Genomic DNA, 262,573 nt, shown 5'->3' on the forward strand with positions numbered 1-262,573 from the left:
AACAAATGTTTACGTAGGTGGTTAAATGCCACAGTGATAAATACCTTAGAATAAAGTCCTTGACCTCCACACTCCGTCCCACTTGGCTTGGAACAGCATCCTCTGCTCTGGGAGGCAGTGGGAAAGAAGATCTCTTTGACACTCACCACCTTCCTTCCCTGGAAGCCCTTCATTTCAATACGAAAGACCCTCACTCATTCTGCAGCAGGAGCAAGGGCCAAATGGCCTGTCCCGTCCAGCAGTCCAGCACTGTATTCAGAGCTGACCAAGATCTGTCCCACCGGGGCCATGCTAGTGGGGCCTGGCTATATCCTGCCTCCCTGCAAGCTGTTGCCCCGGCTCCTGGCAGCTTGCGGCCTGAGGTGCTGGACACTCTGGTAATGGGGCTCGCAAGCACAGAAAGTAGACCCTTAAAGCCCAAAAGGATGCACAGCCCCAATGCCTGCTGTTGGGTCAATGAAGGGTCAGGGACAGCGACTCCTGCAAACAGAGACCATGCTTCTTAAAATTTTTATCTCCCTGAAGGGCCCACTTAGACTTTATTGTTGATGGCAGCTCTTTGCACAAGCTGTTCTCTCCCTCTGGACTACCCTACCTCCGAGGACTTCAGGACGAAGATCCAGCCTTGTTCCCATGATGAAGCCTCTCTTTACCATCTGGGCAGACACAGACACCTCCTCTTCTATGGACAGGAAAGCGGGGACCCATCCAGGCTTTACCGAGTGTCAGTTAGGTGTCGATGACTCTGTGTGATTCTTCATGTACCTTCTACCTATTTCATACACAGAACCATCGGCAAGGTGGAGTTTGCTGGCCCCATTTTACAGATTGGAAAGCTGAGGGTCAAAGACACAAGTTGCTTGGTCAAAGATATACCTACTGAATGGTGGAGCCAGGATTGGTCAAAAATCGTAGATACACAGTGTTGACACAGCTCTTTCTCCGTATTTCTAATTGGGCGCTAATTGTGTGGTTTAGTGAGGGTCTCGGGGCAAAGATACTCTTCTGAGGTTGCTGCCAAAGGGGAAGAGGAGAAGTAGACAATTGAGCAGATCTTGGCGGAACATTCATTCCTTCTTCCACAGCCCATGGACAAGAACATGATCACAGAGCCAAGTCTAATCACAATGGAGGTTGGAAAACAGAGTCTTATCATATACCCAAGAACTGGGACTTGGTGAGCACAAAGCATTTTTCGTCCATCTAACCTCCATTAATAAAACAGCCTCCAGAAGCCTGGTGAGGAGAGGTAGCGGTGCCTCGGTGAGCCTGAGGCTCCCATCAGCTCTCCTCCATCTTGTCAGCCCTGTGGAGTCTCTCAGGAACCCGTGCTGTGGCCAGGCTGACCTCAGAGGCTGCTGTTCTCCCTCTGTCTTCATCCAAAAGTCCATCCTAAAGGTGGGCCAAGCTACTTCCTTTTTCACTTTGCCAGAGCTGAGGTTGAATGTCTTATTATATTAGATTTTACCAAAGATCAGCGAATAATATGTGAGGAACAGACAGAGTAAGCTATAGTTGCTAATTTGCTTATTATTTTAGGATTTTTTAAAAAAGATTTTATTCATTTATTTGAGAGAGAGAGCCTGCATGATCAGGGATCAGGGGGCAGGGGGTGAGGGAGAGGCAGACTTCCCACTGAGCAGGGATCTGGACCTAGGACTCGATCCCAGGACCCCGGGATCATAACCTGAGCCAAAGGTAGATGCTTAACCAACTGAACCACCCAGGCGCCCGCACTAGTTTGCTTATCTTTTTTAATAGAGTCTATACATCCTCAGCTTGAATCTTCCATAAGACCTCCTACCTGCCACATTCCTGTCCTTTAGCCCAGCTGAGAGACCCAAGACCCCGACTACACAGGAATGCCCACACATGTGTCTTAAGCCCACAAAGCATAGGCATGATGTTTACAAGGGAGCAGTTAGAGAAGGGGATATACCCCTGGGTGAAGGAAAGAAGCTGTGCCTCCCTTACTCCTTGCAAGGAAAGTGGTTCTAACTCTTCTCCTTAAAGACCTTTCAGACACATAGGAAATCAGCTCCCCAAATCAGGATTCACAAGTCACATGCCAGTTGGCCTGAAGATTTCCTGGGGAGACCTACCTATCCTCTGTCCTAGTACTCTGAGCCCCCAAGCACTGCAGTCATATAGTATTTCTGTACCTTCAATTCTAGACCCAAGAAAACAAGATCCAAAGACAGAGAGAGAGAGAGATCCCTGCTTGAACTTCCCATCTGAGGACCCACTTTTCTGAATGATGAGACGTGGAAGTGGTTGATCTTGGGGATGATCCCATACCTCCAGGCAAGCCCCGTCTCCTTCCTACAGGGGAGTGGCCTTCCTTCAATCTCAACACGATAAGCACGTCAGAAAACATCTTAATAATTCATCTGAGTGACACATACATAATGTAATGGCTTTAGTGGAAAAGCCGGTTCCCTTATGAGAAACCCTTGCTACAACCCCAGCTCCAGACACAGGACCTGGCACAGAGTAGGAACTCAGATCCTTGGTTCAAAGGCTGTTAAAAGGAAAGCAGCTTGCCTTGGTCATGTTTGCTTAGCATCCTTTAAGAGAGCTCTTACTAAATCACAATACTCGATTAATACGATTCCTTAGACAAGCACAGAATTGAGATGGGAGCTTCCTTCAAGGTGATAGAAGAACCAGCTGGACTATAGTTTTCATAAGCTGGTAAAAAGGAAAGAGACCCTTTCTTGAGCTCACATACCTCCCGAGATAATTTTAGGCATTTTATCCTTAAATAATTCGCCTTCCAGTAGCTGTATGCCTGGCAGTAATCATTCCTTGTCTCTGTGCTGTTTTTCCGCCCCTTCCTCACCTTCCTATCCGCTCTGTCCTGTGTGAGGCGATCCCTTTCACTTTCAACAGTCCTACTGTACTTGACCTTGGGTTTCCCACTCCCTCAAGTCCTTCTGGGGGCAGCACGGAGTGGAGGAAGGAGCAGTAGATGAGGGCAGGGCAGGTCGGAGCCGAGAATCAGACCCGTGCTCTTCATGGCCAGGGCGTCTGCCTTGGCCGTCCGCCTTGACCGTCCTGAGCTCCCTCGTCTCCAGTCATCAGGTAGGGCGACATCGGTGATCTCACCCCGCGGGCATGAGGAGTACAGGAAAATACGTGCAGACCAGGTACCTGGTCACACGACAGACTCTCCATAAATTTAAGTTCCTCTCCTCCTTCCTTCCCCTTTTGAAAAGAGTCAGGAGATAAATTGTACATAGATAGATTACATGTTACACTGGAAATGCTCAGAACTGATCAAGGTAACCAATACTAATTTTAATATTGATAATAGGTTACTTCGGCAGCGCTGCCCTAATTCTGACCATCAATCTACGTGCTCCAGCTCTGCCATCACAATAGCACGTAGTGGTCGCAGTTTACCCTAGAAAGAGCTGAGGGCCCCTAATTTCCCATTTCCAGATATCTTTTTTTTTTTTAAGATTTTATTTATTTATTTGACCGATCACAAGCAGGCAGAGAGGCAGGCAGAGAGAGGAAGGGAAGCAGGCTCCCCGCTGAGCAGAGAGCCCAATGCGGGGCTCGATCCCAGGACTCTGGGATCATGACCTGAGCCGAAGGCAGCGGCTTAACCCACTAAGCCACTCGGGCGCCCCCAGGTATCTTTTAAATCCTCCTTTTCTACATCAGAGTATTCTGCTACAAACCATTACTTGTGGTGCAAAGTGTAGGCACTGTTTTTGCCAAGAAATGAGTGACACACGTGAATGGAAATACTGCAAAGCCACAAGCAGTACCTGAAACTCAATGTAAGGTTGGGAAGCATCAAGAATGTGCTGGAAACACAGATTTCTGTGGCTCAGCGGACTAAGCAAGCGGACCTCACTGGAGAGGATGGCACACCATCGCCATTCCCAGAAGCACACTGAAACCAGGCCCTTGAAAGACAGAAATGCCTAGAAGTGTCTGCTGAGTTTCAGCCCAAGGATCTGCTAAGCTTTCTGCCGACTTCTTTCAAACTTGAGTTTGGGGGAAACGGCTGGAAGAAACCTTCAGGCTTCTAGATTTGTGTGTTTATTATTCTGTATTTCTCAAACATGTAAATGGGGTGGGGATGGGCTCCGGAGTCAGACCGCCTGGGCTGGAATGTTTGTCCTTACGCTTGCTCTCTGCATTTCCCAAAATCGGTGATGAACTCTGATGCGCCTCTGTTGAGTCAGCTGGACAAGGGGTGTCATGAGGACAGCGCGAGGAGGCCGGGGCACGGTCCTCGGGGCCGTAGACAAGTCAGTCGGCTATTTCCTGTCCATGATGAAGTGGGGGGCACGGGGAGAGTCCTCCTGGTCTGAAGCCAGAGGCAGGCCACCAAAGCCCCTTGTGTCTATAGTAGGATCTTTCTCTTCTTTATTCAATTTAATTCTTTTTTCCTATGGTATAATGAGATCTGTCTAAACTTAGACCGAACCCCTGATTTCACAGCCAGAGCCCCCCACCACGTCTGTACCTTGTAACTGCCTTTCCTGCCCCCATCCTCCCACGACATGTGTATGAGCTCCTGCATCGAGCTGGAGGCAAGGACTTGCTACCAAGGGGTGGGGACCATGAGCAGAATGGGATCCTTAGAGGGCAATAAAACAAAGCGACATCTGTACCCTCATGCATAGCATGTGCATGGGGACAGTGACACAGCCACCATGAACTGAGGACAGAGGGAGGGGAATGGGCATTGTTGGTGCCTATTTCATGCTCAGCGTGGTAGAGATACTCACATGGCCCATGAATCCTTGGGCCAACACTGCCAACCCTCTTACCTGGTTTTGCAGATAAGGAATGTACATCATCTCAGAGATGGCTTTTAACATCCCCAAGGCCAACAGTGAGGGGGAAACAGAGTCTAGCACGTAGAGGATCATGAAGTACTAACAGGAGATCCTATGAGGTTCCATGAGTCATGGTTCTTAGGCCTGCTTGTAAAACTCTCCAAACAACTACCAATATCTGGCGTCTCCTACATCCTACCCCCTACCATTGGAGCTTGTCCTGAACCAAACCCAAATGGCACAGAGCTCATGGTCCCTCCAGGTGCAAGGAGGTGAGAACCCTCCCAACCCACTCTCCACCCCCACCCCATCCTCCCCTTCAACCTCCACTTTTGTAGGCCTGTCTGAAGCCATCGGGGGAGCCCCTGAGTAGAAGCAAAGGGAATCTGACAGCCCCCATGGCCAGCTGCTGTGGGGAGGAGGTGCCTCATTCTCTGGAGAGCTTCCACCATCATTGATAGCCGTTGCAGGACCTCCTTGCCTTGAACTGCAGTGAGAAGGGCGTGAGAGGCAGAGCTAGAGTCTTCGGCCTGTGCTGCGTGGAGCTCTAGGGCCTCCGATCTGATTGTGAGGAGAGCAGCAGCGAGGATCAAAGAGAGTCACGAAGTCAATACAGTGAGGTGTGCTGACCGCTGACGTCTTCAACCGAGTGTCACATCATGGCTCAGAAAAGAATGGAAAGGAGCAGCGCGATCACGCCCATAGTAAGAGTGATTCTCGTTTTGAGAAACTTGTATTTTACAGATTTTAGGATCTGGGTATGCATGTGTCTGTGCATCCGGTCATGATGCAGAAAATTTCTCTTCTTGCAAGTCACTAATTATTAAAACAAACCTGCAAAGCTTACTTAAAATCCATATTCCCAGGTCCTGGAATAGAACTGATTCTTATCTGCCCTGGGAGCTTGGAACCTGTGTTTTTCCTAGATCCCCAGGTCCCGGTGGTGATCAGCCAGCTAGCTATGAGAAATACCTGTGAGAAGTCATGGGTCCACAGATGGGCTTTCCTCACCTGCCTTCTACCTTCTCTTCCCAGACAGCTTCCCACTCGAGCTGAGCCCTAACAAGGTGGGAGAAGTCACAGAGACCTGGCCTGGAGCAGCTCAGGCTGGTGCCCTGCTGGCTTCCAATCCCAGGACAGCCCTGAGCTCTTAAGAACTGGGAAATGAGGCTTGGGTTTCCAGCACCAACTGTCCAAAACACAAAAGCAAAAAAACCAAAACAAAAAAACCCTTCCCCGACAACCTGCACCAGAAAAACAAAACTACTTTACAGTCAGCCAGACCTAGGTTCAGGCCCTGATTCTGGGGACCATAGGCAGGTTATAGGATTTCTATGAGCCCCAGTGTCCTCACCATTTAAACGGGAATAATAGCTTCTCCCAAGTATGTGGCAGGATTTAATATAAGAACATGTCCACAGGCTTAGATAGGGTCAGCCCCCAGACAGGTGCTGTGTTATAGCAGCTCCCTTTCTGGCCCCCACTGTACTGTACAGAGCTTAGGGACGCTCTGTCCCCTGTGGGAGCCTTGGGTGAAGTTAAGTAGCCATCTGAGGGGCGGGGCGGGGCCAAGGCTGTTATTCACGGAGATTACATTGTCCAGCCTGAGCATTTTGTTCTAACAGGAGTCCTGCCACCCGCTTCTTCAGCAGCTCCCCCGTGCCTCAGGCACAAAGTAAACTCCTCCGGAGAGTGACTGTTGGACCAGCCTGGGGTAGAGCCGCTTGCTGCAAAGGGCGGGTTTGGTGGGTCCTAGGTGAGAGAGGACCCCTTCCCTGCTGCAGCTGTCCGGCAAAGTTTGGCAGATGGAGTGTGGACGGTGCCCAGCCAGTGCTGGGAAAGCTCCAGTCCCCGGAGAGGGAGGAGCCGCTCCCCAGGTGGGGCAGGTGGGGCACCTGAGCTCAGGTGTGTCCCGGGCTCTGGGAGGTGATTGCTCCCTGGCTAGTGCCAACAAACCAAAGCGGACTCTTGGCCCCAGGATACAGCTCTGGGAAACTGCTTTTGTCTCACAGACTCTGCCTCGGAGGAAGGCCATGGAAGGGGTAAGGCGGGTCAGTTCCATCTCCGCTTTCTCTGTGTCCTTTCTAGAGCCTGCCCACGGCTGTGGGAAAGGGCTGCCTCTGCCTCCTGCAGAGGAGCAAACACATGTGCTGCTTGTGCAGTGCAAGGCGGTTCGCCCTGGCCTTGTTCCAGGGTGAGGGGACTTGGCGGGGAGGAGCGTGAACGGTGTGCCCCTGCCACCTCCGGGGGTGAGGGAGCTAGGGCCTCTGGGGAGTGGTGGCATGAGGGGTCCTAACTCTCACTGCCCTTCCCCCACTGGGTTTCAAACCTATCCCCCCAGCCTGGGGCTATGTGCCTGTTGGATTTTCTCTGTTTGTTTGCCCTTGTGGGCCCTGCTGGTCCCCCTGGTGATCAGCGGGTTTCCTGGTCAGAGGGCCGGGCTGCCCGGTGCTCTTTGGTGGCTGTGGCTTTACCGCGAGCTCTGTTCCTCATTAGCTGTGTGGTCTGGGGCAAGCGAGTTCCTCCTCCTGCGTCCCCTGCGTTCCTCACTCATAAAATAGGATGACTATTAGAGTAACTAGTGGGTGAGATTATTGGAAGTGCTTGTAAAATTAGAGATGACCGTGGGCTGGTGCCCAGCGCCAAGCCAGGTGGACCCGCGTTCCTGCACGGCGGTGCGCTGTTGGCGTGGTTGCAGAATTCCTCAGCGGAATGCCCTCCTCTCTTTCCTTCTCCAAGTCTCCACTCCCCTCTTTTCCCTTCTTCAAAGTCCATTTCTTTCCAAGGTGGGGGGCAGGGAAGTGTTTTTTCATATGTTCTTTATTAGACATTTGGAGTCAAGTCATTTTCTCCCATGAATCATCTGGCTTCCCTCCCCGAGGTTTGGTTTGAAGTTGGGGGGGGGGGGGACACATCTCCTCTGTCAGCCATCAAGAAACAGCTCCCTTTTTCCTGTCCGGGGCAGGAGGCCCGTCTCTCTGGCTGATCAGTCCAATCAGCTGAGTTTGGAGAAGAGGGAGCAAGGGCACGCTGGTATTCCATCTCCCTTCTGAATTCTCTCTCCCCCTAACCTGTGGCTCAGCAACGGCTGAGAAACTCCTCCTTGATGTGGAAATGTCAGGCTGAATGGAGTTAGTGTGGTCGTAAGAAAGAGAAAGTGACATATTTTGCCCTCTCTGATCTACTGAGGTGTGCACTGGCATCCGTTGGAGTCTATCTACATATTAGCACAGTGAGATCAATACCATTGGCCCCATTTTGGTGGTGGTTGCTGTTTGGTTTTTGCCAGGAGAGGAAACTGATGGTCAGAATGTCACTTACCCCGCATCCTACAGCGGGTTGGTAGCAGTGCTGGAACAGGAGGGGGGCTGGTCAGTAACAAATATGGAGTGCCAGCTGTAAGCCAGGGATCGCAGGCCAGGATTCCAACAGGCCAGCCAGTGAAATGTTAGGCAATTGAGAAAAAAAAAGTACAAAAGGGCATGTTAGCTAATGTTATGATGCAACTTTTTCTGCTCACGCAAAGGAAAAAAATATCAGAGCAATATGGGTCATTTCTCATCTTGGAGGATTTTGTTTTGTTTTTAAGAAGTTGACAAAATATTCATCAGTGCCACCTGTGTGTACCGAGCCCCTGCGCTGTCAGGGCTTGATTCAGGTGTTGGCGGATGAAGCCGTGAGCCAACCAAAAATGCTGCCTTTATAAAACCTATTCTAGCAGAGGAAACTACAACAAATATATATATTTATTTTTAAAATGATACACATATATATTAAATATATATTTAAATATACATAAATATGTTATATATAACACATATATAGCATACATTATGTAATATATAATATACATTATACAACACACATACATAAAATATATATTATGCACATATAATAGGTGAAATGGCAGTGATTACAATGTAGAAATGGAAAGCAGGGAAGGGTTTAAGGATGTTGAGAGAGCAGGCAAGTCTATTTTATTTGTTTAAAGATTTATTTGTTTTAGAGAGAGCGTGTACACGAGTAGGGGGAGGGGGAGAGGGAGAGAGAATCTCCAGCAGAACCCCCAACCCCCAACTGAGTACAGATCCCAATAGGGGGATCCTGAAATCATGACCTGAGGTGAAATCAAGAGTCAGATGCTTAACCAACTAAGCCCCCCAGGTTCTCCCAGGGTAAGGCAATTCATTATAAATGGGATCGTTTTGAGAAAGGCATCCACAGGTGACCTTTGAGCAGAACCTGAAGGTAGTAAGGGAGTTGGCCATGCGGGTGTCTTAGGGGAAAACATTCCACAGAGAGAGAACAGTAAATGCAAAGGCCCTGAGGCAGAAGCTTGTCAGTGTGTTCAGGGGTAGCAAAATGTCCTGAATGGCTGGCCTGGAGGAAGCAGAGAGTGGTCAGATCATGCAGGGCCCTGGCACTTCTGCCTTTCCTCTGGGAGCGGGAGCTCTGTCTGAATGTTGTGAGTGCTGTAATGGAATGGTTCAGCTTGGACTTTAAAAGGATCACCTGGTTGTTGTTTTGAAAATAGATGAGAGGGAGAACAAGAGCAGACTCTGGCTGACCTGTGAGGAGGTGATAGCCCTCCTCCAAGCAAGAGGGCGTGGTGATGCAAGCCAGGGTTTTCGCAGTAAAGGTGACCAGAAATGCTCATGTCGGGGGTACAGCACCAAAGTAGGGTCAGAAGAATTTACTGATGGAGTGGATAAAAAAATGTGGGGGGTGGGCGGGGAAAGAGGACTCGTCCATGACTCCAAGATGCAAAGCCTGAGCCCCTGGAAGAATCTGAGTGAGATGACTTAGGATGGAACCTGTTTGCAAGATGTCCAAGAGTTCGTTTTACTTTTCCACGAAATTGTGGGATATGGAGAAATGACTGTTGCTTTGGGCCGCTCAGTTTGGGAGTGGTTTCTTCTGCGTCAATAGATATCTGAACGATGAGATATCCTTCGCTGTTTTTAGTCCTAAAAAAAGTATCCTTCTCCCCCATAGGTAGAAGGCTCGAGAGAATTCTGTAAGAATGTGCTTTATTATACAGTTTAGGCATCCAGACAGAAAGGTTGAGGAGTCTTCTCCAGAGCTGTCATGAAAGGATGCCTCGGTGATCTCCCCCAGCCACAGAGATTCGTACTTATGCACGGGGTCTTGGCAAGAGAAACGCTTGCACAGCATTTTTTGTTTTTGTTTTTAAAATATTTTACTTATTTATTTGACAGACAGAGATCACAAGTAGGCAGAGAAGCAGGCAGAGAGAGAGGAGGAAGCAGGCTCCCGGTGGAACAGAGAGCCCGATGCGGGGCTCGATCCCAAGATCCTGAGATCATGACCTGAGCCAAAGGCAGAGGCTTTAACCCACTGAGCCACCCAGACACACCTACGACAGCATTTTGAACTGGGAATGCTTTTCAGTCAGGATGCTTACCAAATGGCACTTGAGTCTTGATGATTGAGCCTTGAAGTTGTAGTTGAAAGACCTGTATTGATGTTTACCTCTGCCTCTTACTAATCAAGTGATTTCAAGCAAGCCCTTGAATAATAAAAGGTAGGATCTGGGAGATTTCTCAAAGCCCAAGCAGACTAACAACTCCCATTTCAGAGATGGGGAAGCTTGGGGCCCACGGGGAAACGTGGCCACACCCGTGGTGACCGCTTCCTCACTGTGCCACACATACAGTGCATGCTCCGTGACTGTTCTCCTTGGTTTTGAGGCGTCAGTCACCGCAGCCATCTAGTCACTCCAGTCTTGCAAGAGAGAATGTCAAGAAAACAGACAATTTGGGTACTAAATGAAAAGCAGAGTGATGAAGGTATCTAAGTTTTGACAGGAAGCACTCAAAATGGATGCCTAACCCAAAGTGGGGTTCATCCCAGGCTCATTAGAAAAATTGGTGAGAGACAGAGGGAGGAGAGATGGGGAGGAGGAGGGAAGGGGAGATGAGAGGGTGGGTAGATGGGGAGAGGGAGGGTGACAGAGACAGGGAGACACAAAGACAGGGAGAGACAGAGACAAAGAGAACAGAGCCAGAGCCAAATTCCCAGAGGGCCAGATAGTCAAAGACTGAATAGCATATTCTCTCTGTCCTCTAAGCCTAGAGCGCCCGGAAGGGACTTCACCTCCAGGATGGGAAGAGTGAACTAAATGTCACCCTTGACGTTTCCTTGCCCTCTGACATTCTGGCACCACGGGGCTTTTTCAGAGTCAAGGGTGGCTTATTTTTCACAGAGCTGAGTCTAGAACCCAGTTCTGAATGCCTGTAGAACTCCTTCGCAAGCCCTCAAGTGCAACTTCAGCGGGGTTTTATTTTGTTTTTTTGTTTTTAGTTTTTTTCCTGGATCATCTGATTTTTAATGAGTAAGTCACAAGACAGGGTATGTGTTAAGAGAAAAAAAGAAAAAAGAAAAGTGGCCCAGCCCATGGAGAGGGATAGTACTGGAAAGGGCTGTCTCCTATTAAGAGCTTGTTCTGGGGAGAGCAGTGTGCACTGGGGATTAAGATCAGATTGCCAGGGTGAGGTTTCTTGTGAGTTCCAGAAGAATCTCTGCAAAGGGGAATAGGGAAGCTCACTCCGCCATTCACTGTTCTGAAAGACTGGCCCCATCACTCCTGTCTATGCACTCCATCCTCCTGCCCCTCCCCCGGCCCCTTGTGCCCCAGTCTGGCATCTCCCCATGTACACATTTCTTTCCAGAATGCTGATTTCTACTCTAAGACTCTACACAGCTAACACCTCCCTGAGAAACCTGCCCCAGCCCCTTGGTCACAGATGGTCTCTCCTCACCTTGCAAGAGCTCAGCCCTTGAAGCAGACCCCATCCAGGTCTGGACTAGGAGCTCCCAGAGAGCAGGGATAGGTTTTGCTCGCAGAGGCAGCAAGGCACGGACCTCGAGCAGCCTGACTGGTCTCCGTTTCTGGCTCTGCCATTTACTAGCTGTTTGGCCTCAAGCAAGTTACTGAATTGCTCTGTGGCCCCATTACCTCACTTGTAAAGGGACATAATGGTATTGACTTCTTAGCTGTCAACTGGGTTTAAATAAGTTAATACATATCAAGAGCTTGAACAGCTCCCAAAGGCAGGTAATTCTACACACTAAAATAATAGTTATCGTCATAATGAACTGCTATGTCTTGAATTGGGCCCCATCCTCCAAAATCCATACCTCGAAGTCCTAACCCTTAGTATTTCAGAAGTGAGCTTATTTGGAGATTGGGTCTTTACGGAGGTAAGTGAAATTGAGGTTATTAGGGCAGGCCTCCTCCAATATGGCTGCTGTCCTTATGAATAGGAAGAGTATGGACATAGAGAAAGACCCAAAGGGAAGTCAGGGAGGAATCCATACAAGCCATGGAGAGAGGCCTGGCAGGCCTTCTCTCGAAGCCCTCAGAAGGAACCAATCCTGCCCACAGCAGGGTCTGGGCCTTCTTCTAGTCTCCAAAACTGTGAGGCAGTCAATTTCTGTCTCTCCAGCCGCGTAGTCTGGTGCACCTTGTTAGGGCAGACCCACCACACTCCTACATGGAGCTTCTCAGCTAATTAACTAAGAGGTAATGAGGATACTCTGTAGCCTCCCCTTACCAATCTGGGAGGTGTTTTGTACCATGTTGTTATTTTGACTGCTCTGAAAACAGCAGCTGTGCTTAGCTCTGCGGAGAAGAAATCTGAGAAGTATTTATTACCACTCGGCATGGGAAATGGATGGACAGGCTCCGGGGACCATGGTCACGATTCCTCCCTGATCACTGACTCGTGGATTGGGTTTTTCTCGTCTGTAAAAATCTCAAGTGGCAGACTCTGGGGATGGTTTTTAAAGATTAACCCTAACCTTCTCTGAGGAAGTACCAAATACAAAAAAGTTACAAATACTGTGCTTCAGAAACAATAAGCAATTTTGGGATCCTAATACTGGAAAAACTCAGTTTTACTTATTGCTCTTCCCTATTTCTATGAATACTACTGTTTCCATCTCCACTTCATAACTGAGACAGAATCAGGAATTGAACTCCTACTTGACCCCAGAGACCCAAATGTTTACCTAGTATTGGTGAAGGACCCACCTACATGCATTATTTCATTTAAACCTCACAGGACACATGAGCTAGAGATGATCCTCATTTTAGAGGAAGAAACAAGTTCTTTAGGGTTGCATCATCATTATTAATGGTAGCAGCTGACCCTGATTGCTTCTGTATGTTAGGCATAATTCTAAGGGCTTTATATGTATTAACTCACAGCAGTACTAGAGTAAGCGCTGCTGTTGGAGGGTGTGTAATTTGCTGAAGGACACACAGCCAGTCGGTGACGACCCTGGGATTCCAGACCAGAGCTGGACGTTTCAAGGACGCTTTCTGCAAGGGTTCCTCTTTCCCCAGAACCTCCCGGATATTGGTATCATGCTGCCGAAAGTACAGAGCTAGCTAAAAACGGAGAGGCACCTAAGGCACCAAAGCTATTAAACCCAAGAACGCAATTTGCCTCTGAGTGTCCGCTTGGGAGGATAAAACAACCCACAGGTAGAATGACCTAGTCAAACCGTTCTTGCTGTCCCTCAAGACTCTTTTTCAGAAAAAGCGCCCTCCCTTCATGCCGTGAATTCACAATAAAAACCTATGAGAGCTCTCCCAGCAGAAAATCAGAGCCTGGCATCACCCTTCACATGAAAGGTCACTTGAAGTCTCGCTATAGCTGTTGGGCACCTTCCCAGTCAACACTGTAAGCTACCAACAGGTGAAGCTACCATCAGGGACTATAAACCTCCCATAGCTTTACTGTTGCTGTGGAAGTACTTACCTGACTTGTAGCTTCACAAGACTGATGTGGAAAAACATATTCAAATTCTAGACTCCCTGTTGGGAACGTTTGCCATAAAACTCTGTGTTCTGCCCCAACCCAGGAAGGCAGTATGGGCCGGGGTGGGGGGCGCTGTGAAGAATCCCACGTCTTGCCCTTCCATACCCCCAGCACTGGGTGAGAGAGGGTCCTATCCTTGCAGGGGAAACTGTGTAGTACAGGTGAGGTCATGGACAGGGCTTCCACAATTTCAAGTTTAGGCTCCACGTCTTGGGATACGAACCATCAGATCAGATTTCCTGTGTGAAACGTTAGATTGCCAATACATGGGTGTATCTTATTAAGATCATTCAAAGGTTTACAGGAAAGGCCTTTATCTCATTCAGTTCTCCCACCAGACAGGTCGGAAAAGTCCTGTTTCAGGAACCAGTCTTGGCAGCTTGTCCCTGTGACTTGGGGCAAGTCTCCAGAATCTTCATCTGTAAGACGATGGGTTGAATCAGAGGGTCATCAAGCACCGCTCTGAGCACTGACGTTAAAAGATTTTATACCTGCTGTCACGGGAGATGTGTGGCTCATGCGGAGGTCAAGAAGATGAGTGATGCTTGTTCTATTTGCTGGTAAACCCAAGGTTTTACTCCAGGTAGAATTTGAGACAACTTTTGGCTTAATTGTCTCCATGTTTGTTTATGCTTCTCTGGCTAGTGAGTTCAAAATGGAGTCTGATGGTCTTGAGTGTCTAAGAGCCTCAAGTCAAGCATTTGGTTCAAATTCTAATTCCATGACTTTCAAGCCATGTGGTGAGTCACGAATGGAGAGCCCTGAGTAAGCATAAGGAAGCAGAACGCCCTCCAGCTCCCATTAGGCTGTTAAAGTGTGTGTGTGTGTGTACACGAATGTGTGTGTGCAACCTTTAGGTTAAATCACGGAGATTAGGTGTTGCTAGGTTACAACAAAACCAAACCTAACCTAACCACTATATGCTGCAAAGTTTTGTTTACAGAGCAAGTATGTTAGTTTCCTATTGCTCCTGTGAAAAATGACCACAAAGTCATTTGTAAGTAGCTTAAAGCACCACAAATTCATTCTCTTACAGTTTGGGAGGTTAGGAGTCTCCGGAAGGTCCGTAGCGCTGGGCTCTTGGGGGCTGTTGGGAGGAATCGTTTTCCTTGACTTTTTCAGTTCAGAAGTCACTCACATTCATGGGTCTGTGACCCCTTCCCTAGCAGCAGAGCACCGTCACTTCTCTCTGACTTCTGCTTCCATCCTTATATCTTCTAAGACTCTGATCTGCACCCCCCCCCTTATAATTACATTGTCCCCACTAGGTGCTCCAGGAGAGTCTCCCCATGTTGAGAGCTTTAATGCTATCACATTTTCAGATCTCCTTTACCATATAAGGTAATCTACCCCGAGTTCTGGGGATTAGGGCAAGGACATCTTTGGCAGAAGGCATTATTTAGCCTACCACATTTGTAGACTCTCATGACCATCATTCACCCCAAAGCTATCTTATTTTTCAGAGAGTGTGCCACATTTGTTTAAAAAAAAAAAAGAAAGAAAGGTATGTAAATAGCTAATTTCTCCCATTCCAGATCATAAATTCCATAGGAAGAGACCATGCTTATTAGTCACTGTTCTCTCTGGTGATGTCTTGAATTGTTAACAACAATGATGACAATGGATACCACTGTAGGGGCTAGGCCCTGTGCTTAGCTCTTCCTATGAATAATATAATTTAATCTGCACAGGGGTGCCTGGGTGGCTTAGTGGGTTAAGCATCTGACTTTGGCTCAGGCCATGATCTTGGGGTCCTGGGATCAAGCCCCATATTGGGCTCCCTGCTCAGTGGGGAGTCTGCTTCTCCCTCAGCCTCTATGCTCTCTCCCTCTCTCTCAAATATATAAATCTTTTAAAAAAAAATTTAGTCTGCACAGGGGTCTGGCAAGGAGATGGAACATTACTGTTCCTGTTTTCAGGTGGAGAAATTAAGCCTATATAGGTTTAAGGCCACACAAATATGAAGTGATCAGTCCGGTGGGCTCTCTGACCCCAGAGAGCTTTCATTTAACAGGCAACGCACTTGAGGCCTAGGAAGTAAAACATGATTTAGCCCTCCCTCAGATGGCTGAGTTTAAAAGGAAAGATGTACAAAAATAATATGGTGTGATAACTTTAATGTAATATGTGGACAGTAATGTCCGTATGTTCAAGTAACCGGCAGAGCTGAGAGGAAGAATGTTATTAGAATGTTTTCACTCAGCTTGGGTGAGTCAGAGAAGACTTTCACAAGGGAGATCATTTTCTCTCCCAGTTTTAAAAGATGAAAAGTGGGGCTCTGGGTGATTCAGCCATTAAGTGTCTGCCTTCAGCTCAGGTTATGATCCCAGGATCCTGGAATCGAGCCCCGCATTGGGCTCCTTACTCTGTGGGAAGCCTGCTTCTCCCCCTCCCCCTCTCCCTGCTTGTGTTCCCTCTCTTGCTGCATCTCTGTCTGTCAAATAAATAAATAAAATCTTGAAAAAAATAATAAAAGATGAAAAGTGTTCACCAAGCAATAGACAATGGGGAGGGCAAGGCATCCCAGGCATAGAGAATAGTACATGGGAAGAAACCTAAGGGGGGAGACAGCAGGGCATGTGTGGGGCCACAGGGACGGGGCAGAAGAGAGACGTGGAGGGTCCCGTGCCTCTGCTGAGGACTGCATGCTCCACACAGTGCTGGACAGGTACAGGGGTACAGAGTGGCTGGCAGGAAAGATATACTTGGGGCCAACTTCACTAAGCCCTTCTCTTCTTCATGTGGCTCATGAGCCTGTGGGTATGTGGTTAGAGAATTGCTTAATTCCAAAGTTTGAGATAATTTCACAGAATCGTTATAATGAGCCCTGCTTTAAACCACTCCCCTCCCTCTCCCTTCCCCCCACCAAATCCCGGCTCCGGTGAGATTTACTCATCCATTCATTAATTATGTATCGTTTGAGTACTCTCCATGTGGTAGGTGCTGTGTGAGACACTGCAATCCAAACTCCTTCTCTTTGGTAAACCAGTTCTAAGGGTTAACCAAGCTTCCCATCTGGAAAATTCTTGTGCTGTCCGGCATTTATACATATTTAAGATAATGTCTTCAATCTGTGTTGGATTCTGTTTTTGTTTTTGTTTTTCTTGTGTTTTTTCTTTTTCTGATCAAAGTTTTGTCATATTTGATATCTGTGAGAACCTTGTGAGACAGGACAAATACAATTATTTATATTTGAAATGTTACCGAAAAAAGAATTGGATTTTATATCTTCAGTTCATCAACAAAGATTTTCACTAATGTTCTCAGGTCATGATAAGTTCTGCAAGAAATAATTTCTGTACAGTTGTATAAGATTGAGGTTAATGAATTTCACATATGCATGTTTGTGTAAAATTGCTGTTTCCTCTGACAGGTCACAAGCTAAACTCAGCGATTTCTAATCCTTACCACAAGTTTTCAAAACCAGACGGTATCCCATTCTATAAATGAGCAAATTGAGGCTCTGAGAAGCTGGATGGGCTCTCCAAGATCACAGAGTGACATAGCAGATATTCAGATCCTGAGTTGATTCCAGTATTATTTCTATTTTCATTTTAGCCTCAGTAAGCCAAAGGCTTATACACTCTTCTTGAGGACCCAAGGTTACACATCTTACAAATAAGAAAGCTAGAGTACCTCTTCATTTTTCTTTCTTCTCTCAAAGCTAAGTAATCGCCCATGTTTTTTTTTTTTATTCTTTTTGCCAGCATCCTAATGTTAAAGCCTTATTATTTCTTCTTGTCACTTCACACATAGAAACCTCATTTAATGTTCCATGAAGCCTTGCAGTCTCATCAGCAGAGCCTGACTCAGTCTGCCCTTCAAGTATTTTGGCTGTTTGCAGCAAGCTAGTAACGAGCTAAGTAACAAAGTCTGAACTGACACCCATAAGATCAATTCAAAACCATATACATCTCGTTGCCTTTGTCTTTTTTTTTTCCTTGCTGGGGTCCCCTTTGGTATTTTCCAGATTTAGCTGACAATAAGCTAAGACAATAAGCTAAGCCTCCAGGAGTGAGTGCAAAATTGGGTGCATGAGTTAAAGGACAGCAGAACTAAATGCATAAAAGGGTGGACCCTGTGTTGCTGTCCATTGTTTTGAACTAGTATTGTTGACTTTGCTGAGTACAAGGTGGGAAAATGGGGTGGGTAATAAGGGAGAGAGGGCAATTTCATAGGATCATTTCACAAAATGAGTAGGACCAAGCAGTAGATTGGAATGTAAGCTCCAAGAAGGTGTATAGATACTGTGTGTCAGAAGAAGAGGAAGGCCAAAATGGAAGTATCTCTATTATTGGAAACCAAAATGGCCACCTCTCAGAACAGATACAATCTGTTCTGTATACAAAAGATTGTATCTGTTCTTTCCCATCTGAACCCACCAGACCAATTAATTCTGTGCATATTTCCTAAGTGTGTCCCCCTGTCACAGATAAGCATTTCATCATTGTCAGAATCACCATGATAATCAGGATCATCATCTTTATCCTTGTCCCTCTCCTCCTTTTTCTCCTCCTCCTTTGTCTCCTTATCCATATCCCAATGGTCCTCATCAAAATGCCATTACTGTAGGCCTCCTTCGTGCCAGGCACCCGGCCGGCACTGATGTCATGGCAGTCCTAGGATGTGAAGAATTGTGTGCCCATTTTATTCATCAGGAAATAGTGGACAGTGAACTGAAATAGTTTTGTGAAGGAGACAGAGCCCGAATTCATAGAGCTAGGATTCCGATCTAAGACTTTTCAACCCCGGAACTGAAGTTCTTAATCCCATTGCCACACTTGAAGTAGCTCTTAGTCTAGGGAGGAAGGGAAATTATAAAATACAGGAGAAATGCAGGGCATCTTGGAGCACAGGGGAATCACCACCTCTTCTGCATATCTGATGGATGGTTTCCTCAAGGAGTTGCAACTGAGCCCAGTCAAGCAAGACAAACATTTTTCATACAATGAAAAGGGAGATGAGCACTCAAGACAGTGGGTGAAATGTGTGCAAAGGCACGGAGGCATACAGTCCTCCAACAAATACTTCCTGTTTCCTCTGCTCCAGGCACCATGTTAGGAAACCCGAGGATGAGCAGAAGACAGAAGAGTGCATCCAGTGTGGGACATGAGCTAGGGGGGATGAAATGGAAGCTTCAAGAGCCAGTGGACAGTATCTAGAAGAATGATGGGAGGAAAAACAGCTATTAATAATGTTTCTGTATGATGTTTTACGATGCACCTTCACTTGCCTAGATCGTGACCTATTACATAGTAGGCACTCAATTAGTTACTGAATGAATTAATCTCTGTTGACCTTTAAAACAACAGATTTGCTTATAATTCCTTGAGGACGGAGAATACTCACTCATCCCATCACCACTTGAATCTACAGTGGGACTCCTGAGTCCCACAACTCCAGGGGAAGCAGGTCACATGGCCGTCCATGTGACCACAGTGTGACTAGTGTCCCTTCGTACAGCATGGGGGAGCAGAGTCAGATCTGGTTTAGGAGATTAACATTTGTGGACTGAATAAGCCACTGAATGAAGACGGCAGGAAGGATGTGAAACAGAGATCGCTGTTAGCAGTTAACTCTGCTGTGAATCAGTATTTTTTCCCCGCTGGGTAGAGAAGAGACCCACAGCGCCTGCCTCAACACCCCAGGTAGTGAGGGCAGGAGCCAAAGGGGACCCGGGGCTTTCCTGGTCAGTGCTTTTCTACCACAGCACAAAGTTCCTCTGGGACTTCCATCAGTTCATGATTCCCTCCAAGAGACTGAGGGGGCTGCTTTCCTGGGAAACAGCTGGACTGCAGAGGGTGGTCTTGGCCCCACACAGCTGGCAGCCTCCCAAGACTATGGTGACAGCAACGGTGATCTGGTTCCAGACGCTCAGAGACAGCATGGGACTGACTGGTGCTGTAAAGCTCTCTCGCAAGTGGCTCTGGCTTCTCTCGTTCTTTGAGTAAAGAAGATTCTGAAGTTTAGTGAGTGGATTAGCCTAATACTTATTCAGAAAGCACAAAGACTTTTGAGCCTCAATTTTGGCTGAATAAATTTTGTCATAAAGATAAAAAGGTCTTGCCTCCCAAACGCTCTTCGGCTACATTTTTTTGACTGCTGGCAGGCAACAATTGAGGCTGTGTTGGTGTATTCGTAGGAGCTAGGGGAGTGAGGTCAGAAGGTCTAGTTGGCCAGCTAATAAGCTCCCTAGCTGTAAGCAAGCAACTGGGCCCCCCAGCTTTAATGTCTTCGTCTGTGAAAGGAAGCCACTCACTTCTCCATTGCCTGTGGAAAAAGAGTAGACAAAATGGTACATGAAAAAGGACTAACCCAATGTGGTAATTAATACAGAGCTTCAATTTTGGAATCAGACCTCATTTTAAAGTCCAAATTTACCTATAGTAATGACGCAACTTCAACTAGAAACAATAACAACAATAATAATGAGAGTCATGGTAGTTAGCTAGCATTTGTAGAAAATATACTATGTACCAAGCACTGTGCTAAATAAAGCTTAACATGGTTTGCCCAAATACACAGGCAACAGTAGTATAAATGCTGTTACTGTTGCCATGTTATTGACAAGAGCTGAGGTAAGGCAAGTATGGCTTAGTCTCCTGGTTAAACGTGAGAAGGCCGGGATCTGAACACTGACTCTGAAGTCTACAGCATGGTTTATTAAGCTCTAAGCTAAACTTCTTGCTCTCCAGGCCTCCGTTTTCTTACCTATAAAATGGGGCTAGTAACACCTGCCTGGCCAGGCTGTTAGGACAATCTGAGCTTCTGTCCGAAAAGCACAGATTACAGCAGTACAAGCTCAGTGAATGGGGTGGTGAGTGTGGTAGGGGGAAGCTGATGATCTGTAACAATGAAGACAAGGGTCCCCCACATCTCAGAGATGACGTCCATTACTGGTATTGGACAAGGAAGGTGCTGAACAGACAAGAGACCAGACAGAAGCTGCTTTCTCTTATTTGAAAAACAAAAATGAGGGCCATCTGGGGGGCTCAGTCATTTAAGCATCCAGTTCTTGATCTCAGCTTAGGTCTTGACCCCAGGCTCCTGAGTCCAAGCCCTGCACTGGGCTCCAGGCTGGATGTGGAACCTACGTAAAAGAAAGAAAAACATCTAACACCTGTAAAACTGTCCCACTTGCCTTTAGGATGGTGTCTTTGAATTCTTTGATTGTTGCTTCATGCAACAATCAAACAAACAAATGATTGTTGCTTCATGGGACTTCAACATGAAAAACAAACCTAAGAAATTAAAATGGCCCTACTGGCTAAGGGGTTTCCATCATAAGCTGGAGGGGGGTGAAGGCAGTAAAGTAGCTCAACAAAGTTCTCCAGCCCTTCACTTTCCAGCTTTCAGTAAATTGCACTTTAAAAAAAACTGTCATGAACCCGGAGGACACCGAGTGGCCATTCTGTCTGGAGCCCGAGAGGGAAGTCCCTTCAAAGGACACTCTGTATTCAACTTATTCCAACTTGCTGGCAGCAGGTGTCGAGGGAAGCCTCCTGGTTCTTGCCCCAAGTGATAGTGCCACACGAGCAGAAGGGAACGTGATGGGAGGCCAGTCACGGGGTAGCTCGAAGACGGGCCCATGTGCAGAGATCATCCATTCTGACCTGAGGACCTGATCCTCTATCTGCTAACCAGTCCAACAGGAGCCCTTTTGCTGGGAGCAGTGTTTTGAACTTAGCATCTGAGAATGTATAACCCAGCTTTCCTCGGAGACCCTTACCCCCACCACCATAAAATGCCATTGGTCAGCAACATTTTCAAATCTTAAAGAAATATGGAACCCACTGTGGTTTTTTTTTTGTTTTTGAGATATTGAGGATTTTCTAAATACCCCCTTCCCTTTTGTTTCCACTGTGCTTGAGGGTTTGGTGTCTTGATTGAGGGAATTTGGAAGATGCAGAATACCGATTCCTAATTTATCCTCTCCCTCTACATTCTGTGACAGTGTTTTGAACCAGAAAATGTGAATGTGTGTTGAAAAGTCTTTTTATTTATTTATTTATTTATTTATTTGACAGAGAGAGGTCACAAGTAGGCAGAGAGGCAGGCAGAGAGGGAGAAGGAAGCAGGCTTCCCACCGAGCAGAGAGCCCGATGCGGGGCTTGATCCTAGGACCCTGAGATCATGACCTGAGCTGAAGACAGAGGCTCAACCCTCTGAGCCACCCAGGTGCCCCAAAAGGTCTTTTTTTAATGGCTTGCAGGGCCTTTCAGGTGGAGCCCAATTCTCTCCCTCCCCATGTCACCGTCTAGCCACAGGCCCACTCGGGAAGGCCATACTTGCCACCCTTTCTCACAAATTTTCTCACAAATGTCTCCTATCTGTCGTGCACCCCGACCTGTTTTCCACATCTGGCTTTCTCCGGGAAGGTCTCGGTGCCCCCCAAGCCCAGTTCGGTTTCCCCCACTGCCTGCACCCAGTGCTGTCCCATCACAGCCGTTATTGTGTTTCCCTGTCTGGACTGTGGACCCCATCATGGCAAGGCCTATACATCTCACTCATTTACATGACCCATGGTAGGCACAGCACATGATTGCTGGATCCATTTGGGAGTGAGTGAATGAAGATTTGTTCCTGGAGAAGAGGCGTACCATAGCAGAGTTCATTTTAATGTCCCTGACCCCTGTCCTCGGTGCCACTCGAAGCCGCTTGGGCGTCATATTATCCACCTGGATGAGGCCACGGGGAATCCTTTCTGCGGCTTCTCTTTAAACCTAAAGTTACTCCAAAGAAAGAGGTTTATTCCAAACAACAACGACAATAAAAAAAATAACAAAACAGAACCACCCAGGCCTTGGGCATCAGGGCTGAATTCTCTAACATTAGCTCAGACACTCATTAGCCATACACAATGTTGATGCAAAAGGAGCCAACCTTTTTACAAATTTTAAAGCAAAAGGAACAAAGGTGTATTTGAGCCCAAGTTAGGATAGCCTAGGATACTCAATCTTCACAAAGAAGAAGCTCCAAGGAAGGAACATTTGGTGCAAGGTTATTGATGTGTCTTGTTTTTGTTTGTTTTTACATGAAGAGTTACAAATCATCCTGACCAAAGATATTCCAGAAAGTTACAGACTTGATGCTTTCAGCATGTGCAAGGCTATATGACTTTAATCTTCTGGGAATCAGGGAGCTTTTCTCTTTATGTTTGGAATGTTTCTTTTTGGTTATTTTTTTAACGAAGCAGATGTACAATGTGAGTCAGGGCAGAAATAGAACCCATGCTTTGAGGTTTGGCAGAATCATTTTAACCTTGGTAAATATTCGAATATTTTCAAGTAGATGCCCCATCTTCCCCAACAGTCTGTGAACTCTTTGAAGGCAGGTAGAAGAACACACTTATCTTTGCAGAGCTCACAGGCCCCAGAATGAACATTTACTCTTAGTAAGTACTCAGTAAATATTTGCCAAACTAACACTGGGCGAGGCCCATAAACAAGAAAAGTTGAAAATATCCTTTCCTTTATCAGACCTAAGCAAACTGGATCTTGGGTTTTGTCCTGCTCTGCGGTGGCGCAGTTCCAAAGCCCATGGTAAGGACGGGCAGTAACCGAGATGGAGTCTGCAAATTGTTGTGCATGGGGCTTAGAAAGATGCTAAAATAATAAGATGTAGCACACTCTGGGTTCAGTGCACTTTTCATATTCTTTTATCAAGCACGTCTTCTAATTAATCCACCATTCCCTCTGCCCATAAATGCATCCAGTGCTTTCTCATCAATTCAGTTCAATTAAAAAATATTGTCCTCTATATGCCACAGACCTAGGTGTAGTGACAGAAATGTGAGTGGGAAAGAATGCAGTCTGGTCCACACCCCGGGGATAGCCATATAAGTGGGGTTCGGGGAAGGCAGACCATGGATGATTAAATGAAGAGCTCTATAGAGAAGGGAGCAGGTATTGTTAGCCCAGCCTAAGCATTGGAAAAAGCTCTGGGGTGGGGGGCGGTTGATAGCTCAGCTGAATCTCTGAAGATGAATAAGTTTAGCAAGGCAACTAGGCATGGAAAAGGCATTTCAGATAGAGGGAACAGCAGGAGCAAATGCACGGAGGCCAGTCCAGTTTTACTGAAGGGGTGAGCTACAGGTAGGAAGTGGTGGGACCTGAAGCTGGAGATGGAGGCAGGAAAAGATCAAGGGGCCTTATGTGTATGGCAACAGACTAATGTGCCATCAAGATGATGGGGGCCCATCGAAAGGTTCTAACAGAGGAGGATGAGCTCCAGCCAGCATTTTAGATACATCCTTGGCATAGATTTCATCTGTAGGTTTCTCCAGATAGCCCTTTGTTTGTTTGTTTGTTTTCATTGTTGTTGTTTGTTTGTTTTTCTTTTTCTAAATTTAATTTTGTTTTTTCAGTGTTCCAAGACACATTGTTTATGCACCACACCCAGTGCTCCATGCAATAGTGCCCTCCTTAATACCCACCACCAGTCTCACCCATCCCCCACCCCCACCCCTCCAAAACCTTTGAAAGAACATTCTCTCTAGGTCATTACTCCCAGAAATCCATTCATTTGTTTTATTCAGTGTTAGTTTGGCAAATATTTACTGAGTACTTACTAAGAGTAAATGTTCATTCTGGGGCCTGTGAGCTCTGCAAAGATAAGTGTGTTCTTCTAGCTGCCTTCAAAGAGTTCACAGACTGTTGGGGAAGATGGGGCATCTACTTGAGTAATTGCAGTGGGACCTGGGAAGTGGTGAGAGGCATGAGGCTATTAAGAGATACGCTGTTGAGGTGCTGTAAGACATGTTTCCCAATCGATTCCTTGGACCAGGTGCTCAGCTGACCATACAGTAGGTCCTCCAGGTGATTCATGAAATAGGGACTCCCCGGAGATTCTCCTTCAAGGGGGCAGGTTCATAAATCCACAGGACATTCCAAGGCACAGCCAGACCTAAGAATATTACCAAATGAGGTCTGAGAAGGGTGACATTTTAGGCTACAGCAGAGACTAGCCAGGGAAGAAGTATTGAGGCCCAGGGATTCATTGGGTGGAACCAGCGATCTTCTAGAGACGGGGTACCAGAAGAGGCAAGTGGGTGAAAGACAGGATGGTGATCCAGGAGTTGGGTCCTTGAATTTGATGTGCTGGAGATGGTCCACTTATCGGTAATGACAAAGACTAAGATGGATGCATGTTGAATGGCGGCTGAGATGGGGAGAGACAAGATCATTAGGAATGAAGCCATCCAGTTGGGAAGGTTATCTAAATGGATTCTAAATCTGCCTACTGTTCTGGGAGTGGTACTAGATGGAAAGGAGTGTAATGGGCACTAAAAACTTCAGTAAATGAAGGATAGTGGCCAGGAATATTAAAGACCTCTTCAACAGGGAGAAGTGGGTTGGTGGGTATACCATTAGTAGGAGTTGGTGTCTGTGAAGAGGAAATGATGCAGAAGCCACAGCGAGGAGCTAAGAGAACACTTCACCACCCCTCCCAGCCAACACCCTGGCTCAGGGATAGAGGAGTGTAGAAGACAAAAGCCATGCTTGGGAGAGCATCAGGGGAAGCTGGGTCTTGAGGGGAGGTGTGAGTTTGAGTTAGAGCAAAGAGGTGGAGAACATTAGCAATTTTGCTAACCACTGACTGAGTTCCAGACAGCTACATGGAAGTGTTGGGAGGTGAGGGAAGGGTGAGAAATGGGCTTCACTGGGGGCATTAAAGAGGCCTGTGGGAGATGGGGCCCTTTGTTAATGGACTAACTTGGCTTTCTGGTGATGACCAGGGTAACAGAGATGGGAGGCATGGTGGCTGTTGCTTTAGGGAAGCAGGAGTCCTTGGTTCACCAGTGCCCACTAGTAAGAAGTGAGGGCTTCAGGCAGCTCTAACAGTGATGCAGGGGGTGTTGTGGGGAGGGGGGCTTGGTGGTTTCATTAGGACCACGCAGGACACAGGGGGCTGCTCGGAAAGCCAGCAGTGGGCATCATCACAGTTGGACAAGGAGGGATTTTACAGGTAGCCCGGGGAGCTCTGGCTCTTTCCTTCCTGACATGCAGGGTGGAGGTCACCACTAGAGGAGAAGCAGGCTTACCAAGAACACCTGTTGGGGGCCAGACGCTCATGAGGCTTTGAGAGGCCTGAGAACTGAAACCTGACAGTCCCAGGTGGTGGGCATCACTAGTCCCATTTTACAGATGCGGAGAGATTCAGTAGTTTGCTTGAAGTCACACATCTGGCAGAGCTGGGACTCCTGCCCATATGTAAACTGAAGGATGAAAAGTACTAACTTGGCCTGATAGGAAATGGGGTGCGAAATAACTGATTCTTACACCTTTACGATGGAAGCTTTTAACGTTTCTGTCCTGAGTTTGTTCAGAGGGCGAGTGGGAGATTCAGACAGTCCTTCTCTGCTCTCTTGTTCCTACCCCTTCCTTGGGGGCTTTGGAATTAATCACTGGTACCAGGAACATAGGCCGTTTTGCCATCATTATAGCTCTTGTAGTGGTGAAGGTTGGATCGAAGCTCTTTTATTCATGAAGGATGACTCAGATGCTATTCTTAATCGACTTTTCTTTCTTTCCATCTTAGGAAAGGTTTGACAGCTATTACTGCCTCTTTTTCTGCGCTCCTAATTTCTTAGCTTCTGCTGCCTTTCTCTGGGCTTTGGATTTTGAGTCTGCATTTTTCCTTAAGGCTCTTTCATTTGCTTATCAGAAGAATGTGCAGTGTATGGTAAACTCTGGCCATTGAGGCTGCCATTGTCCCTCCCTCCCGGGAGGCAATCTTCAGCCATTTGCAGACATTCAGAAATGAGTCACTTTTTTTTTCTTAAAATCAAGAAAAATGCATCAAAACAGTGTCTTCTCTCTTTGGAACTTACTTTGTGTATATTTTATGATGGAGACTGCCAAGACAGGAAACTCCAGGGAGCGTGTAGCAGCTTTCTGTACTCTTTTCGAACCCTGGAGTCAGAACGTGGGATTCTCATTTGCAGATCTATTTTGAAAGGGTGTAGCACGGAACTGTATTTTGTTGCCTGGTTCTACATCTTCATATCACCTTTAAATTATGTTACGTCAGAACTACCTTGAAAATGCAAGACACACAGTCACGATGTCCTAGAACGTTAAGAAATTTTTAAGATCCCATTAAAGCCATGCATCATTAGATCCAATGTTTTGCTCATCTCTGTATAAATAACAAAATGTCTTGAGAGAGTCAATCACTTTTTGGATTTGCTTATTTATTTATTTATTATGGAAAGAGTGTTTTAAAGGCAAATGCAGATTGGTTCCTAGAATTATTATTTGTTTGTTAAGAAATATGATAGAGGTACATTTGTTATATCATTTCTAACGTAAGTGTGACATAGGCAAAGTTGATTATGAAATGTCTCTGAGATAACAGAAGAATTGTAAATTAGAGGTTAATTCATAAATAAGGCATATTAGCAGAAGAGGGAAGAACAGTTCTACAGCCAAACAGACTCGGATTCAGATTCCTAACTTCTAAGTCTGTAAACTAGGGAAAGTTTCTCAATTTCTGTGTATCTATCTGCCCATCTGTGAAATGGGGCAATAGCAATAGCTCTGTAGGGTTATTGTAGAGATTATACAGAAGAGTCGTTTAATAAGGATGATAGGGATAGGAGAAAAAGTGTAGTTATCAATTCTCTGAAACTGGCAAAGTAGAAAAAGACTTCCCAGGAAGCTAATAGTACAGTATGTATATTCTTTTGATCAAATATTAGTTTGTTTCTAAAAAAAAAAAAATTAGCAAAAAAATTTCTAAAGACAACAACAAATTCTTGGCTTTAAGGAGTCCAGAATAGAGCATGGTTGTGGACCCAGATTGTGTGAGTTTGAATCCCAGCTTTGACCATTCCGGACTGTGAACTTGGACAGGTTTTGTGGGCTTTCAGTGCCTCAATATTCTGGTCTGTATCTTAGGAAAACATTGGGCTAGACATAAGGCTTAAATGAGTTAAGTGCTTAGAATAGAGCCTGGCACATGGTAACGTCATATTAAGTGTGTGTGTGTGTGTGTGTGTACTAGACATAAATGCCTACTTTTGTTATAGTTTCTTAGATTTGTTTAAAATAAATATTGAATGAGAGACATGTGTCTGAAGGAGTCTTGTCCCCTAGTTGGGCTAAATATATTCATGTAAATATAATAATACTGCATTTAAAGAACCGACATTCAGGCTTGTAACTGTCTCACACTAGCCTCCTGATGTGTCTAAAATAGCATTATCTTTGTACTCTTGGCTGGTTGCTACCTCCTTGGTCAATTTCCATATCAAAGAGATAAACCCTTTGTGTTTAGAGGACACCCCTATCTTTTATCTCCGTTGTTCCCACAACATCTCTGAGATTGTTTTGGCCTTTGCCTCCCTGATGAGGTATTTATTTGAAGTGCTCCCAGTCTAGATCTCAAGTGCCCGTGCTGTCTTCAGGGCTATTTTCAGGGTCATCTTCTGACATTACAGCAACTGGAGAATTTGTTTCTGTGAGCCTTCTAAGCTGCCCTTAGCTAAAAAAAACACACACAAACAAAACAAAACAAAACAAAAAAATTCTGTGTAGTTACAGCTCATGAATTACATAAACCTGCTAATTTTTTAAGTGTTCATTCACCAATTAATTCACCAAACATTTTGTGAGGCCCAGCGCTAGTAATGGGGGTACGAAGATAAATAAGGCACTGTCCCCATACTGAAGGATTGTCTGTCAAGGATTCATTCTTTCACCAAATTTTTACTGAGCACCTACTATGGGCCAAATATGCTTCCAGGCCCTAGTGCTAAGGCACTGAACAGTCCTGACAAGGCTCCTGTCCTCTGGGAGCTTACAACCTGTGGAGGGAGATGAGCTGTAGGTCGGGGCCTGATAGGTGCTATGAGGAAAAACCAGAATGTATTGTTCAGTGTTTTTTGTTGGAGACAGCCAAATCTGGTGTTGCCAGTTTGAGCAGAAAGGGGTTTATGATAGGTTATTTTAGGAATTTCCAGAGGGGCTGGGGAGGAGCTCATATGCTGTGGGTAAGGGAGAAGTCTCGCGTCTTTGTGGGATTATTCCAGTAGGAACACATTTGGGCTGCTGCCCTCTGCCCAACACAGGAGCCTCTCTAGCTGCTTTCCCGAGATCTGCTCTCCTGTGAGCCACAATCCCCTCTACCGCTCACCCCCCACTCCTCCCTGGATGCCTCTGCTTGGCAGAGTTCTAGCCAAAAGAGCTCCTGGGAAGTGTAGTTCTTAGCATTCCAGGATCTGGCTTAGAGGAAGATTCACTAGAAAGAAAAATTAATTAAAACATTCCATTGACCCCGAATCCCATTCTAATTATTCCCTCTCTTTCTTTGGTCATGCCAGCTTCCTAAAAGCAAAAAAGTCAGTCATTTATTTTCCCCTCCCCTCCCATCACTTCTGGGGGCTCCCTGCACTTTGGCTGCTGCAGTGACATTCTTTGGTGATGTCCCTGTAATGGTTTCCATCTTGACCAAGTCCGCCAGACATCTTTCCATCTTTATATTCCTTTTTTTTTTTTTTAAGATTTTATTTATTTGACAGAGAGAGTCAGAGAGCACAAGCAGGGCGAACAGTAGGGAGAGAGAGGGAGAAGTGGACTCCCTGTCCAGCTGGGAGCCTGATGTGGGGCTCGATCCCAGGACCCTGGGATCAGGACCTGAGCCAAAGGCAGACGCCTAACCATCTGAGCCACCCAGGCGCCCCTCCATCTTTATCTTCTTAGAACCTCTCTGCTATACCACTGCTGGGCACTCATTTCTCATTAATACTGTCCACCCCATCTCTTATTCTCTTGATTAACTCCGACCTCTTTGTGTCTGCTCAGACTTTTTTCTTGCCCTCTGCTATTGTCCCTTGGCTCTGATGCCAGGACCGATTCTCCTAAGTGATCCCATCTAGCCCTGTGGTCTCGACAACCACCTAGAATAGCGAGAGTTAAAATTTAGTGGGCACCTATTATTGCCTTCTGATTGCTTTATGTGTACTTAATAACTGAATCCTAACAGTTGTATTCATTGCCAGCATTGTTCTGCTGTACCAAGTGACCACAAATTGAGTAGTTTAAAACAGAACAAGGTTATCATCCTACAGTTGCAGAAGCCAGATGTCTAAAATCAAGACATTGACAGGACAGCATTCCTTCTGGGGGCTCTAGGGAAGAATCTGTTTCCTTGCCTTTTCCAGCTCCTGGAGGTTACCTGCATTATGGCTTCTGGACCCTTCCTCCATCTTCCAAAGCAGCACACAGCATGTTCAACCCCCATTCCCTCATCTCTGTTTCACTGACCCACCTCCTTCTCTCTTGCATCCCACTTATAAGGACCCTTCTGATTATATTGGGCCGACCCAGGTCGTCCAGGATCATCTCCCCATCTGAAGATTCTTCGCTTAATTATGCCCACAGAGTCCCTTCTGGCTTACAAGGTGACATTAACAGATTTCAGGGATTAGGATGTGGCCTTCTTTAAGGGGCCATCATTCTACCTACCACAACAACCCTATGAGGTAGGGTATAATTACTATCCCAGAGAAGGCAACAAATGCAGAGATGTTAGGTCACTTGCTCAGTGTCCTAAAGACAATTAACGGCAGGATTGGAATTTACACTTAGGCAGCTGGACTCCAGGGTTCATATTTTTAAGCTTCGTGCTCACCAAGAAATGAATAACTACCAATTTAAATTTCTAACCCCCCAAAGATTCCATACATAACTAACTATCTGTTAGATGGCTTCCCTAAGAAGGTAAACCACATCCAGAACTGGGCTGATCATCTTTCCCCAGTACTTTTATCTTCTTTCTGTCCTTAGGCTTAGTTTCAGGTACCAACATCCATCTTCTCTCCCAATTTAGAAACCCGGGGATCATCCTGGAGTCCTCCCTCCCCTCTCTGGGTCTGGCTCATACCACCCCCTGCACATTTCTCTTCTCCATTCCTGCCAACACTGCCCAAGTCCCATCTTTCATCATTTGTACTTGGCCCTTCGAGTTGTCTCCTAATGTGTTCCTGGTCTCTAAAATGCATGAAGTGTAAGCCAAAGTCTGCCCTAGCCCTGTGTCAAACTCATCAGTAGCTCTGCATCACCTCTGACGATTAAGCTCAATTACTTTATGAAGACTTGCCCTTGACTTTCTTCTCCAGCCTTCCACTCCAAACACTGGGGCTTCAGCAACATGGGCTTGCTTATTCTGGTCTACACCATGCTGCTTCAAACTGCCTCATCTGTTTCGGCTCTTCTTGATGTTGGGGTCACCTTTCCTGCCACCTTCACTTGCCTGCCTCTTACAGCTGAGTCATCCTTAGGGAACCTTCTTTGCACCCCCACTGGCATCATAACCCGTTCTCCATGTTCTCACAGATGTCACACTGTGTGTCTGATAACTGCCTCTCCTATAGGAAAGTGATCAGGTTGTGTCTTCTCCTTCGTTCCACTAGCTCTGGAAGTTCAGGAACACCTAATCGTGGTAGCCCTCATACCTACACATAGCGGGAAACCAATGAACACTTTGAGGTGACGTGAGTTAAACTGTGAATAAGCAGGAAAGTGCTAATTCCAGAATTTGGGAGAGAGATGGGCTTTCCAGGCAGAAGAAATAGTACACTCAAAAGCCCAGGCATGAAAAAGCAGAATGGGTGGGAGAACATGGCTAATTCAATGAGGTCAGAAGGAAGAAAGCATGTTGGGGAAGGACCAGCTATCATGGCCAAAATGAACAGAGTTGGGATTTGGAAGGGCATTATGTGTAAGCAAAATAGTTTATTGATGTGAAAGCTTTGGGGAAGCCACACTGAAGAACTTCGAACAAGGGACATACCTGATCAGACGTATGTTTTTTTATCCACTTTGCTAATAGCTGGGGAAGTGGTGGATTGGAGGGACGCAGAGTAGAAGCAGACAGACAACGAGGAGACCATGGGTCATTGCAATGCATGAGGAGGACTCAGAGGCAGGGACCATGGCATGAAGAGGAGACAGGCTAGTGGGCTCCTTAAGAGCTGACATCTGTGGGGCACCTGAATGGTTCATTTGGCTAAATGACCTTACCATCATTATATTCCTTTCAATCATCCTTACATTCCCTTAAAAATATTAACTGCTGACCACATCACACCTTTGTGATGGCTGCTGTAAAAATACTATGTTATGAGAAGGTAGAGCAGTTGGAATACTATGTACTATGTCGGAATACATAGGAATACCATGTAGGAGTAATGTGAGATGGTACAGCTGTTATGGGAAACAGTATGGTGGTTGCTCAAAAAAAATGAACATGGAATTACCATATGACTCAGTAATTCTACTTCTGGGCAAACACCCAAAAGCATTGGAAGCAGGGTTTCAAAGAAAGATTTGCATATCCATCTTCATAAGAGTGTTATTTAAAGTACCTAAAAGGTGGAAGCAAGACAAGCCTCCACCAACAGATGAATGAATAAGCAAATTGTGGTAGATTAGATAGATAGATCTAATAGAAATATAGGTAAATATATACAAATACTATTATTCAGCCTTAAAAAGGAGAAAATTTTGCCACATGCTACAACATGAATGAAACTTGAGGACAGTATCCTATGAAAAATAAGCCAGACACATAAAGATAATTATTGTATGATTCCATTTATATGAGGTACTTGGAGTAGTCAGAATCATAGAGGCAGAGGGGTACCTGGGTGGCTCAGTTGTTAAGCCACTACCTTCAGTTCAGGTCATGATCCCAGGGTCCTGGGATTGAGCCCCACATCGGGCTCCCTACTCAGTGGGAGTCTGCTTCTCCCTCTCCCACTCCCTCTGCTTGTATTCCCTTTCTTGCTGTCTCTCTCTCTCTCTCTGTCAAATAAATAAATAGAATCTTTAAAAAAAACATAGAGACAGAAAGTAGAACAGTGGTTGCTGGCGGTAGATGGTAGGAAGAGTGGAGAATTATTGTGTAATGGCTGTCGAGGTTTTTTTTTTTGCAAGACAAAATGTTTTCTGGATATTTGCAACAATGTGAGTGCCCTTAACACCACTGAATTGTATGCATAAAATGGTCAAGATGGTGAATTTTAGATTATGTGCAACTTAACCACAGTTTTAAAAGTATGGACACTGAGGTATGCATAGCTCTTTCCTTGATCCTTATAATAACCTTGAATGGTTAGAATGGTCCCATTTTATAGTGAGGAAAACAAGGCTCAGGGAAGTAAAGTGAATTGCCCAAGGCACATAACTAGAAAATGGGGAAACAGAGCCTCATGCTTGGATCTCCTGCTTCCGTGCCCAATGCTGGCTTCCCTCACATCAGGGGAGAGAAAGGATAGTTGAATTAATTTGACCTCTGGTTGAAATACATGCAAGAAATCAAGACTTAGCTATTCATGGAGGGAAAAATACTAGAATGCATGTGTGTGTATGTGTGTGTGTGTGTGTGTGTGTGTGTGTGTGTGTGTGTGTGTGTTGGAGGGAGGGAGGGCAGGCAGGCGGACTGGGAGAGAGAGCATATAAGACAGCTCCCAGACACCTGCCTCATGCTTCTTCAATTTCCCTCCCTCCCTGGATCTTCAGAAGGCAGGTGTGAGTCAACTGTAAACACGGTGAGAAAAGGTCACCCGGCATTCCCTCAGATGACAAAATGAGAAGTGACTGGTGTGGATTGTCTGTCTACATGAAACTCAGCCCTGTAAGATGACCAGGAGAAGACATGGCTCTTCAAAATGGCTCCATTAGCTGTCCTCTCACACCCTACCTCCACCCCTGCCTAGCTCCTGGGGAGACGAAAGATGACAAAATGTGCTAACAAAACTAAATCAGACCTAGTAAGAGAAAAGGGGAGCAGCAGGAGCAGCTCTGAGCAGGAGTCAGGCACAATCCTACTTGCCCAGACCACCAACTCCCTGTGTAAGTCCGAGCACATCCTTCCTCAGCCCCAAGGGTTGGGCTGCTATTCCTACCACCATTTTCCATTACTGAATTCATACTAAATTTTGAAGGTAGAGCACACTCTCCCAAGGGGAGTCAAAAATACAAAAAAGGATCAGCTGGCCTTTTCAAAATAGCTCTAGTTCATCATGGGCTTACTGGCATTGTGATGGACACTTTACGTATATTAGCCCTAACTTTTTATCATGAGACTATACTGAGAGGTATTATCATATTTCCCAGAGTATTTGCCTAGAGGATAAAGAACAGAGTCGGTATTTGTCTAGTTCCAAAGTTAAATTCAACAGCCAAGTTATATAGAGCTATGGAAGCATGAGGAGACAGGGAAAAAGTTAGCTCTACCTATCAACCCCTGGGAAAATCTGCATGGAGAAAGGTGGGCACCAAAGTTGCAAGAAACCAAACAACAAGGAGACAGAGGGTGCATTTTGTGAAGTAAGAACACTTAAGCAAAGTCAGGTTGGTGGAGAATACAGATTCCTAGAAAATGGTAAATAATCCTGTTTGGTTTAAGAGTAGTTGTGTTGGGCTGTGGTTGGAGACCAGAACTCCACAAGATGATGAAGAACTTTGAATGCTGTACTAAGAGGGTTAGAACTTACTTTTTTTAAAGATACTAATACATTTATTTTTTTAATTTTGTTGTTATGTTACAACAAAATTAAAAAAATAAATGTATTAGTGTATTATTGTATATTATTGTAATATATATATGTGTATAGTGTAATATTGTATAGTAATGTATGTTAGTCACCATACAATACATCATTCGTTTTTGATGTAGTGTTCTGTGATTCATTGTTTGCATATAACACCCAGTGCTCCATGCAATCCGTGCCCTCCTTAATGCCCATCACTGGGCTTACCCATCCCCCACCCCCCCTTCCCTCTAAGACCCTCAGTGTGTTTTTCAGAGTCCACAGTCTCTCATGGTTTGTCTCTCCCTCTGATTTCCCTCACTTCACTTTTCCTTTCCTTCTCCTAATGTCCTCCATGCTCTTCCTTGTGTAGAGCTTACTTGTGTAGGCAACAAGTCACCACCAAAAATTTTATCACGGGATTTATCTGCAATGATCAATATTTATAAGTATATAAGTATTTTTTATAAGTATTTGTTACATGTTGTGAAGAAGTTAAACATATCAGAAGTGTTTATTTTTGTTGTATCTTACATAGGCCATTGCATCACCAGCCGACAGCACCTACCGGGTGAGGGATGGATGGTGTTGTACCCGCGTTGAGAACCCCTTACATGCACAGTGACGTCAGCTAACCACACCGGTTTTTTCCTAGAATAATGAGACATTTTTTTTTGTTTGTTTGTTTTCTCTGATGCTTTAGGAAGGGTTAAGAAACTTCAAGGAACTTCGAGCCAAATTTCAAAAGTTTGACATGCCATTGCCTCCAGGACCTATTAAATTCTCAGCAGGTGTTTCTCAAAAGGGTAACATTGGAAACACACAGTCAACAAGAATTTTGGCCAATGGGAAATCCCTCTCATCCAACCACAGTTTGCTCCCACTATGTTCTAGTGCTGAATCCCAGCTTCTTAAAGACCAGGAAACGAAGCTGGCCCAGAGAAGTGAGATTCAGAAATGTTCGAATTCCCCAGGACCTCTGGAAATGTCCTCTGGTCCTGCAGTAAATTCCCAGAAAAGTTCTCCACTGTTAGACAGGAACCCGTCAAATGCTGAGATAACCAACAAGAGGAGAGTCACAGTGAATGAAAGCTTCAAAGATAAGCTCTGGAACTGGGAGAAGTTTTCATCTCAGAAAAGTGAGTCGTCTTCAGCCTCTCTCCTTGCCAGGTGTGCTTGCAGGATCTGCCACGCGGAGGAGCAGAAAAGCAGAGGGCTTCTTCCAAAGGAGCCCAGGATAATGCTGGAAATAAAAGGAACACAGACCTTGCCTTCCCAGAGGCATTTAGTGGCTCAAAGAGAATCACTTACCTTTCCTGAAGATCCCACTTTTCTACTTTTTCAACATGGCAAGAAGAGCCTAGAAAACCCTCTTCCTGAGAAGAGCCCAGTGAGGGGCTCCTGCCAGCTTGTCTATGAGAGTGAACTTTCCAGTCAAGCCCCAGGTGAGATGTACTCCCTGTGGTCCCATGGGAGGGGCCACTACATTCTTCTAATTTAGACCCTGCTAATGGTCATGTATGATCTGGGTGAATTTTGCTCCAAATGCCAGGGCAGGTTTGGGTAAAGTGCTTACTCTCCTGGAATTCTATTGAAAGGCAATTTGGGCAAGCTTGGGTTTGAATCCTAGCTCCAATTCTCACAACATGAATGAACTTGGGCAGTCTATTTCGTACAGCCTGTTCTGCTGTCCTATAAATCAGATGTATCACCAATCTGCCCCAGCTTGGTAAACAGCACAGCCATCCTCCTAGTTGCTCAGGCCAAACACCTAGGAGCCATGCTCTATTCCTCTCTCCCCCTCACTTTTTGCATCCACTCCATCAGCAAGCTCCTGGTTCTACCACCAAAATATGTTCTGTATCCCTCCGCTTTGGTCCATTTCTGCCCTCTGTCCTATCTATACCGCTGTCATCTCTTACCTGGACCACAGTGGTGCAGCTGGTTTCTTTGCTTCCAGCCTCTTGCCCCTTCCTACCTTATTCTCCTCCTGGCAGTCACAGTGATCCTCTAAAGCACAAATTAGATCACACCACCCGCCCTGCTCAAATTCAACCCAAGCTATCTTACACCAGCTGATGCCATTTGGCCCTTCCTACCTCTCTTACCCTCTCTATCACATTGGCCTTCTTGCTTTTCCTTAGATAAACCAAGCTAGTTCCACCCCAGGACCTTTGTACTTGCTGATCACTCTGCCTGGCACATGTTTTCCCCAGGTCTTTGATATCTCTCTCCCTCACTTCATCGTGGCCTCTGCTGAGGGTCACCTGTCATGAGTGGAATTTGTAAGTCGCCAGCTAAAATAACCACCCCACCCCCCTGAGTCTCTGTCTCTTTATGTTGCTTTAGTTTTTTTCTTTATAGCCCATCCTTGGGCGCCTGGGTGGCTCAGTGGGTTAAGCCGCTGCCTTCGGCTCGGGTCATGATCTCGGAGTCCTGGGATCGAGTCCCGCATCGGGCTCTCTGCTCAGCAGGGAGCCTGCTTCCCTCTCTCTCTCTCTGCCTGCCTCTCCATCTACTTGTGATTTCTCTCTGTCAAATAAATAAATAAAAATCTTAAAAATAAATAAATAAATAAATAAATAAATATAGCCCATCCTTACCCAGTATATTGTTACATATCTGTTTGTTTACCTCAGTAAAATGTAAGTTACATAAGGATAAAAACTGCCTTCTTTATCACCATAAAAGCACCTAAAAGACCAAAGCCAGGTTCAATAGGTCCTCAAAAACTATTTATTAAAAATACCTGATTGAATGGTTGGACAGATGGGTGGGAGGAGGGATCTCCTGCTTACAACCATGTATGGTTTCTCTCTGTATTTGGAACAGAATCTAAACCACTGACTACTGATTTCACGGCTCTGCACATTCTGGGCCCTGCTTAGGCATCTTACTTACTGCTTCCTGTCTCCTTCCTGCTCCCGAGTGGACACACTTGGTTTCTTGATATTCCATGAAGAGACCTTGTTACACTCAGAACATTTCCATTTGCTCTTCCTCTTCCTAGAAACTTCTTCTCTGAGCTTTCTGTAGCCATGTTTAGGTCTAAGTTCACATGACTTTCTCAGATAATCCTTCCCTAACCTCTTTATCTAAACCCACTGCTTCACCATCTGCAGGTGACAGTGTTTCCTATCAGCCTGTTTTCTTTCTTTCATGGAACTGACAGGTCTCTGTAATTACCTGGTTTGTGTGTGTGTTTCTCATCAGTCGCCTGCTATTAGCATGAACATTCCTGAGGGCAGGGCTCTATCTGTTCTTTTGTTTGTTGGTTCTTGTTCTTAACTCTATACCCAGCTTCTAGAACAACGCCTGGACTTGAGTAGATACATTGTTACTGAGGAAGGGATAGGAGAGAAGGATGAATGGGAGGAAGGAAAGAAGGCTGGATTGCCTGCCTGACAGAGCTGTTGAGTGGATTAAATGAGATGACCCATGTCCATCTCTTGGCACAGCACCTGGTAAAAAAAATTAGGAACCAAATTAGTAAGGGACCATTCATTTTCACTATATTTTCTCCTTAATTTGACAAAGACTGGAATTTCTGACATCAGGACTTCTAATTAAAGCCTAAGAAGAGAGGAGCTTAGTCCTGACTACTGTAACCCCTGCTGGAGGGGCAAGAAGGAAGCTTCCCTCCCTGCCTCTCTCCCCCATTCTGGCTCCCACAGGGCAGCAGGGCTCTGAGGAATTTGAACTGAGGAACTTGTAAAACACTGGCCAGTATCTTTATTTTTGATCTGGATGGTCCATGCAGTATTACATGAACCCCAAATCAAGGCGTTTGGATCATATAAGGTTTTGTGCTATTTTCTGTGTAAGAGGCAGATATGATTTTCATATATAATATTGGAATTTCTGTTGGAGTTTAGCTTCTGAGTACAGAAGGACGAAATGTATGAAACTGAGACTGTCCTGGAAAATTCCAGGACACAAAACCGCAAAACCCACATGTGCCATGTACCTCAAAGTTAGCCTTGAAGCTTGTCCCAGGCTATGAGTCCTGGAAACCAGAGATCAACTCATCCTCCTCTTCAGATCCCCCATGTAATTTGTATGTTCTCAGTGCTTAAAGCATCCTTTCGGGGGATAGTCACCATCCCTTTCCTCGGAAGTAGGCACTGTGCTTGATGCTGGCAGCCATCACTCAATGGGAAGATGGATTCACCCCTCCAATATGCCACAACCCTGATAGAGAGGTGTTCATGATACATCGTCATGGGGGTACCAAACAGAGAGTGATTTCTTGAGTTTGAGAATGAAAGCTTCCCAGAGGAGGTGTCTTTGGAGCAGGGCCTTAAAGAATGAGTCTAAGACAGAAGTGAGGGGACATTCCAGAACCAAGAAGGGCATGAACAAAGTCTTAGATATACGATGGCTTTTTAAATCCAGTTTGGAGAACTGAGAAGCCATTGGTGTGAGTGAAAGATATTTGGGCTTAAGGTTGGGAAAGTAGGATGGTAAAGTGTGGTAAGAGAAGGATCTGGAAATGTGGATTGGGGTCACATAATATTTACATGCCAGAGGCTGGAGTACATACATGGATGTCATGCCAAGGAAGCCAGGCTTCAGCCTCTGGGCAGCAGACTGGTGACATGATCAGCTTTGTGTTTTGATCAGGGCACTTTGGCCAGTAGGAGGAGAATAGATTAGAGGGGAGAGAGATTGAGGCAGGCACTGGTCAGTTTCATCTGAGAAATCACGAAATGGAAATAGTAATAACATGTTTTTGTTTTTGGTTTTGTTTTTTTCTTATCCAGACTCAGAGAAACAGTCTGTTGATAAGCATCAACAACTTCTCAAAACGAAACCACTGCCTTCCATCGAGTCCCTGGGGCCTCCTCCCCCAAAGCCTCCGAAACCCCCAGTTGTGAATCTCCAGGCCTTCCAGAAGCAGGCAGCTACAATTTCTAAGACCCACACAGAAGGTAAGGAAATGCACCAGCCAGCCAGCGTGAGTCACAGCCCCAGTGCCCATGTCCCCACTATTACCTTCCTCTCCGTGTCAACTCCCAGGTGATAATGCCCAACTGCTTTTCCACAGGACCGGACATCCATCACTGGTTATTTCACATAGAGGCTGTGGCAGCTTGCCCGTGAAATGACAAATCTGCGGGAATTGGCCCCTTATCGCTCCCGGGCCAGCCTGCTTCCCCTGAGAGCATTGCATTTGATCACTGGGAATCTGTCCAAGAGGAAGAAAAAGAAAAGTAGTCGAGCAGGGAGCAGGCAGCTTTTGTGTTTCCTACAAAGCCTGTGTTGTCAACACAATTGGTGCAGTAGAAGAGGGGAGGGAGTGGAAAGGGAGCAAAGGCAGTGTGAACTTGACCTGTGATCTTAATGCAGGTCCCTCAGGTCTCTGTGACTGGCCTTTAGTAATTAGTTGAAGGGCCCCCACCCCCACCCCCACTGGTCCTTTCCAGAAACTAAAGCTTCCTTGCGAGCTTCCTTTTTCTGTGTTCTTTTTGTGTCTTCCTCTGCAACTAACTTCCTTTCCAGAAACTAAAGCTTCCTTGCAAGTCCTTTTTCTGGGTTCTTTTTGTGATTTCCTCTGCAACACCTTCTCATTCCCTTTCCACCCGCACTGTGGACACTTCAGATGCCTTTGCTTATGTTTGCTCTAATGAGACATGAGGGGAGCACACACTTTGGGGTCCTATGTAAGTGCTAACATTGATCTTACTGGGGCCACGAGTGCCAGCAGATGGTATGCTCAGAGAGCTAAGGCCATCTTGCATTGTTCTTTTTTTTTTTTTTTTTTTAAGATTTTATTTATTTATTTTACAGACAGAGATCACAAGTAGGCAGAGAGGCAGGCAGAGAGGGGAGGGGAAGCAGGCTCCCCACTGATCAGAAAGCCTGATGTGGGGCTCAATCCCAGGACCCTGAGATCATGACCTGAGTCCAAGGCATAGGCTTAACCCACTGAGCCACCCAGGCGCCCCTGCATTGTTCCTTTGACCACTTCGAACAACCTCATGGTTGTTACATTTCTTGAACTCACTTGGTGGTTCTCACACTTCAGCCTGCACCAGAAGCACCTAGAGGACTTGTCAAAACACAGATCCCAGGACCCCATTCCCAGAGTTTCTGATTTATTTGGTCTGGACTGGCTGCGTAAGAATTTGCCTTTTTAACAATTTCCCCAGGGGGATGCTGATGCTCTCTGGTCCAGGGTCCACACTTGAAGAACCACTGCTGCAGAACATCTAAAGTCTTATCCTAAAAGAAATTCTATATAACGAAATAGAGTTCTGGCTGCCACCTTGTGTCCCCTTGTGCATGCACCTAATCTCAGTTGGTTTGACCAAGACCCCTGAGTGCCAACTCTAGGCCCATTTCCACTCCACCAAGATAAGAGAAACTATCATGAACCAGGAGAAACTCACCAGACTGCAAACCCAGGTGCGCATTGGTAGAAAAGGAACAGCTGGCTGGAAGAAGATGGCTCATAGAATGGTTACAGCAGATGATAAAACCTTAGTTCTCTCTTTCATTTAAAGATTTTACTTATAAATTTGTGAGAGAGAGAGAGAGCATGAGAGAGCATGAGTGGGGCGGGGCAGGGGCAGAAGGAGAAGCAGACTCCCCACTGGACAGGGAGTCTGATGAGAGACTCAATCCCAGGACCCTGGAATCATGATCTGAGCTGAAGGCAGATGCTTAACAGACTGAGCCACCCAGGGACCCAAACCTTAGTTCTCCTTATGGAAGTTAGGGGTAAACAATATCTCTGGTATTGAAGAAGTGAATAAGTTCACAAACCAGGGAACCATGATCCTTTCCCACAACCCGAAAGTCTAGGCATCGGGGGCAGCGAACGCTTTCACCATCACAGGCCATGCTGAGAGGAAGCAGCTGACAGGAATGCTACCAGTGTCTTAAACCAGCTTAGTGCAGGAGTCCGACTAGTCAGAGAAGACCGGCTGAAGCTCTGGCCACACAATGCATGGATGGGACCACACCACTTGCTACCAGAGAGGAAGAGGGGGATAAGGAGGAAGAGGAAGAAGTTCCAGATCTTGTGGAGAATTTTGACAAAGCTTCCAAGAGTAAAGCAAACAGAATTAAGTCAATTTCTGAAGAAGATGAAACTTGAAGAGGTGACTAGAGCTGCTGTTTTATATGATGACTGCTTTTTAAAATTTTGTTCATGGATCTGGTGGACTCTAGAGCTCTCGTATTTTTAAGCTCACCCCCTTGGACACAGCAGCACTTTCCAGTTTTTGCTTAGACACTATTCATTCTTTGCAGCTCATTAAACTGAAGAAGCCTGGGAAGTTTGAAACAAGGTTCATGAAGTTCTTTACCTGGTTTTAAAAAAAAGAAGAAGAGAAGAAAAAGAAAAGAAAATGAAAGAGCTCTCTTATAAGTATACTTGAATAATAGTTTGGACACCTCCCTAATGGAGAAGACTAAGTATGATTTTTATAAACATTAAATAATTCAGACCTTAAGCCCTCTTTCTGAAAGCGAAGAAGATTGTCAGAGAACATAGAACAAAGCACCAAGTCTTCTGTCATAAAATGGCCTTTGTAAATCCCAGCCCCCCCCCCCCAACTAGCGATTTAAGTTTGCACATGTTACTTACTGAGCCTCATTGTCCTTATCTGTAAAACGGGGGTGAGAGTAACACTCCTCTCTCAGGATTTTTGTGAGGATAAGTGAGATGAGTCACGGAAAGGGTTTAAACAGTGCTGGGCACACCAAGGAAGCGCTCAGTAAATGCACGGTTATCAGTTATCATTATGGAAAGCATGTGTTGAGCAGCTATGCTCTCCTTGCCCTGGACCCTATGATAGACACAAGAGTTAAAGAGAGAACCCCCACACCAGTTCTGGTGCTCCAGAAGGTCAAAGTCTAATCCGAAAGCTCAAGATCGTCTTCATAAAGAAGCACCATATGGTGTGGGTGAGCGCTGCACTTCGGGAAGGATGGAGGGTCCCCTAGGTGCCAGGGTGGGCGGCACCAGTGAGTTACCACTCCTCATTTTGTCTCTGGGGTCTGGGCATTGCACAAACAAAGGCTGCTTTCATCAGGCTGCCACCTACACCCTTTTTCACTCTACCTTTTGCTCTTGCAGCAGCTGTGGAAGAGGGCTGCCTGCCTCCAGAGAGGTGAGTACCTGTTTATTTGTCGTGGGGGAGCACAGCGCGTAGAGCATTGACAGGCTGCTTAGCCAGCCTGAGAGCAGGCAAAAAGCCCAAGCCAGGTGTCTGGGTATCTCAGAAGGCTTGCGGGAAGAACAGATTTATAAGCAACAAACTGCAACTTTTGTTTTAGAGGCGAGATTAAATAAACTCCATTTAACTGCTATGCTGACATTAAGTTGCAAAGATGGTCCTCTGAGGTACTTTTATTTATTATACAGCTGGGTTTGGTAAATTGAAACATCAGCTTCCATAGTAATAAATGGAATTAGAGGCTACAGAATGCCGTGGGCAGCTGGTGTGACATTAGAACTTGATAATGGGACAAAGGACCTTCTGTTTTTGCTGTACTTGTTCTGAGAATTTTGCCATGGAACCATCAGTCCGTTAATTCACTCAACCAAATACTATCTCTTGAGCCCTTTGATGTGTCATGCATTGAACTGGCTACTTTTACACATTTTCTTACTTCCTTTCCTCAAGGCTGGAAAGTTGCTGCTGCTGTCCTTATTTTGTAACTACAGACGGGCTCAGAAAGTCTGGCCACTTGCAGAACCATGATTCCAACCCAAGTATCCCTAAACTATTTTTTTCTTTTGACTATAAGGGGAACATAAGATTGTGTAAGTTTGAGGTATACAAGGTGTTAGTTTGTTGCATTTACAAATCACAGTATGATTACTACAGTAGTGCTGGCTAACCCCTTCCTTGATCACCTCACATAATTCTCATTTCTTTTTTTGTGTTGAGAACAGTTAAGATCTAATCTCTTAGTAAACTTAAAATTTATAATACATTATATTTTTTTACCATAATCACTCTTTGTACATTGGATTTCCAGAACTTACTTATCTACTACTACTTAAATAATATCTTTCCAGTTCACCCACCCCTCAGCCCCTGGTAACTATGATTTACTCTGTTTTTATAAGGTTTGTTTTTTTAGATTTTGTGTATAAATGATACCATACAGTAATTGTTTTTCTCTGTCTGACTTACCTCACTTAGCGTAATGCCCCCATCCATGTTGTCACAGATGGCAGGATTTTCTTCTTTCTTGTGGCTAAATAACTTTCTATTGTATATATACTTCACATCTTCTTTATTCATTCATCTGTTGATGGGTGCTTAAGTTGTTTCCATATCTTGACTCTTGTGAATAATGCTGCCATATTAACATGAGTGTAGTGGTCTCTCTTTGAGATGCTGATTTCATTTTCTTCAGATACATACCCAGGAGTGCTGGGTCATGTGACAGTTCAATTCTTAATGGAACCTCTCTACTCTTTTCTGTAATGACTGTACTAACAGGAATGACCAAACTGTTTTGATTGTATCATGTCCCTTCCCTCAGAAAGATATTCCTCTTCTCAAGAAGGTCAGCCTTCAAAGAAGTAAGCATAAAAACAAATAATCCTATTATTTACTAAATTTTTATAATAGTAGAGTGTGTTTAGTTTTCTAATAGAGGAAAGTGTAAGATTTAGAGGTTGTACAAATAGGGGAGTGATTGCCTGTCCTTGGACAGGCCAGTGAAGTGTTGATAGAAAATGTATCTGTTATCTTTTGCTACAATCATACCACATAATAAGCAACAAAATATCAATAGCACACAGCAGGAGTGTGGGGTCTGCTGGGCTGAGCTCTGCTGGTATTGCTAGAATGTTGCAGACTACCCAGGCAGCTTTGCTGATATGGACTTGGGTTTCTGATGTGTAGGAAGATCAGCCTGTAACCAGCTGATCTAGGGTTGCCTTGGCTGGCACAAGGGGGGCAATATGACTTAGCAGCAGCTGTCTCACCCTCCAGCAAGTTACCTGAGGAACGATCTTCAGCCACAACTGCAAAGCAAGACAATCCCCATTGCACAAACACTTTTTCAACTCTGCCATGTCATATTTGTTAACATCCTATTGGTTAAAGCAAGTCACATGGCCCAGCTTTGGAATGGGAGGATGCCAAACTTTACCTATAGGGAGGCAGGGATCCAGGCAGGAAACATTTGCAGGGAGTACCAAGGATAGACACGGGCTGGGTGACATAGGGAGGGGCGCTGTAGGCAGAGGTGCCTACATAAGGAGGTGTAAGGAAGCAGGTCCCAACAGGGAAAATCAGAAATAGCTAAGTAGACTTGGTGTGGAAAGGGTGGTATGAATGGAGATAAAAGCTATCACGGAGGAAGACAGGAACCAAATCTTGGAGGTTCTTGTCTACCAAGGACTAGATACGATAATCTTGTTCCCCAAGGGACTGACCGTGTGGTGTTGGGCATGGTTCATGTGTCCCAGGATCTCCTAGTTCAGTCACCCATTCAGAAGAATAAAATGACAACACAGCGTGGGTCACTGAAGCCACATGCTATGTGCATTTATGTGAAAGAGAAAATTTAGACAGCTAAGACAATGATTTGCACTGTTCACTTAATGAGCATGGGCCCCCCAGGGCGACAGTTTCAGTAGACACTATAATTCCGCTGTACTCTGAGCCAGTCTCGGTTCCGTCAGGACACACATTCTGTGAGCCTCTCAGCATGACTACTTGTGTGCTGTGATTGTAGTGTATGACTAGATGGGTCTTCTTCCTACCTTCTTCCTACCTTCTTCTTCCTAAGCTGACTTCTTCTCTGGCCCTTTACTCAAAAACAGCCGTCTGTCTCCACATGGAGGACAAAATTGCTTGACAGGCAAGTATTGGGAAACAGTGACAAGTCTCCAGTGTGACAGCTTCTTCCTAAGGGTTGTGGAAGGGCGGTTGGAATATTGTGTCATTTCACACTGGCTCTAGAACCTAATCCTCATTGGAAATGAGGTTCGTTGTACCTCAGATTTGATATGGACCGTAGTGTTGTCAGAGTACAAAGCAAAACAGACCAAGGGGGACCCGGGATACTTAGGGGTGGCTTCATGGAGGATGAAAGATCTTCAGATGTCTTCTGTGTGATGTGTCTGAATTAGTAGTTTTACTTACTCCCTTTTGTGAGACTATACGGTAGGTGAGGGCAGGACATGGTTCCTGGAAAGAACCATATTCCTGACTTATCATTGGTTAATGGATGATGGATGGACCAATGGATGTTCAGCACAGAGACAGACCATGACCGAAAGCAAGGTGGTAGTAAGAAAGTGGAGGACAAACAGACACAAAGTATTCTGATGTGGAAGAATAAGAGAGAAGGTTGGATCCTAATGTTAATTAGGTGCCATGCTGGGTAGTTAGGACCATGAGCTCGCATGAGGTAGTTTAAACGAGTAAATGCCATGATGCTGAGCAGCCTTAGAAACAACTTCCATGGAAACCAGTGCTTGTTTGGAAAGAACATCTCCTGTGTTCATGGTATTAATCTTCAGTACAGATACCAGATTAGAAACAGAATACATCAGGTCTGGAGGGGGACCTGGCAATTATTAACAAGTCTGGGGTTTTTTCATCTGAGCCCTACCACTTCACACCTATGTAACCTTGGGCAAATGCCTTAACCACTGCAAACCTTAGTTTCTACTTACATAAAATGGGAGGCTGATAGGACCTAACTCATACAGTCGTGGTGATGTTAAATGCAACAGTGATTGTAAAGGGTCGAGTGCACAACTGAGCATCTGCAAAGTGTTCCGTAAAGCTTGCTTAGCTTCCTATAACCCCTCTAAAGGCAGGGATCCATGATCAGAACCTTAATCTCTTCTAAAATCCTTGAAGAAGGAGCTCATTCCCTGAACAATAAGAGATACGAGGTTGGATCCTAAAGTTAATTAGGTACCATGCTGAGGAGTTGGGCCTATAGCTTATAATGTTGAGTTAGCTTAAACAAGTAATGTATTTGTCCTGTTGGGGCAGATTTTATTCATTCAACATTTTTTTTAATTTAAATTCAATTAGCCAACACACAGTATATCATTAGTTTCAGAGGCAGTGTTCAACAATTCATCAGATATGCATTCAACGTGTATTTACTGACAGTGTACTATATGTCAAGGCCTCTTATGTACACTGAGAATATAGCAGGGCACACATGCACACTTATGGGCACACATGCATTTGTTTTATCTATTCAAATGTCCCAATTGAACTGGGACCAAAAACTGGCATCCTTACCCCAGACTTCCAGCCATCTGTCCAAGATCTGCTCATTGGTTGAGTAGACAGGGTCTTTACCCTTCCTTACCTGGCGGCTCTTAAAACATCTAGGGACTGCATTGTGTTAAATAAAACTGTCATCATTTTCAACCACTATTCCCCAAATATGTTATATGTTTTTGCCATATTTTTATGGATATATGTTTTTAATCATCTTGTCAGAAATTCAGTGCATTTACAGTAGCCACTTTCACCTTTGAACCTCTTCACATCCTCTATTAAATATGAGAAGCAGCATTGTGTCCTGCAACCAGTACAGGTCTGGAGTCAGACTCCCATAGAGCCAGACCCCTCCTCTATGCCTATGACCACTCAGAGCATTGATATACACATCTGTGAAGTGGACACAATAGTACTTCCTTGATTGTCATGAAGACGAAATGAGATAAATTGCATAAAGCATGTAGTATACAGAAGATGCTCGGTGAGTCTTGGTGTCCTCAACCCTTGACCTCTCCATCCCTTGTTATCTCTGGAATAAATATCTTGTTAGTTCCCAACAGTGCAATGACTCTTTGAAGATTCTTCTTTGTCATCACTCTTTCATGCAAACCACGCTGGCTGGCATCCCTCTTGAATAAGCAGCCCCTACTTGTGTGAGCAAAGCAGGTTAGTCCCAGGGCAGCAATTAGTGCTGGGTCTCTGTCAGTACTTAGCAGAGTCGGCTAATATTTTATTCATTAGCTATAAATATGGCTTTTCTCCCATTAAGCAATGTCAGAGGCTAGTCCTGACTCAGGAAATCTCTGACTCAGACACTAAGGAGGGAAGAACCTTATTTCAGAAGAGAAGACTCCTACGGATTCTCAGACAAGGATCCTTGGGTGGGTTCCAGGAGTCCACCATTTTCTCTTCTGAACTTTTTAATTTTGGGTCTCATCTTAATGACAGTCTTTAAAAGATAATATAAGTTTATTTTGAGTCTTTCAGATGATCTCACTCAACCCAATATTTTGGGACACGCTTTTGTATTTGTGTTTTGATATTTCTACCCCCTGCAGAAGGAAAAACACAGATGCCTCCCCGGGCTGGGTGGATTTTGTGACTCTGTGTAGAGCCCATATTAGACAACGGGAAGGAGAGATCCTATGGAAATGGGAAGAAATGCCTTACCTAAGGCATTCAATTAAAATATTGATAATAGGGGTGACTGGGTGACTCAGTGGGTTAAAGCCTCTGCCTTCAGCCCAGGTCATGATCCCAGAGTCCTGGGATCGAGCCCCACATTGGGCTCTCTTCTCAGCAGGGAGCCTGCTTTTCCCCTCTCTCTCTGCCTGCCTCTCTGCCTACTTGTGATCTCTAACAAATAAATTTTTTAAAAATCTAAAAAATATATTGATAATAGCAGAACAACAATACTGTGGTAAAACAAAATGCATCTCTTATCTTCACTTGAATAGTGGTAAGTGCTATAAAGAGAGTGTTTTAAAGAGCCTTCAGAGAGTAACTGGGGATGGGGAGTGGCAGAAAGGAAGTGTCAGATGATCAGGCCTGAGGTCATGACTTGTGATTTGAGACCTGCATGATGAGGCCTCAGTCATGAAAGGTCTAAGAGATGGACATTCCAGAAGAGGGACCAGCTGGAGCAGCGTCTCAGGGGAGAACAGTATTGGCACACTGAGGTAACTAGAAAGGAGGGGGGACAATAACTAAGCACAGTGCACTGACGGAATGGGATTGTACTGAGAGCTGTGGAATCTGAAGGCTGCTCTCTAGATATGTTGGGAAACCCCAGGAGTTTTAAACCAGGGAGTGACCTGAGATGACATTTATTTTGTAAAGATCACTTTGGAGGCTGCATAAAAAAAATTAGTGTGGAAACAGGTAGAGACAGCTTTAGGAGCCACTGCAACAACACAACAGTAACAATAAATACAGTGATCTGCACTCGTATTGATGGTGTTCTAAGCACTTTAAATATAGGGCTCCATTTATGGCAATCCTAAGAGATAGAGGGTATTGTAATTTTATAGATGAGGAAACTGAGTCACAAAAAGGTTTAATCTCTTGATATGGACAAGGTGGTAGAAATAGAGGGGGTTTTCTTGTTGTTGTTTAGAAAAAGAAGGGACTCAGGTTGTATTTTGGAGGACGTGCAGTGATTGTGGGGTCAGCTGTGGAGAATGAGACAGGTGGGCAAGAGAGGACTATAACACCCTTTCCGGGTGCTTTGCTGTTTCCATCATTGTAGGCTTCCGCACGTGTGGAATGTTTGATACATGGTCAGTGCTCAGTATAAGACTGAAGCTCCCCGAAAACTATTTGGGATTGTTTTTTACTTAAAATAAGCATGTCTTACATGTGCATGTAGGACCAGAAGCTCTTAGGACTAGTTTTTAATTTATTTGGACAAACAGCATTCTTTCATAAATGGCTGCATTTCAGGTAGTCAAGACTGGTATAGACCAGCTCTGATTGACCAACAGCAAAACAGGTTCCTCATGATGGTATCTGGGAGGTGAAGGTGGGCCATCACATCCCAGTGTGCTAAACTTAATCACTACGGGGCAAGAAGGAAGACTGGGGATTTTTTTAAGCATGTGCCTTATGAAGGTTTAGACTCAGAATATTCAGGTGGCTTCAGTTCAAGCCACTTCAGTAAATTCTTATTACCCCTTTTGAATTGGCTTCCAGAAACACAACAAGGCTACTGTTTGGCCTGTCTTTCCAAGGGCATTGGCGGCTAGAATGGTACATTTATTTGGGGGGGTTTCTTTCATATTTTTAAGGATTCTTCCTTCAAAAAGTTACCTTCCTTTAAAAAGTTCCCCTAAGTTTCTGTGTGTTGAACACTTACCATTGACAAAGGCTTGTTCCCTATACTTAATGTCCCTCTCTCATTTTCCAACTCCCAACCACAACCACTCCATGAAGTTGGTGGCTAGTGGATGCTCTGACCACAGAGTCAGGTTAAGGAACCCAACCTGATGCCTCTGGGCCATCACCCTTGTAGAGTCTGACCTGGTCAGTGTGGCTCTAGAGCTTCCCTTCTCACCCCCCATTGCACACTGCCTTCCTGAGGATTCATGTTGGGGCTTCGCTTACAACAAAGGCGGCCAGGGTTTACCAGACTCCTGGTCTGCTCTGCAAGTTGAGCCGAGACATTCTCCAGGCAGGTATTCTTGAATACCTCTCCTGCCTTGGGATTTCCTTTTCTGTCTGCAGAGAGATCTGGTTGAGGGAGCCTGGCCAGGTTGGAGCTAAAGCATCGAAGCATTTGGAGCCAATTCTCAGCTTTTCTCTTTCGTTGCATTCACATGACAAGCTGGAAAGACTCATGAGTTAGGAAGAAACCAGGCAGTAATGTTGCAGACTTGGAGCCCCTTTTGGTACATAGGTTTGTTCAGAAAGGTTGACTGGAAACTAATCTTTGACTATGGGCACCGGCTAGGCATTGCTTGGCACTTTCCATCTGTTAGACTCATTTTAGTCCCATGATCATCTTTGGAAGGCAAAATTAATATTCCCATTTTGTAGAGGAAAAAGCAAGGGCGCAGAGACTTTTCATGACTTGCCTTAAAGTATACGATAGTACAGAGCTAATCGAGGATGTGAACTCAGGACTGAATGTTTGTAAGAATTTTCAACTGCACCGTCCTATCTCAGAATTTTCTCAACATGAGCGATTTGGGGAGGTTATCTGTTAGATTTTAAATTCCATGATTGTCTGTCTCTCTCACCTTTCTCAGTTACCAGAAAGTAGATGTGCAAATAGTAATTATTTAATGACGAAGTAAGTAAGGGACCAATGGAGTGACAGATTGAGGGAGAAGGATAGACAAATAAAATGATACCACCTTCCATGAACTTTTATATAAATAAAGCATTTCTAGGCTCTGTCATCTGTATATGTTGCATTGCCCTACCTGTCCAGTATCATGTCCTTCTAATATGAAACAAAGGCAAATAATCAGGACAATCTGAGCTCTTCATTTGCCCTTGTGTGTCATGGAAGGGCTCTTGCCTTGTAAAGATGTGGACTCCCGTGAGAGCTTCTCTGTCCTCTGTTCCTCCTCAGTCTGGCATTCAACTCCGAGTGAGCCTGCCACGAAGCTCATCCTTATTATTCTAGCCGTCCCGGAAGGCACTCCCCTCTCGTGCTCCATTCTGTAGTTATTTACTCAAACTAATCATTGAGCACTTCGCCTCCATTTTACATTCAGAACTAACATTCAGGAACCCCAAACTCCTTACCAGGGCCAAGAGGGCCCTACAGGTTCTGGCTACTCTGTGCTCTCTCCCCGGTTCACTGCCTTCAGCCCCCTGGCTGGTCTTTTGGCCTCTCCTCAAACACAGCAAGCACGTTCCTACCAAGCACACATGTTGGCTGCTTCCTGGGAAGGAAGGAGAGTCATCTCCTCCCAGACCTTTAGCTGATGGTTCCTCCTCATCGTGCAGGATTCGTTCAGTCCGTGAGCTAGTCAGTGAACATTTATTGAGCGCAGCTACGTGCCAGACGTGTTTCTAGATGCTGATAAAGCAACAGAAAGCGAAGTCTCTGCCCTCGTGAATATACCTTTTAGTTGAGAAGAAGGACAAAGAAGCAAATAATGATAAAATGCAAGGCAATGGTAAATGCTTACATATCTACTTCCTCAACCACACCCATGTCTCCTGTCCCAAGGCACCATCTGTTCCATGCAGAGGCCTGCTTAGCTCTTCTGTTAGTACTTACTAATGCTTCGAGTAATAATTATTCTGGCTTCTTTTCTTGGTTATTCTACACCATGAGAGTCTTGAGTTCAAGGACCTTGTCTATTATTTGCTTTTATATAATGGCACAGTACTTGGCACTGAGGAGCAGCTCAGTGAAAATGTTCATGATGTGATATCATCTGTCTGTGTAGGAGTTTTTAGTGTCAGCGTGAGTGTCAGAGGGGGTTCTAGACAACTGGGAGCCTATAGCGTGCCAGGCATTGTATTTGTCACCAGGGGCCCAGCATTGAATGATCTATAAGATTGCAAAGCAAAAGAAAAAAAATTAGGGGCACCTGGGTGACTCAGTCGGTTAAGTGGCTGCCTTCAACCAAGGTCATGATCCCGGGGTCCTGGGATCAAGCCCTGCATTGGGTTCCTTGCTCAGCAGGAGCCTGCTTCTCCCTCTCCCTCTGCCTGCCATTCCCCCTGCTTGTTCTCTCTCTCTCAGATAAATAACATCCTTTTAAAAAAGAAAATTAAAGTAATAAAAAGATTTAAAGATGGGGACAACTACTAAGTATAATATAAAGCAAAAGGTTATATAGTTACAGATGGTAGGGAAGAGGGCTATTTGGAAAAGGAAGTAGAAGGACTTTCTTGAAGGCAACCTATAAGGGGAGACCTCATGGTTGAAAAAGAGCTTAGCATACAGAGTCATTCCAGGTGGCAGGAAGAGCCTTTGCAAAGTCCTCGAGGTAGGAGAGAGTGTGGCATCCTTGCAAGACAGATGGGAGGCCAGTGTGGTCAGAGTGTCATAGGGGAGGAGAATGGTTGGACAGGATTTTGGAGAAGTTGCTTGAAGTAAGATAATGAAGGGGAGACTCTTGATGGTTTTGCTGCTGTTTTTCATTAAGAGTCATAGGAAGGGCGTGCCTGGGTGGCTCAGTCAGTTAAGCATCCAACTCTTGATCTTAGCTCAGATCTTGATCTCAGGGTCATGAGATGGAGTCCTGTGCTGGGCTCCATGCTGGGCATGAAGCCTGCTTTAAAAAAAAAAAAAAAAGAATCCTAGGAAGCCTCAAAAGACTTAAGCAACATTGTGACAAGGTTCAGATCCTCTTTTTAAAAGATCATGCTGACCACTTTGTAGAGATGTAGACAATAGATTATAGAAGGAACAAAGAGAATGACACTTACTTTGTATTTTAAAGAAGAAGTCAAAGTTGGTGATGAGGCCATTGGTGGTAAGGATCTGACAAGCAGAAGAGTCACATATATGGAAACTAAGGGTCAGGAGGCACTCTGGTGTGTTCAGGAACCATCACCTGACATGTTTAGAACGGATGGTGGCAGGGTGAGTGTGAGGCAGTGCAGCATGGAATAGTTCATTAAATGTGGGCTGAATTAGATGGCACTTTGTGTACCTAACTGTGTATGATTATGTACAATCGTTTTTGTTACTTCCCAGCTTCTCGGGTGCCTCCACCCCAACCTTCCTGTCTAAATTAGAAATCCTTTGAAAGCAGGGAGAGGATCTGCCACCTCTTACCAGCTGCATAACTGAAGTTTGCTTAAATGGAATGCTTTTGCAACCATTGAGAATCAGAAGATCCAGGGAGTATGTTGTAAAGGGTTAAGAACAGAGACTTTGGATCAGATGACCTCAGATTCCTATTTTGAGCTCTGCACACAAGCTGTGTGATCTTAGGAAAGTAATTTAATATCTCTGAGCCTCCCATTTCCTCACATGGGGGATGGTGCCATCAATAAATCCTACCTCCTAGGATTGCTGTGAGGGTTGTGATAAATATCTTTAACTCCACAGCATGCCCGGCAGTGTTGTCAACACTTGATAAATGGCCACTCTTCGTTGTTTGTTGGAAGGAGTGGGGTTTGTTTGTAACAAGGTCTAGTGCACAGAAGGACTGGAGTCTGCAGACAGGGCTCCGACTTGAAGTCTGCTGCTAGCTCCGAAGATGACCTGCTCTCCCTCTCGGTGAAACAGGTGGGGTTGGATATTGTGGCCACCTCAAAGAGACACCCTGAAATTTGACATGCTGATATGTTACAAACTGACCTTACTACTGAAAATGAGGGCTTAAGGTTATTTTTTTTCAGGCTACAGAAGTGGCCAGTATTTAAGACTCTGCTTTAGCGGTGGCATTACAGAAGTCAGAGTGCTTTAAGAAAGTCATGCATGCCTAAGGGGCTCCTGGATGGCTCAGCTGGTTGGGCGGCAAACTCTTGATTCAGCTCAGGGTCATGAGATCGAGCCCGGCACTGGGCTCTATGTTCAGCAGGGAGGCAGCTTCAGGATTCTCTCTCTCTTCCTCTCCATCTGCCCCTCCCCTGCTCATGCGTGCTCACTCATTCTCTCAAATAAATTAAAAAAAAAAAAAACGGAAAGAAATAACATTTAATTTGCACGCCTTGTGGCCAGTCAGGTTAACACGTAGAATTATCACAGGCATCATAGTTTTGTGACCCTTTATAGGAAGAATGAGGTTCTATATTCATAGATTAAAAACAAGTACCTAGTCTCTAGAGTGATGTTGGGGGCATTGAATTTGTTGTTTGTTGCAGCTGTTGTTGAAACCAAAGGAGAATTAGGAAGGTCATCATTAGTAAGGTTGAGCTTACACACACACACGCATGTGCATATATATGTAACTCTACAGACACACATATGTATATATTGATGTTTAAACCACATGTATCAGGGTGCCTGGGTGGCTCAGTGGGTTAAGCCTCTGTCTTGGGCTCAGGTCACGATCCCAGAGTCCTGGGATCAAGCCCTACATTGGGCTCTCTGCTCAGTGTGGAGCCTGCTTCCCCCTCTCTCTGCCTGCGTCTCTGCCTACTTGTGTTCTCTCTCTCTGTTGAATAAATAAATAAATCTTAAAAAAAACAAAACAACAACACACGCATCATATACAGAGCTATGTATGCACAAACGTGCTTGTGTGTGTTCTGTTGAAATGGAGGAAGTGGTGGAGGTAGGGACAGTTGAGCACCAGTGGTAGGAGTGTGGAGTAGTAGAGTAGTAGAAGAGGAAACGTAGAGGACAGGGTTTCAGCAGCTTGTGAAAGAAGAGTGTCCTTAAAAATGTATCGTGTATTTTTGTGAACCTGGTAGAAACACATTCCGAGATCCGTTGTAGCATCTAGTCCTAGTCTTTTTTAAAAAGTCTCATCCGCAGTCACTTAACTCAAGAGGAGGAGTTCTTAAGGTGAAGCCCTGTGGGCAGAGTAGTCTTACCAAAAGTTATTTATTGGAGATGGAACTTGCCCAGTTTGGGATGTTGAAATAATTGACAAATCAGATGGTCTTCTACTTCCCTGTCACCAGGCACCAGCGGAATGTCACATAGAGCCACGCCTGGCTAAGCTACTCCTGTTCTTATCTGCAAAATGGATAGCCCACTGAAAGGAGAAGTGAAAGAAGCTGGGCTTTCTACTTTGCTTTACCTCCCTAATAAAATAAATACAAAAGTGCACCTAACAGGCTTTGCTGTTCAAGTCTCAGTTTTTCCACCTAATAGAAGCTCTTCTTTAGATTTTCCAGAGCCTTCTTGGTCTAGAAATTTTCATCTTACCCTCTTGTCCTGTGGCCACAGGAGAAGATGAGACAGAATATGTCTCAATGAGATTGTTGTCAGGCATTGACCACATGTTAATGGAGTTATTCCTACACTAAACCACAGTGAGCCAATGAAGAAATTAAGGTTCTGGGATCTTAAATGACTGCCTGAGACCCACACAGCCAGTAAGAGAGGATGTGACGAGTCTAAGTACGGCCCCTAACACATGGCAAACCTTCCACAATTGTAGCTAATAGCGTAGTGGATCCTTTCACCATTCCACTGAGTGATCAGATGTTGGAATGAGCTGTGTGAGCAGCTTCTCGAGAGCTTACGGCCTCATGGAGTTTGACTAGATTATTTTCCAAAAGAAGGCTGTGGTCTAGGGGTTGACATGGCAAGTGGAAACAACTATCAGAGGAGGTCACAGCCCATGATTTAACCAGAGACCCCCACTGTTCAAAAATTGATTTTGAAAATAGGATTCCAAGAATAATTCAAACATAATTGGAAAATTTCTTTTGTAAATCATCTGTGACACTAAGTCCGCATTTACAGAGCTACTGGTTCTTCTCGAACATACATAACATTGAAGATATCATTAAGAGACAATGTAATACTTAAGTTATTAGAGGTTTTCTATGAGAAAGTCAGAAAAGAGAGAAAGTTGATGCTCTATTATATATATAATAAATATAATAAAAATATATATAATAAATATAATAAAAAGAACTTTCAAAAAAACTTTTTCAGTTTGGTATAATTGACATGTAATGTTACATCATTTTCAGGTATGCAGCATAATGATTATTTGTATATATATTATAAAATGGTCATAATAAGTATTAACATCTGTTACTGTACAGTTACAATTTTCTTCTTGTGATGAGATCTTCTAAGCTCTACTATCTTAGCAACTTTCAGAGATGTAATATAGTATTAACTGTAATCAATATGGTGTACATTATGTCCCTATGATTTTATTTATAACTGGAAGTATGTACTTTTGGCCATCACCCTTCACCCATTTCTCCAAACTCCACCCCACACCTTTGTCAACCATCATTCTGTTGTTCTCCATATCTATGAGTTGGGAACTTGCTTTCTTTTCTTTTTTTTTAGATGACACATATAAATGAGATCAGATGGTGTTCGCCTTTCTATATCTGCTTGTTTCACCTAGCATAATGCTCTTAAGGTCCATCTGTGTTGTTACAAATGGCAAGGTTTCTTTTTTTATGGCTGAATGGGTGTGTATGTTTGTATTCCTTGTATATATGTACCACATTTTCTTAACCATCTATCAGGACATTCAGGTTGCTTCTCTATCTTTGCCATTGTAAATAATGGTACAATGAGCATGAGGGTGCTCGTATATCTTCTTGAGTTAATGCTTTCTGGTCCTTCAGATAAGAACTCAGAAGTGGGGACACCTGGGTGGCTCAGTGGGTTAAGCCTCTGCCTTCAGCTCAGGTCATGATCTCTGGGTCCTGGGATTGAGCCCCACATCAGGCTCTCTGCTCAGCGGAGAGCCTGTTTCCTCCTCTCCCTCTCTGCCTGCCTCTCTGCCTACTTGTGATCTCTGTCTGTCAAATAAATAAATAAAATCTTAAAAAAAAAAAAAGAACTCAGAAGTGAAATTGCTGGATCATATGGTTGTTCTATTTTTAATTTATCGTGAAACCTCCATTTTGTTTTCTGTAACAACTACATCAATTTACATTCTCATGTAACAGCTCTCAAGTGTTCCCTTTTCTCCACATTACATTAACATTTTTTAGTTTTTGTCTTTTGGTAGTAGTTATTCTAACTTATATGAGGTGATATATCTTTGTGGTTTTGATTTGCATTTCCCTGATTAGTGATGTTAAGCATCTTTTAAAGTACCTATTGGCCATCTCTATATCTTCTCTGGGAAAAAAGTCTATTCAGATAGTATGCCCATTTCTTAATTGGATGGTTTAGCGGTTTTAGTTACTGAGTTGTAGAAGTTCTTTATATATTTTGGATCATGACCTCTTATCACAGATCTGATTTGTAAATATTCTCTCCCATTAGTAGGTTGCTTTTTTTATTTTGTTGATGGTTTTCTTCACTGTGCAAGATTTATCTTTTCAGAGAATCAGATCTTACATTTGTTGGTTTCTTCTGTTGTCTTTTCATTTCATTTATTTCTTCTTTGATCTTTGTAATTTCCTTCCTTCTACTGACTTTGAGCTTTATTTGTTCTTTTTTTTCTAGTGCCTTGAGGGTTAGTGTTGGGTTGTTCATCTGAGATTTTTCTTGTTTCTTGAGGTAGGCATTTATCTCTATGAACTTTCCTCTTAAAACTGCTTTTGCTGCATCCCATAAGTTTAAGTATGTTGTAGTTCCATTCTCATGTCCCTCAAGGTATTTTTTGATTTCTCTTTTCATCTGAGACAAGTAACATGTTGTTTAATCTCTATAAAAATATATTCATGAGTTTTCTGGTTTTCTTTTTGCAATTTCTGCTTTTATACCATCATAGTCCAAAAAGATCCTTGATATGATTTCAATATTCTTTAATTTGTTAAGACTTGTTTTGTGGCTTAACATGTGATCTATCCTGGAGACTGTTCTATTCACAATTGAGAAAAATGTATATTCTTCTGCTTTGGAGTGGAATGTTCTTATATATCAGTTAAGTCCATCTGGTCTAATGTGTCATTTAAGGCCAATGTTTCCTTATTGATTTTCTCTTTGAATGATCTATCCATTGGTGGAATTGGGTTATCAAATTCCCTTACTAGTATTATATCACTGTCTGTTTCTTCCTGTAGGTCTGTTAATGTATGCTATCTATATTAAGGTGCTCCTGTGTTGGGTGCATAAATATTTACAAATGTTGTTATCTTCTTATTAGATTGGCCCCTTTATCATTATGTAATGCTTTGTCTCTTATTACAGTCTTTGTTTTAAAGTCTGTTTTTTCTAATGTAAGTATAGCTACCCCAACTTTCTTTTGGTTTTCATTTGCATGGAATATCTTTTTCCAACACTTCACTTTCAGTCTGTGTGTCCTTAAATCAGAAGATTAGTCTCTTGTAGGTAGCATATAGGTGGGTCTTCTTTTCTCATTCATTCAGCCACTCTTTGTCTTTTGATTAGAGAATTTCACTCATTTACATTTAAATAATTATTGATAAGTTTTTCTTGCCATTTTGTTAATTGTTTTTTCAGTGTTCTATAGTTCTATAGTTTCCCTTTTTCCTTTACTCCCCTTCTTTCTCTTTCCTTTTGTAGTTTGATGACTTTCTTTAGAGGTATGTTTAGATTTCCTCTTTTTTTTTTTTTTTGTATATACAATAGGTTTTTGCTTTGTAGTTACCATAAGGCTTACATATAGCAATTTAGATTTATAAATTGTTTTAGATTGTTTTTAACATTTCATGTTGGCTTTATATGATTAATCCACTACCTTATTATATATTTATCTTTACCATATAGTTACCTTTACCTATACTTTTATATATTTTCTTGTTACTAATTAGTGCCCTTCCTTTTCACATGAAGAAGTTCCTTTAACATTTTTGGTAAAGTTGGTTAGGTGGTGATGAACTCTTTTACCTTTTGCTGGTTTGGAAAATTCTATCTCCCCTTCAGTTCTTAACATTAACTTTGCCAGGTGGAATATTCTTGGTTGAAGTTTTTTTCTTCTAGCACTTTGAATAAATCATGCCATTCTGTTCTGGCCTACAAAGTTTCTACTGAAGAAATCTCATAGTTTTATGTGTGTTTCCTTGTATGTAACAAATTGTTTTTTTCTTCCTGTTTGCAGCATTCTCTTTTTCCTTAATTTTCAATATATTAATTATAATGTGTCTTTGTGTGAGTCTCCTTGAGCTTATTTCATTTGGAATTCTCTAGTCTTCCTAGGGGTGTGTGTATGTGTGTGTGTGTGTGTGTGTGTGTGTGTGTGTGTGTGTATGTGTTCTCCAGGTTAGAGAATTTCTCAGTAATTATTTCTTTCTGACCCTTTCTCTCTTTTCTCCTGGGAACCCTATAATGTGAACATTAGTCAGCTTGATGTTGTCCTATTAGTCCTTTAAGCTTTCTTCACTTTTTTTCATTCTTTTTATTTTTTACTTCTCTGAGTGAGCGAGTTCTAGTGTCTTGTTTTTGAGGTCACCGATCCTTTGTCTTGTTTCATCTGCTCTGCTCTTGAACCACTTTTCAGCTCAGTTATTGTGTTCTTCAACTTTGTGACTTCCATTGGTACTATTTATATTTTCTCCTTGTTGGAGTTCTTCCTGAGTTCATCCATTCTTCTCCTAAGTTCAGTAAACATCTTTATGACCATTACTTTGAACTTTTTATTAGTTAGATTGTTTATCTCTATTCCATGAAGGTTTTTTCCCATGGTTTTATCTTATGAGGTTGTTTTGGTTTTTTTGTTTTTTGTTGTTGTTTTTTTAGAACATATTCCTCTGTTCCTTCATTTTGCTTGACTCTCTGTTTTGGTTTCTGTATAGTAGATGAAACAGCCACCTCAACCGGTCTTGAAGGAGTGGCCTTGTGTAGGAAATAAACCTTATCATTCATGGCCCTAGCTCTTGGTATTCTCAAACTTTTCTGATCATCCAAGCAGCCTATTATATGTTTATATTTTTAATAGCTCCCAGTAGTGAGGCTATGCCAAGAACTGTCAGTGTCCCAAAGGAGAGAGCCTCAGTTAGCACCCAGATTTAGGCTGATTAGGAGCCAGACCCTCTGGCAGAAGTTTTCAGAGTATGCAAATATCTGCAGTCTTGTGTGACTACATACATAATGCCCCACTGGCTACCAGAGCTGGGAAATCTGGATGTGTTCCCTGGGTGACAGTCAGAACAGTCTGGGCTCCAGATGAGTGTATAAGCTCCTTTCTGGAAAACGCATGTGAGTAGTAGCAAGGCAGAGGGAGAGTACAAAGATGGTGGCCACTGACCTATGTTTCCTGAGAGCCCTTCAATAGGCCTCTAGATATATGGCACACCTGAGGACTGTCCTTCAGGGTGAAACTCCAGGATAAGCAAATGGGCCTCTTTTAGAGAATGACTGAGGTTGTGTTTCAGTCTGATGTTTATATAATACTCTAGGGGTGATAGCCTGCCAAGAACTGTCTCTCCAATTGTTCAGTTCTGTGGGACACAGGTACTAAGCCCCTCTGGCTGCCTGAATCAGGTGATCAAGGAGCATTTTCTGGATAGCATCCACAAAAACCATGGCACTAGACTAAAAACCAGGGCATCAGGTATGTGTAATAGCTCCCCTCTGAGAGATACTTACATGCCTGGAGCACAGCAGAGCAAGACAAAGAAGATAGTACCCACCCTCCAAGGTTTTTGGAAGGGATCACAGTCACCCATTAGATGTATGTCAAAACATTTTTTTTTAATATTATAATTTCTGTCTTCCAATATAATAATATTACTAGCACACTTTATTGGAATGCTTGTGTGCAGAGAGCAAATATTTCATTCAATATCCACATTACACTTTAAATTAGATTTTATTATTACTGTTTTATAGAGTAGGAAACTGAGATTAAGGTATTTATTCAGTACTTTATAATTAGAAAGTAGAAGAGCTAAGATTCAAGTTTATATCTGTCTGACCCCAAGTTCCAAGTTTGTCTATAATCCTGTGCTGTCTCCCAATAATGTCTATAGTGCTGGAGACAGACTATAGACAGAAATTTTAATAAATGTGGAAACAAAAAATTGACAGAAAGATTTATTTAAATCACAGTTATTTCTTCTCTACAATCCAAGTTCTTTATATTGACCCAGGCTGTATTAAATCACGGCAGATTTCAGGTCTGGTTTTAATGGACCAGGAAAAGGATAAAAGATATTCTCAAGTATAAAAAAGGAGGTTTAAATACATCCACAATATCTTTTTTCATTTTTAACATTAATCCTGAGACTACCCCTCTGTAAAGACAATTGATTTGAAAGATGCTTTCTTTTATATTCAGTTGAAATTCTTTTTGATCATCTAAAGTCAGATACTTATTCATTTCTGACAAAAGTAGTCCAAGAAATTGATTAGACATATTCTTTCAATTTTTCCACAAATTGTTTCTTATTAATAAAGTTAATTTACCATAGACCTGATGAGATTGTTAGGTCATTGGAGCATGAGATACATGGCATAGTCTATAATTTAAGAAAGTTTCTCTCGATTACTTTATGATAGGGGAGGGAAACAAAATAGAGGAGAAATTACTGATGCATTAGAGTTCATAATTTTTCCTTTTCAGCAAAATGAACTATTCATACATCTTTAGAGAATATGATTTAAAAAAAAATCTGAAAATACCCAAGCTGGTCAAATGAGGGAAAACAATTGGATAGAATGTGGTTGTAATAATAAATGGGGAAGGGGGGGACAAGAAAATAGAGAACTCCAGCATCTTCATTATCTGTAACTGCAAGTAGACAAATATACCAATAAATGGATAAAATCAGGAAGAATACCAAAATACTAAGACCTCACTTGTGTTAAGGTAGGAAGATCACAGGTGATTCTTTTCTTTTCTCTCCTATGCGCCACATTTAGTGAAATAGTGATTTTCCATTTGCTACAAATACAAATGAAGTCCCCTTCATTTCACTCCCTAAATTCATTCTCCTCCTTCCCAGCAGCAAATTGTAATATGGATATAAGAATGTGTCCATTTAGTGTATGTCTTATACTTTAACTACAAATTCATATTTGTTAATAATACATTCTTTAATAAATGGCATCTTATTAACCTATTATATGATTTTTCCCAGAACTGTGTTTTCATATTCTATCTGCATTGATGCATGAGTCTAGTTTATTCAGTATAATTGCATATTGTAGACATTCCATCATATGAACATAATACATTTCATGGGCTCCTTTACCAAGGGACATTCCAGTTGTTTTGAATGGTCACCCTTTCAAATGATGCTATAATAATCATCTCATATATGTGTAACCAGGTTTCTCTAGGTTATTTTCTTAGAAATAACTCCTAAACAATAGTAAACAACTTCAGTTTTACTCTATATTGAAAAACTATATTCCAAAATGGTCATGCCAGTTTATGTTCTCCAGCTAGTGTGAAGTTCCAGTTTCTCAGGTTCTTGCCAAATGAGATATTATTTTCAAACTTTGGGATTCTTAAATTGGTGGGTGTGAACTAATTCTCATTGTCTTCATTCCACTTCCCTGCTCTACATGGTTGTGAATTTATTTTTAATTTTTTTGGTGTGAATTTATTTTTATGAGCTATTCAAAATTTCTCTCCTGTGGTATCTGTAATATCCATTTGTCCAATTTTCTATGAGTTTCTTTTTTTTCCTATAGCAGAAGTTTCGAGTGGAGCTGAGATATTAACTCTTTGTTAGAGATATTAACTCTTTGTTAGAGTTCACAATTAAGATATTTGTTGGAGATTAATCTAGTTAAGAAAGTTTGTGTGGAATTTTTTTGTATTTATTAAAATAATCTGGTTTTCTCTTATTGCTTCAGTGTAAGTAGTTGCAATGGTAGATTTTCTCATGCCATCATTGATATCTTGGAATAAATTTTAGTTTTTCTTGGGTTAATTTTATTACTGATTACCTTTTTTTTTTTTTTTTTTTTTTTTTTTTTAGCATTTAGTGGGTTTGGGCTAAATGATTTAAGTGATTTGGGCTATATTTTTTTTCTTTTTGGTCTTGTTGTAATTTTCATATCAAAATCATACTGCCCTCTTAAAATAGTAGGGTAGCTTTTCTCTTTTTCTGTTCTCTGAAACTACTTATTCAAACCTGCCCATTAAACTATTTGGTGGAGGAGAAAGAGAGGGATAGATTGAGTGTGAAGGTAAGTGGGAGGGAGAGGAGATGTATATACTACTGATTCAGGCTCATTAATGTTTTATTGGCCTATCAGCCTTTGTATGTAGTTCTTTAATTGCTAGGGTAATTTTATATTTATAAGTTTGCCAGTTTTATATGAACATAACACATTTCATGTATTCCTTTACTGAGGGACATTCCAAATTTTCAAATTTATTAGCAGAAAGCTCATCGTAACATTTTCTTAGGTTTTTCTGAAAATGTAAATCTATGTCCAGTTTTGTTGTCTTCCTTATCTATATTTGTGTGCATGTGTATATATGCACACATGTGTGTACCTCCTCTCATTTTCTTGATCAGTCATGCTGAAATATGGTCTAATATTAATAAACTGACCTAAGATTTCTTTTGTTTAGTATTTTGTTTGCATCTCTTTTTCCATTCATTTATAAAGGAGCTTTGGTTTGCTTGGTGCTTTTTGGCAGCATGAGCTAGATTTTAACAACATGCAGATACTATTTTATTAAAGTAATCCATCTAAATTTATTGTGATTCTTGATCTATTTGAATTTTTATCATACTTTATGTTTTAAATATATTATAAATTTTTTTACATGTATGTTTTTTCCTTTTCTGCCTTCTTTAAGTTTTCTCAGTCCATAGTTTTCTTCTACCAGCTGAGAAGTTAAACACTCTATTTTTATTCTTTTTAGTGGTTACAGTTAAATTTTGACATCCAATTAACTACGTCTAATGTTAGTCAAAATCTTTCTCTTGCTCTTAAATGATACAAAGCTGTGAGAATAACAGTTACAGCCCTCTCCCACTATCTTTCATATTATTATTTAATATTTTAAATTCTATCTTATTTTTAAACTTCTACAAGTTAGTCATTTTTACAGTTGATATGTACTTATATTTACCAAGAGCTTTATTAATTTATTTGATCACCATTTCTTTTTTTAATTAAAATATCATGAATACACAATGTCTTATTAGTTTCAGGTACACAATATACTGATTCAACAATTCTATGTTATTCACTCACCATACTGTTATTACAATATTATTAACTATATTTCCTGTGCTGTACTTTTCATCTCCATGACCTATTTATTTATAACGGGAAGTTTGTACCTCTTAATCCCTTTCACCTGTTTTACCCATTTTCCTGCCAACCATCCCTCTGGTAACCACCAGTTCTCTGTATTTATGAGTCCATTTCCTCTTTGCTTGTACATTTGTTTGTTTTTTAGATGCCACACTTAAGTGAAATCATATGGTATTTGTCTTTGTCTTTGACTTATTTCATTTAGCATTATACCCTCTGGGTCCATCCATGTTGCCACAAATGGCAAGATTGCATTCCCTTTTTATAGGTAAGTAATGTTCCATTGTGTATGTACACCACTTGTTCTTTATCCATTCATCTACTGATCCACTTGAGCTGCTTTCATGACTCGGTTATTTTAAATAATACTGCAATAAACATAAGGGTGTGTATACCTTTTCAAATTAGTGTTTTCATTTTCCTTGAGTAAATACCTAGTGGCGGAATTACTGGATTGTCTGGGAATTCTATTTTTAATTTTTTTAAGGAACTCCATACCTTTTTCCACATTGATCATACCAATTTACATTTCTACCAACAGTACATGAGGTTTCCTTTTTCTCTACATCCTTGCAAGCACTTGTTATTTCTTGATTTTTTGGTTCTAGCCATTCTGACAGGTGTAAAGTAATATATTATCATGGTTTTAATTTGCATTTCCCTGATGATGAGTGATGTGGAACATCTTTTCATATGTCTGTTGACCATCTGTATGTCTTCTCTGAAAAAATGTCTATCCAGGTCCTTGGCCTATTTTTTTTTTTAAACTTTATTTATTTGTTTGAGAGAGAGAGAGTACAAATGAGAGAGCAGAAGCAGGGGGACCAGCAGCAGGACTCTATCCCAGGACCCTGGGATCATGACCTATTCTAAGGAGAAGTGATTAACCAACTGAGCCACCCAGGCACCGCTCTCTGCCCAATTTTAAATTGGATTATTTTTTCAGTGTTGATGTGTATAAGCTTTTTATATATTTTGGATATTAACCCTTATCAGATGTGTCATTTGCAAATATCTTCTCTCAGCCTTTTTTTAAAAATTTATTTATTTTCAGCATAGCAGTATCATTATTTTTTCACCACACCCAGTGCTCCATGCAATCCATGCCCTCCATAATACCCACCACCTGGTACCCTGACCTCCCCCCCGCCACTTCAAACCCCTCAGATTATTTTTCAGAGTCCATAGTCTCTCGTGATTCACCTCCCCTTCCAATTTACGCCAACCCCCTTCTCTCTAACTCCCCATGTCCTCCATGCTTTTTGTTATGCTCCACAAATAAGTGAAACCATATGATAATTGACTCTCTCTGCTTGACTTATTTCACTCAGCATAATCTCTTCCAGTCCCGTCCATGTTGCTACAAAAGTTGGATATTCGTCCTTTCTGATGGAGGCATAATACTCCATAGTATATATGGACCACATCTTCCTTATCCATTCATCCGTTGAAGGGCATCTTGGTTCTTTCCACAGTTTGGCGACTGTGGCCATTGCTGCTATAAACATTGGGGTACAGATGGCCCTTCTTTTCACTACATCTGTATCTTTGGGGTAAATACCCAGGAGTGCAATGGCAGGGTCATAGGGAAGTTCTATTTTTTTTTTTAATTTATTTATTTGACAGACATAGATCAGAGCGCGAGAAGGAAGCAGGCTCCCTGCTGAGCACAGAGCCTGATGCGGGACTCGATCCCAGGACCCTGGGATCATGACCCGAGCCGAAGGCAGAGGCTTAACCCACTGAGCCACCCAGGCGCCCCGGGAAGTTCTATTTTTAATTTCTTGAGAAATCTCCATACTGTTCTCCAAAGAGGCTGCACCAACTTGCATTCCCACCAACAGTGGAAGAGGGTTCCCCTTTCTCCACATTCTCTCCAACACATGTTGTTTGCTGTCTTGCTAATTTTGGCCATTCTAACTGGTGTAAGGTGATATCTCAATGTAGTTTTAATTTGAATCTCCCTGATGGCTAGTGATGATGAACATTTTTTCATGTGTCTGATAGCCATTTGTATGTCTTTATGGGAGAAGTGTCTGTCCATATCTTCTGCCCATTTTTTGATATGATTGTCTTTTTTGCGTGTGTTGAGTTTGAGGAGTTCATTATAGATCCTGGATATCAACCTTTTGTCTGTACTGTCATTTACAAATATCTTCTCCCATTCCGTGGGTTGCCTCTTTGTTTTCTTGACTGTTTCCTTTGCTGTGCAGAAACTTTTGATTTTGATGAAGTCCCAAAAGTTCATCTTCGCCTTTGTTTCCTTTGCCTTTGGAGACATATCTTGAAAGAAGTTGCTGTGGCTGATATCGAAGAGATTACTGCCTATGTTCTCCTCTAGGATTCTGATGGATTCCTGTCTCACATTGAGGTCTTTTATCCATTTTGAGTTTATCTTTGTGTATGGTGTAAGAGAATGGTCAAGTTTCATTCTTCTACATATAGCTGCCCAGTTTTCCCAGCACCATTTATTGAAGAGACTGTCTTTTTTCCACTGTATATTTTTTCCTGTTTTGTCGAAGATTATTTGACCATAGAGTTGAGGGTCCATATCTGGGCTCTCTACTCTGTTCCACTGGTCTATGTGTCTGTTTTTATGCCAGTACCAAGCTGTCTTGGTGATCACAGCTTTGTAGTAAAGCTTGGAAGACCATTCCATGCTCTTGGATCGGAAGAATAAACATTGTTAAAATGTCTATACTGCCTAGAGCAATCTATACTTTTAATGCTATTCCGATCAAAATTCCACCGGTATTCTTCAAAGAGCTGGAGCAAATAATCCTAAAATTTGTATGGAATCAGAAGAGACCCCGAATCGCTAAGGAAATGTTGAAAAACAAAAATAAAACTTGGGGCATCACGTTACCTGATTTCTCTCAGCCTTTTTGTTTTGTTGATGGTTTCCTTTGTTGTGCAAAAGCATTTTATTTTGATGCAGCAACATAGTTTACTTTTGCTTTTCTCTTACCTGAGGAGACCTATCCATAAATATATCACTAAGGCCAATATCAAAGGGATACTGTCCGTGTTTTCTTCTAGGAGTTTTATGGTTTCGGGTCTCACATTTAGGTCTTTAATCCATTTGAGTTTATTTTTGTGTATGTTGTGAGCAAGTTGTCCAGTTTCAGTCTTTTGTATGCAGCTGTCCAGTTTTCCCAGCACCATTTGTTAAATAGATTATCTTTTCCCCATTGTATATTCTTGCCTCCTTTATCCTAGATTAACTGACTATGTAAGCATTGGTTTATTTCTGGCCTTTCTATCTTGTTCTCTTGATCTAGGTGTCTAATTTTGTGCCAGCACCACATTTTCTTGATTATTACAGCTTTATTGTATATCTTGAAATTGGGGATTGTGATACCTTTAGCTTTATTCTTGTTAAGATTGCTTTGGCTATTTGAGGTCTGTTATGATTCCATATAAATTTTATCATTTACATATTTTACGTGCTATAAATATTTTACCTGCATTATATTAATTTATAAACAATTATCCTAATTCTATGAAAAACACTATTGGTCTTTTGATAGAGATTGCATTGAATCTAGATTGCTTTGCATAGTATGAACATTTTAATAATATAAATTCTGCCAACCTATGAGCATAGTATATCTTTCCATTTGTCTCATCTTCTATCTTTTTCATCAGTGTTTTATAGTTTTCAGGTACAGGTCTTCATCTCCTTGGTTGAATTTATTCCTAGGCTTATTCTTTTTGGTACAATTGTAAATGGAATTATTGATTTCTCTTTCTGCTATGTCATTATTAGTGTCTAGAAATGCAAAAGATATCTGTATACTCATTTTGTATCCTGCAACTTCACTGACCCATTTATCAGTTTGAATAGTTTTTTGGTGGAGTTTTCTGGGTTTTCTATATATAGTATCATATCCTCTGCAAATAATTACAGTTTTAGTCTTTTGTTACCAATTTAGATTGCCTTTTATTTCTTTTTCTTACCTGATTGCTATGATTAGGATTTCCAGTATTGTGTTGAATAAACGTAGTTAAAGAAGACATCTTTGTCTTCTTCCTGATCTTAGAGGAAAAGTTTCAGTTTTTCACTTTTGAAAATACTGTTAGCTGTTTTTCATATGTGGCCTTTATATGTTCGGGTCTGTTAACCCGAGATTTTTTTTGTCGTAAATAGATGTATGGGGTTTTTTTTCTTATTTTTGGGATGTATTTTGTCAAATGCCCTTTTATTTTGCTTCTGTTGAAATGATCATAAGGTTTTTATCCTTTCTCTTATTAAGGTGATGTATCATACTGATTGATTTCCAAATATTGAACCACACTTGCATCCTGGAATAAATCCTACTTGATCTTGATTTTTTTTTAAAGTGTATTGTTGAATTTGGTTTGTAAGTATTTTGTTGAGTATTTTTGGCATATCAGAAATATGGGCCTATAGTTTTCTTTTTTTGTAGTGTCTTTGTTTGGTTTTGGTATCAGAGTCATGCTGACTTCATAGAATGAAATTGGAAGTTTACTTTCTCTTCTGTGTTTTTGTTATAGCTTGAGAAAAATAGATACTAACTCTTCTTTAAATATTTGGTAGAATTTACCCTGAAACTATCTGATCTTAGACTTTTGTTTGTTGGGAGTTTTTATTTATTTATTTATTTATTTATTTATTTGACAGACAGAGATCTACAAGTAGGCAGAGAGGCAGAAAGAGAGAGAGAGGAGGAAGCAGGCTCCTCGCTGAGCAGAGAGCCCGATGTGGGGCTCAATTCCAGGACCCTGGGATCATGACCCAAGCCAAAGGCAGAGGCTTTAACCCACTGAGCCACCCAGGTGCCCCTTTTGGGACTTTTTTGATTACTGATTCAATATTGATTACTGATTACTAGTAATCAGCCTGTTCAACTTTTGTAATTCATCCTAATTTATATCTCTAGGACCTTATCCATTCCTTCTAGTTGTCCAATTTTTTGTCATAAAATTGTTCATAATGGTCTCTTATCATCCTTTGTATTTCTGTACTGTCAGATCTTACTCCTCCATTTCTGATTATATTTACTTAACTCCTCCAGTTTTCTTGTGAAACTTGGCTAAAGGCTTATCAATTTTGTTTATCATTTTGAAGAACTGGCTTCTTCTTTCATCAGTCTTTTTTATTGTGTTTGTTTGTTTGTCTCAAGTTCATTTATTTCTGCTCTAATCTTTATTATTTCCTTCCTTCTATTAGCTTTGTGCTTTGTTTGTTGTTTTCCTACCATTTCCGGGTGTAAAGTTAGGTCATTTATTTCAGATTTTTCTTGTTTCTAGAGGTAGGCCTCTATTGCTGCATCCTAAAGATTTTGGACCATTGTGTTTCATTTCCATTTATCGCCGTGTATTTTTAAAATTTTTTTCTTTATTTCTTGTTTGACTCATTCAGTGTTTAGTAGCATATTACATAGCCTCCTATAGTTGTGTTCCTTCCAGATTTTTTCTTAAAATTGATTTGTAGTTTTATATTGTTGTGGTTCAAAAAGATCCTTGGTATGATTTCAGTTTTCTTAAATTTATTGAGACTTCTTTTGTGGCCCACTGTGATCTGTCCTAGAGAATGGTCCATGTGCACTTGAAAAGAGTGTGTATTCTCCTGTTGTTGGGTGAATATTCCGTATATATCTTTTAGGTCCATTAGGTCTAATATGTGCTTCAAAACTACTATTTCCTTGTTGATTTTCGGTCTGTAGGATTTATCCATTGATGCAAGTGGATGCTGAAGTCCCCTAATATTGTATTACTCTCAATTTCTACATTTAAGTCTGTTAATATTTGCTTTATTTATTTAAGTGCTCCAATGTTGGGTGCACAGATTATTTTTTATTGTCTTAAATTTTAATTCCAGTATAGTTAACATACAATGTTATATTGCATAGATATTTATAATTGTTATATCTTCTTGTTGGGTTGATCCTTTATCATTATGTAGTGCCTTTCTTTGTCTTTTGCTAGTCTTTGTTTTAAAGTTTATTTTGTCTCATATAAGTATTGTGGCCCTGGCTTCTTTTTTTTTCTCCACTTTCATTTAAATGGTATTTGTTTTCTAGACCTTCACTTTCAGCCTGTATGTGGCTTTAGAACTGAAATGAATCTCTTATAGGCAGTATATACATGGGTTTATTTCTATATCCATTCAGTCAACCTGTGTCTTTTGATCAAAGCATTTGGTCTATTTACATTTAAAGTAATTATTGATAGGTATGTACTTACTGTCATTGTGTTAATTGGTTTCTGTGTGTATGTGTAATTCTTTGTTCCCTATTTCTTCTCTTACTCTTCTCCTGCGGTTTGATGTCTTTATTTAGTTTGATGTCTTTATTAAAATTTATTTAGTTTATTTATTAAATTAAACTTAATCTAATTCAATTTACTTGAATTCCTTTCTTTTTTTATGCGTTAAAGGTTTTTTTATTAGTGGTTACCATTGGGTTCATATATAACATCTTATGTATATATAAGTCTTTATTAAGTTGATGGTCACTGAAGTTTAAACACATTCTAAAAGCACTAAATTTTTACTCCCATTCCATGTTTTTTGTATATGATATCATATTTTACATCTATTTTGTGTATTCTTGATTATTATTTGTAGATATAATTGATTTTACTACTTTTGCGTTTTAATCTCCATATTGGCTTTATCAGTGATTAATCTACTACCTTCACTCTATGTTGCTTTTATCTGTGAACTTTTTTCCATTAACGATTTTGTTCTATTCATGGCCTTTTCTTTGCTCTGAAAGTATTCCCTTTAATATTTCTTATAAATCTGGTTTAGTGGTGACAAACTTTAACTTTTGTTTGAGAAATTTTTTGCCTCTCCTATTCTGAATGAGAACCTTGATGGGTATGTTATTTTTGGTTGCAGGATTTTTTTTTCTTCAGTAGTTTGATATATCATCTCATTTTTTTTGTCCTTTAAAATACCTGCTGGAAAATCAGCTAATAACCTTATGGGGTTTCCCTTGTATGTAAATCTTTTCTCTTGTTGCCTTTAAAATTCTCTCTTTATCATCACTTTTTGCCACTTTAACTATTATGTGTCTTGGTGTAGACTTCCTTGGGTTAATTTTGCTAGAGTCTCTCTTTGCCTTCTGGATCTGGATTTCTGTATACTTCCCCAGATTTAGGAAGTTTGCAGCTATTATTTCTTCAAATCAGTTTTTGCCTCTCCTTTTCTCTTTCCTACTCCTTCTGGGACCCCTGTAATGTGAATGTTTTTGTAATGGATTATGGCAGTGAGTTTCCTTAATCTATTCCCATTTTTAATTTTTTTTTTCTTTTTGCCATGCAGCTTGGGTGCTTTCTATCCACCCTCTCTTACAGATTGCTGATCTTTTCTTCTATGTCCTCTAATCTGTTGTGGATTTCCTCTCATGTATTTTTTAAGGAGGTGAAGGACAGAGGGAGCGGGAGAGAGGGAATCCTAAGTAGGCTCTGTGCCCAGTGTGAAGTCCACTGTGGGGCTCAATCTCACAATCCTGAGATCATGACCTGAGCTGAAATCAAGAGTCAGACATTTAAGCAACCCAGATGTCCCTCCTCTCATATATTTCTCATGCAGTTCAGTTATTGAATTCTTCATCTTTGACTGGTCTTTTTTTATATATATTTTACCTCTTTATTGAAGTTCTCACTGAGACCATCCACTCTTTTCTCAAGTCCAATGAATGTCTTTATGACCATTACTTTGAATTCTTTATCCGATATACTGTTTATCTCAGTTTCATTTAGCTCTTTTGCTGTGATTTTTGTCTTATTCTTACATCTGAGACATATTTCTCTGTCTCATTTTATCTAACTTCCTGTGTTTGCCTCTGTATATTAAGGAGGTCAGCTACATATCCTGGTCTTAAAAGTAGTGGCCTTGTGTACAACAGGTCCAATCATGTCCTGTAGCACAATCCTTCTGGGTCACAAGAACCAGGCATTCCAGGGGTGCCCCCCTTATGGGATGTGTGGGCCTCACTGTTGTATCTGAGCTGTGATTGCCTTCAAACCAGCTTGTTGAAATGACCCACTTTCCCTATTGTGAGCACACCCCCAAGGTTTGGTCACTGAGCTGTTGAGAGCCCTGTCTGTCTTCCCCACTGTTAACTTCTCTTTTAATATTTTGCATCTCTTCATTTCTCCATGCTACATTCTGGGTGTCTTCCTTAGATCTAAGTAATTCCCATATTCTCTCTTCTGCTGTGTCTAATCTCTTTTTCAACCTCTACATTAAATTTCTTTATTATAAGAACTAATGATTTCTGTACTCCTTTCTCTTGTCCCTAAATCTATGTTCTTTTTTCACATTCTTGAAAGTGTTTTTTGTTTGTTTGTTTTGTTTTTTACCTAATGGATTTCATTCTTTGAACATTTAAAAAATAGTTATTTTAAAGTCACTTTCATGTCATTCTGTTACTGAATCCTTTCATTCTGTTATATCATCTGACTATGTGTGGTAGCTCATCTTTATGTGGTTTGCTTTTCTTTTTTTAGTATAAGCTTGTTTTAAGTGGAAATTGTTTCTTTTGCCTACTGTACATGTCTTGGGTTGTAGAAGCAGCTTTACAGAATGATTTCAGATTTACTTTACAGTGGTTAGATTACAAGCACCATTTTGTCTCTGTGTCTCTGAAATACACAGTGTATATATAGAGCCTCACCTATACTTGGCTTTCAAGTTCCTGATTTCTCATGGGTGATTCTTTTAGCTCCAGCAATCATAGCTGTATACTAAGCTTCCCTGTTATTCTCTGGGAAAGTGTACACATATCTTTTACAGTTTGTTTTACAGATCAAATGGCATTTTATGACTCTGAACTTTATGCTGATAGCTTGGTTCTAGCTTCCCATTCAGATGAGGCCTGTGGCTCAGAATTAACTCCTGACTCAAAGTAAATCCTCAGCCATCCAGTCATTAAGATTTTTCTTTATCTGTCTCACTTTTCCTTTGCATGTAATTCTTACTTACATGTTTAGTTTTGTTTTCCTCCCTATATCTGGCACCTGGAGACTTTATTGATTTCTAGATGAGTTATGTATTTTTCATATAATTCTTTGTGTTGTTGTATTTTTCAGAATTTCTATATGTTTAGAGTAGGGGCAATGTCTTCCATATCTGTTTAAATCACCATATTTGTCAGATATATTACTTCTCTAATGAAGAAAAAATACAAAAAGTTTTAAAATATGTTTAAAGCAATGTTTTATTTTAAGTAACCTTTTTCTCCATGCTTCTCAGTGCTGAATTTGAAGAGCCACATAATTATGAGGCAACAATTTCATATCTGAAACACTCTGGCAACTCCATTAACCTGTGCACCGCAAAAGAAATTGCTGATTGTAAGTCTGCTAAGCCAATTAATATTGTAACCCTGTGTGGAATGAAAATGTGGCAAAAATGGTATTTTCCCTCTAGCTAACTATAAGTTTAAAAATTCAAAGCCATGCTGCTCTACCATCTCATTTCTTTTTTTTGTTCCCCTGCCTGGTCTCTTAAAAATATAAATAAATCCAGTTGGGCATCAATGCTATCTCACAACTCCTAGTGCTGCCTTCTCTCTACCACTTCTATTCTCTCCTTCACCAATCTACTTAGATGCCTTGCTTTCTGTAGATATGTGGGAGGGAAAATCAAGATACGATAATCCATTTTTCTTCCTTCTCCTATAGAAACTTCATCTCTCTTCTTGTGGTGTCTTTCTTGAACTCCCCTGGTAACTCCGTGTGTGGAGAGGGAGATAACAGACTATGAGAATTAGGTCCCTCTGTTTAGTCTGAATAGGAGCAGAGAATTCATTTAATGGATCTGACCACTGGTTCAGAGCTAAATCTTCCCGCCTCTGGTATTACCGACAAAGCTCAGACCTTTCTATGAAGAAAAGAAACCCTGTCAGGTAAGAAAATGAAGAAGCAGGGACTCATAACATTTCTACAGTTTCTGTGTCTTTGTTCTGCCTATAGGATCAGCTGGTTCTCTACAAAAGGCATGAACATTTGTGCTGGAATAAATATTAGTATTTTGTGAACATATGCTATGGGTCACAGTTCAGTAGTAGGTTCTGTGTGTGCATCCCTGCTGATACAGCTTTTATTAGCCCACTTTTTGAGACAAGAAACTGAGGACCAGAGATGTTGAGTTGTACAAGGTCAGACGAGGAATATATGGTAAAGACATAATAAGAAATAGGCTCAGACTGCCGCTAAGATGAATGCTGTTTTCACCATTTTATGCTGCTTCCCATTCAAGGATGCTTTGCTTCCCTGGAGGGAGGGTTAGAGAGAGATCACCTGATTTATTTTCTTTATTGTATGGAGAAAAAGCAGAAGAGTGTGGGAGAAGTCATTTGTCTGAGAATACATACATAAAAGATTTGTGAGGTAGGAGTTAGGATCCATTGAAATTTCCCTCCCCTTCCCAAGGCAATAAAGGGTTGAAGAACTACTGGAAAATCTCCCTCTCTCTTTCTCTTAGACTAGGCAAAGTCTAGATTCTCCCATATGGCTTATAAAATACTAGTCATAAGACAAGCAACTCCTGTTCCTTCTTACCCCCATAAGGCAACATTGTTCCAATCTTGGAGCATCTAGGCACCTGCATCAGAATATGATTTCTCAAATTCTAACACTTAAAATACAAATCATCTGGGGATCTTGCTTAACATATTCTGGTTCAGTAGCTGTGTGGTTGGGCCTGAGAGTCTCAATTTCTAACAACTTCCCTGGTAGTGCTGATGCTGCTGGTTTATAAACCAGCCTTTGAATAGAAAGGCCATGGTCCCTATTTGGACTAAATTCCAACTGCATGTCTTTCTGCAAAGGCCTCATAGGGCTATTTAGATGCCCTTGTTGGAGCCTATACCTTCCCTTTCTGGATACAGGAGACCCCCAGAATGCTCCTCCCAAGTCATGCTTGGGTCTCTTCTCTAAGTCCCAGGACAGAATGGGCTGCAGAGAGAGCAGTTCATGCGGGGTGGTGTGCTTGGGATTTGGACCTATGCAAGGCCCCTTTCCATGTAGGATGAAGCTGTGGATTAAAAGTGGGAAGCTGGACCAGAGTCCTGTATTTGTTCTTCCCAGGCCATAAATGCTCAAAGTGGCCTGCCAGGGAAAATCACCTAAGGTACCCAAAGAAGGAGCCACTAACTCAAGCCTCTCTTGTCTTTCACTGAGGGATTCTTTGGGTACTTCATAAAGAGGCAAGTGTCTTTGGCTGAAAGAGAAAGGGCTCAGAAAATAAGCCACTGATGCAATTGAGAGTAAGAGAGCATGGAGTAGTGGAAAGGGAGGAAGGTGGGAGACAGGTGAGGGTGGTGAGGATGTCCCTTGCCAGAGAGAACATCTTGGTGGGATATAGGAATAGACCTACCAGGGCTAAAGAAACTGAAGTACTACAGTCTGGGATCAAAAGGATCCTGCCACATGTCCCCACCCCTTTCCTTCTTCCTCTTTAAAGGATCAAGATGCAGTTAGAAAAAACAAAAACAACAAACAAACAAGAAAGGGTTGAGCTATTTTCCCCCCACTTGTATTTATTCACTTGACTCCTTCTTCATTTATCTTCCAATTATCTTTATACCACTTACTAGATGAATAACATCTGAACCTCAGTGTCTTCATCTGAAAAGTGGGTATAATATCACCTTCATGGCTTTGTTCTGAGAGTTTGATAAAACAATACATTTAAATTCAAGTGGAATTCTGCTTCTGGAAAGATGGAACATGTATATTCTTCCTTATTCCTTCTGCTAAGTACAACTAAAACTGTCGGATATCATATGTGAAACAAACACAAGAAAACTGGGAGATTCTGAAAAGTTAGAAATAAGAAGGTATAGCAGCTAGAGACCTAGAAACCCAAGTAAGAATAGGTGAGTTCCTTGGGTTTTCTTCTTGTCTCATATATCCTAGACTTGGAGCCAAAGAAGCTGGCAATCCAGAAACACCAGTGGGTACAAACAGAAACATCTCCAGCAAAAGACTGTTCTCTCTAGGCTAAGAACCAGAAAAGGGGCAGTCTAGAAAAACAAAAAGCCTTAGACAATAACTGTTCTGTTCTAGCCAAACATCACAGTAAAAACTATGGCTCTACCCCACCAGCCAGTGATCAGTGAGGATCCTAAACACCCACCCTTATCAGGCTGCAGTTATGTACTCCAGCCCCTTGGCTGAGGTGGTGCAGAGAAAGCTATGTCAGAAACTTAGACTTTCAGCCCTTCCAGGAGTAACAAAACTCCACTTATAATGAAGACCGCATGAGGAGCTTGTATTCCTGTCTCCCACCCAACAAAAGTACCCTTCTCTTCTCTGTTGGTCTGTTATTAGAGAAGACTCATTGGAGAATCAGGACTTTCACAACTACCCAGCAGTAAGTAGGACAAATGGGGAGCAAAAACAAGCCCTCCTACCACCAGGATGTTATCAGCAAAAGCTGAGTGGGGAACTGGAGTTCCCACCCTTGACCAGGAGCAGTGAGGAGCCTTGCCCTCATTTGGATATTGGAAGGCCAAGAAGTGGAGAACCTAGATGTGTACCCTTAGCTGACAGAAAAAAGTCATCCCATTTCTGTCACCAGAAAAGCCAACTAAAACAGAAGTTTAAATAATATCCAGTCTCATAAGATAATACTTAAAATGCCCAGATTTCAACAGAAAATTACTCATCATATCACAAATCAAGAAACTTGAATGAAAAGAGATAATCAATAGATGACAACATTGAGACAATTGAAATATTAGCGTGTTCTGAGAGACAATTTAAAGCAGCTGTTAAGACTTCAGTGAACAATTATGAACATGATTGAAGCACACAAAGAATGGTTTCACTCTATTTTTAGAAGAAATGGGATGCCTCTGAAAAGAAATGGAAGATGTAAAGAAAAAGAAATAGAAACTTAGAAGTGAAGAACACAATAAGAAAAATAAAAAGCTCACTGGATGGACTCAACAGCAAAATGGGGAGAATAGAAGAATTCATAAACTTGAAAGAAATGATAGAAATTATCCAATCTAACAATAAGGAGAAAACAGATCAGGGAAAAACAATGAACAGAGTTTCAAGGATCCGTGGGACTATAATGAAAGTCTTAAATTGTAGTACTGGAAAGAAGGGGGAAAGACGATGCTACTGAAAGTACTTGAAGAAATTGAAAACTTTCCTAATTTGGTAAAAGACATTAAACAAAAGATTGAAGAAGCCAAGAAAATCCCAAGCAGGATAACCCAATCCACACAAAAACATAATCAAACTTCTAAAAATAAAAATAAAAAGTAAAAATCTTGAAAGCAGTAAAAGAAATGATACATTACCTATGGGTGAAAAACAATTTAAATGGCTGAATTTCTCATCAGAAACCATGAAAGCCAGAAGAAACTGGCACAACATTTTTCAAGTACAAGAAGAAAAGAACTATCAATCCAGAATCCTATTACCAGTGAAAATATCCTTCAAGATTGAAGGGGAAATCAAGATATTCTAAGATGAAGGAAAACTAAGATAATTTGTTCTAGCAGACCAATCCTAAAAGAATGGCTAAAGGAAGATTTCTAGACAGAAAATAAATGATGAAAGGAAGTACTTTGGACTTTCACTTCAGGCGAAAGAAAAAATGGAAAGAATACAAATGTGAGTATGACATATTTTCTTTCTTTTGATTTTTTTAAATTATGTTTGATGGTTGAAGCAAAAACTCTTAACATTATCTGATACAGTTCTAAATGTGTATAAGAGAAATACATAAGACCATTATAAGGAAAGTGTTAAGGGACATAGAGGGAAATAAGGTTTCTATACTTCACATGAACTGATAAAATGTCCATACCAGTAGACTGTGATTTACATCTATATATAGTGTAAACCCTAAAGGAACCACTGAAACAGATAGAGAGTGAGATATTTAAAAAACATAAAACAAAAAACTATAGGTAAATAAAAAATAATTCTAAAAAATGTTCAGGTAACCCACAAGAAAGCAGGAAATATGTAACAGAGAGGCAAAAAAAAAAAAAAAAAAAAAAACCTAAAGAGAAAATAAAAAATAAAGGCCAGATTTAAGCTCTAATATATCAGTAATTGCATTAATTACATTATATGTAAATTGCCTAAATATGCCAATTGAAAGAGAGAGATTGGAAGATGTAAATTTAATCTAAAGAATATTAGTGTGACTATATTAATAACTGAAAAAGTAAATTTCAGAGCAAAGAAAATTACAAGAGATGCAGAGGGATATTATGTAATGATAATAGGGTCACTCCATCAGGAAGACAAAACAATCTTAAGTGTGTGTGCACCAAGCTCCAGAGCTATAATATATGTGAAGCACAAACTGAAAGAAAAAATAGACAAATGGACTCATAGTTTGAGACTTTAACACCCTTCTGTCCACATTGACAGAACACCTACTCAGAAAATCAGCAAGGATACAGAAGAATTCAGCAACACCATCAGCAACAGGATCTAATTGATATCTATAGAAGGTGCCCCAGGAGCAGAATATATATACTCTCAAGCATCCATAAACATATACAAGATAGACCTTATTCTAGACCTTACAACAGTGCATTCTGAAAAATTGAAATCATAGTGTATTTTTTACCACAATGTAATCAGGCTAGAAATCAGTAACCAAAGGATAGCAGAAAACTCTCTAAACACTTCAAAACAAAAGCACACGTTTCTAAAAGGAAATCAAAATACATATTGAACTGAACAAAAAATGAAAACATATAAAAATCCTTGGGACAGAGCCCAAGGAATGCAGAAGAGAAATTAATAGCACTAAATGCTTACATTAAAGAGGAAAATCTTTAAATCTAAGATCCTACCTCAAGAACATAGTAAAAGAATAGAAAAATAAATCTAAAGCAAGTGGAAGGGAGGAAAGAATAAAGATTAGGAACAGAAATAAATAAAATTAAAAACAGAAAAGCGTAGAGAAAATCAATGAAAGCAAAAGCTTGTTCTTTGAAAAGATCAATAAAATTGACAAACCTCTAGCAAGACTAACAAAGAAACAGAAAGAAGACACAAACGAACAATATCAAGAATGAAACAAAGATATCATTACAAACTTTGCAGACTTCAAAAGGACTATAAGAGGACATTATGAATAAATCTACACATCTAAATTTGACAACTTAAGGATGGAACAATTCCTCAAAAATTCAGATTACCTCAAATCACTCAATATAAATCATTTTGATAGTGCTGTAACTGTTAAGGACATTGAATCTGTAGTTTTAAAAGTAAAACAAACAAACAAACAAAAAACTTAAAACACTGTATGTTAACTATACTACAATTAAAATTTATAAATAAATTAATTAAGAGAAAATAGAACTCTGAAAAAGACCATCTCAAAGTCCTGGGAGATTTCACTGGAGAATTCTGCCAAATATTTAAAAATGAATTAACACTAATTCTGTACAATCTTTCCAAGAAAAATGGAACAGGAGGAAACCCTTACTGATTCAAGAAGCTGGTATTACCCCGACAGCAAACCAGACAGAGACAGTGCACAAGAACACTACAGATTAACACCCTTCAGGAGCAGAGTCATAAAAGTCCTTTGCAAAATACTAGTAAATAGAATTCAGCAAGACGTAATATGGAATTATACCACAACAAAATGCTGTTTATTCTAGGGATGGAAAGCTAGTTCAATATTCAAAGATCACTCAAAAAAATCAGTCAATGAACTCTTTATTGATAGGCTAAAGAAGAAAAACCACACAATCATAACAATCTATGCAGGAAAAGCATTTGACAAATTTAATACCCATTTATGATTAAAAAAAAAACACTCAGAAAAATAGGAATAGAGGGCCACTTTCTCAACTTGAAAAAAAAAGAGCATTTGCAAACAAACAAACAAAAACCTATAGCTAGTATACTTAATGGAGAAATATTGAATACTTTCCCCTAGAGACTGGGAACTAGGCAGGATGGTCACTTTTTTTTTTTTTTTTAAAGATTTGATTTATTTATCTGACAGAGAGAAACAGTGATAAAGGGAATACAAGCAGGAGGAGTGGGAGAGGGTGAAGCAGGCTTCCCGCTGAGCAGGGAGCCTGACAGGGGTCTCAAACCCAGGACGCTGGGATTGTGACCTGAGCAGAAAGCAGACACTTAATGATCAAGCCACCCAGGTGCCCCAGGGATGTACACTCTTACCACTCCTATTCAACACAGTGCTAGAACTTCTAGCCAATCAGTAAGTCAAGGAAAGGAAATCAAATGAATACAAATCAAAGAATTAAACTGCCCTTATTTGCAGATGACAGGATTGTCTAGATAGAAAATCCCAGGGAATTTACCCCCCAAAAAAAAAAAAATCTTAGAACTAACAAATGAGTTCAACAAGGTCACAGGATACAAAATAGAATTTTAAAATCCTATTTCTATATGCTAGCAATGAACACACTAAAATCAGAAAATACTACAACATTCACAAAAGTTAAAGAAAGAGAAATTGACTTGTGCTTAACAAAATGTTACAAGACTTAAATTTGATAACTACAAATTGCTGATGAAATAATTCAAAGGAAACCTACATAAATAGGGGAGATATACCATATTTATGGATTGAAAAACTGCATATAGAAAAAAATATTCTCCCTTACAAAATTGTAAAAGGAAATTTAATGGAGGAAACATTGCCTTTCATGATGTTGGAGCAGTTGGATAGCCATAAATAAAAATCATTCAATCCATCAATCAATCTTTTTTTTTTAAAAGATTTTATTTATTTATTTGACAGAGAGAGATCACAAGTAGGCAGAGAGGCAGGCAGAGAGAGAGAGAGGAGGAAGCATGCTCCCTGCTGAGCAGAGAGCCCGATGCGGGACTCGATCCCAGGACCCTGAGATCATGACCTGAGCCAAAGGCAGTGGCTTAACCCACTGAGCCACCCAGGCGCCCCTCCATCAATCAATCTTAATATAAGTGTCACATCTTCTATAAAGATTAACTCAGAGGGGATCCTTCTTTCATTCTCTGCCCACCAAGGGTGAAGAATCTAAGTATTACGTTTCTGGAGGAGACGGGGAGAGAGAAGCGGGAAAATAAGGGGAAAGATGAGGTGGTTAGCTTTCACTGTCACCATAGTACGAGATTGTCCCTTAAACAATGCCAGGAAAACAAAGACCATCCCTTTGGGGTGCATAGTTCAGCCTGGGTGCCTTTCTGAGGCTTTGCCCTTTTATATAGTATGTGGGTAAGCAGGATTTAGGCTGTTCTGGAAGTTCTGCAGAATTGTCCTCAGAGGTCATCTAGACCACCCATTCAGACTGTGCTTCCTAGGCCCTAGGGCGGTCCTGAGGGGTACTGGAGACTTTGAGCATGACATCAACCAGAGAAGTTTTATGTGTGCCCATGGGCAATATTCCACTCAAATGAATTATTCCGTAGCTGGGAGGAAGTTTGAAAGCCATTTGCTAATGGAGTGACCTTGGGCAAGTTACTTCACTCTTTGGGCATCTGCCTCCTCATGGGTGAAATGCCAGTGTCAGTAGTGATCACTGAGTGAATTAAGTGAGGTCATACATTTAAACACGTAGCACAGTTCCTAGTATTTGTAAGTATAAAAAATGTTTGTTGCTTTTTATTACTGTTTTTATATTATTAGTAACAGTGCTCTCACCTCCTAGTTTTCCAAGGTCACACAGCGAGTTAGTACTTAGAGAAAAAGCCTGCAAGCTGCGGTCATGTAATGGGGCCAGCAGTTGGAGGGTATTGAGGACCATCTTGCGATGAGTATCCTTTTCCCCCAGCTGGAACAAAGCTCGTCAGTGGAGAGAATGGGCTCCAGTGCTGTGGGTCATATCCTCCAGATAGGATTCCCTGTCCTTTCCTCACCCCATGGGGTAGAATCCTTTGTCTTTTATATTCCTTCCATGGGAGCAAGTTGTGATGGCAAAACTTTGGAGAACGTCTGGTTTGTTAAAAAAATCATAATCAAGTTACGAATGCATTATTAATTCAGTGTGTATTTTTGTGTACTAGCCTTGACAAGTAAGCTTCTTCTGAGCCTTGGTTTCCCCATTTCTAAGAATAATATCTCCCCTCTCCCCAGGTGACAATGAGAAGCAAAAAGATCATGGTGTGTTATTTCTTTGTAAAACAAAGAATGATACCTCAATTGAGGAAGGAGATTATCATTTTTAAAATTGGAAAGGAGACCCATATTTGGAATGGATATGGAGCAAATTACATCAAAGCAAATATTCATTGTGTATTAATAGCTAAACAGAGGCTTTAAAGTAAACTGGCAAAATAATACATTTTGATTCAAAAATCAGTAAAAAGAGAAGTGTACAATGGCTCCCATTGAAGTACATGCTATGAATCATCCACAGAGAATTTTAGGTCTTTGTGTCAAGCAATCACGTGCAGGCAGTGCCTATAGAAAACCTAGGATTTCCTTCGTTTTATCAATGGATTTTGTGTGTAGAATAATAGAATAACAATGACCTTGAAACGCAACCTGGCTGGTTCACTTAGTTAAGCATCTGACTCTTGCTCTCAGCTCAGGTGTTGATCTCAGGGTCCTGAGATTGGGCTCTGCTTTGGGCCCCACAGTGGGCATGGAGCCTACTTAAAAAAATAAAATAAAACATGTTTCTTGGTCACTTTTCTAAACTACAGCTTCAGGAACCTAGCAGCAAGAAAGAGAAGAAAAACGGGGGGAGTCCTACTTATTATGCATGCATATTCATTAACGGTAGGGGGAAACTTTTAGAGATGACATTTCAGCAAAGAAAAATCAAATAAGTGATTTTATCAAAAACCCATCACTTTCTATACAATATCTGGTGCTCTGCTAGGCATGTCCCATTTTTTTACATCATCTCCTTTAATCTCCCCATTAACTATGTAAGGCAGGTACTAATTGACTGCATTTCTCAAGTGAGCAAACGGAGACTCTAGGAAATGAAGTAATTTGTCTGCAATCCCTCAGGTAGGAAGCGGCAGGACTGGGCTCTGAACCCGCATTCTTGCCACTACTTGTGATTGTTATTAATGAAGGTCAGTGTCGCATCATTCAGTAAAATCCACAGAACAATCAGAAAAAAATCCAAAAGGAACTCAAACCTCAGTTGGTGGCCAGTCTCCTCTTTTCAAGCTGTGCTAGGGAAACAAAACAGTTAAGGAACAAAAACACTTCTGAGTGTGCTGTGGAGTTCATTTTTTTGAAGTGGGATCTAGGCTTTTTTTTTTTCCTTTTTTTCTTTTTTTTTCTTTTTTGGAGGGGGGCTTTTTTCCTCTCCTTTCCCTTTCATGTTCCCCTTCTGACTGCAAACCACTAAATTTCAGCGCTGTCTCTTCAGCATGGAGTATGTATATCTATTTACTGAAACAGGAAACTGAAAATTGTTTCACATGTTTTCACTGACCATACATTCCATCCTGGAAATCCCCACAGAGATAAAAAGCCATGGTCAGTGACCCGAAAACTCCCAACACAGACAAAGCCTCACACCGTTCCGTGTTCCGGAGGCTGAGAAAACTGAACTCTGCCATCCTGCGTAATTGCTTGAATCCTGGGTGCTGTAAGAAATGGGTGAATAAACGGCCTCTGACATCATTTTCTTTTTCATGTTTATTTTAGCAACTTATGAAGTCGAAATTGAAGAACCCCAAAAGGTATTGTTCCCTCTTTTTACCAACTTCATAACTACAACAGGTATGCAGAATTGACGGTAGAGTGGTTTCTTTTAGGAGCCAGGAGGGAGGTCTTTGTTTTCAGTTTTCTCCCAATTCCTGAGGCTTTTCCAAGACTCCAGCTGCTAAGATTCTGTCGCCTGTAATAACAGAGATAGAAAAAGTGGTGTGGGGAGGGGGGAGGGAGAAGCTGGCCCTAATCCACTCCCGGCCTGTTATCTGTGGCGAACAGCATCAGCTGGCCTTTAATAACGGTCCCTTCAGAGAGGGGAGTGCTGTGGCCCAAGCCAAATTTGTACCTCCTGCGCTTTCGGGAGGATGGCCCGCCCTCTGAAGGCACATTTTCTGGCTCCTGGTGAGCCCAGTGCAAAGTGCCCCTTGGAGCCACTTGATGAGAGCCCAAGCAGAGTCCCTGCTGGCCCCAGTCCCAGCACCTGACCCTGTGATCTCGAACCTCCATTTCCTCACCTGTAAGATAGAGATAGTAGAAGTATCCACGTCTGGGTCATTGTGGAAACGAGAGTGAGGTAAATTCAGGGAACCTGTGTGATGGTAAATGCCCGTACCTTTCCCAGACATTTTGCCTCTCTGGGCTCCTGCTGGGTCTTCTGGAAAATGGCGTCTTCTCTGCGAGGGCAGGAAGCAGATGCCCTGTGGTGACCACATTTGCTGTAGTAGATGCTCAATAAATAAGGGGATTTGTACTTGTTTCACTGAGTTGCTGAGAGAACTCAAAGTAGCTAAGCTCCCAGTACAGAGCCTGGCACACAGCAGGGCCTCCCCTCATGTTTCAGCTCGGTCAGTGAAGGTTACTTTTTTCACACAGAGTTCATTTAGTCCAGATCTTTCATCTTTCTGCTTGTTTTCTTACACCTATTGGAAAGGCCTGTTCATTTGTGGTACACTTTCTAGCTAGAAAACTATAAATGATTATTCTTATTAATGAAAGTAGAAACATTCTATTAAAATGCTTCAATTATCTGGCAATATCTCCAAAATAATAAACTTTTCTGTACAAGTAAACTCTGTAAATAACTAGAGTTTATCCCATTCAAAAGGAAAAAAAAAACACAAAAGTATTTTTAACATGTTTTAAAAACATTTATTTATTTGAGAGAGAGAGAGAGAGAGATGGTGGGGGGGAAGGACAGAGGGAGAAAAAGAGAGAGAATCTCCAGTAGACTCCTTTAAAATTTAAAAATATATTTTTAAATTTTAAATCTTAACTTTCAGACATGTATTGCGTTCATCTCCGTGTTCTTGTCTCGGCAGCTGGAATCTGATCTTACTCTGTCTTCATGATGTGGAATCCTCTGTAACATAAGGGATTGAACGGCTACAGTTCAAGCTCTTCTTTATAAGATGCTCCTAGTCCCTTAGGGTGCCTGGGGGGTTCATTCGGTTAGGTGTCTGTCTTCCGCTCAGGTCATAATCTCAGGGTCCTGGGATCGAGCCCCACATCGGGCTCTCTGCTCAGCGGGAGCCTGCTTCTCCCTCTCCCTCTGCCTGCCTCTCTGCCTACTTGTGCTAAATCTTAAAAAAAAAAGAAAAACAAAGATGATGTTAGGTCTTTCTCAGGTGTTCAGAGTTAGCTGTCTTTCCACCAAACCAAGTCTGTCTGCTGTCATTGTTTCCTGTTCTCTGACAGTTTCGACTTCTCTATGAATATCTTTGTGTTGAGCAGGGAGTCTTTCACATGGGTAATTCTGTACCAAGACCTTGTTGCATTTCAGGCACTCGTGCAAAGGTGGGGCACTTCGTCCTCCATGTTTCCCGGTGAGCTAGTATCACAACTTGCCTCTTATAGGTGAGGACTGGAGGCTCAGAGAGGTTCAGCAACCTGTCAGTAATGTAGCAGGGGTCCATCTGACCTGCACTCTACCATCCTTGTTGTTAGAATTATACGGGAGATAAGAACTAATCGTCCCTGAGTGAAGGCCTGCGGGGCCCTCCTCAAAGGAGGGCAAATGAGCTTTTAGGCTGGTCTTGGTCACAGCATGTTCAAGGCTTAGCTATTTTCTGTTTTCTTCAACGTTGTTGTCTAGATTCAAAATAATGAATCAGATCTATGTGATGACTGAATCAAAGAGTTACATTGTGGTCACTGGGACATAATCTTAACGGAACCAAATCTAGATCGTCTGGGAGTAAATTTGGGATCAGGGGGTGTGTGACCAGCCAGGGAGAATTCCCAGCATGACTTACACATTTGTGTTACTGACTCTGCCCACTGAAACATTGCTCTGATAGCCCAAGTATGTATTTCCCCAAATGATGGAAAGCTTTATTCTGCAAACACGTTCCTGGAAAAGCATGCAGAAAACAATTTATACTTCTAAGTTAGATTATACATTCCCTCCAGCATGCTGCTTTTCCTTTTCCACTGACCTTCAGTTCCACCGGCCAGGGTTTCTGGAAGTTTGTTGTCCGTGTCTACCTTTGCTCCATCCTGAGACCTCACCTGTCTGGTCTTCTGGTCAAGTCTCTAATGATCTGTAATCACACATCAAAGGCATGGTTTGGATTGATTTATGAAAATGACCATTTCCCTCTTTACTTTCAGCCTAGGAAGAATGGTCTCCATCAAGAACTTAGGTGAGTTTTATCTTCAAATGGAAAAGCGTTAATCCAACCTCTGTTGACTGAACCAGTTTTCTTAGATGGGTCAGCTATGCTTGCAGACACTGAGCTGGTCCAGCTTCCCCAGTGCCTAGTAAGGTGCCTGGTACAGAGAAGGTACTCAAGGGTCCTGCCTGGCCTTTCCCTCCTGCCTTGTTCTAGACCACACCACCCTCATTGGTAAACACTTACTGAGTCTCCAGCATGGGCCAGCCACTTGCTAACCACTGGGGGAGTAGCAGTGATGGCAACCTGGCTGCTACCCTCAGGGGCTCCTGGCCTGTGGGAATCACACAGTCGAATAGGTATATAACCATCATGTGACTGCCAAAGAACTTAGTTTCCAAAATGCACCATGCTGTTTTAAATCTCTGTGCCTTTGCTGCCTTAATTCATTAATTCATTCCAACTTAATGAACCAGTAAATATTTAATGAGCATCAAACATTCCCACCTGTAAGAAGCCTTCCTAATTCCCCTCCTTCAAAGAAAAGTAGCCAGACCCTCCCACCCACCCCCACCAAGGTACACAAGTTTGCACTAACCTCACTGCATATCCTTTGTTTGCTAACGTGCCAGTTTATCTTGACTCTCCTTCCCTTCCCTGCTTCTTGTGTGTGAGTTCCTTCTGAGAAGGGCCCGTGTTTCTCGTTCTTGGTGTTCCTGACACCTCTCATACTTCTGGGTCCAAAGCAGGGCCTTGGCAAGGCTGTGCTCTGACCCCCCTCTTCAGAGTCTGTGTCTATCATTCTTCTCCTGGAGTTACTTTTAATGCATTAGAGGAAACATGGTTGGTGAAGTCTAGAGAGGCAAGTATCAGAATTCCCTGGCTGAGGTTAAACACTTAAGCAGTGGATCATGTGGGAAACCATGTTTCATGTTTGTCCTTGAGTTCTGGTCTGCCTCGATTCATGCCCCCCCACCCCGCCCTGTATCTGCTCTCTAGCATTTAGCGTGGTGCTGGGCACTTGAGAGGTACATGTCACATGGTTAATTCAGTGTTTATTGAGATTTTACTCTCTCAGATGCTGCTAGATTCTGAGATACAAAAATGAATGGAGTATATCCTCTGCCCTTGGTTCCAGATGGGCAAGGAGGCTAGAATGGATGGGGGAAAGGGGCTATTTGGAGCGGGGGGAAATGATCATCTTAGTAGGAAGTTACAATATAATCAGTGCTAAGTAGTTGTAGGAACACAGAGATGAGGCTCTGGGCATACTGTCTTGAAGAGTTGACAGCTGAATTCAATCTTTAAAAGACCTATAGGAGTTGTTGTAATGATTGTTCCAGGCATAAGGAAAAGTTTGAGCAAAGACATGAGGTCGGTCAAGGACTCCCCAAACAGGGATCATGCATGAGCATGAAGTGCAGTGTGGAAGCAGAAGGAACAAAGCCACGGGGAGTATGCAGAGCTGGGTCCAGGAGGGCCTGCACCCCCTAATTTACAATTAGACCAGCCCCATAAATGGAACTGTAAGGCAAAGCACAGATGTCATTTAAAATTTTTCTAGTAGCCAAATGTTAAAAAGTAAAAAGGTAACCCAGCTTTTGCATCAACTTGGACAGGACTGGAGGAGATTATGCTAAATGAAATAAGTCAAGCAAAGAAAGTCAGTTATCCTATGGTTTCACTTATTTGTGGAACACAAGGAAAAGCATGCAGGGCATTAGGAGAAGGAAGAGAAAAATGAGGGGGAATCAAAGAGGGAGACGAACCAGGAGAGGCTGTGGACTCTAAGAAACAAATTGAGGGTTTTGGAGGGGAAGAGGGTGGAGGATGGGTGAACCTGGTGGTGGGTATTAAGGAGGGCATGGATTGCATGGAGCACTGGGGGTTATATGCAAACAGTGAATCGTGGAACACTACATCAAAAACTAATGACATACTGTATGGTGACTAACATAACATTAAATTAAATTTTAAAATGTGAAAAGAAACAGGTGAAATTAATTATGTGTTTTATTAATCCCAGTGTATCCAAAATATTGTCATTTTGACATGTAATCAATATAATAACTATTACTGAGGTATTTTATAGTCTTTTTTCTCTAATTCTTCAAGATCCAAATATATGTCATACTTACAGCTCAGTCTAGACCAGATACATTTCAAATGCACGATATCCATACATGGACAGTGGCCACAGGTGGAGAGCACAGATTTAGACTTTATATTCTAGGTCGGGGGGAGCCACAAAGAGTTTCAAAGCAGAGATAACGTACTCCATCGCCTCATAGTATTCCTAGAAGTCACCATATTGAATTTAATTTGATAATTACTTATAGAGATCCAGTTATAAGTTACTGGATAAGACCTGACAAGATAAGATGGATTACCAAGGGCATGTACATCAACAAGGATTTATGTTTTAGGAGAAATACCAACAATGTGCAATGGGGAATAAGAACTGGGTAATTCTAACACAGCAAATGCTTCCATGAAGACAAGGATCCCAACAATTATTGCAGGTCCATTATGTACTCTGAACAATGCTGAGCTTTCAACATTTTTCTCACATTTCATTCTCCTAGCAACCATGGACATTGGCATTGTGACCTTTCATTTATGAATAAGAAAATATGATTTTTTTTTTAAAGGTTAATCATGGACTTGCAGAAAGAGGGATATATAGTGGAGATTAGAAGCCAGCCCTCCTGGGTTGCCTGGGTGGTGCAGTGGGTTAAGTCTCTGCCTTTGGCCAGGGTCATGATCTCAGGATCTTGGGATGGAGTACCGCATTGGGCTCTCTGCTCAGCAGGGAGCCTGCTTCCCCTTTTCTCCCTGCCTGCTGCTCTGCCTGCTTGTAATCTCTCTCCCTCTGTCAAATAAATAAAATCTTTAAGAAAAAAAAAAAGAAGAAGCCAGCCCTCCCTCACCGCCCCTGATCATCATGGAACTGGCAGATGGCCTTACTGGTGGGCACGGTGCTCAGTAATTACGTGAATGAATGAAACTCCTGACAATTCTTTCCATTGTCTTTCAGAACAGTACTGTCTCTGGTGCTTTTCCTCTCTTGTTGACCTCCTCTTCTGAGTTTCTTTGAGGGCTCCTCTTTTTCTGCCTTCTGTATGAATGTGGTTGTAAGTCTAGTTCACTGTGCCAGAACAGAAGTCCTCATCTGGGAGTTGATGACTCCTCCGCATTCATTCTTTCCTCGGACCTCAGGTTTCTCCTGACACTGTCCACCTTGCCTCTCTCTCATACTCTGTCCAATGCAGCTGTCATCTATATAGTGGTGCGTGGTGGTCCTTCATTTCCTTAGGGAAGACTGTCTGAGTACCTGCCAGGCCCCATGCTGTTGCTACTCTAGATCACACAGCATTGGTGCTAGGAATACATACAGAAATAGTGGAGCTCTGCCGCTTTATAAGTTGATTGTTCGTTTACAAGGCAATTGGAAGAACTGGAGGCTGATCCATAAACAGTGTTTTATAATACAAATAGAAGGACAAAGTGTTGGGGCAGCAGATAAGAAGGTATGACTGGGAGAATCAGGGAAGGATTCTCAGAAGTAAGATGATTCAGACAAATTGAGAAGGGTTTGATGTTCGCCAGCAAGATGCAGAAGGCATGTCTGTCAAGGGAAATGGCAACTAAAAAGGGAGAGTTGCTTGAACCAGGATGGTTGGTTTGGGGAATGTGAGTCTAGAGCAAAAGTTGAGGGAAGGAGTAGAGGGAGGTGGGGTTGGAAAGAAAGATTGCAACCACATCACGATGGGTTTATATTTTAGCCTACAGGCAATGGGGAGTTGCTAGGAGATTTTAAGCAGGGATTCCTTCTGGCATTGATTGGAGCAGGTAGAAACTCGGTGAAATGATCTAATGGGTGACCTGATCCTCATCTTAGAAGAAGGTAGGGAGAGAAGAGGAACTATTCAGCTGTTTACATTCACTTTTTCCATTCCTTTCTTTTAGGATTGGGTAGTACACTATGATCTAAACACTCTAAACCTCACTTTTCCCTTGTTATCTCTTCACATCTAAGCCCTAAATATGAAGATGAAGATGAAGATAAAAAGGAGAAGGAAAAAGAGCCATGTGAATTGGAACCTCAAAAACCACAAAAAGATTTACCTTCAAGTCATCTTTTCAAGGTATCAGTGTTCTAGGGTTCAGGGCCAAACAGTAAAAGTCCAGGGGTATCATGGGAATAGTTCATGGAGTGACTTTTTAGAACCTGAGACAGCAGCTCTCTACAGAGAGCATCAGAAGACCCTGGGGTGTTGGGTGTTTTCTCAAAGAAATGAACTTGACAGTAACACTGAGCTCTAGCCTCAGGTGTCCACTTTTTAGCCATGAAGCAGGCCTTAGGGGTGGGGCTGGGTCTAGTATGAGTTCAGCAAGGCATCCAGAGGGTAAAACATAGACACTCATTTGGGTGTAGTACCCTGCAATTGAACAGCCCCAGAAGGAGGGCCTCCTTAAGGTGTGTGCTTGAGGGCCCTACTTAGAAGAACAACTTACCTCTGAGCTCAGTCATTTCATCTGTAATAGAAGAACAAATCATCCCTACTCAATTACCATCTGCAGTCCCACCCTGATTCTGTCTGGTTTATGTGGATAAGATAATGTATGTGAAAGTGCTTTGTAGACCATGAGATACCATAAAAATGTAAGGTATTCTTAATTATTACTTATTAGTAAATACTAGATGCATGTGCATACTCCTATCCAATTGACATTGTCCCCCTCAAAACAACTAGAGTGGTCAGAGGCTTAAATTATCGATATCACCAGTGCTGCTAGTAATGCTCACAACATTCTGAAAACCTGTTTGAGTTGTGCCTATCGTAGAATATCAGATTGCTCCAGTCCCAGCTGCAGGGCTTGGGAAAATCAAGCAGCTTGGTGGTGTTTGTGGGCCTGAACTGGTGGGTAGGTCCACAGGGTTCAGGGCCAAGACTGTGTGTTCATAGAGCATCACAAAGAAGTATAATTCAAGGAAGAAGTAAGTCACTAATTGTGAAAGAAAGGAACCAGAGTTAGGGAAGGGGCATTGCATCCTGAGGCCAGAGAGCAGACAAGGACATAAGTGGGTGATGGGGCCAGAGATCAGAAAGGGGTTATCAGAACCATGAGAAAGACAATGGGGAAGTGACGGTTACGGACATTGACCATGAAAGAGCAAAAGCAGGGATATGTTCTTTATCAGTGCTGGCCATTTGACAAGAGCCAGGTATGGGGTCAGGCTGCCACCAAGGGGATATATTCCTGCTTTTTTGATGTGGATTTGAGTTTTGGAAATTGTTGTAGGTGATTTGGATTATGTTAGGTAAAAGTAGTGGGTGGCATAGCTGGGCAGTGCTGTTTGGGGTCAGGTGTAAATGGTATTGTCAGTAGATACAAATTCAAACTGACTCTAGGAAGCATTCCCAAGGACAGGCCAAGGGGAACTCACACATGGCCTTATTAGGGGCCACAATGAAGGAAGGCAGTCACTGCATTTGTGTGAAACTCTGACTTATTACTTTGTCATTTTTCCCCATTAAAAAATTGATTCTTGGGGCGCCTGGGTGGCTCAGTGGGTTAAGCCGCTGCCTTCGGCTCAGGTCATGATCTCAGGGTCCTGGGATCGAGTCCCGCATCGGGCTCTCTGCTCAGCAGGGAGCCTGTTTCCTCCCCTCTCTCTCTCTCTGCCTGCCTCTCTGCCTACTTGTGATCTCTCTCTGTCAAATAAATAAATAAAATCTTTAAAAAAAAAAATTGATTCTTGGCTGTGTGACTTGAAAAAATGCCCCTCCTTTTAGTTTGTCCAGACCACACCAAGAGCTCAGGAAATCCCATACTTTATAACTGTTAAGTATTTCGGCTTCTTCCGACTGCTTTCAGATGTGTTGTCATAGTCAGTGCTCCTGTCCACTTGCCATCGGAAGGACAATAATCTCCTCTCCTATCGCCATTTGATAAATAGCCAGAAAGTCTGTAATTCTCCTTGGTTTCCGGTGTCTATTCCTGGAAATCCATCCAGAGCTTTCTGAAATGCACATCTGCTCAGATTGCTGCCTGGGGCTCAGTGAGGCCCCCATTGAACCTTGCACACAAGACCCTGCATTACTCAGCCTCATTCTGTCACATCTTTCTCCTCTCGTCTTTTCAACCTGTCCCTTCCAGTCTTCCCTCAGTATCAGCTTCTGTACACCCGTCTGAGGACTCTAACTTCTCCAGATACCCATGCATTTGCTCGTGCTGATTTGTCCCTTTATCCCCTTGGTCCATCTCTTCCTTTCATTTTAAAGTACTCTTTAATAAGATCTGCTCTGGAAGTCTTTCTCCACCCTGTCTCCCAGCCGAGGGAACTGACCTCCCCTCCTCCGTTTCTGTCTCAGAGAACAACACAGCTGCAAATGGCCCTTGCCACGTGGTACCTTAATGTTTGTGTGTCTTGTCTCCGTGATCAGTGTGTAGGCCACCGTGCCCATGGTGTCTCTCTATCTCCGGAACTCAGCATTCATGTCTGACCAACACTGCAGGGAGGGAGTGGGAAAGGAAGTACAGAGGAACAGAATGGCAGGGGGCCAGAAGAAATATCAGGTGAATGGAACACAACCCCCCTTGGTGGTCAAGAGCACAGGGCTCAAGTTCTGTCTTAGTAGACTACTGGCTAGGAAACCAGAGGATTTGGAGACCTGTTATTTAACCTTTCAAAACTCTTTATCATGTGGTCTAGTGATATTTTCCCAGTGGGGGGGGGGGGGTCCTGGAGATGAGGTGAGATAAGATATTTGAAGAACCTTCTCTGTTACATGGTGCGGCCTCCTGTGGGGCTGCCTCCCCCGGGCATTTGGTGGCCGTTCAGAGGTGACCCAAAGACTTGGTGTGCATCCTTATGAAACTTTGTCTAGGGGGACTGCGTTCAGTACCACAATAAGTCCTTGCTGTCCGTGAAGCACGAATGACGGAAGAAAAGTACAAGTAAGTGGGCAACGGAGCAGGTAAGTCAGAGCTCTATAGCACTCTCCCTATTGCGTGTGTTTAGGGGGCCACGCGTGGAGGGATGCTGGGAAGAAAGCAGGTGATGAAAGTCCTCGGAGGCCGCAGGAGCATGCTGCCCAGGAAGCAGGGCCCTGTGAGTGATGCCACCCAGACAAAGGCCTGCCTCCAAGACCCGAAGCTGGCCAGGCACTCCCTAGGCCACTGTGAGTTGCCTTTCTTCCTGGTTCTGTTCACCGTCATCACATGATTTACAAGTTGTGGGTGTCTAAGATGTTACTTTCTTTTATAAATATTTATTGAACATTTATTATGTGCCAGGAAACTTACGCTCATGAGGCAGTTGTGCAGTCATGGAAAGAGCACTGGATTTAGAAGTAGAAGACCAGAGAGAAATAGGTATTGGTTACACAAAGAAAACAGATACCCACTCCAGCCCAATAAACCATGGCAGACCACTGACATTTCATGTGTTACTAATCAGTTATAAGAAGAATAAATATGCAGTGATCATCAGATGAACTCCAGGTCCCTTAAAATATGCCTCTGGGCTAATTGGCCACATCTTTGCCTCGCAGGTCCTTCCCTGTATACTCTTGATGTATTCTGCATATCCTGTCTTAAGTGTTTAAATGTCCCTGTAACACCTGATCTCTGTCTGGAATTCTCTCCCTGCTGATGTCCTAGGCACCCTTTAAGTTCTATCTCAGAAGTCACTTCTCCTGAGGTCCCCTTACCTCCACCCATCCTCCTCTTCCCTGCTCCCCAGGGACCACAGTTCCTCACTCCTTCTGTTTCTGTGGCACTGAAACAGCAACCAAGTGACCGCAACTCCATATTAGGCTTTACAGTTAAGCATTTCTGGGACCCTATATACTAAGCCCATCATCTTAGGAAACTTACAGGGCTTCATGTACAAATGGGGTTGATATTATTTTCCAGGGCTACTTGTCAATATTTGTAAACTGTATATTTCATGTGATCACTAACTGTTAGTTCTCTTCATTTATTTCCTTCTCTAAAAAAAGTATAGCATACCTTACATTATAATACATGGGGTACGTGTTTATCTCCCATGGTACACGGTGGGCACCATGTGATCAGAGACCATTTGGTATTTTTCTCTGTATTTCTGCAACCTGGCACAGTGTCTGGCACACTGGAGATCCCCCCAAAAAACTTTGTTTTTTGTTTTTTTTTTTTAAAGATTTTATTTATTTATTAGACAGAGAGAGAGATCACAAGTCGGCGGAGAGTCAGGCAGAGAGAGAGAGAGAAGCAGGCTCCCGCTGAGCAAAGAGCCCGATGCGGGGCTCGATCCCAGGACCCCGAGATCATGACCTGAGCTGAAGGCAGCGGCTTAATCCACTGAGCCACCCAGGCGCCCCCAAAAAAACTTTGTTAAAGAAAAGAGTAAAAGAATAAATCCAGCTTCAGTGAAACTATGGTAGATTTGACAACATGAATTATTCTCTTGACTAAGAAAAGTAAAGAACAGATTTTTGGAAAATGTTTTAAAGTATCATAGAACAGATGTAAAAAGAAAGCATCCATCTACTCGCAGGAACCAGGAACCCTGGAAGGTGAGTGCCAGAGCTACTCTTGCCCTCGGGGTTTTTACTGAGATGGGAATCTCTTGAGCTCCTGTTTTGACTGTGTGGTGTGCAGAGGACAGGAGCTGTATCCCAGGGCCTGCCCCAAGTGAGTTTATAATTGGGAACTCCTGTATGAAGTCAGGACCTCACAGGATTATGTCTACACAGAATGAATAAGACTGTGCCTATAGTAAAAAATACCGTATTATGTACTTATAAATTTGTTATAAAAAGATTTCAAGCGTTCTGAACACAACACAAATTTTTTCAAAAATAAATGGAAAAGGGAGGAAAAGACATTTTGATACTAATGACACATGAGAAAGCATAAAGGTGGCATAAAATAAAAAACCATGCCTTAAATTGAGAAGTAGGTAGACTTAATCCGGAATACGGGGCGGGGTGGGGGGGACAGAAGTAAGACCAGCTGAAGTGAACTAAAGAGTTACAGGAGAGCCTTGAATATGGGGCTGAAGGCTATTTTCATGCAATTGTGTACTGTCTGTGAGGAGTCACTATAGATTTGAAGATTATACCATGAAGAAAATAGTCCAAAGAGGATTATTCTGAGTAATCTGTACATGCTGCTAAAGCACAAAGGGAGTTGCTGAGTCCATCAATAGTTCTTTGCAGTACTTGTTTGAGTAGCACAAAATGTCTACTCAAGGACAGTGAGCATAAAATCAGAAAGTTTTGAGAAGAAAAAATACAATAGAGTGTCTTTCTATACTCCTTCTATGCAAATAGACCTCTTGGAAAAATGAATGAAATAAAAGTATCACTTCTTTTCGTTGAAAACAATTAACACAACATAAACCCTTGTAATCAAAGGAAACTTGGTGCTGGGCGAAGAAAAAGGAATGATTACCATAAGCTGATCCTCATATCCATCAGCAGTTCAAATCCCCACCACTATGTGTGTGGTCCAAAAGAAGACCAATGTAATCTAACGTGATATCAGCTTGGTAGCTCTCCCAGACAACTGGTAGAAGCAAACAAAATCCTCTTTGATGGAACAAACTTCTATCCCAGGTTTAAATAATTCCACAATATATACTTCTAAAAATTAAGAGTTCATAGACAGAAATTACTAAACACACAAGCAAACAAGTCACAGTGACTGAAAACCAGTGGCACAACAGACTCTAGGACCCAACCTGCAAGATAGTACAGATACTAGAATTATTAAACACCAAGTATAATATTTAATATATTTTAAAAATTAAAAAATATGAACAGGGAATAAACAGATTTGAAAAAGATAAATAATTTGATAAATTGATGTAGAAATGAATTAATTATATATCAGATTAGATACAGGAGAAGAAATTAAGGAATGAGAAGATAAATCTAGAGAAATTATTCAAAATATATTCCACAGAGGAAACGATAGGAAAGAATGAAAGAGAGGATAAAGGTCCTCCGGGATAAAAGGAGAAGACTTAAAATAACGTCAAATCAGAGTTCTATGAAAGGATCCTAGAAAGAGTGGAAAGGAGGAAAAAATAGATAATGCCTGATAATTTTTTAGAATTGTTGAAAAATATCAATTTGTACATCCCGAAGCCCTTAAGTTCTCAAGCAGCATAAATAAAAGAACTCCACACCTAGTTATATCTTAAGGAAATGGAAGGATATTGAAGAATAAGAAAATATCTTAAAATATCTTAAAAGCAGACAAAGGAAAAGGCCAGTCACCCAGAAAGAAACAAGCAGGCTGATTGCTGAGTTCTCAAAAACAAGAGTGTGTAACTTGAATACAACAGTGCTGTTGAAAGATATTGAATGTCTACCCAGATTTGTATAACTAGTAAAAATGCATGTCAGGAATGGAGGAAAAAATATGGTATTTTCAAACAAATAAAAAGAGATTTTAATCACAAAGTAAAACCTTCTGATGGAAATTCTAAAGTGTTCAGTTCAGGCAGAAAGAAGATGATCCCAGATGGAGAATTTTGGATACAAGAAAGAATAGCAGAAGTGTCAACCGAATAAAACAACATCAAACTATGGAGAGGGGAAAAAAAATTGAGCGTTAATAGGACATTCTTTGGGAAGGTGACTCAAAGCATTCTAAGGTCTTTAATTGTGAGTAACAATAGTAATTTATGCAAGCTTTAGAAGAGTAGCTAGAATATATTCATCAAAAGATACCAGGGTGAAAAGCAAGGCGCAGAGTGGGAGAAGTTACTTGATTTATACATATATTTGACAAAGGATTCCAATATGGAATATATAAATCTTCTATAAACATCACTTTATCCAGAAAATATAAAGTAGAAATCAGAAAAAGAAATTGAGAGACATTGGGAAAAGAAGAGGTACTTCACTCAAGAAGATACTCAAAAGGCAAATACATAATGGAGGAGCTGTTCACCTTCATTAAGTCTCTGGGAAATGCAAATGAAACCTACAATGTGATATCACTACCCGCCCACCCAAACGGCTAAAATAAAATCCACTAAAAATATCAAGTCTTAGAGAAGTTATGGAAGAACTAGAACTCTCCTACATGGCTGGGTCTGTAACTGGGGTAATCACTTTGGAAAACTGTCTGGCAGTATCTATTAAAGCCCAGCATATGCATATCCTATGACTAGCAACCCCATGCCTATTCTTATACCCAATAGAAATGCATACTTCAATTTACCAAGACATATACAAGATGTTCACAGCAGAACTTTTTATAATAACCTCAAACTGGAAACCATCCACATGTCCATCTAAAGTAGAAAGGATAAATGTAGCATGTTCACACAATGGAATCGTTACGGGAATGAACAAATTACAGCCATACGCAACAGCACGGATGAATGTCACATAGTATGGAAGAGAAGTAGGCAACACCAAGAGAACATTCTGAATGATTCTATTAACATGAAGTTCAAAAACGAGCAGAACTGACCTCTGATATTAGGCGGTACCATGGTGGCTCCCGTTGTGGGAAGGAACAAGGACTAGAACAGCATGGGAAGGGCTCGGGGGAACTAGCAGGGTTAGGTTTTTAGATGAATATGTTAGATTTGGGAAAATCCACTGAGCTTGACCCTTAAGATTTGTGCTTTTTTCTGTATGTTACCATTAAAATTTAAAACACACTAGGATATCGAGCTCTTTGCTTGGCAGGGAGCCTGCTTCCCTTCCTCTCTCTCTGCCTGCCTCTCTGCCTACTTGGGTTCTCTGTCAAATAAAATAAATAAATAAATAAATAAAATAAAAAATACTAGGATAACTATTAAAAGATAGCACATATTCCTTCCAAACAAACAGAAAACAAGAAAGAGGAAGATGAGGGGGGAAAATAGAACATACAAAAAGTATGTAATGAGATAGCAGGTGTAAAATTTAATATATCAGTAAACGTTATTAACTCAATACACAATACACTGTAGTTAGAAGATGTACGCATTCAAATCATCCAGTATTAAAAAAATATGGGAGTGCCTTTTATGTGCCTGGCCTTGTTCTAGGTGCTGGGGTTACAACGGTAGACAAAACTGACCAATATACCTATGCTTATGAAGGTTGCATCTGATCAGAGGAGACAGATGGTAAATATGTAAATAATGAAATACCCAGTCTGTGGAATGGCATGGTAGTAAATGTTATGGGAAAATATAACATGAGGAAAAAGAAGCAAGCAAGTGGAGGCAGTAGCAGTTGCAAGTTTAAAGTTGTTCACAGGTGACTCCAAAGATGTCAAGTAGATGAGAGCCAAGTGTGTCTAGGATAAGAATGTTCTGGGGAGAGGGGAGAAGACATGCAAATACCTGAGGCAGGAACCTCCCTGATGTGGGGGCAGAAGAGCAGGAAGGCCGTGCAGCTGGCGCAGGGTATAGTAGGAGATGAGGTCGGAGACATGACAAGGGGCGGGCCAAATAGCGTGGGGGCTCCTGTAGACCATTCCAAGAACTCTGGCATTTCCTCTGACAGATTTTTAAGAATGAATGAGAGGTTTTGAGCACAAGAACAGAATGATCCGATTGTATTTAAAGAATCATCCTGGCTGAAGTCATGAAAGAAGAAATGCGGAGGGATAAATCAGGGACCCGTTAGGAGCTCGTTGCGGTAACATGAAAAAGATGATGGAAGCCTGGAGGAACATACGTGGTAGACTTGAGATGCGTTTGCATTCAGGATAGCATTTGGAATTAGAGAAGGGACTCAAAGATGTCTCTGTGTTTGGGACCCGAACAACTGAAAGGACGGGTTGCCACTTTTTATTGAGATGGAATTGACTTCAGGAAAAGCAGATTTGCAGAGAGAAACTGTCAGTTTGGTTTGGAGCATAATGTGTTTAGACAACCAAATGGGAGTGGTGCGAAGGCTGATGGAGTATCTAGAATTCGTGAAAGATGTCTAAGTTAGAGATGTAAATTTGGGAGTTGTCTGTGTTTTTAAAAAGATGCCATAAACTTTTACATATGCTGCAGCCAAAAGGAAGGATTAAAAAAGAAAAAAAAAATGTCTTGAACTAGGAATTAAGCACCTGGGTATTTAGCATCTCTACTTTGTGCTGGAGAAATTTACTGGTGAAATTTACTGGTAACTCCTTAAGGAAAAGGAGCACTTTATGGGATAATAAGGAGGTGACATGCTTGAGATGGTTCAGGGTCTGCCTGCTAACTGACTTCTGATGAGGGGGTAGAACGTTGTTGCTTGGTTCATTTAACTGACACAAGGCAATTTGCTTATTGCTTATTTCTCAGATGTATCCCTTCTTCCTGATTAATAGTTCAAAAATGGTTCTGAGTCAATATTCAAAATATTAACCTATGCCAGTTGATAAAAGTGTGGCAGTTTTATGGTTATGACAAGTTTACAGCTCTGTAAAATAAACCAGCACCTGCAACTAGCTACTTGGGCCAACAATTCCTGTACATTTTTCAACCTGGCACACCATCTTCTGGCTAATTCCCTCACTAAGAAATAGAAATGTTAACATATTCAATCAACTCCTCTAAGAAATTTGAAGAAAAAAATGCCACAAAACTGGATGAGTTCATCTAGATTTAAAGAGAGAGAAGAGGTGCCTGGGTGGTTCTGTCTGTTGAACATCTGACTCACGGTTTTGACTCAAGTTATGATCTCAGTGTCGTGGGAAAGAGCCCTACATCATTGGACTCTGCCCTCAGTGGGGAATCTGCTTGAGATCCTTTCTCCCTCTTCTTCCTCTGCTCCTCCTCCCATGCATGCGTGTGTGCTCTGTCTCTCTCAAATAAATAAATAAATCTGTAGAAAAAGGTAGAAATTCCAGGGCTGTACCCTGGAGGATCTCACTATCTGAGGTCATAGATTAGAGAAGAGCCATCTAAAAAATTTACTGGTCAGCAGGGTAGGGGTAGGGTGCCTGGGTTATGGACATTGGGAAGGGTATGTCTACGGTGAGTGCTATGAAATGTGTAAGCCTGATGATTCACAGACCTGTACTTCTGGGGCAAGTGATATATTATATGTTAATAAAAATAATTAAAAAAAATTTACTGGTCACTCTTCATAAATACATATTCATCCTTGCCACAGTCCTATAAGAGTTGGTGTTATTATTGTCCCAACTTCAGAGAACCATAACTGAGTCTCTGCAAGGTGAAGTGGTGTGCTAAAGAAGTGTACATACCGAGATTATAACCCAGTTTCAGTGTATGAAATCTGCTTTTCCTATTCTCGCCTCCACCGCCATGGCATATGGAAATGCATTTATGGTAGCCGTGGATGAGTTATTCTTCGGGACTGTCTCTGTTTTCTTTACAGGTGGGTATGTGGAGACCTTGGAAGACACTACAGAAATGCCAGATGGGGGGGCCTGTAAGCCTCACTCCAACTCAGAGGAGACATATGATGACGTTGAGTACCCTGGGAGAGCGGGGTAAGTGTGGTGAGACTGGAGATGAATGTGGAGAGACTGAAGGTACGACACAACAGGTTAATGGTCTTTGCATTCTTTCTCCTTGCAGACCACAGTCAGACCTTTCTAACTCATTTGCTTCTGATAATGGTAAGTATAAGAAGACATTTGGAACTGTCAGTAGGAATTGCTGAGTGCTTCTGTGGCTGATTAGTGTAAGGTGTCTCTTATCTATATGTACTTTCAATAATGCCAGTCGGGCAGGGTGATAATAAGCTGGGTAGGAGAAGTGGTCCAAGGTATGTGTTAACAAATGCACTTAGAATCATGAAGGTGAAGATGCTAATAATGGGGCTCTTGTGGCAATAAATCAGCTTCACTATGAAATGTCCTCCTTCCTGACTGCTTCACAGTGCAGGTCTGATGATAGGAATGCTTATTTTTTTTTTTAATTTAAATTTTGTTAGCTAATATACCATGCAATGTTGATTTCAGGGGTATGATTCAGTGGTTCATCATTTACATCCAATACCCAGTGCTCATCATAATAAATACCCTCCTTAGTCCCCATCACCCTTCTAGCCCATCCCATACCCACTTCCCTTCATCAACCCTCAATTTGTTCTCTATCATGAAGAGTCACTTATGGGTTGTTTCCCTCTCTCCTTTGTTTCTTTTCCCCTTCCCATATGTTCATCTGTTTTCTCTCTTAAATTCCAGGAACGTTGCTTACTTAACACAGAATCATGGTTTCCCAATACTTTTAAGATCAACTTTTGCATGGTCTAGAGCCTTGAGTGGTTTGCCTCTACTTGCCATTAAGGACTCTTCACACCATACACAGTCTTCACCCTCAAGATCCATTCTTGCCTTCTTCCTTTTAGCTTCTCTGACTTGCCAAGCTCCACCACAGGGTGTCCTCCCCTGGGCCCCTTTGCCCATGTGACTCTTAATATTTCATCTAATCCCAGCTCCTTCGTTATTGCCCCAGAGAATACTGCCCTTGGTATACAGTCTCATTGGTCTCCTAGTACCTAGGCCCTCCCTCTTAACACTTTACAGTTATAATTTTGCATGTATGCAATTCTTCCATTAATAACTATCTTCCCTCCTGGATTGTCACTTTCTTCATGCTTGCTACTTTTCCTAGCCCTTAGCATAATGCCAGGCACATCTGAGACTCACCAAAACTACCTACAGAATGTGAATGGATAAAGAAATAGAAAAGGAGGAGAATCGAATGCCACTCTGGTTGCTTTTGTCTTCCTCAGAATGTCAGAATTTTAGATGGTAAAACCACCTCAGAGATCATGAAATCCCGTACGCCAGTTTAGAAAGGAACTAAGGCATGGAGAAGTTAAGGGACTCTCCTCGGCTCACTATGTGTGAGTCACATTGTAAACTTGAAAATCCTCCATTGCTGGGTAGCCTCAAAGTGTATCTATATGCTTTAAGCTCATGCGTTGGGCTAGGGGACAGGTTATTCAAGATGCCTTCTTTTTCTCCATTATTGCCCCAACCTTCAACACAGCGTGTGATGTTTAATAGACTTTGAATGTTCTATATGAAATATGCAAAGGACGAGGGTAGAAAGATAAAATCTGTTAGTAAACCCACTTTCTTTTACTACAACAGATCAGACTTGGAATCAGGTGGAAGCCAATGTGAATTTTCATTTTGTACATACTGTTATAGAGGTTTAATTATTTCTTAACATATGCTTATTAAAAAAACAAACAAACATGTGCTTGACATCATACCTAGCACCTGGTAGGTATGCAGTAATTTCTTATGAAATATGAATCTGAACTATTGTCATTATAATAAGTGAAAATCATATTTTTTAATTTCAGAAGAAAATAATGAAGAAATGTATGAAGACGTCTATAAAACAAAGAGCAACTACCCAAAAATAGAGTGAGTTTCTGTCTTTCTCAGCTTTGTAGCTAATGGTAGTTCCCTGTGAGTGTAAGAAAACCAGAGTTCAAGAAACAACCCCCTTCCCTTGACCCTATCATCCTTAGGGAGGATTTGCATCAAAAGGAAAGATAAGATATTCTAATACTATATTGTGATGAATAAGAGACTTGTGATTGTATACGGTCATATGCTATAATTTTTAATTATATTGCTTCCTCTTTTGAGAAAATGTCCACCTCTCAAAGTATAGGGCTTTCATATTGTGTTAGGACATAAGTGAGAAAGGAGAAGTAAATATCAATAAAACTTGCTTCAGTTCTATCATAGAAGTTCCAGGAAGAAATCAATGGTTATGACTTAACTTGTGTCTTTGCAAGTTATTAAGACTGTCTCTAGGATTTGGGCTTAATTTAATATCCATGTTATCAGGAATACTTGTTCAAAGGGGCATTATTCATCAATTTTAGTTAGTGGGGCACTTTGTGGAAATGAGATAGCAATGGTTGAAAGCAAGAAGGATGAGGGTTAAAGGGAAGAGTAGGAATCCATACTGCGTGGGATGCTGTGGGTGTATCATTCCCTCTCCCTACCCCCTAAAAAACCTGAGAGTATATCTGGAAGAATTTTAATCCTTAACTGGGCAGCAAATATACCACCATTGTTGTGACATCATTCAATAAATTAAAGGTCAATGACATAGATTTCAGGAGCTAGGAATTTCAAAACATATTTCCAGTATAGTTTATAAACTATGCTTCCCTAACTCATCTTTCCTAAAAGGAAGACCTTGCTTTGTATCCTCAAAATAGAGACCATTTGGGGTAGATGAAAGTTTGTACTGAAGTATAATCCCCTTCAAAGCTGGCTGGTATGTGTTATTTCATATTGGTATCTAAACAAAGAGGAAGAGCGTGGATGTTCCTGTCTCTTCCTGGAGTGGAGGTGTGTTCTGGGATGAGCCTCTTCCATCTCCAGGACTCTCTGAAATGCCATGTTATTTATATCCTCTGATTCCTCTTAGTTTAGATGGAAAAGAAGCACTGAAAAGACTGCGGAAATTCTTCAAGAAGGAAAAGGATAGATTTAAAATGAAGAAAAACAAGTTGAAAGAAAACGTAAGGTAAAAAGTCTTTCTTACCGCCCCCCCCACCAGGGGAGGCCTAGCTGTGCTAACCTGGTAGTTTTATATCCTATTCTCAGAAACAGAGCAGAGGATATCTGAACTAAAACCAAAGGCACTAGTTAACACCTGCCTCCTTCTTTCCAATTTGTGAGTGAACCATACTAGTAAGACAGGGACCACATCCCTTTAGGAAAAAAAAAAAATTGATAATAAGTGGTTGTAAACAAGAATAGAAGGAAAGGCTTAAGCAAAGTCTAGACAGTAAATTTTTTCTATCACCTTTGGCTTATATTCCTGGAGCACTAACTATTATTAATTGTATCCTTTTATGCCTTCTTAGCCCTACAAGTTCCAGTGGTTTTTGTTGTCTGCACTTGGTATTCTAATTTGCCTCTCTGGAGTGAGGCCGTGTGTATAGAGGGGAGATGAACTTTTCAGCTAAGTGGTTCATGTATCTCAAGGTCTTAGGACCCTCCCAGATCTCTCTAGCTAATTACCAACATTTGAGAAGGTTACAGATTTACTAGCAGTAGAGATGGGAAGCCTGAATTCTGGATTCTAGTTTCAGCTCTGCCATTTTTCATTGTGCAGTCGGGGGCAAATCATGATCCAGCCCACATTTCCTCTTGCATACAAGGGAGACTCGGAGGTACTTCTCTAATATGTAGAAATGGATCTGTTTTATGAGGCAAGGGATGATAAAATAATTTCCCCAGTGTCATCAGGTATACTGGCATGGGACTGTTACTCTACCCTGAAGTTCTTGTCAATTATAAAACCTCAAAGTTACATGATTTTAAGTCCAAATGTCTGCCTGATCTAGATCTACCAAGAGAGCCAAAATAATATGAGGTTCATAAATCATAGTCCTGACCATGGAAATAGAGCTGCAGTGGTCAATAAGAACTATGCACAAAGGCAATCTCTGGGCCTAACAGCTTAGATGCTTCTGACAAAAAATTATGATGTCTGTGGTCCCTTAGAAATTTGATCCAAGTGAGGGGCACCTAGATGGTGTAGTCAGTTAAGTGTCCAGCTCTTGGTATCAGCTTAGGTCATGATCTTGGGGTCATGGGATCAAGGCCCACATTGGGTTCTACACTTGCCATGGAGTCTGCATGGAGTCCCTCAAAGGGATTCTCTCTCCCTCTGCCCCCACCCACTCACACTTTCTCTGAAATAAATGAATAAATCTTTAAAAAATTGATCTAGGTGAGAATGCTAATATTTTTAAATGCAAATCTGATTTCCTTTTTCTTAGAAATATTCAGTGAATCCTTACAACCTTAGGACAAATATCCAGTACCTTCCCATGGCAAGTAAATACTTTACGGCCACTCCCTTCTTACCTGTGCAGTTTTATCTCTCACTCAGATTTCCATGCTCTACCATGCCCTATAAATGCCCCACAGATCTAACTCTACCATCATATTGCGTGCCTCTTGCCTTCCACCAGGACATTCCTTTGGTCTTAAATGCACCTGCCCTCCCCCAACCTCCTTTGATTAGACTTGAAAGTTGTAGTCTTCCCTGAAAATATGGCCAAATAGTATCCCTTCCAGGACACCTTCCCTGAACCTCCCTACCCAAACCTGGATCTCCTGTTTCTCCTGTGTATCTCTCTAACATCTAGAGCATGTCTTATAACATCTATTAATACTCTGAAAAACCCTTTTTCTTAGAGTCAGAGAGCCTCAGGGTAACAAGAGAAATCCACATTATGTAGTCCAACCCAGTACAAAAGCTTCTCTGGAAACTTCCTAAAAAACCAAGTATCTGTGCCTGCACACCTCTATAAAAGCACGTTACCACCTGCAGAAAAAGATGTTTCATCTTTAGGAAGGTCTCTTAAGATTTTTTCCCATAAATTTTAGCAAAATCTGCCTCTCGGCCTTAATTGTTTCATTTAATAACATGTAGCTATAACAAGGGAGGACAGAAATTTTATTATCTTCTGTTGAGCCTTTTGATTGAGGGCTCCTCTTTTGAACACCAACTCCTGTTGATTACTTTGCCTTCAGAGGGAAGTTGTAACCATGGGAATGTGACATTTAAAAAGAGTAAGATTCTTCCAAAACCAAAAACCAAAACCAAAACAAAAAAAAGAGTAAGGCTCTCCGCCCTCTCTTTGTCTCAGACATACACACTGCCTATTAGGATAGTCATTAAATGGCTTGATTTAGGTATAAATAAGTCAAGAATTAAATGCCACTAGACGTAGCTATACTACAAATTTTGTATGGGAGTTAGTTGTTAGGGCTGATCTCACTCCCTCTCCTCCAGATGAGCTGACTTCCTTGCTTTTCTTTTAAAGACCAAGCATACCTCTGCCTTAAGGTCTCTGCATTTGCTCTTCCCTTTCCCAGAACACTCTTACTCAGATAACCATGTGGCTCACTCCCCTACTCCCTTCAGGATTCTGCTCAAGTCACCTTACCAGTAAAGCCTTCCCTGACCATCTTCTGAAAAATGGCAAACCAACTTTCAACTGCAGCTCTCCTGCCCCTTATCTTGCTCTACTTTTTTCAACTGTAGTTATCTCCTCACATGACCCAATGTAAATTTCCTTGTTTTGTCTGCTTCACCTTACTGGATCCATAAGGGCAGGGATATTGACTGTTTGGTCCATTGCTAGATCTCCGACATGAAGAACCATGCCTGGGACATGATAGGTACTCAATAAATGGCTATTGAATGAACAAATGACCTAAAGGAAGGAAATATTCTAGATTTTTTGTAGCCTGAATTTCTAGGTTTAAATAGGCGCTACAACCACCCTGGCCCAACTGAATCAGTGTTAAGAAAGTCTCCGTTGATCGAGGAGCCCTTGAGTGGAGAAGCCAAGGATATGTGCTAACTAGGCCTTGAGGACAAGGATGGTGAAGTGCTTCACATGGGTTTTCTGTCCAATCTTCACAATGACCTCATGAGATAGAAACTCTTCTCTTCATTTCACAGATGAAAAATTAAGGCTTTGAAAAGTTATGTGACTTGCACAGGGTAAGTGGGTAAGTGGCAGAGCTGAGAGTTGGATTCAGCTGTCTAACTCCAGGGACCACGTGCTGCTTCTCCTCTATTCTGACAGCACCCAGTCTGGTCATAACAGTTACTGACATCAGGACCAGTGAACACCCTCAGCTCCTTGGCCAGGCACATCCACTTAGGTACACCCCACCCAGCTCTAATATTAATATTCACCCCGTGAGATAGAGCTGGTATGCACTTTAGAAATGAAGAAACCAAGGCTTGCACAAAGGTTAGCTGGTTTTTCCTAAAAGTGCTGTTTCTTTGGACAGTCCTGTATTGTGTTCCTATCACAGTGTTGTACTAATTTACTTTAGGTCTCCCTCATTAAACACTAAGCTACTTCAGGGTAGAAACTTGGTCTGATCATTTTGTATACACAACACATGGGCCTGGACCATGGTCATTGTCCCCTTAATACCTGTAAGGCTGAACTTAAATTGATTGCTTAAAATACATGAATTTTTTTCTACCACACCATACTTCCTTTCAGCTCCTTAACTGTGTAACCAGTCTACTTGGGCCAAATGTCCTCTCCCACTTAGCAATCTGCTATCTTCCATTTCTCCCTGGCTTGGAACTCTGTTCTCAAGATATTCTTTTGGCTTAACCATATACAAAGGCAGGGTCCTGTGTCTGCAGAGGGTAGTTCTCTTTCACCATATTTATCCTACAGGGGATATCCAGCTGCACCTCAAGATATCGTGGGTTGGGTTTTAGACCACTATAGCAAAGCAGATGTTACTATCAACTGAATCAGATTTTTTGATTTCCCAATTCATAGAAAAGTTGTATTTACACTATAGTGTGGTCTATTAAGTGAGAACAATGTCTAAAAAAATGTACATAACTTAATTAAAAAGTAATCTAGTGAGTCATAATCACTGATCACAGATCACCATAACAAATATAATAAAAGTGAAAATGTTTGAAATATTGTGAGTATTAACAAAACATAACAGAGACACAAAGTAAGAAAATGCTGTTGGAAAAATAGTGCTGATAGATTTGCTTGATGTAGGGTTGTCATAACCCTTCCATTTATACAAACCACAGTTGATGTATGAAGTGCGGTACAACCAAGTACAATAAAATGAGGCATGACTGTATTTGGTAGGTATCTGGAGAGGTTAGAAGGCAGAAACAGGATCTTGTGGATGGACAAAGGCAGAGCCTGAGGTTGTCTAGTTAGGAAAGGGGAGCAGATAATGGGTGGTCCTTTATGGGATACATAAGCTCATTTTTAAATGGTGGTTTGGAATCGAGGGGAAGGTTAATCAGAACAAAACTGTAGGGAAGTTTTGCTTCACAACTTTGCCTAGGCACACCTGCATCAAGAAACCTAGTCATCAATAGGTTATTTGAGATGGATCAACTAATCTCTTTGAACCTGTTTTTTTTCTGTAACCCTTTTGTGTCTTTTGTCAATCTACAGTGCATTTTCAATTTCGCTGCCTGATTTAGGTAAGTGACATTCACTAATTGCTGGTACAAAACTACGCAGCATTAGCATATTCAGGGGCAAGGAGAGAGAAGGAGTCATTCTTCTTTCATTCTACGTTTAATGAAAAATTGATACATAAAAATCAAAGATGTTTTACACAACCTTATTCCTTACTTTGAGGAAGATGAGTAACGACTAATGTTTCTTAAATAACTACTGTATACCAGGCCTCTTAAAATCCCAGAAAAATAGGGATAATCTTTTCAGGGAGGCTTAGACCCACATCCATACTTTAGTGATTTGAGATTTGAGATTTGTACCCAAATCGCTCTGATTACAAAGTTTGTGCATTTTACAGTATACCATATATCCTCTTGAAGGAATTGACAGCCAAATCACCCTAATTAAGACAATATAAGCTGGGCAGGATCACATTGCAGTACACATACTAATTGCATCAAGAATGGGTCATTGGAATATTCTTTGCTTCAATATGAAAAACTACTGTTTTTGTAGTGCACAAATTAGCATATTGCCTGATATACAGTATGATCTCAATACATGTTCAGTAAGTTGAATCTGTCAATAAAAGAGGGCTGAGTTGTTTCTCGGTTTTTGTTTTTGAGCTCTAGCCATGATGGTACTTTGAGTTCTCTCTGATTAGGCAATTCAAATGTATATTATATTTCAGAAATATGAGTTGGCTGTACTAAACCAATGAAGGTTATATAAATAAACCTGGTAAAATCACAGGTCTCCTAAAATTCCCTTGGTCCAAATAAAAATCTAAAAAGCCAACTTAAACAGTATTCATTAATGCCCACAATAGCCAAACTATGGAATGAACTTAGATGTCCATCAATAGATGAATGGATAAAGAAGATGTGGTATATATACACAATGGAATACTATGCAGCCATCAAAAGAAATGAAATCTTGCTGTTTGCCACAACATGGATGGAACTAGAGGGTATTATGCTTAGCAAAATAAGTCAATCAGAGAAAGACAATTATCATATGATCCCCCCGATATGAGGAAGTTGAGAGGCATTGTGGGGGGTTGGGGGGTAGGAAAAGAATAAATGAAACAAGATGAGATCAGGAGGGAGACAAACCATAAGGGACTCTTAATCTCACAAAACAAATGAGTGTTGCCGGGGTGGAGGGTAGGGAGAGGATGGTGGGGTTACGGACATTGGGGAAGGCATGTGCTATGGTGAGTGCTGTGAAGTGTGTAAACCTGGCAATTTACAGACCTGTACCCTTGGGGCTAATAATACATTATGCTAATAATACATTAATTAAAAAAAAGAACAGGTATGCATCGTACTGCCACCCAAATTTATGAATAATCAAATATGTATTATGAATAATTATACAAGAAGTTCTCAGACTCAAGTGGTGAATCACTTAAATAAACATTATGGATTCTGGGGCACTGGGTAGCTTAGTTAAATGTCTGACTCTTGATTTCAGCTCAGATCATGATCTCAGGGTTGTGAGACAGAACCTTGTGTTGGGCTCCACAATTGGCCATGGAACCTGCTTAAGTTTCTCTCTCTCTCCCTCACCCTCTGCCCCACCCCCACCTGTTTAAAAAATTTGTGTAATTCTCTGTCGAGCCCCAGGAATGTGAATATCCTAAACTGAAAATGTCTAATTGTGATTATGCACTAAAATTCAATTTTATGCAAGATTATTATAGAAGTGCAGTTGCCTATGGTTTGAAAGAAAAATAATGGAAGAAAAATCTACATGAATATTCTACTTAAACTGTCTTTTTCCTAGGAATTAGGAAAAGCCTTCTTACTATTCTAGAAGTAGAATATCTTTGTCCAGCTCCAGGATGATGGGAACCTACTCTGAAAATGATCCTTTCAGCAACGCATATTTTCTGAAAATCTGCAGGAAATTAAATTGATATAAATATATGTCTGTGTTTGAGACATTAGAGCATGCTACTGTTTTTTAACCTCTCATTTAAATTTCTTCTCAAATGGAGATTGTTTTTGTTCTTTGATCCTTCCAGCCTATCTGCATTCTATGATAAGATTTTGATAAAACAGTTGTGGGGATACACCTGGATAACTGGGTTTTGTGGATAATTTGTAAAGTGAGGGATTGTATAAACCACATTTAATGACTATTTTGGTCCTGTCTTGAACCCAGAACTTAGGTCTCAGGAAGCTATTATCTATGATAATGTGGACATAAGTGAAAAAGAGTCAAGGTAAGTCATTTGAGTACAATGGTAAGTTATTTTACCTCATTGGTCATCCCTACTGATATGCAGTGCTTTTTAAATATGGTCAGAGGGCCACTTTTTCAGAGACGTAGAGACTGGATGAAAAGTCAGCCCATGATATAACGTAGACAGTTAGTAGTAGTCTGAATCACCTAACATTAGTAGGTGATTCAGAAGTTACTGGAGCTTTTCAATCTGTTTCATATCTTCAAATCTAGAGGCTTGGAACTCATTTCAATGTAACACACCATTATTTAATAGCCAGGCAGCCTGGAGGATAGCAAGCACTGTCTGACAGAACCTCTGGTCTCAAATATGAAATAACTATAACATATCGAGAAACTTTCCTGAAACTCAATAACCTCTCTCTAGCTATTTGTTATCTGTGCTTTCTATCTGAACTAGATGACTAAAAATAAAGGTCCCCTGTGCACATTTTTTATTCATATAGGGTTCTGAATTTTTTGCACTTATAAACACTATTGCTATAAATATTCTTACTAATCTCTTCTATGACTATGTCCAAGAATTTGTCTAGGAGATACTTAAGGGAAGGGAAATGCAAATTATGTAGAGAAGGCAAATTTATAAGAAAAAGGCCAACCTGATTTTCCAGGTTGTTATATAAATTTACAACCTTCCTAACCATTTCTAAGGGGAATATTGATCCACCTTCTCACCAATACTTACCACAGAGGAAATTCTTAATTTTCATCAATTTAGTAGGCATAAATTACTTAGTGTTGAGCCCCTTTTAATATGTTTATTCACCATTCATATCTTTCCTTCTGCAGGCCTGTTGACACTTTTTTCCTATTTTCCTATTGGGCTGATGGTCTTCTTATTTATTTGTAGATATTTTTTCTTTTTGAAAAATTATTTTTATTAACATATAATGTATTCTTTACCCCAGGGGTGCAGGTCTGTGAATCATCAGTCTTACACACTTCACAGCACTCACCATATCACATACCCGCCCCAGTGTCCATCCCCCAGCCTCCCTCTCCACACCCCTCCCCCCAGCAACCCTCAGTTTGTTTTGTGAGATTAAGAGTCTCTTATGGTTTGTCTCCCTCCCTATCCCATCTTGTTTCATTTTTTCCTTCCCTATCCCCCACGACCCCCCATTCTGCCTCTCAAATGCCACATATCAGGGACATCATATGATAATTGTCTTTCTCCAATTGACTTATTTCGCTCAGCATAATACCCTCTAGTTCCATCCACATTGTCGTAAATGGCAAGATTTCATTTCTTTTGATGGCTGCATAGTATTCCATTGTATATATATACCACATCTTCTTTATCCATTCATCTGTTGATGGACATCTAGTTTCTTTCCATATTTTGGCTATTGTGGACATTGCTGCTATAAACATTCATGTGCATGTGCCCCTTTGGATCACTACATTTGTATCTTTAGGGTAAATACCCAGTAGTGCAATTTCTGGGTCATTCGGTAGCTTTTTTAAAATGTATTCTAGATACCATTCTTTGTCAGTTACATATGTTGCAGACACCTTCTTGTACATTGTAACTTGACTTTGCAGTGTTCTTCCTAGTCTTCTAATGAATAGAAATTCTTAAGTTTAATGTATTTGAATTTATCAATTGAGTGTTGCTTTTAAAATCTTTTAAAGAAATCTTCATCCTAAGATCATATGATATTCTCCTGTATTTTCTTCTAAAACTGCTAAAGTTTTTGCCTTTTATATTTAAACCTTAGACCTATCTGGAATTGATTTTTGTGTTTTTGTACTATAATGAAGTAGCTAGAAATCCAATTAAATTTTCTACCATATGGATAAATGTCCTGCATGATTAATTGACTAGTCCCACGTTTCCCCATGGAGGTACAATGCCATCTTTGTCATACTTAGTTTCCATATGTCTGAAGGTCTGTGTCCACGCTCCCTGTTCTATTGTCCTTTCCATCTTAATTGCATGGTGCTCTGAAACATATTAAGATATTAGTAAGTACTAAATAATAAATACTAAAGTAATAAGATATAGAAGCATAGATAAGGTATTAGTACACTGAGAGAGTAGTTGATATTAGTGCTTTGACATGTTCTAACATGTGATTTATGCCTAGTGTATGGTCAATTTTTATAAATGTTCTTTGAACATTTTGGAAAAACATGACTTCTCTAATTGTTTGGTACAATGATCAACTGATGTTCTTTAAATCATTCTCTTGTTAAAAATCTATTTATTTGTGCATTTTAAGATGCTGTACCCATCAGTATTTGAAAGAAATGGGTTGAAACCTTAAATAAACATGGTAGATGGGTCAGTTTCTCCACAAACATGGCTACTTTGCACGTCACACCTTGGTGGGTAGGTATTAGATTGAGAAACCTAAACAGCTCTAGATGATGGTCACTAGATATTCCAGACCTCTGCTTTCATTTCCTTTTGTTCATTAGAATGTCTCCTAGAGACTTAGCAAGGGTAGAAAGAAGATGGGGATCTTAAAAAGGACACTGGTGCATTTTCTACAACATGGCATCCATGGGACTTGTAGTATATTCTCTTAACTCTCTGAACCTTAGTTTCTTAACCTATGATTTGGTAATAAAAATCCTCATGTAGTGAAAATAAGGGCCATTTGTAGCCCAATGTTCATAGCAGCAATGGCCACAGTTGCCAAACTGTGAAAAGAGCCAAGATGCCCTTCAACAGACGAATAGATTAAGAAGATATGGTCCATATATACAATGGAATATTATGTCTCCATCAGAAAGGACAAATACCCAACTTCTGTATCAACATGGACGGGACTGGAGAAGATTATGCTGAGTGAAATAAGTCAAGCAGAGAGAGTCAATCATCATATGGTTTCACTTACTTGTGGAGCATAAGGAATAACATGGAGGACATTGGGAGAAGGAGGGGAGAAGTGAGTTGGGGGAAATCAGAAGGGGAGACAAACCATGAGAGACTGTATACTCTGAGAAACAAACTGAGGGCTTTGGAGGGGAGGGGGATTGGAGGTTGGGTGAGCCTGGTGGTGGGTATTAAGAAGGGCACGTATTGCATGGAGCACTAGGTGTGGTGCATAAACAATGAATCTTGGAACACTGAAAAAAAAAATTACAGTATTAAAAAAAAATGCCAGCATAAAACTTGACATGTAGGTGCTCAAAAAGTATTACTTCCTTCTATAATACCCTCTCCCCTCTCTGCATCATTTTTTAATGATCTTGTTAAAATTTTTTTGTTACTGAGAATTCCAAATGGAAAATTCCATAGAATCTAATAATGAACTCATATATACCCAATACTCAGCTTTAAAAATTACTAGTTTGTGACAAACCTTGTTTACACTGTCACCTACCTCCCCATCTCCAGTATTTTTAAATTAACATAAAGTATTATATTAGTTTCAGTATAGGGATTAGTACAATATAAGGATTCAACAATTTTGTATATTTACATCATTTTCATGTACTCTTAATCCCCTTCACCATTTCAACCATTCCCCCCACCAACCTTCCCTCTGGATTCTGATGGGTGTGAGGTGGCATTTCAGTGTGGTTTTGGTTTGCATTTCCCTAATGATGAAAGATGTTGAGAATCTTTTCATGTGTCAGTATGTCTTCTTAGGAGAACTGTCTGTTCATGTCTTCTGCCCGTTTTTTAATTGGATTATTTAGATTTTTTTTGGTGTTGACCTTTGTGAGTTCTTTACATATTTTGGATACTAACCCTTTATCAGTTATGTCATTTACAAATATTTTATCCCATTCAATAGGCTGCATTTTGGTTTTGTTGTTTCCTTTGCTATGCAGAAGCTTTTAATTTTGATGTAGTCCCAATAGTTTATTTTTGCTTTTATTTCCCTTGCCTTAGGAGACATAACTAGAAAAATGTTGCTAGGGCCAATGTCAGAGAAATTACTACCTGTTCTTTCTTCCAGAGTTTTTATGGTTTCAAGTCTCAAATTTATGTCCTTAACTTTATTTTTTCAGTGTTCCAAGATTCATTGTTTATGCACCAGATCCAGTGCTCCATGCAATATGTGCCCTCCTTAATACCCACCACCAGGCTCACCCAACCTCCCACACTCCTCCCCTCCAAAGCCCTCAGTTTGTTTCTCAGAGTACACAGTCTCTCATGGTTTGTCTTCCCTTCTGATTTCCCCCAACTCACTTCTCCCCTCCTTCTCCCAATGTCCTCCATGTTATTCCTTATGCTCCACAAGTAAGTGAAACCGTATGATAATTGACTCTCTCTGCTTGACTTATTTCACTCAGCATAATCTTCTCCAGTCCCGTCCATGTTGATACAAAAGTTGGGTATTCGTTCTTTCTGATGGAGGCATAATATTCCATTGTATATATGGACCATATCTTCTTAATCTATTCATCTGTTGAAGGGCATCTTGGCTCTTTCCACAGTTCGGCGACTGTGGCCACTGCTGCTATGAATATTGGGGTACAGATGGCCCTTTTTTTCTCTACATCTGTATCTTTGGGGTAAATACCCAGTAGTGCAATTGCAGGGTCATAGGGTAGCTCTATTTTTAATTTCTTAAGGAATCTCACTTTTCCAAGTGGCTGCACCAACTTGCATTCTCACCAACAATGTAAGAGGGTCCCCCTTTCTCCACATCCTCTTCAATACTTATTGTTTACTGTCTTGTTAATTTTGGCCATTCTAACTTGTGTAAGCTGGTATCTCCATGTGGTTTTGATTTGAATCTGCCTGATGGCTAATGATGATAACATTTTTTCATGTGTCTGTTAGTCATTTGTATGTCTTCTTTGGAAAAGTGTCTGTTCGTGTCTTCTGCTCATTTTTTGACGTGATTATCTGTTTTGTGTGTGTTGAGTTTGAGGAGCTCTTTATAGGTCTTGGATATCAGCCCTTTGTCTGAAGTGTCATTTGCGAATATCTTCTTCCATTCCATGAGTTGCCTCTTTGTATTGTTGACTGTTTCCTTTGCTGTGCAGAAGCTTTTGATCTTGATGAAGTCCCAAAAGTTCATTTTTGCTTTTGTTTCTTTTGCCTTTGGAGACCTGTCTTGAAAGATGTTTCTGTGGCTGATGTCCTTATACTATTTTGAGTTTATTTCTGTGTGTAGTATAAGAAAGTGGTCCAGTTTCATTCTTTTGCATGTAGTTATCTGGTTTTCCCAATACCATTTGTTAAATACACTTTTCCCCATTGCATATTTTTGCTTCCTTGTCAAAGATTAATTGACCATATAGTTGTGAGTTTATTTCTGGATTTTCTATTCTGTTCCATTGATCTGGGTCTATTTTGTGCCACTACCATACTGTTTTAATTTCTATAGCTTTGTAGTATATCTTGAAATCTGAGATTGTGATGACTCCAGTTTGTTCATCTTTTTAAAGATTGCTTTGCCTATTCAGGGTCCTTTATGGTTCCATACAAAGTTAAGGATTGCCTGTTCCAGTTCAGTGAAAAACGATATTGGTATTTTGATAGGAACTGCATTAAATTTCTAAATTTCTTTGGGTAGTATGGATACTTTAACTATATTGATTATGCCAATCCATGAGCATGGGATATCCTTCCATTCATTTGTGTCATTTTCAATTTTTTTCATCAGTGTTCTGTAGATCTCAAATTATAGGTCTTTCATCTCCTTGGTTAAGTTTATTCCTAGATTATTTTTTGTGCAGTTATACGTGGGATTCCTTTCTTAATTTCTCATTCGGCTGGTCCATTATTAGTGTATAGAGGTGTAACAGATTTCTTTATATTGGTTTTATGTTCTGCAACCTTACTGAATTCATTTATCTGTTCTAGTAGTTTTTTTGGTGGAGTCTTTTGAGTTTTCTGTATAGAGAATCAGATCACCTGCAAATAGTGTAAGTTTGCTATTTACCAATTTGGATGCTTTTTATTTCTTTTTTCTTCTCTGATTGCCGTGGCTAGGATTGCCAGTACTATGTTGAATAAAAGTGGTGAGAATGGACATATATGCCTTATTTCTGACCCTAGGAGGAAAGCTCTCAGTTTTTCACCAGTGAGGATGATGTTAGTTGTGGGGTTTTTTTGGTTATGGCCTCTACTATGTTGAGGTATGTTCCCTCTAAACCAACTTTGTTGAGAGTTTTTATCATGCACGGATGTTGTAGTTTGTCAAATTTTTTTTTCTTCATCTATTAAAATTATCATAAGGTTCTTATCCTTTCTCTTGTTGATGTGACATATCATGTTGATTGATTTGTGAATATTGAACCACATTTGCATCCCAGGAACAAGTCCCACTTGACCGTGGTGAGTGATTTTTTAAATGTATTGTTGGATTTGGTTTGATACTGTTTTGTTGAGGATTTTTGTATCTATGTTCATCAGAGATACTGGCCTGTAGTTTTCTTTTATCGATGTGTCGTTATCTGGTTTTGGAATAAGGATAATGCTGACCTCATAGAATGAATTTAGAAGCTGTCCTTCCTCTTCTATTTTTTGGAATAACTTGAGAAGAAGGGATATTAAATCTTCTTTGCAAGTTTGATAGAATTTACCTGTGAAGTTTTCTGTTCCTGGGCTTTGTTTCTTGGGAATATTTTGATTATTGATTCAATTTCATTGCTGGTAATCAGTCTGTTCAAATTTTCTATTTCTTCCTGATTCAGTTTTGGTAGGCTATATGTTTTCATAATATTCTCTTATAACCCTTTCCATTTCTGTGGTATCTGTTGTTATTTCACCTCTCTTTTTTTCTGATTTTGTTTGAGTTTTCTCTTTTTGTGAGTCTAGCTGAAGTTCTTATCAATTTCATGGATCTTTCCAAAGAAGCAGCTCTGTTCTATTATTTTTAATTTCTATATTGTTTATTTCTGCTCTGATCTTAGTATTTCTTTCTACTGGTTTGGATTTTCTTTGTTCTTTTTCTAGCTTCTTCATGTGTAAGGTTGGGTCATTTTGAGATTTTTGCTTCTTGAGGTAGACCTGTGTAGCTATAGACTTCCCTCTTAGAATGGCTTTTGCTGCATCCCAAAGATTTTAAACCCTTGTGTTTCATTTTCATTTCTCTCCATATTTCTCTTGATTTACTCTTTGATTTCTTGGTTGACCCATTCATTGTTTAGTAGTATGTTATTTAACCTTCATGTATGCGTGTTCTTTTTAGATTTTTTTCTTGTAGTTGACTTCTAGTTTCATAGTGCCATGATCAGAAGACACACGGTCTGACTGATTTTTTTTTAATTTATTGAAGCTTGCTTTGTGACCTAATATGTGACTTATTCCAGAGAATGTTCCTTGTGCACTTGAAAAGAAATATATTCTTCTGTTTTAGGATGGAATGTTCTTAGATCCATCTGATCCAATGTATCATTCAAAGCCACAGTGTCCTTGATTCGGTTTAGATGATCTGTCCATCGATGTAAGTGGGATGTTAAAGTCCCCTACCATTATATTATTGTCAGTTACTTTCTTTACATTTGTTATTACCTTTTTCATGTATTTGGGTGCTCCCATGTTGGAGGTATAAATATTTACAATTGTTATATCTTCTTGTTGAATCATTCTCTTGAGTATATAGTATCTTTTTTTGTCTCTTATTACAGTTTTTGTTTTAAAGTCTATTTTTTGTGATAAAAGCATTGCTACCATGACTTTCTTTTCACTTCCATTTGCATGAAAAATGCCTTCCCATCCCTTTATGATCAATCTGTAGGTGCCTTTAAGTTTAAAGTGTCTCTTATTGGCAACATATAGATGGGTCTTGCTTTCTTATCTATTCTGTCACCCTGTATCTTTTGATTGGAGTGTTTAGTCCATTTACATTCAAAGTAATTTCTGATACATATATATTTATTAGCATTTTGTTACTTGCTCTGTGGTTGTTTTGGTAGTTTTTCTCTGTTCTTCTCTTGCTCTCTTGTCTCACAGTTTGCTGGTTTATTTAATGATAGATTTAGATTCCTTTCTCTTTATTCTTTGCATATCTATTATTGGTTTTTTATATATGGTTACCATTAGATTTATATATAACATCTTCTGCATATAGAAGTCTGTTATAAGTTAATGTTTGCTTAAGTTTGAATCCATTCTTTACTCCTTTTCTCCCCATATTTTAGGTATATGATGTCATACCTTACATCCTCTTATTTTGTGAATCCCTTGACTAATTTTTATAGATATTTTTACTGCCTTTATGCTTCCTATTTTTCTTACTCCTACATAAAGTCTTTCCTTTCCACTCAAAGAATCTTCTTTAATCTTTCTTGTAAAATTGATTTTGTAGTCATGAATTTCTTTAACTTTTATTTGTCTGGGAAACTCTTCATCTCTCCTTCTATTCTGAATGATAGCCTTGCTGGATAGAGTATTCTTGATGGCAGGGTTTCGGGGGGTTTTGTTTTGTTGTTGTTGTTGTTGTTTTCTTCCAGCACGTTGAAGATATCATCTCACTCCCCTCTGGCCTGCAAAATTTCTGCTGAAAATCAGCTGATGAACTTATGGAGTTTCACTTGTATGTAACTGTTTTCTTTTCTCTTGCTGCTTTTAAAATTCTCTCATCACTACTTTTTGCCATTTCAGTCAGTATGTGTATTGGTGTGGACCTCCTAGGGTGATTTTGTTGGGAACTTGCTGTACTTCCTGGCTCTGAATGTGTTTCCTTCTCCAGATTCTGGAATTTTTCAGCTATCATTTCTTCAAATAAATTTTCAGCCCCCCTTTCTTTCTCTTCTCCTTCTGGGATCCCTATAAAGTGAATGTTAATGTATCCGATGGTGTCACTGAATTCCTTAAGTCTCTTTCCATTTTTGTTGTTGTCGTTGGTGGTGGTGGTGGTCTCTCTCCTATTCAGCTTAATTCCTTTGCATTACTTTGTCTTCCAGGTCTCTAATCAGTTATTCCACTTACTCTAGTTAACCCTTTATTCCATCTAGTGTATTTTTAAAAAGATTTTATTTATTTATTTGAGAGAGAGAGCATGAGCCAGGGGAGGAATAGAGATAGAATCTCAAGTAGACTCTACACTGAGCAGAGAGCTTGAAGTGGGGCTGGCTCTCACCACCCATGAGATCATGACTTGAGCCAAAACCAAGAGTATGATGCTTAACCAACTGATCCACCCAGATGCCCCTCCATCTAGTGTATTTTTAACTTCAGTTATTGAGTTCTTCATCTCTGATTTTTTTTTTCTTGTTTTCTCTTTGTAAAGGGTCTCACTGAGGTCTTCCACTCTTTTCTCTAGTCTACTATCTTTATGACCATTACTTTAAATTCCCTACCATGCATACTACTTATCTCCATTTTGCTTAGGTCTGTTGCTTTGATTTTGTCCTGTTCTTTCATTTTGGACAATTCCTCTGTCTCCTACATTGTCTAACTCTTTGTGTGTTTTTGTGTTACAAAAGTCACCTACATCTCCTATTTTTGAAAGTAGGAGCTTTATGAATAAGTCCTATAGTATCCTGCAATGTAGTGTCCCCTGTTCACCAGAACCTGGTGCTTCTGGAATCTCTCCTATGTGTGTTGTGTGGCTCTTGCTATTGTGGCTGAGCCACACTGGACTTTAGTCATCCCAATGGCTCTCTAACCTGTTGCAGGCAGGGTTTGGTCCCTGTGTTACTAGTGGGCCAGTCTGGAACTGCCTTGGGTTTGAGATGACTCAGACCAGGTATTTGCCAGAGGTGCAGTAGCACTCAATTGCAGGGCACTTTCCCTGTATTGTTCCCTAAGAAGCTTTCATTGGTGGATGGGACCTGCAGCCAGACCAGATGTCTGCCCTCAGGACACTGCTGGAGCCACAGTCTGACCTATGTGTATGACTATCTTTCCCTCTCCTGGAAAAGGAATCATCCTGCAGTGGTGATGGTCCCTGCCGGGGCTGTTTGCACACTGCCAGGCTTCAGCCAAGTGCATATGGCGGGGGGAGGGGGGCATGTTCACAGGAGAAGGGTAGGTGCAGTGCCAGCAAGGTCTCCCCCCTTGCGCCATGGGAGGGGACCTGCAACCTCTAGGGTGAGGTAGGAGAGGTTGGAGGGGGTGGATCCCCAAAAGTGCATGGGGGCAGGTGAGTGGTGTTAGCAAGCTAGGTGGAGACTGTTCACAGCACTGGTTCCCAGTGGTGTCAAAGCTAGGCAGCAGGGGAGGAAATGATGCCTGCCTGCTCCTTTGTTTCTGGAGAAGATTCTTATCCCTCCAGTGCCTGTTCAGATATTGACAAACAACTCTCCCTCCTGCTTGCCCTAGGCATTTTTCAAACTGCTGCTTCTAGCCTATATCTCCTTGGAGCTGTTTGTTTTGCTTTCTTTTTAAGGGCAAGGACTCCACTTACTCTAGTCCTTTTGGTTCTCCCAGATTGAGCCTGCTGATTTTTGAAGTTCCAGATATTAAGCCCCACTGATTTTAAGAACTCATGAAATTTAGCCTCTCTGGTTTTTAAAGCCAAATATTGGGGTGTGGGTTCACCCTCCCTATTGCCTGGAGTGTCTGTTTCTTTCTTTTCTCCATGCCTACAGCATCCCTCCCTCCTGTGTACAGTCCTAAGGGTCTGTTTAGTTCCCTACAGTGACTCTGACCTGCCTACACTCTTCAGTATGGGTTTTTCTTTATGTTTAGCTGTGAAGTCTGTTCTGCCAGTCTTCAAATCATGTTCTGGGTTATTTACACTTATGTAGATGTTATCTAAGTTGATCCATGTGACAGGGTGAGCTTAAGGTCTTCCTACTCTGCCATCTTCCCCAGCTCCTCCCTCTATCCTTTTCTGCTAGTGCTAAACACTAGATTTATCTGATCTCATGGTCGTGGTTAATATTATTCATGTTTTAGAGGCAAAGACACTGAGGCTCAGGAGGGGAAATGTGATTATAAGCAGGTTGATCTTGCTTCTGGTTTCAAATTTGGATCACCACACATCAGGGGTCAGCAAACTATGGTCTATGGGCCAAAACAGCTGGCCACTTGTTTTTGTAAATACAGCCACAATAGCAGAGTTTAGTGGTTACCACAAAGATGATATATTACAAAGCTTAAGATATATACAACCTGATATTGACATGGATTATCCAAATATACTTCTAGGTGATGTTTTAACATTTTTTAAATAAAGCCTTATTGTCCAAAAAGTACTGATGTTTCCACAAAAGTTTCAGTTAAATATTTACTTGCTCAAAACGTCTTTCTCCTTAGAGATGAAAATAAACTAAAAACTTGGAAACCCAAGTTTTTGATGGCAAAGGAAAAGAAAGAGAGAAAAGGTGCTGAAGAATCAGAAAGGTAGGAGCACAGGTATACTTAGATTACTGCTAATCTGCTGAAATTTATACCTCATAGAGCTGTGTGACTTTAGGCAAGTCATTAAATTTGATTGTCAAGTTCCTGATCTATAAAATGAGAATAATAGCACCTACATCACTATAGTTGAAAGGATTAAAAGAGAAAAAAGAAAAAAAAGAAAATGTAAAGTGCCACACACATTTCTCTTGTCATCATCCAGACTTTGGTAGATAGGGAGTAGGAAAGATTTTAAGCCAGCCATTATCAAGTGATGAAAAAACTTTGTCTTCTTTTAGGCTGTATGAACTTTTCCCCTATAGATGGAATTTAAATAATACACCAGTTGGAACTTAAACTTTGAGAAATACGATCATATAACAAGACTAATTTCCCTAAAACACAATTTTAGTTATGACTATATTAATGTTAGAATTTAAAAAAGAATGTTTTATCAACTCATGATCAAACCTTCATTCTTGTGATTCAAGTTTCCAGCTGACTGTTGCAGGAGGTGCTGTTTTTACTGTCTCAGGTGGTTACTATGTGATCTGTGCTCTGGAGCACAGGGTACAGGATCTGAGATACTTTTAACAGTTGTCTTGGGGAAATCCTTGTTTAAATAGCCATTGAACTGGGAACACTGTGTGGTCCGTCTGCTCTGGGAAACCTGTTTAGAAAAGTTTTAAAGGGGAAGCCCAAAAGAAATCAGACATCTGTCTATAACATATTTAAACACAGGGGATGGCACAGGATGGCCTTTCCCATAACCTTATTTTCTTTGGGCTTAGACTTGATGTAATTTACTTTCCCCAAGTTCAAAAGATGTAGACTACAAAAGCATCTTCCCACCTTAAACTTCATAATTTTATATAGCATACCAAAACAGAATTTCAAGAGAGAAACTATCTATGAAATTTTTGACACTTCTCCAGAAAAAAAAAGTTTAGTATTTCAATGTACACATACGTCTTTCAGGAAACAATTTTCTAGTGCTTTTTTTCTTTTCTTTTTTAAAGATTTTATTTATTTATTTGACAGAGATCACAAGTAGACAGAGAGGCAGGCAGAGAGAGTGAGAAGAGGAAGCAGGCTCCCCGCAGAGCAGAGAGCCCGATGCGGGGCTCGATCCCAGGACCCTGGGATCATGACCTGAGCCAAAGGCAGAGCCTTAACCCACTGAGCCACCCAGGTGCCCCTAGTGCTTTTTTTCTTATAACAAACTGATATTATAGTTTACTTTTACTTTCAACTGGATAAATTTTAAAATATGGCAAATTTTGAAATGTGATATTGGAGCTATCATATTCCTGTAGATTGTTATATTAATTTTGAGTGCTTTTTGTTCCTTTTTTTTTTTTTTTTTTAAGATTTTATTTATTTATTTGACGGAGATCACAAGTAGGCAGAGAGGCAGGCGGGGGGTGGGGGAAGCAGGCTCCCCACAGAGCAGAGAGCCCAATGTGGGGCTCAATACGAGGACCTGGGATCATGACCTGAGCCGAAGGCAGATGCTTTAACCCACTGAGCCACCCAGGTACCCCTTAAAATGGTTTCTGCCGTAACTTGTTCCACCAGTAAGAAATGCATTCTAGGTTAGTTCAACCCTTTTATAATCTTTTTATGAAACAAAAATGACAAATTTTCAGAGAAGTTGGAGAAGGATATCCCAGCTACAAAGGCATAGAAATGATAGCCCACTTTCTAAGATGTTCTAACATAGACGTGTGTGTATGTGTGTGTGTGTGTGAAAGAGAGAGAGAGGGAGAGAGAGAAGCTTGAAAGGTAGATTGGGGCTAGCTTATAAAATGCCATGTGTATCACGCTAAGGAATTTGACTTTATCTTGTGGGCACTAGAGACAAAGTTTTAAGCAAAAGCTTGACATCAATTACATTTTAGAAAGATGACTCTGGAGGCAAGTATGCAGATGGATTTGAGGAAGGAGAGGCAAGAGGAAGAGGTATCTCAGGTAAGAAGTGAAAATGTGGCAGTGGCTATAATCTTGGGACAGAATGAAAAAGATGTAGGAGACACTTCTGAATAAAACTAACAGGACTTGCTTTTTTCCTTCTGTCAATATATTGAACTGCTACAAAAGCACCAACCCCTATGTGAAGAATAGGAAGGAAGAAAAGGGAGGATTAAGAGTGTGATCGGCCTCTGCTGTAGGGTTATCTATCAACTTTTACGTGCTGACAATTTTGCACTTATTTTGTGGTATCTTACTTTACTTTCTTAATCTTCTCCAGAACAATTCAGCAAATAGAACAGTTCTCTGATTGAAATACAAAGATTTATGATTTTTTGAACAAGCTAATTATACTTTGAATCCTGATTCAGAGGAGTTTTTTGTTTAACTTAAATTGCTTACCCAATTTCATTTTATCCCTAATTATTATCTTGGTATTAAAAAAAACCCACAACATTTTTACTTTAATATTTCATTTATTTATTTGAGAGAAAAAGAAAGCACGAGCAGGGTGGGTGGAGAGGTAGAGGAGAAGCAGACTTCCTGCTTCACAGGGGGCCAGATGTGGGGCTTGATCCCGGGACACTGGAATCATGACCTGAGCTGAAGGCAGATGATTAACTGAGCCTCCCAGGTGCCCACACAGCCTTTTTAACTACAGGAAAAAGCAATTGGTATTACTTATGCTGTTCAACTGTTCTGACACTCTACTCGAAATATGTGTTATGTACATAATCACTACAAATACCCATATATATATATATATATATGATTTTATATAAAAGTATATATATACAAAATTATACCTGAATTTATCCTGAAGTAGCATTAGTTTACAGATTTGGGAACTTAAGAGTTTTATTATGGTACACTTAACCTGACCTCCATATTTCTTGCCATTCTATGTTCTAGAAATTTCTTCCGAACCAAGAAGCAAAACTTAGAAAAGATGAGGATGGAAAAAGAAGAAAAACGTTTTAGAGAACAATTTGAGGTATGTTCTTCTCTGAAGGTAAAAGTTATAAACAGAAATTCCTAGCTTTTAGTATTACTAAAGATCCTACAAGTGTTGCACCTCTGCCTCTGGGATAGATAGGACCCAAACTAAAGAGTTGATAATGTTTTTTCCTGATGCATTCTTATATTATCATGCCTTTATACCTGCTATCCCCTCTGTCTGGAAAAACTAAGTAATTCTTAAGGCTCTGTTCAACTGTCACCCACTCTTCTTGGGAAAGTAATTAAGCACATTTTATCTGTTAAACACATATCTGTTCTAACACTGGTCTGTTTATAACACAGCCTGTGTATGTGTGTGTATTCTGAGCTAAACTCAAGTACTGTCTGAGTAAAGATTTTGTCTCATTCAAGTTTGCTCCTACCTCCTGACATATCCACATAGAATTCAGTGAGTGACTGAATGACGAGATAAACAAATGAAACAAGTGAATGAAGGAAGCAGTTATCTGAAGTTTCTTAACTTCTTCTGTCATTATGAATCCATGGATTATTTCCTCAATTCCAAGGTTCAAACAGTCCTTCCTTATAATTTCATATACTGTCACCATGAAAATTAAGAAACATATTGAATAGCTCCCAGGTCCCAGATACTGGATTGAGAGAGAGAATGTGGACATTCTGCTCACAGAATTTCTCCACGTCACTACTGCTCCCCATTATGAAATGGGTCAAGATTAGGCTTCTTAACATGATATAAAAAGCTCTTCATTTCATAACTTCTTGTCTTTCAGGTTTTATTTCCTGCTGTTCTTCACCTTGCACTTCAGGCTTTGGCAAAAACTCTTCAGTTCTGTCCCTTCTGTGAATATCCACTACAGTCCCTATCCTGCTACTCCCTTCCTCCAGGCATTTACTTGGTCTGCTCCAACTACCTGGTGATACTCTTACTACTTTTCCCCATCTGACTAGCTTTCATTCACTTATCAACACCCATCAAGGCATCTCCTCTCCTCCAGGAAGACTGACCCACATTGCTCATTAAGGAAATTCCTCTTCCTCTATATTCCTCTATATCTGAGCTTATCATAAGCATTAACATTATGGCAATTATGTGTTCACCAATTAAACTATGAGCTCTTGGAGGACAGGGTTATCTTTATATCCATGTGCAGAGCAGAATAAAAGTACCTTTGTAAATGTCCAAATATGTTTTTGGACTGAACTAAAAAAGAATATACACAAATCCCTCATAATCATTAATAACTCTTGCTTTGGACCAAAGCTGATTAGAGCTGTTATATCTAGAAGCCATGATATGAAATTATTTACTGCAACTGTGATATTATTTTTTATAAAGATTTTATTTATTTATTTGACAGAGAGAGATCACAGGTAGGCAGAGAGGCAGGCAGAGAGAGAGAAAAGAGGAAGCAAGATCCCCACTGAGCAGAGAGCCTGATGTGGGACTCGATCCCAGGACCCTGAGATCATGACCTGAGCCGAAGGCAGAGGCTTTAACCCACTGAGCCACCCAGGCACCCACAACTGTGATATTATTAATTGAGAAGCATTAGTGTAACAATTACTTGCTGAATTGACCTTACATTCCATTTAGTGCTTTTCTCATTTTGTGACTGTCTCATATCTCGTGTGTATGATTCCATTCTTCCTTATTACCTGTGGTGACTTTTCCTTATATATCATTAGAAAAACTATGCCACATTAGTAATTTTATTCAGCTCAAATCACAAAAGTTTAGTGCCTCATTTGTGCTAGGCATTAAGAGTACAAGGTTGAATAAAACTATCTTCCATCTTCATTGTAAGATAATATGTTTATTAAATACTGTAATAGGAGTATATACAAAGTATAGTTAAACAGAAAATTATACATTGCTGTTGTTTAAGTCTTCATGAGAAGTGGTTTAAGAGGAAAAAAGTGTTTTGGGCAGAGAAAACCACATGAGCATTGGCCGGTAAGTATAAAAGGTAGCTGGTATATTCAGGACCATCATATAGCTTGATGTGACTTCGTAATGGGACAGAAATGGGAGCATGGGAAATGACCATATGCCAAAGAACCTGAATGTCAAGCTGAGAATGTGGATCTCATCATGAAAGCAACGAAGAATCTTTAGAATTTGACAAAAAGCAAAATGACCTAATTAATTTTCATTTTAAGAAATCACTGTATTCATAATGAACAATGGCCTGGAAAAGGGTAAGAAATCAATCAGTGAGGAAGCTATCACTTTGTTAGACAAAAGAAAAATCTATCTTGTGGATCAGATCCCATTTGGTATAGAATGATGTATTTTATCATTCAAACTCCGCACATTTCTGAGAGTGGAAAAAGGCATACCTAATCCTAATTCTAAGTATGTGTAGAGACACTAAATATAAGCAGACTGTCCTAAGCAGAGGGAGATGTCTGGCCACCCTAATTTGGTTAAGTACACATCTGTAAATATAAGCTTTGTATTGTGGAACTTTTTCTGAGTCAACAGATATCAGTCCATTAGAAGGTAATATACCTAGAGTTGCATAGGCTGGCTAGTTTATCATACAGAAGAAAACCTCCTTTAAGGTCATAAATTGAATTTCTCATCAGTTTTTTCACAAATGCCTGTCTCTGACACCAGAAGAGTGGGAATTGCCCCCTATACCTTCTACTTTATATATAAGCCCACCCAGAGAGGAAGAGTAGAAAGAGGGCCACTTAAAAATGCTAGGTATGGGGACACCTGGGTGGCTCAGTTGGTTAAGCAGCTGCCTTCGGCTCAGGTCATGATCCCGGCGTCCTGGGATCGAGTCCCACATCGGGCTCCTTGCCCTCCGCAGGGAGCCTGCTTCTCCCTCTGACTCTGCCTTCCACTCTGTCTGCCTATGCTCGCTCTTGCTCACTCTCTCTCTGACAAATAAAAAAAATCTTTAAAAAAAAAATGCTAGGTATGTAAGGACATTATAAACTCTAAAGCGCTATACACAAGGAGGTTTTTTTCTTTCCCTCTTTTTTAAACTTCCCCATTCCTGAGTGGGGTGATATCCTTATTACTGGAACACTTAACATCCATGGAAATTAATATATACCCATGTTATAAATATCTCATCCACTGGAATTCATTCTGGTACAACTAGATAAGAAGTATGAAAACACTTTGAAAATATGACTGTGCCAAATTAAATGTAAGATTGTAGCATTTTACTACTATTTTCCTATTCCTTTAGAGGTTATTTAATATTTAGTATTTTGAGTTTGAGGTTACTATCTTACATCCTCCATTGATTTTGTTAGAATAAAAACTGCACACACAGTCTGATTAGTAATTTCTTCTTTCAGTATGACAAAGAGATTACTGTCATCAACACAGCAGTGGCATGTTCCAGTAATTCAAGGAATGGAATATTCGATTTGCCAATAACCCCTGGAGAAGAACTGCAAGTCATTGATACCACTGAAGAAAATCTAGTGATTTGTCGCAATTCCAAAGGCAAATGTAAGTTGCTGGCTTATCACACATAAAATATGTCACTGTTTAAAAGAAAAATATCAAAGCATTCTTGCAGCATTCTGGCTATAACTTTCAGATTAGTAATGGTGATTTTTGTTTCTACAGATGGATATGTACTGATTGAACATCTAGATTTCAAGTAAGTGGTTTGCTTTTATACTACAAATCATGAATTCTAAAAAACTTAATGCACTGTTGTGTACATTAGTCTCAAAGAAAGACTACTGAATTTATTTTAATTTAGGAAGTTTTAGGGATGACTTTGGAAGAGACTTTATTCTTGTCTCCTGAGTACATTATGACTTCTCTACAGAGTATAATGATCAAACTGGGTAAGAAATCTGCCACTCACTACTCCATTGGCCTCTACTTTTCTGTCTTCTCAGGCATCAAGGCTGGTCACCTTAGGAAGATCAAGCTCCAATGGCAGGGGCTGCACTAGTAAGGACTAGTCTGAGAGCTCAGACCTGCCTCACCTCAGGTTCAATTGGCATGTCAAATGGGATGGGGGATCTGTGGAAACGGAGAAGAGAAAAACAAACCCTCCACATTCAGATATTGGTTTTACTCCTAAATGGTTATCTTTCAATGTCTACGTCAGTCTCTGTTTCACTGCTGACTCAAGAGAGTATGAAACACTGTGTGTTAGCATTTGAGCATCTATTTAGTGAGCCATAGCCCAAGTTGGAAATCAGGCCTTATGGCACCTAGGCAGCTGTGCAGATGGTTAGTTTCCTTCTAATATTAGCACATGAATGTTTATAATTTCCAGAAGATATTGTGCATTTAAATTGCATTTACTTCTGAGAAGTAAATAGTGTAACCAAGGTCTTTAAAATACTCAGATTTAAGGTATAATCTTAAAATGTAATTATGGCTCAGTCTATAAGTATCCTTAATCAAAAATATCAATGCTGTTCAATATTGGCTCCTTTTGGGAACAGCATGCTAAATAGTAATTTATTCCAAAATGAAGAGCCTGAATATATTTAACACAATTTAAATAATATACATACGCTGTCAATTTAAAACATCCTGTTGTCCAAAGTAAGAAAAATAATTCTATGCCTGAACACCTAAGAAAAAATGAGATGGAGCTGTAAATAACTGCCTAGCCAGGAGATACATTCTACGGGGGCATACAGCTGTTTTAAAAAATGTTGGCATTTTCAACACTGAAAAACTGAACAATTTTGCTCCATTTTTTTTTTTTTTAAGATTTGTATATTTTAGAGAGAGAGCACAAGTGGGAGAGGGAGAAAAGTCTCCAACAGACTCCACACTCAGCATGAAGCCTGACACAGAGCTCTGTCTCACAACTATGAGATCACCATCTGAGCTGAAACCGAGTCAGATGCTTAACCAACGAGCCATCCAGGCACCGCTTTGCTCTGTTCTTTGCCTTCAAGGGATGGAATTAGTCCCATGACCTCATTCTTTATACTGTGAGTCTTTTAAAAATTTTTTCTTAGATTCAGTTAACATACAGTGTATTAGTTTCAGAGGCAGAGGTCAGTGACTCATCAGTTGCATAGAACACTCAGTGCTCGTTACAGCACGTGCCCTCCTTCATGCTATCATCCCACCCACCTCCCCTCCAGCAAGCCTCAGTTTGTTTTCTATAGTTAACAGTCTCTTAGGGTTTGCTGTGAGACTATTTTTTAAGTTTCTAGGTACTTTTATCTTCTTTTTCATGTTCCAAATGGTACTCACCAATAAAAGCCAAGTAGCAGAAGTATTCATAGAGGACAGGGGAATATGGCAGAATACAAGAACTCTAGGCTCGTTTCATCCCATGAATACATCAACCTAAATACCCCAGAAATCCATCTGAAGACCAGTGGACAAATTCCACAATTAAAGGTAGAGAAGAGGCCACACCAAAGAAGGTAGAACGTATGGAAACACAGCTTGGGAGAGAAATGGATCATGGCCTCTGTGGTGGGGAGAGAATCACAGTTGTCTTGTCAAAAAGTGCAAGATGAATTTCCAGAGCAAGTGGCTTGGAATGCGAGTGGGGCCAAATTCCAGCAGGGCTTAAAGCCTGGAGTTTTAAAGGTCAGTGTGCTTGGCTCTGAGAGAGCATGGAGGACACTGGGGCTTCTCTTGGAGAGAGGGCGAGACAGATAGTGCAGGAGCAGTGTGGAAACAGCCATCTGAAGAGCACCTGAGGCACACAGTAGGGAGGTTAGTTGCTTAGCTCTAAGCATGTCTCAGGAGAGCATTCAGGGAAGACCCCTCCAGGGACAAAGGAACTGATACAGCCATTTCTCTCCCCCACCCCTCAGCATAAGCACAGAGCCACCTGCAGGAACCAGCACAGCTCCATATTCACTACCTAACTTGCTTACACCAAGTCCCCCCCACCTACCCAAGCTTGGAAGAACTACTTTTCCTAGTCTGCTTGCCTCAGTAGGGCGGCAAGCCTCATCCCCCAGAAGACCAGCCCAAATCCCTGGCAATATCCCATCTCCCAACCTGGGAGTTTTGTGAGACCTCAGTTCCAGTGGCAACAGTGACAGGTCTCATTTCTAGTTAAAAACACAACATTCAGCCCAGGGCCACAGCCCACAACAGGCAAAGAGAACCTCTGCAGACAACTGGCCTGAAGATAAACCAGCCAGAGTTCTGGAGACACTCCCAGAAGCACCAGGCCTGGGGAACAGAGGATACTATACTGCAGGACACTACAGAACCTCTTCTTAAAGCTATTACCCTCAAGAACAGGAGATGTAACTGACTTTCTTAATACAGAAACAGGCATAGAGACTTAGACAAAATGATTAGAAGAATCTGTCCCAAATAAAAGGACAAGCCATGGTTGGAAATCTAAGCAGAAGAGATACAAGTAACATGCCTGATAGAGAATATAAAGCAAAAATCATCAGGATACAGGACTTGAGAAAAGAGTGGAGGACATCAGTGAGATCCTTAACACAGAGATAAGGAATAACACAGAAGGGATAAAGGACTCAATAAATGAAATGAGAAATAGGTTTGGTGGAATGAACAGCAGGCTGGAGGAAGCAGAGGAATGTATTAATGACCTAGAAGACAGAGTCAGGGATAGTAATCAAGCTGACTACAAGAAAAAATATACAAAACAAGAACAGACTTAGGGAACTTAATGATTCCATCAAACATAGTAACAGTCATATTTTAGGAGTCACAGAAGAAAGAGAGAAAAGGAGGTCGAGAATTTGACGAAATAGCTGAAAACTTCCTTAATCTGGGGAAGGAAATGGGCACAGAGAACCACCAACAAAAGCAGATCTATATCAAGACATAATGTAATTAAAACTCGTAAAAGCAGCAAGACAAAGGACTTAAATACAATGGAAACCCATGAGGCTATCAGTGGACTTTTTTTCATAGAAACTTTGAATATATCATGCCATTCTCTTCTGGCTTGCAAAGTGCTGAATGGGAAAAATCTGTAGCCAACAATTCTCTAACCAGCAAGGCTATCATTCAGAATAGAGGAGAGAGTTTCCCAAACACTAAAGGAGTTCATGACCACTAAATCAGCCCTGCAAGAAATATTAAAGGGGACTCTTTGAGCAGAAAGACTAAAATGACAATATGACAAAAGTGGTAAAAATGAATATTTCTGTGAAAAACTGGTCAAGAAATTCACAAAATAGAAGGATGTACAGCAGGACAACAATACCTAAAACATGGGGAAGAAAGGGGTCAAGAATGGGTTCAAACTTTAAACGACAATCAACGTAATATAGACCCCCTACGCAGATATTACACACAAAACTAATGGTTACCACAAATCAAAAGCAACTAATAAATATGCAAACAAAAAAAAGAAAAGAAATCCAAATATATCACTAAAGAAAGCCAGCAAATTCTGAAAGACAAGGATCAGAGAAATCTTCAGAACCAACGGCAAAACAAGTAATAAAATGGCAATACATATCTATCAATAGTTTTTTGAATGTAAGTGGACTAAACAAAAAGCACAGGATGACAGAATGAATAAAAAATTTAAAAACACCCAAGACCTGGGGTGCCTGGGAAACTCAGTCCATTAACCTGCTCACTCTTGATTTCAACTTGGGTCATTATCTCAGGGTCCTGGAACTGAGCCCCATGTGTGGCTCCTCACTCAGCAGGGTATCCGCTTCAGAATTCTCTCTCCCTCTCTCCCCTCATCCAAATAAATAAATCTTTTTTTTTTTTTTTTAAGAAGACCCATCTATGTCTTGCCTATAACAGATTCATTTTAGACTTAAAGACACCTGCAGATACAAAGCAAAGGATGGAGAAACATCATGCAAGTTGATGTCAAAAGAAAGCCAGGGCAGTCATGCTTCTATCAGACAAAATAGACTCTAAAAACAAAGACTGTAACAGGAGACAAAGAAGGACACTACAAAATCATAAAGGGGACAAACCAATGAGAAGTTACAATAATTATAAATATTTATGCACCCAACACAGAATCACCCAAATACATAAAACAGTGAGTAAAAAACATAAACTAACCAATTCAATAACAGCAAGGGACTTTTAACACCCCACTGACATCAATAGACAAATCAACAGAAAATCAAGGAGACAATGGTTTTAAAGGACACCGCAATAAGACAAAAGAAAGAAATAAAAGGCATTCAAATCAGTAAGGAAGAAGTAAAACTTTCACTATTTGCAGATGATACAGTGCTATATATAGAAAACCCAAAAGAGTCCACAAAAAAACCTGCTAGAACTGATAAATTCAATAAAGTCACAGGATACAAATTCAATGTACAGAAATCTGTAGCATTTCTATACACCAGTAATGAAGCAGCAGAACGAGAAATTAACAATCCCATTTACAATTGCACCAAAAATAATAAGATACCTAGGAAGAAATCTAACCAAAGAGGTGAAAGATCTGTACTCTGAAAACTATGAAACACTCATCAAAGAAATTGAAGACAACATAAAGAAATGGAAAGACATCCCATGCTCATGGATGGGAGGAACAAATAATGTTGAAATGTCTATACTACCCAAATGTCTATACTACCCAAAATACTACACATTTAATGCAAACCCTATCAAAATACCAACAGCATTTTTCACACAACTAAAACAATCCTAAAATTTGTATGGAACCACAAAAGATCTCAATTAGCCAAAGCAATCTTGAAAAAGCAAAGCAAAGCTGGAGACGTCACAATTCCATACTTCAAATTATATTACAAAGCTGTAGTATAACAAAACAGTAACAAAAACTGACACCAAAACAGATACATAAATAGACAATGCAAAAGACTTCAGCAAAAGTTTGCTACTACTGCTACAGGAATTCAGAAAGTCACAGGACATAAAATCTATACACAGAGGCCAGTTGTATTTCTATACACTACCAATGATGCAAAAAAAGAGAAATCCAAGGAATCAATCCTATTTAACAACTGCACCAAAAAACCAAAGAGGTAAAGGAACTCTGAAAACTATAGAACACTTATGAATGACATTGAGGAAGATACAAAGAAATGGAAAAACATTCCATGTTCATGGACTGGAAGAACAAATATTGTTAAAATGTCTATGCTACCCAAAGCAATCTACACATTCAATGCAATCCCTATCAAAATACCATCACCTTTTTTCACAAAGCTGGAACAAACAATCCTAAAATTTGTATGGAACCGGAAAAGACCCTGAGTAGCCAAAGGAATGTTGAAAAAGAAAACCAAAGCGGAGGCATCATAATTCTGGACTTCAAGCTGTATTACAAAGTTGTCATCATCAGGACAGTATTGTACTGGCACAAAAACAGACACATAGATCAATGGAACAGAAAATTGAGCCCAGAAATGGACCCTCAACTATATGGTCAACTAATCTTTGACAAAGCAGGAAAGAATATCCAATGGAAAAAAGTCTCTTCAACAAATAGTGCTGGGACAACTGGACAGCCAAATGCAAAGAATGAAACTGGACCACTTTCCTACACCATACACAAAAATAAACTCAAAATGAATAAAAGACCTAAATGTGAGAAAGGAATCCATCAAAATCCTAAAGGAGAACACAGACAGCTACCTCTTTGACCTCAGCCACAGCAACTTCTTGGTAGACATGTCTCCAAACGCAAGAGAAACAAAAGCAAAAATGAACAACTGGGACTCCATCAAGATAAAAAAAAGCTACACACATTCAATGCAAAGAAAATAGTCAACAGAACTAAAAGGGAACCTACGGAATGGGAAAAGATATATGCAAATGTCTTATCAGATAAAGGGCTAGTACCCAGAAATCGGTAAAGAACTTATCAACAACTTATTGCCAACACCCCAAAAACAAAAAAATCCAGTCAAGATATGAGCAGAGGCGTAAACAGACGTTTCTCCAAATAAGACAAATGGCCAATAGACATATGAAAAAATGCTCCATATTACCCGGCATCAGGGAAACAAAATCAAAACCACTGTAGGAAAAAAAACCACACACATACACACACACAATGAGCTACCACCTCACATCAGTCAGAATGGCTAAAATCACTAACTCAGGAAATGACAGATGTCGGCAAGGATGTGGAGAAAGGGGAACCCTCTTATACTGTTGATAGGAATGGAAACTGGTGCAGCCATTATGGAGGCTCCTCAGAAAGTTAAAAATAGAACTACCTATGACCTAGCAATTGCACTACCAGGTATTTAACCAAAGGATACAAACATAGTGATTCGATAGGGCACATATAACTCAACATTTGTAGCAACAAAATCCACAATAGCCAACTTATGGAAAGAGCCCAGACATCCATTGATGGATGAATGGATAAACATATGGTCTATATATACAATGGAACATTACTCAGCCATCAAGAATGAAATTTCATCAAAGAATGAAATCTTTCCATTTGCAACAATGTGGATGGAACCAGAGGGTATTATGCTAAGTGAAATAAGTCAGGCAGAGAAAGACAAATGCCAGATGACTTCATTCATGTGGAATTAAAAAAAAAAAAAACAGATGAACACAGGGGAAGGGAAGGAAAAGTAAAATAAGATGAAAATAGAAAGGGAGGCAAACCATAAGAGATACTGAACTCTAGGAAACAAACTGAGGGTTGTTGGAAGGGAGGGGTGGTGCATGGGGAAAGGGATAATTGAGAGACAAGCATTAAGGAGGGCACTTAGTATGTTGTATGCAACTGAAGTTGTTGTATGCGACTGATGAGTCACAGAATTCTACCCCTAAAACTAATAATAGGTGTATGTTAAATAAATTGAATTTTAACAAAGAATAAAAAAACAGACACATAGATCAGTGGAAAAGAATATAAAATCCAGAAATAAACCCAACAATTACACGGTCAATTAATCTTCTACAAAGCAGGAAAAAAACATCCAACAGGAAAAAGATGGTCTCTTCAACAAATGGTGTTGGGACAGCAACATGCAAAAGAAAGAAACTGGACCATCTTCTTCTTCTTTTTTTTTTTTTTTTAAAGATTTTTTTTTTTTTTTTTTACTTGGCAGGTAGAGATCACAAGTAGGCAGAGAGGCAGGCAGAGAAAGAGAAGAGGAAGCAGGCTCCCTGCTGAGCAGAGAGCCTGATATGGGGCTCCATCCCAGGACCCTGGGATCATGACCTGAGCCGAATGCAGAGGCTTTAACCACTGAGCTACCCAGGTGCCCGTGGACCATCTTCTTATACTATACACAAAAATAAACTTAAAATGGATTAAGGACCTAGATGTGAGACCTGAAACCATAAAAATGCCAGAAGAGAGCACAGGCTGTACTTTCTCTGACACTGGCCATAGCAACTTTTTTCTAGATATGTTACTGGGGCAAGGGAAACAAAAGCAAAACTTAAACATTAGGACTACATCAAAATAAAAAGCTTCTCCACAGTGAAGGAAACACTCAAAAAACCAAAAAGGCAACCTACAGAATGGAAGAAGATATTTACAAATGACATACCTGATGAAGAGTTGATACCCAGGGGCACCCGGGTGGCTCAGTCGGTTAAGCCTCTGCCTTCAGCCTAGGTCATGATCTCAGGGGCCTGGGATAGAGCCCCATAGCCGGCTCTCTCCTCAGCAGGGAGCCTCCCCCGCCCCACTCTGCCTCTCTGCCTACTTGTGATCTCTTTCTCTCTCTGTCGAATAAATAAAATCTTAAAAAAAAGTTGATATCTAGAATACATAAAAAACTAATAAAGTCACCCCCCAAAACCAAAAACAAATAATCCAGTTTAAAAATGGGCAGAAGACATGAACAGACATTTCTCCAAAGAAGACATACAGACGGCCAACAGACCCATGACAGCATGTTCAACATTACTCATCATCAGGGAAATGCAAATCAGAACTATAATAAGATATCACTTCATACCTGTGAGAATAGCTAAAATCAACAACACAAGAAACAACAGGTGTTGTTAAGGATGTAGGGGAAAAGGATGCCTCATGCACTGTTGGTGGGAATGCAAACTGGCGCAGCCCTTGTGGAAAACCGTATGAAGGTTCCACAAAAAGTTCAAAATAGAATTACTATATTACCCAGAAATCACACTACTGGATATTTACTCAAGAAAACAAAAACATTAAATCAAAGGATACATGCACCCAACAGCCAAATTATGGAAGAAGCCCAAATGTCCATCAATGTCCATCAACCAATGAATGAATAAGGAAGGGGTGTGTGTGTGTGTGTGTGGTGGATATTACTCAGCCAAAAAAATAAAAAAATCTTGCCATCTGCAATGATGTGTATAATGCTAGGGAGTATAATGCCAAGTGAACTAAAATGAAGAAAGACAAATACCATATGATTTCACTCAAATTCACTCAAATTTGAGAAAAAAAACAAATGAGTGAAGGGGGAAAAAAGAGACAAACCAAGAAACAGACTTTCAACTAGGGAACAAACTCATGGTTACCAGCAGGGAAGAGGGTGGGGGGATGTGTGAAATAGGTGATGGAGATTAAGGAGTGTACTTGCCATGATGAGTACAGGGTAATTAAGAACTTAAAAAACAAAGTATTCAAAGTTCAGAGAAGAAAATAGGCAAAATTATAAATAACAGCGATAACAAACAAGATATGAATGAAATGCCTACAAGATTAAGATATGTTTTACAGATAAAATGACACTGAAATTTAGTCTTTATATGCAAGTATGTTAGCTGGACAAGGGGCACCCCCAGATGGAAAATCCATGCTGTGTCTGGTGGGAGATGGCAAGAGCTGCAATGGGGTAGAAGTTGCAACTAGAATATGACAGAATTCATTTGGGCTTTTTCCTTAGAGTGAGGAGCCAAACAAAGATCTTAAGCAGGAAAGCAGTGTCCAATGTTTAGAGAGGAAGGAAGAAAAACTATCACAGCAACACAGGTGATAGACTGAAGAAACTAGTTATTTTTGCAATATTCTAGACAAAAAGCCTTAAGTTAAGATAGCAGCAATAGAACTATCTAGTATAGGAGCCCCAACAGAAGTGGTAAAGAGACAGAATGTCAGGGCACCTGGATCGATCAGTCAGTTAAGCATCTGCCTTCAGCTCAGGTCATGATCCCAGGGTCCTGGGATCAAGTCCTGCATCGGGTTCCCTGCTCAGCAGCGAGACTGCTTCTCCCTCTGTCCCCTCCCCCTCTGCTCCTGCTCACTTTCAAAAATAAATAAAATCTTTAGAAGTACAAGTGGAAGAGAGAATTAGGGAATGACTCAGATTTCTTTTTTGAGAGATAAGGCTGGTACCAAAGACTGGGAATATATTTCTGCTTGGACCTCCTCTGAATTAAATCTGCTACTCCAGTGCAAGTGTAGCCCTCTCCCATACTGCAAGAAAAGACCTGTTACAGTGTGCACTGTAGATTAGGCTAAGTATGGCCTGTGGGCAAGGTGGTAAGTGAGAGGCTAAGCCAAGACCTTTCTTGCAATAATCCTGTCCAAGAGTAAGAAACCATGAATCACTCTTGTCACCTCATCACAGGGTCTCTTGTTCTAATTTAATAGCTCAGCTCTAAGTCTCAATTTCCTCAGTAAAACAGGGCTAGAAGCACTCAACTTGTCTACTTTGCAGTGTTGTTATCAGGCTATAATATATAAACAAAATATAAACAAAAATGTCTTAAAATCCTTAGTATGTAATGCCGTATAATTATTATTTAATACCTGGTCTTTCAGTAGTTGGAAGATGTTAGAAACAAAAATACGATTTTGACATTCAAATCTTAAGACCTGAAAGAAGGGCTGGGATATTATGGGTAAATTGAATATTTTCTCTGTTTTTAAAATATGAATCATTTGGTCTAATAGAAGCTAGTATCTAATTACTATTGATTGATATGGATAGGTTTTTTGGAAGAATAGCTACTTCTATTGATTCTATCTATAATCAATGTGGTTATAGGTCTATTTCACTGATGTCAGCCACATTTCTTCCATTCTTTAAATCATGGCATTAAATTAAACTTCTCACTAATGTACCAGGTTTTTAAATGTAAACACTGTAATGTCGCTGCTGCCCAAGCAGATGCCGTCTGTCTCCTAGAAACCGTAACCTAGCATAATACTTAAAGATGGACTTTTAAATTTTGTATAAAATATATCTTTGTATATATTATATACAATAATTGTATAATATATACAAAGATAAATAGATAACAACATTCAAAGGAACTTGATCCTAACAGAGGCTAACACGGGCACACTCCAATTCATTTATAGGGTCAGGCCTCCAGCAACCTGTAAACGTGTACCAACAAAACCTTCCCTTCCTCCTCCTTTTTTAAAAAATATTTTATTTATTTATTTGACAGAGAGAGATACAGTGAGAGAGGAAACACAAGCAGAGGGAGTTGGAGAGGGAGAAGCAGGCTTCCCGCGGAGCAGGGAGTCCGACACAGAAGTCGATTCCAGGACCACTGAATCATGACCTGAGCCTGAAGGCAGATGCTTAACAACTGAGCCACCCAGGCACCCTCCCTTCCCCCTTTTGAGTATCTCTGTGAAACACTTGGCTCTTCCAAGATGACATAGCATTCTCTTGACAAGGCCCTCTCCTGCACATCTTAAGAACATTTAAACACAGATTCTGGGGCACCTGCGTGGCTCAGTCAGTTAAGCATCTGCCTTCAGCTCAGGTCATGACCCCAAGACCCTGGGATTGAGGCCCATGTGAGGCTCTCTGCTTAGCAGGGAGCCTGCTTCTCCCCCTCAGCGGCTCCCCCTGCTTGTGCATGCACACTCTGTCAAATAAATAAAATCTTAAAAAAAATAATAAAACATAGATTCTAAGGGGGAGAAAAGGAAGAGAAAACAATGACCATATAATGGCACTCCTAGAAAGTGCTTGTTAAAGGGTAGGAATGATATTTTCTTCAGTTTCTTCCAACATCCGTTTTCTTTTCAAACTTCCTATAATAAGCATCCATACCCATGCAATTTAGGAAAAAAGGAAAAACATTTTAACTAATCAAGTTTGCATTAAGCAAATTAAATCTTTACTTATATATGTTTTTAATGAGGGTTAGAGTACAATGTTTTTTAGATAGTTTCATTTAGATAAGTATGAATGGTGTATCATTATAAGTACATAGACTCACATCTACATTGTCCATTCTCTAGCGTAGGCAGCCCTTAGTGTGAAGTTCTACTTTTAGTCTGAGGTACTTTTCCTTCCTATTCTCTGGCTATGGTAGACAGATTTTTTCCCTCTGTGGTCCTTGTGCCCTGGTGTTATTCCTGTAAACATGTGACTTAGCAAATGGGACTTTACAGATGAAATTAAGGTTGCTAGCCAGTTGACCTTAAAACCGAAAGATGATCTGAGTGAGACCAATTTAATCACAGGGGCCCTTCAAATCCCAAGAGCAAAGCAGAAGAGTCAGCTCCCCAGTCAGAGAAATATAGTGACAGAAGAGGTGGGAGAGATTCAAAACATGAGTCCCCTTTGCTAACCTTAAGGATGAAGGGAACCACAGGCCTCGGTATGATGGTGCCCTCTAGAAGCTGCAAATGAGCCCTAGCCAACAGCCACAGAAGAAATGGGACTTCTATCCCACAGCAGTGTGGAACTAAATTTTGCCCATAACCTGAAAGAGGCTTGAAACAGACTACTTCCCAGAGCCCAACCCTACCAGTGCTTTGGTTTTCAAGCCTTGTGTGACCTGAAGAAACAACACCGAAGTTCTGACTTACAGAACTGTAAGATAATAAATTTGTGTTAAGTCACTAAGTTTTTGTAATTTGTTATAGCATCAATAGAAAATATAACAGCTAAAGATAGAAACTACAATGTATGACAAAAGTTAATTCTTCAAGGAAACCTAGGCAATATTTTTCTACAAAAGCTTTCTCTGTAACTATTAACTGACATGTAGAATATTAGCTTAATGACTCAGCAGAAACAAAAATAGCTTTCACATTAACCAGAGACTTTAATTTGATTTTGTGAAAAAAGCTTATAAGCAATCAAGCTGTTTTTCTCTTTTGTTTGTTACCTATAAGTACGCACAGTGCAAATATTAATCAGGGAGAACCTGTAACTATGAAATGCTATGTTGTTCAAGATGACATCTTTACCATGTGGTTACTGGAAGACAGAGCCTTCCCACTGATCATTTAACACCCACAAAAAATACATAACAAACAAAACTGAAATTTGAATCTATGGTTATTAAAACACAAAAGCATTTGAAGTTGGGGCTTTTTTCTTTTTTCCTGAAATAAATTATAAAGAGTGATTCCAATTTCAAAGGTTTTAAAAAAGATTTTAATAGATATATATCAAGTGCTTCAACAGGTGACTCAGCCTATGGAGTATTTTTTCTTTTTCAAAAATAGGCTAAGAAAGAATGAACATAGGATATTCTTGAAAATGTTTTGACTAATATCCAATCTTGCATTTTCTTATGATTGTCATGGTCATAACCTAATGGCTATCAACTTTCAGTTTTATTTGTTGCACTCAAAATTCACTGTATGATATTTAAGCATACATGACAAAGAACACAGGCATTCTTCTTAAAACAATATTTAGATTACTCTGCTTAGAGTTCACAGTTCTCTAACAATTTTACATTAAACACGCAAAACATTGTACAACCAGAGAGATTTGTGAACAGTCTTGAGAGAAAGCTGTATTTTGGTACATTAAGGCAGACTCAGCCAACAACTTAAGTAGTTCTGGATATTTGTTGCCACAAAAGACAAGTTCAAAATTTGAATATTTGATGTTTTCAAGAAATTTTAAGTCACTTAAAATAAGAATACCATAATTCGTGAAACTGTGATCTTAAACGTTTTTACCACTATATTCTTACCACATTAGACTTCTAAAATCAAGATAGTCATCCTATCTGTATCAAAGATTTCTATTAAAAAGAAGAAAGGAAGGGATTTACCTTAAATATGATGATAAACCCTGTATTTAAGTAAGGGCCCTCAAACAGTTTCTCACACACGTCTGTGAGGTAGGTTATCGTCCACATTTTGTAAAAGAAAATCCAACCAAACTGAGAATCACATTCCAAATTAATTTTTGTTCTTTGCTCTGCATTATTTCTTGCCTTTACAAACATTTGAACTGTAAAGATTGTTAATCACTGCATTCATTTTAAAAACATGAGAAAGCAGCCAAAGTTTCACCAAAGTGACTTAAGAAGTAAAACAACATAAAGGCAACAGAAAAATACATCCAGTGAACAGCTTCTGACAGTATAGGGTGAGGTATAGTCAAAGGAGCCTGAAAACCAAACAGGCAAAAGCAAACAATGTAACCATCTGTGGAGGGCAGAACTGAGGGAAAACAAGAGCAATTAGAAAAAACAACTTCAGACAAATTTTTGACTAATTATTACTATTCCTATAATTTGAGAAGGCACAATTAAGGTGTTTTGTTTAGAGCAATTAATCTATTTTTTTTTCCATTCAGGAAAATGTTATCCATCTAGAAGAATGGCCTTTCTTTATAACAAAATTAACTTAAAAGGGATTTTTAGCTGTGAGAAATAAACTCTTATAAGCAGCAAAAATTAACTATGTAATTCTCTGGGGCGAGACCATTCCTGTGCCTCCTTGAAATTTTAAATCAACACAAAGCAGTTAACCTTGCAAAATCACACAGATAAACCTTGTCAAAATCCTGTGTATGTTCAGAAAAGTTTTCATGCTAAGATACTCTACAAATACTTCAGCTTTTTTTCCTGGAAAGAACACACTATTCTGGGGTTTCCTTAATTGCACTTTAAATGTAACTGAAATTTACCTATCTTGTTTGTCCAAATACTCATGAGCTACCTCCGCAAAACCTAAACTGCTTTGAATATAAACAGTAGTTACCCAAAATCCCATCACAGTCACGGCTGCAAAATGGCACTGCTCTGCAAGTGGGGCAGTAAATACGAACACTGGCTCACTACGTTAATACCGGCCCACAGTCTGGTAACTTCTAGACTCAGGCTGACACTTATCAGGTTCTGGCTGAAAAAGTTTAATTAAAACTCAGTCCAGTCTCAACTGTGAGTCTGGTTCTTTATGCTCTTACTGTTTACTTTATGCTATTACTGTTCAGTGGCATCAAATCCATCAAGATTATATGTGGAAAGGCTAGTAAGGAAGCCAGGAACTTGTTCAAGTAACGTATCATTTTTTTAAAGCTCATCAAACATTACATTTCTGGGAGAATATCAAGCCAATAATAATTAGGTAGTTTGTGAACAGAGATATACTCTATGAAAACAGTGTTTATCATCTAAATACCTATACAAAATGAAAAATTATCAATGTGTACATGAAATTTAGATAAACCTAATTCAGATAACAGTCAAAAACTATTATAATTTAAGATAGGGGCTGCAGCTAGTTTTACTTTTTATAAAAGACTGTGCTACAAGGATCAAGTAAATAAAATTAAAGGAAGAATCATGCTTAAAACACCTTCAGTATTTTATAAGCACCCTCAATAATTCAAAAGTACTTATAAATATCAATATACTAATCATAAATAATTTTAGTTAGTATAATCAACCGGTTCCAATAATTAAGAAATATTCAGTTAAGACTACTTTATGTCACTCAAAGACTTGAAAGCAATACATCTGGGTTTATTACTCAACTCCTCAGATGTTTCAGTGATTCAGACTGTTCTCCCCTTGAGGAAGGTGGGATAGAAAGAGCAGTGATCACTGCTGAATACTTGTATGGCATTAAAGCTTTATGAAGAGCTTTGTGGTCCTGCTTCCTCAACTACAAAATGGTTATACCTCACAAGGTTACTGTAGTGTATTAACTATATTAATAGACATGGTCTCTGGATCTAAAAATCACTATAAAAAAGTATGGAACACTTCTAATACTTCAAATCAGTAATATTTTGCTTATGCCAAGTGCACATGATGTTTTAACACGTTCAGTTTTCTAGATGACTTTTGCCATTTGTATTCTAGAGGACAGCTGTATTTAAATTTTTTTTCAAGTATAAACCTTTAAAATGCCTCACCAAACAAATACAGAACATTGACACTAGTATAAAATCTCTAAATATATAAAAAGTGAACACTAACACAATCATACAAAAAAGGCAAAGACAGAACTTTAAAGCTCAAAGGTACCTTGTAAGCCTTTTAGCCTATCCTCCCACTATAGAGGTTACAAACTGAGGTCCAACATAGGTGTGATTTACTAACAGATTGCACATATTCCTCATCCAGAATTTCTAATAGAGCCTCTGAGAACGATTATTAAAATAAATTACCTTCCCTATTTAAAAAGTCACAGAATGACAGAATGACCAGGTAAAGATAAGCCAGATTGAAAAGGTGGAGTTCTTTAAAAACAAAAACAGACAAAACCATGAACATGGTTTGCATTTAGATACTGAGATTTCACAGCCATCAACAGGATTTAAATTATTAACCAGTGGCAGACAAAGATACCGTATCTGTGGGAAGCATATTCTAAGCTTTTCTATTTTATAAGTGGAAGGTACAGTGCTGATATTAACTCCGTATACTGCACATTAATAGAAGCTACAGATAAATTCAAATAGTCAGAAAACCTGTAACAGTTGTCTATGATTATTTTCTTAATTATGTCTCTTCCAATATAAAAACAAAAAAAGTCTATGTTCCCTGAGTACAAACTGGCTAGAGAATAAGAAAAAGCAACCCACAATTATGCAGCTCTTATGGGAACCCTATTTGCAGAAAATGGAGAATTTCTGTAAAACATACAGCCAATTCTCTGACAGAGAAATACTGGTACTTCCAATTAATTTAGGCTCCTAGATTCTTGTTATAGCAGACTAATACCAAGGAACAAAACACTTGAGGTTACAAAAGTGTGCCAAAAGTTTGTTGATCAAAACAAAATCCAACTTGAAATAGGTTTGCCTACCTCCCCATTCAATTTATCTGTTCCTCCGTTAAAGATTACAGGAATTAGATCTAAATATGGTGTCCTGTATTTAGAAAATGTTCATGGACTATATAGTTTGAAAGTGAGAATCAATGTCATAGACTCATTGCCTACAAAGCCATAGAGCCATAATAAGCATTAGTCACTAGTTTCTTAGGCCTTTTTTTTTTTTTTACAAGTAATCTGCTTTAAGTTTTCTCAGCTATCCATTCAACACAACAAATAATAAATTTTGCTCCCAAACAATACCACAACCTGGTTAAGAAAATCAAGGTGCTATGAAACACATCATAGACACAAAATTTTGTTTAGGCCAGCATTTGCTCAAATGAGTATGTCCACAGGTTAAAATGAAATTTTTCTGATTCTGAACCATATTCTCTCCAGCAACTGGTAAGAAGAAAAGATACCTTAATTCTATTCTTTCCTATGTTAATTATCATCATATAATTACATATATTATTATATATATGTAATATACATATTACATACATATTATGATTAATTAATTATAGCAACCTGGAACAGTAACTTTCCTAAAATAGTATTTTCCAAATTTGCCTTTTCCCATGGAATATTAAGATTAAAAGTAGTTAAATTAATTTGGGGGAAGCAGGGTTAAAGTTTTCTTTTTTTCACTGAAGGACTTTTCAAAGTCTTTAATTCTCATATCCACTCCATCCTCAAGCAAGAGTGTGGCGTATAACACTTTCCAAACTTGCTCAATGGACTCGTTTTTCAGCACAGCACCTCAGGGATACAGTGTGGGAAATGCTATTGTAGAACCTTATGGAGTTCATTTCCATGATGTAGCTAACTCTTTATAACCTAATAATAGAAGCTCTCCTCCAAAATCTTTTCCTGAAGAAATTCTTCCCACCACAGATCTAACAACCACATACCACACCCCTGATTAACCAGCTTACAAGATTGAAATGTGGGAATTTAGCAACTGATTCTTTCCCTTTTCCTGCCCATTAGCAACAAAAGCCTCCTATGATATTGTTCCGGCCCCTATTATGTCATACTGAGCCTCCTGAAATCTCCTCAATATAATGCAATTTACTGTACCTTCTAGATTCAGAGTAGCTGTGCTTTAAAAATGTAAGCATAAGAGAACTGAAACTGCAACCCTGGTTCTCCTAAAATTCAACAGATAGCCATCAAAATGTAGATATTCACAAATACTGGCAAGAATGAGAAAATAGCATATAATATTTTTAATTCTCAATAAACATGATAATCACCAATATAAAGTATTTTTATATGAATAAGTTCTTAATATCTGATTTATTCGACTAACAAAGCTAAAATGCCACTGTATTCCTTGCTGTTTTTCCACCTTCAAAATTGTTAGGGATTTTGTCATTAGGGATAAGGAATCATCAGAATTCCTATTTCTAAGATCAATCATAGTAAAGCAAATCGTATGAGGTGGACCTGTTCTTCCCAAAAGAGGTATTTACACATTTGAAGACGTTAAAATTATGCCCTATCTATAACGCACAGCAGAACGATTATCCCTCTCAAAACAATCACAAAAAGAACCCTTTGATGCCACTAGATGGCAATCTTTCAAAGGTTTAAACTTAAAAAGCGTTTAATGCAAACCCACACTTTTTCCCAAATTGGTGAGCAAAGATTCCTTTAGATATTATGAAGTCAGACTTAAAAGTTACTTAACACCATTTTTAAAAAGTTCTATAAACCAATATGATGTGACACACTGCAAACTCCTGACTCGAAACTACTTAAAGACAGACATGCTTATCTTCCAAAAACATAAGAGAAACTTGGCCAAAGATTTTCATTTGCTTCTTGGTAGAAAACATTATTTTTGGCAAACAGAAACCTGTTTTCAAGAGCTTAATCTTATCTAGGGTAAGTCAGGTGAATGAGAGTGTAATTATAACACATTAAACAAATGAATAAATACAAATTAGATAAATTACACATAATTAAAAAATTAAATACTTTGACTAAAACAATATAAGCAATGAGCTATTATCTAATCTGCTGTATATAGGTTTCTTTTTAAACTTTAAAAAAAAAAAACCTGCACAAAGCAAAACAAAGAAACTGCTTGGTTTTTCCTTTAAAAGCACTGGTGTGTGAATACATATATGTATATATGTAAACAACACATACATTTATTCAAGAGAGAATTTTTTTTTTTTTTTTTAATGTTTAAGGCTTCCCTAGCCTAACAGCCTCAACAGGTAAGGTCACAACCCACTAAGCTTTGGAGGTACAAAAAAACCCTTAGGGCCAGAACAGTGTTTTCAAACTGGATGGCTAGCAACCAAGATTCAGAACAAAGAAAGGGAACCAGAAAAGATTTAAAAGCTAAGTAAATCAGCCACTAAGGATCAGACAACAAAGAAACTGGTGGTGGGAAGGTAGGGGCGGGGGGGGGGGGGGGGTGTGTGGAGATGGCTGTGATAATAAACTTGAACTTTAGATGAAGAATTAGCATTGTGGGATGCAGGGGGACATAGGCACACACTCCCCACCACCACATACATTAAACCAAAGGTAAAAGTTCTATTTTAAGGGACTGTTGGTATTTTGCTTTGTTTCATTTAACTATTTTTTCATGCTTGTGAAATACAAAAATAAATAGAGGCAAAAAGAATTTGAGAAAGTTAGTTTCGAAGGCATGTTTTTAAATGATGTTAAGTTTAAAAAAATGTTTTTTATGAAAAACCAAAAATTGTAATTTCAGATGTTCTAATACTGAGTAGAACACCGAAGACTCTTAAGTAAATATATTATCCAAGGAAATCTCAAATAAAATCTCTAGCTGGTTATAAGCTGTTTTTAAGGAACCTGGAAACCAGTTATCTGTTTCAGGACCACAACTCTTCTGTTAAACACTAGGCAGTATTTTCAAAACCTAAAACTACTAGAAGAACCTGGCTTCTGAAATTCTGGGGGCCAGCCTTTAAGATTTCAACATTTAAATACCATCTTACTAATGGCTGTGTTAATTTTTTCTTAATCTTGTGCAAGAAGACTGGGTGCATAACACAGCTTAAAGCCTGCTGAACTTTAGGAAATAAACTGGATTTACCTACACTAAATAGTAGAGCAAAGAGGTATTGCCAAACCACCCTTTGACTGAGATGACTCACCAGTGAAGGTGTATTAATCATCTGTAGTGAACTCACAATTTTAAAGTAACAATACTCTTCATCAATGTTCACCAATTAAAGATACTGCCTCTATGAATTTATCAGAAGTACAGACGTCTATATGTAAATAAAATGTCGGAGTTTTTTATTTTCAATAATTTCAATGGCATTGAGTGTCCCCTGGAAATACTCACGACTCTCCATCAGTATTCCAGAGTGTATGATATCCATAAGTAAAATAATAATTTTAAGAATCTATCTGATTTTCACAGTGCTATAACAGAAAGACAGAAACTAAAGAAACATCATCAACGGGCTAAAGTAGTGATAAGACTGGCACACATTTCAAAAAAATCCATGGTGTGACTGCCTAGACGGGGTGGAACTGAAGACAATGTGCTTCCAGTCAAAGAGCCAGTGAGAGAGCCAGAAAGTGAATGGCTCTCTGCAGTTACAGAATCAAAACTTGATCTTGGTCTATGTAAGCCAGCAGCAGAACAGGAACGCTGAGGTGTTGAAGAACCAGACCTCTGCTCCACCACCTCATCTGAAATGGATGAAAGAAGAGCAATTTATATGAAATGTGTATTTGCCCAAGCCCTTCCTATGAAGATGCTATATTCAGAAAACTGAGTAAACATATCTGAACAAGGGAAACTTCATGGATGGCCTGTTTCGGAGTTTTAAGAGCAGGGGTAGCAATACCCCTTTCCTCTCACAATTATAACAGACATCACTCATCAACTACAACACTAACAGTCAAAATGTCACCTCTAAATCCTTCTCAGAATAGTATTTGGCATCGCCTTGAATTTAAACTGATATCCCATCTGAAGACAGAATATCCCTGAATGATTATTTTTCTTGCAGCATATCAACAACAACAAAAAACAAACATTAAAATAAAAAGTTACCATTATACAGTGGTTCTGAACCTTCAGTACACAATGGTGGGGATGGGGTAAGGAAACCTTGTTAAAAATAAAGATTTCCAGGGGCACCTGGGTGGCTCAGTGGGTTAAGGCCTCTACCTTCGGCTCAGGTCATGATCCCAGGGTCCTGGGATGGAGCCCCAGAGTCAGGCTCTCTGCTCAGCAGGGAGTCTGCTTCCCCCTCTCTCTCTCTGCCTGCCTCTCTGCCTGCTTGTGATCTGTCTGTCAAATAAATAAATAAAATCTTTTAAAAATAAATAAATAAATAAAGATTTCCAGTTTCTCAGGACTCACCTCTAGAAATAAATTCTGATTTGGTAGATCTAAGAGTGTTCCCAACAATCTGCATTTTACTAAGAACTCTGGGTAATTCTGATGACAGGCAGTGATAGCTCAGAATAAAATTGAACTGTTCTGTTGAAAACAACTTCCCTAACTGTGAACTCAGTTCTCCTCTGGTTCTGTCCTGCACCTGACCCTTGGTTTACTGTTTTTATCCCACTTGGGCCTCTGGACTGAACATATGGTTCATGAGGGTTTGACTTCTGGCACCCACTAAACACTTAGACACAAACCACAGCCACCTTCCTGACTCCTTCATCTCCTAAATGATTGGGGCATCAAAATCCAACCTGAATACAAGGAGAGACTCATTTGGCCAACCAGGATGAGGAAAGCCGATGAACAGAGAAGTTTAGATACTACAATCCTAACAATAAGAAAATATGAATGAAGAAATGTGACAAAGAACCAGACAGCATCACGCAATATTAGGTAAAAACTGCCTCCCTGTTATTCCTTACTTTAGCTCCACAACCAACACTGCAAGCGAGTTTTTTATGCCAAGTAGGCATGTCTTTTGAAGAAGTGCTGGGTTAGAGATATTCCACGTCTTCAATACTTTTCATTTCACTTGCATTTTTAGTTAACTCTAGATTACTTTAAAACCAGCATAGAAGACCTACCCACCATGTCTTTGAGATGATTTTAACATCTTGTCAACTAGTGCCAAGTTTTATCTTCTCAGAGCTCATGCCTGAATAGCTTCCTTACCATCAATGCTTTTAAAGTCCAAAAGATAGCTTCTATTGTCAACCAGATAAAGTTGTAAGCTCATTTTCACATAATTGCCAGTCACTGGATTTTTTCTTCTTACACGAAGATGGTATGCGTTCACTACCTAAAGTGAGAAACATTTTTAAAGGAAAAATGTTAAAAATAACAAGCTACAGCGTCTCCCTTATTCTTATTGCAAAGAATATTGAAATAGCTGACAGGTGGGGTAGAGAAGGAATTCCTGAATCATCTTCTAATATTACATGACACTTTAGTATTTATTTAATCTCCACTAATAGAATTGTCTGTGCAGATCACCAGAAATTTAAAGGGAACTCAGAGATTATATAGAGTCCAGCCTTCATTCTAGCTATGCCTTTGCTCTAAAATGTCAACAACAATTCTGGTCACCCAGACTCAACTTGAATACCTTTACCTATTAATATGGAGTAGGAGGAATAAAACAGAACTAACGTTAATAGTTTGCATTAGGCAGTATAAACAGGTACTGTGACAAAATTTATGTATTCCAATAATTCTGTGAAGAAGTATTATCTGCCCTTTGAACAGAAGAAAACTGCAGCGCAGAAAAAGATGATTCTGGATTTTCAAAACATCTATCAAAGGAGTTTCAGGGCGCCTGGGTGGCTCAGTCGTTAAGCGTCTGCCTTCAGCTCAAGTCATGATCCCAGAATCCTGGGATCAAGCCGCACATCCACCTCCCTGCTTATTAGCATGAAGCCTGCTTCCTCCTCTCCCACTCCCCCTGCTTGTGTTCCCTCTCTTGTTGTGTCTCCCACTGTCAATTAAATAAATAAAATCTTTAAAAGAAAAATGAGCTCCAAATTTTTTTCAGTATGGAATTTTAAGAAATTAATGTCTTTCTTTTAACTAAATTGCTTAGGAAAAGCATATCTGTTTTTAAACGGTTTTAAGGAACTATTATCTTGTTTATTCATTTCTCGTACAAATAAAATGAAAATGAAATGATGTTTCAAACATGTCAAATGAATATACACAAGGTATATTTGAATATTTTTATTCTGTCTTTAAAAATACATTCATAGTCCTCAAGAAAAGAAGAGTAAAAGATATCTGAAATGAAAAAAAATGCTTTCCCCCCTACATATACTCAAACAGAATTGCAATGAATTTGAGCACTAATTTAAAAAAAAGAAAATTGGGAGCTAAGAGTAAGAAAATTTACCATAACCAAAGATTAAAAGCACTAGCCAAATTAAAGAGATTTTCTTAACCTAGAGAAAAGTATTTGTTGACTGAATAAATATGTCCTGATGGTATCACTTGTATTGACCCCTAGCTGTTATAGCTAGTGGGAAAAAGAAAAGAGAGAAAAATAAAACACAGCATCTTCAAAGACACATGACTTTGTATTGCTATGATGCAGACAGAAATAGGTCGACTATTTTCTCAGGTGATTTCAGGTTGATTACTTTCTGTTTCTTGGCCAAGACTGCTAGTCTCTAAAAATATTGTAGGTCCGCAGCATCAACAACTCTTCATGCTTTCAGAACTGTGTTTAGTTTGGAATGCACTTGGTATATTAATGGAAAAAATGGGGTTTATCATCCAGAAACACCAAGACCACTAAATTTGTATCTAAATCAAAAACAACTTTTTTAGAGACCTAAGTACTCAACTCAGTAGATCAGAGCAGCTTACTATACAAAAAAAAAGCAAATGATCTTAAGATATTACAATTTCCTACCTTCCATTCAAAATCCAGCTGCTTCATAGCTCGGTAGACTTCAGCCATAATGTCATACGGTTTGCTTTGACTTCTGATTCCAAGATGCCACTTGGCTTTTTTCACAGCTAAAGATTTGGGCTTAGTTGTATTCAGTGCATCCAATGGACATCTCGCTTTAGGACTGTCTGCTATAAGAGGTGGCATCCTTTCTGGATGAGGTTTCAGGCCTGGGGGAATATGCATGGTACTATCATCCATAAAAGAACCAGATGGGGGACTAGAGGCGAGGTAGAACTCACTGGCTTGGTTCATTATTCTCCGATTGTCAATGATAAGATGATAAGCCACTGCAAGCTGGTCTTGAGGGTCACCACTATATAAACTGTTCATTACTTCTGATTCTGTACACTCAAATTTTTCACACACTTCTTTCACAGCCTCATCATCAATGACGTTAGCATCATAGGAGGGGTCTTCAGGAAATAAGTAACTGGGCAAATCTTGTTTAAACCATTCATGCTCTCTAGGAAAAATACCACAATACACTATTGTAAGAACATGCTTTGGCAAGTCCCAAATAATTTAGACATGGGGCAATAAAATATAACAGAATCAGAAAGACCTGTTCTCTATATGATCCTGAATGAGCTAATTAACCCCCACCCTTGAATAACTATGATTATTCAGACTTGGGTACTTGGCTGACATTTCTGAAAAATTAGTAAAATGAGCCTGTCACTTCAAAGGAAACAACTAGCAGTATTTTTTGCCAATGATAAAGTTCAACCTTTCAAGCAAAATTTTAGAAATTTATATAATTTGTATCTGCCTCCATGAGTTTGACAGCTTCCTACAACTTTAAGACTTTTCTAATAACTTTATAATGGTAACAATGAACATGGTTTTTAATACTTTATAATGAACATGTATGTCACCATTTGGAAAATCTTTTTAACTCAATAACCCGGTATTTTCAGAATGACCAAGGTAAAATATCTACAAGCCGGTATTTTCAGAATGACCAAGGTAAAATATCCACAAAACACACACAAAAAAAGACCAGTGAATTTTAATTAATAAAGTACAAATATACACTGAGATGTTTTCTAATTTATACTGTAACTAACAAGTTAAGCTTTGGCTTAAGATCAAAGAAAAATATCCACAACTCTCTGAAAGACTGTTAAAATGTTCCTCCTTTTCCAACCACTTATTTGAGTGGTATCAGATTTTCTTCATAGACTGCAACCAATACAAACATATTGCAAGAGACTAAAGAAGTAGACCTAAGAACCTAGCTGGTGTCTCTCTTAGTAAGCCCAACACCTAAGAGACTCTGAAAAATAATTCTACTCTTATTACCATTTTTTAAATTGTTCATAAAAGATGTGTTATTTAGATTAACATGTAGTAGCTTTACTGTTATTTTTAAGTGAATTAAGTGTTTTTTTTTTAGGTTTCTCAGTTTCAAATTTTTATATGATAAATACTGATATGACCTGCATTAAACAACACAACTCTTTGGAAGCCTCAATTTTAAGACTATAAAGGGGTACTAAAACCAAAAAGATTGACAATCAGTCTCCTAAATCTTATTTTCTCACACTTCTGAGCTTTTGCACATCCAAGAACATCCTGCCTCTTTTCATCTGACCAACTATGTATTATTCCTTTGAGACCTCACAAGCACTGCTACATGATAGAACTGGGCACCCTCTAAACTAAATTCAGATCAATCTATATTTTGCTTCAATGCTTTCTATTGACTGATTGTTTCATTTATGAATTTTAACTAAATATAGTATAGCAAAAAGACATTCTTCCTCTCAGATTTATATTCTAGCAGAATACAGATAAATATTCACAAAAATAAATATATAGTTTCAAATATACAAATATGAAAATCCTGTGATAAAGATTATAAGAGGAAAACAGAGGGTAAGATAAAAATATATAAATCAGAACGGGAGCCATGTAATTAGGGAAGCTATGGAGTAATATTTAAGCAGATATCAGAATGATTAGAAGTCAGCTGGGAGCAAAGAGCTGGGGAACAGGTATTCCCAGCACAAAAAACAATGCAGGTAAAGACTGAGACAAAGAGTTGTGCCATGTTCCAGAACAGGACTGAGGCCATGAAACTCATGAAAACAGGAGTTATAGGTTGGAGGGGCAAAAGCTATCAAATATTTCTGACAGCTATAGGCTAGAAGAAAGATTCTGGGACTAGATCCTATGCTTGATGAAAATCACTGAACGATTTTACAGAGACATGGGTGACATAATCTAATTTGCATTCTGTAAAGATAATCTTGCTTGTGATACAGAAACTGAAGAGACAAAAACGATGATGATGATGATGCTGATAAAATAGTCCAAGTAAGAAATGATGGTGTGCCAGGCCTTGAGGATGAATCTTCTACAGCTTCTAGTAGATCTTTCTATTGTAACACTCACACTTTCTTATAGGTGTTGATTTTTTTCTTAATCTTACTCACCAAACTCAGAGCTCCTTGAAACAGAGACCATGACTTATTTAGTTGTATTCAACTACCAAACACAATGTATATGTTCAATAAATGCATAATAAATGACAAATACATAAAATATGAAAATCAAAATTAATCCATTAATGTGTTTATTTCCTATATCATACTAAGCACCAAAGGCTTGGTAATAAAGATGCGATATATTAATTTCTCCCATAAAACAGGAGACATTATATATCTAACATTTTAAAAATATTAGTGACAAATAGGGAAGATGAGCATTTCCAAATGAACTCCAAAAACTCACTCTTCCATGAAATCATTCAGAGTACTAGCAAAAATCATCAAAATCAGGGCACCTGGGTGGCTCAGTCATTAAGTATCTGCCTTCGGCTCAGGTCATGATCCCGGGGTCCTGGGATCGAGCCCCGCACTGGGCTCCCTGCTCAGCAGGAAGCCTGCTTCTCCCTCTCCCACTACCCGTGCTTATGTTCCCTCTATCGCTGTGTCTCTCTCTGTCAATTAATAAATAAAATATTTTTTTAAAATATCATCAAAATCAACTTTCCTAAAACCATGGAAATTTACCAAAAGCCTGCAATAATCTGAGAAGTGTTTACTCAAGAAAATAGCTGATCTCAGTAAAAACACTGAGATCTGAAACATTTTAAGTTGCCTTATACCCATCTTCCTTTTCCCACTTCTATGGTAGCCTTGAAAACCAGCAGTCTCACAATCATGGTAGCCCAGAACACCTAATAACCTAATAACGGCCTAACAACCACTAAGGGAAAGATAGGTTTAGAATTAGAGCAGAATAGGTTTAGAATTCTCCAAAAGTCCTAGCCTCAGGAAACTGTAATTATTTGACACGTCTGGAAGTTCCCTGGAAATCTCCATTTTGGATGCCTTGTCTTTTTCTGACCTGATTCAGAGTTCCCTCACTGCAATGTCCTGGGGTGCCTCCCCAGGACATTTGTCAAAAACAACCAATGGCAGGCACCTGGGTGGTTCAGTGGGTTAAGCCTCTGCCTTCGGCTCAGGTCATAATCTCAGGGTCCTGGGATCGAGCCCTGCATCGGGCTCTCTGCTCCGCAGGAAGGCTGCTTCCCCTTCTCTCTCTCTGCCTGCCTCTGCCTACTTGTGATCTCTGTCTGTCAAAGAAATAAATAAAATCTTTAAAAAAGAAAAAAAACCAACCAATGGTAACTATGACATCTCAACTGACTGAAGAGGCAGTAAGATTTGGGGCAAACAAGAAGCTAACCATAAACCTTAAAATGAAAAGTTCAGGAATAAGAGTTCCACTGAGGTCTTTGAAATACTCTGATATATTCCTAGGACTCAAGCAGCCCAGGCATATATTATGCAGGGCTGTGTGCTTACTTAAGAAAGACCCTCATTTCTAATCACTGGCTGACTTTGAGGCTCTCTGCTAATGTGGAATAAAGACTAAATCAGAGTTAAAAGCTTCTCTTTGGAGCAATGAAGACATACTCCAACATGTACACACAATCACTTAGCAAAGGCTGTGAGACTTATTAGATCAAGGCATTTAAGGAAAGCTGTAATAATAAGATGACCATTAAGCTAACTAATCAGAGATTTCAGTGGCCAACCATGACAAAAAGTACAAAATCTGGGGAATTAATTCAGTAAAATCACTAACAAAAGGAACAGCAACAAGAATTACAAACTAAAGGCATACATCCAAAAGAAATGGAAACATGTGACCATAAAAAACTTGTACATGATTGTGTATAGCAACATTATTCTTAAGAGCCCCAAAGCAGAAATAACTCAAGTATCCATTAACTGATGGACAGATAAACAAAATGTAGTGTATCTGTACAATGGAGTATTTTTAAAGAACAAAGGAATAAAGTACTATACATGCTACGCCATGAATGAACAGTGAAAACATTATGCTGTGTGAAAGTAGCCAGACTCCAAAGGCTACATGCTACAGGATTCCATTCATATGAAATTTCCAGGACAGACAAACCCATAAAGGCAGAAAGTAGATTACTGGCTTCCAAGGCATAAAAGGAGGGGGAAATGGGTAATGACCGCTAATGGGTATAGAGTTTCCTTAAGGGAATTAGAAAATGGTGATGACTATACAACTTTGTAAATATACTAAGAACCACTGAATTATACAATTTGAAGGGAAAAATGTACAGTATGTGAATTATATCAATGATATAAATGTTTAAAAAATGATAAATAGGGAAATAATCTAAATATTTATTTCTAATTCATTCATTTGCACGAAGGACCATAATTCTTTACCATAAGAAAACTGCCAATTAAAAAGTCATAGTCAGCTTTTGTTTTCAGGAACAGTTTCTGAATTAACTCTATCAAGATAAGCAGTAACCAGAATGTTTATGAGAGTTGGCCTGAGACAATATCAGTTCATTTCCCCATCAGATATTAAGTCTTTCTATCACTACTACCTGATACTGTATTTTGGTACTTAAGACTAAATGACTTAAATGAGTTATGGAAACACATGAAAATGAGAACACAACAATCCAACATCTTCGAGATGCAGCAAAAGCAGTTCTAATAGGGCAATATATAGCAATATAGCCCTACCTCAGGAAATAAGAAAAAGCTCAAATAAACAACCTAAACTTGCACATAAAGGAATTAAAAAAAAAAAAAAAAGAACAAAGTCCAAGGTGATTTGAAGAAAATAATAAAGAATCAGAGCAGAAATAAATGACATAAAAATTAAAAAACAATAGAAAAAAATCAGTAAGAGGCACCTAGCTTGCTCAATAAGAAGAGCATGTGACTCAGTCTTGGGGTGTTGAAATCAAGCCTCACATGGGATGTAGAGATACTCAAATAAATAAATAAATAAATTTAAATAAAAAATAGAAGATCAATAAAATTGACAGCACCACTTTTATTCAATATGGCCCTGGAAGTCCTAACTACAGCACTCAGACAAGAAAAAGAAATAGAAGGCATCCATACTGGTAAAGAAGTTGTTAAACTGTGACAGTTTAATATCCATCGAGTATGGATGCCTTCGCAGATGACATGACATTCTACATAAAAAATCCTAAAGACTCCACCAAAAAACTACTAGAATAAATTTAGTGAAATTGTGGGATACCTAGAAATCAGTAGCATTTCTATACGCTAATAACAAAGTACTAGAAAGAGAAATTAAGAACATAATTCCATTTACAACTGCACCAGAAATAATAAAATATAACAAGGAGGTTAAAGACTATATTCATGGATTGACAGAATTAGTATTGTTAAAATGTCTATACTGCCCAAACCTATCTGCAGATTCCAAGCAATACCTATCAAAATACCAAAAACATTTTTCACAGAACTAGAAAAAACAATCCTAAAATTTGTATGGAACTATAAAAGACCTCAAATAGCCAAAGTAATCTTGAGAAAGAAAAATAAAGCTGGAAGTATCACAATCCCAGATTTCAAGATATGCTATAAAGCTACAATAATTAAAGCAATGGTATTGGCACAAAAATAGACACATAAACAGAACAGAATAGAGAGCCCAAAAATAAACCTATGCTTATGTGGTCAATTAATCTAAGACAAAAGAGGCAAGAACATGCAAAGAAGAAAAGACAATCTCTTCAATAAATGGTGTTGGGAAAACTGGAGAGCTACATGTAAAAGAATGAAACGGGACCACTTTCTAACATCATACACAAAAAATAAACTCACAATGATTAAAGACTTAAATGTGAGATCTGAAACCATAAAATTCCTAAGAAAAACACAGACAATAATATCTCTGACACCAGCCTTAACAATTTTCTAAATATGTCTCCTAAGGCAAGAGGAACAAAAGCAAAAATAAACTATCAGGATTACATCAAATAAAAAGCTTTTTGCACAGTGAAGGAAACCATCAACAAAGCAAAAAGACACCCTACTAAATGGGAGAATATACTTGCAAATTATATATGCAGTAAGGAGTTAAAGTCCAAAATACATAAGGAATACAACTCAACACCAAAACAAAACAAAATAAAAAATCCAATCAATTAAAAACAAGCAGAGGACCTAAACAGACATTTTTCCAAAGAAGACATGTAGGTAATCAATAGACACATGAAAGTATGCTCAACTCCTGTAATCTGGGACATGCAAATCAAAGCCACAAGGAGATATCACGTTACAATTAACACTGCCAAGGACTAAAATAAAAAAGACAAGAAATAATAAGTGTTGACAAGGATGCAGAGAAAAAGGAATTCCACACTGCTAGTGGGAATGTAAATTGGTAATAGTCACTGTGAAAAACAGTATAGAAGTTCCTCAAAAAATTTAAAATAGAAATACCATATGACCCAATAATTCCACTACTGGGTTTTTACCCAGAGAAAATAAAAACACTAATTCAAAAAAATATAAGCACTCATATGTTTATTGCAGCATTACTTACAATAGCTAAGATATGGAAGCAACCTAAGTGTCTATCAACAGACAAATGGTAAGGAACATGTAGTGTACATACACAATGGAGTACTGCGCAGCCCTAAGAAAAGATGAGATTGGGGGTGCCTGGGTGGCTCAGTGGGTTAAAGCCTCTGCCTTAGGCTCAGGTCATGATCCCAGGGTTCTGGGATAGAGCCCCATATCGGGCTCTCTGCTAGGCAGGGAGCCTGTTTCCTCCCCCCTCTCTCTCTCTCTCTCTCTCTCTCTCTGCCTGCCTCTCTGCCTACTTGTGATATCTGTCTGTCAAATAAATAAATAACCTTTAAAAAAAAAAAAAGAAAAGATGAGATTGTGCTATTTATAACAAAATGAATGGACCTAGAGGGTACTGTGCTAAGTAAAATAAATCTGAGAAAATAAATACCATATGATTTCACTTATAGGTGGAATTTTAAAAAAAGATATGAAAAAACAAATAAACAAAAAGCAGCATCAGACCTATAGAGAACCAATGACTGCCAGAAGGGGGGTTGGGGGGGATAAGCAAAATGGGTGAAGGGGAGAGGGAGATGCAGGCTTCCACTTATAGAATGAATAACTCACAGGAAGCATATCTAATTTTCTTTCTAAGGAAAAGCCAATTAAGTGACTGAGGCACCTAGCTAGTTTGGTCAGTAGAACATGTGACACTTGAACTCAGGTTTGTGAGTTCAAGCCCCATGTTGGGTGTAGAACTTATTTTAAAAAAAAAAGAAGACCTTAGCGGAAAAGCTTTCAGTTTTTCTCCATTGAGAATGATATTTGCGGTGGGTTTTTCATAGATGGCTTTGATGATATTGAGGTATGTGCCCTCTATCCCTACACTTTGAAGAGTTTTGATCAGGAAGGGATGCTGTACTTTGTCAAATGCTTTTTCAGCATCTATTGAGAGTATCATATGGTTCTTGTTCTTTCTTTTATTGATGTGTTGTATCACATTGACTGATTTGCGGATGTTGAACCAACCTTGCAGCCCTGGAATAAATCCCACTTGGTCGTGGTGAATAATCTTTTTAATGTACTGTTGAATCCTATTGGCTAGTATTTTGTTGAGTATTTTCGCATCTGTGTTCATCAAGGATATCGGTCTATAGCTCTCTTTTTTGGTGGGATCCTTGTCTGGTTTTAGGATCAAGGTGATGCTGGCCTCATAAAATGAGTTTGGAAGTTTTCCTTCCATTTCTATTTTTTGGAACAGTTTCAGGAGAATAGGAATTAGTTCTTCTTTAAACGTTTGGTAGAATTCCCCCGGGAAGCCGTCTGGCCCTGGGCTTTTGTTTGTTTGGAGATTTTTAATGACTGTTTCAATCTCCTTACTGGTTATGGGTCTGTTCAGGCTTTCTATTTCTTCCTGGTTCAGTTGTGGTAGTTTATATGTTTCTAGGAATGCATCCATTTCTTCCAGATTTTAATCTCACAAAACAAACTGAGGGTTGCTGGGGGGAGGGGGTTTGGGAGAAGGGGGTGGGATTATGGACATTGGGGAGGGTATGTGCTTTGGTGAGTGCTGTGAAGTGTGTAAACCTGGTGATTCACAGACCTGTACCCCTGGGGATAGAGTATTATGCCTCCATCAGAAAGGATGAATACCCAACTTTTGTAGCAACATGGACCGGACTGGAAGAGATTATGCTGAGTGAAATAAGTCAAGCAGAGAGAGTCAATTATCATATGGTTTCACTTATTTGTGGAGCATAACAAATAGCATGGAGGACATGGGGACTTAGAGTGGAGAAGGGAGTTGGGGGAAATTGGAAGGGGAGGTGAACCATGAGAGACTATGGACTCTGAAAAACAATCTGAGGGTTTTGAAGGGACGGGGGGTGGGAGGTTGGGGTACCAGGTGGTGGGTATTATAGAGGGCACGGATTGCATGGAGCACGGGGTGTGGTGCAAAAATAATGAATACTGTTATGCTGGAAATAAAAAATAAAAAAAAAAAAAAAAGAAGAAAGAAAGAAAGAAAGAAAAGAGAAGAAAAGAAAAGAAAAAAAGAACTGTGAACACAAAAGATTTTTTTTTCCTGCTAAGCACATTTCTATAACTAAACTTGGTGCTATATACAATTACACATTTCTTTTATGTAGGAGGCCTGGAGCACTTAAGAAAAATAAACCCCTTCTTGCAGTCTAAGAGATAGGCAGCAATCACATAAAAAACCATGTCATCATTTAAACATTCCAGGAGTCATAGTGTCTAAACAGCCATTCTGGCTTATGAAGATAAGAGGAGAGATTCTAGAAAGATGGCAGAAGAATGTGTTTGTAAATGAATAAATGATGAAATGGTAGGTAAGAATAATAAAAAAAAAAACCCCTCTAAGAAACATAACCTGGTAAGTAAGGAGTAAAAGGCAATGCATTATCATGGCTTGTGTATGCTATATAAAGGTCATATTCATAATAACACCAGCCACTGCAAGTTCCAAGGTTTCTCACATAACAAGAAATCCTTCACAGTGCTAGCAGCTATTTTTGGATTCAAAATCTTAACAAAACTTTTAATGTTTCATTTCATTAACCATGTGTAAAATACATAAAAGTCAGTCTGTATTACACATAAGATTTATTCAGTTTCTCAGCATATACTACATTCATGGGCCATCTAGCATTGTGTGTACTAAGATGAGTAAGACACTCTCTCTACCCTTATGGAGTTACAATTTAGGACTGGAAAAACACACACTGACATTTGAAATAATAATGAAAAAAAAAATAAACAAAATGTGAAAATCACAGAAGTGGAAGCAATTAACTTTGCCGAGGGGAATCCAAATTGATTTCACAATGGAGGTCATATGTAAACAGAATTTTAAAGGATGAATGGAAGTCTGTCAGGTCAAAAGAGACAGAAATGGCATCAGAGGCAGTAATATAAATTAGAACATCAAGGCATAAAATACATGTTATGTTTGATGAAGAAGGAAAAGCTGAGTGTAGCTGAAGTGGGTGTGGTGGTAAGTGCAGGAGTGAAACCTCAGAGTAGGAAAAGGAGCCTGCTTAGGAAGGGCCTTAAAGGATTTGCTACCTCAAGGAAAAAGTATGGGAAACAATCTGAAATATTTAAAAGATAAGTGACATGATCAGGTCTGTGTAAAAAGGAAAGCAGAATTCCTATACAATAAGTATTAGAGAGTCTAACATAAGGCAGGCACTCAATTAGTGATACAATTATTAATATTATAAAATGTACATAACAGTAACAAAAAGAAGAATCACCTTATATCTTTGATGGTTGCTCGTTTCAGGGGATCAACCTGCAGCATATGCATCAAAAGAGTGGCAACAGAACGATTGAGATATTCTGGGATATAAAAAACACCCCCTCGGATCTTCTTAAATAATGTAGGTACATGCTCATCATCAAATGGGAGGGTGCCACAAAGAAGGGCATATAAAATAACACCACAGCTCCAGATATCAACTTCAGGACCTGCATACAATCTAAGAGAAAAGAGGACAACACCAACCTGAAATGCAAGTGCCATTTGTTCTCATCCAAGTATACCCGCTTTTGTATACATATGGTGTAGACTCGGTGTATATTCATTTGCAAGCCTTCAATGAAGTCCATGGCCACACCTCAACACTCAATTGTTCGCCATAAAAAATTAGTCTCAGCAGTTACTATTCAAGCTTTCCAAAAGAAAATGTTACTTTGTCACAAATTCACAACTTACTAATTAACTAATTAAAAAATATAAAACTTACTATGGTTGGTTTTCTTTTAAAGGAAACATCAAAGTAAATGACCATAAACTTGAAAAAATACTACCATAGTGTTTAGGCTAAATCCTTTTATCACAAAACTATAAGAAACAAAATTGCATATAAAATAGAATTTTCATCCCTGATGTGCCTATTTTAAAGAGTTTCTGAAGAATTAAAGTGCTGAACTAGTCCTGCAGCAATCTCTTTGACAGTATTTGTCCTGTATCATGTTATCCTGAGTACGACTTTTATTCTAATCACTTGTTAGATTAGCTCATGGAACTAAGATTAGCTTTGTTCCACATAACCTATGTCTGTCTAGAATATTATTTCTTTTTTTCTCTCACCTTTCTGCAGTAGTAAAATGCCTCTGATACCCCACTGACAAATTCAAACCTGGGTCTGAAGTAACAAAGGAAATCTCTACAATTCCAATTAAAAGAATATAAGCCATTTCAAAAAATTGCTGCCCCTCATTTATATCATTTGTGGTACTTGTCCAAAACTCCTATACCTGCTCCTTGCGATAATACCTTTTCTTTATTTTCTCTCAGCTAATTCGGTTAACTTTTTAAATCAGACATTGGTCACTGTAAAAGTCTTCTGTTTACCACTGCAATCTGTGTAAATATTTTTTGAATATACCAATGAGTAAGTTCCAATCCCTACTTAAACAGTTTAATTTCAGGAATGACAATACTATCCCTGAAAAATCTCATTCTTCTCAAGACAAAACATAAAATTATACTCTATACAGTACCTTATAAAAGAATATATAAATTATTATTTAAGGACTGTGTCTGGTAAGTAAATGATGACATTAAATTTAACAAATGCTTTCTCTTATCCATACTTTCCCAAAATGAAGAAAATCATGATTTGTTTCAGTCATTTTTTTTTTAAATGGAAGAACTCCTTAAATATACTCATAACAAAATCTAAACCAAATGTTTAAAAAATTGTTTAATATAATTGTTCTCTCTTCAACAATGGAACAATTAAAGGGACAATTTGTTCCTATTATGTTAACAATCTCATCCTCTGAACAGAACATATTTTAATTAAATGTTATTAGAATGAACAAAAGATTATAAAGAGCTTACTCTCTCTACTGATCTACTATTACCTGCCTGAGATGACTTCAGGTGCTGCATAATTTGGAGACCCACAACTAGTTCGCAGAAATTCACCATCTGACATCATATTAGACAATCCTGAAAATAAGAGTAATATTTACTTTGTGCTAGATATTTTTATACATAGACATAGATAAATGCATGAAGAAAAATGTCAAGTCTTCAATGTTTTGTATATCATATTTTATAATTATTTTTAAAACAGTGGCAAGCACTTGAGAGACTAGAAGAAGACTATTTCAGAGTGCTTACACTCTGACAAAAAAGATAACGCACATCACATATGATTGGAATTAAATTCCTTTTCTAACTAAAAATGTTGATTCACTTGGGTCACCTGGATGGCTGTTGGCTGAGCATCCGACTCTTGGTTTTGGCTCAGGTCATGATCTCAGGGTTGTGGGATCAAGCCCCATGTTGGGCTCCATACTCTCAGAAAATCTGCTTGGGATTCTTTCTCTCCCCACTTCCAAGGCCCTTCCCCCAACTGGTGCTCTCTCCAAATAAATTAACCTTTTATAAAAAATGTTGATTCATTTCACAAATATGAGGTTATTCTAAATTACATGAACTTTTCCAAACATAAAAGCATCAAAATATTATTTATCCATTTCTACAGTTGAAAGAAAGAGATAGAGACCATTACTTTTTATCCTGTACTTTCAAAGCCTTTTAAAACAATCTCTAAGTAGAAAACAGACATGCTCCAATTTATAAAGATTACATTCCAAAAGCTTTTAGTTTGGAAAGCTTTAATTCAACATAGAAAAAATAATCTATGGGGCGCCTGGGTGGCTCAGTGGGTTGAAACCTCTGCCTTCGGCTCAGGTCATGATCCCAGGGTTCTGGGATCAAGCCCCGTGTCAGGCTCTCTGCTCAGCGGGGAGCCTGCTTCCCTCTCTCTGTCTCTGCCTGCCTCTCTGCCTACTTGTGGCCTCTGTCTGTCAAATAAATAAATAAATAATCTTTAAAAAAAAAAAGAAAAAATAACCTATGGAACCAAAAATCTAGTTGAAGTATCATACTAAAGAGTTTTGTGATTTAGAGAAGGAAGAGAAATAAGAAAACTAGTTTCCTAGTTTTTAGATTAAAGACAAGGTACAGACAAAGAGTTTACATAAGCAACACTGAACTCGGCACATTTCCATCTGTCTTTCTATAACCTCTTACTTCCTAATCCTTTTGCCAAACACCCTACTATGGTACTCTTTCCAGGAATATTTACCCCAGAAACTGTTTGGTGCATTTAAATTTACATTTTGTTTTTTGTTTTATACCTGACAAAAACTCCTATTCTTTCTAGCAAGTAGTTAGATTTTACACTGAAGTCAACCCTTGATCAAATGGGAAAGGCTGTAAGACTTCAAAACTGCACGCAAATTTTCAGGTATTTCTCTTTAAGTGCATTCATCAAAGGAAGTGCCCATATTTTCATTAGATTTTCCAAAGAGTTTGTGACCCCTCCCCCCAAAAAAGACAGGTTTTCCTTTAGGAGAAAATGCATATTAAATAGACGTACCTTGAAAATGGCCCGCTAAACTTCTCTAGAACCATGTGCATTTTTAAAATTGTGTTTAAATGAACCTAACAAACCAACATGGAGACTGTGCATTAACCCCTTTTTCATGGTATCAGATTTATAAAATTGAAACTGCAAGTTCATAGTTCTTCAATAGTTGCTACTGACACACTTTAAAAGGCAACTAGTTCATTTCTGAACAACTATGGAGTTACATACCAAAATCGGCTATCTTGGCATTCATGTGAGCATCCAACAGCACATTCTCTGGTTTCAGGTCTCGATGAACCACCATATGCCTATGGCAGTAATCCACAGCTGACAGAATCTGCTGAAAGAGCCGCCTTGCTTCCACCTCTTCAACCTAGCAAGTATAAAAGAAGCTGCACTAAGAATATTTGAGACATGTACACAGCAAGAGTTTTAGTTTCATAATCAGCCCAAATGTAACTGAGCAAGCTAATTAAATCAGGCTAGAATTCTCAACAAATCAGACAAAGAAACCAGAAACTTGCATTAGAGTTCAACATGTCAATCAATAAGGTTCTTTTTTTGCTCCTAGGCTAGGAAGATTTAATTTTCAATTAATATTACTAAATTTGTACAATGTTTTAGGCAATCAACAAGTAAAACATAATGTAAAACAGAACTTATGTGAAAGTGCTAAGAAAAGGAAATCCTTGAAGCTTCAACATAATGTTATGGAACAGATTTTTCACTGACATCATGTTGGCAATTAAGTGGAATATGTTCCCTAAAATCACTATTTTTTTTAAAGATTTTATTTACTTGCCAGAATGATGGCAAGAGAGGGAATACAAGCACAGAGGTGTGGGGGAGAGGCAGAAGCAGGCTTCCCTCTGAGCAGGCAGCCCCATGTGGCCTGGGATCATGACCTAAGCCAAGGCAGACACTTAATGACTGAGCCACCTAGGGTCCCCAAATCAGTATTTTGAAAGGTATATACGTATATTTTTAAGATTTTATTTATTTATTTGAGAGAGCGAGAGAGCAGGGGGAGGGGCAGAGGGCAAAGCAGTCTCCTCTCTGAGCAGGAAACCCGACAACCCCGGGATCATGACATGAACCAAAGGCAGATGCTTAACCAAATGAGGCACCAGGTGCCCCAAAAGATGTATATTATTTTAAGATTTTATTTTTAAGCAATCTCTATACCCAGTGTGGGGCTTGAACTTACAACCCCAAGTTTCAGAATCTATGCTCCATCAATTGAGCCTGCCAGGCACCCCTGGAAGGTATATTTTTTAAGAAAGAAAAAATGTCTAATATTCTGTATCTTTAGTTGGTCTTTATCACAGAAGCAACCCTGACTTTGAAGATATCTTTGTGGTTTGCTATTTCCTACTATCCTCTTCTTAGCTTAGGGGCTTACTGTACTAGATAATAAATTACTCACCCGTCCATGTTTACAGATGTAGTCAAATAATTCACCACCAGACACATATTCCATTACCATAAAAAAATCTGTTGGAGTGCTGATCACCTGGTATCTTTTTTGTAAATGAAAAAAATGATAAAAAAAATGTTAGTTTTTAAAAAATTAAGCTGGTAATATTATTGCTACAATTTTGTATTCCAATGTTTTATAATATTTTAAGACAGCAACAAATTATGTTATCAAAACAATCACAGAGATATAAACACAGCCTTACAAAATTCTCTGCTTTCTGAGGTTTATGGACTTCTCTTCAGATCCTCCCTTTCATGTTTACAAAATCTTTGAAATCCTTCATTCTTCAACAACTAAGCATTCATTTCTCCATTTAAACAAAAAAAATTTTTATGGTCCATAGAGATCAGGTATCATATTTAAACATAATTTAAAAATATTCTTGCTAAGCCTAAATGATACCACAAGAGATTTAATCAGTGAAATGCAGAAAGTGGTCAAATGACATTTTCTCCAACAAACAAAATGTGAGGAAAGGAAAGGGGGAAGGGAAGCTATAGATTTACAGTAAATCAAGAGACATACTGACCTACTGTCAAGAGACATACTGACATACTGATGAGTTTGCAGATTAAAATAGTAATATTTAGGATTTGCTTCAAAATAATTTGTGATGGGAGAAGTGGGAAGAAGCAGATAAAACAATACACTGGCAACTGCTGAAGCCAAATGACAAATACATGAGGCTTCATCACTTTGCTTTTGTATATATTAAAAACATTCCATAATGGGTGGGGCATATGGGTGGCACAGTCAGTTAAGCAACAAACTCTTAGTTTCAGTTCGGGTCATAACCTTAGGATCCTGAGATCAAGCCTGGCATTAGGCTCCAGGCTCAGCATGGAGTCTGCTTCAGCTTCTCTCTCGCCCTCTGCCTTTGCCCCTCCCATGTGCTCCCTCTCACTTTCTCTCTCAAATTAATAAATCTTAAAAAAAAAAAGTTCCATAGTAAGAAATTAAGTAGAGAGATGAATGTATTTTTTTTTTTTATTTACTTCTAGGCATTTAAAGCTGAGACCATTAAAAAGTGAGACTCAAAAAAAAAAAAAAAAAAAAAAAGGACTCATAGCTGTATTTGAAAAAAATTTTATTAGAAGACAACTTCCCGGGGCACGTGGGTGGCTCAGTGGGCTAAAGCCTCTGCCTTCGGCTCAGGTCATGATACCAGGGTCTTGGGATCGAGCCCCGCATCGGGCTCTCTGTGAAACAGGGAGCCTGCTTCCCTTCCTCTCTCTTTGCCTGCCTCTCTGCCTACTTGTGATCTCTGTCAAATAAATAAAATCTTTAAAAAAAAAAAAAAAAAGACAACTTCCCGGGGCGCCTGGGTGGCTCAGTGGGTTAAGCCTCTGCCTTCGGCTCAGGTCATGATCTCAGGGTCCTGGGATCAAGCCCCACATGGGGCTCTCTGCTTGGCAGGAAGCCTGCTTCCCCCTCTCTCTGCCTGACTCTCTGCCTACTTGTGATCTCTCTCTCTCTCTCTCTCTCTCTCAAATAAATAAACAAAATCTTAAAAAAAAAAAAGACAACTTCCCCCCATATATCCAATTTTACCAAAGTTTTAAAAACAAATTAAATACAATTAATGTTTTAACTGAAGGTTACATTTAACACACATAAATGAACAACTGACTGACTTTTTAAATAGTTTGCTTTGTTTATAAAGGATTATCTATAATCTAGTTGATTATAAGCAATATCTAACTTATACTGAGTTACTATTTAGAGACACGAAGTATGTAGTTTCTGCATGGCTTACAGGCACCCAGTGAAGGCAGAAAAGGAGCTGAAAAGTGACCCTGATGTTACCCTTTAGAAGGTCTCAGAAGCAGGAGACCTTTGTGGTAAATTAGTCCACCCAGATGGGGTACCTTTAATTAATATGCACAACAGCAATTTTGTGCTACATGGTGGTTCTGGTTACTATTAAAGAGGAAAGAAAAAAGGGCCAGGTCGTTGGTGATATAACTACATACTGCACATTTTAAAAAAAGACACATCATGTATGAACACTTAAAAAAAGCAAAATATTAAAGGTATAGTATGAAAATGATTATAGAGTTTCAGAAGAAATACTTCTAATAGCAATCTTCAGTCTTTGGGATGAAAAATGACAAGGTAACTCACTTTATATAAAATAAACTAACATAAATGAGTAATAAGGTTGAAATTACTTCAAATGAACTATGAAAAGGGAATTTTACCTAAGAACTCCAGAAGAAATTGTTCTATAAAAGCAATCTCACCAGGCACCAAACTCTAATTGAAAAAATTGAATTGTGCCAAGAAGGAGTACCTATTCACCTTAATGTAGGCTAATATGATTTATTAACAGACTTCTCCATCACTTTTCTACCCTGTTACATCTTTGGGGCTTATGAGAAAAACAGTGATGAAATTTTAATATATTTAGCTGCTGATTCTTTCAAGTATATCACAGGTCTTCAGTGGATACTGTTGGACTGAACTATTTCATGAAACCTCTTGACTCCACAGTAGCCACTGTCCATGTCACAGGCCAATCTAGAGCAATGAAAATCACAGCCAGCATTACTGAGTACTTGCCATGTGCCAGACACTGAGCTATTAAATAGTGCTATCTACTCTTTGTTGAAAACCTACTTGTCTTGTACTTCATGAGATTGACAGCTCCTCTTTCTACTTGTAGAGCCTACAGCCATTAAGGAAGACACATATTAGACAATAATTCTTTTCAAAAGAATCTGTTCTTCAGTAGTCTCCTAATCAAAAACCAAGAAAACAAAGAGGCAACCCACGGAATGGGAGAAGATATTTGCAAATGACAGTACAGACAAAAGGTTGATATCCAGGATCTATAATGAACTCCTCAAACTCAACACACACAAAAGAGATAATCATATCAAAAAATGGGCAGAAGATATGGACAGACACTTCTCCAATAAAGACATACAAATGGCTATCAGACACATGAAAAACTGTTCATCATTACTAGCCATCAGGGAGATTCAAATTAAAACTACATTGAGATATCACCTTACACCAGTTAGAATGGCCAAAATTAGCAAGACAGGAAACAACATGTGTTGGAGAGGATGTGGAGAAAGGGGAACCCTCTTACACTGTTGGTGGGAATGCAAGTTGGTGCAGCCTCTTTGGAGAACAGTGTGGAGATTCCTCAAGAAATTAAAAATAGAACTTCCCTATGACCCTGACATTGCACTCCTAGGTATTTACCCCAAAGATACAGATGTAGTGAGAAGAAGGGCCATCTGTACCCCAGTGGTTATAGCAGCAATGGCCACGGTCGCCAAACCGTGGAAAGAACCAAGATGCCCTTCAACGGATGAATGGATAAGGAAGATGTGGTCCATATACACTATGGAGTATTATGCCTCCATCAGAAAGGATGAATACTCAACTTTTGTAGCAACATGGACGGGACTGGAAGAGATTATGCTGAGTGAAATAAGTCAAGCAGAGAGAGTCAATTATCATATGGTTTCACTTATTTGTGGAGCATAACAAAAAGCATGGAGGACATGGGGAGTTAGAGAGAAGGGGGTTGGCGTAAATTGGAAGGGGAGGTGAATCATGAGAGACTATGGACTCTGAAAAACAATCTGAGGGGTTTGAAGTGGCTGGGGGGTGGGAGGTCGGGGTACCAGGTGGTGGGTATTATAGAGGGCACGGATTGCATGGAGCACTGGGTGTGGTGAAAAAATAATGATACTGTTATGCTGAAAATAAATAAATGAAAAAAAAAAGATTAAAAAAAATAGAACTATTAAAAAAAAAAAAATCTTCAGGGGGTTCCCATTGCTCTTTGGTCCCAAGTAAATCATGCCCCTGCCTGAGTCTGTACTGTTTCCTCTTTGATGTCCCACCGTTGCCCTGTGTATTTCTTTCTTTCACTTAATTGTACTGCATTTCCTTCTGCCACAGAATCTTTGTATAAGCAGTTTCTGCTAACCTGAATCCCATACCTGACCTGTACTCCGCCCTTTAACAGTCTGCCAGTCATCCTTTCTAGCTTCGCTTAAAGGTCACTTCTTTAAGTCCAAGTCAGCCTTTTTTGCTTGCACAAAAGCATTTCGTTAGCTTCAGAACATGTGTCTCAGTTTGTGATTAGACAATGATTGGGTGTGGACCTAGCAAAGTATCTGTAATCAAGTAGGCATTTAAGTAAACATATAAAGAAGCACTTTTAAATAATGTGAGCAGATTGGAGGAAAACCAGAATAATCTGAAACAGAAATTACTGCAACAATACGACAAAAATTCAATGAATAAAATGTCAATTAACCAGAATGAGGCCGAGAAAAAAGGAAACATGATTTTTAAAATAAAGAAATCCAAATCCAGCTTCATATTGGGACTTAGGGAAAAAGGCAAATTCCAGGATTATGTTCTTAAATCTAGCCAAGTAAGCCAAATTTTTGTGCCCTCCAAAATAATAATAACATTGAAGCATTATAAGAAATCCAATAATGAAATTCATATATATAATACAATAATAAACTAACATGCTTTAAAAAATTTTTTTCAGAAACAAGTATTTCTAATTAATAAAATAAAATTCAAATATCCACAAAAACCTCAAGCATTCTCCAGCTGACCAAGTTATATGCATCTTTAGGCAATATCCATTTATATAGCATATAGAACTCAGGAAAAATCTTTCCAAAGTTAGGCAAAAGTCAGTATTCATGAGTATGCCTTTTTGATAGTTATACCCATAGAGATTTCAAAATATTATTTCTATAGCTTCATATACAGAATAATATGTTTCTTTATTTAGAAATCAGTTATTAAAGAAATGTAATCATTATCCTTGGTTCATGGCACCTGTCTTTACTGGTCCTTGAATGGCATACTTTTATTTAGTTAATTACTATTTTTAATATTATAATAAGCACCTACAAACCCATCACCCAAACAAAAAACCTAGGACCTCAACAATACCTTCCATCTAACCATACAGTGGAGTTGTCTTCCCCCTCCCACTGCTTCTCCTCAACCAAGTTACCCATCATCCTGAATCCCCTTCCTGCTTCCCTTGCTTTCTCTTTTATACAGTTTATATATATGTACATATATATGTGTGTATATACATATGTGTGTGTGAGGGTATCCCCCTGTCTTCATATATATGTAAAATTCATATTCTTATGTATATTTTTATTTTAATTGCTCTTAGCTTTATATATTTTTTTAAGATTTTATTTATTTATTTGTTAGAGTGAGCACAGACAGAGTGGCAGGCAGAGGCAGATGGAGAAGCAGGCTCCCGCTGAGCAAGGAGCCAGATGTGGGACTCGATCCCAAGACACTGGGATCATGACCTGAGCTGAAGGCAGTGGCTTAACCAACTGAGCCACCCAGGGGTCCCAATTGCTCTTAGCTTTAAAAAAGGGTATGATGTGGGCCCCCTGGCTGGCTCAGACAGTTAAGTGTCGGACTCTTGACTTCAGATCAGGTCATGATTTCAGGGTCCTGGGATAGAGGAAGTATTGGGCCCCACACTCACCCCAGCAAGGAGTCTCCTTAAGGATTCTCTCTCTCCCTCTCCTCTGCTCCTCCCTCCGCTTGCATGCCCTCTCTCAAATAAATAAATCTTTAAAAAAATAAAAATAAAAAAGAGTATCAGGATATATGTATTATTTGGGGACCTGTTTTATTGAGATTCATCCACATTGTTGTGTTTGCTAGTTATCTGATGTGACCAATGTATAAAATTTCATTGTATTTATTTATCTACTCTCCTGTTAACTGAGAAGCTATTTATTCTTTCAATCTAGGGCTATTTATTCATCCAATCTAGGGCTATTTATTTACCCACTCTACCACCAGAGGGTAAATTGTTGCCACATTTTGCTATTATAATAGTGCTGCTGTAAACATTCATGTATGCGGCAAATTTTCTCTTTGATATATACCTATGAGTGGAATTGCTGAGTCATAGTTCATGTGAATGTCCAATTATAAGAGGTAATGCCAACTATTTTCCAAAAAGATTTGAGTAATACTAAAATCCTTACAAAGTTTGTGGATTTATATTTTCTCCAACTCCTGCAAAATATCATACACATTTCTTATTAAATGCTCACTCCTGCATCCTTTCCATTTTTATTAAATTGATCATGCTTTATTTATGCATGGATATACAGAATAAATCAGTATCTTTTCTAACACTCTAGAGTACAAGATTATTAATATGCCTTGATGATTAACTTCATAAAAAGTACATTTTCGATCAATTCACACTGAATGTGGCTTTCAGACACTCTGTAAGGAGATCTGTATGTATCTCTAAAAAATAATCGCCTTAGGGGCGCTTGGATGGCTCAGTGGGGTAAAGCCTCTACCTTTGGCTCAGGTCATGGTCCCAGGGTCCTGGGATCAAGCCCCACATCAGGTTCTCTGCTCAGTGGGGAGCCTGCTTCCCCCTTTCTCTCTGCCTGCTTCTCTGCTTGATTGTGATCTCTGTCAAATAAATAAATAAAATCTTTAAAAAAAAATCACCTTAAAAAATGTATGTGTATATACCTATGCATACTACTGTCATGTACAAATGTAACAAATCATGAATGTCATCATATATCCCATCAGGTTTCCTGATTAGCTTTTATAACGCTTTTCTGGTATTTGTTTTAATATTTTGATTGAATTAGGATCCAACTATAATCTATACATTGTAACTGATTGACATATCTCATGTTTCTTTTAATTTATAGGGCTGATCCTCCACCTGTTTTTTTTTTTCCTCATGCATTCATTTGTTGAAGAAGCCGGTTGACTTGTCCTGCAGAGGATTCCATGGTCTCATTTGACTGATCCATCCTCTATGGCAACATAAGGTACAGTTTATAGCACCCTCTTAGATCTACAGACTAGATCAGATTTCATTTTGATTTTTATTTTCCTTTGAAAGACTAGATGGTACTGGGCACCTCCAAGCAAAGGCATATAATGTCTGTCTTTCTTTTTTGAGGAATTAGCAGCTATTGCTGATCAGATCCTCAATTTATTAATTCACAAGGAAAATTTAAATGCTGGCCAATTTGCATAGTCTGATAATATATTATGATCTAAAGGAAATCCTCACTCAAAATCTCCTTCCTCAAAAACTCCACTGTCTCTGAAGTACAGGCCATCAGATTACACACCCAATACCTTTTTTTTGTTATAGTCATCAACCTAACTCTCCCCACTCCCTTTCATTCTGACTTAATGTCTTTTTCCCCCATTGCTACTGTTGTACATGATACACACATGGATGACCTGTACAATATATGGCCTCTAGTTTCCTTGACCGCTTCATCATCCACCATACCCAGCCACTCACACCATGGTCATTTACTATCAAACACTAACTCTTCCAATTATTCTTCCCACCTACTAAAGGACTTGGTTTCTACAATTAGCTCTTCTTTCTCCTGTACCAGTCTCTCCATCTTGACCAAAGTATCCCCTTTGGTGTACAATCATTCTATAACATCTTTCATCTTAAAAAAAAAAAAAAAAAAAAGACAACAAGCCCTGTTTAGAACCCACATTTCCTCTCATTACCACTATTTCTCTCCTTACCTTTTAATAAAATTCCTGAATTGCATATTATTACTAAGTCCCCTTCTTCAGCTCAAATTCTCTCCTAACCCCCTCAAAACAGGATTTTGCTTTCATCATTACAATAAACTGGCCCTTTGGAAAGACACTAGCAACCTCCACCTTGCCATATCTAATGGGTCAATTCTCAGTCTCATCTTACTCAATACTCAGCAGTATAAGGAACAGCTAATAATCTTTCTTTCTTCAAATATATTCTTTACTTGGCTTCAAGATACCATATTCTCCTGGTTTTCCTCCAACCTCTGAACTGTTCATTTTCATTCTCCTTTGGTGGTTCCTCCTCATCTTGGACATCTTAATATCATTACGCCCTAGAGATCAATCCATAGACTTCTTGTTTATCTATACTCACATCCTTGGTGATCTTATTCAGTCTTCGGACTCTAAATATCTTAAGTACCATCTACATGCTGATGACTTTCAAATTTATCTCTATCTTAAACCTGCCCCCTTAACTCTGGAGTCATATATTCAATAACCTATTTATAGCTCTACTTAGATGCCTAATAAGTATCTCAACGTCACAAAACCAAAATCAAATTCTTGATACCATCCTCCAATACCCCACACCTCAAACTTGTTTCTCCCATAATCTCCTCCATTTCACTTAATAGCAACTCTATTCTTTTCTCCCCAAGCCAGATAACCATGGAGTCAATCACTGCCTTCTCTTTTTTCACAACCCTCATCTAATCTCTAAGCAAATAATGTTACCCTACCTCAAAAGTATATAGAGAAGATAGTTACTTCTCAACATCCTCCAGACTTTGCTCTATTCTAAGCCAACAACTCTTCTACTCCACAGTACTGCAACTGATTCCTAATTGGTTTCCCTGCTTCAATATAAGTCAGGTCATATCAGACCTCTGATCAAAACCTTCTAATGGCTTCCCATTTGGCTCAGAGTAAAAGCCTAAGTCCTTACAATGGTTTATAATACCCTACAAAATCTGGTTCCCCTTTATGTCTCTGTCCTCATCTCTTAGTACAATCTCTTAGTACAATTCCTCCTAGATCACTTTGCTCCCTTGATCTCTCCACCTCAGAGCCTTTATGTTCCCTCTATTTGTTATTTTCCTCCTCCAGATAATCTGCATGGCATATTCCCTCACCTTTTCATGGTCTAACTTACAATTTATTTTACTAACTTAAGTTTCATTGTCTACCTACTCATTGCCTCTCACCCCCCGCCGCCCCATTATACCCATACACGTGAACAGAAGCTCCAGAGCAGCAGAGATTTTGCTGTCATCTTTTTGTTTGCCAGTATATCCCGAGTGACTCAGTGGTGTCATTTGCTAAATGAAGGGATGAAAAAGCTAAATTTCTGGCCTCGCCTTCCTCCATTTTCCTACACATATTCTATTGGCCAGCCAAACAAGACAGCTGCTCCCAACATAGCATGTTCTTTATATTTTCATTATTTTGCTCTTATTGTCCTCATAGAACCATCAGGGCTTTGTTCAATTGGCACCTCTTTACTTATATATGCTGTAAGTAATTAGTAAATACCTATTACTGTACTAGGTGCTAGGGACATAAAGATGACATCTAATATCTCCATTTAGACGTCTAATGGGATTCTCAACTTAACATGGCTAAAACAAGTATCCTTAATATCCACCTGTACCCCAACATGACTCTCCACCATTCTTCCTACCTCAAAAAATAGCCTCATTATCAGCACTTAGTTGCTCAAGCCAAAATAAAAAATCCCATTGCTTAGCCTCCCTCTCAAAAAACAAAAAACCCCCGAAAACTTCAGTTACTTTATTAACCTCAGTAACTCATTAACTTAACCTACAAAATATTTATATTGAATCCATAGATTTCTCTCCACTTAGACCAATGGTATCAAATAGAACTTTCTACAATGATAGAAATGTTTTAAATAGCCTTACAATAGTCATTAGCCACACATTGCTATTAAACACTTGAAATATGGTTTGTTTGACTAGAGAATGAAATATTTTAATTGATTTAAATTTATGCTACATGTAGCCAGTGGCCACTGCACTGGACAGCACAAATCTATAGACTGTCACTTTGGTTAAAGCCACCATAATCATAATCTCTTAGTTGGACTACACGACAACAGATTCCTAACTGGTCTGGTTCCACTTCTGCCTCCATACCCGTTCTATACTATAGTAACATCATTACACTAGATGGCTAGATCTTAATAATCTCTCAGGTTTTAGCTCAAACACCAACCCCCAGTGAGGCCTTCCCACAACTTAATCTGAATTAGTGCTTACTGCTTGCTAGTCACACCCTAGAACAGTAGTACTACCTTTCATTCTCCTCAAAGCACTTATCACTGCCTAAAGTAATGCTGTTAACTTGTTTACTCACTATCTAGAACTGTTAGATAGATCTAGAACAGAGGCTCCATAAAGGCAGAAACCTTGTCTTTCACTATCATATGCCCAATGCCTAGAACAGTTCCTGTTAGATACTAGGTAATCAGTAAAAGTGTGCTAAATAAAAGAAAAAACAAACATAATTCCTGCTTCTAAAGAACTTGGTCTTGTGGGGGATACTAATAAAAACAAATGAGCAGGCGCAAAATAATGTCAAGGGCCTTAGAAAGGCTGACTCCTGTGGTACACAGACAATGATGCCTAACATAGACTCACAGAGTCACCTGTAAAGGCTAAGACCTAAATGGCAAATTGGAATTGGAAGCTTAGGGAAACGGAGGTGTGGGAAAAGCTTTCTAGGCAGAAACAATAGCTGAAGGACAATATGCAAAAGACAGTGGTGACAATAAAAGCAGAAAGAAATAGACTAAGAAGATATTTAGGGAAAGGGGCTGCAGAACTCAATGATTAATTATATGTACAGATGAGAGAAACAGAATTAAAGATGAGCCCCAAGTTTTAGGCTAGAAAATTGCATGAATGGTATTGTCACCCAAAACAAAACAAAACATTGGGATGCCTGGGTGGCTCAGTCATTAAGTATCTGACTTCAGCTCAGGTCATGACCCCAGGGTCCTGGGATTGAGCTCAGCCTCAGGCTCCCTGCTCAGCAGGAAGCCTGTTTCTCCCTCACCACTCCCCATTTAGGTACCCTCTCTCACTTCTCTGTCAAGTAAATAAATAAAATCTTTAAAAACAAAACAAAACAGAACAGAACAGAAAAAGTCTGGGAAAGAAAAAAAAGTTCAATTTAGTTTCAAATGATTCTATGACTTAAGAAGGGAAACATTCAATAAAGAGTTCAGTAAGTGTGTTCAGGATTCAGGAGAAATAGCTGGCTCAGAAATAATAGTTTTGGAAATCTTTAGCACAAAGATGACAAAAGACAACCATCATAATAGATGGGGTCAACCAAAGGTGGTTCACTAACATTACTCTAGCTCACAATGCTGACATGCATCAATATTTAATGGCTATGAAGATAAAGAGGCCCATAAAAGAGAGTCTTAAGAGGAGAAGAGAATGAAAAAAGAAAATCAGAACACTGTGATGTTATAGAAACCCAGAGAATACAACATTTTAAGGAGGTGATGGTGAACAATGTTAAAGAGCTGTCTACAGGTTGAGTAAGATAAAACTTTAAAAAAAGTGAACAGACAAAACTAGGTCTACCAAATAAGTAAGTACTAATCTGATTCATTGAAGTGAAGTTCTCTAAAGCTGGAAAAGAACAGCAACTAAAACCTAAACGCAGCAGAAGAAGAGAAATGATAAAAATCAGAGTAGAAATCAATGAAATAAAAAGCAAAAAAACAGCAGAATATCAACAAAACTAGAAGCTGGTTCTTTGAAAGATTTAATGAGACTGATAAACCCCTGGCCAGAATTTTCAAAAAGAAAAGAGAAAGGACCCAAATTAATAAAATCCTGAATGAAAGAGGAGTGATCCCAACCAACACCACAGAAATACAATTATAAGAACATATTATGGGGGGGCACCTGGGTGGCTTCGGGGGTTAAAGCCTCTGCCTTCAGCTCAGGTCATGATCTCAGGGTCCTGCGGTTGAGCTCCGAATCAGGCTCTCTGCTCAGCAAGGAGCCTGCTTCCCTCTCTCTCTATGCTTGCCTCTCTGCCTGCTTGTGATCTCTGTCTGTCAAATAAATAAATAAATAAATAAATAAGAACATATTATGGGCAACTATATGCCAGCAAATTAGACAATCTGGAAGAAATGGATGCACTCCTAGAGACATATTAAACTACCAAAACTGAACCAGGAAGAAATAGAAAACCTGAACAGACCCATAACCAGCAAGGAAATTGAAGCAGTCATCAAAGACCCCCCAATAAACAAGAGCCCAGGGCCAGATGTACAAAACATTTAAAAAAGAATTAATACCTATTCTTCTGAAACTGTTCCAAAAAACAGAAATGGAAGGAAAACTCCAAAATCATTTTATGAGGCCAGCATTACCTTGATCCCAAAACCAGACAAGGAGAATTACAGACCAATATCCCTGATGAACATGGATGCAAAAACTCTCACCAAAATACTAGACAATAGGATCCAACAGTACATTAAAAGGATTACTCACTACAACCAAGTGGGATTTATTCTGGGCTGTAAGGTTGGTTCAACATCCGCAAATCAATCAATGTGATACAATACATTAATAAAAGAAAGAACAAGAACCATATGATACTCTCAGTAGATGCAGAAAAAGCATTTGACAAGTACAGCATTCTTTCTTTTTTTTTTTTTTAAGATTTTATTTATTTTTATTTGACAGACAGAGATCACAAGTAGGCAGAGAGGCAGGCGGAGAAAGAGAGGAGGAAGCAGGCTCCCCGCTGAGCAGAGAGCCCGATGCGGGCCTCGATCCCAGGACCCTGAGATCATGACCCGAGCCGAAGGCAGCGGCTTAACCCACTGAGCCACCCAGGCGCCCCGACAGCATTCATCTTGATCAAAACTCTTCACACTGTACAGAGAGAAGGTACATACCTCAATATCATAAAAGCCATCTATGAAAAACTCACAGCAAATATCATTCTCAATGGAGGAAAACTGAGAGCTCTTCCCCTAAGGTCAGGAACACAGCAGGGTTGTCCACTATTACCACTGCTATTCAACATAATACCAGAAGTCCTAGCATCAGCAATCAGACAACAGAAAGACATAAAAGGCATCTGAATTAGCAAAGAAGGAGTCAAACTCTCACTCTCTGCAGATTTTATGACACTTTATGAGGAAAACCCAAAAGACTCTACCCCAAAACTGCTAGAACTCATACAGAAATTCAGTAAAGTATCAGGATATAAAATCAATGCACAGAAATCAGTTGCATTTCTATACACCAACAATAAGACAGAAGAAAGAGAAATTAAGGAGTTGATCCCATTTACAGTTGTACCCCAAACCATAAGATGCCTAGGAAAAAACCTAACCAAAGAGGCAAGGAATCTGTACTCATAAAACTATAAAGTACTCATGAAAGAAATTGAGGAAGACACAAAGAAATGTTCCATGCCCATGGATTGGAAGAACAAATATTGTGAAAATGTCTATGCTACCTAGAGCAATCTACACATTTAATGCAATCCCTATCAAAATACCATCAACTTTTTTTTAAAGAAATGGGACAAGTAATCCTAAAATTTGTATGCAACCAGAAAAGACCCCGAATAGCCAGAGGAATGTTGAAAAAGAAAAGCAAAGCCAGTGGCATCACAATTCCAGACTTCAAGTTCTATTACAAAGCAGCAATCATCAAGACAGTATGGTACTGGCACAAAAACAGACACATAGATCAATAAACAGAATAGAGAGCCCAGAAATGGACCCCCAACTCTACGGTCAACTAATCTTCAACAAAGCAGGAAAGTATGTCCAATGGAAAAAAACAGTTTCTTAAACAAACGGTGTTGGGAAAATTGGAAAACCACATGCAGAAGAATGAAACTGGACCATTTCCTCACACCACACACAAAAGCAGACTCAGAATGGATGAATGATCTATATGTGAGACAGGAATCCATCAAAATACTTGAGGAGAACACAGGCAGCAACCTTTTTGACCACAACCAAAGCAACTTCTTCCAGACGCATCGCCAAAGGCAAGGGAAATAAGGGCAAAAATGAACTATTGGGACTTCATCAAGAGTAAAAGCTTTTGCACAGCAGAGGAAAACAGTCAAAACCAAAAGACAACCGACAGAATGGGAGAAGATATTTACAAATGACTTATCAGATAAAGGGCTAGTATGCAAAATCTATAAAGAACTTATCACACTCAGCACCCAAAGAACAAATAATCCAATCAAGAAATGGGCAGAAGAGGCGCCTGGGTGGCTCAGTGGGTTAAAGCCTCTGCTTTCAGTTCAGGTCACGATCCCAGCATCCTGGGATCAAGCCCCACGTCAGGCTCTCTGCTCAGCGGGGTGCCTGCTTCCCTTCCTCTCTCTGCCTGCCTCTCTGCCTGTTTGTAATCTCTGTCTGTCAAATAAATAAATAAAATCTTTAAAAAAAAAGAAATGGGCAGAAGACATGAACAGACATTTCTGCAAAGAAGACATCCAAATGGCCAACAGACACAAGTCAGGAAATGACAGATGTTGGTGAGGATGTGGTGAAAGGGGAACCCTCCTACACTGTTGGTGGGAATGCAAGCTGGTATAGCCACTCTGGAAAACAGTATGGAGTTTCCTCAAAAAGTTGAAAATAGAGCCACCCTATATTACCCAGCAACTGCACTACTGGGTATTTACCTCAAAGATACAAATGTAGGGATCCAAAAGGGAAGTGTCACCCCAATGTTTACAGTAGCAATGTCCATTATACCCAAACCATGGAAAGAGCCTAGATGTCCATTGATAGATGAATGGATACACACACACACACACACACAATGAAATATTATGCAGATTTCAAAAATGAAATCTTGCCATTTGCAACAGCATGGATGTAACTAGCTGGTATTATGCTAAACGAAATAAGTCAATCAGAGAAAGACAATTATCATATGATCTCACTGATGTGTGGAATTTGATAAACAAGAGGATCATAGGGGAAGAGAGGAAAAAATGAAACAAGATGAAACCAGAGAGGGAGACAAACCATAAGAGATGCTTAATCTCAGGAAACAAACCGAGAGTCGCTGGAGGAAAGGGTGGGTGGGAGGGATGGGGTAGCTGGGTGATGGACATTGGGTAGGGTGAGTGCTGTGAATTGTGTAAGACTGATGAATCACAGACCTGTACCCCTGAAACAAATAATACGTTTTATGTTAATTTTAAAAAAAAAAAAGTGAAGTTCCTTAAGAACTACAGGGAAGAAAAGAAAACGAAGACAAAAATCAACAAATTCTAGTTCATGGGAAAGTTTGGAGTTTCCTTTGATTCCTGTTTACTCTTTTCAATTTTCTCCCAGTGGGATTGTACAATTTGAGTTAATAGAGAAATCGTGCAATAAATATCCTACATTCTTGGTTTTTGGTTTTCAAGCTTTCTTGCTAGAGAAAGTAGAGGCCCATTCTGTAATAAGGGACCATTCTTGGCAGTTAGTCCAAGACTGCACAAAACAAACAAAACCACTAAAAGGATCAGGTCTCTCTCCCTGTTTAAATCACTAACACTGTTAGAGGCTATGTCAATAAGCTTGTTCTATAGCAAGGATACATGAGTACTTTTTCTTTTAATTCAGTCCGCAATTAAAGAGGCAATCTGGCTGAATGGATTAAGCCCAAGGCTGGAAGCCAAAAGCTTTAAACATTAAATTCACCTCTGCTAATTACTTTCTGATCAACCCTGAGAATGTTCTATATCTCCCTCACAAAACAAAATAGCAAATAGTTAAATAATTCTAAACCAGAATAAGATAATTAGCTAAACCAAAATTTGAAATAATAATTACAGAAATGAAGGCAAGAAAACACTGGTAGATTTGACATAAAAAATAAGCTTTTAAATCCTCATGACAGTTGCAACTGCGTACTTACAAAATCTGATTTGCATTTATAGGAACAGAACAGAAACTAGGGCTCATACTCTAAGTGGGAAAAATTTCTCTGGGGTCTTTCAGGGTTGGCATTCTAAAAAGGATGAGGTCAAGAAACAAGATAAACACAGAGATCTCTCCCTTCACACTCATTCTGGAATGTAATACTTTTAGGCTGGCTTTCCAGCTTTCTCCTCTTATAGAAGTGGCTGCTCAGTAAGGAAGAGCAAAGAGATTTAGCTTAGAAGCCACTCAGTAATCAGAATCAAGTCATTATTAACATGGAGTCGAAGTCAGATATAAACTGTTTCGAGTAGGGAAAAAACAGTTTAGAATCCTGCAAGTGGATTGAAGTGAACTGAAAGCTTGTAAGTTACCTATTCCTACTTTAAGCCGATTATCATCAAATACCAGGCATTATACCACTGCAGACACATCCCCATTTTAAAATTAAGGAAACAAAGAATAGGAGAGGTGGGTTACCAAGCTAGTAGCATAATTCTTATGCTAATCTTAAAAAGTCTGCATATACATATTCTGGATCATCTGGAATATAGGTCCTAGACGATAAGCTTGTAATCAATCATGCACTGCCATGATCAGAGACCTCATTTCTTGTTTATGTTGATGAAGTGAACTTCATATGAAGAGGACACTGAAGCTAACTGTTAGAATCCCAGCTACCCAACAGCAGAACAAGCCCCTCCAGAACAAGCCTTCTTGAACAGTTAGGCACATATATATATTGTTGGTAAAATGCACTGAACATACCAATTTGCAACACTTCACTAACAATAAAGGTAGCTAGTATGAGTAAAGACTAAACACATGCTCCCAATCCGAGCAATAATTACTGGATAAGCCACTTGTTTAAGGATTTCAGGAATGCTCCCATATTAGTTTCCTACTGCTGCCATACTTCAAATTTGGTGGCTTAAAACAACAAAAATGTATTATCTTGTAGTTTTATATAAGTCTGACATATCTCACTGGGCTAAAATCAAGATTGGCAGCATGCCTCTAAAAGAAATAATTTTTATTTTCTAATTTTTAGAGAGCCTGCATTTCTTAGCTCATGGCCCTTTTCCTCCATCTTCAAAGTCAACAACAGCCAGTTGCATCCTTCTCACATTTTATCACTCTGACCTCACTTCACTCTCAAATCTCCTTCTGAGCCTTGACTCCCTCTTTCACTTTTAAGGACCACTGTGATTCTACTGGCACACCCAGAAAAACAAAGAAAATCTCCCTATTTTAAGATCAGCTGATTAGCTACTTTAAATCCATCTATAACTTTAATTGCCCTTTGCCATGTAATGTAACATATTCAAAGATTCTAGGGATTAGAATGTCTTGTGGGAGGGGAGCATGATTCAGTCTACCACAGCTACTATGCTAGCCTTGTCCCAAGGCAAATAATGTACCTCTTCAGATTACCTAGCTGTTCCTTGTTGACACTGACATCCAAAGACTGCTCACTAATAAAGTTTAGGCTAAATATAACGTCTGATTATAATGAACTAGCAAACAAAGCCTCAGGGACATTAATGATTTTTTTTTTTTACTTTCAATATTATTTGAATCAAAACATAAATAAGGATGTCCTTCTACTATTTAAATAACAATGATTTGGTTTTTGAAAAACAACATTATTTATCACATTATATTACAGATACTACTTCGAATTTCATTGACTTCATTGTCTTATATTTAAATTGTGAATTTATCTTGGTTTCATAATTGTGTCAAAGCTCTAAGGATATGGAGTTTATTACACCTAACTTTTACTAAGTATACTTAATATACTTAAGTATATACTTAAGTAACAATATACTAAAAATAAATCAAAACCAGGGATCCACAAATTTATTTTTTTCCCTAAAAGGAATTCATATAACTTTGTTTTGAGAAAGACTGGAGTACTGGAGTAAAGCATTAATAGCACAGCATTTGGAGTCAGATAGGAACTCAACTACCAGCTCCTCTACTTACTGGCTCTTTGACCTTGGAAACATTGCTGATACTCTTTAGATATGCAATTTCTTTACTTATAAATAGAAAACAATAATACCTACTCTATAGGTATCATGAGGATAAAGTGAAATTGCATCTGTAAAATACTCAACACAGTTCCTAGCCACAAGCAGGTATTCAACAAGATTAATATTTATTTTACAAAACTCTATTCAAGTTTTAAGATTAAAAAGAAGAAAATTTTCAGTGTTTAGCATATTACATTTTCTCACTAAATATTATACTACAACTTTAAATGATTTCTAAGAATACTGTTACATACTCAGTATCTACTTTCTCTAGGTCTAATCAATTTTAAATTATTTCTTTCAATATAATTAATCAGCTTTATCAATCTCTTCATATTACCTTTTAAGTTTGTAACTTGTCCTATCAAAAAAAAAAATTCACCTGCCTTCCTAAGAGCTTTGCTATCTAGTAGACACAGTAATTACTGCAGTTTTGGAAGTAATATATGATGATGGATAATCTTAAACAGTTACATTTTATCTTTTCCTAAAAGAAATCACCGTGATGCTAATGAAAAAAAGATTTAAAAAGATGTAAAAAGAAAAAAAATTTAAAAATGAATTTAGGAATATCAAAGTCCTAAGTGCCCTTCGAAGTAAATACTAGAATAGAGTCAACTTCCAAGGCTGCATTCATCTCTTGAAAACAATACCAATTTTGAAAAATGACTTTTGTTTATAAACTAAAAGTATGCAAGAAAGGATTGATGGAGGCTAAATGAATTAATATTTGCTGAATGTAAATACTAAGATTTATACTTTCGTAACAAGTTAACTAAAGATACACAATTTTTTGTGAATTCATAGGAAATATTTCAAGACAGTTTATCTTTTGCATTTTCAGATACATAAATACTTACAGTTTGATAATATGAGGATGACGAAAGAGTTTTAGGTTTTGAATTTCTCGTTTTATTTTTCCAACAACATCTAAACTGCGAATCTTCTGTCTATTTAAGATTTTAACTGCCACTTTATGGCCTGTCAATTGATGTTCTCCAACTAAAGAAAAGAAAAGGAAAAAACTTGCTGTCATAGCAACATAATCATTTATTCATTCTTCCTTCTACTGTAACCCCAAATCTCTCTACTCATACACACCACTTTCATATAATCTACTGCATAGAACTTAAGTTCTTTTTACTTCTGTTTCTTCTACTAGAGTATGCACTCCCTGAGGAAAGAAACTACATCTTGGTCTTCTCTATATCTTAGGTACCTAACAGGAGATGTTCATTAAATATTTGTTGAAAGGATTACTGAATTCTTTAACACTACAAAAAAATAACCAAGTTTGGAACATCTTTCGGATAGAGCAGAATTCACTATGTTTTATTTATTTCTTCATTTCTGGTTAATGCTAGTCATTGTATATGAATAAATGACTTCTATAATAAATTAAAAACTTAAAACTGGTTTTATTACTTCTTTATCAGAAAATATACATGTAGCCCTTATTTTACATATTTTTTGTCTTTTCCATAAAGATTTCCTATTTCCTCCTATTTAATGGGGTCTCTACTTCTTTCAAAACTTTATAGCATGTTTACAAAGCTCATGTATCATTTTTCATTTTTAGGCTATGGTAAACATTTGTGATTTTAACAAGCCATGTATACCTTCCAGTTCTCAGATCACTGCAATCTCTGTTGCAATAGACAACATTGATTACTCCCCCTTTTGGGTGGCACTTCTCACTCCAGTTTCTTCTACTGACTCTCAGATGGTATGCTTTATGGCTTTTACCTATTTTTTAAAGTTTAGGGTCCCCAGGTTTCTAATCTATAACCAAAGTAGATCCTTAAGTTATCTAGCCCATCTCTCATAGTTGTAATTATCAACCATGTGCCAAGGACTCTGCCCTTTTCTTCAAATTCATGTATCTCAGTATAGTATTGTTCCACAAACACCTCAAATTCAGCATGTTCAGAAGTAAACTCAGCATCCTCTTTCCCTTCCTCTACCAAACCCATGTCCTCTATTTCACTTGATGACACACAGCCTATATGCTAGAAATCAAAGAGCCAGTTGACAATCTCTTAACCATTTCTTGGAGTCAAGTTCCACAATCATTAAAACAAATACATTAATAATAATAATAGATGTGACAACAACACTTATTGCTTATTCTGTGCCAAACATTATTCTAAGTACTAACTACTCTGCTCACTCAACCCCACAACTCTATCAAGTGTTACTGTCCTCCACTGTAGTAATGAGAAACCTGAGGCAAAGAGAAGTAACTCAACAGAAGTGATGCAGTACAAGCTGTCACAACATCTGATCTCAAGTTTCCTCACTTCAGTTCACAGGAAGCATGGTTAACTACACATAATAATGCTCCCAGTGAGAACAATTCAAACATGAAATGGGCTGACCTAGAAAGAACTGAGTTTCTTGTCACTAGAGATTATTTTTACCTTTATAACTTTCTCAAGTATTAAATTATCATCTCAAAAACTTTAGTGAAGCTTGAGAGTTATTTTACCTACATATAAAATAAACTGGTAGCCATCATATCAAGTTCAAGCAATCTATCCTAACATTCCAAAACATGTTTCTAGAACTCCAGAAAAATATCAATTTCAGGGACTTCCTTTTTCAGTTAATTTTTTAAATTCCAGTGTAATTAACATAGAGTGTTATATCAATTTCAGGTGTAAAATATAGAATTCAACAATTCTAAACATTACTCAATGTTCATCAATTAAGTGTATTCTTAATCACCCTCACCTATTTCATCCAACCCCCCACTCTCCGCCCCCCCCCGTAACAACCAGTTTGTTCTTTATATATTTAACAGTCTATTCTGTTCTTTTTCTTTGTTCATTTGTTTATTAAATTCCACATATGAGTGAAATCATATGGCATTTATCTTTCTCTGACTGACTTCACATAGCATTGTATGCTCTTTGTCCATCCATCTTGTTGCAAATGGCAAGGTTTCATTATTTTTTATGGCTGAAATCAATTTCAGGGAATTTCTACTCAATTAAAATAACCTAAGTGGTTTCTTGATCCCTGGGTAGTTTCACTTTTGGGAATTTCATAAAACCCAAACACTTGCCTACATGGCCTAAAAAATAGGTCTCTCTCCTCAAATGCCAGACAACCTCAATGAAAGTAACCAATGCTGCATCTCCTTGTCAATTAAAAAAAAAGAAAAAAAAAGAGTTCAATTCCTCTTTCCCCATTTGATAATTGAGAATACTGACTACTGAGAACATATATGCTCCTTCCAGAGCAAAGAGTGTAAGAGCAAAGACTGTAACAGTCAAACAGATGGATGTTTTGTTTTTTAATGCTATATGCATAAACCAAACAACAAAGAAACCAGAAAGTGAATGAAATTGCTCAAAAAAAAAAAACAAACACAATTTAAAGATGAAGTATTACTGGGGCACCTCGGTGGCTCAGCTGTTAAGCATCTGCCTTTGGCTCAGGTCAGGATCCCAGGGTCCTGGGATTAAGCCCCACATCAGGCTGCCTGCTCAGCAGGAAGCTTGCTTCTCCCTATCTTTCTCCACGCACTTTTGTTCCCTATGTTGCTCACTGTCTCTCCCTGTCAAATAAATAAATAAAATCTTTAAAAACAAAAAAGATGAAGTATTACTTTGTCAACAAATTCAATAAAGCTGCAATATACAAAGTCAATATACAAAAATCAGTTGTGTTTCCATACACTAAAAATGAATTATCAGAGAAATGAAGAAAACAACCTTACAATTATATCAAAAGAAAATAATACTTGATAAATGTAACCAAGGTGAGAGATCTGCACACTGAAAATTTTAAGACACTGATAAAAGAAGACACGATACATCACGCTCACAGACAGAAGAACTGATAATGTTAAAATGTCTCTATAGACAAAGCAACCTACAGATTCTACACAATCCCCATCAAAACTCTAATGACATTTTTCACAGAAACAGAAGAAACAATCCTAAAGTTTATATGGAACCACAAAAGACCCCAAAAAGTCAAGGCAATCTTGAGAAAGAACAACAAAGTAAGAAGAATCACACTTCCAAACTTCAAACCATATTACAAAGTGATAGTAATCAAAATAGTCTAATACCAGCCTAAAAACAGACACACAGGTCAACAGAATAGGACTGAGAACCCAGAAATAAACCTATGCATATATGGGTCAATTAATTTACAACAAAGGAGTCAAAAACATATACAATAGGTAAAGGATAACCTCTTCAATAAATGCTGCTGAGAAAACTGGATAGCCACATATCAAAGAATGAAACTAGAACCCTATCTTACACATTACACACACATCAACTCAAAACAAATTAAGAAACCATAAAACTTCTAGAAGAAAACACAGGCGATAAGCTCCTTGAAATAAAGTCTTTACAACTTTTTTTTTTTTTAGATATGACAAAAAAAAAAAAAACAAGAAAACAAAAGCAAAAATAAACAAGTGGGACTACATCAAACTAAAAAATTTTTGGACAGAAAAGGAAACAAAAAGGCAATCTACAGAATATGAGAAAATATTTGCAAATCATCTATGTGATAAGGCGTTAATATACAAAATATATAAAGAACTCACACAACTAAATAGCAAAACAAAAACAAAAACAAACTGATTAAAAAATAGAGAAACTGTATAAACATTTTTCCAAAGAAGACATACAAATGGCCAACATATACATGAAAAGATGCTCAACATCAATAATCACCAAGGAAAATGCAAATTAAAAGCACATCTGCTAGAATAGCTGTTACCAAAAAGACAAGAGGTAACTGTTGCCAAGGATGTGGGGGGAAAAAGGGAACCCTTGTGCACTGATGGTGGGAATATAAATTGGTACAACCATTATAAAAAACAGTATGGAGGTTCCTTAAAAATTTAAGAGAACTACCATATGACCCAGCAATCCCATTTCTGAATATGTATTTTAAAAAATGAAAACAGGATATCAGAAAAATACCCCCACTTCCATGTTCACTGCAGCATTATTCACAACAGCCAAGACATAGAAACTACCTAGGTGTCTGTCAACAAATGCATGAAGATATGATACACACATACACACAGAGCAATATTTGCGACACCATGAATGGACTTTGAAGCATTATGCTTCTGGCTTATAAGCCAGATAAAGAAACACTGCATGGTATTGCTTATATGTGGAATCTTTTAAAAAATGCAAACTTGTAGAAAAGTGGAGCTTGGTAAAAATACACAAACTTTCATCTATAAGATGAATAAGATCTGAGGATCTAAGGTAAACTTAGTGACTACAGTTGAAAACACTGTATTGTATAACTTAAATTTGCTAAAGAATTTAAATGTTCATCTATATATAAATATAAAGAATATATATACATATATATTATTTTCATATGTACTTTTACATGCATAAATAAAAAAGAGGTGACAGGTGTGTTAATTAACTACATGGGAGAAATCTTTTCACTTATATATATATATATATATATCAAATCATCATGAGGTACACTTTAAGTATCTACAATTTTATCAGTCATACCTAAATAAAGCTGAGAAAAACTTCTAAAAGTAATTTTTTTTTAAAGCATGGCTTTTTGACATCTGAGAAAACAACTGACTCATCTATCTGAAGAAATTTTTCTCCATGAAACACTGGAAAAGAAATGACATTATCTCTTGAAACAGGAATGTTGATATGTTAATTGGATATCTGATATTGAGTCAAATGTACTGGGGGAGCCTAGCTGGCTCAGTCACTGGAACCTACCAACTCTTGATCTTGGGGTTGTGAGTTTGAGCACCATGTTGGATATGGAGACTGCTTAAAAATAAAATCTTAAAAAAAAAAAAGAGTCAAATATATTATGAATCCCTCTTCTTTTTGCTGAACTATATTGCCCCTATTGCCTAATAACATAAGTGCATAAGTGAATTAGTACTTTTAATAATTAAATCCAAATTCTCTCATCATCATATTCTACATGAAAGCCAAATGAATATTCCTAAAAATATTGTAAGAAAAACAGATTTAAGACCAAGAATTTCTTCTGTATTACACCCATAAACTCTTCTAAGGAAGTAATTGAAAAAAAGAAAAAGACTTGGATTCATCAGTTTTATTTCCATTCATTTATTCAATCTAAAAACATTTACTGAATACTTTCCACAAGCCAGGACTATGTTGATCAAATACACATGAAAAGAGAGGTTTCACAGGACTCCAAATTTTAGTAGGGGAAAAAATATCAGCAATAAAGGAGCTAAAATAAATTAGCTGGTATTAAATCTGTCTGCAGGCTATTAGGAATACTTTCTTTGTAAAGGAAGAACACAGATAAGAAAGAAGATTTTTTAAAAAATAGCAGGGATGGACAAATTTGCCATAATTTATCGTTACTCAGAGTAAATATCCAGATCAATATAAGCAGTAAGGGATGTCTATTCATGGAACAACTATTTAATGAATGCCTACCATGGTAAGCACTGCACTAAACACATGAAAAGTGAACCAATTAGTTGTGCCATACCCAGTATTTATTCCATCCTTCCTTCCCAGACATAAAGACTCCTGAATTATACCCAAGCACATGGCTACCCAGAGTAGAGACTGCATCCTAGCATCTCTTTTAACTAAATTTGGCCCTATCACTATATTCTGGCCAATAATATGTAAGCAGAAATGCCCCTCCTAAGCTTATTCATTCCTTCCTCCATCCTAAAGCCTGGAATGCCAAAGCCGCCACCTTGAACCCTGAGGACAGGATGAGGCAGGTGGGAAGCAAAAGAAGAGAGAAACCCATGTTTTTTATGTCACTGGGTACAACAACATTCTGTCCACCTACTCAGATTGTTTTAAGAGAGAAAAATACTCTTGTTTAAGCCACTTTCCTGAAGCTGTCTACTATTCAGCTGAATAGAATTAATTCATTATTTAACATACTTTAAAATTCAAAAGGTGTGAACTTATTTCAAATGTTCAGTTTTGCTGAACTACCATCCCTGAACTAACAGAAATAAATTTATAGCCCACACAATTTCTTGGATTAAGTTCTACAAATTTACCATTCATTCGTGTTATAGCCAAATTACACAAAATACTCCCAAAAGCCGTGGAATTTTATGGGAAAAAATCCATACCTACACTATCTATGCCTTTTAGGATTTTTACATTTGATGAGATGAAGAGCTGTCATACAGAAGAATGAAACTCATTTATATTGTTCAAGAAGGAGAGCTGTGATTAACTGGAGCACCTGGGTGATTCATTAAGCGCCACCTTCAGCTCAGGTCATGATCTCGTGGTCCTGAGATCAAGCCCCACATTGGCCTCCCTGCTCAGTGGGGAGTCTACTTTTCTTTCTCCTTCTGCTGCTCCCTCAGCTCGTGCTCTTTTACTTGGGCTCTCTCTCAAATAAATAAAATCTTAAAAAAACTGATAGAAATTCTTTCAATAGTCAGCTGCTCTAGGAATCCTCTCCACACCTCCCTTTTCACCACTCCAACCTATATTGAAAATTACCACCACACAAAAAAATTTCCCACTTAACAATGTAGCCTGACTATACATTTTTTAAGTCATTTTATTGAAGTTTAAAATTTGCCCCTCATATAGTACCATAATTTTGGCAAACATGTATGGTCATGTAACTACTACTAAAATCAACTGTAGCTTACTTACATCATCACATAAAAATTCCACCATATCCTTTCATAGTTAGTCCCTTTCCTCCACCCCAATCCCTGCCAACTACTGATCTGTTTTCTGTTACTGTAGTATTTTTCTGAATATTCTATAAACGAAACCATACAGCATGTAGCCTTTCAACTCTGGCTTCTTATGTGTTAATACTTCTGAGATTCATCCACTTTTGTGGATTTTTTTCTTTTTGTATACACCAATTTATTCTATTTTATTGCTGAATAATGTTCCCTTGTATGTGTATCTTACAATTATATACAATAAATATATCCATTCACCAGTTGATGGACATATGGGTAATTTCCAGTTTTTGGAGATTATGAATAAGTCTGCTATTTGTGTCTGTGGTGAGAGTATGTAGGTGAGGCCAATGTGTCTTCATTTCTTTTGGGTAGATTTCTATTTCTATCCAGTATTGGATTGCTCGGTTGTGTGGTAAGTTTATATTTAAATATAAATATAATATAAATATAATAAATTTATAAATATAAAATATATATTAATTATATAAATATGTATCATATATTTAAATATATGATATATAAATATAATATAAATATATTTATATTTAAATAAACTTACAAGCAAGTCTATATTTAAACTTTCCCAGCTTTGTACTCTCACCAGTGGTCTATCAGAGTTCTAGTTCAGGGATGCTGAACTAGATGCTGGGTGTTCCAGTTAGTTAACATACAGTGTAATATTAGTTTCAGGTGTACAATATAGTGATTCAACACTTCCACACACCACCCAACGCCCTTCAGAGCAAGTGTCCTCCTTAATCTCCATCCTCCCACTGATTTCCCCTAAGGTAACCATCAGTTTGTTCTCTGTAGTTAAGAGTTTGTTTCTTGGTTTGCCTTTCTGGTTTTTTTCCCTTTGCTTGGTTGTTTTGTTTCTTAAATTCCACATAATTGTGAAATTATATACTGAGTGTTCCTTTTCTACAGGCTGTGCAACACTAACATTTATTTGATTCTTAGTTCATCTCTCAGTGGCAGATAGGAGGGGCTGGACATCAGATCCCCTGTAGTCTTCACCCACTGCAAGGGATAAAGCTACTACCAATAAGCAACAAGCCTGGAAAATGCAGCACAGAGAGGTTAAGAATTTTCCCACAGTTGTTCAGCTATGAAGTGGTAAGGCCAAGATTTAAATCCAGCAGCATGTACTGTCCAATACTCAAACAAAAGAAGCTCACGCATTTGTCAGGATTACCATTTGATAGACTCCTGCATTAAGTTACACGTTGGACTAGAGCAAGTCTAATTCCCCTTCCAGCTATAAGATTTTTCTTTTTTTCTTTTTTTTTTTTAATTTCTTTTCAGCGTAACAGAATTCATTGTTTATGCACCACACCCAGTGCTCCATGCAACACGTGCCCTCCGTAATACCCACCACCTGGCTCCCCCAATCTCTCACCCACCACCCCTTCAAAACCCTCAGATTGTTTTTCAGAGTCCCTAAGGGTCATTCCACACTGAAGGATGTAAGTCTTTTATGCCACTCTACTCTCCTGATGATTTTACTTGCCATTTCCTGGATGTTTTCCAGCTCTACATTTTTCTGGATACACAACATTTAGGACTTCATATAACTGTGTTATGTAGTTGTAAATACATGACTGTTTTGTAGCAAGATGAAATAAACTTTTCAAGTTTCTAGTCTTATCCGCAATAAAGTCTAGCATTTTTTACAAGCATAGACCCTACAATTTTATCAAGTATAATGGGAAACACTCTCTTCCTATACATTATTCCATACTATTCATAGTAACTACTTCCAATTCAATTTTAATATATCATGTAAGATTACTATATCCAGTAAAACAAAGAAAAAGAACAATTACAAAATAAAAGTATTATTTTAGGCCTGAATTATGATCTTTTTCTCTGCTAGGCTCAAATAAAAGCCAAGGGTTGTCAAATGTCCCTCTGCTGTAAAGGTCATGTACATATTATATAATAATTTGAACTATGTCACCAAAGACAAAGCTTCAGTCCACAAAAAATTTATTTAATTTTATATACTCCCCAGGCCCAATAGCTTCATATGATATTTCCTATCCCTATACAAAGTCCTGACCAATGTACAAAATGTATAAGTTTTTCTGACCCTTGAAAAGTATCACCTCATTGGAACATGACAGTGCTATGCTCCCACATGTAGTGGAACATGTAGTGCTATGCTCCCACATGTAGTGCTATGCTCCCATTTTATTAGCCTAAACAAATAAAATCAAGTCTATCACCATATTACTCAGTATAACTAAAGAAGTTTCTAAAATTTTCAGGGTCCATTTGGGATGACCTGACTTAAAATTTAGGCTACAAAAATACACTAAATCCCTCAGGAGGGTCTCTAAGTGAAAGCATGTTGACCAAGTACAAAAGAGATGGGCATTATTCTTCAACATGACTACAGGATTTTTTTCTTAAAGATTTCATTCATTTATTTGACAGAGACAGACAGACAGAAAGAGAACACAAGCAGGGGGAGCCGCAGATGGAGAGGGAGAAACGGGCTCTCCACTGAGCAGGGTTCCTGGTGCAGGGCTTGATCCTAGGACCCCAGGATCATGACCTGTGCCAAAGGCCAATGCTTAACCACTGAGCTATCCAGGTGTCCCATGACTACAGCTTTTAAATGCAACCCAGATCTTTCTCAGAAGCATATACAAACTTCAGATAGCAAGCTCCTGTGTGATTTTTAGTGGGGATTATTTGAGGATAGCTAATGGTTCTTTCCCACTAATCTGGGAAGGACAACTAACAGCTGTATGTCTATATATATCCACACATGGTAAACATTTTTACATACATTACTTCATTTTAACCTTATAAGAACCCCATGAGGAAATTTTACAGAAAACGGAGGCTTACAGACATTAAAAATGACAAGTGATAAACAAAATCAGTCTTTAAGAAGCGTATGGGTAGCTCAGTTGGTTATGCAGCTGTCTTCAGTTCAGATCATGACCTCGGGGTCCTGGGACGAGCCCCTACACTGGGCTCTCTGCTCAGCTCAGTGCCTGCTTCTCCCTCTTCCTCTGCCCCTCCCCCTGCCCCCTGTGCGTGCGCACGCGCTCTCTGTGTGTGTCTCAAATACATAAATCTTTTTCAAAAATCCTTACTTAAATCCAAGTCTGTCTGATACTAAAACCTAGGTTCATAATGATTATATATTGATTACAGAGTATATTGCGTCCCATGATTACCCAACAGATTTCACTCATGTCTAAAATAATACTACTGTTAAAAGTACTATAGAATCTAAAACTGTATATAATAATGACTTGGGGTTGGGTACAGTGGTACTCAGAATTCCAAGTTGAGATGCTAGGGACATAGCTCTTCTAGTTAGAGTGGGATTTTTCAGTGCTTTAGCTACAAGATTCCTTTCATGGCCTAGCAATCTTAGGGTGAGACCTTGAAACCGACCCTAGGTTTAAGGAGCAAGGGAGAAAATTTGGGGATACATTATGAAATATTCAATAGCAAGAAAGATCAGTCTTCTGTATATCCTCCAGATGCAGATAAGGCAAGATGACTGAAATAAAAAGCAAAGGGAAGATTCAAGAACTTTTTATAATGGTGATGGACAGAAGTTCTGAGATAGATCAAATTATGGTACCACACAAAATGGAGGTTCCACTGATACTACTAGTAAGCTAAAACCTATCCTAGTATGTTCTGTGCACATAGTTGAAAAACTGGAACAAGGAGGTAATTTGAATGACTAATAGTAGAGGCTTCATTTAGTTTCATAGATAAGAAAAGCATTTATGTTATACATAGTTAGGCACCTGTGTACCTTTCCAGTATCATCTTTCACCATTCCTTCAACTCAAATGGTATACTTCAGTCATTTAGAACCATTTTGAATTCCCCATCAGGGCTGTGCTTTCTCTAATTTCCAAGGCTAACAATATATCTAGATCATGATAAGTATTCAGTAAATTTAAGGAGAATTTTGTTGAGTATAGTAAATGAATTCTGTTAAACATGTGAACCATTTGTGTCCCTGATCATCAATCTCCAATGTCTCACTTATCCAAGTTTGATTTGTCTTTTGAAGTTTACCTCAAGTACCATTCCAGTTAGCATTCCTGAAACACCACCCCCATTCCCCCATCATTCCAACAACTCAACTGCCTGGATTAAATGACCCTCCAATGCACAACTGCACTCCTCTCCATGATGGCACTTAACATCAAGGGCTATAATTACCTATCTAGTTGTTGCTATTGATCTCCCTCTTTAAACCAATCAGCTCCTTCAGAGCAGGGTCAGTGTCTCATTTTACTTTGTATTGCAGCATCTGGCACAGTGTTTAACATACAATTGACGTTCAGTAACTACTTTCTGTATGGATGGAATGCATGACTGACATTAATGGTTGTTTGAACATATAATTTAGGTTTCATATACTACTTGTATTGCAGCTTTAGAATTTGAGAGGGGATTTCAAATTGGGTGTGCTAATCTCTCATATATGAGAAAAACCAACAAATATCTGTCAGAGACAAAGTATAAAAGTATTATCTACACATTCTAAGTCCCAAGGAATCCCTTGTGGTACTACATTCCAGGAGCTCCTAAATGCGGAAAAGTATTAACAGAAGAAATCACCATCAGCACCAGGACTGCAATTTATTTAAAGTCTAGGCATTTTAGAAGAAATCAAATGTCTTCCAGGAAAATAAATTTGGTAAAGAGGAGATGTAGCTAGTCAATAAACACATAAAAAGGTGCTCAATATGTTTAGTCACCAAGGAAATGTAAATTAAAACAATATAATACAATATCACAATATGCCTACTCAGCAACAATTAAAAAAGCAAACAATACCAAGCCCTGGTGAATATACAGAGTAATGAACTTCTCTATTGCTGGTGGGAATATAAATTATTGCAAACACATGGGAAAAGTGTAAATTGGTGCAGAATATGCAGTAACTACTAAAACTAAACATTTATACTCTGGCTCAGTGATCCACTCCTAAATTTCCGCTATGTATATACAGCAGAAATGTATACAGAGTTATCAAGTGCTTTGAGATCTTTATAAAAAGCTATTGTCCTGGTCCATGGACTTATGCTTTCAGTACCAAAGATCCAAGAAATGGAAGGAAAATTATAGGGTGCTGAGGAAAGGAACCAGTGGGGTCTCCAAAAGCAAGGCAAAAGGAGCATACAAGTTCGGGGCTCAGGAAATAAAGGAATTTGGAGAAAAGTGGCTATGATATCAATAGGAAGAAAGGTATTTCTCAAAGGCATATGATAATAACAATGAGTAGTTAAAGCACACTGGGCACTTCATATATACGTGTGTGCCTACAAGTGTGCCTACAAGTACTTTGTATACATTTTCTTATTTAAACACTACAAGGACTTGTGGGGAAAACTGAGGATCACAGAACTTAAGAAACTTACCCAAATTCATATAAGAAATTAATGCTAGAGCTGTGATTCAAGTATCTTGCTATCTCCAAAGCTATTCTCGGGGGGGCAGAGTTTCTTTCTCATTTTTCAAGAGTCCTAAAGAGTTCTGTTGCCACTGGCAAAATGACTGGAAACAGCACGTGGACTAAAAAATAAAACAATACAACAAAATCCTTTTCTCAAAAAACATACCACATATTCCAAATAAAACTTGATTTTTTAAAACCAAAAATTATACTTCAGAAAAAAAGAGATTCTTCTCTCAAACTCAAGGTCTCATAAACCTTTCATATTTAGAAAGGTTACTTCTAAATTATTTTGAACAAATAACTATGTAAAAAAGACACATTTGCCTAAACATGTATCAATCATTAGCTGAAAAAAAATCACTTGACCAAATTAGTAGACAACATAAAAGATGTTTATCAAGGATATGATAATATGACAATTATTCCTGAACAGTGATTTCATACTTACAAATGTAGAATATCTTAAATAAAATAAGCCTTATAAAGATCAAAGTTTTTAAAAAGCAGTATACTATGTGTTTACAACATTGTGAAATTCCTAAGTATAACTCTGTAAGACAAATGAAAAACCCAAAGCTCTAATGTTATGTCAGTGGATACCTGTTTATAGTATTGTTCACAGATTCAAAATAACTTAAATAAAAACGAATGGGTGCTCTAGAAATCTATGGTTGATGATTCAAAAAGTGGCCCTTTTGGGTGCCTGGGTGGCTCAGTCTGTTAAGCATCTGCCTTCAGCTCAGGTCATGATGCCAGGGTTCTGGGATTGAGTCCCGCATATGGCTTCTTGTTCAGCAAGGAGCCTGCTTCTTCCTCTGCCGGCTGCTCCCCGTGCTTGTGCTCTCTCTCTCTGACAATTTAATAAATAAGGTCTTTAAAAAAAAAAAAAAAAGTAGCCTTAGTAATGACAAAAATCTGAAAAGTAGGAAAAAACATTATTTCTAAAATACTTAAAGGATATGATTTTGAGTATGTATGCTTACCCATACAGCAATATGCTATGAATAGAAAAAAAAAGACATGTATAGGAATGTGTAAAGCACAGGCTCAGTCGTTAAGTGTCTGCCTTCAGTTCAGGTCATGATCCCAGGGTTCTAAGAGAGAGCCCCGCACAGGGCTCCCTGCTCCACAGACGACTGTTCTCCCTCTCCTACACCCCCTGTTTGTGTTCCGTCTCTCACTGTGTCTCTCCCTGTCAAAAATAAATAAATAAATAAAATCTTAACAAAAAAATGTGTAAAGCAGCAATATTCATAATAAGCAAAATGTAAGAATTACCCACAGGCCTGTCAGTATCAGAATGGATAAAAAGGGGCACCTGAGTAGCCTCAGTGGGTTAAGCATGTGATTCTTGACCTCAGCTCAGGTCATGATCTCAGGGTTGTGAGTTCAAGCCCCTCCACAGTGGGCTCCACACTGGGCGTGGAGCCTAATTTAAAAAAAAAAAAAAGGGATAAATAATGGTATAGTCTTAATGTAATAATATACAGCGATGAGAATTAACAAATTACAACTAAATGCTGCAATGTGCAACAGACATAAGTTGAAGTGAAAGAAGCCCATCACAAAATAGCTACAAAGTTTTTTGTTTTGTTTTGTTTTTGTAAATATTTTATTTATTTAGTTGTCAGAGAGAGAGTTGTCACAAGCAAGGGGGAGCAGCAGACAGGAGAAGCAGGCTCCCTGCTGAACAGGAAACCCCATGTGGGACTTAATCCCAGGGCTCCAGGATCATGACCCAAGCTGAAGGCAGACACTTAACTGACTGAGCCACCCAGGTGTCCCTCTACAAACTTAAAGTGAAACTAATTGGACAGTAGTTACCCCTGGTGGGGGTGGAAGATGGAAAGAGTAACTAAAATGGGGCTTAAATAGGGGCTTTGTGGGATGCTGGTCATTTTCTGTGTCTTTAGTGATTTTATGTGTCTGTTTAGTTTGTGAATATTCACTAAACCTAAGATTATAGGTTTAAAAAAAATTACTTAGAATGTATGTATCTTTGTATATGTGGTAGAGCTTAATAAAAAGGTTAAGAAAGAATGTTTGGATAACATTCTATCCATACTTAGGCTCTGACAAGTCAGCAAGCAGGGCCTTGACAAGCAGCAGCCATCCTTACTCAATTGTATCAAGAGCTTTCACTCTGGAGTCAGGAGAGTCATCTGAGGCACATATGTTCTAACCTCTACCATTTCCAGACTTCTGCCAAAATAACACAAGGCTCCTTTCTTCTTCACCCATGGTGAAACAAAATACAGACTCATTGCTTTTCTCCAAATTTCCTTTCCCTGAAAGCCCTTTAAAGTTCTCTAAAGAATAGTTCTGAACAGGAAGCAAAAATACTTTATTCCTTTTTATCCACCACTGATTAAACAAGTTCTGTTAAGTGCTTTATATGTGTCTTATTTAATTCCCAGAACACTATAATGTAAATATTATTACAACCAGTTTAAAGAAATTCAGAATTAGACAACAGTGAGTGGCAAGATGCTATACCTGCCTGCAGTGCCCAAGCTCAAAATTCACATTCTTTTACCTCCCAACCATCAGCCTCTCTTGATTATAACATAACAAGAGTGTTTACTCCATGTTAATTCTTTTTTTTTTTAATTTTTTATTTTTTATAAACATATATTTTTATCCCCAGGGGTACAGGTCTGTGAATCACCAGGTTTACACACTTCACAGCACTCACCAAAGCACATACCCTCCCCAATGTCCATAATCCCACCCCCTTCTCCCATGTTAATTCTTTTAACTCCAGCGCTTGAGTTGAGAAATTAGGGCACTGAAGGAATGAAGCTTAATTGTGATAGGCTAAGGAAGGAGGGACAAAGGATGAGAAGAGTCAAGTAAGGAAAACGGCTGTGTTCTGACAAAATGCAGGCTGGGGTAAGGCTGTACCCTTCGCTGTGGATCAGACAGGTTAAAGGTATTTATCAAGAGCTGCCAAATGTCAAGAAAATCAAACATGGACTCAAACAGTCCCATAGTACAGTATGTAACATTCACTCATATTTTTATTAAGAGAACAAACTCATATACTTGCAGATCTTTTTCTCCTAGTTGTTTTTACCCTCTGAGCAGCCATTTGTTCATTCATTCACTTGACAAATATTTTCTGAGTACCTAATGTGTACTAGGAATTCCTCCAAATCCTGAGAAAACAGGTATAAATGGAACTTATATTCAGGTGGAGAATACAAACAAACATAATGGTAATATAATGGAGAACAATGAAAATAAAGTACCAAATGAGTGACAGGCTGGAGGTGGGAAAATGTGCTATTTTAAATAGATCAGGAAAGCCTGAAGGTGTGAATTTTTGGCAAAGGCTGTTCAGCTAACTTCTTTGAGAACTGATTATGTGGTATGTTGTATTCAGCTTCATTTTTAAAAGTAATGTTTATACTGGCTTTACACTGTAAAAGTGTTCAAGTATTTCTCAATAGAGCTTATATAAAAAATAAGGTAAAACTGTGGAATGACTTAGCATTCCAAAACAAAATGAGAACCAAACTACTTTTTTTTTTCTTATCCCTAGGGCCTTTAAACTTTCATTTCAGTGGTTACCCTAGAGATTACAACAAGCATCTCTGGCTTACCAGAAATCTAGTATAAATTAGTCATTTCCTAGACAATCAAGGACTTCAGAACACTTTGGCTCTGTTTCATCTCCCACTTTTTCTGTTGTATTTTACTCCCTATATATGTTTATATCACACAAAACATTATTATTTTGTATAGTCAGCATCTATTTAGTTACCCCATATTTGACCCTCGAGATGTTCTTCATCTTCTCCTGCTTCCATCGGGGGAAGCATGTTTTTGTTCTGTCTGAAAGAATGCCCCAATTATGCTAATCTTAAATGTATTTTGCCTTTAATTTTGAAGGATATTTTTGTTGGGTACAAAATTATAGGCTGGTGGTTCACTTCTTTCACCTCCCTGAGGATACCATTCCATTGTTTCCTTGCTTTGTTGAAAAAATTGGCTTATTGTTCCTTTGAAGATAGTATCTCCTGGCTACTTTTAAGATTCTCTCTTCAGGGGGACCTAGGTGGCTCAGTGGGTTAAGCCTCTGCCTTCGGCTCAGATGATGATCACAGGGTTCTGGGATCGAGCCCCACATCGGGCTCTCTGGTTGGCAGAGAGCCTGCTTCCCTCTCTCTCTCTCTGTCTGCCTCTCTGCCTACTTGTGATCTTTCTGTCAAATAAATAAATAAAATCTTAAAAAAATAAAACAAAAATCTCTCTTAACATCATCTCTCATTTCTGCATAGACAGATTCAGTCCACTCTAGTATAAAAAAACCTCAAGCAAAGGGAACTAATTTTCAGAAGTTTTCCAATGATGTACCTAAAAATTATTTTCCTCTATTTTTTTCTGCTTAGGTTTCACAGAGTTCTGAATCTGTGGCTTGACACGCTTATCAGTTTTGGAAAACTTTCTGCCATTATCTCTTCAAATACTGTTTCTTCCCCATTCCCTCTCTCCTCCCTCTGGAAATGCATAGTGTCCAAATCTTTATGATCATCAGTAGTCTTGAGTTCAAAATAACATCCATGATCACAGGGCACAATAGGTAGTGATCTAACACCAGTTTTACTTAGTGTTTTAGAAAGATTTGGGACTAGAAACACAGCATATCAGTATGGCAGAATCAAACTCATCTTTACCAGTTCTTAAAACATCCAATCCTTGCCTCCAGACCCCACATCACACACACAGAGTAGGTTGTGGGGGATGACACTCACATGAATGGATACCATCTATTCCAGCATTTGCATGTCTCAAACAGTAAGCACATCAAATAACTGCCCATTCATGAAGCTTCTAAGCCTCCCACAAGGGGGTGCACTGAGTTAGAAGAGACATCATAAAGGGAAGCTGGAATATCTTTTTCTGTACAAGTTTTATGATCATGGAATCATGAAGTAGTAATACAGTTCCTTGGAGTTTTACATGTCCCTTAAGAGACCTCTCAGTCCAGCTGTAATTTAATAATCACAGGTTATTTTCAAAATAAATATTGGTATTATGGTAATAGAACTGAGAAACCACATTTATCTTGGAAACTTTCTCAAAAGAAGGTAAACCTTCTTTTGTCATCTTTCCATAGGGGAAAAGGATCCTAAGCCTATAAGGAACTGTTAACCTATAGGTTCCAATAATACATGTTAGACTTTTCACTGTTTTTCTACAGGTGATTTTAGACTGTTTTTCTGTAAAGGTAGACTTTACACTGTTTTTCTTATACTTTCTATCGTTTTGCCTCCCTTTGTTTCAGTCTGGATATTTCTTCTGACCTATATTCTTGTTCACCAATTCTCTCTTCGACAGAATCTAATCTGCTGTTAAAGCATCCATGGAGTCCTAACTCAATTATTATATGTTCCAGTCACAAAATTCCTTTATTTATTTATTTTTAGAGATTCAAGATCTCTGTTAAAACTCTCCATCTTCAACACAATAATCCAGTTAAAGTGCACGAAGTGCATGTCTAGTAATTTTAACATCTGATTCACCCATGAGTCTATTCCTATTATCTTAGTATCTCCTGGAATGTTCAACATTGTACATGAAAAAGCTTTAGAAGCTCCAGCTGGTATGATCTTCCTCCAAAGAATAAAAATAGGAGGCGTATCATCTTAATAAGTGTGTAATTAAGCTGATTCTAAAAAGAATTTCAGTCCTCAGAGGGCTGCAACCAGAAACCCAACTGTTTACCAGTGGCTCTCATCCTTAATTAGTTGTGAACTCCAACAGCTTTCTCTCCAAGACTCAACTTCTGCTTATCTCCTCTGCCTTTCAGCAACTGCTGTTTGGCTTCTTATGTGTATCATAATTACAAATTAGCAAATGGCTCAAACAGAAAAGCCAAACAAAAAGCAGACCTGCTCTAGTGCATTTTTCTTCTCACTGGGAAGATATTGACCACCCAAGTCCTGGCTGACTTCAAACATATTTTTACATTATCCAGGTTTTATAATTTTTTTAAAGATTTTATTTATTCATTTGACAGACAAGAGATCACAAGAAGGCAGAGAGGCAGGCAGAAAGAGAGAGGGGGAAGCAGGCTCCCTGCCCAGCAGAGAGACTGATGCAGGGCTCGATCCCAGGATCCTGGGATCATGACCTGAGCTGAAGGCAGAGGCTTTAACCCACTGAGACATCCAGGTGTCCCTCCAGGTTTTATAATTTTTTTTAATTGTTCTTGACTACAAGGTTGATTTAACACAAGTCTGAAGTCATAACAGGTGTGGAAATTAATCACATCAGAAAAACTATTTTTGCAATATTAGAATATTAAAGTTTAAAAAGACTTTATAAATTATGTATGCCAACCTTCCACTCAAAACTGGAATTTTGTGGGGAACCAGGGTGTTTCAGTCAGTTAGGCACCTACCTTTAGCTCAGAGCATGATCTCCAGGTCCTGGGATCAAGCCCCACATCAGGCTCCCTGCTCAGTAGAAAGTCTTCTTATCCCTCTGCACCTGCCCTCCCCACTCAGTCATGTTCAAGTGCATGCACTCTCTCTCTCCCTCAAATAAATAAATCTTTTTTAAAAAACTGAAATTCAAAAAGTATATAAATAAATAAATAAAAATTGAAATTTTGTAGTAAGAATCTTGATGACCATCTAGAATATAAGTAAATATGTCAATGACAGAAATCTTACATCTTTTTTTTTTTAATTTTATTTATTTATTTGAGAGAGAGATTGTGAGAGTGGAAAGGTCAGAGGGAGAACAGACTTCCCACTAATCAGAGAGCCCAATATGGGACTCGATCCCGAGGCTCCAAGATCATGACCTGAACTGAAGGCAGTTGCTTAACCAACTGAGCCACCCAGGCGCCTTTTTTTTTTTTTTTAAGATTTTATTTATTTATTTGAGAGACAGAGAGAGAGAAAGAGAGAGAGGGGAGAGGGAGGATACAGAGGAAGAGGGAGAGGCAGACTCCCTGCTGAGCAGAAAGGCCAATGTAAGACTCAATCCCAGGACCCTGGGATCATGACCTGAGCCGAAGGCAGACCAACTGAGCCACCCAGGTGCCCCAGTGGTACCATTCTTAAACAAGTTCCTTGACAGACACATCCTCATTATTCTGGATAATTTTCCTCCCTAAAATATTTACCCAATAGTCACAGCTGTATCCTTCAAAACATCACTGAATATGGTGACTCCTTTTCCTAGATGATGGTACGTTAGCTATTCAAAAACTGCTATTACACTTAAAAATACATGTTCTAATAGTACAAAAAATGTTTGCTTTACACTATCTCATATAGCATTCTTTTGGGGCTCGCCTTATTGGTCATTCTCTCAATGAAATATAATTGGCCAAGTTTTTCAAATTGTAGCATCAAGAAATGAACTCGATATTCAAACTTAAGCTTAATCCAAACTACAGCAAGAACTATGATCCCTCTAAAACTACCAATTAATATACATCTATTTCCACTCCAATAACAATTTTTACATTTGAAGCATTTAAAACATATACTTCCTAAGCTTGTGGTAAGTTAAAACTCCAGCATCTCAGGAACTACTATCAACTGTTCTACTTTTATGTGCCTGCTTTTTGTTTTTAACTTAAGTGCTAGATTTGACACCTGTCCTTATTAAATTTCAACTTCTTGGATTTTGCCTAGCAATCCAAGAGTCAATATAAATTTAAATTCTGCTTCTGTAATTTGTCTATTAATTACCTCATCTAGCTTTGTACCATCCCCAATAAGAAATATTACTATAATTATTAAAGTAAATGTCCAAGATTTCCCTTTAGGATGACACCTACTTTCCTTGGGAATAGTTATTCAGCAGCAATAAGCCACAAAGAGCACATTTCTTCATCTTATCCACAAAGCTACTGTAAAACATAAAGTCAAATTCTTGCTGAAATCAAGTTTACAGCATACAGTATACCTGTTATGTCATCTAACTGTGAATTAGTAAAGCACTAAGGACAGCCTGGTGTAAATCTGAGTAAAAGGTAGATTTATCATATATTTGGCTTCAAATTTAAATGTGAGACAAGACTGAGTTAGGTAAATTCTCAATGATTACTTCCCACATTGTTTTAAATTAGTAAATCACCTATAGTAGTATCACTGCCACATTTTTAACTCTGGTAAAAATATTTTGCTTTAAATCCAACATGACTAAACACAGTAAATGTTAAATATATTTTAATTTTATTATCTCATTAACTAAGTCTGGAAGAAGTGAATTATGGAATAATTTATAGTGCCAAGTCATACTCAAACACATTTAAGAAGAAAGTGAAGTTAACTAATATTTATGGTATGTATCAAGCAAAGTAAGAATTTGGAAAAAAATTATGGTATATTTAAAATTTTTAATTCCAGATTTTCAATTATGACAGCTAGATAATTACCTTGTAACTAATTTGTAATTTAGGAATTGAGTGATGTTAAAAGAGAGCACATGACTCGTGTTTTTAATACTACATAAAATTATATGAATAATATGAAGAAAAAACTCTGAAAAAAGCATTTTCATAAGTCAATACATTGGCATTCACAATGAGACATGTTTATTGCATGATTTGATAATTTCTTTAACCATATAAAAGGTTGTTTAAAAACAAATCTAAGGGCAGAATTAAACGGATTATTACCATTCTAAAAACAAAGCCACCAGTTAAAGAAATATGGTGAAATTTATCAGAGGCAAGGCAAACATGGTTAAACATAAGACAGCACTTAAGCAAGAATACTGTCCCCTTGAAGGGGTGAAAACGTTTCTATTATTAGCAGAGATAAGAGCTGCCTGAAATTCTTTCCTTCATACACTATACTAAAAATAAATGGTTCACTACATTTCAAAATAAACACACTGCTTTATATATGCAGTTCAGTCATTTAATAAAATCCATAAAATCAACCTGATTCAAGGTGCTCTGTATTTGTGTCTAAGACATACCAGGTAGATTTGCTCTATTTATAACATATTCAGTATTTTAGGAGTCTTGTGCCACCCACTTACTCATTACCTCTTAGAGGATTTGAGATTAGATCTTCTGCCAGGTCAAATTAAATTATCACCTTGACTTAAAAAAATTAACTACTTTCTCTACAAAATACTTTCCCTATCATCAAGGAAACTACAGGAATCTTGGACGAATAAATGGGGCAGCGTCACCATTACAAATACTACCAATACTTTAAGGAAAACTGACATGGATGACAAGATAAGTGAATATTTTGGCATATTTTTACCAAAACCAAAACCAAACAACAACAGCAAAGACAACAGCAAAAAGAAACACACCTAGATAAAGCAGCACTGTGTCAGCACTGGAAATGGATCAAAGTCCAAAAAACTAAGGTAATTGAGATATATGATCAAACTTCAAAAATCCTAACTTATGTAGATATATTAAGAGAAGTTTATTAGGAAGACATCTTTAGCTCAAAGTACATTTTCTCTAGTTAAAAAAAAAAAATGAACTGTATAACTGTGCTTCTTCTCTAAGTAGACAGGGCACTGAAAATGACCCATAAATAAAAACTGCCTGCTGCTGCTCACATTCTCTTCCTTCTAACTTTTGCTTCTTCCTTTCAGGAGATCTGTGATTGCTAGCACAGGATCTAGAATAGAAATTACATGTTCACACACATGCATTGGGAGCAATGTATGGGAGAGGGTGACAGTGAGCAGCATCTAGAGACTGAGAGTTTTCTGACCATATCAGGATGAATTATAAAAGGAGACCTGAGAAAAACAAAAAGCATAAGATAGTAAACTCTTCCTACCCTTCATTAAATAAATTTTGGTCTCAGAACCAGATCACAGGTTATTCTCAGAATTCAGCTAATTGTGAGTTTAAGTATACAGTAAGTACATAATTACATAAGATTACATAAGAGTTAAGTGTTTATGAGTATCTTTTCACCTACATTTTTTCATGTTCTTCTCACAACAGTGTAAGAGAACATATGTTATTATTTTCTTTTTTACAGATCAAGTCTGGTTTAAGGCCACACAGCTGGTTTACAACATAGCAGAAGTTCCACATCAGGTCTTCCAAATCCATTGTTCTTTGTACTATATACGATGTTGTCTCTGTGGACTTACCCTGAACTTATCCCCCATTATAACATTGTTTCTTATGGGAAAATATCTTTTCAGAGTCAGTGAATTGATTACACAAAATGAACAAAATCCATTCAGAAATTAAGGACCAAATTACCTATGTTGAAATCATATTAATGATATTTAAGTCAGCAAAAAAAAAAAAGGCTTTATTAAGAGCCTTTTGATTTGTGATTAGATCTTCTATAAGTCAAATTAAATTATCAGCTTGACTTAAATTAACTACTTTCTCTACAAAATACTTTCCCTGTCATCAAGGAAACTACAGGAATCTCAGAAAAATAAATGAGGGCAGTGTCACCATTACAAATACTACCAAATATTTTAAGGAAAACTAACATGGATGACAAGATAAGTGAATATTCACCTAATTTTTGAGAGAATCACTGAACTGATTTTGATTCAACACTAACCTTCTAATAGTTGAGAAGAAATAGAACTTTACTACTCAGAACTACTATTTAACACTCATTTAGAATTTGCATAATTTTAAAAGTAAAATCAATTCAGCTAATAACTTAAATGAATATTCATTATTATTTCCCTTTCACTCTTATTCATTTTTCAGATGGTGGGGGGATTACATGACTTATCCAAAAAGGACTAGCGGATTTTAATAAAAAACTAATAATTAAGTATTACGTAACAACAAAAATAAGTTAGTCATTTAGAACTTTCTTCAATGCACACATCCAAAACACAATGGCAGATTATTAGAGCTCTGTCTCAATGTTTCTATCAGAACTGAAGGCATTTCTAAACACAGCAAACATTTCTTAACACTTAACACATGGTACAGAACTGACTCACAAGAGCCATGTACATAGTTATCTCCATAATACTGCCACTCACCTGTATGGCAATTTATCTTTCTTAAAGACATTTTATGTACCTCGACTAATTTAATCCTCATAAATTCTAGAAAGTATGTAGACCAAGCTTTGTTTGGCCATTTTACAAAGGAGGAAACAGAGGCTTAGAGAAATTTAATAGTTTTCCCAAAGCCATGTAACTCATAGTTGATTGGACTTAAAATCCAGGGCTAATGCCTTCCTACACCAAATATTCCTTCTTGAACATCAAATCATTTTTGTAAATTCTCTTTACTCTGGTTACTAGAGGTTACTGTTAATCTTTACTAAGGGTTACTTTTATAACAAGAAAAAAAAAAGAATTACCTGGTATTTTGAAGAAGTTTGGGTTAAAATTGTCAAAATTCAGCACATTCAGCCACATAAGAAAATAAATTGAGGCATAAAAATTAGGAATATGAAAATATAAATTTTAATCACACGTGTATAGGACAGATTTTCCAGGAAAAAAAAAAAAACAACTTTTATTCTCAATGTAGACTTAAAAAAAGGACCTTTAAATCACTTTTTCAATTATTGATAAATATCTGCAGACATATAAAATTACATTCTTAAAGATTTGAAACTCAAGATAATATGCTACACATTTTAACTTTATATTGCTTATAGCACAGATTCTGAAGTCAGAAAATCCTGGTTATGATTGCCAATTCTGCTGCTTAATTAGTAAACTGACCTTGGATGAGTCACTTAATGTATAGGATTTTCAATGTCTTCATTTGTAAAAATATCAAACTCACAGTTACTCTGGGCAATATATAAAATCAAGTGCCTTACATAGTATTTAAAATACAAAAACTGAGTCAAGTTGTAGCTTTTACATTAAACTGTTAAAATGTAACGGGTTTTTTTTGTTCTCTTTTCTTTTGTTTTGTTCTCCATTACATCTACATTTCAGCTCTGATCTTCAGTAACCAAAATTTCCATTAATCTAGAAGGAAAAATTCCGGCGTCTGGGTGGCTCAGTGGGTTAAAGCCTCTGCCTTCAGCTCAGGTCAAGATCCCATGGTCCTGGGATTGAGCCCCACATCGGGCTCTCTGCTCAGCAGGGGCCTGCTTCCCCTCTCTCTCTCTCTGCCTGCCTCTCTGCCTACTTATGATCTCTGTCAAATAAATAAATAAAATCTTTTAAAAAATCTAGAAGGAAAAATTAAAAATATCCATTTGGGGGAATTAAATCTTTTTTAAAATCAGTTTAATGATAAAGGCCCTAATATATTATTTGTTCTAGTGCTCTCCTTCAGGAGAAAAAGAAAACAAGCCCCAGGGAGGTTAAATGTCTGTTCAGGACTATGACACTACATGGAATCAAAAAACAATCATAACAAGGGCCCAATATGTCACATTCAGGTCCCACTACCAATATACAACATTCAGATCCACCAACTGACCAGATATTTGTCAAATTTTCAATTTATCATTTAGAACTTGGTATTTACATTTCAAAGAAGGTAAAACAGCTTGTTTTTTTTTTTAAAAAAAGTAATAAAAATTCCATCAGTTTATCTTTCCTATTATATCTCAAAAATAAGTGAGGAATTAGTAAAATAAATACTTGATTTCTTGAAAGCCAATTCTGTGGGTCATTCAAGTAACTCTGAAAAACAGAGAAGGTAATTCCTTGATGAGACTTTACTGGCTAGAAAGAGGCTAGTGTGATTGCAAAGTATCTCTTGGTGTACAATTCTGATGAAGAATAAATATTTCATAAAGCAAATCTATCAGTACTCACCTTGAAAAAGTAGGCTTCTTTTTAAATAAATAATTAGCATTATATTACGTGTATTTTTTCTTGAACCAGTCTTTTCATAACACAAGGAACAAATCTATTCTTCCAGCATTTCTATCACCTTTACTATTTAGGTAAGAACTGAACAAGTCTAATTACAAGAGCTCATAAATAGCAGTTCTACCCTGTCCTGAAAAGAGTATGACCTAAATCAATGTGGAGAAAAAAATTAAGTAAGAAAAAGCATTACTTTTAAATCCTAGCAGCCCCCATAATTTGTTTTGATAGCACTCCTCTGGAAATCTAATAGAACAACAGAACAATGAAGAAAATCAGTTTAGAACATTTAAAATAAGCCTTCCATTATTTAACACCAAATAGAGGATTTCTACATATTTTTTACATATGATTTCTACATACTTTTTAAAAATAACTGGAGGGGCACCTGGGTGGCTCGGTTGATTAAGTGGCTGCTTTTGGTCATGAAAGTCATGATCTTTCTGGGTCCTGGGATCAAGTCCTGGTATCTGACTCCTTGATCAGTGGGGAGCCTGCTTCTCCTTCTCCCTCTGCTACTGTTCCCGGCTCGTTCTCTCTCTCTCTTTCGCTCTCTCTCTCCCTCTGTGTCAAATAAATAAATAAAATCTTTAAAAAGAATAAAAATTACTTGAAATGAGTGCAATCAAATGAAAATTATGCCACTCTGAATTTTCACTTATTGTACCTAACTTCAGTCTATAAACTGGTACATCTACAAGGGAAGTTAATTTTTTCAAAATCTACAATTAGCCTAACAGTTAAGAGAAAAGGAAAAAAAAAAAAAAAAAAAAGCCTATTCATTCCCCCATCTCCATGTTTTTACAGCCATATAAAACTAAATTATCTATGGGATGTCTGGGTGGCTTAGTTGGTTAAGTGTCTGCCTTTGGCTCAGGTCATGATCCCAGGGTCCTGGGATAGAGTCCTACATCAGGCTCCTTGCTGAACAGGGAGCCTGTTTCTCCCTCTGTCTGCAGCTCCCCCTTGCTCGTGCATTCTCGTGCACTGACAAATAAATGAAATATATATATATATATATATATATATATATATATATATAAAACAACTAAATCACCTATTACACTTTTTAGTAAAAACTAACTTTACAAAGTCTAAATCTATGTAATAATTAAAAGTGCAAGTGTTTTCAATACATACATTTCAACACATACTATGCTGGGACAACTGGATAGTCATTCAAAAAGCTGATCTTAGAACCTCATCTTATACCATACTCAAAAATCAACTCAAAATAGGTCATATACTTAAATGTAAGGGCTGAAACAATAAAAATGAGAAGACTTTTAGAAGACAACTTAAGAGAAAATCCTTGAAACCTAAAGCAAAGATTTCTGGGCTGTAACACCAAAAGCAAGGTCCATAAAAAGAAAAAAAAATCAATAAATTGGACCTTATGAAAATTCAAAACTTTTACACTTCAAAAGATACCATTAAGAAAATGAAAAGTCAGATTAGTAGAAAATATTTACAAATTTCATCTAATAAGGGACTCGAATCCAGAATTTACAACAAATTTTTATAATTCTTCTCATGCGATAAGCAAAAGATAGGAACAGACATCTCACCCAATAAGATATATGAATGGCTAATAAGTACCTGAAGATGTTCAATATCATTACTCATTAAGGAAATGAAATTAAAGCCACATGGGACATAATTTCACACCCATTAGAATGCCTTTAAAACAGACTACAACAAATGTTGATGAGGATGTGGAGAAAGGAGACCCCTCATTCACTGTTGGTAGAATTGTAAAATGGTAGGACCATTCTTGAAAATAGTTTGCAGTTTCTCAAAAAGCTAAACAGGAAACTACGATATGACCCAGCCATTCTTCTCCTAGGTATCTAACCAAGATACATAAAAACATGTGCCCAAAGACTTGCATGCAATTAGTAGTGGCAGCATTATTTATAACAGCCCATAAGTGAAAACAACTGGTGAAGGTATAGACACAGGTGGCATATCCACACAATGGAATATCATTCAGCAATAAAAAGGAAGAAACTCTTGACACATGCAATCTCATCCATAAACCTAAAAACACTGTTAAAGGAAATATGAAAGACTCCATATTGAATGATTCCATTTATCAGAAGTGTCCAGAGAAAACAAGCTTATACACACAGAAAACAGATTAAAGGTTTCCTGAAGCTGGTGGTAGGAACAAAGATGAACTATAGCATGAAGGATCTTTACTGTGGCAATAAAACTGTTTCAAAATTGATGTTTGTTCCATCTACGGTGACGGTTGCATCATTTAGTAAAGTTACCAAAAAAATCACTGAATTGTACATTTGGAATGGGTGAAAAATATGTAAAATATACCTCAACAAAGGTGTACTTTTATTTTTAAAAATACATGTTCTTTTATTTCTTGTCCCCTGAAAAATTAAATAACTGAAATGTAGCAACTTCCATCATTTTTACTGAACAATAGTACTAATTCCAATCTTGGTAGGAAATCAGCATAAATTAGAGGGGCTCTAACATAGTGTTAAAAACACCCTTCTGACTGGTTGCTCGCTAGACTGGGTCCTCCAGGAAAAAGATTTCTCATAAACCAATGTGCCTTCCATTGGTTTTTATTTTAAGAAGCCAATGCCTGGACGCCGCACAAGAATATATGCAGAAGAGATTTACATCGGCCTTTGACAATGGGCCAATTGATCTGATGGGTGTTTTAGTCTACATACAGAGTACAGTAAAAGAATTAAAAAAGACAAACATTCTAACACCGTTTGAAAGGATGTAGGCAAAATTATGTAATTTTGAGAGTGTACATACCCAGATGGCAAAGGCACAGTTTGCTTAAGTAACTGTATAATATGGTAACACAGTAGTCCTCAGTAATGATATTTAATGACAGGTAACCTTCCAGGCATAATGCCTGGATCTTCCTATATTCGTTCTGAACAGATTCTCTTAGCTATCCACTCAATTTATGAAGTCTTTTATAAATACCCCAGGACTTTATCGCCCACATAGGACTTCAAAGACTTTAATAAACTTATCAGGTTTTTTTTTAAGTTTTTATTTTCATTTTTTTTTTAAGATTTTATTTATTTGACAGAAAGAGACACTGCGAGAGAGGGAACACAAGCAGGGGTAGTGGGAGAAGGAGAAGCCGGCTTTCCGCTGAGCAGGGACACGTGCAGGGCTCAATCCCAGGACCCTGGGATCATGACCAGAGTCAAAGGCAGACACTTAATGGCTGAGCCATCCAGGCGCCCCAGCTTTTCAGGTCTTTACACAAATACCACCTTGACTGTGAGACTTTGCCTGACCACTTTATTGAAAATGGTTAACCTCACAAAACTCATTCTCCCTTCCCCCACTCATTTTTCTCAGTAGCACTAAACATACTACATATCTCACATACATATTCTGATTATTTTTTGTGTTCCCCTACTGGAATACACGCTCCACAGAAGGAGAGATTTTAATGTGGTTTATGTTCCTTACTGTATACCCACTGCCTAAAACAGCGTCTAGCACAATGTAGGTGCTCAATAAGGGTTTTCCAAATAGAAGAGCGTCAGTTATGTGGAAGTAAATAGAAGCTGATCTCTGCCATAGAAATGAATGAATCCCTTCTACCTATTCAGCATGCAAGGTTTGAGGCTAAAATAACGAGTTTTACAAGGAAATAGAGGCCTGAGAGTAAAATCTCCAGAATGCCTACCCAACATCTTTACAACAAAAAGAAAAAAAAAAGGCGGGGAAAGTTAACGTTTGACTTATAATTCTGAATTTACAACAATCAAACGTAAAATATTAATAAACTGGCTCTAGTTCAGAAGACAGGGCCAATGTGACTCATAAACAGCCAAAAGGGGAAAGTTCAATACTTAACTAGTAAAGTTTTTTTTTTAAAGAAGCCTGTTTTTCTACACCCAAAATGGGATCCCATCACCGAGACCTCAGCAAAGTATGTCTTAGCAGTTCTGGCGGCCTCAGTCTCGAACGCTCCCAGGTCCAACCCCAAGGAACCTCTCCCCATCCCAGAAGGCCTCCTAGGCTTCCTTCCACAGGCCAAGCCCCCTTCAGACCCACAGCTCTTGTCAAGACCTGAGCCCATACAGAGGCCTTCCTGCGTCCACGCCCCCACCTGCAGGCCCCCGGAACCTGCCCCAAAGCGTCGGCCCCAGCAACCCCGCCCGAGTCCTGGAGCACGAACGAGTCGGACGGCAGAGCCGTCCCCGGCCTGGCCAGAACTGGAAGACATTTTACACTTCATCCTGGTTCTGCCCATTTCTGCGTGACCTTGGGTACATTCCCAAGCCTCTAGGGGTCCGCGTTTTCTCACCGTCAAGGTGAGGACAACACCTGCACTGAGCGGCTGTGAGGATTAAATGAGATCCCACGCGAAGCACCCAGCGGGGCGCCGGGCGCGCTGGAGACTCAGTCACGAGCGGCGGGTACTACCCCGGCGCTGCCCACACCGTCTCAGCGGGAAGGCACCCTGCCCAACAGCCGGACCTCCGGTTTCCCGCTCCCGGGCTCTCAGGTCCGCGAGCGCCCCCACAGACCCCGGGACTCCCGTTGTCCCCGCCGCCGCCCTTCCCCGCCCCGCTGCCCTCGCGGGGCTCCCGGGCCCGCTCCACCTGCCGCCAGGCCCGTGCCCGCCCGCGGCCCTGGGAGCCGGGCTCCCGCCGCTCGGCCCGGCCTCCCGCGAGCAGACAGCCCCGCGCGGCGGCCTCGGGCGCGTACTCAACTCTTCACTTTGCCGAAGGTGCCGACGCCCAGCGTGTCGCCCAGCACGTAGTGTCCGATCTTCACGCGCCCGTCGTGCTTCTGCTTCTCAGCCATGTTCGGCGCGCGCAGCCTCGCTCCGCCGCGGGCTCCTCAGTGCGAGTGCGGCCGCCGCCGCCGCCGCTGCCGCCGCGGGCTCTTCAGGGCGGCCGCCGCCTACCCACAGTGCAGCGGGCCCGCGGTGGGGGGGCCAGGCGGGGGAGGCCCGAGACGCCGAGGGGCGCGAGGCAGACTCGGCGCGCGGGCGGCGGCGTGGGGGCGTGCGGGCGGCGGCGTGGGGGCGTCCGGGCGCGAGTGGCGGCCTCAGCGGCTGTGGGCCGGGCGGGGCGGCGGAGGGGACGAGGAGCGCCGGGGGCCACCAGGTGTGCGGGGGAGGGGCGGCAAAGGGACCGCCCCTCCACCTGCGGGGTCGCCGAGCGCGGGGTGGGCTTCGGGGCCAGCTGTGAGAAACGGAGCGGAGCGGACGTGGGCGCCGAGAGGGCCGGAATCTCGGCGTGCGGCGAGGTGGGAGTGGAATGTGAAGAGAAACGGGCCTGCCGCCTGAGGAGAGAGGGACGTAAAGACTAAAATGTGGGTGTACGGGGAAATCAGGGGGAGGCGGCGGTGGGGAAGGGCCTGGAACCGAGGTCAGCCTGGGAAGCGCGGCGAGGAAGTTTCTTGAGTCACGGGCGGGGTATTTCTGCTGCAGGTCGTGGCACAGGGAGGACACGATCCTGTGCTCTCCCCCGTTCTCCTCCACGTAGAATTCTCGGTTCTCCCGTCGTGTGGATGCGGGAGCCTCCCCCCTCCCCCCCAGAGCTCTCCATTCTAATTTGCGCTAAGTTCTGCAATAAAGTACAGTCACGAAATGTGTTCAATTGTGATTTAGCACACGCTTGTAGAAAGTGTAGAAATAGCTTGTCCTAGAGCTGCGCGAGAGGGAAGTAGTGAAAGAAACGAGGGAAACAATGCAGTGAGCAAAGCAAATCTGTAGAGAGCACAAAGAGAATGGTAAAGAGCAAGGGCAATAGAAGGGCACAGTTGAAGAGAAGCAGAAGTCGGGAAGAACGGGAAGCGTGACGCCCAGGCAGAATATTAAAAATCGACCAGAAATTCGTAATGAATTATCACTTCCCACTCTCCTTTCCTTTCTTCCTTCCACCTTGTCCTAGTCTTCAGTGTTGCCTTTCACGGCTCAAAAAGTATTTACAGATCGGAAATAAATGTTTAAGGATTAGCTGTAACATTGTACATGACCCTAGAGTTTCAAGGTCCTGTTCCTCGAACAAGAAGCCTCTTATCATACTGTTTATGTATGAAGAGAGAAATGCATTGGTCAGGAACAATAAGGGATGATAAAAGTTTGTTTTCTGAGCAGTGATAAATATACAAATGGCAAACAGACATCCCTACTTGTTTAGACACCGAGACAATCTGATGAGAGATGATCACAGTTTATAAATTATAAATATCACAGCTGTTGAACAGAGGCTATTTTTGTTCATTCTTGGGATCATCTTTCTTGCTGACAAGAAGTATCATTTAAGAATCACTCTGCCTAGCTGGCAATTTGGAGAAAATAGCCAGTTATTTTTGAGGATGAACCTTCATTGGTTAAGGGTCTCTCCTTCAGTATCCATTCAAGTGAGTAAGAAAACAAAATACCTATTTTTGATTTTAAGATATAAGACATATGTCTGGGGGCGCCTGGGTGGCTCAGTTGGTTAAGTGTCTGCCTTTGGCTCAGGGCTCAGGTCTCGATCCCAGGATCCTGGGATTGAGCCCCACATTGGGCCTCTGTTTAGTGGGAGCCTGCTTCTCCCTCTCCGTGCTGCTTCCCCTGCTTGTACTCTGTCAAATAAATAAAATATTAAATTAAAAAAGAGTAGCATGTCTGTTTCTTGTTCTAATATACCTTTAAAAGACATTGAAAAGTCTTGGATTGTTCCTCGGATAGACCTGAAGGCAGATTATAAACAGAGATTTTTAAACCATTTTACATGCTATCTTAACTATTCACTGATAATTACAACTTAAGTTATTATATACTTCATAACTGTGATCCTTACCTAGCAACTGTGAACAACCTTGTAGCTTTAATATGCCAACAAAAATATGACACTTTGTTGATTAAAAAGTTCATTTAGGGTGCCTGTGTGGCTCAGTCGGCTGAACATAAATATCCGCCTTCAGCTTAGGTGATGATCTCAGGGTCCTGGGATAGAATCCTTCATAGGGCTCCCTGCTCTGGGGAAGTCTGCTTCTCCCTCTCTCTGCCCCTCCCCACTGTTCGTGAGCTCATGCTCTCAAATAAATAAAACCTTTTTTAAGTTCATGTAAACACAATTACCTCATTTGATTGCCATAAAAGAATCTTATTATTGCCCCCATTTTATAGATGATAAAATTTAATTTTTCACTTTCTGGCTTACCCAAGGCTAATCAGCTAAGTGGTAGACTCAGAACTCATTTCCAGTTCTGACTTGTCCTTTTGTTTTTCTACTATACCATCGCTGCCAAAGAAAAACAAACAAACATGGTGCTCTAAGAACATTTAAAATTTTCACAATAATAGTCTCATTCTCGTAGTTATTACTTCTAGTGCAAGCCGACAATATATACTTTAAGCTTACATTTTTAGCTGTTTTTCTGACTTCTGTTAGCACGATTGAATGCTAAAAGGGCGAGAAGGGTGGGAAAGCACCCGTGTCACCATCAGGGGCAGCAGGCAGCCTTTTCTTGCCCACACATTTCAGATGTGATTCCCTATTGCTTCACCCTACTCAGCATTAGTTCATCAGACCATATATCCTTCAGTGCCATGCCCCTTGCAGGTCTCACCTCCACTACCAGAGATGTTCTGGTAAATATCATATTTCCCTTTTCATTATTTTTCAGTGATGTTGTACTGTCCCTGTGTTCTTTAGTACCAATCTCTATAAGCAGTGCCCCAGGTGGCCATTCAGTTCTTAACCCTATCCAACTGTTACTGCTTTCCCCACTAGTATAGGGTCCTTGGGGTTATTTTATTTCAAATTCTCTATAGCAGGATCTGAATAAGAGAATGATGGAGTGCCACTAAACTAATATGCTACACTTGATTCCACCGATATTCTCAATAACCAGTTCCTTCAAGTCTTTGCTCAAAGTCACTGTCTCCATAAGACTTCCCCACTCTGACCACCTTATTTGATACTGCCATTACAGCTCACCCACGTCCCCTGCCCTGCACACTCCAACCTCTTAACCCTTCACAACTGTTTTCTATGGCACTTACCTTCTAATGTACTATTGAATTCCGTTGTTTGTTATGTTTTTGTTTTTTCTAACTATAAGCTTCGTAAGGAAGAGGATTTGTTTCTCTGTTTTGTTCACTGTTGGATCCTTAGCCCCCAGAACAAGGCCTAGCATTATAGGCACCCAAGTGGATTCAGGCTATGTGGCATCTGAGGTTTATATAATGAGGAGGACCTGTTTAAGAAAAAAAAATACAAAACTGGGTATGGGGAGTGAATATTTATTTGAAATAAGAGGACATAACTATAAGTTTTTTGAAGCTGACAAATAACACAAACATCCTGAAATCCAGAAAAATAACATTTTTTATGAGTTAACATCCCATATACCTTTATAATACTTGTTTTTACAATTTTGATTGTACATTCTTTGATTGTCTCTTCGTATTTTTTAATATTCTCTATAAAGAATAGAAAAAGATAATTCTGTCCTTCCTCTGACATTATTGATCAAGTGTTACTTTTTTTTTAAGATTTCATTTATTTATTTGACAGAAAGAGAGAGAGAACAAGCAGAGGGAGCAGCAGGTAGAGGGTGAGGGAGAAGCAAGCTCCTTATTGAGCAGGGAGCAGAACGTTGGTCTTGATCCCAGGACTCTGGGATCATGACCTAAGCAGAAGGCAGATGCTGAACCAACTGAGCCACCCAGGTGTCCTATTGATCAAGTTTTTGATCACATGTTTCTCTTCAGGGTGCCTTTAGGACCTTCTTCATACAGCTAATATAGCATCTATCAATTCTGTAACATATATTAATATCTCATACATATTTCATATATACTTATATATAAATGAATATTTCATAGACATGTATAAAAATCACATACCCTCTCAGCCGTCCCTGAGCCTAACATGTTGAGGCTGAAATATGTGTTGAATTGAAATAAACAAAATATCACTAAACTACAGAATCAAGAAATAAGAATACAGGGCAGAACATTTTAAAGAAGAAGTTGGGTGGAGGCACCTGGGTAGCTCAGTCGGTTAAGTGTCTGCTTTTGGGGGCACCTGGGTTTTAACTAATTAATTAATTAAAATTAAAATAAAAAAGAAGTTGGGGCAACCTGGCTAAGTCAGAAGAGCATGTGACTCTTGATCTCAGGGTCATGACTTTGAGCCCCACATTGGGTGTAGAGATTACTTAAATTAAAAAAAAAAATTAAGATTTTATTTATTTGACAGAGATCACAAGTAGGCAGAGAAGCAGGCAGAGAGAGAGGGAAGCAGGCTCCCTGCCAAGCAGAGAGCCCAATGTGGGGCTCAATCCCAGGACTCTGGGATCATGACCTGAGCCGAAGGCAGAGGCTTTAACCCACTGAGCTCCCTGGGGCTCCTTAAATAAAAGAAAAAAAAGTCAAAATTAATAGCAGTTTTATGAAAATGCATATTAAATAAAAAGCATAATTTTCCATCTCGGTACAGTAGTCATTAGTGAGATTGAAAATAGGTGTAAGGGGTGCCTGGGTGGCTCAGTGGGTTAAGACTCTGCCTTCGGCTCAGATCATTATCCCAGGGTCCTGAGATCAAGCCCCACATTGGGCTCTCTGCTAGGCAGGGAGCCTGCTTCCTCCTCTCTCTCTCTCTGCTTGCCTCTCTGCCTACTTGTGATTTCTCTATTAAATAAATGAATAAAATCTTTTTAAAAAAAAAAGAAAGAAAGAAAATAGGCATAAGCCAGAACACACAGGACATTATAGATTCATGCTAACATGTTTCTGTTATTGTTCTTCAAATTAAAATAAGAAAAATTGGGCATTCAGTGATTAATGAACTGTGTTGGTGGTGCCTTTTATGTATTATAAGTTCAAAAATTACTGCCTTTTTAATTTTTATTATGAAAAATGTCAAACATACACCAAATTAAAGTAGTAGAAATAAGCCCCACCCCTTGATGATTATCAATATTGTTAACAATAACCAGTCTATTTTTGTACTTTTTATTTGTTTGTTTTGGAAGTGTTTTAAAACAAATAACCAGATAGAATAGTTCACTGATAAATCCTTTAGTGTGGAGCTCTGACAGAGGAGGATTTCTTTTTAGCATCACCACACTACCACTATCACATGTAACAAAATTAACAGTAATTTCTTACTATCCTGGAATTCCCATTCTGTATTCAATTTCCGTTGATTGCCTTAAGAATGTACTTTTTTTAAAAGATTTTATTTATTTATTTGACAGAGAGAGACACAGCGAGAGAGGAAATACAAGCAGGGGGAGTGGGAGAGGGAGAAACAGGTTTCTCGCTGAGCAGGGAGCCCAATATGGGGCTCAATCCCAGGACGCTGGGATCACGACCTGAGCCGAAGGGAGAGGCTTAACCCACTGAGCCACCGAGGTGCCCCAAGAATGTACTTTTATGTTTGGTTTATTCTATTCAAGATTTTTAAAGTGTACAGTTAGCATTTTCTTGAAATGGATCTTATGTTTCTTTTAATCCATAATGATTTTTCCTCCCCCTGCCCTTTTTTTTAAATGTCATTTATTTGTTGAAAAATTGGGTCATTTTACCTGTTGATTATCCCAAACCCTGATGGATTTAGTTCAATAATTATTCTTGATCATAAGCTATACTAAGGTATTTTAGATGAAGCACAGTATTTAGAAACAAAAGTCCTGAGTTATGCCCCAGCTTGCCACTGGACCAGGGTGTCCTTAAACAGATCATTTCATATCTCACTGGCAAAACTAGTAGTGTTGAAATAGATTATGTTGAAAGTTCTTTTCAGCTATTAGGAAATTCAAGTCCTAATCCCACTCCCCATTTTAGAATGAAAGGAGCAAAGGGAAAAGATAAGATTACTATAAAGTACTATGGGCAATAGTCCAAGGTATACATAACCTGTTTGATCTTGGTATGTTATTTTCCCTACACACATTTTACCTCTTGACATTTATGGGGCCCAGCCTTCTTCAAAAAGAGAAGTAGATGCAATTCCTATGACAATATTTGAAACCCTTTCAAGGAAATGTACTATATAACTCTGAGGTGTAATTTTTAGGAGGTACCCTAGTATCATATTAAACTTAATGTAATCCATTTTCATTTTGTGGCTGAGTACATATCTAAATTGCTTCAATATGGGTCAACACTGTAATTTTCAGTGTAGCTGAGAAAAATAAAACATTTGGATGGAATTTCTTCCATGAGCAGATGCATTAATTGGAATAACAAAGGTTGTTTGTTTTGCTGTATAAACATTATGGATCTGACAGCATTTTTAGAAATTTGCTTTCATGTGTGTGTTGACAGCTTGTCTGAAAAAAGCTCAAACACACTTTCAGATCAGTTAAATCAATTATTTCCCTCCTGGCATGGGTTCAGTTCCTATCTATACTGAATACTTTAAAACTGGTGAGGTCGAATAGAGGAGATACCAGTGTCACCTTGAACTGATTATCCACTTTGTTATGGCTATGTTTGAAATTAAAACAAGCCTTGACAAAACAATACAGTATATATATTATTTGAAGTCTTTTGTAACCCACTTTTAATGACCTCAAGTGGGTGTTAGTGCTTTGGTTTGTAGGCTCAATCCTGTTAACATTAACTACAAAGCTTTGACATGATTAATTAGTATAAACTTAAGATCAATTAGGTAATTTCAAAATTTCCAAAGGTTCTGTAAATGACAAAATAATTCACCTCCTAATAAAGACCTTTAAAAATTAAACTGGGAATTCAGTTTCTTTTAATTAGAACATGGGCTTGCACTAGGTACCCTTAAAGAACTCTTAACTCTAAGGTTCTCATTTTATGAAATTAAATGTGTTAATTTTTTTTTTAAGATTTTATTTATTTATTGGACAGACAGATCACAGAGATCCAGATGCCAGGCTTGATCCCAAGACGCTGAGATCACGACCTGAGCTGAAGGCAGAGGCTTTAACCCACTAAGCCACCCAGGTACCCCTAAATGTGTTAATACTTTTTAAAATATTTATTGATAAACTTTTCACCCTCTGTTTTTAAAACATTGAAGTGTTTTAGAAATGTTATGAAATTGACTTTACCCATTAAGGATTCCCAAATTCTCTGAGTGTATCACTCCTTGTTCTAAATATATTCATTTATTGAACAAGGATGTTTTGAACGCCTACTGAGAGCTAGGCACTGAAGATACAGTTTTAAAGAAGGTAAGGTTTTATTAAGGACTGTTGCTGTATTTGTATATATATCCCTATAGGATAAGGACTACTGCAACGGGGTTTGTAGTAGGGAGAGATTTGGCCCAATTCTGAATACAGTAATGAAAAGTAGGGTTTTATAGCCAAGGAACAAGGTGGGAGAGTCAGTGAGTAGAAAGTTACTAAAAGAAATAGGGTAATTCAGAGTGCCTGACTGGCTCAATCAGTAGAGCATGTGACTCTTTATCTTTAAGTCTTGACATTGTGCCTCACATTGGGCATAGATGTTACTTAGAAAAGAAAAAAGAAAAAAAGAAAAGAAAAGGGTAGAGTAATTCTTTGCTAAACTGACCTAACAAGTCATGTAATCTCTATGCATTTCGTGGTAAGTCATTTTGTTGATATGGATCTTATGTTTCTTTTAATTAATTAGTTAATTAATTAATTTTTATTATTTATTTGACAGAGATCACAACTAGGCAAAGAGGTAGGCAGAGAGAGAGGAGGAGAAGCAGGCTCCCTGCTGAGCAGAGGGCCCAATGCTGGGCTCCATCCCAGGACCCCGGGATCATGACCCAGGCCCAAGGCAGAGGCTTTAACCTACTGAGCCACCCAGGTGCCCCAAAAACACAAGGTTCTTTTCATTTATAATGATTTTTTTCCTCCCCCTCTTTTTTTTTAATGTCATTTATTTTTTTGAAAAATTGGGACAATCCCAATTTCATACAATTACTAACAAGCCAAGGTGATGGTAAAGACAAGGGATTTTGTTGGGTAGTGAGGGTGGTTACTCTGAACTAACTTAGTAGTATTTTTGCTAAAACTGGGCTCTTGAGGACATGCCCAAGGATGGGGCCTAATTGGGCTCAGAGGAGTCTGACAAGAATCTGGTCAAGGAGAGAGTCTTTGTCACATTCTAGTGAAAAGGGCAGATAATAAACAAGCAATCAAATATATAATATAATATAATATAATATAATATAATATAATATAATATAAGTGATATGTCCTATAAAGAAAAATGAGCAGAGTAAGTGGATGCACAGATGAAAGGGGGGGAGGGTTGGATAGGCATTTTATATAGGTTGTCAGAGAAAGTCTCTCTGAGAATGTAGCATTTGAGCAGAGACTTGAGAATTGTATGAAGGAAGGGGCCATTGAAATAACTGGGATTAGAGATTCCAGGCAGAGGGAAGAACAAGTGCAAAGGCACAATACAAATAGCATATAGGGGATGTAGCAAGAAGGTCAATGTGTCCAGACTGGTAACTACAAGAATGAGAATGGAAAGGTTTGCATTCAGAATCCCTAGAGCCAGACCATATTGGGTAGACTATATTAAAAACTCTGGACATCTTAAAAAGTGTGATCATTTTTTGGAAGATTTTTGAACAGGAGAGTGGCATGATATAAATTATAAATTTAAAGGATCTCTCTGGATGACTGTGTGGAAAAAGTTTAAAGGGACAAGAGTGGAAGCAGAGACACTAAGAGTCCAATGTAGTAGACCAGATGAGGGTTAATAGTAGCTTATACCGGCAGGGGGGTGAGGGTGGCAATGAAGGTGGGGAAAACCATTCAAACTGAGCATATACTTTGATGTTAGCAATTCAAGAGAACTTGCAAATGGTTGGATGTGAGGTGTGAGGAGAATCACAAAAAAAGGAGTGACAGACTTAAATTTTTTGGCCCAGACAGCTAGATGGATTGAAATCCAAAAGTCTTTGTGAGAGAAATACATGGGAAAGAAGGGAAGGATGAGAGGAACAAAATTCTGTTTTGATCACGTAAGTATGAAATGTTTAATAGAAATTCAAAAGGACCTGTCCAGTTGGTAGTCGACCACAAGAGTGTGAACTTCAGTGGATAGGTCCAGACTGAAAACGTAAGTTTCATTATCATCAGTATGTATACAACAGAACTAGAGATCCCTTAGGAGATAAATATAAAGAGCAAAAAGAAGAAATTCTTTCACAGAGGTATCTCAGATTTAGAGAACTGGAAACGGAAGAAGAATTTGCAAGAGATAAGGAATATCTACAAGACAGGAGGAAATTTGAGAAAGTGTCAACTTTTTCAAGATACTCTTATTAGCCATCTCCAGTGCTACCAAGGGTGAGATGAGGATGAAGAGTTGACTATTGAATTTGATAACCTTAACCAATGACTTTATAGTGGAATAACGGAGCTAAAAGTCAGAATGGAGTGAGTTGATGAGAAAATTAAAGTGAGAAAATAAAAAAGATGATTCTATATGATTCTTTGCTATGAAAGGGAGCAGAGAAATTTATGAGGTTTGCTGTGAAGGTGGCATTAGAAACCAGAGAATGTGGAGACAAGAGTATATTTTTAGGAGGAAGAAAAATATAACATGCTTGTGTGCTGATGGGAATGATACAGTAGAAAAGTGGAGGGGGGATGATGGAGTATGACAGAATGACTAACTGGGTAACATTTAGCAGTGAATCCTGATCTGACACTCCTCAGGACCTCCCATACCAGCTTTCAAGGGACTTGTTCTCTAATGGAAATCATATACATTTTAATAAATTTCCAAAATCGTGCAGTAAGTGGTATGGTTAACCAAAGTTATGGATAGAATTGACTAGAGAGTATTGAAGAGTAAGTTAGAAGGCTCTTGTATTTGACCAAGGGGAAAAAACAGGTAAGACTTGAACCACTGGCAGTTCCAGTAGGGAAGGAAGGGAACGGGTAGATTTGAATGCTATTTAAGAGGAAGAATGAATCGGAGTTAGTGACTGCTTATTTATGAATGAGGATAGAAAGGAGCAATTTTGATGACTTCCAGACTTCTGGCATGGTATTGTAGATGGACAAATCTTCCTAAAAGAGTTCTTACCCTACCACTTCCTTCCTTAAAAAAGTTCACTTTACATTGCCTAAAGAATAATATCTAAAACTTCAGAGTCTGGAATTCATGGACTCCTAAAATCTGCTTTTTTGACATGCTTCCTTACGTACTTCTTAGAACTCAAGAACTGGAATCCAGCTTGAAAAGTACTGGTCTACAGAGTAGAATTCGAAGTCTCTAAATCTGCATTCAAGGCCTTGTATAATCTGGTCATTGTCAACCCCAATTCTTGCTTCATCTTCCTTACCCAAAGCTTTTTCCACCACACACCACACTATAGCAGAACACCGTTCCTTTACTCTCATTGTTTTCATTGTGTGGCTTTAGCCCTTGGTATTCCCAATCACGATCTACTTAAGAAAGATGTCTATATTTCAAAATTCACCTCCTCTTTGCAGCAATTCTGCAATCTCCCAGATATATCTGACCCCTCTATCTTTAATAATGCCATGTGCTTTATATTTAATTAAATCCATCACTGTGCTTATCTATTTATTTGGTTCGGCATTTGACTGTTAATCCCTTGAGGGCAAGCTGCGTATATAGTACTTGTTAATTGTACTTACTATATCTTAATTCATTTACTTAATATATGTTAGTTGAATGAATGAGTAACAGATGAAACCTCATTTCAGACATAACATTATCTTGATTCAACTATCCTCTCACACGCAACACTAAAGGGTTCTTCCTTCCCTGCAAGCTCCTATACCTGTTCTAGCACCCTGTTAAGCTTTAACATTATATTTGCTCTATTGCATTGTTTTTTTTTCCCCCCCTTTTTCGGTGCGTATGTCCCTCCCTGAAATATTCAAGGGCAGGGATTTTATCCTGCTTATCTTTGTATTCCAATCTTCTAGGTTCTCAATAAATGTTTCAAGAATGTATTGTTTAATAATTAAAGAGCTATCTTACCTTTAAAGTCTTACGTCCCAGGATCATGCCCATCTTTTTCCATTGTCACAAAGGATTTCCTAATCACTCTTGGCTAGAATTCATCTTATGCTCTGCATTCTATTAACCTGTAGCTGTATCTCTTTTGTGTAATTATCACTTTCTAGGACAGTAATGGGCATAAGGTGACTACAAAAGCCTAAGAATAAAAAACTCTTCCTTTTATTCCCATACAGTTGTAATTCTCAACTCTTCTTTTTTTTTTTTTAAGATTTTATTTATTTATTTGACTGACAGAGATCACAAGTAGGCAGAGAGGCAGGCAGAGAGAGGAGGAAGCAGGCTCCCCGCTAAGCAGACAGCCTGACTTGGAGCTCGATCCCAGAGCCGAAGGCAGACACCCAACTGGCTGAGCCACCCAAGAACCCCTCAATTCTTCTTTTTTGTGCACAGTTATTCTTGGGTAGTACACACGCCCACACCAAGGTTAGGTATAATTCTACCCTTTTCCAAGGGAGAGGGAAAACACTCCAGAATGATAGGATTTATTTTGTTCAAGTAAACAATTATAAACTACTACATTTATACTATGATTAGCAACTATTTATGACAATCTCTTGTCCCTTGGACCCTTACTTTGAAGGCATTCTTTGAATGTTTGATGAAAGACTAAAAGAAGGAAGGACTATTATTTCCATTACCAAGTTCAGAGGCAATTCAGTTTACTTTTTGTACAAAAGTAGTCTTCTCATTTAATCTATTACTGCTTAGAGTCAGAAATCATTTATCTGTATGGGCTAGAGGAAGATAGTATTGTCCCTTATAAACTAAATTTGAAATAAAATAATAGTTTTACTTTAAAAAATTATGCTTCTTTTCCCAGGCTATGCTAGACTTGGAAACAAATAGAAATGTTACAGGAACTAAGTTCTCCCTGAGGTTTTAGTTTGTTCTGACCTCTCTGTTCTCTGTGGAACTCAAGTAACCAGTGTTCATTCCTTTTGTGGGAAACAAAGGCAGAAGAAAAATTATTACATTTCCTTACTACGTGCAATCCATTGACAAGTCCTTCAAACAGGCAGAGTGACGTTCCTCTAGGAACTCAGCTGCCTGGATGTGAATACTTTGCTAAGGGCAAAAGGCCCTGGGTCTCAACCCCCAGGATCCCATAAGTTTACTTCAACATATAAAAATTCCTTTGGAAACATCCTTTATCTCTAAGCCACCTAAGATGCATATTGGCAATCAGCCGCAAGCATATGACCCACCGACACACATCTGAAGGGTCTCATGACTCAGGTGTTATTAGACAGTAATAAATGACATTTCCCAACAATATCTAACCCCCTCCAGATCATGGAAACCTTGTTTCCAAAATACCTGGGAGTCTTAGGCTATCCTTAACCCCCTCCCATCTTGAAAGTATATAATGGGCCAAGCCTTATGACCCCAGTGCAGCTATTTCTGCCCGGGGGTCCTGTTTTGTGGTTTAATAAAACCACCTTTTTGCACCAAAGACATCTTGAGAATTCTTTCTTGGCCATTGGCTTTGAACCCTAACGTCTTTCCTACATCAATTTCCCTTTCCCCTGTCCTGCAGCAAGGCTTTTCCATCTGGTGCCTGCTGCTGCCTTCATGACCTTCAAAGCTGAAAAGGGGGGCTTTTAAAAAAAATGTTCTCCTCCTGGTGACTTCAACTCCTTAACAATGAAAAGGTGATTTGGTTCTTTTAGTTTACAACCCCTCATAATGCAGAACTTGAAACCAGTGGACTGAGCGAGCCCTGTGGATAGTAGCATCCACAGGCAGCCAGAACTGGTTATGCCTGCAAGCAATTGCTGAGTAGCCCAGATCCCCTGTGCCTGTCTCTCTGCTGCTTCTACCGCAGGAGGAATCCTCACCTTCTCCGGGAACAACTTCCATTTTTGCTGGAGGCAGCTTTTATTCCCCTCACTTTGTTTTTCCTCTTTGTGTGATCATCCTAGTGCCCTATAAGTCTTCTCCTGTCACTGGGACAAAGGGAGAAGGCAGGGAGGGAGGACAGCAGTGTGCAATTTCGACAGTTTGGTTCTCTTGCCCATATTGAGAAAGTGAGCATGTGCTTAGCATCCCCACCATGATCCTGCTCTTAAACTCTTCCATTATGTGATCCACTTGGATCTCACAGATTATGAGATCTACATAATCATAGATTATGTAATACAGTGTATGGAATGTTGGGTGTACTTGGCTACAGACATATAATAGGAAAATACTTACAAATCATCAGGTATATGGGGCACCTGTGTGGCTCATTTCCCTGCCACCAAATACATGATGACAAATCATCATGTATATGGTGGTTAAGCGTTTGACTTTTGCTCAGGTCATGATCCCAGAGTCCTGCATTGGGCTCTTTGCTCGGTGGGAGTCTGCTTCTCCCTCTGCCTCTCCCCCTGGCTTGTGCTCTTTCTCTCTCATTCACTATCTCTCTCATTCTCTAAAATAAATAAATAAATTCTTTTTAAAAAATCATACTGTATAATGAGAAACTTATCATAACATCTCTCATAAGTGTTTCCTGGAAAAAAAAAAAAAGAATTCAAAGCAAACTTCAGTTATATTCTTGGAAATAGGACTTTACAAATTTCCTCAGGACAAAAAAAGCAATCACCTTAAGCATCATCCTGATTTTTTTTTTAAGAGTCTTTTTTTTTTTAAGATTTTATTTATTTATTTGACAGATAGAGATCACAAGTAGGCAGAGAGGCAGGCAGAGAGAGAGGAGGAAGCAGGCTTCCCGCTGAGCAGAGAGCCCAATGTGGGGCTCGATCCCAGAGCCCTGAGATCATGACCTGAGCCGAAGGCAGAGGCTTAACCCACTGAGCCACCCAGGTGCCCCCTGATTTTTTTTAAATATATTATTTATAGTCTTTTAACATCTTTTTCAAGTGTTATTTGGGGAATAACAAAAAAATAAAAAATAAATAAATTTGAAGGCATTTGTTTTAGATCTGGTTCTGATTCTCTTTTATAAAACTTACAACCATTTTGATATGTTTTTTTTTTTTCAGGTAACTATTAGGTTTACCGTAAAGGTGAATCATTGGAGGGATTCTTTTGGTAAGTTAAATGCTAATTTTTCAGAATGTCATTCAAGCCTCAAGAATTTTCTAGTGCCTACCATGCTACATACAAAAGAAATATCTCATGAACAATACCCCTAGGCTCTCAAGAACACTTGTACCCATGGAACAATTAGAAACAAGTCATTATTTTTTGGCTTATTCATTCTTAACTCCTAAAGTAAAATGGCACCTCCTGTTTTTCCCTCCAAAATTTCTTTAGTTGCATAGGAAAGAAATTACTTGATTTTTGTTAAAAGTCTTCATTGCCTATGACATAAATATTCTCAGAAACATGGGCTTGTAAAAAAGTCTGATTATATACCCTTCCTGCCCTTTTCTTTACTCCCTTCTTTGAAAATCTAATGTATCTTTATGATGCCTACAGAGAAAAAGCTGAATCAAGTGGTGATTGCTTAAAGTAAACAACCTGAAGGCAAGGAAGTTTGATTTGGGGTTTTTGGTTTTTTGAGAAGAGAGAGAGAATTAATCAAACTAGTCTTTACTAAAATCTATGTTTCTAAGTCCCAGTATTAACTCCATTTCTTGAATCCCAAACTCAGCCTCCACTCTGAATTCCTGCTGCGAAGGTTCTCTGCATTAGTTCTAAGGACACCCGGTGTTAGCTCTCACCAGTTGCTCCATTTTTGCTCTTTAACCAGTTAGTTTGCTGGTTAAATCTGTTTGGAATTTGTATATTTACCCAGTTTCTATGACTCCTCCAGCCAGGGCCTGAAAGTCTCAACAACATCCTGTTCCTCCCCACCACTGCGAAATTTATTCTACAAAATGTGGACTCACGATGGCAAAGTCCAAGTTTTTGCCAGAGAAAGGTTGCCATGGTATCAAACCAGGAACATGTTCCTCCGACAATTTTTTTTTTTTTTTTTTTTTTTTATTCATTTGAGAGAGAGAGAGAGCATAAGCAGGAGGAGAGGCAGAGAGAGGGAGAAGCAGACTCCCTGCTGAGCTGGGAGCCTGACGTGGGGCTCGATCCCAGGGCCTCCAGATTATGACCCCAGAAGAAGGCAGATGCCCAACCATCTGAGCCACCTGGGTGTCCCCCCACCCGCAACAAGTTTTCATCACTCTGAGTAACCCCCAACTTTGTTACCCACCAGAATTTATCAATGTTGGAAAGGGACTGTTTTCTCCTCTTTAAAAAGAGGGTGCCATAAACACTTATTCTTGAGTTTCATTTAGAGTCAGGTCTCTTGAGGAGTACAGATGAGGAAATGTTTGGATTGGTAGTAGAAGGAATGAATAGCTTTTATAAGTTGGAGGAATGAATTCTTAGTTTGGTTAAAAGTACATTCTACACCTTATTTCCTGTTCAGTAAATGGAACATTTTTGTGGAAATAAGCCAAAGGTTTTATGAATAGCTCCTTACTTTTTCTCATCTGTTAGGAACATTTTTCAAATATAAATTAAAAAAATAAACCCCTACAAGAATTTTATGTTCTCACTCCTTTGCTGCTGAGGCTCTGTATCGTAGCTTTATGTCGTAAGTCTTGGCTGAGTTTGTATCGGATAGAATCCTCAGCACAGAGCCAAGCATCAGCTAAAAACAGTTTGATCTTACTGTATTGCAAATATTTCTCAGCATTAAGCCAATAATTCTGAGATTTCTTTTTTTTTAAGTTTGTGTGTGTGTGTGTGAGAGAGAGAGAGAGAGTTGAGTGAGTAAGAGACAGCACAAGAGGGAGGAGGAGCAGAGGGAGAAGGAGAAGCAGACTTCCTGCTGAGCAGGGAGCCAGACTCAGGGCTCAATTCCAAGACTCCAGGATCATGACCTGAGCCAAAGGCAGGGGCTTAAAGCACTGAGCCACCCAGGTGCCCCAGAAATCTTGAGATTTCAAATGCTAACTATTTTGAATCACCTTACTATTTCTGCCATGATATGTGTGGGTCTCTAAATTAAAATCTTCTGAATATTCATTATAAATCAGATATTTCATGAAGCTGTGATTTTTGGATAATTCACTTGGTCTCTAAATTGTCATCACTCTTTTACCCAAAATGAAAACAAAAGCCAAGGTCACTTGCACTCAGAAATAATATCCATTTGAATCTTCAAAATTTTGTCACGAACAATCAAGTTTCCTATAGTAAGATGATATGTATATGTAAAAATCATGAGCAAATTTTGTTCCTTTTGTGCAGCTGCATAAAAATAATATTTTCTACTCTTGTCACATACTTTGCCTCTCTAATATCAGCTACAGAATTGGAAAGTCATGGTTTGGAGAAGCAGGGGGAATTGCAGAGATGATATCTCTATATTATTTCTGGATGACTCGCAAAGATGCAATTTCATATGAACTCCATTTAAAAATATCTCATGATTTCAGTGTGAAGTTTAAATCATGAAAAATACACAACTGAACCAAGGGAGTTTAACAATAATTTTATAGAAATTGAAAGGTTTATTATATGTGTTGAATGGTAATAGAAACCAGTTTGCATTCTACTGTGTCCTTTTTTGGGGGGAAATATCATCACTTTCTCATTCTTTTACATTGTTGTCTGTTATTTACTGTAAGGGGACTGCATTATACGACCTATTTTGAAATCTTTTTAATGGTGCTAGTATGGTAATGGTCCTCCTGACAGGATCAGAACTGCATAATGTGACTCTCTGAAGGTTTTCCCAGTAAGCAAATCACAAAATAAATAAATGTGGAAAGAAGCCAGTTTAAGAAATGATCTTTATCATTGGTAAGTAAATGAATAGTGACTACCATAAAGACACGTGGTAAAGGTATAAAAACTATCTGTACGGCTCTCTTTCTTTCTTTCTCTCTCTCTCTCTCTCACACACACACACACACACATATGCACACACTGGCGCATATGTGCACATGCACAAAGCTTATCTGCAGGAAAATCCTTGAGGTGTACTAAACCAAGTGTGTTCAACTTATTTTATTCAAAATAAAATCACCTCACTGGGAGGGAGGAAAAGTGAAAAGCCCCATGGAGAAAAAGAAAATGGGGAAGAGAAAAGCAAATGTGTTCGTTCCCCCATGTTATAAATATAAATAGTTTCAGCATTGAGAGGAAACAATAAGGGGCTCCAGGGTGGTTCAGTGGATTAAGCATTCGAGAGCGCCGAATCCTAACCACTAGACCACCAGGGAGCGTCAAAAGGGTGTCTCGCCTCCCCGTTCGGGAATCGAACCCCAGTCTCCCACGTGACAGGCGGGGATACTCACCACTATACTAACGAGGACGGCTGGATTAAGCATTTGACTCTTGGTTTCCACTCAAGTCATGATCTCAGGTGAGCCGGAGCCCAACTTCCTAGGGGTTCCATGCTCAGCACGGAGTTGGAGCGTCCTTCTCCCTCCCGGTATGCACCTCCCCCCAGGACTCCCAGGCTCACTCACTCTCTCTCTCAGAAAAAAAAAAAAAAAAAAAAGAAACTATGAAAACAGATTCTGGATTATGCATGCATGGATTCATTGAGAGCTTACTTCCTGCCAGGGATTTTACTAGGCCCTGGATATGCAAAGATAATAGACACTACTGCTGTCCTCAGAAATGAATGATCAGAAAGTACAGCAATAAGTAAAATGACAGAGGTAAACTTAGGGGCTAAGGAAGCCCCAGAAAGAAATTAAGATGTTCTGTTTTGTCCTTTCTTAGACTTAATTAATATATCTGATTGCTTTCTATAAACTTCCACTCTGGCTCCCAAATAATCGTGCCCTTTGTAAGTAGATCTCCAAAAAACTGGAAAATTTTACTTAAATCTGCAATGTTATTTCAGTATTTAACTCTTTTTGTAATGCATGGGTATGATTTGGCTTTTTAATCTGTGGTCGAGACAGACTGTATTCCTTTTCAACTAGTATTTACACCCCCATCCTACCCACGGGGAGAGGGGGAGGCGTATACTTCTGTATGGCATTGACACGGGGCTTGCACACGTGACTTGCTTCAACCAATGGATTGCAAGCTGATGTGACATATGTGACAAATATTGGGATTGCTTGTTATTGTAGCAAAAAATGACTAATATAAGAGTCAACCTTATCAGCACACTTGTGTGAACATGAACAATATTAAGAAAGCAGGAATTTGAAGTGACTTTCAAAACAAATAAGTAAATGCTATCCATGGATTATGGGATATGCTCTATTTCTATCAGTCTTAACACAATGCTTACCTTTTTGTACCAAAATGTGTGCATAGGATCCAAATATTTAGGAGCCAGACAATAACCTACAGCTATGTCTATGTGTCTGATGTTTGTATTAATAATTAACAGTTATGTATTTGTCATGACTCTTCGTATGTTATAAAATTGTAAAATTCCTTTTACAATAAAATTGATTGCCCATAATCCAATTCAATGAAGAAATGGACATGAAGAAAAAGAGTTTTATTCTAATACAATAGAATTTGGGGCTTATTAAATGTTCAGACAGTTTTCACTACCCACTAATGGCCACATGAAATGAAATAAAGGAAAGAAACTATGTCACAGGTCTACAACGGTGTTATATATAACTCTACCCTCAGATACATGCGGTACTAAAAATAACACCAAACATTGGTAATATCCTCATTTGTAGCAAGCTTCTGGTTCTGCCACTGAGAAAGATTTCTTATTCAATAATGAGCATTAATAGTTGATCTAAAAATTTTTAAAATAATCTGTGACTAACACTCATCTTGTTTATATTTCTGCTCTATGGTATTTGCATATCATAGTTATTTGGTTATCTCAAAGCAACCTCCCTGTTCCAAAATTAATTCTAATATTGAAGATTTGTATATGTGGGTGGAGAGAATGTAAGCATATAAAACATAATGATATTATGCTATTTCCAGCATGAGTATTTTTATAAACTCTAAAATCATTCAGGAAAGCATATTTTATAAATGGAGAAATGTTTTATAAGCACCAATGGGATATAAACTTTCTTCACAAAAACACATATTGGCTCATTCCTGAACTATCTGCTATTTTTCATCTAAATGAAAATTATTTTTACAGCTGATTTTTGTAGCAGTTTTTCATTGTACCCTGCAGATATATTAATGTGTTTTTATCACGTTGACATGTTATTATAAATAAATCCACTTTACATTAAACTGACGGTGTTTCTCCCATGCTTATATTAAGAGGAAGTGGAGGACGAGTATGAATCAAAAGAAGCATCTGTAATAGTCCCTCCAGGAGTCCCTCTAGACCTTTGCCAGCCTGAGGCTGATTTGAGGTGGGGAGGGATTGTAGAATATAATAATTTAAAATATAAACAAAAACGTTTTCCCAAAGTTCCTTGAACCGAAAGAAAAAAATATGTTTGGGATGAACTATATGAATTCATTTGAATCCCTTTGTTTATTCCACATGAACCCACAGCCAAACAAGTAAAGCTGATGGTAGCACAGCTGGAGACTTATTACTTCTTCATTTCATAAAAATAAAACCACAGGTGATTGTGTACCAGTTGGTCTGAATTTGTACATGTAGCAAATAGGTAATGAATTATTTCCTCCACTTCCTCTCAGTACTGAATAGATGCATTTAACATGAATCTGTCATATACGGAATGCAGGAGACTAGATATTAAGGTTGAAAATAATGTGTTGAGAAGACGTTTTGCCTATTTGTTCCTTGATTCGTTCCTTTGTCCTTTTCTCCATTTATTTATTCATTCACTTAACAATAAATATTTATTGAGCTCTTCCTGCGAAGTTGGCTCTGTGCTAAGTTCTGGGAATACAGCGGTAAATAAATAAACACAGGAGGAGCTCAAAAGGCAATTCCAGATCCTTCTCAGATTCACTCATCCATTTATTCACGTTTATTTCCAACACATAGTACAATGAACAGAGTCAAACAAACATGGGTTTAATTTGCACTTAACAGCGGGGGGATCTTGAGCAAGCTGTTTAAATTCTCCGAGCCTCAACTTTCATATCTGCTGTTTACCTTGAAGAATGACAGAGTGGATTACAAACATAACAGGTCAAACTGCTCGACATTTTATTCTCTCCTGCCCCCACATCAAATCTCGCCTGTTCCCCACATGTTACATCCTAGGGATATAAAATGGTTAGGATGCATTTCCTAAGTACTAGGCTTAGTTGGAGTTAAGAATATCGTCTTCTGGAAAATTAAATTTAGACTCATAATGAGTAACATTTAATATATACCAAGCATTGTCCTAAGCACTAGTACGTGGATGGACTCACTTCTTCACAATAACCTACGAGATAGGAATTATGCACATCTTGTTTTCTGTGTGAAGAAGGGACAACACAGGAAGATTAGACCACTTGGCCAAAGTCACACGCTAATAAGTGGCAAAATGGAATTCTCAAGCCGCCTGTCTCAGGATTCTGGGTTCTTAGACAGTGCCTCTTGAAGGGAGGTTACTAATATAAAACAATAGAAGGTAAGCATTTTATGACTTGTCTAAGTAGTTAGGGAATGAGGGAAAAGAACTCAGGGCATAGGGTCGAGAGCCTGAAAAACAACATTTTAGTAACAAACGATAGAAATGATCCTTGAAAGTATAGTCTTTTTTTTTTTTTTTCAGTTTTGCTGCTGTATTTTTTATCAGTAACACATAGTACTTCTGGCAAATCTCACAGTTCATTGTGGCACACAAGCCAATGGACTTCAACACAGAGGTTAAAAAGCACACTCTGGATTGGGGCGCCTGCCTGGCCCAGTTGGTAGAGCATGTGACTGTCAATCTCAAGGTTGTGAGCTCAAGCCTTATGTTGGGAATAGAGCCTGACAGTATAGTTTCAACATAACATTTTAGTAGAAGGAACAGTGAATCATAATAAGAGATATTATTGGGCATTTCAAGAAGGTTTTACTTTATCTTTCTAGAAAATGATTCTTCTATATATCTAACACAGAAGTATTACGCTGGGTACAAGCCACTCTATTTGGTGAAGATGAAAACATATTGAGAAAAATGACTAAAACTTTCTATTGCTTCTGATTTATTAAAGTAATATATACTAACATAGAAAATTAACAAGATAACAAAGTAATAAAGAAAAGCACTTTAAAAATCACTCCTAGTTTCATCACCAAGACAATAATCACTTTATCACTTTAAATATAGGAATGTTTCCTTTGATTCTCTTTTCTGTGCATATTGTATTAAATCTATTTGCACATAAAAATAGGCAATATACCTTATGCAGTTTTCAGTCTCATTCTTTTTTTTTTTTTTAGATTTATTCATTTATTTCAGGGTGTGCAGAAGGGCAGAGAGAGAGAGAGAGACTCAAGCCGACTCCCAACTGAGCCTGGAGCCCAACGCAGGGCTCAGTCTCATGACCCTGAGGTCATGACCTTAGCCAAAACCAAGAGTCAGTCACTTAGCTGACTGAGCCATCCAGGTGCCCTTCAGTCTTGTTCTTCTCACTTAATATTTTATCCTGAGCAAAAAATGTTTTTTTATCGATACCCCAGACATCCTACCCTTCTTCCCTGCTTTACCATCTCCGTAATATCTACCACCATTGATATACTGCAATGTTTTTATTTTATTTTGTCCATCTCTTGTTCCTCTCTTCCCCACTCCCTACACGCATTTAAGATAGAAATCTCCATGAGAGAAAGAATATGTTTATTCTGTTTTCAGCTGTATCCCCAGCGCCTAAAGAGTGCTTGACACACAGTAGGTATACTATTTCTGGAATAAATAATGTAAAAGAGGAAGGGATAATAGCACTATCACTAGAAATAATTCCTGGATTTAAAAGTTGGTCAGGGCGTGTCTCGGTGGCTTGGTTGGTTAAGCGTCAGAGTGTTGGTTTCCACTCAGGTCATGATCTCAGGGGTGCAGGATCGAGCCCCATGTCAGGCTCCATGCACAATGTGGAGTCTGCTTGAGATTCTCTCTTTCTCCCTCTGCCCCTCCCCCAGCTCGTGGACTCTAAATAAAATAAATAAATAAATAGAATCTTTAAAAGTTGGTCAAATAATGTAACTATGAAAACACATATTCTTCACCACACAGTCAATTGTTCTTACCATTTATACCATTTCTAGTTATTCAAGCTAACATACATACGTAATACGATGGGCAAGTCCTCTTGAATAGTGAATTAGATAATTGTAGCTTGCATGCAATTATTTTCTCAGAAGGAGTTCTTCTTAAAATTCTCTTTTCTCCCAGAGTTTTCTCTTATAGCATCTTTTTTAGTCCTGTCTTTTCATTGTGCCTCATGCATTCCCAATATTCCTGTTTCCTAACTTTATTGTTCTCTAAAATTGGGGGTTTGTTTTCAGTGATAATCTATGATACTGTCATGCATATGTACTTTCTCTTTGATTTTGATTTCACTTTGATTGATGGTTTGTTGGTTTGTTCAGCAAGCCAAGTCTTGTAATATCCATCTATCTATCTTCCCTATATTCAATTAAATTAACCAATTCCCTGCATTTCCCAGATGTCAGGTGGTCAGGCACAAGCCTGCCCATATGAACTCCCATCGTCCTACCTTATTAAAACCTGAATCATTGGGGCACCTGCATGGCTCCGTTGGTTAAGTGTCTGCGTTTGCCTTGTTCGGATATCAGAGTCCTGTCTCACATTGGGCTCCCAAATCAGGGGGGAGCTTGCTTCTCCCTCTGCCTCTGCCCTTCCCCCTGCTCATGCTCTCACTCTCTCTCTCAAATAAATAAATAAATAAAATCTTTAAAAATATTTAAAAACCTGAGTCATTGAATATGTTTATATCCAGTAGTCCTTTCTCCCATTGTTATCAGTAATGATTGTTTTTCCTTCATCATTTACATAGGTACATAGCAAGATACATATAACCGCCATTTTGAACTCAACTCAATGCTATAAAAATTATTAAGATGGGATAATGTATATGAAAGTTCTCAGTAAGCTTTCAAGCTCTATAAAAACATTACCCTGATGCAAACACTATTAACTCACATTATCTCTGATTATATAGCATGTCACATGTACGTACCATTCTCTCTGTGAAAATCTTTCATACACTAGAAAGCCACTATCAAATTCTCGTTCCAATTTCTAAGCTGAATAGCCTGGTCTATTTATAATTTCTTCTTACAATCTTTTCTCTAACTCTTAACACTTTTCATGTTTTGTAACTTCTCTCTGATCTATCGTTCATTCTGTCTTTGTTAGCCTGGCAATCTGACAAGTGTACCTCACTTTATGAAACAGAGCTCTGTGAAAATAGAGTGTTTTATAAATTGTGTCCTATTACAAATGCACGAAGTTACTTAAACACTCTCTGCAGAGGGAAGTTAGGAAAAGACTTCTATTTCTGGAGCACCTACTCCACGGCCCATCTGTAGTATGACCTTAATTCTTTACTTCTCCAAGCTCTGGTTTCCTCATCTGTAAAGTAGGGGTTCACCATCAACACCTGCTGCAGTGGTTTTCAAAGGTTGGGGTGCTGGGGCACATTTGAAAATGTGTGGGAGTGTTTTCAGCCCACAATGGCCAGAGGGATGTAAGAGGGGGGCGGGGATATAAATATCCCCAGACGCTTCCCTCAACTAGAAATTGCCTTGCCACAAAATGTTGGTGGTGCCAATTAGACACAGATAAAGCACCTCCTTGCAGATTTCCCTCTGAGAAACCAATGAACACTAGATGGCAGGACAGGGAATCTTTAAGATTAAGGAAAAGAAGTCAGCATTCAAAATCCAAGAGATTCTTCTGCCCTGTTAAAGTAATAACAGTTTTAAATAATAAGGTAAATAATTTTAAAATTTAAATCTAAATATAAATTTAAGTAATTTCAAAATAATAACAAGTTTTTATTTTTTTATTTTTTATTTTTTTAATTTTAAAAAAGAGAGAGACAGTGAGAGAGGGAACACAAGCATGGGGAGAGGGTGAGGGAGAGACAGGCTTCCTGCTGAGCAAGGAGCTCAATGTGGGGCTTGATCCCAGGATCCTGGGATCATGACCTGAGACGAAGGCAGACACTTAAATGACTGAGCCACCCACGTGCCCCTAAAATAATAACAAGTTTTTAAATTGTTTCCTGCATAAGTTTGCCCAAAGCAAATCTGAAATTCTCCTGCTACACGCAAAGCATCTTAGAATCTCGGATCCACTCACTACCCAGATGAGAGGACTTCTCCTAATGACTTTAGAAACGATGAGTTCATTTCCATTTTTGTCTGTATTTCTAAAATGTTACTTGACTTTAGTGAAATCAGTAAGTCATTCTAAGTTACCTAAGATACTTCTTTGGATGTATCTACCTCATGCCAGCTGCTGCTGGACAGGCCTGCACTATATGAGCTCTGACAAAGCCCACACTGGCCAAAGCTGAAAACATTTCACGTCCAGTCCTGCCTTGCACATCTCTCCTCCTATCCCAGACCTTCTTGCTACTAGGGGTCCATGCATACACAGACACTTGCACCTGGAGTTGCAGGGGGTGAATCCATGATCTCATAGATCATAGCCAGCGGATAAAATCTTCCTCCTTTCTACCCTCTTCCCTGGTAAGTAAGTAGTCCTGACATACAGCATGTCCTAATTCTTAAGACCCTAGTCTTCGCATCCAGCAATCAATAGCATGCCGCCACAACTAGCATGTACAATTTCACTTTGGCTTTCCCACCGCCATTGCTTTTCTGTCCTTGTTCTTCACTCTCCTTCCCTGGGATTGTACTCCTTAACAAAATAAGAGCACCTAAGCCCTCTGATTCGGGCTCTCCTTTTGAGAGTTTCAGACTCACACATAAGTGGAGAATTGAAACGATCATCTGCTTAATTCAGACTAAACTCTTGCAGAGATCAATTTGGATTCATTTACAAGACAAGATGTTAAATACAGAAGAGTGGTAATGCCAACCGACAAGTTCAAGTGAGCTGTCAACATCGTGTGACCATCATACCACCTTTCTCTTAGAGGCTCACACTGAAATTCTCCGGTATCGGTTTGGTAGACTCTCTAGCCTCAAACTTTTATCCCTACCAAGATCACCTTCACCTGACAACCTCTCTTCCCATTTAATTGGGAAAAGAAATACTCTCAGATGGGCATGCTCTGATCATCTTATCACTAGATCAACAAGCCCATCTGCACCTGCATTCATCTCCTTTCCTCCTGTTCCATCTGGTGAAGTGTCCCTTCTCCGGTCACCAGCCAAGCTCTCAGCATAGATAGATCTGATTCCCTCTGGCCTTCTCAGGGACTTGGTTTCTTATTCCCCTCCTCCTCCTTCTCCTTTTTTTCTTTTTTTTAATATTTTATTCATTCTAGAGAGAGAGAGAGTACATGAGCAGGGGGAGTGGCTGAGGCAGAGGGAGAAGCAGACTCCCCGCTGAGCAGGGAGCCAGAAGCCTGGCTTGATCCCAGGACCCTGAGATCATGACCTGAGCCAAAGCAAACACTTAACTGAATGAGCCTCCCAGGCGCCCTTACTCCCCTTCTTTTTGAAGCAATAATCCCTCTTGCTCTGTTCCCATCTGCGCTCAAAACACTCTCCCATCTGTAAAAGAACCCCCCTTTACTGCACGCTGGCTTCCAGCTATTTCTACACTTCTGTACTTGCTTTCCCAGCCATACTCCTCTGAAGCGAAAGCTGTCTCACCTTTCTCACCTTCTATTGTCTCCTCAGCAAACGGTGATGATCCTTCCACCTGCACCCTTTGCTGACAATGACCTCATGGAAGTTACTAATGACCCTTGCTCCATCTAATGATCATATTTTTTTAATGGCTTCATTTTAGCCCAACTTAAAGCAGCAATCAACACAACCAAGTATTCTCTCCTTTAACCACGCCTTCCCTGGCTTCCTTTTAACGCCCTCCCCTCTCCCTCACCTGCCATGTGCCATTTCTTGATTACATTTGCGTGCTGTGGTGAATGTCACCAGATATCAAGACTTGATCCCCTCCTCATTACATAGTGAGACATTCTGACATAGACCCATGATTGCAAGTTATTTCATTTGTGGATGACTCAGAAATGTATGTCACCAACCAGACCTTTCCTCCTACCTTTATTTCCTACCTAGTGCTTACTGTCTTATCTTAGAATTTCAAATGCGATGGAGGCAGTTCTTTCTGCCCATGAGTCCTGTCCCTGAGCTTTAATAAAAACATATTTTTGCACTGAAAAAAAAAAAAAGAATACCAAATGCACCTTGGACTCAGCATGTCCAAAAATCCAACTCACGATTTCTACCCTACCTTCCACTCAATCCAACCTGGTTGTCTTTCAGTGATCAGATTGTTGTTCATGAAGTTACAGGAGCAGGAACAAAGTTAAGGGAAACACTCTCTTAACCAACCTATCACTAAGTCCTGTCTATTTGTAGAGATTCCAAAATATTTTAGTTAGTCTCATTTATGTTAAATCTATTTTTTTAAAAGATTTTATTTAGGGGCACTTGGGTGGCTGGTTAAGCATCTGCCTTGGGCTCAGGTTATGATCTCAGGGTCCTGGGATGGAGCCCCATGTTGGGCTCCCGGCACAGCATGGGGAGAGGGGCGGCTGCTTCTCCCTCCGGCCTCAACCCCACCTCCCCTTGTGCTCTGTCTTGTTCACTGTATCTCTCAAATAAATAAGTACAATTTTTTTAAAAAAATAAGATTTTATTAATTCATTTGAGAGAGAGAGAGAGAGAACACAAGCAGGGGGAGAAGCAGAGGGAGAGGAAGAAGTGGGCTCCCTGTTGAGCAGGAAGTCCCACGCAGGGCTCCATCCCAGGACCCCAGGATCATGACCTGAGCTGAAGGCAGATGCCCAACCAAATGAACCATCCAGGCACCCCTATATTAAATCCACTTTCAAATATTTATTGACTGTCTACTTCACCACCACCACTGCCATCATACTCTATCAGTATCTTTTGCCTGGATTACTCCAATTTTTGTTCACCCAGTAACTGGAATGATGATATCAATCCCCAAATCTGATTGTGTCACTCTGTTGCTTAAATTTTTAAAATGGTTTCTATATATTTTTAGAATAAACTAGGGAACCCTTCATCTAGTCTATGAACCTTGCATGTTCTGGCCTCTATCTCTCCAGTTTGCTTTCTTGTACTTTGTGCTTTGAATTCATTAACTTTCATTCAGTTCCTCCCAGTATGATTTCCCTCTGCCTAGAAAGCCCTTTCTGTAGTCAGTGTCTGTTCAGTCTTCAGGTATAAATTCAGGAATCATTTTTTTAATGCAAGCCTTCCCTGACCTTCCAGCCAAGTCTAATTCCTATTATATACTCTAATGGGTGTGTGCCCCAAGACGCTAATAATATAGTGTGTAAGAAAGCATGTCCAAAGAGTTTACAAGAATTTGAATTAAAACCATGGACTTCAGGGCTAAAAGTCAGAACCCAATCCCGGGAAGGCAAAATTATTTAAATTTTATGTCTACTTTGATGGAGGCAGGGAATAAAAGGAAGGTTGGAGGAAATTTCCAAATGTCTGACTTGTTGGACTGGATGAAGAAGATGCCTTGAAGGAAAATGGCCAATGTAAGAGTAGAAATAGGCTTTATGGCAAACGAAAGCATGAATGCCTATTCACACCTAGCAAAATTACATATGTATTTGCTCTTTGACTTGGCAGCTACACTTCTGAGACTCCATCTTCAAGGTGAACTGAAGACCAAATGCTGAAAACAACCCCACATCGTCGGTAGGGGAAAGGAACTTGCTGTGCAACTTCGTATGATAGAATACCAAACAGATGGAAAAGAGGAACAAAGTTTTCTATATATTACAATGGACTTATCTTTAGAATATACTGTTAAGTGTAAAAAGCATAACATGGTATGCTACCATTTATCTAAGAAAGGGGGGAGAGGAGTCAAATATCTATGCTCGCTAGTAATTGCTTATGTTAAAAAAACAAAATGACAAACCACAGATACATTGAGTGGTTACTGATAAAGGGAGGGCATCAGAATGCAATGCAGATCTGACTAAGTCTTCATCAGCTTAATGAAGAGCTCTAGAGCAAAGGCTAAGAGTTCTGGTTGGCTATTAATGGCCAGTACATTGATTTCATCTTCTCGGGTGGTGGTAACACACTGTCGTAGACTGGGAGACTTGAACAACAGATTATTTTTCTCACAGTTCTGGTGTCTGGGAGGTCCAAGATCCAAGTTTGAGAGTATCCAGTTCCTGGTAAGAACTTCTTCCTGGCTTGCAGATGGCTGCCTTCTCTTTGTGTCCTCACATGGCCTTTCCTCTATGTTCATGGGGAGAAAAAGAGAGATCTCTCTCTCTTCCTCTTCCTCTTACAAGAAGGCCACTAATCACATTATCAGGGCCCCTTGGTCATCATGACCTGATCTAACCATACTTAGTGTCAAAGTCCCCACCTCCAAACATCATCCGTCTTAGTCTGTGCAGGCTGCTATTACAAAATACCACAGACTTATAAACAATAAAAATGTATCTTTCTTTCACAGTTCCGGAGTCTGGAAGCCAGAGATCAGGGTGACAGCATGGTCGGATGAGAGCCGTCTCCTTGGTTACAGACCACGCTGAGTCCTCACATGGTGGAAAGGGCAAGGAATTCTGTGGGCTCTCTCTTAAAAGAACACGAATTCTATTTGTGAGAGTTCTACCCTCATGACCTAAGAACCTCCCCTTCACGACATACACACCTCCCAAAGGCCTTCTACCATCTCACTGGGCATTAGCATTTGAACAGATGAATTTGGCAGGGACACCAATCCTCAGACAATTGCACCATCACCTTAGGGGTTAGGGTTTCAATGTATAAATCGGTGGGAGAGGAACACAAACATTCAATCCATAACATACATCCAGTGTTCTTAGTCATTGGCTTGGGATTGCCTGGAAAGAGTAAGTTTTAGGTTAAACCAAAGTGACTCTGAAGGTACTGAAAATGGAAGGATACGAGATGCATCAATTTGTCTTTTGCTTTGGAGGAGATGTTCTGGGATGTGCCTGACCACTGGAGCTTTAAACACGTGACTAAAGTGGCAGGTCCCCAAACCATCACAGGATGCGTCATCTACCTCCTAGTGTACATGCACATGCTTTATCAAGGTTTCCAGTGTGCTGGCCAATGCTTGCACATCCTGCCAAATCAGAATGACGTTGTTGCTGTAATGAGTTAATATGATGTTTTGTGGAACATCCAGAGAGTTTGGGTCTCTTTGGACCATATTACTGTCAGATAGCAGAAAAGTTAACATAGCACAAGGATAAAACTGTGAATATGTAGAGTGGTCCATTTCATGTGAACTGACACTGGTCCTTTATCTTGATTGGAATAGAATAAAATACATCCTTTATGTTAATGGCCATATGCCATGTGTCTAAGAACATAATTAATCTACTCGAATTACAGTACCATGTTGAGGGGACACCTGGATGGTTCAGTAGGTTGAGCATCTGATTCTTGATCTCAGCTCACATATTGATCATGGGGTTGTGAGTTTAAACTTCATGTTGGGCTCCACATTGGGTGTGGAGCCTACTTAAAAAAAAATAGTATGTTTAGCATGTTAGCTACAGTTGAGGATATTACTTAGTTGAGCTTGCTGTGATCTACTGTCATTCTCCAGAATCTAGGATCTGGTTTGTACAGAGGCTAGACTGGCTGCATACATGGAGATATGGTTGTGGCCACCATCCCTGAACCTTGAGATCCTTAAGAATGACATTAATCCTTTCCATTTCCAACTAAGATACAATGTTGCTTCTATCTTTATTAGGGATGAGGATGGGCCAACTTCAGAGGTTTTTACTTGGTCTAGCACTATCATATTTCTTACTTCTGCAAGCCAAGGGTTACTCCAAATTCTAACTAATTCAAACGCAATTATGGATTCAGGAATTGGGTGGGGGGAACCACAGGGTCAGTGCACAGACCTAGTATATTGATTTTTTGCCATACCTTGACCATTAACCTACTAATTGCCTGGTTCACTTTTGCATCCACTCTACAGAGGGTTATGACGACACAGGGCTTCTAGGTATCTGTACTTGTTGAGGTTTTTCAGGGAAACAAAAAAAGTGTGTGTGTTTGTGTGTGTGTATGTGTGTGTGTAAAGAAAGAGAGATTTTAAGAAAGTGGTCCATGTGATTATAGTGACAGGCACATTTGCAGTGTTGGACTGCAAGTTAGCCTGGCAGTCTGGAGACCCAGGGAAGAGTTGTATTGTAGTTCAGGTCCAAAGGCAGTCTGGAAGCAGAATTCCTTTTTCTTAAAGAAGACCTCAGTCTTCATTCTTTTTTTAAGTTTGTGTTTTGTTTTGTTTTGTTTTGTTTTGATAGAGAGAGAGAAAGCACAAGTAGACAGAGAGGCAGGCAGAGAGGGAGGCGGAAAGAGGCTCCCCACTGAGCAGAGAGCCCGATGCGGAGCTCCATCCCAGGACCCTGAGATCATGACCTGAGCAGAAGGCAGAGACTTAATCTGCTGAGCCACTCAGGCACCCCTCAGTCTTCATTCTTAAGCCCTTCAACTGATTGGATAAGGCCCACTCGGAATTACAGAGGGTAATCTGCTGGACTCAAAATCTACTAAGTTAAATGTTAGCCACATCTGAAAAACATCTTCACCATACCATCTAGACAGGTATTACACCAAACACCTGGGCATCATAGCCTAGCCAAGTTGACACATGAAATTAACTCTCACAGCATCAATGTCAAATATTAGACCCTGCTCCAACAGCTTTCAAAATGTATTGGTATTTCTCTTTCCCCAATGTACAGTCACCCAAACCAATGGCCATTTGTCCCTTGGGAAAGAACAAGGAGAACTGAGGATATATTTGTGGGGGTGTTTCTGGGTCCTTCTTCCTGGAGACAAACCACCTCTTTATTCAGTGGTGCCCTAGTTATGAATTTATTATCTCTCAGCTCCAAATTTACTCTTCAGTACTTACTCTATGATAACAAATGAAATTCTTTTAAGGATTTATCCTTTACAGTGATGAAAATGTTAATCTTTCTCAATGGCAGGTGCTAGAGGAATATTACAGGAGGAAGAAGCTTCTTCCACTCCTTCCACTCCTGGCTGCTGTGCTGTCAGGCAATGATGTGCTCTGTGGTGCTGACGTAGCCTGTGCTCCCATCCTAGCACAACAATCTTCCCATAGCCCTCTCAATACAGATATTTTGACCCCCAAGCCTCTCACCTCCAAACCCTATAACTTAACCTCTTCTCCTGGTCAATATCTCTCCCCCAGAGGTTTGTCCTCTACATCTGTGGCAGTGGTGTGGCCTTCCTGACATAGACACTGTGCTCTCTAGGTGTCCCATCTGCACTAGCCACTGTGGGCAACCCTCCCACACAATGATTGTCTCCTTGCTTATCCAGAAATTAGAGCAGCCTTGGCCTAGGAAAACCAGCACACTTCTTTGTCATTCAGTGGATTGCATCCATACCCTCTTCAACAAGATCTGAACCTTAGCCTTTGGGGGAGCCCTCAATAGAATTTTGTCCTTCCTTGGATATCTTCCCACAGCCCTAAGGTACCTTTATATTTTACACTTACTCTTTTATCATAAACTAATTATTCTTTTAAAAAAAATTATGTATTTATTTGACAGACGGAGCAGGAGAGAAAGAAGCAGGCTCCCCACTGAGCAGCGAGCCCAAGATGGGGCTTGATCCTAGGACACTGGGATCATGACATGAATTGAAGGCAGATACTTAACCTGCTGAGCCACCCAGGTGCCCCTACCCTAACTATTCTTAATACTGTATTTACCCTTTTTAAAATTGTGGTGTGGCTTCTGTCTCTTATTGGACCCAGACTGATAACAGAATGGGAATGACCCTAGAAAGTCAAGATTTGGGAATTAGATTGTTCATCCTCTGGTCTTCAGTGCCGTGCTGAGCATGTTGCTAATGGGAAGCAGGAGGCTAGTAACTCATTGCATGCATGGCATCACAACGAATCAAGATTGATGGTTAATTGTGATGAAGTGCCAGATGAAGCCAGAGCCTTAGAAATGTAAGTGGCTATGGTGTTTGATCATTATGGCTCTCTATACTGTGGTATGGGATGGATCTGTTTTTTTTTTTTTAAGATTTTTAATTTATTTATCAGAGAGAGAGAGTGGGAGAGAGCGAGCACAGGCAGACAGAATGGCAGGCAGAGGCAAAGGGAGAAGCAGGCTCCCCGCTGAGCAAGGAGCCCGATGTGGGACTCGATCCCAGGATGCTGGGATCACGACCTGAGCTGAAGGCAGCTGCTTAACCAACTGAGCCACCCAGGCGTCCCTGGGATGGATCTTTTTGAAAGCACTTCCTTTGGCACTTACAGAGAAAAAAAAAAAAAAAAGATATACTGGAGCTCATTCATTTTCAGCTCCATTATGGAAGCAGCTTTTTCCTGTACCCTGTGCCCATCCGCTGACTGTGGCTTGCTTGTGTCCCAAAGGACTGCTTCCTACTTGCCTGGTGACAGTAGACCATCTCTGGTCAGATAAGTTGGAGAATTTTTCGCCATCCAGTGGACTGCAACTACACCATCTCCAGTGAGGTCTGAACCCTGTCCATGTTTGTCCTGCCTTGGTCATTCTCCCTCAGCCCCAAGATCTATATGTATCTTATAGTTACTCTTCTATCATAGCCTGATAATTTTTTACATCGAACTTCCTTTGTTTAAATCACAGTGTAGTTTTTATCTCTGACTGGATCTATATGAAAATGGACTCCAAATTTTATACCTGGCACAGGTCCAGAAATGGAGCAAGGTGTCCTGGATTTTTATTAAGACAACTTTCTGCTCCCCTCTGCTTATCCATCCTTTCTTTTTTAATTATTATTTTTAAAGGATTTTATTTATTTATTTATTTATTTATGGAAAGAGAGTGTGTGAGCCAGAGGAGGGGCAGTGGGAGAGGGAGAGAGAGCATCTCAAGCAGATTGTGTGCTGAGTGCAGAGCCTGACATGGGGCTTGATCTCAGGACCCTGAGCTCTGACCTGAATCGAAATCAAGAGTTTGACACTTAAATAACTGAGCCACCCAGGTACCCCATATCCTTTCTTGCTTTCTTTTGATTAGAGACATAAACCAGCACTTTTTTTTTCTTTTTCACATAAATTTTGCCCCTTCTGACACTGTGTTCTACTAACCATTTCTATAACTCTGCAGGTCAAGTCGTCTGGAATGCCACATCAACTATGCCCATCATGGCAATCATTGTGAACCACTGGCTTCCAGTGGTTAAGCACTACCACTTGTTTTCATGCTCTGCTATCAATGAGTCAAGTTCTACTCTGCTCCTGTAAGATCAGAGCTACCACTAGACTTCTTCATGACGCTGATGCTTCTCACTGTCATATACCTGATGGCCTTGGTAAATTGCATGATATATGGGACGTCTATGAAATACAATCCTCTGATAGGTTTTTCATTCTCACACGATATGTCCACTCAAGTGTGCTCATTCTTTCTGTTCATCATATTCTACAAAAATTTGAGCATTTCAACTTAGCTCAGCATAAGCCATTTCTTTCTTCAGCCATGCTTGCATTGAGTTTGTATTGTCCCCTGAGTTTCTTGAAAGGGTGCTATACCCAGTATCTCAAGATAATTTCCCCAAAGGATACCTGCGTGGCTCAGTTAGTTAAGTGTCTACCTTTAGCTCAGGTCATGATCCCAGGGTCCTGAGAGAGAACTGCACCTCGGGCTCCCAGCTCAGTGGGGAGCCTGCTTCTCCCTCTCCCTCCGCCTGCTGCTCTGCCTGCTTGTGCTCTCTCTCTCTCTCTGTCAAATAGATAAAATCTTAAAAAGAGAGAGAGAGAGAAACTTCTGCCAAGTCAATAAATTCTACCTTACTTAGTCTTCAGTTTTAGCCCCTTTGATAAAATGTTCTCAAGATCTAGTCCCTCAGGTACCCCCTGGTTCCTTATTGAAAATATTAGCTAACTCTCACAGTTCCTGTTGGAGTACAAGCCCTGTCCTCCCTTATCAGGCTTACATGAACCTGGCTGTCATTCCACATGACTATTAACTTGGTGGTTATGTCCCAGTTACACTGTAGAGGAGAGGTCTATAAAGGATCTTCCTCTATGAAGACGGTATTAATCTTAGTGAGGAGGAGTAGGCCACCTTTGCAGGCTCTGAAGATTTTCAGTAAGTCTGGAAACAAAACTTCAAGAAATATGCAGATATCCTTATCCCATGTTTTGGGATTCCTGGGTTTCCCACACAGGATCCTCACATTGGCAATAATAGTTCTTCTTGGGTTATGTGTTCAATTTTCTTTGAAGCTAGGGACTCTATTCAATTCTGAGTTTGGTTTTAATCTTTTCTTTTTCTCACTGTAAGAGAAAAGGGGCCTCTAGGATGCTCTCTGGCTTTCATAGTTAATTTTCCATTGTTAATTGTCCTCAGCTTTTCTTTATCCCTGTGTAAAACAGATGATCTGTAAGCTTCAACTTCATAGCAAAGGGCTAATTCCATTGTCCTGTGTGTATGGCTTCTCAATCCCAGGCCTCAGACCAGTTTTGCAACTTGTACATTACAAAGGGGAGGGGTTTAGATTCTATCACCCTTCCTCCCCTATAGATGGAATCAAATGATCTAGAGGCCGGATGACGAAGCCTAGAAGAATTTAGACAGCTTCCCTAGCTTTCTCAGAAGAAGATTTTTATTGGCTTACATGAGCTCTCAGGCTCATGTTTTTGTCTTCCACTCTTTTTGTTTGGAAGAATCTGTTGGCCTGATACAGAATAATACATTTCTTTTCCTCATTTGTCTACACATTTTAGAAATTTGAGCATTTCAGTTAGTTGCCAAACATGGAACACGAATCCTCCCTAACAGAATGTAGTTGCTAGTAGTCTCATTCTATTACTGGACTGCGAAACAGTCACCGCGAATGGAGCATTTTATTTCAACGTACATTCTTTATTTATTCTGTGTCATAACACTACAAAACAGACTCAGCTCTCCTTATTTTACAGATCAGGAAACTCAAGGACAGGGAGCTGAGGTAACCTGACGATGATTACACATTCTAGCAAGTAGTACAGCCTATCTGACTCCACACTCACAATATCAAATGTAACCAATGGAATCATTTAGGTAATTCAAGGAAGACTTCCCCTTTCCTCCAAAATGAAATATTCAGAGACATGCCTATTAGGGGTTAAGAAACTTCTTCAGACATTAGCCCGAATATTTTGTCTTGTGTTTCCTTCCCTATTTTAAGACAGAATTTCTGCATCAAATCCTGGAATCTGCGTAACCACTAATTATCCTAGGAGAATGACCAGGAAAGAATGCTCAAGGGCATACATAAGCTTTTATGTGTGACTACCTCGGGATAGTCATCTCCATTCCAATCCGAAGTTTGGGGCATCAGACAAAATACTTTGCCCAGATTCAGCTACAAAATAATGCCTTCTTTATTACTGTCATACCAACTGGGTTTAAAAAAATGAAAAAATTGAGTTTAAATCATATTTAAAAAGAAGATCTTTTATTTTGTTAAGGCAAAATGGCCTGTCATTCTTGTAAGAGATTGAGGGACAACAAAGTCCCTTTGTGTAACCCGTACTTCTTGTTACTATGGGACTACTTTCAATATTATTATCCTTTCCTAGAAAAGTCCCTAGGATCCCAACCCCCAAGTGTACACCTATTTCCATTGGCTCCTGGATGATTTTTTTTCGCCAGGGGTACTGTGGCTCCAGGTGTACCCCACTGCTTTGGCACTTGCTGGGCTCATTCCCAAACTGCTGCTTCATCCCTTCCCGATATCACTGGCATGCCAGGGAATGGAAAGGGTGTTTCCTTCTAACATCATACATAGCTTTGTATTTGGCTCACAAAGAGTTTTATGAATTTCCCTGTTGGCTGGAATGAAACACATTTGATAGTGAGTCAAAGTTCTACTTGAAACAATTCCCCTTGGGGAAAGATTGACTTAAGCCCCAAATTGCCTCCTGTGTCTTAATTCTTTCCTACCTGAAGATGATTTTACGCCATGAAATTAGGGATGATCTTTCTTTCTTCTCTTCCTCCCTTCCTTCTTTTCTTTTCTTTTCTTTTCTTTTCTTTCTCTTTCTTTCTTTCTTTCTTTCTTTCTTTCTTTCTCTTTTTTTTCCTCTTTTTTCTTTCTTTCTTTCCTTCCTTCCTTCCTTCCTTCTTTCATTTTTGAGGCTTAAATACCCATAATCACATTTAGAATTTACTTCATTCTTTCCTGGGATCCACAGTGAGTATCTGTGAGCATCTTGAGGACACTTTTTGTTCTTAGAATTTAACAAGTGTCAACATTTAATTGATATTTATTTGGATGAATGGCCACATTGGTAAGACAAAGCTATTAGGTAAGCATAACAGTTAAGTTACATCAGAAAAGTGTACTGCAGTATTTCTGTACTTAAAAATACATATGTAATTTATTTACATGTATTTTTTAGACATTATGATTCGTTTATTGGGACATGTAATTTTTATTGAAGTATAATTAACATAAAATGTTAGGTTAGTTTCATATATAAACATAATGATTCAACAAATCTATGCATTACTCAGTGCTTACCATAGTAAGTGTAGTCACCGTCTGACACCAAACAACATTGCAATCTTAATGAAATCTGGCCATTTGCAACAACATGGATGGACCTAGAGGGTATTATGCTAATGAAGTAAGTCAGATAGAAAAAGACAAATACAGTATGATTTCACTCATATATGGAATTTAAGAAACAAAACAAATGAACAAACAAACCAAAAAAAAAAAAAGAGAGAGAGAGAGAGAGAGAGAGAGAGAGAGAGAACTTAAATACAGAGAACAAACTGGCGGTTACCAGAGGGGAGGTGAATGAGGGGATGGTTAAAATAGATACAGAGGAGATTAAGAGATACAAACTTCCAGTTACAAAATAAGCAAGTCCTGGAGATGAAAAGCACAGCACTGGAAAATATAATTTTTAACAAAGTACAACTGTAGCTTTGTTTTAAAACACCTCTTATTGAAGAATCATGCCTAGACTCACATTAATAAAATGATGGGAAGCACTTAGGCCAAGGAAGGATGCTTCTGTATCTACACCCATAACTCTTTATTGCTAGTTGGCTGTGCCCTTTCAACATAATGTCTCATATTTGCCTCAACACTCTTTCTTCATGTTTTTACTGTTAGTAATGATGAAGAGTGACATATACAGTTTAATAATTCATTATAAATATATCTTCTAAAACACTCACAGAACTTACTAGGTGTTCCATATTTAGGCTTTCCATTCATTTTGTAACTGCATGACAGACCATGACCACCATGCTCCACAGGGCTGGGGCACCCCCGTGAATGAGGATGCTGGAATTGTGTAGCCATACATAGTGGTTCTGAGATTACATGCATTTCCCAAAGTTTCAATGGCATATTTCTCTGTCTCCTTCAGAAACAACAAAGCTTGCCTCTCAAGTCAAATTCCTATCAAATCTTAGCATTGTCTGGTAAACTCTTCCACTGAAGAATTTTGATCATTTTAACAGTAAAAATGATGTAATAATAGTATATATTCTCAGAATTTTTTAAAGGATTATTTATTTATTTATTTATTTATTTGACAGAGGGAGAGAGATCACAAATAGGCAGAGAGGCAGGCAGAGAGGGGGGGGAGGAAGTGGGCTTCCTGTTGAGCAGAGAGCCTGATGTGGGGCTTGATCCCAGGACCCCAAGACCATGACCTGAGCTGAAGGCAGAGGCTTTAACCCACTAAGCCACCCAGGTGCCCCTATTCTCAGATTTTTTAAAAAGATTTTATTTACTGGGGCACCTGGGTGGCTCAGTTGGTTGGGCGACTGCCTTGGGCTCAGGTCATGATCCCGGAGTCCCAGGACTAAGTCCTGCATTGGGTTCCCAGCTCCATGGGGAATCTGCTTCTCCCTCTGACATTCTCCCCTCTCATGCTCTCTCACTCTCTCTCTCTCAAATAAATAAATTCTTAAAAAAATATATTTAAAAAGATTTTATTTATTTATTTGAGGGAAAGGGAGAGAGCACAAGCAGGGGAGCAGCAGAGGGAGAAGGAGAAACAGGGTCCCAAAAAGGGGCTTGATCACAGGACCCAGAGATCATGACCTGAGCCAAAGGCAGATGTGTAAACAACTGAGCTACACAGGCACCCCATAACTCCCAATTTTTTTTAAAGATAACTTTTTAATAGAGACATTTCAGGGGCACCTTGGTGGCTCAGCTGGTTGAGCCTCCAACTCTTGATTTCATCTCAGGTCATGATCTCAGGGTCCTGAGACTGAGTCCCAACCCCTATGTTGGCTTCATGCTTAGCACTGAGTCCATTTGATTCTCTCCCTTTCCCTCTGCTCCTCCCCTGTTCTCTCTCTCTCTCTCAAATAAATAAATAAATATTTCGGGGTGCCTGAGTGGCTCAGTTGGTTAAGTGTCTGCCTTCTGCTTAGGTCATGATCTTGGAGAGTCAGGATCAAGTCCTGCATCAGGCTCCCTGCTCAGTGGGGAGTTTGCTTCTCCCTCTGACCCTTCCCCTTCTCTCATGGGCTCTCTCCTCTCTCTCTCTTTCAAATAAATAAAATCTTTAAAAAAAAAAAATAGAGTCATTTCAGTCTGCCAAGAATTTCCATATTCATTATCCTAATGTATTCCCAAACCAACCCAGGGTATAATGTCTATGATTCTTACTGTACCAAATTTGGAACTGAGGTTTAGAGAGACCGAGTAACTTGACCAAAAGTCACAGCCACTTAGTGACAGGCTTGGGATTCAAAACTCTGATTCTATATGCTATAATATTTCCGCTATCTACTTTTTTTTAATTTATTTTTTATTTATTTTCAGCATAACAGTATTCATTACTTTTTCACCACACCCAGTGCTCCATGCAATCCATGCCCTCTATAATACCCACCACCTGGTACCCCAGCCTCCCATCCCCCCACCACTTCAAACCCCTCAGATTGTTTTTCAGAGTCCATAGTCTCTCATGGTTCACCTCCCCTTCCAATTTACCCCAACTCCCTTCTCCTCTCTAACTCCCCATCCACTATCTACTTTTTAAAAAAATCAGAAATATCTTACCTGTGCCAGAGAGAATTCAATGACCATATAGGTATGTATAAAATAAAAGGGGGTATTACATGAACAATACATAAACAATATTACATTAAAAGCTCAAAAGAGCATAAAAACCACTTGCAGACACCAGAAAGGAAGTTTTAGTTTATTCTTTTGTATAGGAGGTTTTTAAAAATTTATTATAGATGGTTTGTTGACTTGCTCATTGATTCGGTATACATTTCTGGGGTATCTGTTATTGATGAGGCACTGAACTGAACACTATAAGACGGTAAAAATGATACAATTACTAGCCTAAAATATATCATCTCTAAGCACACAAATAACTTTAATGGGCGGAAGCCATTCAAAAGCCATAGCTGACACATGAGTGTAGGGTTATGAGAAATTAGCAGAGGCAACATAATTTTCATTTTTGTCTACATTAAATACATATTACTCTTACAATAATAATTTTAAAAGCTTCACTTAGTATTTAAAGAAGAGAGAGAATTATATTTATGGAAGAATAACAGGTACAGAAATGGCCATGGTAAGTCAGAAATACAGGTCTTCCACAATTTATGATGGGATTACACCCTGGTCACTCATGGTAAAATGAAAAATTGCAAGTTGAAAACGCATTTAAGGAGCACCTGGGTGGCTCAGTCAGTTAGACTTGGGCTCGGGTCATGATCCCAGAGTCCTGGGATCAAGTCCCATATTGGGTTCCCTGCTCATTGGGGAGTCTGCTTCTCCCTCTGCCCCTCACCCCACTCATGCTCTCTCCCTCTTAAATAAATAAATAAAATCTCTTTCAGAAAAGGCCTTTAATACACTTAACCTACCAAACATCATAACTTAGCTTTTCCTATCTTCAACATGTTCAGACTCTTATACCAGTCTGCATCTGAACATAATCGTTTAACATAAATCCTATTTTATAAATAAAGTGTCTATAATACAGTGTTGAATATCTCATGTAATTTATTGAATAACATACAGAAAGGAAAAAGAGCATGGTTGTAAGAGTACTGGAGACTCATCCTCGTGAACCCCGGGGCTGGCCAGGAGCTGTGGCTCGCCGCCCCTACCCAGCATCACGAGAGTGCACTGTACCATGTACAGCTAGCCCAGGAAAAGATCAAGATTCAAAACTGGAACTATGGCTTCTACTGAAGGCATATCACTCTCACTCCAGGATGAAGATGGAAGATTGTAAGTTGAACCATTGTAAGTTGGGACTGCTTATATATAAATCAACTTTTTCTTTGTCCAGTGAATTACCGGAAGAAGGAAAAATAGCTGCCTTCCCCAGCAAAGTTCCAAGGAAATGATATCACCTGAGGAAAAATAGGCTTCGGTTCAGATGAGCAAACTGAACAATTTTTTAGGGCTGGGTAGGACCATCTTGACCATCCTCTTGCACAACTGCTTGTTTTAAAGTCAAAGAAACTGAGGCACAGATAAATGAAGATACTTGCCCCAAGGTCAGGTAGCCGGTTGGAACAGAGACAGAAGCAATATTCATGTCTCCAGACTCCACACTGCTTTGACTGATGACTGGCAATAGAAATGGTGGTAGATTATCTTCATAGGATATCCACAGTGCCTTACATATAATAGACATTCACTAATTATTTATTGAATAAATACAGAAAATAAATTAGTAATATGCTATAGAAGATGTGTTTATGTTATGTATTTCCCTCCTACTTTGGTGACCTTTTTACAGTTTAAGTCTCTATTATGGTATAACATACAAGCAATGAAGTATAAAAATTTATGGCCACATATTGATTTCACATTATTACATCTTATATATGTTTATATCCATGTAAGCACCACCCAAATTAGGTACCCAGAAAACTTTCACATACCTCTGCCCAGTTAATAACCCCTCCCCAAAGGTAACCACTATTCTATCAGCATAGACTAGTTAGTTACTTGTTGTGTACTTCTTTTTTTTTTTTTTTAGATTTTATTTATTTATTTGACAGAGAGAGATCACAAGTAGGCAGAGAGGCAGGCAGAGAGAGAGGGAGAAGGAGGCTCCCTGCTGAGCAGAGAGCCCAATGTGGGGCTCAATCCCAGGACTCTGGGATCATGACCTGAGCCGAAAGTAGAGGCTTTAACCCACTGAGCCCCCCCAAGCGCCCCTGTTGTTGTACATTTTATAAAGCAATATAGTAAGCATTTTTGTGCCAATTTATTTTTTCAAACATTATGTTTGAGAGATTCATCCATGCCCCTCAGGGGAGAGGTTGGTCATTTCTTTTTCATTGCTGCATAGTATTCCACCGTGTATAATATAATTTAGTCATTCTGTTTTGGATGGATGTTTGTGTTGCTTCCATTTATGAGATATCATGAATAAAGCTTCTAGGAATCATTCTGTACAAGTCTTTTGGTGGACATATGCCCTTCTCTTTTGGGGCACATCTGGAGGAGTGGAATTGCTGGGCCACGGGATAGGCATACGTTTAGTAATTAGAAGATATTGTCGAAGACTTTTCTAAAGTAGCTCTACCAATTTTCACTCCAGCTAATCCACATACTCACCAACCCTTGACAGTGTCAGGACTTTTCATTTTAGTTTTTCTGATAGGTAGGTAGTGGTATTTAATTAGGTCTTAATTCACATTTCCCTAATGACTAATGACTTTGAGTATTTTGTGCTGTGCTTATTGGCCACTTGCGTATCCTCTAGAGAAGTGCTTATTGAAGGCTTTTTCTTCCTCCCCCTAACTTTTTTTTTTTTTTCCAAGTAAGCTTTATACTCAGTATGGAGCCCAACATGGGGCTTGAACTCATGACCCTGAGATCAAGACCTGAGCTGAGATTAAGAGTCAGATGACTAACTGGCTGAGCCACCCAGACACCACCCCCTCAGTTAAAAAAAAAAAAAATTGGTCTTGTCTGTATTTTTCCAATTGATTTATAGTTCTTTATATGTCCTGGATATGAGTTCCCTTTGTAAATATATGTCTTTTCCTAATTTTCCTCTAATTGCCTTCTCATTTTCTCACTTGTGTATTTTAGCCATCAGCAAATCTTTTCTATAAAGAGCCAGATGGCAATTACTTTAGACTTTGCAGGCCTTGGTGAGGTCTGCTGCTACTTTTCAACTTTGCCACTGTAACACAGAAGCAGCTGCAGACAGCCATACATTACATGAATAAGCGCATGGCTGTATTCCAATAAAACTTTATTTATGGGCACTGAAATTTTGAATTTCATGTACATTTCACATATCATTACACAGTATTCTTCTTTTGACTTTTTTCCACCATGGGAAAATCTAAAAACCATTTTGAGCTCCCAGGCTCTACAAAGCCATGCAGCAGAATTAGGTTAGTATGCTGGCCATAGTTTGGTGGCCTCAGATGTATTTCACACATATGAGCTCTTAATTTTCTTGAGTCTCAAGTTATATCTCTTCTTTTGTCATTAATATTTTTATTTCTATATAAGAAATCTTTGCCTATTCCAAGTTCCTGAATAGGCTCTCCTTTGTCTTATCCTAAAGCTGCATTTTATCATTCACTTTTATGTCATTGATCCACCTAGGATGACATTTTGTGTATGGTGTGAGGTAGAGACTTTACCCTTGGTTTCTATGTACTTGAGTTTGATCATAGATCTTTTCTGACTTTATCATGTAGCCATGACTTCTCGGCTCTGTGAAACTTTCCCTGGTGGCAGAATGGGGAGCTTACACCTGTCCGGTAGTCATTCATTCGACAACTACTTTTAAAAGGCTTATTGTGGTCCATGCTAGACACAAAGGCTTGGCTTTTGTCTGAAGGAGATTATAGTCTTTTAAAAAACAATAAATAAATAAAATGTGATAAGTGCCATGATAATATTGCAACTATTCATTTATGTTCATTATGTTTTTCATTATGTTTTCTCCTATTGAAATTGAGTCATTTGAAGAAAGGGACCACAGGCTTTAATTTGGTTATCTCTAGCACCTCACGTGAACTCTAGTATAGAATAGGTGCTGATGAAAATTTGATGAATGATTAAATGAATAAATCATCATGCATATACAGTATACAAATACACATGTATTCATACAGTGCATATGTATACAGAATATGGACATATATGAATTCAGTGAATAACATGCATAAATGTACATATGTGTATACACACACACACACACAAACTTCGACCTCTTTCTTCCAGACATACAAGCTAAAATGCCTCTTGGGCAATCACTAATCTCTTGTACGTTAGTCAGAGGACAAAATTCATGCAGTAAAGATTCATGGTTGAAGTCCTGGTGGTTCTTGTAGTAGACTGCCTCTGTTCAAATCCAAGCTCTATCACCCAGTAGCTGCGTAACCTTAGACCAGTTACTGAATCTTTCCGTGCCCCAGTAACCTCATCCATAAAATGGGAAAACTCTCCTCGTACAGTTGTTTAGAATTTTAAATGAGTGCATACTTGTAAAATAATCAGAGGCCCAAAAAGCTCCATGAAGGCAGGAATTTTTGTCTGCTTGGTTCATTGCTTCTAGAAGAGTGTTTGATACATACTAGATACACATTCAACACATCTGTCGCATGAATGACCAATCCCTGGATCACGAAAATCTCTAATTGTTGACTGGTATCATTTCATACAGAGATTCTGGGTTCCCTTTCCAGCCATTCCCCATCCCCCATTGATGACAATTTCAGTTTGGGAATCATAGCATTTTTTGATATTGACGCAAGGTGGCAGCATCAGTCTCCTTTTGAGCCATCAGCCACACTAGCTTCGCACATTCTAGAGACAACCTGGGCAACTTCGCTGCAAGTTCCTCCATCCATTCTAGATTCTGTTATTTTAAATAACAACATTAACCGAATCATTATAAGGCTACTTCTTAGCTGCTCTAATTTCTAGCTAAGGAAAAGGTGAGTGCTTGTAAAAAGATAAAAATACTGACATTTACCCAGGCTGCCTTACAGTACCACAACTGTTTTGTGTTCTTAACACTCTGGCTTTGTAACAAATAAGTGCTTGGCAAATAATAAGCAAATCTCTTCCATTTCTGCTACACAAGGTGAAACAATGTTGTTCCTTTCCAAGTCTGCAAGAAAAGACAAAACAAAATCAAACTTCTCTGTTTTCTAAATAAAGACAGGAGGTTAATTCTGCAGTCCTTCTAACTTACTCTGTGAAACCACTGTTGAGAAACAGAAAGTTCTGGGCACCTTTGAGGGTAAGACCTTGTGGCATAAAGAAAAGAATCTTGGTTTAGAAATGAAGAGAACTGGGATTCCAGGGTTGCTTCAAGGAATCTCCTTACCTCTAACTTTAAGCTAAGTTCCTTTCTTTCCAGAATTCAGCATCCTTATTTCTAAAACAATGATAGCAATCTCTGTCTTACGTACTTGAAATGAGATCAGTGAATGTAAATACCTTAAGAAACTGTAAAGGGCTCTATTTTATACGGCATGAGCTAAGGTTAGAATCATTTCCATTTTACCAACGGGGAAAACCAGTTCTAGCCAGTTAAATGGGCTTGCCTCGGTTTTCTCATCTATAAAATGGGCTAATGAAAGCAACCCCACCTACTTCAGTGAGCTGTAAGGATAAAATAAGATAATAGATGTGAAAGTGCATTTAAAATGAACGTACTCTCACTTGTACAAGATTATTAGTTTAAGCAAATGGCTTTTCTCGAGTTTCACAAACAATCCTGAAGGAAGCAACATGTAACTAAGTAGTTTTTAAAGAAATAAGCATGTTTGATTTGCTTCAGAATCTCAGGAAATTGCACATTTAAAAAAGAGGAATAAAGAAACTCAAGGTATCACTGCATTTAGGGAAGGATAAATAAAATTAAATGGTATATGCAGAGTTAGTTGATAAACACTTCTTGAATATCTGCATTTAAATTAAGTATATTGTAGAAATAAATGTCTTCCCTTAAAATCTTAACATTCAACTAACACTCGTCAACTGCCTATTTCGTAGCGAATATTTTAAAAATGTGTTCTTTCATTTTCAGTGTTTTGGTCCTCAAAATCAGAGAGAAATTGAAATTAAATTGAGATTTAAGGAAAATTGAAATTAAAAGTTGAGAAAAATGAGATTCAGAGAAGTTGCTCAGCTTGCCTCAGGTCAAACAGTGACTCAAGATACAGCCTTCAAATCCCCTGCTCCCTCCTGTCTTGTCTTACTGTGGAGGCTTTTAGTCACTCCTATGAAGCACTCCTGATACTGCATCTGCCCTTACAGCAGCAAGCTAGCAATTTTTGTTGAGTATAAACCAGAGGTGGAGTGTACTGGTTTTAAGGAAACTGGTTAAATGGGGACTTCAGAGCTGAAACTTATCTGTCTTCTTGTGTGAATTTCCATGGCTTGCTCTGACCTTTGGACTATCATTTTCCCAGAAAGGCACTCAGTTACCTTTCCTCTAAATATTTCCAGAGCCAATTCAGGCCTTTTCAAAAAATAAAAAATGATTAATTATTAAATGTTAGGGGTTAAAGAGAAAGAGAAATAAAATTATGAGGTAACAAGAGATCTTAGAAATGAAAGCCATTTAAGTCTCTTGGGAGGTATCCATTGTTTAAGAATGATGTGCTGTTGTTACCACACATAATAAGTTAGTCTTAAAAAGGCATTTATCCCCTCTGATGTTACAGTGTTTCTACAGACTAGTTTAGTGAACTGGATGCCATTCTCAGGTGTGAATTTTGGTCAGCTATGTTTAGTAGGAATTTTAATTACGTAATTACTTTGAAATGACACCATTTTAACTATGGAGTCTGTTCCATTGAATTTAACTTGCTAGTTAGATTCTTCCTTTTAAGGGTTAAAGCAAAGAGGCCTTCCCGTTTCCATGTCGGGTTGGGTGGTTTAACTTCCTATTATCTGAAGAATGATATTGACAATGTGCTTATGACTTGTTCAAGTCCATTTAATGAGTATCTGTAGTATTCTGTTCCCTTGAAGAGTCATTCATATATAATACTTGTTTGCATGTAACTACATGCATTGATTAACACTATAATCTTTTTGTTGTGAAAAAAAAAATAGCCCACAGAGCCCTGTGAATGGAAATATAAAACTTATTTAAACATCCATTAATTTTCCCTCTTATCTGCTCCTGGAGCACCAGACTTTAGTCTTCCTATTAAATGGCTGAGTTCAATCCCGAGGACCTGAATATTAGGTTCCTGGCATTCAATCTAGTGCCAGCAAAAATCAACAGTCTTACCCAATGGCTTTAGGGACCAACAAGATTGAGGAGTTGTAATACCATTTAGTTAGGGTAAAGGCCTGGCTTCTAAAAATGTTTATTTTTAAATGAATAAAAGTCATTTCACAGATAAGGAAGAGCAGACAGGAAAGGTAAAGGGAGGTAATGCTAAAATTCTAATGATAGAACAGAGTAGTTTATCATGGAAAAGAAGCAGCCGCCTGAGGGGCACAGGTGCCCAAGGAGGTGGGGAGGTGAGAGGGATCTGCAGTTTCAAGACTGGCATTGACTTTGAGTTTAGAGTTCCAAAGATAGGGTTTACTGACTTAGAATTTCAAGGATGAATATAATTACAAAGAGGGTTGGGTGGGCAAGGGAAAGATGCTGGAATCCCTGAATTCCTTTTAAAATGTCAATAATCACATCGTATTGTTTCTGCTATTTTAACTTTTCCAGGGGTGTTTCTCACTGAAAACTGTCTAAGGAATTTGTTCTCTTAGTTATCCTGGCTTGGTTTTACCTGCTGCTCTTTGAAATGAGAGGGCAGTGGCTGACAGGCATTGGATGCCCCAGCTGCAGAACAGTCTTGGAGATTCCCGAAGACAGTGATTTGACCTTTCATTGCCAACCCCATTTGTTGTCCAGTCTGGACTTGAGCTTCATTCAACAGACACCAAACCCTGTGTTGGGTACTGGGGAGATGCTGCGGAGCTGATAATTCACAGAGCTGACTAGTTTTACTAACTATAATGCCAAATCAGACTGCGATAAGTGCCTCAAGAGTGTTCTAAACAAAGTGTTGAAGTTAATTCTGTCCAAGGGTCAAGGAACAGCTCAGAGAGAAGGTGACATTTCAGGACACTCTAGAGCAAGAGAAGCATTTTGCTAGCTAGAGAAGGGATAGAGGTGCGATGTAAGTAGGAAGGCAGGCGTGTGAAGTGTCAAAGGAGTGTTCCAGAAAGGACAGTGGTTGATGGTGTCTGGATATAGCGGTTACTGAACCCTATAACATGTCACTGTAAAAGTATCAAAAAGCTACAGCTGTGTCTATTTCTGGATGCATAAAAAGAGACACCTGGAATAAATATCCATTTATTGCCCACTGGGTGCCCAGGTCTCTGCTTGGCTCTATAGAAGATATACGGGAAGACCCATGCCTTGGGAATGTTTATATAGCCTTCTGTCTAGAAGAAAGATGAACTCACATAAAATAATGTAAAATAATATTACAGCTTCTAAAGCAAAGCATTAGATTGCCCCAGAACTCAAGCTGAAGATGAAACCTCCAGAGGGCACTCCTGCTGTCCTGACACCCGCTCCCCAATAGTGGTACAGGCAGGCTTAACACCCCTCCCGGGCCTCCCCAAAACCAGCAGAAAGGCTGAGGGCTTGGGATGCCGTCACCTCAGAAACAGGTATAAAGGTCACAGCTAACCCTTACCTAGAACTTGTATGTACCTGTAGATGTTTACATGGATTAACTAATTCAGTCTTCACAATTACTGTATTTGGGAGAAACAATTAACATCTCCATTTACATATAGAGAAACTGAGGCACAGAGTCATCTGCCGGAATTCAGATCTACAAGATCTGGATGCAGACTCTTCTCTCAAATTCAGATTCTCAGACTCCAGCCCAGTATCTGGTGCTGGGTGTTTTTCCGAGTATTTTCAGGATAATACGATTCAAAGCGAAGTAAATACTCGAGAGCACCAAATCTGTAAGGGAGGAGAACGCATGTTCGCTCTACAGCCTCAACTTTGGCCCCATCCAAGGCCAGCAAGAAAGTGTTTCTTTTTATTTATATAGTTTTCTTTTTTTGTGACAGCTTGGTGTTTCTGAACGCTAGGGGCTCCCGGATTCTCTGGTTTGAGAGTAACTTTTCCTTTTAGGATTTTTTTTTTTTTTTGAAGGGGGTGGGGGAAAATGTGGCCTTAATTATCCTACGTCTTAGGCAGCTTAAGGAAGGGGCTGTGCTTTCGTGATCTCTTCAGAGCCAAGTAAGGAGGTCCCTCTCTTTGCCTCTGTCTGTCTCTCTCTCTCTCTTTTTAAAAGGACCTCGTGCAATAAAAGTGCAGAAACAAACCCAGGCGACCACAACAGCAGCCGCGGCGGCAGCAGGAGGAGGAGAAGGAGGAAGAGGAGGAGGAAAAGTCGGAGTTGGGGCAGGC

The 262,573-nt window shown here is 39.4% G+C and overlaps 2 protein-coding genes, 1 long non-coding RNA gene, 1 other non-coding gene and 1 pseudogene across 9 annotated transcripts; 3 read left to right on the top strand and 2 right to left on the bottom strand.

Annotated features, from left to right (window-relative positions):
* The first annotated feature begins 6,445 nt into the window (after positions 1–6,445).
* FYB2 (FYN binding protein 2) lies at positions 6,446–128,929 on the top strand. The gene is made up of 21 exons (XM_032303005.1): positions 6,446–6,844; positions 34,729–34,761; positions 34,894–35,635; positions 38,954–39,121; positions 42,277–42,310; positions 72,847–72,947; positions 83,215–83,249; positions 85,831–85,862; positions 89,872–89,980; positions 92,863–93,022; positions 100,163–100,277; positions 100,366–100,406; positions 102,110–102,173; positions 103,198–103,296; positions 107,759–107,787; positions 109,937–109,997; positions 121,140–121,226; positions 124,107–124,188; positions 127,494–127,650; positions 127,771–127,804; positions 128,052–128,929. Exons 1-21 carry the CDS (start codon positions 6,608–6,610, stop codon positions 128,071–128,073), a joined length of 2,442 nt encoding a protein of 813 aa, XP_032158896.1. The 5' UTR covers positions 6,446–6,607; the 3' UTR covers positions 128,074–128,929.
* On the top strand, positions 39,130–41,292 carry LOC116567301 (annotated as a pseudogene).
* Positions 128,930–146,850: 17,921 nt separating the features above from the next.
* PRKAA2 (protein kinase AMP-activated catalytic subunit alpha 2) lies at positions 146,851–214,126 on the bottom strand. Of its 6 annotated transcripts, XM_032302023.1 has the most exons (10): positions 205,221–205,227; positions 190,574–190,577; positions 184,109–184,250; positions 165,624–165,717; positions 164,426–164,570; positions 162,678–162,765; positions 161,060–161,284; positions 150,895–151,399; positions 149,163–149,289; positions 146,851–147,724 (listed from the first exon to the last, which is right to left on the bottom strand). In XM_032302023.1, the coding sequence occupies exons 4-10, from the start codon at positions 165,681–165,683 to the stop codon at positions 147,486–147,488; spliced, it is 1,389 nt and encodes a 462-aa protein (XP_032157914.1). In that variant the 5' UTR covers positions 165,684–165,717; positions 184,109–184,250; positions 190,574–190,577; positions 205,221–205,227; the 3' UTR covers positions 146,851–147,485. The 6 variants fall into 6 exon arrangements, with proteins under 6 accessions (XP_032157914.1, XP_032157910.1, XP_032157911.1 ...); XM_032302019.1 differs by lacking the exons at positions 190,574–190,577; positions 205,221–205,227 and adding an exon at positions 213,898–214,119; XM_032302020.1 differs by lacking the exons at positions 190,574–190,577; positions 205,221–205,227 and adding an exon at positions 196,356–196,468.
* Positions 214,127–214,237: 111 nt separating this feature from the next.
* On the top strand, positions 214,238–231,093 carry LOC116567922. The gene is made up of 3 exons (XR_004276428.1): positions 214,238–214,504; positions 228,158–228,206; positions 230,823–231,093. It is a non-coding gene; the product is annotated as an uncharacterized LOC116567922 (long non-coding RNA).
* Positions 231,094–231,369: 276 nt separating this feature from the next.
* Positions 231,370–231,441, bottom strand: TRNAD-GUC. The gene has a single exon. It is a non-coding gene; the product is annotated as a tRNA-Asp (tRNA).
* Positions 231,442–262,573: the final 31,132 nt, after the last annotated feature.

This window comes from Mustela erminea, chromosome 10 (assembly GCF_009829155.1).
Source record: "Mustela erminea isolate mMusErm1 chromosome 10, mMusErm1.Pri, whole genome shotgun sequence".
Taxonomy (NCBI): domain Eukaryota; kingdom Metazoa; phylum Chordata; class Mammalia; order Carnivora; family Mustelidae; genus Mustela; species Mustela erminea.

Bases quoted from the DNA above. Each gene is read 5' to 3' on its own strand.
- FYB2 (XM_032303005.1), top strand. From the start codon at position 6,608: ATGGAGTGTGGACGGTGCCCAGCCAGTGCTGGGAAAGCTCCAGTCCCC. The intron at 83,250-85,830 runs GTATTGTTCCCT...CTTTACTTTCAG, and splicing joins AAATTGAAGAACCCCAAAAG to CCTAGGAAGAATGGTCTCCA. The intron at 100,407-102,109 runs GTAAGTATAAGA...TTTTAATTTCAG, and splicing joins CTCATTTGCTTCTGATAATG to AAGAAAATAATGAAGAAATG.
- PRKAA2 (XM_032302019.1), bottom strand. From the start codon at position 213,991: ATGGCTGAGAAGCAGAAGCACGACGGGCGCGTGAAGATCGGACACTAC. The intron at 164,571-165,623 runs GTGAGTAATTTA...TATACTTGCTAG, and splicing joins ACATCTGTAAACATGGACGG to GTTGAAGAGGTGGAAGCAAG. The intron at 149,290-150,894 runs GTAGGAAATTGT...TTCTCACTTTAG, and splicing joins AGCTGGATTTTGAATGGAAG to GTAGTGAACGCATACCATCT.